Source organism: Dromaius novaehollandiae, chromosome 22, assembly GCF_036370855.1.
Source record: "Dromaius novaehollandiae isolate bDroNov1 chromosome 22, bDroNov1.hap1, whole genome shotgun sequence".
Taxonomy (NCBI): domain Eukaryota; kingdom Metazoa; phylum Chordata; class Aves; order Casuariiformes; family Dromaiidae; genus Dromaius; species Dromaius novaehollandiae.
The window spans coordinates 9,202,597-9,467,284 of NC_088119.1; the positions used below are offsets into that span (position 1 = coordinate 9,202,597).

Genomic DNA, 264,688 nt, shown 5'->3' on the forward strand with positions numbered 1-264,688 from the left:
AAGCAGGATTTGAATTCAGAAAGATCTGAGTTAGTCAGAGCAATAATCTAAAAGGAGTAAGACAATAAAGATGAGTGCTAAATTCCACATTTGAGAAGAGATAATCAACCACACAAATACGGGCTGGAGAACAAGTGCCAAGGAAGCAGTTTTGCAGGAAAAGATCTGCAACGATCACTGATCCAAAACTGAACAGGCATGAGCAGAATTATGCTGGCCTGTCTAAAAGGGGTGTCAGATTCAACATACACAAAGAAATCTCCTCACTCTACTCAGCCCTAACCAGGGCCTCAGCCGGCCCAGTTTTGGGCACCACGTTTCCAGACAGAAAGGGCCAATTGTCAAGAGTCTAGAGGGAGAGTAACAAAATAATGTGAGATCTAGAAACATGACCTGTGTGGAGAGACCAAAAGAACTGGAGTGGTTGAGTGTAGGGAGAAGACTGAGGGGAGATTTGTTATCAGACTTCAAGCATGCTAAAAGCTGTCACGAAAAGGAAGGTAATAAAACTTTCTCCATGTTCACTGGGGATTGGACAAGGGGTAACGAGTTTAAACTGCAGCAAAGCAGACTTAGATTAGGCATGAGAGAACTTTATAACACTAAGGATGGTGAAGCACTAGAATGTACTGCCTGAGGTGGCTGTGGGATCTCCTGCACTGGACATTTTTAAGCCCAGGATAAACTAAATGTCTGACTGAAGTGGCTGATCCCACTTTTGAAGGAGAGAGAGACTGATACAGCTCTGTCTTCTGTGTTTCTATAACTGTGACTCCCAAGTGCTTTTGGAATATGTAAATGAAAATGTACACAAATACAAACAAAGCAACATAAAATTTATCTGTTGCAAAAGCAGAAAATAGCAAAGCATGGAATTTGTGAGTGAAACTTTCCACAATCATTTACTTAATGCTTCCCTCACACCCTGGTAATAAAAATGGAGCAATTCCTTCAGCAGCTCAGAACCAAGCACCCTCACCCATGTGTTGCTCTCCCCAGTTTTTCTCTACTACCAAGTCTTGTTGACTTAAACAATAATAAATCAAGGGGAACGGCTGCAGCTCATACAATACAGGCAAAATCACAAGCCTCTAACCTTCACCTTCACGATTTTCCTACAAGGATTTCAACATCTGGAGCGCATTCAGCCTGAAGTGATGACAATTTCCAGTAAGCGTTAATGGGGGATCCTGCCCAGTCTATACTCTACAACCATAATTCAGTCTGTCCGTCCATCTGTCAGGGTTTATAACAGCTCACAGAGCTCACACACGCAGGAACAAACTACAGCTACAGATTTCTTAATGAGCACATAATGAAGTCAACCTGCTTCATTTTTTTCAGCTCAGCTGATCATTTCCACCAAGCAGACTTCTCTTCGCTCTACCAGCTCTGAGTGCCAGGAGCACTTGGGGCTGTAGCTGAGCGATGGGGGTGAGCAGCCATAAACAGGAATTTGGGAACATGAGGCTGTCACACATCTCCACACGCAGCTCCCCAGCCCATGCCCACGTTAGCTATCAGGGTAATTTTTGCTGCTTTTGGATCAGGCCCATAAGAAGGCGAACCGCGAGGTGACCATGTCCATTACCCTTGGGCTGATGAAACACCTCAGGAAACGCAGGTGGAGGTGGGTGCTATCACTTACCGAGCAGCTCTGCTCCCTCTCTGTGCGCCCATTCAGCGGCCTGAAGAGCAGGCTCCCATCGTCTTCTCCGCACACGCACCTGGAGCGCAGACACAACACTGGGAAGCTCCCTGCTGAGCTGGCTGCGGCTCCTGTCCCCTCCGACCGCAGCCATGTTGTCTTCACACCACAGCGAGCCTCTCAGGGTCTCAGAGGCCTAGGCTGGAGCTGGGGACACAAGATGGTGGCCCAGGGCTTGGTCCTCGGCTGGAGCTGGGGACATAAAATGGCGGCACAGGGCTTGATCTCCACAGGCTTGTTGCCTCACAGCTCACGTTGCCTCGCAGCCCACATCGCCTCACAGCCTGTGTCGCCTCAGAGGCCGCGTCACCTCACGGGCTGCGTCGCCTCACGGGCTGCGTCGCCTCACAGCCTCGTTGCCTCACAGGCTGCACTACCTCAGAGGCTGCGTCGCCTCACAGCCGCGTCACCTCACAGCCCCGTTGCCTCACAGCCATGTTGCTTCACAGCACGTGTCACCTCAGAGGCTGCATCACCTCACAGCATGTGTCACCTCACAGCCGTGTCGCCTCACAGCACATGTCGCCTCACAGGCTGCGTTGCCTCACAGGCTGCATCGCCTCACAACTGCGAGCCTCACAGCACGTGTCGCCTCAGCGGCTGCGTCACCACACGGCCTCGTTGCCTCACAGCCGCATCGCCTCACAGCACATGTTGCCTCGTCACCTCACAGCTGGAATCACCTCCGAGCCTCATCGCCTCCCAGCCGGCGCCTGCCAGACCCACCGCACCTCCAGCCCCGGCACGGGCACCTCTCCTCAGCGCCAGTCCCCCCGCGCTCCATCCCCGGCCGCAGGCCTGAACACTGCTTCCCCAGGGACTCGACAGCTCGTTTTCTGCCTGGTAATCCTTACGCTCGATCAGCCCCACAGAGCGTTTTCATAAACAGCCTCCCTCAAGATGATGCTGTTCTCAGCCGGCGTGTGAGAACCATCTTGCTCTGTCCTCTGGTGGCCTCCACCTGGGGATCTCGGGAGGCGCCAGCGGAGGAGGCTACCTCGTCCCGGGACGTGGGGCACGGCCAAGCTCAGCGCCAATGGTACAGCTCGCTCTCCTTTCCGTGGTCTAGGACTACAGCGGGAACTGCATCTTCTGCAGGTGGACTTAAAACCATTCAAAAATGTCTCGGCAGGTTGAGAAGTTGTCAAATTATTTTATTCAAGTGAAAAAAGGTATACTATTCAAACTGCAACCTCATACTCCATTTCAGTGTAGGTAATTTTTAGCCCCTTTATTAAGTAAAATAAAAAAAAATGAAAAGGAAAAAAAAATTTGATAGAGAAAACAAAATACCCAGTTTTTAAACTGTTGAAGCGTTTCATTCTGACTTTTCAGGGGCTTTTTGCACCATCCTCCCTCTTGGAGGGTCGCAAACGATCCTATACCTGTCTACGGAGGGTTTTTTAGCCCTGGCTAAGAGCTCTCCAGGAAGGCAGGCAAAACTGAATTCTGGCCCCAAGAACGAGGCCAGATAACCCAGGCAGGACCAGGGCCTCCTCCCGCAGAGGCTGCCATGGGGTAGGAGTGGCTAGAGCCGGTGGGAGGATCCACTCCGCAGCAGCTGCTGCCCCCAGCCCCGGACCTCCCGCAGCAGCTGCAGCAGCAGAGTCCTTGTGAGCAGCATCTGGCTGGTGGGCAAAAAATAGAGATCCTCTGTTCTTGCAGCAAATGCTGCTCAAACAGCCAGTACTTGTCTTTTCCATCATAGGCAAAGTAGTCAGCAGGGGCGTGGGTATCCCTTACCGGGCCCATTTTACTGCTGTTCTAAGTCCCTGTCTATTTTGTCTAGGTCCTAATGCCAGTCCTGGTTCCTGTACCTTCTCCCGACACTGGCAACAAGCAGAACGGCAATCTGATGAAGTGTGACAGTTCCAGTTTTACCAGAGACTGCTGCTTTCCAGCTTAGGTTCCTCTGCAGCTGCAAGGACTCGATGTGCCCAGTGCAGGTATCCCTTCATATCTCATCTATAGCAAAGGGCAGGACTGAGTTACCAAGGTAGCTTTAAACTACCGCAAGCTCACAAACCCACAGAGCACCTTGTTCTGCTCTTTGATCCCAGTGCTGGTGTACCTGGCTGCTTCAGATATTTGCAAATCCATTCTACAAAGCTCCAGATTTGGTATCTTAAAGAGCCATGCATGAAAACTATTTCTGCTATCTGAAATATGGGGTCCCAATTCTACCTACATTTATAATGATGAACACCCCTCAAAATCCACTTATGTGGATGCTAAAGTAAGCAAGACCTTAATTAGACCCTGACTCCCTATGTTTTTTCTCTATCTCCTTTTGAAAATGCTGTTGCCATTCCTAAGTTCTCACTTGCTCTGGGATCTCAGTGGATCCCAGCAAGGATCTATATAAAGCTTCCCTCATTCCTGCTGAACAATCTCTTTTTATTTGATTGCAGAGAGAAGAGGTCTAGAGCATCCCACCGGAATCCTTCCACCCACCTAAACAGATATCGAAGGCTGTTTATCAGCCCTAAGCCTGTCTGGCAGATGTAACAGAGCAAGGCTTTCTGCTTCTGAATTTAACTTACAGCACCTGAGGTAAGGAGTTCAACGGGAGTTTCTTTCCTGCCCAGTTAAAATGACAAATTGGTACATGAGTGTTTAATGAAAGATGCTGGAAACGTCCGTGAAGATCAGAAAAATCACCTCTTGGAATTGACAGGCAGGCCATCTGCATTCCTGCGTTCCTATTAATTCCCTAACAATAAACGACAGGAGAGCCTAGAGGGTTAAAAGCTTAATTCAATCTTCTAGATTCCTTCCAGGGGCCTGTCTGCATATAGAATGAGAAAGGCATTTATAAAACTGTTATTTGCACACTAGATTTTTCATATGGCTCCATGCACCAAATATCAATCACGCCCCTCTCAGCCATGGTGTCACCATGCATCACACAGCCCTGCAGAGACTAATGATGCGCCCGCCTGTGACATCTGCCACACAGATTGATGACATCACACCCACTGCACACCATGTGACTGTTGCTACAGCTCACATGGCCAAATTTGACCTGATTCAAGGTTTAATAGTATTTCTCTCAAACTCTGATACTAAATTTGAGTGATTATAAATGGTCTCACACTCTCATTTTGGGGAAATTCAGAGCCAGGTTAGGATTTTACTTCATTTTTGAGCTCATAATGATCATTGTATCAGGGTAATTTCCATCACTAAAAAAGCAGTCATCTTAGTCACATGTTTTATAATCTGTACATGGATCAGGCCTTGATGAGAGCTTAATTAAAACAACAGTCAAGTTCACTTCTGTTTTTTGAGGAAGCTTCAGACACAGATTTTTTTTGTGGTTCAGTGAAGGATGACAGTCTTTCTGTTCTCTTTGCTGTTTGTTTATCAGTTCCACTGAGATTGTAAATTCTTAGCAGGAAGCTGAAATGCTAGAAAACCTTCTGCCTTGTTCTCCTCTCCATTCAGCTCCCCTTTCCTCTGCTGTTTTATGTGTATGCACAGACACATATACTTACATGTGAGAACACTTAGACCAGGTTCTATTTACAGACTAAAGTTCACAACCCAGATCTAGCTTTAATTTTAATATGAGAAATGACTTTTCTACTTTCTTCTATCCTTCCTCATCAATTTTCTTCTCCATAGCCTGGACCAATGACCATTAAAGTCAGTGTAATCCATCTGTAGACTCCAGTAGGCATTAGAACATGGTCAGAAAGCACCCAAGAGCTTTTGAAGTTTAGGTACTTGTTCCCCTAATGACATGACGCTCTTATGAAGGGATCTCTTGTCTATACGTGAAACTTATTCTGCAATAAAGTAAGGTGCAAATTTAAAGCAGAATGCCTCACTGGAATAACTCATGTGTAGACAAGCCCTTACACAGTGGCATTAATTTCTGTGAAGGAGTGTAACAAGCATTGATCCTGCAGGCTCTTCTCGGATAGAAGAGAGAAGAAAAGATTCATATTAAAGCATCTTGCCTCCCAGGGCTGGCCTTTAAAAAAGCACTCTCTGGTAGCATTAGAGATAAATACTTAAACCATGAAAAAACCTTTTATCCATTGCTGAATTAGTCAAACTGTCCCTCGTGAGCAGGGAGCTTCGGTAGAAACCCGAGGACTTGGTTACTTGAGGAAAGATGGATGGAAGGCGTCTGCATATTTTAAATATTCAGCTGGCTGGAACATGGTGGAGCTGCCTTTCAGAAGCTGATTTGTGCTCTGACTCAGTTTACTGGCTGCAGTGTTCTTATTGCTGCAGTACAAGAAACAGGGATGTGGCTATTCCTCTCTATGGAGGGTCCCCATATGCTTTGGCCCTTCTGAAGCTATTGATTATACTTTGTTCTGTGTATGTATTCAGACTGCTTTCCCTGAAGAAATCAGAGAAAATACTGGAAACCCAGAGGAGCAACCTCTGATCTCTGATGAAGGTTGCAGTAGGGCAAGGATGGCTAGTCTGTAGCTCTTAAGCTACATTCAGCTTTTGAGCATTTTAAATGCTACTCCTGAGTAAGGTACCATGACGTGACCTGGCAGTGGGACCCAGGAATTGCTGGGCGACGTTTCCATAGTTCCCAGGAAACTGTTAAGGATGATGTTGCTGAGTTGCCTGGTTTTTAATGAACATTGGAATATCTTTCATATTAATCCTTCCAGCTTAACCCGATATAATGGACAGATTTACATTTATTGTCGGCTCCTGCAACATGGGAAAACCTACTGATGAAGTCAAAGCACTTTGTAATAGGTTTTTCCCAAGTCTTAGATTTTGAGTACTAGTGGAAATATTTTCTCCCTGTGCTGGTATAAATAGAGGTCTGTCTCCTGTTGGAAGGAAGGATTTCTGACAGAAGTTTGCCATTTTTACTAACACAAGACTTGCACGACTAGATGTTGTTATCAGGTAGTCAGCATTGTCAGTTCTCTCCGAGCTTACTCACATGGACTGAAGTGGACCAACTTCTGCAGCCTATGTTCCCCTGAGGGAGCATCATGGCTACCTTCCTAACCAATAAACTTCACCTCCCCAGGCCAAAAGACCAGCTACACATGATCAGGTGGGCTAGCTTTCATTGTAAATCTCCTGCAAAGCTCAGACTCACCACAGCCAGGTTTCTTAGCCTGTTTGCCACTGCAGCTCATTCACTGAAGATTTAGGGAATATTGTGTTGCTATTTCTCAAGCTAGTTGAGGTAATGCACAGCTGTGCATTTTAAGGAAAGCCTGGGAGGTAGCCATTAGCCTGAGGGCTGCCTCCTCAGATTCACAGTCCCTTTTCCTATAATGCAGACTCAGATAGTTTCTAAACTGTGATTGGCATATGGGAATATAGAAATCAGCTTCATAAAGGCCTGTGCTAGCTAACACTTCCCACTGGTGAGGAAGATGGATGATATCCTGTAGTGTTAACATGTGGAAAGTGCTAATATTTCATCCAATTGTTCAGACTGTAAGAAGGTGAGACACTGGCCCAGAGCTTCCCACTCATGGACATCTTGAATAAAGCTTTTCTTAAATTATTTCCATTGGAACTAATTCTCCTGCCCCTTTTGTCAGTGGCCCATCCATCTCTTGTTGCAGCTCTGCACACTTACCAAAACGTCTGGGACACAGAATACAAAGTATTCAGAAGAAAAATAGTGAGTCTTTCTGGGGCTGCAACCAGGCTGAGAACAGCTTAGAAAGTCTCTTACGAAATACGGTGTTAGAGTTGTTTTTGCAGATAGGAACATGGCAATGGATGACGTTTGACAAAGTGGATTTTTCTCCACATACCAATAGAATTACAACAGAGACTAAATTAATAAAAATGTCTTGTACCTGAGCACTAGCTGGGGCTATTTAGTGTGGAGTGATCCTCATTTACACCAGCTAAAGACTTACCCCACTGAGCACTGTATGTGTCCACCTTTCGTAAAAACACAAAGAAGCAGAGTAATTCCTGTCCCCTAAAAAATCTTGCCCTGAAAGGGGTGATTCCTCAGGATTTCCTCAGTCCTAAACCAAATTTCAGCTGTAAGTTAACAATAATGGACCTCAGGACTTTGCCCTAAGTTAATATAAGAGATGGGACAACTGTATATCAGCAAAAATACATGGACACACAATTGATGAGGACCAACCTTTGAGGTCAGGCAGAAAAAATAGACTTCAAGGGGGAGGCTGAAGACAGAGACAGTATCAGCTCACAGGCTCCATAGAGTGAAAAGGTTAGCCTGGAAGCAGGTGTATAACTATAGGGGGGAAAGGAGAAAGATCTGAAGGAGAGATGTGAAATAAGAAGTAAGGATGATGTGAAAGCAAAGGAAAGACTGAATTATGTAAACTCTTGATGACAAGAAAGGCCAAGCCACTAAACCGATTCCTGAGGGAATGAAACAGAAAATGCAATCCCAGAGACGGCTAACTGGTATCAGCAGGACTGAAATGAACATCGCTTGCTGGTAAGTGGCTGAGAACACTGTTTGGACAAAACGGGTGGGCCATACGCACCTGCATACCTCTGGGAAAGCAACTTTGGCCTGAGGTATCTTTGGTATTTTAGCACTGTTGGTCCCATGAAGCTCTGCTAGGAATCAGTGTTTCTGACCCTGAACATCCACTGCCTTTCCATTACCAGCATTCTCACACAGCCATTCCAATCCATCTCAATCCTCATTTCCAACACAGCTGTCATTGCAGGATTTGGGTTCCCCCTGACTCCTCATGGGCTGCCAAGCCACACTGAATTGTGCTGAACTGTGCAGCCCATTCTGTTCTGGTTTTTATGATGTGGACAAATGTCCACTAGAGATTGGAGACCGAACAGCTGTCTTTTAAAGTAAGCACACTTTAGGAGCAGCACCTCTGTTATGCTTTTTCTAGGCCACGTGGATCTTAGTTGATGCTTTGTGAGATTTATTTACTGACCTTTCCAGGTACAAAACCAGGAAGGCAGCAGTAGGAGGGGAGGAAAAGGGGAAATCAGCTCTGAAGCGGTTAATTTTACTGGCTCTAAAATTGATAAGCAGTGGTACGTCAGCCTGAAATGAACTTGCCTTGTTCAGTGGGGTTCTAAGACAGCGGAACTCAATCAGCAACGGGCCACATGGTTCAAAGCCGCAATTCATCCCACCGCGCCTCTGAAAAATGGGAGGTGACAGTTCATTTTGCCAGTGACAGTCTGTCGGTCTCGCTCACTGCTTCTCCCGTCGATTGCACTGCTGAGGTGAAGTGTGAGCTCTGAGACACCCTTGCTTTGTATTCCACTCAGCTGAACAGGACAATCCGAGGATCAAAGGTGGAAAAAATCTCCCCTAGCCCAACCCTATCCACTTCTATTTCTCCCTCCCTGCTTTCAAAAGGCTTTTGCAAGCCAGATATCCGTAGCCCAGGAAAGCCCCATCCCTCCTATTGGTTTCACCTCATTCTTTTGGGTTAACATTCATCCAAAGCATGTACACTTTACCATCAACACCTAGGTATGCACAGAGCAACCCACATGACACACTGGCAACTCAAGCCCACTGCTCTGAAATGCTAAATCTGTTGCACGCAAGTAGGCAGGATAATATTTCAGGTGACAGGGTTCTCTGAAATGCGCAGGATCCTGGCAGAGTTTCCATTCTCTGTCCATGCACAGTGTGGAGGCAGAGGAAACAAAAAAAGGTAATAGAGATGACAGGCAGAGATTTCTGCTCCTGAGCTTTGTCTTTAGTAATCGTTTAGTTCCTCTCAAAGAGCACTTGCATGAATATATTCAGTAAATTCCCCCTAAGCACAGAGATGGCACTGAGAAAGTACTGGCACAGCACGGCGTAGTAAAAGTGAGGGAATGAAAAAATCAGCCGATGCCTCCTGCCAGCCTAAGGGAAGGGTGGACCAGTGGTTAGGGCACTTGTTTACATGCTGAAAATCTTGATCCCAGGTCCTTGCTCTGCCACAGACTTCCAGTGTGACTTTGAACACTTCCCTTAGCCCCTCAGCACCTTGGTTCTCAGTAATATAGGAGTGACACTACCACGTCACGTGGCCTGTATGCAACTGGGAAGGCAAGGCAAGGCAAGGCAAGGTGACACAACAGAACAGAGGAGATATTTAGCCAAGGAAACTGAGACTAACACCAGTTTTTTCAAAATGCACCATGTGTTTGTAGAGAAACTGCATTATGTTTCATTAGTTCCTAAAGTCTCAGCTATTCTTTTGTGTATTTTGTATTTTTAGAGTGTAAAAAGTTTGGGGCAAGGAACATGGTTTTGTTCCTATGTGTTTAGTACATACTGTGCACAGTACCATAACAGAACATACCAGTTAGAAGCAGTGTTGTCCCTAGCTTTCAAGGCATTCTCTCAGCCAAAGATTCAAAAGCAAAGTTTTAAGGAATCTATGCATGCCACAACAGCTGCCCAGTCAAATATGGGTTTGACTACATGTGAAAGTTAATCCGAAATTAGGGGCATAAAGCGAAAGTGTAATGGCAATTCTGGATGAACTTTGAATGAAAAAGTCCTTAACTCTGTTTTACAGTAGCTGTCAAATTTGCTACCATCGTGGTGCTTTGTGGATCTGATAGCATTCAGGGACTGACCCTGAACGCATGTGCCTCGTGCCACAGAGAGGAGCTTTTAACTTCCCTTCACTGCAAATGCACAAATACACAAGAGAGAAAGCAGTAATTGCTATTTGACTTCTAAAGTCATCTGTGCAAACTGTTGACTCAGAAAATGGAGATCTCTGGTATTATTACAAGCTGGGCTTAAAATATTCTTGGCTTAACTTAGTAAGAGAGGAAAAGCCAATAATTAAAACTTATTAAACACTGTACATCACTAAAGCAGTTTGGCACGTGTGGCTACTGTTGTTCTTGAAGATGGGAATTACTCAGGTGCTATAAAGGAAAGTTAGAAGAGATAAACTGTGGATTGCAATGGAAGACAGATATACAGGCAGAAAAAGGATAAGGAAAAGAGTAAAGCTTAGTAACTGTTAGAAATACTTAATATATAGCACAGTCAGTAAATATCTGGTTTCTGTATATGTCGTAAGTACCCAGAATTTCTATGTCTCATAGAGTGTAACCTCAAACCAGATCGTACAAACACTCAGCGCATGCCCTACTTGTAAATCTTCAGCATACTCCGTAAAAGCCACCGGGTATATTCCTATAAACCTCCTCTGCAGCACATTTCATAAGAAACGCTCCTGCCATACTGAAGAGTTGTCTGACTGTTAGGCAGCGTGGAGGTACCCTGTCCTGCTGGATTGTACTTGGCATGTAGACACTGTGGAGATAGGTGCGTTACAATGCAATACCTCTGTACCCAGACAGAGAACGAGGGATCTGATGGATGTGGAGCGGAGGGGACTAAGCTTTGCCTCCAACCTTCCTCCTGCACAGGCAGCCAGCGTGGGATAGAGAGCAGAAACCAGGAAAGGCCGTGGGCAGCTAAAATGATCAGAACAGGCTTTTGCAAAGCCCAGAGCAGCAACGGTTGGACTGTGCTGGATCCAAGGTGGAATTGCTCTCTTCGTGCTTAAAAATTAAGGTGAAATGGCAGCTGTGTGAGAGGACTGGCAATATGCAGAGCCATCCTGAAGATAACAGGTTGTCTGTCAACGTGAGGAGCTTAGGTACATGTTGGACCACAGAGCTCCCACTAACGGAGAAATTAAACCTGTCTCCACACACCAGTCCCAGTGCTCTGATTACATTTACAGAGGTTGCGACCTGCATTCTGTCACCATGGAAACCTCACAGGCTGCCAGTGTACAGTCAGGTTGTTTCTGTGGGTGGCTGATATTTAAAGGTAGAGGCTATGGCGCTGTAATATCAGAAGCCAGGGCACCAAGTTTACAAGCAGCCGAGTGGCAAAATTCATTTCATTGCCTTCGACATCTTGTAATCTTGACTGGCAATTTCAGGAGACAGAGAGAAGGTAGTAGAGAAAGGAAAGGAAAGGGAAAGGGAAAGGGAAAGGGAAAGGGAAAGGGAAAGGGAAAGGGAAAGGGAAAGGGAAGGGAAGGGAAGGGAAGGGAAGGGAAGGGAAGGGAAGGGAAGGGAAGGGAAGGGAAGGGAAGGGAAGGGAAGGGAAGGGAAGGGGAGGGGAGGGGAGGGGAGGGGAGGAGAGGGGAGGAGAGGGGAGGAGAAAAGGAGAAATGGAGAAAAGAAAAAAGAAAAGAAAAAAGAAAAGAGACAATGAAGGAAAAGATAAAACATGCAGTCATCTTTGCCAAGTAACTCTCATGCAAAGGGGAAGGAATGTGTGTATTGACCTCATGAAACAGAACTTTTCTGGAGCCAATTCCATTCCCCCCTTTAAAAACAGGCTTTGCATCCATTCCATGTCTTTCTCATGCCAAACACACTCTTGCTCTTTGTCTGCCTTCATGTTAAATGATCTTTTATTTTTCTTCTACATCTCTCTCTTCTAGATACTTGGAAGTGAATGTACCCTTGGTATAATTCCCTGACACTCCCTTACTCAGGGGAGCTGCTCTGGAGATGGATGGGGTCCTTGGTCTCTGGCTGTCTGAGGAACTAGACCTCCTCAAGTCCTAGCCCTGTATCTCAGCAGTTTCATCTTCTCCTTGTCAGCTGACTTGCAGCGTGTGCAGTGCACATGGGTGTAAATGGAAACTGCACCATGCTGCTATACAAGGGGAGTCCCCAGTGGCACCGTTACAAATACCAACACGGAGAAAGAGCATGAGCGGGAAGACTCTGAGGACAGGACTGATGCTCAGCACAGAGATGGCTGACAGTGGAGCTGACTACGATGTCAGCTTCTCACGCAGGCGACAGACACTACCTGACAGGCAACTACTTAGCTTCCAATTTTCTCTGGTATAAAACTATTCTGTTAAGCAATGGAAGGCAGTGCAGTGAAGGTAAATAAAACTGACACAGGACCCAGGCGCTGCTCTCTCTGCTCCTCTCGCAGACGTGATTCTCTGATCGTTTGGTGGAAGACAGAGGAGAGCTGGGAGCTGGGGACTAGCTGACGGAGGCGGGATGAAAGGAGATAAACTACAGGAGAAAGTCACTTGTGGTGATAAGGGCAGGTGGCTGGGAACTACAGCAGTGCCCCATAGAACAGGAACTAAAGCATTAGTTGGGAGCTGAGATGATATTGGTTTGGTCCCAGACTCTTCCACAATTCTCTGTGTGATATCAGGTGGGTGAGTTAAAGCGAGGTTCCTCTCCCTGAACATAAGCTTCTGCAAGTTTAGCTTGCAGCTAGTTATCCAGGCTCCCTATGCAGACAGTGGAGAGAGCGAGCCATCTCTGGAGAGGTACATTTTAACAGAGATAATACAAAGAAAAGCACCACCACGACTGTGACTGCACGAAGGTGAGGGAGTGTCACAGATGTACCTAACCAGAAGTGTGTGACAAAATGTGAATTGTGGCAAGGAGAGTTTAAAAGAGGACAACAGACTCAAGAACTAGAAGCAGGCGACAAAGTGATAGGTAAAGGGCACTTTGTGGTGTCAGGAGTAAGGGATGCTTCCAAGGGGGCCAGATGGGTTGGGGACCAGTGTATCTAGCTGTATTTTCCACTAGACTCTCACCCCTGCACCCCTTAAGGTCCTACATCTTTGTTTCCCCCTCTTGTCCCTTGCCTTATGCATGGACTGTAAGCTCTTTAGGGCATCTCTTAGCCCTGCTTGCCTATCCCAGCAGAAATCTGCACTATGAAAGGATTCAACAATGCTATGGACGGTACAAAGAGTTAGGGTTTGCATACCAGCTCAGGAGCCCCTGGAGCCAGCTCAGTGTAAGAGATCCATTGTTTCGGCACCACAAGAATGATTATTGTGAGTGCGGCAGACAGAGGACACAGAGCCATGACTAAGAGATCAGTTGGTTCAGGAGGAGGTGAGAAAGAAAAGGCATCAGCTGGAATCCCAGATCGGCTTGCTCTGGGTTGAATATCTGACCTTTGTAATGCTTTGATTTGAAATTGTAAACCCTTGTAATCCTGGTGGATTACATCTCCATACCCTTTAATGTGTGCATCCCCCAAAGCCATGCAAATGCAGAGTGAGAGAATGGAGCAGCACAGCAGCACCACAACCATCCCTCCTGGATGAAGGATACTTCTCCACTGCCCTCTCTTTCACCTTGAATAATCTCCATTTGCCCTGGGGTAGTAGTGGAGAAACAGAGGGTGGAGGTTAAAAGGAGGAGGTTGCAGAAGTTTAGAGAAGTGCAATACAAAGTAGTCGATAATTAGATCAGAGGAGATAAGAGAAAAGTAGGGGAGGAAAAGAGATTTTCAGACTTCTTAGTGGTATAATTAGATAGATGGGCACTTAGCTGGTGAAGTTGTGCAGTTTGAATAACCACTCCAAAAGGCACACACCATTGTTTATACTAATCAGTGACTCAAAGGAAAGGCCAAACTTTTCACCGCTTTACCACCATGCCTTCTCAAGGCAAAATGGGCAGCATAGAGGCAGTGTCATCGCAGGCTCTAGGTCTGTTTGGAGCTGATATGGGCACGAAGGAGAGGAAGCTCTGTCGTAGGAGTGATGCTCCTCTCTCTGTTGCCTACAGGCAGAGCCCAGTGCGACAGGGCTCCTAGTGCGGATGCTCTTGTTGAGTGCCTGTGCTAGGCAGGATGAAATATGTGTCACCATACTCTGTGCCTGTTCTCACATTTATGTTGCATTAGCACTTACCTACACCCACACCCACACCTACCTAATGATTTCTCTTGGCACACCCCTGGGTGCCACCTGCACCCCTGTACTGCTTCCTGTGGCAGGAAACTGATTTTGGCGGAGCACATGGTCCCTGTAAGCTTAGAGCATTATCCCATACTCATCAAGCCTTTGCACCGTTGGCGGTCACCCCACTCTCCCTTCTATTTAGCACAGAGGGAGAGTTGCCCTCTGACTTTAATACAAACCACCTCCAATTCCACATCTGCCTTTTCCTGAGGTGGGAATCGCTAATTAAGAAAACTGAGCTCTTTTCTTTTCAAAGCACTGTTTCCACTGTTTTCAATTAGACAATTCATAAGCTTGGAGTTAACCACATACTTAAGTGCTTTTCTGGAAGAAGGCCAGAGTGCCCAGCACTTTGCAGAATTGAGCCCGTAGAGGATAACACATTGCAGTAGGAGTCTCTAGGAGAGGACTCAGGTTTTAAACTTTTAAATGAATGGAGCTAGTGGGAAGGTGACTGGGTTGAAACTCAGAGGACAGAGGCTCTGCTCTTCATTCTTTCACTAGCTTGAGGGGTTCTTAGGCAAGACACTTCCTTTCCTTCAGCCTCAGTTTCCTCCTTCACAAAATGGGGATCATGATTTTGCACTCAGAATGTTCTGAAATCTGCACATGAAGAGTGTAAGAGTTAGGCATTAGTCCAGTTAGTTCAAATGTGTCTCTAGAGTTTGACCATAAGAGCAGTTCTGCGATGCTTGAACCTGTCCCTTACACAAAAGTGTTTAAAGCATCTGGCAGAAGGGGGCAACATTTGCACAAACGCTTAGGGTATTTTTTGAAGCTGAACTCTTTTGCATCTGCAAGTTTTATCCTTTAATTTCATAATGAATGAACTGTAGTAGCACTTTGCATTTATAGATTGCAGCATCTTTCATTGGAAAATCTCTAAGCGGTTACAAACATTCATTGATTGCTTGACAAGCATGAAACGGAAGGGTGACTGTTTTACAAAATGACAGGAAAGAAACATTTAAGCTCTTGAATTTAGGGAGTACTTCTGTCTTCCAGTTCTTTTAGCAGATAAGATCGCCAACTAACGGTAGTCATTTCTGTGTTTAATTAATAATGTAATGCATCCAATATCCAAGCTCGCAGATAATGGGCTTGTAATACAGTCTAACATGCCTCCCATATCATTAAGTTTAACTGTCACACTAAATACCAGATTGTCATGCTGCCTTGTCAGTTTTTTCTTTCTTCTTCATGAGTATGGAACAAGAGCAGCTGTGGGGAAGGAGAAGCTGAAGAGCTGAGATGATGCCGGGTGGCAGTAAAAAACCCTTGAGGGACAAAATCGTGGTTTATTCACCATCATGGCTTTGAAAGAACAGTGAGGCAGCGAAGAGTTGCAGCCAGCCCCTGGTGTCATGTCCATCACATTGCAGGTCTGCTTCCAAGACTGTCTGGCTTTTCTTTTTCTTTTTTCTTTTTTTTTGTGCTATTTTTAATGCAAAAAAGAATGATTTTTTTTGTCCAAGAAAAGTGTTTTTTTCTGTAGATTTTTTTTCTTCTTAAACAATGAAATATTCTCAATGTCCTGGAATGGAACATATTTTAACTTGCAAATATTATTACATAGTATATTACATATGACAGAATCCCAATACTTCATATTCCTAATAATTTATTTGGGACCTACACTCTCCTCTCCATCCCTTGGCTGTTTCTCCCAGGATGCGCCGTAGCCCTTGAGGATGCACCTTCCTTGCCAAGACAGGGGCTGTCGAGCACCACAGGAAAAGCAGCCTAAGTAAGGATCCCATGTCACTGAGCCTGCAACACCCAAATTACTGCTTCCATGAAGCAGAACAACCACAGTCCCTGGGAAAAATACCATAGATTAATATTTTGGTCTTAAGTAAAACTAGTTTGATTTTAAATTTCTACCAAACCAACCTGTTTCACCAAATCTATTGCTGTGCTGGTTGCAGTGCTAAGCTTCCATTCCCTATGCCTCTGGCTCTGATTTTTCTTCACAGAGATTTATAGTAATTTCTCCCATACCACTGATTTCTTCATAAGAGAAAAGATCACTTCAGGGACCTACCTTTTTCTCCAGCTACCCTGTTTAACACTTTCAAATATTCCTATTTATGAACTAACATCTGGGTCAGTCTACATAGCATAGTTTGAAAGCCATTAAGACAGATGCCTGCATTTCATTAAGCAAGATTTGATAAGGTGGGTAGGGTTACAGGGCAAGATTACTATGGGAATTCAGTGAGTTTAAACCTTCACTCCAGTTAATAAAATCAAACAATACATCATAAAAGTGTCTGGAAATTGGCTCAATAATTGAAATAGAACTGTGTGATGGATGGAGATTTATTGATGTTAATGCAGAAGCAGGCCTACATTAGAACATCCTATCTGAATCTCTTTTGAATCCAGACCCTTGAATCCAAATCTGTCTTTCCTGTCGGTTTTAGAGAAGAGATTCTTTTCCAGAATGAATAAAACCTCGCAAGAATGGCCGGTCCAATTTTAAGCTGAAATTTCACTGAGCTGTCCATGAAATCTCAGGACCATCAAGTGTAATCATGTGACTGATGTTTACACAGATATCTCTGAACTGGCTTTAAACTGAGCGTGGAGCTGTGGCAGCCTGGAGCTCAGTGCAGGCAAGCCAACCAGGTAAAGCTAGTTTGGCAACCTGTAGCACAGCCAGTGCTATGTTACTATCTATATTCCTGTTCACCAGTCTAACATGCTGCCATCAGCACTTTGCACAGCAATGTAGGCATACTTTTCTCGGTGGCGTAAACAAGGTTAAATTTAGCCATTAGCCACCCATCATATTTTTATCTTTCATCTTTATCCTGAAGTGAAATATTGAAGAAACTCTCATGCCATGTCCTCTATGTCCACCAAGACCCTTCTCTAGAGCTGGTCTCTGCTTCCCCAATCCACTGCTTCTCAGACCATATGGATTTTTATCCTAAATCGTTTTTCTTTCTCAGGAGCAGAGGGAGTGGTATCCCCCCACTAGAGAGCTCAGCTCAGCAGTGTTGTGTGCCGTGGCCTTGCTCAGAGTAAGCCTGGATACTCCTGAACTCCATCCTCCTCCCTCAGCCTTGATGGCAGCCCTTGGTCCTAGCTGTTTATAGGAAGTGTCCCCTCTGCAGCCTTAATGAAGTGTGTGGCAGTCCTCCTCATTAAGACTCAGTGTTGTCAATAAAAGAGTCATTAAAGTAGTTTGATGAGGACTGGGAGAAAGAGAAGAGGTGCTACAACACATCTACAGGGCAGAGGGCAGCTCCATCATACATTGTAACCAAACAGCAAGGGATCAATATCACCTTTGCATTAAACTAAAGCTCATCCGTCAGCCTGAGGAACAACAGCCTCCACAAGAGCTGAGCATACTGCTCATTTATGGATTACCATCTTTGAGAGCCTTCCCTTTGCAGAGCTTCCTTCCCTTCATAATGCTGGCCAGCTTTTGCAGGAGGCCTCGAAAATGCTGTCTCAAAGCTGTGTCCTGCATAGGATGCCAGTGGTGTTATCCATTCCCCACATCCAGCTTTCAGCATCACAAATTTTCAGAGAACTTGCTCTTGGGAGATGCTTCCTCCATGCTGTCACCGCATGCCACAGACCACCTCCACACCACGGACCACTGATTAGGCTGGGGGTAAAAGACCGTTCTCCCAGAGAAGGACATCTTTGCCACGTGCCATCAGCACGAGGGTGACATAGGAGTAGTTGGATCAGCAGAGTCCAGTCACGCTGAAGGTGAGATGACGTTCATGCCATGTGAAAAGCAATGCGTGCCCAGTTCCCACCGGCACATGCCCGTACCTGTGAGAGGATTACAGTGAGGGTCCACATGGCGAGGACAGGAGATGAATCTGGACCCTGGACTGAGACCTGGACTTGAACTTGTGCTCAGCGTACAGTGTAGACCTTGCCTAGCATTACACAGGAAGAATGAAGCACGGGAGGAAACCTGGGCCTCCCTACTCCCCACACTGCTCACTGTGAGCTTCCTTCCTCCCTCTCAGCTAATAACTGCTATGACTCTGCCTTTCGTTTTCTGGGGTGGTGTGTGCAAAATGCTGCTGTTGAAAATGGCAGTGTGGATCTCAGTAAACTGAATGCTTGCCTGGGCACCAGCACTCTTGTCCATTTTCCTGGGATCTTCCCTTGAGAAGTTCTTCTTGTCTTTCTCTTCTACGCTTCATCTTGTCTGGTCAGACCATAAGCTCTTTCAGGGTTTTGTTATATGTGCTAATGGAACATTTCAGTGAGATCCTACTGTAATTAATGGCCTGGCATGATGAAAAACAGTTACAGCCTCTACTATCTAATAAATATATCTCAACACACCTGCTTGCTTCCGAGAAGCCTTAACAACAAAGAAAATCCAGTATGTCTGAAAGGTAAATGAATCCAGAATCTGGCAGTCTAAACCAGGAGCAAGGTCCAGTCATTTAGTTTTGCTTAGGGACCAGATCTGTTTACCATAACTCAGAGCTGCTGACACTATTTTTGTTTCTTTTTGGCTTCAGAAATTGATGAACAGTAACCTGTATGCCCTTATGAAGCAGAGGTGCAGAATTATATTGTATGGACAAGAGAAGACCACTTAGCTTTAAAACATGAAAGAGGTTTTGTAAGGGTTGAAACCAACCTTTAACTGAATGAGTTAGTTGTACCAAAAGATACATGAGCTGTTGGGCAATGGGAATGACATGAGCATGTAAACTCTGGGATTATAGCGGAGCATTAGCATGGCATAGCTGATCAGCAAACCAAGAGACATTATTCAAGCAGTCAGGTGCATTACCAGATTGGAGAGTTGCCTTTTTCTGAGTTGTTGGTCACTGTCAGAGGCAGCAAATCGCACCCAGTGGCCCAACAATTTGACCTGGAATGGCGGGAGCTGTGATGCAGAAAAGGATGAACTGGCATCTGTTCTAGAAAAGCAAGAATTAGAGTCTGCTCTGAATTGGCAGGAGTCACGGTACCAGGAAGGTAGGACAAAAGGGCGAGTCAGTGCACTGTGCAACGATATTGAACAAGATGAATTAAAGGGGCTGGAAATGTACTTTCAGTGCTGCAGCACCAGACTAGATGAACAAACAATCTGATCCAGTTTAACAAATCCTATGATCCTCCACCTCCTCTGTGGAATGGATGTCCCAGGGTCAGCGTGTGCCCACATGAGCATGCACACATCTTATCTTATCTAATTACTAGAAGTTTCAGATTAATTTCAGTGCAGCTGCTTGAAAGGGCTGTTATCAGCCAGGGCTTTGTGGTTTAACCTTGTTACCCTTTTGTTGTTAACCTTTCTGCACAGCAGAGAGGGGAAGGCTGCGATCCCGATGTGCTGGAGGAGCTGGGAGGGGGCAGATGGGGACTCGAGAGCCTGCACCCCCTGGTCTTGTGCATTCAGTACCTCTTCAGCCTGTGTGACAGGACAGCTGGCTGCTTACCTCCACTGACAGCCGCTGGTACCCAGCCACACAGAACAGCCCATAACAGGGACACGTCTCCTGCCAACCTCTCCAGATCCTTTGATATTTCCGACAGAGCAGTAAAGGACTCTGACTCTCACATTTTACCTTGCATCACTCGGCTCCTCTAAGGCTGCCTCGCTTTGTTTCCATAGCTACACCCAATCGCATCTGGCTTCCTGTGAAATTGGATTTCAAAGCAAGACAAGCCTTCAAAGGAATTTGTCCATTTAACAGAATATCATTAGGAGAGAGCTTGTCTGCTGAACTTGGGACCTAAAATGATTAAGGTGGGGCTTTTATCATGTAGGGAGGCAGCTTTACATCCGTAGCCTGTAAAGGTTGATGCTACATAACAATGATGCGGTGGAACTTGCCAGTCCCTCCTAGCCTCCCCCATCTCCTTCCCAGATGACCACTGAACTAAATTTGTAACCTATTCACACATTCAAAAATGAAAGTGGCGAGAAAAAAAGCAGGGAAAAAAAAGGTCATTTGCCTGGGAATCAGTCTGCCTGGCTCTGCCTGCAGCTGTGTAAGGCTGGGTGGAGCACTTGGCTGAGCTACTGCATTGTGCTGGGGTTTTGGGTAATAGCATCTGCATCTCTGTGGCAGCTGAGGCTCTATGCCTCAATGTTCCTCAGTAAAATGAGTTTAATGAAAACAATACCTGCTACACAGTCAACCTCGTCCTAACAAAATCTTCATGTAGGGCCTGAGGGGAATAGTCTATGTGCTGAGTCCTGTTTCCAGCTCCCAGGGCCATGGGATAGATGTCTAAAGCACCTATGGTGCAAGAGCACCATACATTACTGTACTTTCGATACTTCATGATGACCTTTAAGATCTGTAGAAAAAGACCAAAATTGCAACTGCGATGTATCCCAGAAGTACAGCAGAAAAGATCTAGAGCTGTACTAATGGCTGAGTACCGCAAGAGCAGGAAATTTGCTGGGTGAAATCCCCGTATGCTCTTAAGTAGAGATCACACCCAAAGCTGCAAAGGAAGGCAAACCAAAACATCCGCAAAACAAGTCCCTGCCAGTTTGACATAAGGAAAAATTTCTTCCAGACCCTAAATATGATAAATTGTTTGGTTCTTGGGCAGGACTCAGTGACCAGGTATCTTCTAGTTCACTGTTTGCACTCTATTTTCAGACTGTTACATGAGCAGTTGCTACAGAAATGCAGAAAACATTTGTGAGATAATCTTTTTCTTTGCAGTTGCATGAGCATTTCTTCCTTTGAGATTTGCATTGATCAGATTTTATTGATCTTTCTGGCATAACTGAAGGCAGTTTCTTCAGTCTAAGGGACCTAGTTTATTTCCTTATAAACTCATTTTGGAAGTTAGTCTCAGAAGCAGCTGCTTTTTATTTGTGGGCTGTAATGAACTGACTAGGAATTTTGCACAGAAGCATTTAAGTATTTATCCCTAAACACTGCTAGGTGAGAACACATACACAGACCCATCTACCCATACACATCCACCTACACACACTCTCATTTCTTGCATACAATTAGAACCACTCAAATGTGTCGGGAGCCTTATGCAGCTAACAGAGATTCACATTTTGTTCCCATGGGAGACTCTGAGTTTTCTCAATCCTGACTCATGAAACCTTACATAACTAGGAGAAGTAACAGGGAAGACTACAGGCTTTCTGGCAAGCCTGTCTTCCGTGTGAGGCCTTCTGAACTGCAATGCCATTTTCTGTGCTCTAAGATCCCTGCATCCAGTGCTGCTGAGAAGCAATTTCGTATACATGAGGTCCTAAAATCAAGAATATACTGCAGCAGTGTTGTCAGGGTGCGTGAGCCTGCACAGCAGAATACAAGATAAAGAGAGAACAACAGACACTGTGTGAACTTTACATTCGAAGTAGGAAACTGGTAAGTTCTAGAGTGGTAATGTCGGACCTGAAGTCCGTCTCCAGGTTATTGTGAAATTATATGCACGTACAGAGCGCAGCCAAGTGACACATCGGAAGTGGTGGTGGGTTGCTCTTCGCAGATCTAGAGAGCAATGAAGTCTCCCTGAGCGTGAGGGAAAGCAAAATGTCTTCTCTTCTTTGTGACTAAACCCCCAATGGGAGCTGCCACTTCAGCTTTACTGCTTTGAGAGACTCAGCGTGCAGAAAGCAGCGTGCAACATTGCTTTTCCAGTTGTGTACGCTAAACATGCTTATGATCACGGTACCTTCACTTCTCCTCCTTTAAAGCCATCCCTTCTTGACAAGTGTTATTTATATGTGAGTTACTGAGATGCTGTTGCCATGCATAAAAGTGCATATTTCAGTTTAAAAGTCACAAAAGTACTTTGCAACTCCTTTAGGGGTTTTCCCCTTTCACTCTGCTCTCTCCAGTGGAGCCAACACACTAGACTTGCAGGCATACATGCCCCAAACCAAAAAAACAAAGCACTGCACTTCATTTTACACCTGTTCTTTATCAGATTTGTACTGATCAACTAAAAGCATAACACAGTCTTTTTCCTTGTTTGTACTCCTGTGTCTCAGGAAGTGGGTCCCAAATCATGTTAGCAGCTTGTAGCACATGGTGGAGCATCTCTTATATATTTCTGTAGCTCCCATACCTGTGCCTTTCCCAGTGAAGCTTTTACATCACGCCTCTGGGGTTGGCCTGCAGCACACATTGTCTTGACTGCAGCAAGCCGGACCAAGCAAGAAACTTCAGGCAAAGCTGGAACCTGTTCCAGGTTTCCAGTATCCAAGGCTGCCCAACAACTAAACCTTTATTCCTTCCAGCTGATGCACCTGGAGAGCTGTAAGAATCTGATTTTGCAGTTACTTAGAAATACGCTCAGCCTCAAAACATGCATCGTCCCACTGAAGCCAGTGAGGCTGTAGCGAAGTGTTTGTGTATCCCAGTCTTTGGGGGCTGGGAGTCCAATGCACCCTTCTTTTTCTCTTCCCCCTGAGATTTTGCTTTTCCAGCCTGTGATAATGACTGTGGCAGGCTGGCCTGCCCGGAGCAGCAGGACAGGAAAGCAGCAAGAGAAGCGCTTTTAAGGGGTCTCTGCCTCGTGACATTACGATACACCTTGGTACGCAGTGAGAGCCCAGTCTCAGCCCTGCTTCTGCACTGTCGGGAGCTCGTGTTGTGCCCCTGGTGAAAGCAGCAAGCACTAATTTTAGTGAAGCTGTGTGGTTTTGTGCCTGTGGTCAACACAGCCTGATTGCTTCCTTTTTTGCTGTCTCCAACATTTGCTATGTTTGGAAAATATAATTAAAAAATCATATGCCAGGCATAAAATGTCAGAAAAGTGAAAGCAGCAGAATAACATTATCTTTGTGCTATAACCATAAATATTTGGTTGATACTACTGAAGGTACCAGGACACTATGTAAAGTAAGGGCTGGATCATGTACACTTAATCCTTGGGAAATCTCAAGTTAGTCCTTGGAATCATTGTTGAGCATCAGATAAGGAAGACCATCTTTGAATTTGTCAGTATTGAGCCTAAAATTTGGGAATGTGAGGACAAAAACAATCGTGATATTCTCATAGCCAGGTCAGCCTCTGCTAATTCATTTATATAAGAGAGGAGCAGATGTAAGACTGTGGGTTAATCTAATGCAATGCCATTTTTGTTTTGTAGAGTGCAGTTTGCATTTATTGCCTGTCATAAAGCAAGTTAAAGTGTGCAACCCTGTTCTTGTGCTGGGCAAGACATAGAAATATAGATGGTCATTTCAATCTAGCTCCCAGCCTATGCAGGATGCAGGAAGAGGGGAAGTTTTATTGCAGATGAGCCAAGTACCATTTTCTTCCCCTGCACGTTAGAGGAAGGAGCCTGCCTTTGCCTGGACCACATCCAACCCCCAACTCATCTGGTGCTAGGAACAGGCACTGGAGGTTAAATAAATGGCCACACACACTCCGAGCGCTCATGGGTCTCTTCTGCCAGCAGGTGCACTGAATTATGTGATAATGAAGGAGATACACGCCTAAGTGCCACCTGATTTAAATGCTAATGGAGGGAGCCCAGCTTCAGCTGTGTTGTGCTGGGGTGGTTTCAGGTGCTTCTGCAGGTTGTTGGCTGGGACTGCCCCTCACCTCCCCCGGGGTGGGCGGTATCGACGTGCTGGTCCCGGGTGCTTTGGCACCTTGACCCATTGCGAGGGGGTGGCGAGGGGGCTGGGGCCGCTGCCGGCGGAGGCAGCCGAGCCCCCGGTTCCTCCTACCTTCCCCGGGGCATCCCCGCCTCCCTGCTTCCTCCCCTGCTCAGCCCTGCCTGGGGACAGGGACACGAGCAGCAGCGGCAGGTCTGACTCCTGTGGAGAGGAGGTGGCAGGTAGCATGATCCCAGAGGAGATTCAGCGGCTCCTTGAAGGTAACCCCAACTTCCTCCTTGCTCCCGGTCTGCTTAACTGGGAAAATCTGCTACAGCTGCAGGGGAAGAGGCTCAAGAGGGGAGTGGGGGACTGTGGAGTTGCCTCTTCTCTGAGGCTGATGGTGACCGGGTGTGTGGGTTACAGACACCTTCTGCCTCCCTAACTAGGGAGGGGAGCTGCCTGTCCCGGTGCTCTTCGGATTATCCTTGCGTTGCCCAGAGGGGCAAGGTGGGTCTGTGGTGATCCCAAAGCCTGTGGGTGTGAGACTGGCGGGGGCACGGCCAGAAGCTGTCCCCACTGGGGGCTTTCAGGTAAGGTATTGAGTGGCTCCATGGGTCAGTGTCACTGCGGCGGGACAAGGGAGCTGGTGCGAACGGTAGAAGCTTGTGTGCTACGGTGAACCCTCTCAGCAGGCTCTGCTGTGGCTGTGATAGTGGTGTCTCCTGGCCTTAGATGTTGTGTTAAACTTCAGCTGCTGCACTTTGGGCTGTGGTGAGCAAGCTGGCCCGGTGGGGGTAAATCCTCAGGGATGCTGCAACCCCAGTGAAAGTGGGGTGCAGGTTGAGAGAGCAGAGGTGCCTTCGAGCCCTGCTTCTGCTTGATAACGTGATCCCCTGAGGTCTCAGCGACTGGACTGCACTTGGAGCTGATAGCGTTCACTTCCGTGTGTAAGATGGTGTGTGTGAGGCTTCTGAGGTTGATTTTCCTGCATTTCTTGGCAAACTTGAACTCTTATACCACTTGTTTGGATGGTGGGTCAGCCAAGCAGAAATGATGCTAGACACTCCTATCAAAATGTGCTTCACAGCCCCAAAATGTGCTAATTCTGGACAGACCTTGTGACTGTTGCTGTCCCCATCCCCATAGCATGGTAAGCAAAGGCTTGGTGAGAGAGTTGCCATGCGGAGGTGACCGTGTCAGTCCTGGAGAGGGTACAAGTTGTCCCTGTGCGTTCTGCCTGGGGCACCTTATCCCTGACTCTTGCCCTGGGCCCTCCAAGGGATGCTACAAACCTGCAACTTTGAGGCTGTTTTTGTTTCAGGAGCCTGGCTCGTTTTGTTTCATTCAACTTCTTAAACAGTCAAGTTAAAAGCTGTTAGAGCTCCGAGTTCGCTTTGTGCTGTGACTGAATGACAACGTGGTGTGTTCTTGTGGGAAGGATTCACATGCACGAAAGGGAAGTTGCTCGCAGGGCTGATGGCTTTACTCTACAGCATTGTCTTGTTCTCCGCATTCAAGTTTGGTCACGTGCTGACTTCCTCCTGCCCTGCTAATTCTCTCTAACCTCCTTGTAAATAAACCGTAATAGCAGTGTTGTGGGCAGGGGTAATGGTGTTGGCCCTTTGCTGAGCAGCCCATGCTGCCGACACATCCTGCTGTTGCAGATGTGGGTGGTGGCGGTGGGGGAGTCTCTAGCAGTTCACCGCTTGCCACTGAACCGTTGTGTTCGAGCCTGGCCCGGTCTGCGCTGAGGTTTGCTGACCTTTCGTTTCCTGTCGAGATGGCTCCTGACAGCTCGGAGCACTAGCCCCTCTCACGCTGAGCCCTGGGATAACTTCCAGTCTGGGGATCTGTCAGTTTGAGAGAGAGAGAGTGCAGCCTCCAGGCCCATCAAAGCTCACTTCCAAATGCTTTGTGTCTTCCCCCAGATGTAGGTGTAAATTTTCTCCTCTGTTTTTTAATCATGGGGGCTTCAGTGAAGTTCACCCTTTCACATTTTTGATGTGCAGCACTTTATTGTTCAGTGCTGACACTTCTGTAAACAACTCATTTCTGCACCTGCCACCTTCCTTTAACTTAGATTATTTTCTTGTTAGCTGACTGTTTTTAATTGAAGGCTTCAGATCTCCTTCTAAAGCACAGCCTTTGTTTGCTGACAAGTATAGCAGGCTATGAATGGAGATTAATTGCATGTCACATACCTCTGTATCAAACTTGCTGTGTCTTAACAATCTGTACAGTCTTGAGGCCTTCCAGTGGCTAAGGAGTTTTCTAGCTGTGCTGACTAGAAAGGAAGGCGCTTAAGCTATTTCCAGTTTGCCAGCTACATTATTGTAGGAATTCTTTTATCTTAAACAAAAATCACAGACGGGAGTAAGCCTGTACCGATGTACAGGCAGTAACATCCATTTCCACATATCAAAGTTTGGCCCATACTGTGGGACCGTACACGAGATGCACAGGAACAGCAGGCGAAGGGCTTCCTAGTAACAGTTACGTTATCACCGATGACATCTCTGAGGTTGCAGTGGTTGAAAGCCGGTGCACTCTGCCTATTCTCCCCACATAGCAATCCTGCAATGCTTATGAATAGTTCTTATCTGTTTCTGAATAGATGTGGCTAAGCCACTTGTATTACTTTAAGCTTCAGGTTGCAAGTAAGTGATCCATGTTCTCATTAAGGCTATGTAGTCAGTTAATTGAATACGGTTTCACTTTTGGTTCAGATGGGTTCCTTTTAAAATTACTTTGGCTAAGGGTATTTCATGTTTGTTTAGCACAGATTTCTTCTGAGGGCTGAAACAATGGTTCTAAAAATACTGTGATACATCGCTGATAAATACAGGGCCTCTATCTTCTTTTTGCAGAAGCAAAAGCAGTCTGGCAGTATGACTGCTTCCCCCAGCCTGCCCTGCCTGAGCCCCTTCTTCATGCCAGCTGGTGGGTCTGGAGAGCTGTCTTCTTGCTGGGGCTGGGGCAGCAGAGGTCAGAGCAGGTGCTGCACTGGGAGGCTCATTGCACCTGCAAAGCACAACAAAGCTGGCAATTGCGGATTTCAAGACAAGCAGCCTTAATGCTGTTTTAAAAACAGTAAAATGCTCTGTTTTGTGAAAACAGTTAAGCTGTAGTCAACCCTGAAATAGCTTAGTCTCTCCAGAGTGTAAAATACCAAGGAATTCAGGGTTAAGGCTTGAGAGTTGAAGACTGAGGAGGGTCATCTTGGCTCATGCATCTTGTTGCATGGGGCCAAATGTCCTATTCAGTCCACTGCAGGAGGGTGGATGAAGATGGCTTCAGGTCTCAGGGCTTTCTCTGACTCCTTCCCACAAAAGCAGGAAGGCTCATCTTAAATGCTGGTTCATGCTTAAATCATCCTTTCTCTGAAATGAGCTTGCAGAAAAGTCAAGAAACTGATAGTTCACAGCTGTTATTTTCTCAAGTGAGATGAGGGATGATATAACTGGCTTTCCAAACCCCTAGCTGTCTTGGGAGCTGTCCTGGAGACATTAAAGCAATCACATGGAAGCCTAAGGTATCTGATACCCTTTCTGTCTGCCCTCCCAGTTTTGTGCACTGTGTTGATAGCTGCCTTAAACTTGCCCCTAGTATTTCCCAGCCAGCTGGGTGACTAACAGCAGGAGGGAGCATGTGATGCATCAAATTAGCATTGCAGGAGACTGGCTGGCTCAGCACTAACTTGCATAGCTAAAACCTGGCAGTTCTGTGGGACTAGCTCCTCTGTGTAAGAAGAGCAGGTTTTTTCTTGTTTGCCTTCTGATGGCAGAGAAGTAGAAAAGAGCAGAAATGTGAATGTGCATGGAGAGAATACATATGGGTTTTTGATACCCTTCAGCCCTGCTCATTGAGTGCTGATTAACTGCTAGAATTTAGTGCTGCCATTAAAAGGTTATTTACTACCTGGACTTCAGCAGTTGTGGCGTAATTTTTATGATGCTGTGCATCTCCTGCAGGATTAAAGTGGATAACTGCAATTGCCTCTAGAAACTCCCCTGAAAACACTTGATGAAATCTGAACTTTTTTTCCTTACCTTTTTTGCTGCAGGAAATGAAAAGGAGAGTCCTGTAAACTTTCAGAGTGGATCACAGAGAGCAATCTATAAACATCAAGAATATAATGTTACAGACAAGCAGTAAAACTAACATTAGGGTGATTTACTCTAGAGCTGCTTACATATTGCTCTTCCTGATCCACTTGGAGAGTTTATGGTTAGGCTTTCTTTTTCATTTCCTGGTGCTATAAACACAGTGGCTGGCTCTGAAAGGGGGCTCTGCCTGGCTTGCAGAAGTGACCGTAGCTTTACTGTAACTTATCCAGCAGTTGATCTGTGCTGACATCCCAGTAAGTAAATACTGTATTAGAGCTAATCATATACTCATGGAGCTAATCTGCACTTAAAAAAGAAAGGGATGCAACTGGTATTTACACAAGTTTGGAGGGCAATTTTTTTCCCTTCCTTGTTTTTATTCACAGTGGAAATGTAGTCTGTGCACAGTTCCTGTAGTTGACCTGTTTCTAGTGTGCTGTTTTTAAGCTGGCTTGTAGATAATAAATTGTCCCCTTAGCCTCCATCTGTTCTGAAAGCTCCTCAGAGCAAGATGCATCTTTTGTGTTTAGAAAATACCCAAGTACATAGATATCTGTAATTTGTGAGTGGTTTGAGCCCAGTATTGTTAGGCCTGTCAGAAGCAAGTATTGTATCTTGGATTTACAATTAAAGCAATGCATAGCTCTGTACTGAAAATGAAACTTAGCCTAAGGATTTACAAGATTGGCCTGGGATTTAAAAAGCTTCACTCAGCTGCTTTGCTGAAGGCTTCTGTATGATGCTTGGCAAGCTACTTAGGGCTAAATTACCAGCAGTGAACTTGATATTAATAAGCGTTTGGGCCTGACACCTCTGTGCTCCTGGAGCTCCCAAAATCGCTGCTGGATGTTGGTGTGGCTTGGAGAGCAGTGCTGTGAATTAGCGTGTTGCTGCCCATCAGCTGAGCTGTGGTAACAGCGTATGTCCGTGTTGGAGGTGATGTGCTAGGAGGCTTTGATAGCTCAATGCTGTGTTCAGGCTTCAGCCTCTGTTTTTCAGCTACGAAGCAGCAGCTGCAGCATGGCCATCCAGAAATGAAAAAAGGACTGTTACAAATCCAAGTGTTACGAACCAGATTCACTCTTCCTCCTTCTCAGCCTTCTGTGGCCAGAGCTGGGTCTCCCTGTTCCTGCCTGCCTGTTCCTCCGAAGGCCTGGTGGGAAGAGGGCCCTGTCCCTGGGGGTGTGCCCAAGCACTCGGTCTTGTTGCCTTATTGCCTTGGTGTGCCACTTGCTCTGTCCTTGCCTGTGCTCTTGGCTTTAGAGAGCTCTTATAACTGCAAGCTGTCCTGGAGTGTATTACAGGCAGGTGGCAAAAAGAAATAAGGGCTTGTGATTTTAATAGGAAAAGGTATTCATTTCCTCTTGCGGCGTTTTGATCTTGAGATGTGATTGCAGGTGGAGGAGTAGGGGTTTTCAAGGAGCTGCGCAGACTCCCAGCTGTGCTAAAGGAGTGCTGGCTGCTGTACCAGCAGCTGGAGCATGAGGGGTTGGAAGCCTTGCAAGCAGGATATTAAACTGGCATTAGTGTCACAGTATGGGGGGTGTGTGTGTGTTAAAGGTCAGAGAGGCCTGTAGATGTGCAGTGCCATGACTTTGAAGGCAGTCTCTGCTCTGGTAGGGGAAACCAGCAGTAATGCCACTGCAATATAGGGTATGATACTCCCCCATACAGGGCAGGTGAGGCTGGAACTGTTCTGTTCTAAGCAGATTTTTCTAAGGTTTTTTGCAAAGAACATAATATTTATGCAAATAGACCCTTAATTCCTTTATCTTGCAGTTCAGGTTAAATTTCTGCATACAGATGTGGCTTCCAGGTGAGTTATAACCTCGTCTATTTAAAGCAAGAACATATGATTATTATTTTGCATAGAAGTAAATGCATAAGACCCTTAGTCTAGTTACAGAGAGGGAATGAGGATTCCATGCTTTCTCTTGTCTAGCTGTCTGTGAGCAAGGACAGGATGTAGTATTTCAGCAGTAATCTTGCAGGGGAACACATGCTGTGGTACAAGTAATGTTGGCTTGTGCTCAACCAACCTGCTGTTTGGTACTTCTCCTTTTCAGAGATGGTCCTTGTTACATACAGGATGAAAACAACAGCTTTTTGTTTCCTTGAAGTGTTGGTGGACATCCTGCACTGATGATTTAGTGTTTTGGATCCCCTTATGAATCACATAGCTGCTTCTCCTCTGTCTGTGTTTAATGCCAAAAGCCTTTCAGAGCAACAGATTTAGAGTTTCTTCCCCACAAAGGGGCTGAAGGATGGGTGAGATGTTAACTAGCATGTGGAGTGAATGTGTGTGGCAGAAGACTAGTGTGCAAGCAGGACACCTGACCTGGGCTAACACTCTCCCTTTTGCTGGGCATCTAGCAGAGACAGGCCTACTGAGCACCACCCATCCCAATATCTTGGGGGGAGGGTGCTAACAGTCCATTTCTCAAATAGGCAGCAAGACTTCCTTGTTCTTGGACTACTTCTATTCCCACTGAAAGTGCTGATGAGTCTGATAATAGTCCTTGTGAAGAGGTGTTAGATCTGTCACCAGCTGTGGGTCTAAAATCAGCACAATACTGAAAGTCTTTCAGTCTTTCTCATGTGCTCTGCTTCCACTGTGGTATTTCCAGTGCTTCCCATTCTGCTCCCTTCCTGCAATTGCATTTTTTTGTCTGATATTTTTATCTATGTTTCATTTTGCTGCCTTCATCCTTGAAATAACTTCTGCTAGGTGGTTTCTTTACAGTTCCTTATTGGCCTTATACCATTACAGCTAGGGGGAGAAGCTCTGTATTTGCAAGCAATATTTGAATCTTCTATCTGCAAACACTTCAGTGCCTAGGTTTTCCAGGTGAAGTCTTCAGGCTGACTTCTGTCTCTAGCTCAGACTGCTTGGTACTGCGCTCCTGGAACTTCCCAGTGGGTGGCTGGGTCTGTTTCTCAGCTGAGAACCGATGCCAGCCTGGTAATCTCAGCTTGTAACTCTTTTCTTCCCAGATGCTGAAGGTTACTTGGTGGATGGACTGCAGAATGAAAACTTGAGTGCTAAAGCAAGGGAGCAGAGGGATGCAATTCTCTTCGACTTCCAGCAAGTCAAAGCCAGGTTTGTGTTGTCTGCATTACTTTCTAATGAGAATGCTTCAGAAGTGTTACACCTTGGGGTCCTGTGTGCTCTGTACAGCTATCTGGGCACTTTGGCCATGTTTCCAAAGTTAATGGGCTTTCAGGCCTTGCTATAAGGTAAGTGCACTGCACACTGGTTTGTACACCCTTCCATTAACACTAACCAGTTATATATGATTATCTGCGAAGCTGTTATTCTTTGTGTTTAGAATTTTTGCATTTTGAGGTATGAATTATGCCTTGGTCTGTGTCTGTACAGTGCCTTGCATATGGGTCTGGTTCCGTCCTATTCTCTCTCCCTTTTGCTAGAGGATTTTGTGGAAAAGAATCTATCACTTGATAGTTAGGCCTGTGGATAAATCGATAGTGAGTGAATACTCATGCTGCTGGCTGCTGAAAGTATTTATTTCACAAATGGCTCCTGAACTGAAATATGCCTTGCCTGGGCTTTGATTCAGTAAAAAGGAAGGAGGGATGGCTTCCTGAGTTGAGAAACAGGTCTGAGCTGGGTTCCAGAGTCTCCTATCCCCAGAACAGTTTAAATCAGATGAGTCCTAATGAGAACGTGAGTTGCATCATTTGGATTTGAGTGAAGCAAACCAAGGATGTTCTACTGTGCTAGGGGAAATTCAAGGAGCATAAACAGCAAACAAGTTTCTGGAGGTTGAAATAAAACTTTCAGCCTTCTCTCCATTACTATTGTGGCTAGAAATATCTTATAAGCAGAGCAACAGGAGTGAGCTTTAGATCATATGAGTTGTGTCACTTGAAGCTAAGACCTGACAACAAAACTCAGGGTGGCTGACTGATCTAAGCATCCAGTTTAAATAAAACTGCAGTCGAGTCCCTGAGAAGCAGAGAATTTTAGCCTTTGGAAGGGCACAGCCAGACTCTATTCCCTGCAGTCCCACTGAAGAACTTTGCAAGATGCCCTGCTGTATCTTAATCGATCTTTCCTGCTGGCTAATTAAGCATCAGTTTTACTCAGCAACTCGGGACTGTGTAATTATCAGCCTGGGTTGCCCTGAATAATTGAAACAAGCTGAATGCAGAAGATGGAAGCTTTTGGAAAATGGGGCTGCAGCATCTCTAATGGGGGAATGGTGTGTGCGGCAGTGTCTTGTAATGCTGCAGAAGAAAGTGTTTGATTGCATATTTGTAAGACTGTTTCTCTGAAATTCCCACCCATTGGCAGGTATTAAATAAGCTGAATTATGAATCTAAAGTATTCAGACATCAAGGAAAGCTTTTTTCAACAGTCCTGAGAGCATGCAGCGTTGACAAATCTTTATCTTCCTAGAATGCAACACCAGGTCTCTTCTTTTATGAATTAAAAACAAATAGCATGGAACTTGATAAATGTGAGGCATTTATCAAACTTGGAAACACAAAATCATTCTTGCTTTCTGAAGTGGGTGGTTTGTCCTCATGTACTGATAGAGTTGGGAATGGCCCTTCTTTGAGCAGTAGGGAAAGAAGCTGCTAAATCGGTCTTCCTGTGGACCACTGGTTTCCCAGAGCTTCTATATAGCATTGGTAACTTAAGGGTGTCTTGGATCAAACTTTGGTGCTGTGTAACCCAGAACTCTCAACTTTGGCTCTTAGAGCTCTTTCTCAGCCTAAGAATACAGTTTGGGGTAAAGCTTTTGGAACAAAGTCATCTCAGATAAGCAGGAGATTTGGTGAAGCAGCCTTTGCAGCAGGAGGAGAGGTGATGTGCGCATTCCTCCTGGATGCTCAGGTTAGGGTGTGGGCCTTAATTCTGTTGCTCATTGAAAATAAGTAACAGATACTTCTGGAGAGGAAAGTGAGACCCTTGAGCAGAGGCTGCAAGGCACTGTTGGCTTCCTCCTTGTGTTTTATTGCTTGGTGGCATTTGGAAATAGTGAGATGAACAGAGTATACAAATGTCCTTATTCTGACCTGAGCCATTCACACAATGATTTGTGGTGGGAGATTACAGTAATAATGACTCTCTTTTATTTGAAAGTATCTAAGCAGGCCTTGCTCTTGGGGATGAGGCGCAGGTTTGTCTCTTCGGGGAGCTTCCTGTGGCTTTTGTGGTGGGTATGCAGGAAATCATCAGCAGTCGCGTTCAGGAAACGCCTGCCTCCCTGGAGCAGGCCCCGCTCTGCGTTTCACCTCTGTACTGTGAAACACAACACTGCGTGTAGAGTTTCATTATTTGGGTTCATAATGGATTTAAGTAAACTGCTAAACTACTGGGGAGAGACGCATGTGTCTCTGAAAGGGAAGAGCTTCATCTAGTATGATCGTTCTGAGCCAGTCTCAATAACTGTTCCTGTAACTTGGCCTTCGGGTTTTTATATTCCTGCTCTCCCAGTGGCCTAATAACATTTCCCCTCTAGGAGGTTTGCTGATGACTATAATGTGAACAAGTGGTTGGGCTTTATGTCTCCATGTGCTACCTGCGAGGATATATTGTTCCCATCTTACTGCGAGAAGTGTGGTAGGTAGAGAGTGGATTATGTTTGCAGGTTATAATTTCTTCCGAGGCAGCCTGTGGTATTTTTGCTCGAGGAGCCATGTCGGAGGCGTTCCAGGCAGCGGCTGCGGGGAGGCCGTCACCATACGGCTGAGTTATGAGTCCCTGTACTGTTTTACTTTCAGAATTCATTTGCTTATTTAAAGTTCACTGTGTTGAAACAGTGTTTTTTCTTTTTTTCCCTCTGTTAACTTGGATCCTCTTCCACCTTCTACTCTCTTGCATGTAAATCCTGTCCTAGCAGTTCTAGTGATTGTCTTCTGGTGGTGGTGGTAATCTCTTTTCTGTTTAACTGCTTTCCCCAGTTGCTTTGCATGGGATCCAGGAAAACAAGTCACAGAACACAGCTTGAGGCTTGGTCCCCAGGAGGTGGCTGTAAGGGGTGAGGGTCCTGCAGCACAGTAGTGCCTGCGCACGTGCTCCTTCAGAGCTGCGGGAACATACCTTGCATGGTAGGGAGGAGGGAGCCCCTTACTCCTCCTCAAAAATGGCATGAGCTGTTCTGTGCTTGGGATGTTTCTAGTGCAGAGTAACATGGCCACGATAAGATTCTGAACTGGCAACTTCTCGGTGTTGAACGTAAAGGAGAAGTAGCAGTGCATCCTCTAGAGTTGCTGTCCTGGCTTTGAGCACGTGGCATTTGTACAAATGTCCATGCTCCCACTCAGCAGCTAGAGTAGCATGTGCAGAGGTACCTGTGTCCTGAGCACTCTTCCAGTCCTGCATAGGAAAAAAAGCATTTGTAACAAATAAAACTTGCTTTTAAAAAGGTGTTTTTATTTAGGGAGGGCAGGGAAAGGATGAGGTGCCAGGGCAGAGTCATGCTTGTTTTCCAGAAATGCCGAAGGTTGTCAGTTGCTTCTGTTTTGGGTCCACTGGTGCCAAGGGTTGTCTCAAGCTGTTCCTTGGGAACATCGCTGCTGTTTCTTGTGTCTTAAAGCCAGTTGCAGAACTAGCAGCAGATGTCCGACACCTGGGATGAATTGGATACATGACTCCGCTCAGGAACACAAGCCCATTCTTGTCCTTTGGCAAGAGCAGTAACCAAAAAAAGTTGTCTTGCTGTTAAATGACCTCACCTCAGCATTTAGACATTTCTAGAGCAATTACAATGGCAGGGGGTGAGATAGGGAGAATGGGATTTATTTAAATTATGGAGATAAATAGTTCTTCCCTCTCCTCAGAGTTGGTTAATCATTTAAACTCCCTGTTGGAAGGCAAGTTTGCAATGATGGAAACAAATTCCTAGTGTTTTTTTTCCCTAAGGTGAAATGTAATAATGCTAGAAGGAGTGCAGGGCGGACCTGTTCTATATCAAAGCAAAATGAGGAGAAAGGGGCTTTAATGTTAAGTTTCTTGCATACACCCACTAGGAAGTCCAAAATAGACACCGAAACCCTACCTTTAATTTGCTTTTTTGTGACTAAAACAATGACGTGACCCTGAGGCCCAATCCTGCTACTCATAGCTAATGCACAGGGCTCCTTTCTGACATTCCTACCACCAGCTGGAGCTCCAGCATAGACAAGGCTCTTCACCTCTGGATAATAAGCCAAAAAGCTCTTTTTACTGCCTCATTGTCTAATCCTTCTTAAAGCTTATGGCATTATTCCCAGCACTGCTACTGTGCTATCAGTGAGAAATGAAGTCTGCACGTGGTCTTTTAACTAGGCAATGAAACTTCTCGCGTCTAGAAACCTCCAAGTAATGTACTAGTCTGCTAAAGAGCCTGTCTAAGGCAAGGTCTTTCCCGTACCTCTATAGCCACCATACTGCCACATGAGTACTTATGTCCAGTCTTACAAATGCAAGAATGGTGTCTGGCATTATGGTTGACTTCATGGCCTGCTAAGCAGATGTGTGCTCCCCACCTGCTTAAGTGTTTAGGTCTCAACATAAGTCTGAGATGAAGCTTAAATGTCTGATTCTGCAGTGAAACACCACAATTGTCCTGTGTTCTCATCGAAAGACTGATCTCTGAATGTTGAGATTCGGAAGAATAAAAACCTCTCTGAGCTTAAAGGTTGGTCACGCTTGGTGCAGAGACAACTCCCTTTGCAGGATGCAGAGGAGGCTCCAAGATGCTCCCAACACCTGTGTATGTTTTCCCCTGCTCTTTTCAACTGGAACTGCAGAATCCTTGTCTTCAGTGGAGCAGGTATAGAGAGAGGTGAGGCGACATCATCACCTGTTCCTGCTGTGTGCTTTGTGCCTGGCCCCTCTGATGCTTTCAGCTGCAGAAATGCGCTGTTACTGTCTGTAAGGATTCCTGTGCTTGGTACTAGAGCTGAAATGGGATGGCTTGCCCCCCCCTCCCCCCGGCCGTTTGGGGGTCCTTGCTGTTGTACTGTTGTAGCAGGAATCTCAGCAAGCTGTCAGTGTGTGGTTCCTCATGCTGTCACAAACCCATAAACTAGTGGTTATGCTGGTTACAGCCATAGCTTCGACCCCCAAGGCACTTTGGTCAAATTACTGGGCTGAACTTGATCCCTTCTGTAGCAAGGTGTTATAGCAGGCCTCTAAAAGATTAGTAATGGAAATACAGCCAAAAGTTTGTCTAAAACAGTCTCTTTTTGGTCTGTTTTAATAAACTTTTAATTGTATTAACTACATCTGTTTTAATTTCCAGCCTTGTTTTAAAGTTTTGAAATTAGAATGAGAGAAAATGCAATTTCAGGGTAGTTTTGCTTCATTAGTGTAACTGCACTGTCTGTAATTCCTACCAATATTAAACTCATTATGTTGAATAACATGAGATATCAAGATAAAAAGGAATTTAAGAATGTGACCTGATGGGCAGATAATTGAGCTCAGCACATTAACACCAGGGCTGGGCTGGCCCCACCACATTGTCCTTAATTAGGCAAAGTGCTGTTCTTCATGTTCTTCAGAGAGCTAAAATTTATTTGCTCAGCAGTGAAATGATCTTGCTGAGCAGTATTTCATTCAGACTGACTTTGGCCATTAGATGCAGATTTGTTTTGCAAAAACTACAGGGAAGTCCCTGTCACTTCAGAGGTACTTAAGAAAATGCAAATCCAAAATTCTTGTTCTACGAATGAGCTTCCAAGTTTGTTCTTCCTTTTTGCTGTGTGCAGGGGAGACGCAACCTTCTCCTGGGCAGGGGGAGTGCAGTTCTGCTTTGGGGACATGCAAGTGCTCTGCACCAGCTGGTGTTAATAGAAATCTAAAGCTTTTTACCACCCTGCACCAATAAATCTGTGGCTGGGTGTGTGTGAGAGCACAGGCATTCCTTTAGTTTTCAGCAGTCAAGTTTAATACTGACCATGGTGATTATTTCTTTTTAAAGTCTGGTAACATGTCTGTTAGGATGTTCCTAATTTATTCTGTAATCTCAGGGTGTTTTTAAAAAAAAGATATAAGGAAGGAATTTATGTTACAGTATCATATGGAAGGAGGACAAATTCAATTGAGCTGTTATGTTCTACCTGTTTTTATACCTGGGGAGAATGTGGCCATTCACTCTTCCACTAATGCAGTTTGGTGCCTTCTGGGTTAGAATCATTTCAGTAATTTGCATCATTTTCCATTCCAGCTGATAAAATTACCCCTGTTTCCCCATCCATTTCCTTGTGAATGCATTGTTAATCTGAAACCTGAGCACTGAAAATGATTGAAATTGTGTAACCAGAGTCTTTGCGTAGCTGCTGCTGCTTCTGTAACATTTGACTGAGAATTGCATTTGAAGTGGTTTGTAACTGGCTTTGCTAATGGTGAGCTCCCCAGTTCTGTTCTTGTCTTTTCCTGCTTGAAATCTTGTACAGTGTTGATTTAAGAAACAAAAATTTTGCAAACATTAAACCAACAAATATTGTGCACCAAACAAATTAGACTCTTGAAATATCTAATTTAATACCATCTGTGGTGATATTAGTGTTCTTAATTAGACAAGAAAATGCAAAAAACTTGATTGGAACTTTATTTTATGATTCCTGCTGAAATTGAGTCAGAGGAAAGTGGGGTTAGACTTTTACAGACTTGAAGCTCTGAAGAGACCATTACAACCACCAAGTTCAACAGCCCCTCTACTGCATGATGCAGACCGTAAGATTTCAAATGGCAATTTGTGTCTAGCCCTGAATGGATCTGTCTTGAATCCATCGGATATGGGAGTTGCCACAAGTGGTGCATGATGGTCAGCGGACTCTGGAGCTGTGCACAGGAGTGGGGGTGCAGATCATGAGTTCTACTGGATTTCTGTCTCCAGGTGACTGGTTTTGAATAAAATAACTGTGGAGAGCAAGTCTTGCTCTCTTGAGTGTGAGTCACTAGTACGATAGGGCTAATAAATACAGAATTTGGAGACTTATTTTCAAACTTCACAAGTGTCCAACTGATGCTATTAGGATTGTTTCCAATCTTGCTGCTTCTGCTACAAACCATTTGCAAGGAATAGGTCTGTGATTGAGGTCCTGATGTGTCCTAGAGGGATCTTGCATTTCTGAAGACCGAGTCCTGGCTCTGGGAGACAACAGCAGGCCCTTGGCCTTACAGAGCAGATGCTGAGAAATGGTGGCAGTTCTGGCTCAAGGCCGAAGGGACAGTTTGTTCCTGTTGGGAGCAAAGCTTTCTGGCAAACATGTCTGCTCAGTGACTCGATTTTCCTCTGTAAAATGACAACACTTTCTTTTTCTCATGAGAATTCACCCTTTGAGGTCTGTTTATACAGTTGAGTTGCAGTTTCGATTGGGCCCAGTTGGAGACCCAGCTACTATGAGGCTGATAAATTAGAGCTGGGACATGTGTGTTTTTCAGGAGCAAAGAATATAAACACTTTCAGAAAAGTGAAATGCATTGATGTTTGCTTGTTGAGTACGTAACCTCAAAGGCTGTATATGATCATGAGAAACCATTTATGTTTTGAATAGGACAAATCTGTGGCTTTTTCCTGTCTGGCCCCAAATATGCACCAGTGAGGTGAGAGAGGGGGGTGGTTCATTGCAAACTATGTGGGGGAAGTACTTAAGGGATGTCTTTTGTTATTAGCAGTGCAACACTCAGTCTTTGGCTTTGTAATGGAAATCGTATATTTTTTGGTTAGGTCCTTGCTTGATATATCACATCAAAATTCTCAAAAGTAGTACATTCTTGAATCTGTTTTGCTGAAGCTAGTTAATCATTTGATAAGGTTTTCCTCTGTCTGCCTCCACCTTCTCAAGCTCTAATATGTGTTGGTCCTTCCTATTTGGCTGAAAACCCTTTGCTATCCTTTGCATTAACTACTGTTCTTAGAGGATTCCACCCACAGCTGGTGGATAAGAAGCTTTAATAAAATAGTGCTGAAGAGAAGCAGCTGAGATGACCAGAAATGTATTACAAAGCCTTTTCACAAACTTTCCAGTTAAGAAGCTGAATTGCAAGCTTTCTCACTTACGGCTTGTGAAATCTAAAAATCATCAATTAAGGATGAAAACGTCAGACCTAATCCCAAGGCAAGGAGCTTCCAGACCAGGGCTGCAGTGGTGAGCAGGGATTAGACCTCTGGTTTCTAACTTGTACTGTCTGGCTAGATGAGAAATGTGTATGAGGCAATTAGTTTTCTCAATTATTTGCTGGGAGAAATTACTGGAATGTAACTTTCAGAGTAAACCTCCTATAAAAGCTAAAAGAAATGTGTAACTTGCCTCTTGCCCACAGGCAGGGCATGTTTAAAGGCCTGACCTGCTTGTCAGTTAATGCTATCTTAATTGAGAGCAAAAATCAAAACTGGCCATAAGCTTCTTGCTGCTGTCTACTGTGGTGAATGGCCTGAGATGACTAGCTTAGTTATGCTAGCTGAATTCCTTCTCTTCTGCTGTGCAGAGATGTGCTTTATTCTGAATCTATAAGCATGCATGTGACTTATGGCTGTGGATGCATTTGAACTGACTATATTTGCTACCTAGGTTGTCACAGCAAAATGAGATTTTTGCCCAAGTAATTGCATTTCTTCAGTAATGCAGGAGCAAGAAAGAATATTCTGGCCACCTCTTAAAATTATGTAAATATAACTTGCTGAGTAACTATGAAGTTACCTGCAATAGAGGGTAACAAACCTCACAGATAAGTAGTCATACTTCCCTTGCCTCTCCCCTGATGGTAGATCTGTATAAAACATCATGGGGGGGGGGGGGGGAAGCAAATCTCATCCTTTAAGTGAACAAACTGAAAATACTGTGTATTGTATGTGGGTGCCTTTTACCCACTCAAAGTAATTTATTCAAGACTTTCATGCGGTCAGGGGCAGATGAAGGAATTAGATCATTACTCTTTCATCTTCCATAAGAACAAACTGTCTTCCCCCCACTCCTGATTAAAATTTGAACTAACTTTCATTCTCTGCTTAAGCCTTTCCAGAGTGAAAATGATCAAAGCATGAGATTAAAGACATATCCTGATCTGATGAGATTAGAATTTCTGACTGTTTCCTTATGCTTAAAAAAAAAAAATCTTTTGGTATTTCTCTTTCTCCCCTCCTAAATTTGATCAGAGTGAAGCTAACATGGGCTTGCTGGTCCAGTAGGAAATGGAACTCAATTTTACATTTTTTTAAACCATTTTACTGTATTAAAAATGACAGAGGTTAGAAACAAAGCTCTTATACTTTTATTGAACTGGAATTAGAAGTGACAGAAAATCATTTTGGTCCTAGTGCAGTAAATGTTATCACTAAAACATGTTCAGGGGAGATTAGGACAGTCTCTCAAGCACAAGAGACAAAAGTTCACAAAACAAGAAGTGATTTCTTTGTCCTTGTCTCACAATCACTGTCTGTTCAGGAGACAAAAGTATTTCAACCCTCAGTGGATATTGGGCTGGAGGGTTTGGGTGGGGGGTGTGTGAAAATTTCTTCTGGGCAGAAGTTGAGCCCAGAGGAGGGAGGTTTCCCCTTGCCAGGGTGCAAGCAGAGCACGGAGGCTTGAGGGAGATGTGGGGGACCTTATGTGTGAGGACGTCAGGGCTTTGTGTGGTGCAGTCCAAATTCAGCTGGCCTGTAAAAACTACCACAGAGCAAACATTGAGTAACACTAAGACTGTTTGGAAACAAAAGGATGGAGGGGCCTTTCTGGCCATTCCACTGATCTTGGACGGGCTGTGTCACTTCTGGGCTTTGGAGATGGGGTGTAGCTGCATTAGGATCCGTAGTGAGGAGCTCCTGATGGAAATGGGGACCACTGTCGAGCGTCCAAAGGCCCAGAGGTATATGCAGCCCTTTCGGGTTACAAGCGCAATGGTGTGGCTCTTTCTAATAAATACAGCCGTTCTTTACCACAGTGGGATCCCCTTCTCAGGGAAGTTTCTTCTGCCTGTGTACACTTTCTTTTTTGTCCAAACCAAACAAGTCAAATATTATGCCCTTAATCAGAATTCTGTTGTTGTTTTCTAATTAATCTGTGTCAGTTGCTTGAATGTTTGTGTTAAATCACTTTCTTCATGAAAGATTTTAATGAGGAAACAAATTGATTGGATTTTTACATACTGGATTCTTGCCATTAATGCCTATAGACCAACCCTCTGTTACACATCTTGCTTGTGAATGGGTCACTTTGTGGCTTATTCCCAATCCTTGACCTGCTTCCAAAGCTTGCCCATGCTGTTCCTTTATTAAAATGACTCTGTCAGCTCAAGATGTGCTCAAAGTGGGAGAGACGCAGAAATCATGGAGGGCTGCTTTTCAGCACAGCCATTCCTGTGATGGGTCTGCATGTGAATGTCTGGCCCTCTTAACAGAAAAAATGTGTGCATGATTGGGCATACTTTTGAGCTACTTGCTGGGCAGGGAATGGGACTCAGTTGAGGGGCCTGGGGAATGAGGCATGGACTAAATAAACTGTCTGGGCAGGTAACTCCTGCTCTGGTAGATACGACACAGGGTTGTTTCTCAAGCTGGGTTACATCTGGCAGTCCACAAGCCCGCGCCTGTTTGCTGCCTTGCTCTTGCATCCTCTGTGCCTGACTGCTTGTCAGGTACTGCTTGTCCCCCTGTAATTGCCCAGCGTCCAGCACTCTGAGCTTTTAGATCCTACCATAGGATTAGTAGGTAGCACGGTATGACAACACATCCTGCAAGCCTTCCTCTCTGTGGTTCTGCAGGGAAGTTTTCATTCCTCACTCTGGCTTTCCTATGCTACTACCTGAGGACAGTACGTCTGCTAGATGGAGGAGCACTTCCAGCAGGATGGAGCACTTGCCAACCAGAGCAGTAGAGAGCTGGCATGTAAGGAAGGTGATGAGTAAAGGAATGGGAAGGTACACCCAGATGTCCTGATCAGCTTTAGCAAGTGTTTTCTTTTGAATTTCCTGGTGACCTGCTTTCACAAAAGTTGCAGACATAGAGTTGGTCTCTGCAAACAGGGTGTTGAAATGGGCAGTGTGCATACTCCCCTCTGCAATGGTTTTCCTGTAAGGAAGGTGAAAGATGAAGTTAATAAGACTGCAAAGGGAAAGGCTGTGTAAGCCTCCTCTTTGAGGAAGAAGGCCTATTCTTATGAAAGAAAATTGGGCATCTTTGTAATGCTTGAAGAAAGGCAGATCTGATTAGTGAAAAAGTTCCTGTAGGCAGCAAGGCATGTCAGGGGGGCCAGCTAGCATCTGTAGGACTTGCATTGCCTTTTGAGGCTTCTTGTGCAAAATGTGTTTTGACCATTTGCTGGATTTCTGGCAGCATGTCTGATATAACTTTCCCATCTGTCACTTATTCATCAGGCTGGAACAAATCATTAAGAAAATAATGCATGCTTATGTCTGTCTTTTTTTGTCTTTTAGGTATCACTTGGAATTTCTGCCTCGAGGTGAGTTCAGCCTGGTGGGGAAGGAGGGTACTTTCTCATTGTCCTTACAAGCTTGGGGAGCAGAGAAGGGCTGGTTGCGTGTGGTGTTTCCTGGGCAAAATCAGCAAGAAGAGCTTAAATTGAATTTATAGTTGTGCATGGCAGGTCTTATGGGTGGAATGGGGCAAAGCCAAAGCAAAGGCTATAGCAGGAGTTCAGGTTAGTGTTCTTCCTGGGCAACAGGAGTTAACTTCTCCTTAGTCTTGAGAGTAAACTAAACAGAAGTGTGGTGCCTATATAGAAATACCGTTTTGGAAAGGCCTGGGAAAGCTTTCTGCGAAACTTCTGGTCTCCAGAAAATCCTTAAAGTTCAGAAAGGGCAGCACATTCTAGCAGTTAGGGCTATTGACTTGAGAGCAGAGACTATCCCTGTCTCTGGGTAAACTTCAGCGAGTTGCTTCCAGTCATCATTTCTGTGTCAACCCTGACTTGAAACTGAATCCTTGTCTCCAGATGTAGACAAATGGTCAGGCAGTAAATCTTTCAGGACTGACTATCTCTTATGTCTGTTAATGATGGGAGATTCTGGTTGTGACTTTGATCTTCATTTCTGCAATAATGCAGGTGATGATTTCAAATTTCCAGAGTGCCTGCAGGTTGAGAGCTGTTTCAAGGGTTACTTTTGCATATCCAGGACAATCCATGGATGTGTCTTTCCTTAGAGCTGACCTGGAGCTCCTTTTACTCTGCGTTGAATCCATGCAGTCCAGCTCCGACTCCTGAGCTGGAGCACTGAGCACAACCAGGCCACAGATAACACATGTGGTTCTTTAGGGTCTTTCTCTCTTTAAACAATGATTGTGATATGTGAGTACAAACAGAAGGATCTGCCAGTGCTCAAACAAGATGGGAGCTGGGGCCATCATAAAAATCCTTGCAAGTGTTCCAATTCAGCTAATCCTTCATTTACTCCAGAAATAAATTCCAGTATGTTACCTCCTCGATCAGGGCCCACTTCCAGCACATCCTGTCTGTCTGGCAGCACAGAAATGTCAGAAATGCAGCAGCATTGCAATTCCCACTAGAGCAGTGTTATCACATTTTAATATGAGCCTCGGTGCAGCCTCGGTGCTTCTAATTGCTTTCAAACCATTGTTTTCATGCATTTGGTTGATGAACCCAGCATCTGGCATCATTTGAGAAAGTACAACAGACAGCTGTGTTCAAAATTAAAAAAAGAGAGTGAGAGAGAGGATTAGAACACATAAGGGCTCAAAATTAGATTTTTTTAATTTTGAAGGTTCGTACAATTTAAAGGGTAGAGGAGGGATCCTTTTGTTCTTTGAGATACTGTTTTATGGAGTCAGCCTAAGTAATATTAGGAAGATTGGTTTGTAGAACTGTATATAGATTGTAAATGAATTGAAGTGCCTGGCTCACTTAAATGCCTGCTAGGAATCACTGCAAGTACTTGGATCTTTGGGTATGTAGATTTCTGCAAACTTGTCCCTAGGTCATTAGGAAAGTAGATACTATTCTGAGAAAACAGACTAAGGAAGCAGGACACCTTGGGTGTTGAGAGGGGCTTGGGCATCACTTTGAGAGCCCCAGTTGCAGTTTATGATGCCCTGCTGGGGGAAGGAGAGGTGGGGACAAGAACCTGGTGCCAGTTGAATGGAAAAGAGCCAGAAAGCCACAACGTGGCATTTGGTTTAAAGAAAAACCAACAACTGGAGTGTGTGAACATATGGGTAAGATTATCACAAAAAGTAGGAGTAAATTAGCTGTACTGCCAGTGCACTTAAATAACAGGCCCAGGTGGGGAAAGGAAGGGGCTCCTTCTGAGAAGGTTTGGGGCTTTCTTTGAAAGGCAACTTGTAAACAGCCTTTCTAAAGAGGGTAAGCAGAATTTGTGATCACATCTGGTGTGGTTAGAGCTCCTTAAACTGAGAGCTGTGCTGGAGTTGTTCTGGCAGGTATTAAGACCAAAATGCCAATAATTTGGGCTATTACAACCTGTTGGCATCCAGTGTTGACTGAAACTAATATAACTGTTTTTGATATGAATTTCTCCTTGCTGGGAGATATGGAACAGGAGCGAGGGTCTTGTATTGATAGGTTGGGTAGAGCAGTCCAGTTTTATCAGGATGCAACTGAACAGTGTAAGACTTGTGGTACGAGTTGCCATGCCTAATTCATATGCACCAAGTGATGTTGTTGACTCTAACATGCAGCTACACCTTATTTTTTGCCTTGTTTCTTAGGTGCTGTTTGAACAGAGCAAAGGCTCACTCATTTCCTTCTGGAGGAGGGCTGGCTGCTTACGTGTGGCATTTTGTACGCTTAATGTGCTTTATGCATGCATGCCCTTGCTATCGTGCAGAAGCCTCCCCTCTGTGAAAACAGACTTAAGGAAAGTTGACAGAGGAAAATCTGCACAGAATCTGGGTTGACTTTACCCCTCCCCTAAGTTCCTTTCTGCTGTTTGTTTCTTACAATTTGGTGCAGGGGAAACATTCTGCAACAGCTTTGGTTTAGCAGAAATGAACGGTCTGAGGGAGCGGCAGCAGGCTGTTCTAGGGTACTGCAAGGGGATTTAGGATTGAATAGAGGGAGGAGGAAAGAGGAGATTGTTTGGGAAGAGAAGTGAGGGATGGGGAGCAGTGCAAAAGGAAGGGTTGAAGAAATGAAAGGTGGTTGCGTGGCTAAATAGGAGAGCTTTGAATCAGGGTTAAAAGCTCTGTTTTTGGCTCTGCTGTAATGTCACTTTGCACCAAGTAACCTTATTTTCAGTAGTGGTTCAGTTTCCCTATTGCTAGACCCAAAAGGTGTATGGAGATGGGCAAGTGCAGAAAGACAGTGTGGCCATTGGTAGAATTGAATTTGTTTAAATCTGTTTAAAAAGTGCTTTGAGATCCTTGGGTGCAAAGGTCACTCTGAAATGCTGTGCTGGAAGACAGGCTTTCAGAGATGGTGAAAATCTAGCTCTGCCCTTCCCACTGAGGGCTCCAACTTGGGGCTAATGAAAAAAAAAGTGCCTCCAAATCCTCCTGTGGTACCTGTGCCTCCATGCTGTGTGGGTGTTCCCTTGCCATGGTGTTGCACGGAAAACTCAACTTCCAAGGACTCATTCACGCTAGAAGACTAAACAAAGTGGATGCAGTTGCTGGCAATGACTTTACTTTTCTTTGAAGAAAACAGCCCCAAATAGGTGAATAAAAGAACAGATTTATTTTCATTGAGCTTGCAATAACTTTTTTGTTTTCCTATCAAAAATTCATTCCAGACAGTTTTGTTTGAAGTGCTGTGTGGGTATTTTCTGAGTAGCAATGTTCCCTGCAGTACTCACAAATAGTCAAAACAGAGAACAAGGATTATTGCTCCTTTAAGTTTAGGAAAATTGAGGATCAAGGAACATGCCGAAGGCAGCATAGCACCTACAAGTGCATCCAGGAATTGGGTCCAGCTCTCCTGGCTCTCCCTGCTCAGTGCCTTAACTACAAAAAACTGTCTCCTCCTTGAAGCAGGGAAGAAAAATTAAACTGTGTGGCAAGGAGGTGGGGGTAGGGGATGAGCCAGGATAAAACATGGCTTAATAATCAGGAGCCTTCATGTCCCATAAAAGGATTAAGTAAGTGACACTGTGGAAAGTCTTAGTAGGCCACTTATCTTGTAGTATATACTATTTAGATGAAGTGTGTATCGGTTTACCTCTGTCGGCCCTACTTACTTTGGCTTGGGTGCATGGTATTTCATGGGTCGCGGGTTGTTCACGGGGTTGGATGTCGTAGCAGTGCATGAGGTATGTATACCCGAGGCATGCGGGCAGTTTTCTTTCATTAACTGGCATCATACAAAGGCCTCAAGTGTTAGATTTATGAAGTAGCTTTTCTATATAAAGCCTCAAATCTATTGAATTGAACTGAAGCGGAGCTGGATGGGAGACGGAACTGTGCATTTCCCTAAACCACTGCTCCCTGGTATTGCATATTTGGTTCATGTAGTTATGACAAGTACAAGTAGCAAATCATTAAAGCAGCAGAAACACCATCTTTGCTGTAAGGATCCCCTTTGAAGCTGAGGCAGAGTGTTCCTGAATTAATGGAGTGCATAGTGATTTTGCTAAGTTTTATTTATAGAAAAAACCCTCTTTGCATTCATGCCAAAAGACTCTAGCTCAGTGGTAAGCAGGGTTCATATGCAGAAACCTAGTCTAGATTTATGATGTGTTTGAAAACGCAAGGGAAAAATATTGAATTGACAATATTTGTAACATATTGTTAAAATATCTATTCTATCGCCATGTGTGGAATTTTCCTGCTTTATAAACATGAGTGCCAGTTACAAACCTTGAAATGTCATAACACAGAGACAAAAAGAAAACAAAAAACTTTTGTTAGAATGTTTTCTAAAGTCCAAGATGTGTTTGGGTGGTATGTGGAACAGGGTTAATTAATGAAAAATAAAATATACACAAAGGCATATGTTCTTTAACTTAGAAAAAGAAAAACTTTAATATCAACATCTCTGACAGCTCCCTTTATCAGCAATGAAGCTTTGCTTCCTGCAGCTCTGAGTGTGTAGTTCTCTGCCTGTGTGTGTATTGTATTCTGGGCAAACTAATCTGAATAGAGACAGTATTTTTTTGCAGTAAAATCCCTCCTGTTTGTAGTTTTGCAAACCCTGAGCAGCTGCACAGCTTTGCTTTTACATGTACTTATAAATTATTCTGCTACCTAAGGTACTGTGCACAAATTTTGGAGGCAAGCAACTGTTAGAGGAGAAAATAGAATACTCTGCTCAGAAAACGTTGTAGGTAGGAGGTGAGTGTCTGTGCTGTGGGAAGGGCTGTATGGAGGTGCATTTGCATTTTTATTTACATACATACATATGTGCAACCCTGAAACTGTTGCTATTGCATTTCAAATTTTCAAAAAAAGCCCCCTGAATAGTGCAACTTTAAAAAGAAAAACCTTACTTCTGTTGATCTGTAAGACTATAGGTAAAGTTTGAGTGTTTTACAGGTTATTCCAGCTAGAATGAGGAATTGGCATTGGGAGTTCGGTATCTCTGGGAGCAGGTAGATTTCATTATGACAATGAACTGTTTTAAGTTTATGGTTTAATTTTATGGTTTAAGAGAGCTTTCACAACCAGGCTGTTTCTTGCCTGTCTTCACCCTTTTCCCTGCCCTCTGCCTGGTCTGGGAGCACCTGCCCTGGGCTGCCCCAAAGGCACGTGGCACTTCAGGCAGAAGGAGCAACAAAACTCGGCAGCGCTCGTACGCTTGTGCCCGGCCGTGTCCCAGAGCGGACTTGGACAAAGTTGCTGCACCCAGACTGCTCCAGTGAGCAGCCTTGAGCTCGTTTCTGTGTTGGACACGAGCTCACAGTAATTAGTGGGGAGATATTTACACTTGATTGAAGTTAATATTGCTGTATCACAGAAAAATAAAACGGTTTCCCCTTATTTCTTGAAAATGTTAGGCAACGATTTTTTTTCTTTCTGGTTGTGCCCATTGCATGAAATTGAATGGGGAGGGGAAGAGGAGGGAAAAGCTGCCAAAAGCAAATGTGCATTCAGTTATAAACTTGGGCTTATTGTTATCAGTTGGCTGTTGGAGCCAGCAAATGACGATGAGAACTTACAATAGGATTGAAAGACCAAGTAATAACTAGCAGATAGGGTGGGTTATTCTGTAGCTGATGTCAAAACTCACATGACCTTTACTGAGGAAAAAACTAGGGTAATGAGCGCTTTTGAACACTTTAAACAGCACATTGATTTAAAATGTAAAAACTTAGGGAAAGTTCCTGGTTTGGATTACTAGGTGCTTCTCATATCTCTACTTCATTAATCAAAAAGCATTTAAGTAACTGAGTTACTTGTAACTCTTTTGAAATCCATCTGAATTGTAAGACTTTGGGGCTGAGGTTGTCCTCTTTGTTCATATTTATGCAGGGTGCCATGCTTCCCTCCCTGGAGAAGTTTGCAGCATGCCAGACTTTTAAGAATAAAGCAATGTACTGTAAAGTGGAAGGTATAAAAATGTCAATAAAGATGCTAAATATACAGCAGTTTGGGGAGCCCCAGTAAGTTAAATACTACAAGTTCTATTGCTCTCTCTTTGGTCAGTTAATAAAATACTCTAATAATTAGATTGTCTAAATTGCCTGATATGCAGCTTTGGAGATAGAGCCCTCTCAAATGAACCCTCTGTGCTTTCTGAACTTGTTTGGGTAATAGGAATGTGCTGCAGCTTTCCTTTTATAAAGAAACCTTGGGGTTATTGCAGTGTGCTTTGGTGAACCTGCAGCCCAAGTGTTGCTTTGTGCTCATGCAGAGTAGAAGAACGTCCAAGAAATTGCTCCACTGGGAGCATGAGGGCGTTCACACATACCATCACCTGAGCTTCTCACGGCAGGTAAACACTTGTGGAACCAGAGGGTCTGCTGCTGGGAAAAAGGGATGTAAATCTGCTGTTCTGGCCCTTAATGGGGCTCTGAGCCCTTAGGAAAAGGAGGGCTCTGTATAGTCTGAGCCTGACTGGGGATTGCTGGTGGGAAAACCAGTGTCTTCTATTAGCACATCCCTTGCTCAGCATGAGTGGGGCTGGCAATGCAGTATTGAATCTTGGCTCCTGGCTTTCCCAAGTCTTCAGCTGGCACAAATCTGGAGTTTTGAGTCACTCTCCCCCTCCTCCCTGCAGTGATTTCTGTGCTGCCTTGGTTTGTAGAGTACCAACCCCATACAAATCACCTATAAAGTAGTAATTAGCCTTCTAAGCCTCCATCCTGAAACAACTGTAAAATAATCCTTTGCATTATCACAAATGCCTAATGGGCATCTCCTCCAACCCCTGGAGTGCACATCATTCTAGTATGTGCTGTAGGTGCTTGTCTTTGCATTCACTGTCCATACTTTTATTTTTTTCTTAACAGTGAAAATTGCTGTAGACACGGACAAGACAGCCTCCTTGTGTCTTGTCATTGGAATATGCTCGCTAAACTCCTGCTCCCTGGTGGGTTAGTTCTGCTTATTCCTTGTTCGCTTGGAAGGGTTTTGGCTAAGAAAATAGCTGAACCTACTAATGCAATGGACATTACTCACGATATAATCTGGCCTGTAGTCTCATCGGTACCGAGTACCTCAGTACCTCAGGTACATCAGTCTTCAGTACTGATGATGTTGACGTCTTTAGATCCCAAGCTGTATTTGCAGAACTGCTTTGCAAATGATTGCATTGCACAAGCCTGAGGCCCAGCTTCTCGGATGCTGTTTTGCTGTCTTCCCAGCAGAGTTGGTATCTCGGAAGATGAACCAAAATGCAGATGTGATCTTCCTGTACCTCAGTTTCCCCACTCTTGGAAGAGACTGAGGCTCATGAGGGGTGATATATTACTGGACAAACAAGCTGTTGGCTGCTTTGAGCAGGTTTTGCTCATGTTGGATGGGCTTTATATTTCACTGTGTTACTAGGTTATAAATGAAAGGATAAATCCTGTTTACTTGTTTACCTCCCATGGGAATTTTCTGCTTTGCAGGGTTTCAGGCTAGCTCCTAGCAAGGCTGAAGCGTGCTGTGTCCCCCCTGTCAGGCGGCCGCTGCCCACTTGAGAGGCAGGATAGGCGGTGGCTGGGTGAAAGGGTGCCAAGGCTGCGAGAGGAGCTGGGGAGGGAGCGAATGGGAAGAAAGGAAGGGAAGAAAAACTGGAGAGGAGAGCTCAGCTGAGGAGGGGCAGGAGGGGCTGGCATGGGAGTAGAAAATAAAGACTAATAGAGTTGCAAGGTGAGCTTCACTTCTGTTTTCCCATGGATTTGGGGAGGATAGCTAGGCCCCAAAACTTAGTGGAAAGTTAGGCTCATAAGAATGAGCTTTGTCTTAGAGCAGCTCAGTCTAAGAACTATTTCAGGGAAGGCTCGCGAGTGATGTGCTTGTGTGTTGGGGGGGGGGTGTCACTTTTTTCTTGTTTAGAAATAAATCCCAAATTGGTTGTGGGAAGGTTTTGGTTTGAATGCCTGCATATCAGGCTTAAAGGCTTAAGAATAACTTGAAACAGAATAACCTGGGAAGTTATTCATATTATGTAGTCACAAAGTTTCTTTACCATGTAATAGAGGAGAAAAATAACTTAACCCCAGCCTACTCTGAGCTTCCCAGCTGCCTTTGGGTTTATTCTGTCAAATCTGAGGCTTGGAAAACTTGAATTGCTTTCAATAATATTGCTTTCAATAAAAAAAAAAATACTCGGGCACTTTGTAGGGTTTTGATTTCCTCCCTTTCCCCCCTGCCTGTTATAACAGGGGTTTGGTTTCGTGTCCCAGGGAGAAAGAAAGCCAGTGTTTCCCTGTCTCTGTTCCAGCTTTAGGAAGGCTGCTGCCACCGTTGCATTGCCTGGCTCCTGCCTGGTTGGCTTTATTAATCCCAGGACGTTTGTCCTTCTCTTCCCTCGGCCTGTGAGCGGGTTAAGGCCTGGCCGGGGGCCTGTGCGGGTTTCTGGCTGTCTGGAGGTGCTCGCGCATCCCCGGCGCGATGCTGCGCGCTGCAGCCCGACCTGCTGGGCACGCTGCATCATTGCATCCCAGCCGCGCCAGCGCTGCAGCAGCCAGCCGCCTGCAGAAGTGCTTTCCGCTTTCTTGTGGCCTTGAACATAAGTGGCATTTTTAGTGGACCATTAATTTGCTTTTACTACATGTAATTAGCAAAAAGCTGGGTAGCGAGTGAGCAAAATTAGTCTTGGACTGGATTCACTTGTCAGCTGGCCAAGAGCTGTTTGGGTCGACACTTTTAAAACAATGATAAATGGGCTGCTCCTGTGCGAGAGGAGGTCCCTCACTTTGCTGTTGACCCTCATGCCATGAGTAGCTGGCCCCGCTGATAAAAACAGCGTAAGCAGAGGTGGGTCCTGCTCTCGCCACAGCCTTGTTTACATCGTGAGCCAGGGACAAAGTTATTCCGCCTCTGCGTGGTCTTCCCCTCCGAGCAAATATTTATTAAGTAGGACAAACACTGAGATCTGTAGATACATATTTTTTTCCTTGTAGTTTGTTAATGTAGTTCTAATAGTACTTCTGTTGGTACAGCCTGGGGAAGGGAGGAAGGACGTGTATGCATATTAGTGATGCAAAACAAAAGAAGACATGGTATTTTCAGGCAGATGTGATGTTACCCAGGCACAATAAGGAGGAATTCAGCAGTCTGAAGAAGGTGCAAAAAACCTGCATCCACCAAAACCTCAGCTATTCGTGTATTAATCACGGGGGCTAACCACACATCCAAATGGGCACTTAGGAGCTGATGAAGCCTTTAAGGCATTCAAAAAAGAAACATCATACATTTTCTAGCACATAAATGTGTTTAAAAAGGTATAGAATTTATAATGGCAATGTTGACAGAGCTTTAACTACAACATTACAAATGCTAAACTATAATATATTTACATATGAGCAGTACTTACTGTGTGGGCGCGTCTCTGTTGATGTGTTTCCATGTGATACTCCATAATTTCAGCGAGTGATTGTAGTAAGGGATATTAAACCATAGTATTGATAATACTTTTACTGCTCTGCTTTGGGAAATGCATTACTGCTAAATTAGTCCCTGAAAATCTAGAGATATTAACACTGTCGAGCATGAAGGCAGATGGGATTTGGATCAGAGACCTTTATTTGTAGTATGATACGAAGGAGTCATTACTTTAAAGCAGGAACTTCGTTTCCTTGAATATTAAGTGGAGTTGGGGATTTTACTTCCGCTTTGGCATGAACTAGCTTATCATAAAAGCGTAAATGGAACTGGCTTGGTATTGATTTTTTTTTCTTATGATCTAAAAAATGCTTAATGAAACTCTAGGTACCTAGACAGGGACCTTCAGTGAATGCAAAGCAATCTTAATTATAATTTCCTTAACAAGCTACTGGAGATGATTTACCTGCCCCCCCCCCCCCAACCCTTTCACCTGTTTAGACTGTTTCTCTTCCTGTGAGTGCCAGGATGCATTAATTTTTTCGCGTTCCCTTGATGGGCAAACTGCAGCTTAAAGAAAGGAGAACTTCTTTGCCAGTTTTTATGTGGGAAGAATTCAGTCTTGATTTTTGAGGCTTCAGTAAGATTCTACACTTAAAACAGAGTAACTGTCATTCCCCATGGCACCAAAGGCAAGAGGGGCACAGAGGCATTTTCTGACACTGCGCAATAGCATTGTAGCAGAACTGAGGTTTTTCTAGCTCTTGTCCTAGGACCTGTCATCTGCCAGGTCCTGCCTCTGCTCTGGCACAGTTGCAGGACTCCAAAGCAAGTACAAATGGTAGGCTGGGATTATTCCCTTCCTCGCAGAGAGCCGTGTTTGCTGCATTTGGGTTGTGGAGAGGGGAGTAACAGCGTGTTCCCCGGCCATGGTGACTCGCTGTACGTTCCCAGCAGGCCCTGCTCGTGCTGCTCTGGTCTCCTGTTAATGCTTAATTGGGTCCTTTGCTTTCTCAGTAACTCTGCTGCATGACCTGTAGCTGCAGGACATACTCTCCCCATGTGCTGTGCAAGCAGGAGCTTCAAGTGAGTCTCTGTCAGATCTGAGCAGTTAAAAGGCTCTTGGCCATCTCTTCCCCAAAGGCAGGGGCCTTGCCAGGAGCTGTGTCTCTGCCTGGCCCCTGCGGTTTCTGTGGGCTGTCCTGCAGGGACCCGTGAGCTGGGGGCAACCTGACCTGACGGGCTTCTGTCCGGCATCACTGCGGTTTGAACTGCCACCGCCTCTCCTGCCGGGGATGCTCCTGTCACCAGAGACGCAATCCATCCCTTCTCCAATTTGCTTGGAGTCAGTATGTGTAAAGCATGAAATTTGTGCTAATTGCACATCATGCCTTCGAGCCCCTCTTTCTGCTGCTACGCAAGAAACTTTCTGCAGAAAACATCAGACAGCCGATATCTGGTATGATTTAATTTCTCGTTCTGTGCCACAAGTATCACGGAGCAAGAAAGCGGAGTATTTAGCACGCTCCGTGGTAGCCAGACAGTGCCGGGGGAGGCCCTGGATGAGGTGTAAGCCTAAGAAAACCTCTTGCTCTTTCCCTTAGAGCCAATCTTGCTTTTGTTCATGCTCCAAAGAGTGATAAGTTGGGGAATTTTGCTGAGAATTTGAGTAGGAAGAAAGAGCAGCTTTGTGTCAGGTGCAGGGTAATTATTTGCTAGGGTTCTGTGCTATTTGGTTTTTATTCCCTGTGTTTTCATTAAAAGCTAATGAGTTTTTTCTTCATTGAGAACAATAGCTTGGCCCCTGACAAGTTGTTGGTTGTTTTTTCTGCTTGGACTCAACTAGCTGTTGCTGCTCCATAAACTTTATGGAGAAGTGGATTAAAGCACAAGAAGTTTTTTTCTTGTAATGTAAATCGAAATGGAAAGGAAATAGGATTTATTTTAAGTAGCTGTGTTGCAGAGTTGTTTGTTAATCTTTTTTGTTTTGAATCTCAAGGCAATGTTTGAAAACACTCTTGATCCTAAAGCAAACAAAATGTTTTTGCATTGATTTGTATTGCCGCAGTGCGTGTAATCCAGATCCCCACGGTGCTTGGTGTGATACACGTATGTACATGTTGGTGCCTGTGCATATTTGAGTGGGTTATTATAGCGTATGACTGCATACGCATGTGAAAGTCCAGTTTCCATTCCCATGTGGGGAATGTGAACCAGTAGCAAGGAAGAACATATTTGCGGTGCCAACCCCTCTATAAGTTGTCTCATGATATAACACTGCCTGGGAAATACATCGCCAAAACAGACCTGTGCCTTGATTCTTCCACGTGCTGTATGGGAGGCACAGCTACTCCTGCTTTTAAAGCCAGTGACTTATTCTTGCAAGCAACTTTCATGATTGGGCCCTTGCTCTTGTTCCAAATGGTTTAGTGCGTGCATGCATGGATGCCCGCGCCGTTCCTCTCCAGCGAGACGCCTGCACTGTGCCATGCTGCCTCCTGCTATTCGGAAACCATAAACAGTTTGCTCGTTATCGCAATAATGCTGCACCTGTATCTCGTTATAAGGGAACACCTGTTACCTTGATGCTTGTTTGAAAAGCCTGTTTTTCTTAATACCATGCAGTTTGGTTGAAAGAAAATGTTCTCTTAACAGATCAGGGCTGAATGGGCTCACAGAAACTGTCTTAAAACGCTGGCATCTTCGCATCGCTGCAGATAGGCCCGCAACGCTGCCGCGCGGCGCTTAGGAAAGCTCCTCATTAGGATGAACGCTGCGTTTTGCCTATGACAATGAGCCGTCGCTGTTTGGTAGCGGCTTTTTATGTAGGCTTCTAGAGCCTTTTTATTTGAGGGTCTAAGTGCTACAGTAAAACGGGGAAGAAACAGCTTCTTGTCGCACACAACTGAGCAGAGCACAGAAACGACATAGCCAAGGTCAGTCAGTCAGAGGTTTGCTTGTGGATGCGCTCGACTTGCCAGACTGTCCAGCGGAGCAGGGGACTTCAGTCTCTGCTTTTTAACCCCTGACTGTTTTTTCTGAGGGATGTGCGTGTATTAACTCTGGTTTGTTGTGAAAGCATAGATAAACTTGCTTTATTGATCATTCTTCACGACTTGGAAGTAGTCCATGGGCAGAGGCCTGCTGCAGTGCCCATTCTGCTCCCTGTCTGCTCTTGCAGGAGGAATCGGAGCCTGCCTGCTTGTCTGTCTGTGCCCCGGGACCTACGCTGCTCTTTCTTGGCAGGAGAGATCTGTGACACAGATCCTGAATGATGCAGTTCCTAAAAGGAAGAAAGTTAGTTTCTGAATTTCATGTTTCTCACAAACCAGGTGTTACACATTTGCATGCTGGGATGGCTTGCTGGAAGCAAGTGAGCATGGAGCTGGCAAAAGTCTTGACTGTAACGTGCTGCTACTTGGCCTTTTCTTCTGTTAGGGAAGCTGTAAATGCTGAAGGGAGGGACTGCAAGGAGTCACTCTGCTCTACCACTGGCCCCCACAGGCCTTTGATAAATCTTCTGAAGCCAAATTTTCAGTCTAGTTTTTCAAGACTCTTCAGTTTATAATAATCAGCCAGATTATCACAGCGTCTGGCACCCAGTGTGACTTTTTGAGGGGCATTTGATCTGTGGGAGGAGAGTTTTGTGTGTGCTTCCCTCTTCATGGCCAGGTCATTGCTTTTGGTGAAGAACTGGAGTTTGCTTCAAAATCTGTTCCTGAATGCGTGAGCTGGGGTCTCTGAGAACTTTGAGCTCAGACGAATCAAGGTTGTGACCTGGGATGTTGAAAATAAAGCTTCCAAAATGTTTCATCACATCTTTCTTCAGCTGCAGGCATTTTGGGGCCTCCACTGTATTTCTTGATGGTGGTAGGGAAATGAGTGCTGCTTGGTTCCTGGGCCTTGGTACCCTTTCATCAGGACCTGATTTCGGCTGTGCGACGCAGTCCCTTTGTTTGCTGAGATAAAACTTGTTTGGAACTTAGTGTTTGAGCACAATTAAAATCAGCTGAAAACCCACCTTTCTTGCTGTTTGTTGTGTGTTGAATGAACAAGCAGCTGCCTTTGCCTCCCTTATCAGCAGTCTGGGGTTGTGTGTATTCAGGAAACATAAGGCGAAAGCTTGAAAGACCAGTCTTCTGCTGTGTCTGGGCTGAGTAGTGTTTTCTTCTGCAAGTAGACTACTTGCACCCCATTTATACTAAAGTGCATAAAATCCAGTATCAGTAGCAAATTCCCTAGCAAAATGTCTGTTTGCAGAAAAAAGCAATGAAACATCTAGCATGGGGAGGTAATAGCTCCTGCCTCTACACACAGATATGTTGTACATGACTGTCTGCCATGATAGAGAATCATTCCTTCCCCAACTGGGGATCTCAAACCTTTTTTCTTATAATATAGGAAGATTCTTCATCTTAGTGAAACAGTATAATCCTCCATTTTGTAGATGGATGCTTTACCCAGAGGTCATGCACTAAGAGCAGGGAATTGAACATAGCTCTGGTATTTTGGCCCCAAGACTGATATTTGCAACCTCCTGCTTGTATGCTCTCCAAATGCAAAGTCGGTACATAAGCAGCATTAGTGTTCTCGGAGCAGAAATATGCCTCTGTGGTCTTAAATGGTGAATCTGGCCTTACGCCCACAAAAGGGGTTTGGGATTTTGCAGAATACCTCAGGGGAAGGTTGGAACCAGCTGGAAATATGTTTCAGTGTAGGCAGTAAGATTTGGGTTTGGGAATGTGTACTCTCCACTAAAACTAGGCTCTCCGTTCCTTTCTAGGAGAGGATCTGCATGATGCTTGCTTTGGACGGGACAGTTCAGATGAAAATCAGAGCTGGAGTTTGGCCCCTTCCATGACCTCTGACGTTTCACTTCCATCAGACTTCCAGGACGATGGTAAGTCACTGTTTTCTGAAGTCCTTGAGTGACGTGGATGGAAGGGTAAGTGGAATTCAGTACTATTTTCTTGTTGTCTTTCATCCATCTCATAACGTTGGAGGTGTCCTTTGCTTTTTGTTGACTGGTATCTGTTTTATCAACCACTATAAAAATGTCATGGTGATCCTGAATTTAACTTAACTGCTGAAATTAAATGTATTTCTTGATCCTCTCAGTGCAAACTGGAGTTGGAGTTGGTTGTTGTATGTTGGATTGATGACAGTGCTGAGAAAGAGTAGAATTTGACCTAATGGCTAACGTTTTCCAAAGTTACTGTGCGATTCTGGGTGTGTTTCTTGTGGAGTGCTCAGCCTCACACTTGAAAGGGGCTATGTCCTTTCAAATGCTGTCTTTCCAAACCCTTTGAAAATTAGAGCTCCTTATGTTGCCTCAGTTTGGGACCTTCTAGTGCTTGGGAATTTTGGACTTCCTCTTCCGGAGAGCACAGAACTGCTCCCACCCCAGCGCTGGATGTGAGCTGTGCGTGAGCTGTCAGGCGGAGGCCAAGGGCATGTTCCAGAGCATCAGATGTCAGCCTGGGTTTTTCTGGGCAAAAAGTTGCTATGATGCTCACTTCTGCTTGTGAGCGGTGGTTTGGCTGTGATGGATATGTGATATGCTATCAAAATTGAAGCCTACAGAGCTGAGATTCTTCTGATCTTCTCAGGGGTCTCTTGGTCCCTTGTGAAGGCTTGACTGCTTTGGTCTCAGACTCAATCTCTCCCTTCCCACAGATCTTGTTTCTTCCTCCTCTTTCACTTCCCTTGTTCTTTTCCCCCCCACGCTTTCTTACTTTTTCCCCCCTTCCTTGTCCTTCCTATTTTGTTTTCTGTTTCAGTCCTTCTTGTCCACTTCTCTCTGCTCAATGTACTCTTTTATGTATACTCCCACTCTTGTGAGTGAATTGGTAGTCATCAGTCAAGAACGCAGAGAAATGAAGATTTATTTGGGATGAGGCCGTAAGAGCTGATGGGCACCAAGGTTAGCTTCCTCTCACAGTGCAGAGTACTAGGCATATCTGCCATATGTACTGATTCATGCTATAAAATAGCTTCATTGAGACTGATTAGAGACCAGGTTGGTCTGCTAGTTAGCAAGTTATTGCAGCAAGCAAAGAGGTGTGGAGTTTGGGACTGGTTGTTTTAAGGAATCTGTGTGTTCAGATATGATGCACTTATGCAGAGTGCGGATGGAGAATGTGTGACAGGGATAATGGATGTTGGACTAAATGGGACATGAAAGGGTGCTGAAGACCTCAAGCTTGGCCTCGTCAGGCAAGCGATGTCTTTATGAAGTCTAGGGTTTCTCCTGGTGTGTTTATTAAGCTTGTCTAAGGAGGTATTTGCTTTGCTAACTTTGAGTGGTGTTTTTTGGCAGCCCTAAGGGGCAGAGTTTGACATAACACTTGCAAGGTATGCAAACACTTGGCACCACTGGAAGTTTTCAGACACAGATGAAATGCCAGGCTCGATGGAAGGATGCCCAAATGGAAGAAAGGCAAGGAGACTGATAACACAGAAAAACTGTATATTACAAAAAGGAGGGAAAAAAGCTGGCATTGAGACCAGTTACATTAAAATGAGTTGTTCTTGGAAAGTGTAACTGGTAAGAATACTGAATAATAGCATATCATAGGGTTAACTCTGTGTGTGTTCATTTTGGATGAAAGTTGAGCAATTTTGGCTGATTAAATTCAGACTGGTAGTCTCAATTGATAATGTTGAGGGTGGGATGAAGAGGTTGAACACAGGATTTTGGTGGAACCTTTTCTTTGCCCTGCCTTGGTCTGTAGAGGCACCGTTGGAGTGAATCTTTGTCTGCCACTGGAATGGGTATGGATCATGGTTGTGATTTTCTGTGGGGTTTGAATTTTTGTGATGACTTGCTATCAGGTTTTTTGTTTAGTTGAGGAAGTTGTTTTTTTCTATTTGCTTGGTTTTGTTTGCTTGTTTTTTGGAAAGCCCCTTATTTTAGATGACAGCAAACTTCATATGAAGGCTGGTCATATCCTCTACCTTTTCCTGGACCTGAGCGGTACCAGCTATGTCATGTTCTCAAATCATGCTTTCCATACATCGCTAAGAGTCATGCAAGCTAGGACTTATGAGACGTTGCCAGCCCTCACTCCTGCAGCTATCTGGTGTCTTCTCTTCATTCCTGCTAATTGTAAGGGAATGGGGTCGTGAATATCACCTTAAGCATAGTCTCTAAGAAGTTGCTGCTCTCCTTAACTGTTACATTGCCATGTCTCACCAAGAAGCATCATTTTCCAGAAAGCCGAAGCTATCGATTTATCTCTTCTGAGAGTGGCAGACTTGCTAGACTTCTGTGCCTGACCCCAGCTCCCCGGCAGAGACTGTGATGTCCTCTCGAGAGCTGGGCTCTAGCAGGACCGAGTGATGTTGTGTGAAACTAGGAGCCAGGACGCTTAATCCCTCCATGTTTTGGTGTAGAGCCCTGGTGCGACTCGGGCAAGCCAGTCCAGGCGATGTCTTCCTCAGTGGGCTCTCGGTGAGACTTGCTAGTGGGGAACCTGAAAGAAGGAGACACCATGGTCTTAGAGTATGAAGTCAGTCAAATGAGAGTTTCAAATGTTACTTTTGGGAAGTGGACGCAGCTGAAGTGTGCATCAGACAGCCTCGGTTCCTGAATTAGAACATTCTTGGGGGAAGATTAGAAAGCTTTAAGCTTGCACGCACTGATTTTTATCTCTTCAGTTTGCCTTGGCTTCCTGGAGCGGGCGCACCTTTGCCCTTCTCGTGCCTCTTTCGCTTCCGCGTGGAGTTGCTTGTCCTTAGCCAGCAAGTTCCCGGTAACAGGCACTCTGTTACTGTGCGTTAGCACAGTGCCCAAGCCACGATGGGCCCTCGGGGTGCTGCTGTAATGCAGACAAGTGACGGAGAGCTGCTGCTTTTCAGGCAGCACAGGTGGCTTGTGCATGGGGGTAATCCATCCAACTGGCCACAAGAATAAATTGGCCAGTTTTAGGCACGTACTCATCATTCCTGTGGCTTTTTTCAATCTTAGCCTTGTTTTGCAACAGTGAGGTTGTGTCCTTAGGCGTAAGCCCAAAGCAAACTGGTAACGGCTGTTATCTCATGCCTCCTGAATTTCCCAAGTTTATTAATTCAAGACTTTAATGGAAGCAGATTTCTCTGGCTGCGATGATGCTTCTGCCTCGCCTTGCTGTACGCAAAGGAGAAGCAGGGGAACACCACGACTGTTCATTTTCATTTTGTACTGTCTTTTGCTTGCTTGATCTGAACTTCCGTGGGAATTTGAGAGAACCTTTAAGCTTGTCCCTGGTGGAGGGAGCAAGAGGGACTGAGAGAGTTGGGGATGACTTTACTCAATGAGCCATAGCCCTGTTCTATAGGATCGTCCCTAATGAGTGATTAAGAAGCTAATGTTTGTACTGTGCTGAGAGGCTGTGAAGCACTGTAAAAGTGCTAAGTACTATTATAATGATAAGTACTTCTGATGAGACACTTCCCATGTAATGTATTCTGCTCAGACCACTTGAAGACTTCTAAAAATGTTTTGTCTTTTAAACTGGCAGATCACTTAATTTTCCAGTGTCCATTGATTGAATTTTACTGAAGCGCAAGGCAGGTACCGTAGCTTCCTGCGGGGCAGGATTTGTGCCTCTTAACACTGAGCTCTTCTGCTGGGAGGCAGTTTTGGTTTTCCTGTGGGGCCTTAGCAGAGCTTCTGTCGTTGCAAAGCATCTAATCTCCGGTGGGAAGCCAAGGCATGAGCCAGGATCAGTGATTCACTCGTGTCGCAGCGAGACCACGCGGTGCCGGGGAGGTGACGGCCGCTGGGGCCTGTCGCCGTGCCTGGCTGTCACCTGCACCGCCGGTGTTGCAGCAGAATAAACACCAGTATGTTTTCTTTTATGTAATACAGGTGTACATTAGCACTTGAAGGGCAGCATAACTCAGAGTGACAGAAATGAGCTTTACGGATTCTGTTAGGCATGTTCTTTGGGGTAAGAAATCTCGCCTCTCACTTCCAAGATTTTTCCATCATGTCAGCAGAGCAGTTTGGGCAAACATACTTACAGCTTGTTTAGTTTTGTGGGTTTGCATGTGTGTATTTTTTTAAATATGTAAGTTCTGAGTGTCTTAAGAGGAAAAACAAACCCTATAGCAAAAAATTCCCCTTGTTTTTTTTTAAATCTGCTAAAAATGGATTTTATCTTCAAAGGTGGAGGCCGGTAAATGAGATGGTACTTCACTGCGCCCCAGTGGCTCTGGGGGTGGGTGGGCAGATAAAATGAAACGCGATACTGAAGGGGGGGCAGTAGCTTTAGAAACTGTAAAGGGATGGTGTTTTTTAACCCATCTGCATCCTGGAGAGGCCGCGTTTCCTTGCATTTGGCCTTCTGTTACATATAACTGAGTAGGGAAAAGGTAAAATACAGAAGTTTTGTATGAATTATCCTCAGAAAAGAGATTCTAGGCAGTTAGCCTGGAAATCCAGGGGGGATTCGCTACACTTTTTTGCAGCTTCTTGCCTTGTTCATCGCGGGCCTCCACGCAGCCTCTGTGCCTGACCAAATGGTCCCCTCTCTTTTTAGGTGTAGTGGTTTATGTTTTGATGGTGCGTTGAGCACCGATTCCCCCTCTTTGGAGCGCGTACTGTCCTGAGCAATACGCGCTTCCCTGCTTTTAGGCAGTCCTTGCACGTATCACTGCACCTTCCGTTTTTGTGTGCGTGGTCGTGTCCCCCCCCATGCTGCCCACGTTCGTATCCTCTTCTGAACTTGCAGTAATCGGTTCCTGACTCTGCGCTTCACCGAAGACCCTTCTGCGGGCTGGGCTCTCCGGCTGGGCACCTGCCTGGCTCAGCAAAGCGCTGCCCCGGCCCAGGCGGGCGGGGGGGGGGGCGCGCTGGGGCTGCGGGGGGGGGGGGGGCGCGCTGGGGCTGCGGGGGGGGGGGGGCCGCGCTGGGGCTGCGGGGGGGGGGGGAGGCCGCTGGGGCTGCGGGCGGGGGGGGGCCGCTGGGGCTGCGGGCGGGGGGGGGGGGCCGCTGGGGCTGCGGGGGGGGGCGCGGGGGGGGCGGCGCGAGCGCGGCGCGGCGGCGGCGAGCGGAGTTCTGCAGCGCCCTCGTGTGGCGCCCGGCGGCCGCGCTGCCGCCGCCCCGCGGAGCTGTGCGCGGCCCCTGCGCGGGCTTCCCCATGCGTGTTCATCCCACGCGTTTCATTTTTTATTTTTTTTAATTTTACGTGACATCTAAGCCGTTCTGCAGGTGTCTCTGCAGATTTCCCCGCTTACCGTCCTAGTTCTGCCAGGGCCGGCTTCAGCCCGCTCCTCCTCCGACAGCGCAGTGCAGGATTCGGGCAGCGAGCTTTAAGCTTTGGTGTGGCTGCAGGAAGCCCTCGTGTTGACTGAGTAATGGGAGGCCTCTGCCTCTCCAAACCCAAAGTGGGAATAGCGGTTTTCTCCCCAAGTGCCAGCACAAACGGCAGTGCCAAGACGCTGGAGGGGCCCGTCGGCCTGGCCGGCTGTTTGCAGGGCTGCTTTAGTGCGGCCCAGCCGCTGCGGCGGCTCTCGAAGGCGGCAGCTTGCCCAAATGCTGCTGAATTTGAGGTTTAAATTAAAAAAAGAAAAAAGCACATGAAACAAAATGCAGACTAAGAACCTGAGTATTGCAGAAATGCTGAGTATCTGCAAGTTCGATAGTCTGTATGGATGAAACCCTGAATGTCCACGGATGAGCGTAAATGCCTCTTACGTTAGAGCTGAAAGCTTTATATTTTTCTTTTCAAGTACCATTAGAAGCAATTATCTCTGCCTCCCTGATGTCCAGAAATGTCCTTTGCTGCTTTTGACCAGGTTATTATAAACTTGCTGTTGATGTACTTCCAAGCCGTATGAAACAGCGCAGGAAACGTTCTGGGAATGGATTTGTGACAAGTGCAATTGCTGCAGAATGTTCCTCCTGGCCTTTTTCCTTTCTGATTTCGGGCATTGTCCAAACGAGCGCAGGGAGCAAGAGGTTAAAATACAGATAGGTTATTTCTGTGACAGGAGGCCTGATTCCTTGCCATGACTGGGAGCAGGTTTAACCAGTTCAATGTGATTTTTTGCTAGGGGGAGGAGAATAGGCGCAAATCTATGTATAAGAAAACAATGCGTTTTCTGAAAAATATGTACTTACGCTCTGTGACATTTTGTAAAGAAATTGGGTTCCCTTAAAGCTACAGAGCTCATGTTCCTTGATTTATCATTTTCTGAATGGAAATGCACCATGACATTAGCACTTTCGAGCGCGGTGTGATAATGTCTCTGGCATTGTGCAAATAAGTTCCTGGAATGGTACTCTGTCTGGTCAAAAGGTTTGGCTATATTTTATACGGAGCAACTTGGTTCACCTTTATGTTAAGGATTATTTGTTCGGGGTGGAGAGGAGGAGGGTGAGTTGCTTGCAAGCTGCCAGAAATAGATGCATAAATTATATAGGAGAGCTCAGACCTTTGTAGAGAACAAGCAGCAGCCAGAGTAAAGCCACCAGATTTTCAGCTTTCATTTAAGACAAACAAACAAAAAAACCCCGACCCAAGCTGGCTTCTTGTTCTCATTTGGGATTTTACAGCTGCAGCAAATCGTAGTGCAAGTAATTGCTGCAGAAATGCTGTCTGACTTGTGGCCACCGCTTCCATCAGCCAGACGTACTGCTGCGGACGCTGTTCCCGAGGGCAAACGCCTGGACCCGCCGTTTTGTGGGTGTAGATTTTGGACTCTGAGCCATTTTTCTTGGAAATGAGACGTGAAGTTTGTCAGAGGGGATGTTGTGCTAAGGGTGGCCGTAGAGGTCTGGGCGATGAAACGCCTTCTGCCTTGTCTAATCCCCTGTAAGTTCCCCTGCACCCCCTAGAAACAGTTTTTCTTTCCCTATAAAATGGTTGAAACATAGCACATCAACATTTCGGTAGGGTTTCTTTTTTTGGGGGGTGGGTGGGGGGTGTGTGTGGAGTAGTAATCCTGATGCAAACCAGGCCCCAAAATGTTTTGGTCCTGCCTATCCCACATCCAAATGAGATGCAATTTCATGGTGGTGATTTGCAATTGAGGCCTGTCGGCCTCAGGATTCAAACGCCGGCTTCGAAAGCACTGGTTTGCCTCTATGCAAAATAACGGGTCTGGGATTCGTCCTCTGCCGCGGGTATCGCCTTGGCTTGCGGCTTGGAAGGGGATTTCTGCCCAGCCGCGAGGATGTTTGTTTTTTAAGCTTCTCAAGTAATTCCTCGATCGCAGGAGCTGGGGCCCTTAAGAGAAACAAAATGTTGTGAAACGTGGTGAAACCTCTGCAGTTTGGGTCTGTGGGACCTTGGACAAATGTTATAATTCATATTGTGTAGAAGTCAGTCAAATGCCAGTAACTTATTAATGCAGCTTTTCTGCAGGAAAAATCCCTATTTCTCAGCTCTCTTTTAGCTGACGGGGGAAAGCGTCATTAAGGGGTTTCGTATTGTTTGGTAAGTGCAGGATCAGGTGAATACAGCTATTTGTGGTACCTCGAGGACGCAGCGGGTGCGCGGGTGCCTTCGGGAGGGTGCCGCGTCAGGAGCGGGTCGGGGCGACGTGGCAGCTGCCGGGACCGGGCCGGAGCTTTTTCTCGTGGCGAATCGCATGTTCCCCGTGTCAGACACACGTGAATTATCAATGCGCAAGTCGCTGCTGCGTGGGGGCTGGGATAACGCATGCCCCCGCCTCCTAAAAGCCTTTTTATTCATGAGTATGTAAATGACGGCGTAAGCGCTTTGTGTCTCTGTGTTCTCCCCAGCAGAGGGATCAATATGCAGGAAATGCAAGTTAGTAAAGTGTCGGGGTGGAACTTCAGCGCTGCTCCTATTTGCCCTTTTTGAAGGAAAGCGATCCTAGTTTCCTAAATTAGCAGGCAGTAGAGTGTCTCGTTAGTGACCCGGGCTTCCCTTCACGCGAGGGAGGCTTCGAGGGCGGGATGGGAGAGGTGCAGCGGTCAGCAGTGTCGCGGGAGGTGCCGTTTTGGTTGGTCCCTCGTGGCGGGTGGAACCGAGCCCCTGGGACGGGCAGGGCCCTGTGCGGGCAGCGAGGCTTGATTCAGGGCTGCGACTCGGTGTTTCGCTCCAGTAAAAGTGCCAAGGGTCGGACGTGCTTGGCACCTGCAGGGACGGGACTCTTGGCGTAACTTCTGGAGAGGTTACGGCAAATCTAAAGTTTACCTCCTGTCACCAGATGTATTAATAGCAGGATCAAAGATGTGGTGAACTCTGTGTGTGTACTTCAGCGGGAACAAGGGTAAGGGACGCTCTAGGCTATGCGCTTGAAATTTATTGAGGTTGGCCAAGATTTGGGGATGTGGTTTTTTATTATTACAACCTTGAGCTGGATGACTTTGTTAGCCGAGGAAGAGGAGGAGGCTCTTCCTGAGCAGGAGTGACAATTAGCATATCTGCACTGATGACCCGTTTGCAAACAGAGTAAGCTGCTCTCTGTTTGTCTGCGGGACACATCTGTATGGCAAGTTGGGGACAAAAAGATGAAACAAAATACGTGCTTCTCCCCATGTTCCTCATACATGTGGGTGTGCAGGCCCTCAGGGCCCTTCTCCCTGGGAGAAAGTGAGATGTTCAGAAGAAAAGTAGCTTCTGGAAAGGCATTTAGGCTATTGCCAGCTCACCTGCGTGTAAATATTCATGGCAGTAGTGATGTTTGTACCTGTATTTTGCAGGATCCGTCTCAAAACACAAGGTCTCAGGTACTGAATCCCCATCTGAAAGAGACCGTATGGACAGCAGTAGCAGCCCCTGCTCAGTGTGCACGTTAACGCGTGCTATGCTGCGACGGACTTCGCTGTGACTCAAGCATGTGCTCAAATGTTTGGTTCCATGTGGGCCGCAGGGAATATGTTAAATTATTGCTCAGGTTATGTAGTGCTGAAAATCACTATGTGCAAAAATAAAGCCACTGTGCTGAAGAACTTAATTTAAAGACTGGTGCAATAAATTCCAAAGTGAAATACTTTAAAGGACAACTAGAGGAAGGAAAAGGCTTTTCCTTCTTTCCACTTCTTTCATTTCCCCTTTAAACATAAGAAATAAAGTAGAACTTTATTCCGCAAACTTCTCCCTGGAGCTGTTGTACCTGCCGGTGGGTTTACTCAAGCAGAGAGGTTCCTCCGGACGTTCCGTCATTGTCACTTTGCACGAAGGCGGTGTGTGCGCCTGTGCGCACAGGTGCATTTAGAGTAGCTTTGTTTAAGGCTTAAGGTGATGAACTACTTCTTAAAACAAGTTAAACTGTTATTGTTTAACCCTGTGAGAGATGTGGCTGTTGAAAGAGACGGGGTGTCCAAATTGATTTTTTTGGTCCGTGCTGAAGGGTGGCTGTGAGGTGCAGACACATACCTGTGCGCGGTGGGGGCAGAGCCGCTGGGGCATTAGACAAACACTGGGGCTTAGTGTCCTAATCCAGCGTCGCAGGAAGAGCAGCCGAAACAGTCGGCATCATCCTTCACCCTGATAATGCTTTCTCGCCAACTAATAGCTCCTTGTTCATCAAGGAAACAAATGTGTGCCGCGGTGACATGCTCTTCACCCGCTGCTCTTTGTTCTAGGGTCCTCCAGACTGATTGTATCAGCTCCAGCACTGACAAATATTCCCCCAAACTTTAACACTATGTAAAATTGAGTTACGGGGTTTTAAAGTTAGACTCCTCTGGCTGAAGGGTGATTGTCTCCAAGAGATAAAGGAATCAGTACTCAACAATAACAAAATCTTTGCCATAGGATAATGCCTGTTATTGAGCTCACAGCTCTCTTTATTTGGTTACAAAGCTTCACCCCTATTTTTTTTCCCCTGCACTCACAGGTTAAATTGGGAGCTGCTGTTTGAAATTGGTGAATTGCTGCTGTTCCTCTCTCCATCCTCACCCCATGGTTGTACAAACACTCTGGCAGATAGATCAGTTCCTTGAAACGTCCCATCACCTAGGGCCGTGTCTCTGCAGCAGCAGTTTCTAATGGAGTTGCCCTCACGATGGCACCCTCATAGCAGCGAAGCAGTGCCAAGGTGCCGCTGGCACTTGAGGAGCCTTTGGAGAAAAGAGGTCTTGACTCGGGACTTGTGGGAGTAGCTGTTGTGAAGTGTTTGAGGTATTTGCTCCACTGAGGAAACTATTTGATATTTTGATGAAAGAGTGGGTCAGGAATTATGTGCTGCCCTATGGAAATTCAGTATATCTTCCGTCATGCCATGCAGCATGTTCTTAGCTCCTTCTGCTGCAAAGAAGCTGAAATTAGAAGTTCATTGCCTGGACACAGCGCAAACCCAAAGCGCTTACATTCGTACAAGACAAGGCAAAGTATAGGAGAAAGAGAGCCCAGTTGTACCGTGAGATTCCCCACTGGAGTGCAGGGAATCACTCACGTTGACCTGGGGCAGATGTGGAGTGTAAATGACTCGACCCAGGTACCATAAAGAGCCTGTGGTGTAGGTGGGAGTCAATCTTAATTCTTTGGAGTCTCAAGCACCTTGTTCTGGTTCTCTGGCCAAAAAACTCTTTTGCATTTGGTAATGAGGCTTGGCCATCTGCTGTAAATGCAAATGGTCTGGCAGCTCTCTGCACAGGATCAAAGCATTAGCAAAAAACATGGAATTTAGGGGAAGAAATCGGAAGTTTATATTAACTTTAAACTGATAGCATCTGGGGCAGAGGCATACAATGTTAAGACAGTCTTATGTTAAGAACAAGCAAGAGCCTCCCAAAAGAGATGCTTAGGGAGGGCTGTGCTTGCAGTGGGTGAAGAAGAAAGTCACAAAAACCAAGGGAGGACAAAATTTAGTGGAGTGAAGATCCCTGCACTCTCTGAACTCCTTCCAAATCCTGGAAGCGCTCTGCCTTTCCTGATAAACACCTGATGCATGAGGTGTGTGGAGAGGACATACATGATAGAGATGAACTTTCCTTGAAGATTTGAGGCAGTCAGGCATTTGGTGTCAATCTTTGAATATATAGGGTGGTGCTGTCCACCCCCCCCATAACTTGTCTCTCTGCTTTATCCCCTTTTGCTCCTAGTTACCTAAGAAGACAGAACTCTGCTGTCCCCCAAAGGCTGTGGGCATCTGCAGGGAATCTTTGGCTCAGTAAAGCTCTCAAGTCTACCATGATTTCTGCTTCCTTAAACTTCACTCAAGAGTTTCTTTCTTGGTATTTATGTCTTTAAATATTGGTGCTGCATATGTCATTTAGTGGATGTTATGGTGTGCATTAGATGTCTTGTGAGTTATGAGAGAAATACCTTCGGCCCAAGGTGTATTGACTAGCTGACTTTGACACGGAGCAATTTTCTGGCCTTCTGTGCCCGTGGAAGCACAGAGAGAGAAACCGAGGCAGGCATCTTGAAAGTGTGTTTTGACACTCTTGAAGATGTGACTTGTCAATCCTTAAAGCAAACTTGCTTATTCCAGGGAACCGTGGACTAGAGGATGAGTTCAGAGATGCCCTGACTCCCACCTTGGAGGGAAATGGTTTCCATCCTGTTCCTGTGCCCACGTTTCTTGTGGTCAGTCTATTAGGTGTGAGTTGCCAAGATTCGAGGCCAGATTTAGTGTTCAGATTTAGCCTGTGTTGATATCGTATCTTTGCTGGAAAAAAGCCTGCTGTTATCCTGATTTCCCCTTCCATTCACTTCGTAGCAGAGGTGTCTCACCTCTGTGCACCACGCCACGCTCAGCAGGTCACGCTCACCTGGGACAAACCAGGGATCTGATACGGCAGCTCCTTCTGTGCATAGAAGCTCTGGTCCTGGTGACCCACAGTATGTTGCCCCTTTTCAAGTGGCCCCGCCCAATTTATTTTTGAGCTCCTGAATTACATTGCAAGTTCCTCTTTCCTTCACTTCTTAACATTTTCTGGTGCTGAATTTGCTCTGGATTATTTTTTGCCATTATGTTAGTTTATTTTCAGTGGGTAGAATCTCATCTTACTATTCTATCCATATCCCTAACCTCTCTGTGTCCCCTACTATTATTTCCTCTGCTTTCACTTGATATTTGCATTACCACCTAATTTAGTGTCTTCCTGCTCATTGAATTAATGGACTGTTTACTCGCTTTAGATAAAACGGGGACTAATACCCTGCAGTACCCCAACACAAACGCTTCTCCCCCATGTGACAGAGAGCCATTTATCACCAGCTTTTGTCTGTGGCCCTTGGGCCAATTTTCAGTCTGTGACGATTGCTTCTATCCAAGCCGAGGTAAATTAATTTTTTTTTAGTGAGATTTGCTGTGGCACCACATCAAACGCTCAGTAAAGTCTCTAGATATATTGCATCTTCCACATTACCCTTCATCTGCTAATTCTGTAGCTTGATCAGAAAGCTGACCATATGTGCCTAAGGTCATTCACTCTTCACAAGGCGAAGGTTGCTTGTTGCTAAGAATGCAATTATTGCCTAGGCGCTCATAAAGTCATTTTCTCCCTTTTAGTTTTTTAATCTGTTCTGTTATTTTATGAGCACAACATTAGATTTGCCAGAGCAATTTGCAGCTTCACCTTGGGATAGTATTTTTAAACTTTGGTGCTATCTTTGATTACTGCCTTCTCTGTATTTCTGTCTTCGTTCTCTGTTACGATTAGAAGGGAAGGCCGGTGGTTTAGTAAGTTTGGGAACTTTGTTATCATGATTCCCTTAAGGCTTTATGCAAATGGAGATGAGTGGGAAGGAAAGGACAGGCTCGGAAGCGTAAAAGGATCAGAGAGGTGCATTTGTCTGTGCCCTTCCATGCTTGCACCCGTGTCCTAGATGTAGTCTAGGGAAGCCCCTGGGTACCTGAGCAATCGCTGTCCTTAGTAAGGGGCAGTGTTTGACTCGTGCCTCCTTGAGGAGTGATAGCATCTCCAGGTGGGTGCGAATTCTTCTTTGTTGCCAAACTTTAGCTATGTTTGTTGTCTAATGGCCATCAGGGTGGTGCCACTTTCTCTTGAAATGGGTTTCCAGTTTGGTTTCTGCCAAGGTTGATCTAAAGTTGCTTTATTTTCATCTGTAAGTGGAAATTCCGTGTCTGCTTTCAGTGCCTCCCTTGATCTACTAGTTCTGTTTAACCAGACTCAATGGCTTCAATTATTTTGCTGGCAGGGAAGGAAATCATCTTATTTCGAATCAAGGAAAAACTTTGTACTCCTCCCTCCAAACTAGAGGAAAACTGCTTGGAAAAAAAATCACTTATCAAATGCAATTTGAGTAAGGTGAGGAACACTTGAATTTTAAATTTAGGGTCTTGCAAAGCCAGTCTTAGGGGAAAAACACAATGAAAAAGCAAAGCAAGACAATTCAGAAAAGGCACAAATTTTTACAATGGGAGACTAACCAGTCCTGCCAAGGGGAAGTAATGCCAGTCCTGCCAGCCAATATCAGTGTTCGAATATATTCCCTTTTGCTACTTTTCTTTGATATGCAAACTTGCTGCTGATCAAAGAAGTCCGCGAGGAGACAGACAATGGTGCGGATCATGGTGGCTTTGGGTTTTGGTTCCTCGTTTTGATCCCGCGATGGCCGGGGAAGGCCTGGGGACGGGGCAAGCGGCCCTCCCCTCCCCTCCCCTCCCCTCCCGCGGGTCTCCCAGCCCCAGCCCGAATTTGCGGGTCAGCAGGGGAGCTGCACCGCCTGGGAGCGGGGCACATGCACAAGCCCCGAGGTTGCAGCCACTGCCATAAAACGGCTATAGCTCTGCCGTCGACAAAGCCTCCATCCCTCCTGGGTACCCCAGTATGCTAAATCTGTGGGTTCAGGCTTGGGGCAGGTGGTAGGATTTGCTCCTTTAATCTTCAGTGTCTATTTATTACAGCGGAGCTCCAGGGCATCTGAGCATGGCCTTTCTCGCCGAGAGACCGTAACAAATGGATGCGCTACCTCTCTGACACAGAGCCGAGGCTTGCGCACCACCTATCTGCGCGATTTGGTGCTGGCTCTCGCCGTCTGGGCTGCTGCTTTTGTTGTGATGCCTGGAAAACTAGCGGGAGCAGGAAGGGATTTGAATGCAGAGCGCGGCGCCGGTTGACCTTCCCCACCTGCCCTCCCCTCCGCTTCCTGTCCAGTCCCGGGCTAATTTTTCACGGGGGGGGGGTTGGGGATGCTCACCTTGCGGATGAGAAAATGCTCTGCCCGAGGCCATGGGCCCGTGACTTAGAGTAACGCTTTTCCCTTTGTTTACTCTTAGGTATTGAACCCTTTCGCAATTGCTAATTATTTTTCAATTGCCCAAGACAAATGAGAAGGTTAGGGAGGTGCCATTTCTCCGTGACCCTGCCTGTCAAACGCTGTGTCTCTTTATTATTGTTGGAGCTGTTTTTGTTAGATTTTTCTTGTTTTTAAAGAATAAGAGGAAAGTATCTCCCATCACAGAGGGAACGTAAGCCCTTTTGAAAACTCTGGTGCATCTGAACATTGAAGTATCTCTGTCTCTGAATGCCTTCAGAAATTAGCAGGCTAAATGACACTGGTGGGAAGTTCTTTCCTCTTATTGCAACTTACTTTTCTTGTTAAAAATAAAATTATCTTCAAAGAAAGTGGAGATCCGTAGTAAACCACAACTGTATGCAAAAAGCTAAAGCAGCCTTGTCCTAGTCTTCTGGAAGATGATTTAATTCTTATTACAGTGATATTGGTGGCACTAGGCAAGTGCCAAAGCTTGCGTTTGCACCAGCTCTGAAGAGCCTGTAATTAAAGTAGGCAAACAGGGAAGGGAAAGGATAAAAAGGGGGATGAGGACAGAAGTGTGAAATGATTTGACTGCAGCCCGCCAGCTGCGATGCCTGGCATAGCCTCAGCCCTGTGCCTCGGCCTTTCCCTGCTAGCTGGGGGGTGGGTTAGGTGATGAACAGAGAGCACGGTGATGGGCACTTGAGCCCTGGGTTTGCCGTGCTGATTCTGTTGAAGTTGAATGTCATCTTGCTGGAAATGTGTATTCCTGGCACTTGAGGGACGTTGGCCGAGAGGCAAGGTGCCCTTTGCTGCTTGGGTTTGGAGGAGCCGGGGCCTGTGGGCCCAGCCAGAACCGAACTGTTAGTGCTTCTGTTTTCCTGCAGTTGCCTCGCTCTTTAGGCGTGGAGTTTCAGGAAAAACTGGCTTTAATCTCCACGTCAGAATTCCTGGTCCTTGGTATTGCAAAGCTTTTAATCCGTGTGCGCAGACAGCACAGACCCCTTCGGACGGGGCCGGGGGTGCGGAGAGCCGCTTGCGCGCGGGTCGAGGCGGCTCCCCGTGCCCCGGCACCCGCCGCAGGAGAGCAGCGCGCGTTTCCACGCGGGACGGTTCGCAGTGCCCTTTTGGAGCGCAGTCTCCTGGCTCCCTATTGAATTGGAAAAACCCGATGCTTTTCAATGTGAGCTGTATTTTGCAGCCCGTCTCCAGGCAGCTCGCAGCCCAAAGGGCACCGCTGAGCACGCAGGCAGCAGAACAGCAACTGGGGGGAGGGAACAGCAGGACAGAGGAAGATGGAAAACCTCCTCTACAATAATTAGAATAAAATTGGGGTATCGAGAATACAGGGGTCAGCTTCTGTTCACACCAATATGGCTTTCACCTTGTAGAGAAAGGCCTGCACCAGGTAATTAGGTCAAGTCAATGATTATATATCTTTAAGCGAAGTGGAAGGGACTGTAATTGTGATGAAATTTGTTTGAAGAGGGAAAGCATGGGGAATTTTGTTTAAAGGTAACGAGTTCAAAGGGTAAATGAAGTTCAAGGTTCAGTTCGTGTTCACTCCTAACAAAAAAAAAAAACACCCACACACACCAAGCAGCCAATATTTCTATCAGGCGAGTTGCTTTATCTTTTGGGGAAGGGAATGGGATCATATCCCTGTAGGAAAATTGGAATTAAAACAGTGACAGCTCTTTAATGGGCCTTTCTTTCTTTAGGAGCCAACAGAAGGGTGAACCTTGGGTAATGGGTTTTTTTTTCCCCGGTTGGTTTATTCTTCCCTTCGGAGTGTGCTGCCACACGCAGCCACCTTGCATGCAAATGGTGACATCCCGAGAAGGGCCTTGCCTGCGCATGCAAATACCCACTTTGTTTACAGGAACTTTTCAGGAGGGAAAAAGGCAGCTGCGGAGCCGGGACCTGCGCCGGGGGGAGCTGCCCCTGCCGGGGGGTTACCGGGATTTCAACTTCCCGTAAAGGTTTTTTGGTGCAACGAAAATGTTGTTCTTATTCATGCTTCTGAAACAGTCTTTCCTCCCCAAAATACGCAACTGCTGTTGGTGCTAGTGGGTGTTTGGGTTGACGGGGCGCGGGCCGGGTCTCTGCTGTAGCCCGGCTGGGAAGCGCTCGGATGCTTTTGGGTCTGGGGAGAAGAGGGCATAGGAAAACTAGTTACGGCTGCCGTTGCAAGTGGCTGTTTTTAAATTGCTCGTGCAGGTGTGGAAAGATGATAGTTATGATGGAGTCGGGAGCTCTGCCGTCTCCCTAGCAGCAGCATTATGTGACCTTGGGAGCAGTTTTGACTGTGCCGCCAAACGGGACTCTCGGAGGACGGGGAAGGTCATGATCGTGGTGGTGGGAATCATGCTGGTTTCCTTGCGTAGGTGGTGAGACTTTTCCTTCTGTCCCCTCTCCTTGCAGTGGCCTGAGCATGGGACAGGAGGCTGATTTTTGAGCACAAAGCAATCTGATGTGATCCTGAGTGTCAAGCGCGGTGATTCAGAGCCCCTCACACCTGGAAGGAGCAGTTCCCCCGGAAAGCGCTCGAGCGGGTGCAGAGGGGGAAGCCCCGGAGCACCTTGCGGGAGCTGGCGAAGCTCCCTGTGAACTTGGAGCTCGCGGTGGCCTTGGCGTCTGTGCAGAGCGGACCTGTGCAAGGAGCCGTGTGCGGTGCCGGGTGCCCGTGGCCCCTTCTCGCGCGGGCGAGCGGCAGGCGAGGCGGCTGTGGGCGCTCGCCCCGGCGCCGGGGGTGACGAGGGCAGGCGCTCACCTCTGCTGAACTCGAGCTGCAAAAATTTCCACCCTGGCAAAACTTGCTGGAAGTTCAAGGAACAACATTACAACAATATTAATGACCCCAAAGGGCATGCGAAGTTCAGAGTTCACCTTCTGTTTACACCGCGGGTTTTTGTCTTTCTCCCTTTTCTTATTGCGCCCATCCTACTTCCCTGCAAATTTTATATAATCAGTTGTTGTTGAGATGTATTTTGTGACATTGCAACCTGTTCCCCCCCTCCAAAAATATACAGCCGCTTTGTGTTGCTGGTGGAGGGTGGGAGCGGGAGGGTGCTGGGGTGGAGGGTACGTGGGGGAACAGGGTGCTCTCGCGATCGGTTCAAGGTTCACTCTTTGTTCGCATGTAATAAAAAGTCTTCAGTTATCAGGTATTTAAACCCAAATCAGCAGTTCCATATCCGTAACCTGAGCTAAGCGTTCCTCCGTCTAATGGCCGCGCGGCTGTCGTTTGCAGCGAGTTGGGTGACACTCGATTTGTACTCGGTGACGGGAACAGATGGGCCTTCATTGTGCGAGCCCGCCTGTATGCAAATGTGAACGGAGTTTCACCCGGGCCCGGGCCTGACCTGACCACGCACAGGCATTTACACAGCCCGCTCCGCCGGGGGGGCGGCCAAGGGCGATAAAAAATGGCACTCGGATAGTACCAGCGGCAGGTCAAGTTTACCATCCGTCTTGCCACGGGACCGAGATGGCAACACAGTTATTTAGTTTCAGTGTTGATGTTCGTTGCAATAAACTCCATCATTTCACCTGTTTATGAACCCAGCCTCGTACCCGTTCTCTGCAAAAATCGGCCGAGCTGGGGCGACCGCCGCCGTGTTTCCGCGGGGTGAGGAAGGGCCCCGCTCTCCTGTGGGCTCGCTTTCGCTTTTATTTTATCCCGAAAGTCCGTGCTGCCGCGTTCTGCTGGGTGCACCCCCCCCCCCCTTTGTATTTTGAGGTTTTGTTTGTGCCTTCCGAAGAAACAGAAACCCGTCTGTGCCGAAATGGGCTTTTTTATTATTTAAAAATTGAGAAAAATGATAATTGATGTCAGAATAAACAAGCAGCATTTTAGGCATCGGTTAACAGTTTTGCATGTACATAGGCGGTATACAATATATAATAAATCTTACCATTTAAATGTGCAACCCTTCATTAGAGTGAAAATATGAACAGCTGTAATCGCACATTTACGCTGGCGACAGAGAAAAATCTGGTTACAGTTGTAATTTTTCATGCTGATGAAGAACCGGGAGCAGGTTCTGAACACTGATTCTGTAACTGTGTGGAATTTTATTCCTGCAGCCCCGCTCCTCTTCCTCCCGCCGCCCTCTCCCCCCGCTGCGCTCCCCAGCCACATACAGTAGTGTAGCAAATTAGCGTCTTTTGCTCACAGCAATGCTCCGTTTTTATATTATTCTCCAGCTCATCAGAAAAGTAGATTTCTCATGCCAATTGTCGAGCCCGCTCGGCTGCCGGCTCCTAAGGGACTGACCCCCCAAACTGCTGCGGGGATGAATGGCTGCCCGTCCCCAGGACATCTGTTCTTCCAGGGATGCCGTTCGCTGAAGTCTGGAACTGATATAAAAGAAACAGTCACTACAAATATAGTAAAAGCTTCTCGCTGCCGTAAATCTTATTTCTTGGAACTTGGCTTCCAGCGACTGAGCGGCACGTCCTGGGAGAGGGGGGCTCGGGGGGCGACCGCTTGTTTTCCTAACGGTGGAAATGTCTATTTTGCAGGACCGGAGCCTGAAACGTAGGAGCTGCAACCAGTGCAAGTGTCTTGAAATCTGCCTGTCTTGTTTTTATAGTTTATTGTTCCTTCTGTAGGGAAAAAAAAAACAACCCAAAACAAAACCCAGAACTCATATATATTTTTGGGCAGTTGAGCCTCCGCTCAAATCACCATGAATAGAAATGAATGGCCCGAATTCGAGCTGGTATTTGTCCAGTCGGCAGTTGTCATAACTGACAGGGATGATGAAAATAAGGCACTTTGTACATACCGAGAAATTGAGGGCTTCTCAAATGGTTTTATTCCCTCGTTTTTAGTCATTGAGAAGTGGGTAGATCATTAATTTCCTGTCCCGGAATAAGGGACTGCGTTGAACATGTGGAAGGTTTCATACGTACATTTGTAACACAAACATACACTTGGGCTCGCGGACGGATGATTGCCATTTGACCCAATATTCTTACCTTAATGCGCGCCAAGGTCTTTATTAAACCATTACTTAGGCATTACTCGTATGGACTGCGGGTCATGGGCAAAACTCTCCGTGAAGTCAGAATAATTACTAAATAAACCTGAATAAGGACTTCAGGATTTGGCCCATTCTTTGTGACCTTGAAATTGCTCTCGGAGGAAATCCTGGCAGGTAAAGAGAATTGGATTTATATTCTGATGTATGAAATTCTGGTCTTCTGGCTTCAACAGCAAACTGACTGGAGGTTTGTTCAAATTTATGGGACTAACTAAAGAATTTGTAAATGATTTTTTTTCATTATTTTTTGGAGGAAGAAAAATCAAGGGAGGTAAAAGGTGCCTATTAGAAAATTATTGCTCAACTGAAAGCATAATTTTTACCTCTGCAAGCAGGTTGAGAAGAGACGGATTAAAAAAAGAAAAAAAGGCAGAAAATGCTATTTCAAGCAAGTTGATTTTTATTAATTACTGCCTTACCAGAATGAGCTTAACAGTTTCCTGGTTATCTGCTAGACTAAAGGAGCTTTTTATAAGTCAGGCTAGTTTAATTAAAAAATACAAAATCCTGGGGAGCTGGAAGGCGCTGGTGGGCGCGGGGGTGCGTGTGCTTGCTGCAGCCGCCTGCCCCTTGGGGAGTAACTGCAGCACTGGGCCGAAGCGCAGCAGCTTCTCGTTCCCGTCGGCTGCCCGAGCACCCCTTAAAGTGCGACTGTTTCTCATTAAACGAGTTACAGAAACAATCTGGCTAATTTTCCCTAAAAGGCGGCGGTGTGTTTCCAGAACACTCACATTTTATTATTCCAGCCCAATCCTGCTGGTCCGTGCGTGGTGAAGCCGGGGCACCGCGGGACTGGGCCCGGGGTGGCCGCCCCGACCTCCGCCGCTGGGATCTGCCCGTGGGGGCTCACGCAGCCCCCGGGAAGCAGCACCGTGCGCCGTCCCGGCGCCTGCCCTGGCCCTCCCTCGCGGGGGGATCAACCAGCGCCCAGGTGAGCTGCTGCCATGGGGAAACAGGGAATTATTTGGCTCTGCCCCGCAGTTGCGGGCAGCCTTTTCTCTGGCATGGTGACTGCAGCATTTCTTTTTCTGTTTCTAAGCCCGTTCCTCCTATTTTGGGATTATTCCTTCAGCAGCCAGCCGTGGTTATGGGGGGCGGGCTTGGGGAGCGCTCGCCGTGGGACGAGCCGCGGCCTGGGCCTCGCGCCGGGGGTGCGCTGGTCCCGCGGGGGCCGCTGGCCCGAGGCCGCGGTGGCGGGCGGAGGGGTGCCGGAGCCATCTCGTGGCCGCGGCGCCGTGCCGCAGCCGCCCGCTTCGCTCCGGAGGTGGGCGGCGAGGAAGGGGCGATCGCCCGCCGGATAAATCAAACCCATCAGTCACCGGGAATCCGGAGAAAGTGGCACGGGATATAAATAGAGGCTATAACTGCGGTGACAAGCAGGGCTGCAGTTGTAAATACTCATTATCTTTCTTAATATGACACCGTGTGGATTGGGAGAGCACGGGAAATTACAAAGAGGGGGAAAATTAAAACCGGGAGAAGGGAATCTGGCCTTTTTAAACCTAAAAATCTGTCCTGTTTTTCTGTAAAACTGGAAGACTCCCCCCCAAACATTTATATATATTAATAGTATATATGAACGTAGCACCCTGTCTCCTCCCCAAAGCGGAGTGAAAGCCCCGAAGACATCTGTTTGCATACATTGTGTGTCAGGCAACATCAGATCTGAATAGAATTTATCTAAATTTTATATGCATGGCTTGATGTAAATTGAAATAAATTGTACAGCATACTCTGCGTGGACATATTGGTTTTTCCGCCGCTGCTTGAACTTTTAACCTCGGGGTTTGAGGCGGTCACACGCTGACCCGTCTGAACTCTGCTGGTAGAGCCCGGTCTGGCAGGGTGACCTTGCAGCCATGGCAACCCCGCGCCTCCATCCTCCCTTCCCCGGCCCTGGAAAACCGAAAACTAATTGGTTGTATTCACTGGCGGCTCGGTCAGTTAATCTCGGCACCTTTTCTGCAAAGATGCAAAAAGTAGGTTTATTCCCCTCTCCGTGAAACCTTTCCTGCGTCGGCGGCTTGTGCGGGGACCACGAACGCATGGCCGGACCTGCCCCGGCCTCGGCTCTGCCGCTGCCCTCGGCGGCCACCGCCACCACGCCGCTTTCCTCCTGTCCCCGTACCTCGGTTTCCCCATTAGTCACTTAAACCTCCCAAATCATTATCTCTATTATTTTTTTAAAGCTTTGCGGTTGCCAGGCAATAAATGGTAGCTGCGTGTTTTGCATCTGGGTGTAGAGGTGGTGCCGGTTCTTGCTGCTGTACCTGGCCCACGTGGAAGTACAGATTTCCTTAAAGTTAGATGGGGCGGCAGGACTGAGGCTGCCTGGCCGATCTCCACCAGCTCCAGCTCTGCGGAGAGCAGCAGGGTTGGTTCAGGCTTTCCGAGGGCTCCCGCAGAAGCGTGCCCACCGCCGCTAATCTGCAGACGAGCTTCTGCCTGGTGCTTGGCGCGTTAGGCTTGGGCTGTATAGCAAAGCTGCCGCTGCCGCCTCCCCGGTGCTGTCCAACCCGCGCAGTGTTTCTTGGGTTTTATGGCTAACAAATTGAATTTATTCTTCCACTTCCCAGAGTTTTCGACGTGCTGCACTGTGCTACGCTGGCAGCACAGCTGCTTCCTAGATGCCGTTCAGGGAGGCGGGCAGGTTTGATGGCTGGAAGCTCAGGAGGTTGTGGGGGATTTTGGAAACCAGAAGTCAGTTGCGGTTTTTCCTGCTGAGAAAGGGATGCTTTTCCTGACTTTTGTTCCAAAGAAGGAGAGAGCACGACCTCAGGTTTGGGGAGCAGGTCGGTATTTGCCGTTCTGGCAGCGGCTGCCTCTCCACACCGGAGCACGAGCGCACGGTCGCCCCGAAAGGGCAGCGGTGGCAGTTCCCGCGGCTGCTCGTGGCATGTTGGTGCAAGTGTCTGCGGGCAGCAGCCGTTTCTGCTCCTGCTCGCGTGCTCAGTCATGTACTTACATCCGTGCCGTTCGCTACTGCATATGTATTTATTGCATTATGTGCTCGTGCGATACCACACGTTACGTGCAGGAAAGCGCGTGCCAGGCAGTGCAGGCAGCCGCCAGCTGCTCGGGGCTAATTGCCGACGGTGGTGCTGGCGCGGGGTTTGGAAGACTTTGCACGTTCGGTCGCTGTTTTGTGTTGCGGCTCGCCTTCCCCGATGACCGTTTGTGTAGTCACTTCTGCTCCATGCCTCTTTCTTGCACACCGTTAAGAAAAAGAAGACGTTTTCTGTAGTTACGTGTGGTACCCGGCACTACGAGAGCAAATTTTGGTGAAGAACATTTGCTACAGCAGCTTTAGGAAGTCTCCAAAGGACAAGCACGTGTCAAGGCAGGTTGGGACCTCACCGGAGCCAGGAGCAAGGTCGGGTTTTCTGTCCTGTGCGCACCACAGCTGTCCCAACCGGCGACGTGGGACCGTACAGGGAATACTGCTGACTCTGTGTTCCTGACGAAATGGATGTTTCCTGGAAGGAGAGCTTCTCCGCTCCTCCGCGTTGAAGTGCTTCCCTTTACCGTCCTGGTGAATCCCCGGTCTTTGGCTGTCCCAGAAGAGGTCTCGATCCATCTTTTTCGAACTTGAGAAGTGCAGGCTTTTGCTGTTGAAGTTATTTTTAAAATAATTATGTAGTCTCTCCCTCTCTAAGCTCCAGAACAGAAAATGATTTGTCATCAGTGCAACACATAAGCATATGCTTAATTGCTTTCCCGAGTTTAGGTGTCTAAAGGGCCTGACGGCAAGTTCCAAAAACCTCTGAACAGCTGTGAAAATATTCAGTTGCTCTAAACAATGAAAATACAAATACTAACGGCATCATCGACCAGGCCAAAGGCCTTGGGGCGAATGTTGCTCCTCACCTCGGCTGTGCTTTCACGGCCGCTGTGTTGCCCTTTGCGACGTGGCCCAGTCCTGCACCGTGCCGCTGTCCCTGCAGGGAGGTGCTCGGGAGCGGGACCGGGTGCCCGCGCGGCTCGTGGGCGGCGGGAGCAGGACCGCGAGGTTCGGGGGGCACCGAAACGGGAACCGAGGAACAGAGAGTATTTTTAGGTTTTTGGGGATTCTGTTTGACCCACAAGGAAACCTCTTTGCACCTTCCCTGCACCAGATTTGTTCATCTGCGAACACAGCGCAATAAAGTTTTCAAGCTTTAGTGTGTCTGAAATACTCTGAGAGGGGTTATTGACTCCCGTTCCCCACCTGGGCCGCGTTAGGAAGTTCCAGCGATGTGTGGTGTCTTCCAGACAAGAGAACTTACCGATAATTTATTTAATGGATGCAGTATAAAAAAAAAATTCCTGCTTCCAGCTAACCGAAAGTAAGCCGTATTTCATCATTACAAAGCAATAAGCAGGCTATAGATCCCTGTTTATGGCCTATTTTATCAGTATGACTTCATTGTCTTATTTTTAAAAATTGTTGTTATAACCCTATTATTATAAGTTAATAGATATAAGGCTGTAACCATAATGTAAAGCAACTTTTGCAAATCAACTGTAATCTGTGCAGCTAAGGCCTTTTTTATGCAAGGAGCTTAGCAAAGAGACCACTGGTCCTTCGCCGATGCCTGTCGCTGTGTCAGGTTTGTAGGAGGTGGTACTTGTGTCTCTTGGTATCTCTGCTAAAGTAAAATACATAAGAAACGTTGAATAAACTGGGCGGAAAACCTCACAGCGCTTCCTTTGAGGAGGTATATCTTATATCTGTCCTAAAGAAAATCTAACAAATTGGCACGTAGGAGAGCACACACGCGCTCCGTAAGGCCCACGTTATCGATGGTCTAATAGCACACGCTCTCTGTATTTGAAGGCCTTCAAGGTTTCTGTAAGAAAAGGGTGACGCAGGAAAACCAGTAGGAAAATTGTGCGAGCGCGTGCTGCTCCCAGAGCCGCGTGAGCTGTTACCAGGGTGAGGCCGGACCCCTGGATGCTGTTTCGTCCTTTACCTTTGCTGTCGGAGATGTTCTCGCCGTAGCAGACAGGAAAGCAGCAGACATATAAAACCCAGCAATTAATGTTATAGCTCCACATTGGTAAAATTTGTTTTTTAAAGTTATTTGCTTTGCCCAATGTATTTTTAATGCACTGAAATATCATAATAAAGGCCTAACTACTCAAGGAAGCTATTGTAAAACAAGCTAGGATGAGGACTGTAAAGTGCCAGAGCTATTTTGTGAAAACTCCCTTTAGAGATGCTTCAAAGCAAGGAAAGCTTTTTCTGCTTTCATTTTAGCTGAATTCATGGCTGAAATGTGCTCTCAGCAACGAAGTGGAGCTGTCAGGAAGGCAAGATCCTACTTGATGCTCTTCTGAGGAGTATCAGACCACTTTAAAAACACTTTTTTTCTCCTGTGTGGAAGGGTCATAACTCCGTCCCTGTTTTACTGAAGGAGAAACTGGAGTGCCGAGAGGGGGAAATGCCTTGCCTAGGGCGAGAGAGGGTCAGCAGCAGGATGAAGATGAGCATCTCGAGATCCGACTCCATCTCCCTACTCAGCTTCTGGAGTTTGTTCTTGGTCATTTACTTTATTCCCCTAGCTATCACCAATTTTAATTAATATCTTCTGAAAATGTAAAATGATTTTTCCCATCTCCTTGCCCTTCTTTTTGTTCTGTTCCTTAGTCTCTTGCTATGTCTTTCTGATCTTAGCCGTGATTTGAGTTGGTGGTTTGTCCTTCCAGCTGTGTGGACGATGCACGAGCAGCAGGGTCAGGAGCTTTCCTGCTATGGCTAATAGTTACTACTTTGCTAAGCCAGAGCATAACATTGCAGGTGGTGGCTGGGAACGTCAAAATTGGGGCGAGCGGGAGGTCTTGTCCTCTGTCTCATTTCCCTTGTGCTCTTCTGCTGTATGGCCGAAGGAGCCCTTCTTCATATGCTTGCTTCCCATGTCACATTTTTACCGGATTAGTTTCCAAAATGTTCCTTCAACTCAAATCCAGCCGAAATGCTGGCGTAAGGCCTTAGCTGGTGTTCAGCAGGGTGCTGATAGGTTTTGCCCTGTAGTACCAGCGTAGAGCAGGGGTGTGTTGGTGGTTACAGCTGAGTGTCTGCCCAGGTCCTGCTTTCCGGGCGTTTTGTCTCTGGGTAGGGAAGAGGATTTGGCCAGAAAATTCACCTTGGCGTCTTGTTTTTTCTATCAAATTCCTGACATTGCTACTTCTCTTGTGGCAACTTGCTCCCTCCCCCTTTCCTTTCAGATACCGTTAAAACTCTGAATTGTTTATAAAGCTTCCCAATTCCCAATCCATGGGATTCAGCGCTATGTTCTCAGGTGGGATGGCGGAGGTGGAAAAAGGAAAGAAACGAGGAGAGAAGGAATGAAACCGTGATCTGCTTGGCCTGTTGAGAGCCAGGTCCGAGCTGGTTCTGAGGTTTGGGATAAAACGTGGTGGGTTTAAAATCTTCGGCCTCAGAGGGGGAACCTCAAGGTGGCTTGAGGGAAGCGGAGGGCTCCGTGAGGGAAGCGTGGTGGCCGTGGCCGGGCGTTGGGTTGCCCTTGGGGCAGCCGCAGAAGGCCGTGGCACGGGGAGCTCCCGGGGCCGCGTGTTTTCTGCAGGACGTCCCACTGGTTTGGGGTCGACTTTGCAAGCTGAAATGCAGTGGGTTTGCCCCCGTGCATGCCCCTGGGGGCCGGTTGGCAATGCCCGCCTGGCAGGGGCTGGATAAACCCCTCGCTCTTTAGTGGAATAGCTCGGAGGCCACGGAGTCCCAAGCTGGGGCAGCGGCGCTTTCCGAGTCTGCCACACGAGCGTTTGCGTTGCAGTAGGTTGCGCGGGGAGTCGAGTCGTGGGCTCACTTCGGTGGAAGGTCTGAAATCCTGCGTGTGAAATAGGTTCACTCTGATGCTGCGCGGGTATCACATGGAATAGGTTTCTGTCCCTCTTGTCGCTGTGTGAACGGGGGGAGCCGAGGGGGCGGGGGAATCGGAGCTCTGCATCATTTTCTGTGCTGTTTGCAAACCCTTCTGAATAGTGAAAAACAATGCGATTAATTTTCTCTAGCGCAATCATGCATAGATTTAATAAGCATCCAAAGGTAGGATCCATCTGTAAAGTACGCACTGCATGCTAAATTACTTCTCTTCTGCAATTTTTTTTCTTTCCAAACCTTAATTAATTGAAGAAAAAAAAATTGTTTATTAAAGTGGGAACAGGCTAGGCTCTGTCTCTGCATCTCTGGTTCAAAAGTTCATACAATTCCCCGAAGGCTCATCTGTGTGTGTGTGTGTGTGTGTGTGTGTGTGTTTGCAGTTGGGTGTGTGTGTGCACATCCCTCGCTCACTCACCATCTCGCTTTCTCTCTGGTGAGAGGTGGATGCCCAAAAAGGTGCTTTGCTTTAAACAAAGGTTGCAGTTTTTTTCCTAGGGGAATCTTGACTTGGTAGCGTGCTTCCTCTTCTCCCAGCACCACTTGTCCTTTATCCTTTTTGGCTCAGAGAGGTAAAGATCCTTCCTGCTGATATCTTAAACCAGCAAAAGCGAGTAAACAGTGTTAAAAGACAGAGGGCGGGAAGTCGGTTCCGCAGGTGGATCCATGGTAGGAAGCGGCTGTGAGTGCGCGAGAGCAAGGAGCAGATAAACAAGCCCTTGGGAAGGGCGAAGGGTTTGGGCGCGCGAGGCCCACGGGGGAAAAATATCCGTCAGTAAGCAGAGCTGGGCCAGGTAAGCGCGGCAGGGAGAGCCGCGTGCTGTTGCCTAAACCGTCGTCCTCTCTCGTCTGCCTGCAGTGTTGCCCTCTCCTTGAATCCCGGCTGCCTCCGCATCTCCGGCAGGCTCCGTGTGCTCAGCGCTGTCCTCGCTGGACACCGTCTCCGGTTGCGGGCGCGGGTTGGGCTGGCTCGGCTCCCCTTGGGTTCCCCTCCCGGGGTGGCCGTGTCTCTTGTCACCGTCCTGCAGCAGGTCCGCACCCCGCGCAGCCCCCCGTCCCGTCCCGTCCCGTCCCCTTTGCTCCATCCTACGCGGCTGCCGCGGGGCTGCCTCTCCCCGGGGGCCTCTCACGTGTCCCCTCCCGGAGTTTGCTCCCGGAGCCATTTTTTCCGCACCCCCTTTCTCTTGTTGTCCCCCTGCAGCGATGTAGCATCACAAGCTGGGAAGCTTGGTCTAAGTCTTGGCTAAGAGCAGGACGGGCCTGGGCCACTGGAGGGGCCTGGGCTGCCGGAGGGGCCTGGGCTCCTTCAGGCTAAGTGCAAATCCTCATCGCGCGACGCAGCCCACCCAGCCGCAGCCCCGCAGTGCCGGCGCCTGCTGCGAGGTGGCTGAGCGGGCCGGTACTAGGGGACGGGTGCTGCCGGGACGCCCTTCTCCTCCTCCTCTTGGACACGGAGCGTCTCCGGGGACCCCGTGCAGCGCGTGGTTTTGGGTGGGCAGCGCGGGGGTGGCGGGTCTTGGCACTGGGGTGGCGGCTGTGCCAAGCGGGGCGGTGGCCGCGGGCCCCTTCCAGCACGGCGAGCGCGGCTGCGGCTGCTCCGCTTCTCCCGCTGCGGCGGGGAATAAGTGCCCTTCCCGGCAGAGCGCCGGCTCGCTCGGCTTACTGTAGAGCCCTGTGACAGTGTCGGATGAAGGCACTGGAGTGCACCACGTCTCGTGATTGTAAACAGACAGCAAATGCACTTTCTTTTTACATCGCTGTGTCTAGTGATGTGGGCGAAGCGGCACAAACACTTTATCCAGTGCCGATAAATTTATGCTCGGTCAAATGAGATTTTTTCAGGTTTTGATTTCCATGTCCAATCCGTTTCCGGTGCTATTTATTGCCAGAGTCCTTTAATTTGGAATAATGGAATGATTTTTATTTTATTGTTTTCGTGCTGACAGTTGGCCAAGGGCTGAGAACCACATGCCACAGATGGCAAGTGCAGCGTTGTCCTGGATTATGCAAGTCCTCCAAAATAAAAATTGCAGCTGGATTTTTTTAAGCCACCTGGATGAGTGATTTGAGAGCGGAGGAATGGACTATTTCACTTTTCCCAAAAATGCAAATTAATTTGTAAAAATAATTGCCGCTGAGGTAGCAGAATTTAGCTTTTCGTACGTCTGTGTTCGGTTGCACCCTTAAAACCTGCCATGTGAAATCCCATGAAAGCCAGTGCTGAGTTCTTCCGCAAGCCTCGCTCCAACTGCGATCCTACGCATTCAGAAAACCGTGAGATTATTTTTTTAATGGTCTTTCCTCTCTCGGATTCAAGTTTCTAGCCCTTTCCCACAAGCAAGGGAACGAGGAATTTGGGAGGCGCGTGAACTGAAAGCTGAGATACTCCTGCGATTGTGTTACCGCAGTTGTTGGGATTCCTCGGATGCCCCACATACAACATCTCCAGAAAATTAGCGGGAGTTTTGGGTCCTGTCTGCAAAGGTCAGACTTCCAGCCACGGGAGAAACGTAGCTGAACGCGCTTGGGAAAGTCTAGTAAAGTAGTTAAGAGCTTGAGGAATGAGGAATTGAGGAGCGGGCTTGCGTAGGGAAGACAAATCCGCGCGTTTTTCCAATTGGAGCGGGAACGGTGCCACCACGCGCAGGTTGGAGCATCCCGGGCAGCGGCCCGGAGGGCTCCAGGCGGCTCCCGCGGGCGCTCGGCGGTGCCGGGGCCGGGGTCCGCGTGCCCTGCGCCCCGGCTGCCCCGCGCCTAGCGCTCGTGCCCGGCCGCGGCCCCGCCGTCGGGCTCCCTTCGCGCCGAGCCCGTGGCGCTCGCGACCGCTGGTTAGGAAAGGGGGTGGCGAGAGACGGGGGGGGAAAAATGTTGCGGCCGGTGGCTGTAATCATCCTAGTTGCTGTCTATTTCCTCAGACTAATAGCAGCGCGATCGGAGTCGGGGAGTTCAACCAGAGGTTATCTTTCCCAGGTACCATCTCGCCCAACGAGAATTTGATTTTTTTCTATAGGACTTTACTCCATTAGATTAATGAAATTTCAATGAGAGCCTGGCGCCCCCTGAAGCTTTGTTAACAAAACAAATGGTGATTCTGTAGGTGTGACAGCTTGCTCGGAGAGTTACGAGAAGGTGAATACATCCTCGCAATCCACTCAGCCTGCAACACATTGATCTCTATTTAAAGCGCCAATCGGATTTTTGTTAATTATAAATGATTGATCTGCAGCTCTCCCCACTCCCCTTGCCGCCGCCGCCCGTCCTTCTCGTCTCGCATGTGGTGCCCCCCTCCCGAGCCCCCAGCACACGCACACTTGTAACTTCTTTGCATGCTGCATGTGGAGCTTTTTTGTTTAAAAGACAGCCATAGAAGGCAAATTGCAGCAGCGCCCAATGGCAGCGCTCTGTCTTTACTGTTGCTGTCAGCAGTTTCATTGCAAACCCCATGTTTTTCATGGTTTATCAGCTGAATGTTAAAATTAACTCTGCGCCGTGTGTATTTTACAGGTTTAAGAAAAAAATGAAATAAAAGCCCTTTGAAACAAACTAAGGTGCAGTAATTAAACCAGCAAAAATACATTTGGCTGCTACGAGGTTCTGATTTTAAATCTGCGGGAGCCGGGAAATTGAATTGCCATTCTTAAATCACCATTTTAAACCTGGGGTTTTATAGGGGTCACGGCGGCGCGTGATCCGACATACGGCGCGAGAGCTGCGGCTCCAGCGCCCCCGGCTCTCCGGGGCGGCCGGCCGAGTCTCCGCGGGCCCAGGGTTTAGCCCGGGAAAGCGGCTCCGGGCTTGAGCAGAGCACGGGAGAGCAGACCAGACACTGGCCGTTTAGAAAAATTATTTATTTGACTGATAATGCTTTTTAAATGCTGGGGGTTCTTGGTTTGCTTTCAGGGCTGACCAGTCTGCTCACGAACACTGGAGGTGGTCACGAGCCGCCGGGGACGACCGGGCACCGCGCGGTCCCGCAGGATCGCTCTGGTCCAGCTCTGCAGGCCAGAAGAAACTTTGGTGGCTTCACGAATCCATCACCAGTCCTGCTGACCTCCCGGGGAGGCCATTCCGATTTCGGGGCGCTGCAAGTGTAGGATATCTTCCATATTGCAATGGTCCCTGTTTATTATTTTTATTTTTGCTGTGGCTTTCTGCAGCTGGCTTTGCAGGACCGCTGGAAAGGAGGAGGAGGATGGTCGTGAATTCGTGTTCTCTCTCCTCCACTGGCTCCTTCCAAGGTGGTGCTACATGTGCACGGGAGCCCTGGAGGGTGCCGTGTTGAGACCCGGGACCTCTCCTGTGCCCAAGCCCTCGTGCCCCCCTCCCCGTTAGGGCAGTCTGGTGAGATGTGCGGTTGCCTAACTCCATTAACTGCTTAAAAAAAGGGGTTGGGAGGAGGTTCCTGTGGCCTCAATTCTTGCAAATCTGTGAGAAATCCTGTTCTTTCCTCGTGCCCTCCAAAAGCAGCGACGCCCCGAGCACGTGGAGCTCGACCGAGCCCCCGCCAAAACGGCGCGTTTTGGGATTCTGCTTCGCGAAAGACAGGCGAAAAACGAGTAACTTGAATTAATGCGGCAACATTTACCATAATAGTGATATGGATGGTGGAAGGTGTTATTAAAGATGTCCCCCATGAGATACTTAGTGGGGGAGAGTCTAAATTAAATGTGCTGTTTTTATTACTTAATGCTCAGATAACAACTTGAAGCAAGTGTACTTAATTTTACTTTCCCCCCTCCTTTTCCCTCTGCCCTGTGCAGACCCGAATCCTGCTTCCGGTGCGGGAATCTTCTCCAGGAGGAGAAGGTAGGGCCCTGCCGTGGGGGCTGAGCTCCGGCAGCTCGGATTTCCACGGCTGCATCACGTGCTCCATCTTTAAGAAAAGACACACAAGTGTTTGACATTTATTTCTGTAATTAGGAACTAAATTCTGGCTCTACTGATGATGATAAAAAGGTGTTTAATAGTCTGCTCTCCTTCAGAAGGCAGCAGAGGAGCTTTTAAGAGGACTCCAGAAACGGGAGGAAAAAAATGTATATTCTGCAAAAATGTTATATAGCTGCCTCAGATGTTTCTGCATCGAGCCCTAATCGGCACTGATGTGAGCAAACAGATGATTGCGCTGAATTATCAAATATCTTGGATTTCAAATATAGAAAAGAGTTGATTTGAAAAAATATCTAATTCTTCTCCTGTTGTCTTTTTGAATAGCCTAACTAATGATTTTCATTAGTGGGGCTGTAATTTATGTAGTCCCAGTGGGCTCTACCAAGGTTAAATAATTTAAAGAAATAAAACCCTTATCTGATGTAATATAGCTAATGAAGTATATTAGATACTTTGCGCCAGTGCCGTGTGAAATAGATCTCGGAAGCAAAACAGCAGCCTTGCGCGAGGACACAAATCTCAACATAAATATCCAAATGTAGCAAGATGCTGCAAATTTTTAAAGATATGCCATAAAACGAGATTAACGCAGGTTTGCAGCCCCTGTTTTCTGGAATTACAAAGGGATATCATGGGATTGCAAGTGACATTCACATAAATAAAAAATCAATTCTTAATGATGAGGCAGGCTTGTTTTAGCACATTACCCAGGTTAAATGGGAGCACACAGAAACAGCAAGTCCTATAAGACTAGTGGAATCATTGTATATTAATATGATTTAGAGAGCTGCATACCTCGATGGAATAATTGTTATTATATCTATACAGCCAGATGGCACTTGGTGTAAACAGCCATCGAGTACCTCTGACACCAGTGCTGTCAGTGGCTCTTTCAGGTGTTCTCTCCACATCCCCTTCACTCGTCTTATCATTGAAATCTGCATTTCTGCTTAGAAAAAGGTTTGAAGTCTAAGTAGACACATTTTTCAGACTTCTTCTCCACTTAGTCTCTCTCTCTCTCTTTTTTTAATTGAAACAATTTTTTAATTAAAAAAAGAAAATCTCTGCTCCACAGTGCTTCCCAGGAAAACTTGCAGAGCGTGAATTTTGCCTCTGCTGGGTAACACAGTGAATAAGGACGGAGAATTCGCTGCTGCCGGTTTTTGTTTTACACATCTATGATGACAGATGTTTTAAAAGTCCTTTCAGCTGAAGAGCTTTGGACTTTTTTTCCTTCCTTCCTTTCTTTACAAAAAATATGAGAAAAGAACATTCAAAAACTTAGTTTAGCTTAAAAAAATGGAACACCAAGAAATCAAGGCTTAAAACCAGCAGGCTCTCGTTAACATTAGTAATGCTGAATTTAAACTAGGATTTGGTATTGCATGGCTTTTATTTTATTATGTTTTATCATTTCCTGTTTTTTCTGGGCTTTTAAAATGTGCGGTACTTTGCAGACAGAGACCACAAAGGAGTGTTTTATTTTCCTTTATCCTTTGCATCCCGCTCCCCCTCTTGTGGCTTTTTTCTGTGCCCCAAAAGATTTTGTGCTGGTGCCCGAAAGCACCAGATCAAATCTCTTTCCAGCCTTGGGTGCCTGAAATTTTGCACACCGATACTTCCAGAGTATTTCATACCTCGTGTACAGTCTAATACGGGAATAATGCATTTAAATTCAAGTGCTCTGAGTTCATCTGAACGCGTAACTCTGCGTTATTCTTTGGAAAGCTGAAATGCTCGTGTTTATTAGAGCCGTCCTTGGGACACCTGTGGCAGGAAACGGGGCTCCCGGGTGGGAAGGACGTGCGTGTGCCGTGTACGGCGGCAGCGTATTTTATTTTTACATCGGTTACACGGAGGGTGGATTGTAAGCAGTCGCTGCCCTGATAGTTTATCTATAGATCAATACACGATCCTGACTACGTGTGATGCAGCGAACTCGCGCTGCTCAGACCGCATCCAGACAAAACGCTTTTGCATCCGAGCTCTTTGTTCAGCGCAGCACACAAGCGCTTTTTTCCCCTCGATTTTGTAGATATTCCGTGAAATATCCCCGGCTTGCAGCGGGCTCTGTCGAGAGAATCGCAGGAAGAAAATCGGAGATAGAGACTAATGTTTTCTGTTGATCCTGCGGTGTTGGGAAAGTGCCCGCGCGGCGGTGACCCTGGTCAGTGGCGCAGGGCTATTGTTTCGGTGATGGAAGGGGCTGTCAGCGGTGAAATATGGGCCAGCGTGGCTGGCTTTCCTGTTGGAGGGAAACAGGAAAAAAACAACCCGCAGACGAGAAGAAAAGTGAAGCCCCTTTTTAATACTATTTACATCTTCGTTTACTTGCAGATCATTTTTTTCCTGTGTGTCTGAGAAGCTTTTATTGAATTCCATCCTTCAGCTGAAGGGGCGAAGAAAAATCCCGTTGCTCGGGAAGGGACGTTGCTGCTCTTTCTCGTCTCCTTTCTTTAAACAAGGGAAGGATCTCAGGGACCTCTCGAAGGTGTTTGTGTGTGCTCTGCAATGAGCTCTTAGTTAAAACTAATTCATTCCCTCCTCCCAGTATTTCTCTTCATTAGACGAGCAGATCCTCAGCTGTTGTAAATTGTCATAACTTCATTATGGGGTTTGGGCAATTTACACCAGCTGAAAATCTGCCTCGGAGAGTTTTGCCTGGAGGGAGACGGCACAATTCTGCGCGTGGCACTTTGACCCTGGCATTACAAATGTCTTGGATGCCTGTGATATGTTACCCCATTTGCTTCATACATTAGTGAACTTCAGCAGGAGGACGTGACGAAAGGCTTTCGGTCTTCGTTTTGAATTTCTAAGTATTTTGCTTTTTGTTTTGTTATTACTAGAGGACATTGCTAGGTTGTTTAATGTTTTTTTTCCTCTTATCTTTGTGTTTAAAGAAGAAGAGTTTGTATTAAAGTGAGTTTTAGAAGAAGCGGTGGAGGAAGACAGCAGGGTTTTGATTCCTACCTCGGCTCAGAGTAAACTGAGGCACGGAGCCGCCAGCCCCAGGCCGGGCCGAGGACGTGGGAAGAGGCAGAAGTGAGAACCAGCACGAGCTGACTTTTACCCTTGTCCTAAGACCTTCCCTTTGGGTGCAACAGTCCCCTAGCTTATACCGATCTGGCCGGTCCCAGGGAAGACGGAGAAGGCGAGACAGGCGTTAAAACGAGGAAGCTGCTGTTTTGCTGGTGAATCTCCTTTTCCTGGTGGGTTTGACTTTCACGTGCTCGAGCACCCTCGGGGCCCTGTTTCTGTCCGGTGAGAAACTCTGAGGGGCGAGGAGCTGCGAGACCCCCTTGGGAAGGGAAAGCTTTTGGTTTAGGTGAAGAAGATGAGACTTTGTACCGCCCGTGTCTTTATCCTGCGAGGTTTCACCTAGGGATTTACTTGCGCTAAAAGTTCTCAGAAGGAAATGCTCCATATTGGCTGGCCCAAGTTATAGTGTTTCGTCCTCAGTAACTTTCCCCTGCTTAAAAGGGTTTTCTTTTCTTTTCTTTCTTCCTTTTTTTTTACTGCTTGTTGTAAGTGTTTAGTAGGATACTGCTCCTCCAGCACGGAGCCCGGCCACGTGGCTCCTCTAGGCGCAGTCCTAACTGATGTGACGAGTCCTCTAGGCGCAGCAGAACCGCTCCGAGCCGCAAATTCTGTGGCCTCAATTTCAGCAAAACATTTAAGCATATGCTTAAAACAGGCCGTACTTAACAAATTAAGTCAGCAGGGCTTAACCATGTGTGTAAGTACTTTCTGAATGGGGATTGTCTTTTTACAGAGTCAGAGCCTCAATTTACGAAAGGCGTGTACACATGCTCTCCGACCGTCTTAATTATGTGTGCGCTTTAAAGGCACACGACCCATTGCCGCGAAGGTCCTGGTACCAGAAGACTTCCAGAGAAAATAAAGAAGTTGTACCAACATAAACCAGGTCCGTTCTGGTCTAACTACACTCGCTTTGGAAGTATGCACTAATATAATTACTGTAATTCAGTTCAGCTCAAATAAATGAGAGCCACGTCTGCAGTAGTTATATCACACAAAAATCCATTTCTGGACCAACGTGTTTTTGGGACTGGGTTCTGGGTCTGATGAATAGACTTAGATTTAGATGCATGTGAAATCTTGCATTTGTTACAAATGCTGCAAATACGCTGCTGTCTCCTTACTGGAAGTAAAATTGAGCAGCTCCACCAGCACATGCATTGCAAGCAGCCTTCTGTCATCCTCGGGCTCGGTGGGGGAAAATTTGTTGAACAGTTGAAGAAGAAGCTGGGTTTCTTTTTTAAAGCTTCCAAAAGAGAGAGAGAGCAATTATTTAAACAGTTTTTTTAAGGCCCATCACTCCTAAATCCTGGAGTGGTTTTGTTTGTTTTTAAGTCTCTCCAAAGCATTTGTGAGGTTTAGCCTCTCAAGCTGCTTGACTCTGCACGTTCCTCCCCCCTTTTTGCTCTGGTTATACCTCTCCGCGTGCTCACGGGGAGGAAACTACTGTTAATTTCAATGAAATTAACTTACATTGTTGTTTTGCTGCTCGGTAATAATTTTTACGCGGTGCCCCAGGGGCCCCTCTGTTCCCTGCTATAAGATGTCACCATCTCTGGGATACAGTATTGCTGTTCAGCTTGACTTCTCGGTTCTGTTGCCTGGAGCTGTACTGCTCTCAAGAAACCGTATCGTATAAATCGAGGCATCTCTGGGCATTGTATACACATATATAATTTATCTATTTTTTTTAAATATTTTATGTATACTTTTAAAAGCCGTGTGCTGCTATTGTGTTTTTCTCACCTCCAATTATTTTTGGAGGTGCCCGAGGGCCAAATTTAGCTCGGCTTTCTGCTGCAGCCAGGCTGGAGCGAGCAGGGCTGCACCAGTGCAAGTGAGCACAGAATTTGCCCCAGAATAGCCGTATAACTGCGTAACGACCTGGGTTGTTTTTCTGGTGGAACCTGGCACCGTGACACGACAGCACTGAGCTGCCAGAGGAAAAGGCTGCTTTGGTGGCTGTGGCAGTGGACAGGACCTATAAGAGGATCTGAGCTCAGCGTCTGGCTTAGCAACGAGTTCTGCATGTGCAAATTATTTTTATGCCTCTGTCCCCACCTGCAAAATGAGGTTCATTATCTTCTTTTTAAAATATAATCTCCTCTGAGTATAGACAGCCTTTTTCAACACGTACATAAAACACCCTGCGTGATAGGGCCCTGATCTCTGCAGGGACCTCTACTTCCATACTGGTATTATTTATATATTGGAGTTTTTATAAGACATTTGAAGGACTCTAGAGATTAACCGTCCTTTTGTGTAGCGATACCCGATATTGCATTTTCTGTCACGCAGCACGTTGACAGTCCTTCAGTCCGCAGTCAGCAAGGGCCGTGCGAGCAGCCCCGGCGCAGGCAAGCCCGCGAGGTACGCTCTTCCCCCCGAAGGAGACAGTCCTGGAGGAAGGGATGGAATTAATCCTCCCAGGCAATTTTATCCGAACGGGTGCAAGGGAAGGACTGCGTTGCACGAGCGATGCCCTGCGCTGCGCAGCGCTCGCTGGGCGAACGAGCACCCAGCCGGCGCCAGGCTGCCCGAGCCCAATTTCGGCTCGTCCCGGCGGGTGCCGCTCCCCGCGCGTGGGGTGCTCTCGAACCCGCCTGAAAAGCTGATGTGTGTTTGCATGCAAAAGGTGCAGAAAGGCAAAAGCCTGTGTACGGGGACTCAGTTGTTTTAAACCAGTTTGGCATCAGACAAATAGTGGAGTCTCCGCATGAGGTTAACGGTCCCTGTTAACGGCATCCGATACTGTGCCCATTCCTGGGCCGTGGCACCTCGTGTAACGCCAGCAGTTGATAATTTGCGTTTGAGAGCTTTCTGGTATTTGTATTACCCTTTATTGTATCTCTCAGAAATCTTGTAGCCAGGAAAAAAAATGACAACTTAGATGAATCTTTGGCAATGTTTTTGGAAGAGAAGCCGTTGCCTTTCTGTCCTCGCTAAAGCGGGGGGAATATGATTATTGCGTTTTCTGCGTGGGTCTTGGGCCTCTGTAGGTGGACGGCTTGCAGCGAGGGCTGCAGAGCTAATGCTTTTCAGCTCTCTCTATAAAAGGTCAGGCAGCTCACTCTGTATAAACATATTGCAAATATTTAGTTAAAGTGGGAATGCTTGTAAAGAAGAAACTGGCTGTTTTTAGTTTCTCATCCCCCAGCGTGTGTGGGTGTATCTGCTCTCTACATAGGAGGCTGTAAAAATCTGACCGTCTTGTCTTATTGTAGGAAAATAGTTGATGCAATGGCTAAAAGTCAGTCACCTAACTCAGCCAGGCACAGGAATTGTTAATTCAGGAGCCAGACAGATGTGTCTGGTCCAGAGAGATGTGTTTATCGAGCATATGTTTAGCCTCACACACTTGTCCTAGGAAGGATGCTGAGATACTTTCTCTCTCTCCCAGCCAGAAAAAGTTACGGGCTGCAGCTTTGCGCTGCCCGATGTCGTGTTTGGTCTCGCTGCAGCCTGGTGATTTGCTCGTTCGAGGACAAGCGGTCGGTGCTGCGATACGTCATGAACCCCAAATTCTCCCCAAACCGCCCAAGAGCCCCCGAGCCCAAGCTGTGGAAATTCCCGTGGTGAACGCGGGCGCTGGCCGGTCTCAGGACCGTCGTGCTGAAGCGACGACGGCACCTTGCCTCGTGCGGGGGCTGGCGCAGGTGCCCTGTTAACAGCAGGGTCTTTCCTTAGCCCAGGGCAGGCTCCTTCCCCGTTTTTGGCCGAAGATGCTTTGTGGGATGGCGCCAGCTCCGGTTTTGCCTCAGGAGGATGGAGCCCGCTTCCTCCCGCGGGCTCGCTGGGGCAGGGTGAGGGCGAAGGGCTGCCCGCGGCTGCTGCAGCATCCACCGGCCTCGGCCAGTGCCGCCTCCTCCGATACATTCTGCACTGGGAAAGGGATTTAACCGAGAGGTGGTGGGAGCGGTCTCGGGGGGGTCGGCCCGAGCTTCACCCCTCCTCGCGACGCCTGGCGAGACGGTCCCTGCGGCCCTCCCCGGGGCCCCCGTACCTCACCACGTTTCCCTTCGTCCCAGCCGTTGCCCCGCGCGGTGGAGGTCCGGTGCCGGGCCCGAGGGTGTCGGGGACGCCGCGGCCCGGCAGCCGGCCGAGCCCGGTCGCCCCGGTCCCAGCGGCACGGGCCGCGCGCCAGCCAGGCCACGGGTGGCTGGTTCTGTGGAAACTTTCCAGCGCCGGAGTAACTCTAAAGCAAGCTGTAAATACATTTTGTGTAATGTTTAAAGGTGCCCTGGCGGCACTGTTAAATATTAAACCAGCTGTATTTCTTTGTTGCTGCAGGTTATACCACGTGCAATGGCCGCGAGCCCCAGGTGTGCTGAGCTGGGGCAGGTGACAGCCGAGGCCGGGAGCCGCGGGGCCGTTCCTGCCCCCGTCGCGATTTCGGCCGGGGGGGCTCCAGGCCTCGCGTGTGCTCGGGGCCTAAAAGTTTTGTTTGGGGAATAGGCAGGACAGAGAGCGATTATCCCAGGTTGTTGTCTTAGAGCCAGGCTTGCTTGTTGTGGTTTGTCTTTTTTTCTTTTTTTTAAACTCTAGAACTTTTTTTATTAAAATAAAACTTTACAGGCACGAAAGGCTGCCTTTTCCCTCTGCAAAAAAAATTCACCGCCACGTTTTTGAAAATAAAACGGATCTTTCTGGCAAATAGTTCATAGCATGGATTAATCTCTGTATTAAAAGCAGGCGAGGTAAATGGCCAGATGTTTCATTTCCAAACAGGTCACAGTGCAAGAGCAGGAAACTTCTTCATGTGAGATTTCCCGAGGTTTCCTAGCGCGCGGCCTCGTCGCTCGCGTGCGACAGCTGCATCGATCCAGGCCGGAGCTGTTACCGTCTGCTGGATCAATGATCAGCAACGTAAAAAGTCACTTAGCGCCCGTGACACGGGCTGTATCGTTAGGACCTATCGTGTCAAGGATCCTGGTTTTATTAACTCTGTAATTACCTGTTAAGCCAAATCAGCCAATTTTATTGCACATTTTCTCCTACCTGGGCGGGGACCTTTGCCTCCCCATTAGAGCCCTGGGCAGCCCCTCATTTTTCTCGGCTCCCTCCAAGCCTGGTCAATCCCAGAAATTCGCTGCAGATTCCTGTTAACGTCGCCTTTGCTTCCACCCTGGCGGAGGGGGCGGTTTGGGAGGGAGCCTGCTCGCCCGGGCCGCGGGGGACGGCTGCTCTGCCCACCGGCACGTCTCTCCCTTGGATTTCGTTGCAGGTTCCCGGGAAGTTGAGCCACAGCGCGGCTGTGTGTAGGACAGGGCTAACAGCACCTCGCCGGGCGCGGGGGCGCGGGGGGAGCGCGGTAATGGCTGCAAAGTGCTCAGCCGGCACCGGCAGCGCTTTGGGCAGTAATGGAGACCACGGAAATACATGGGAGAGAATCATGATATTGGTTAGCTCACTAATCCTCGCTATTAACCGTCCCCGTGGAGCCGTGCCTTCGGGTTTGGGGGGGACAGACCGGGGGCTGTCCACTGGCGTAGCCTTGGAAACTAAAATCCTCGGGAAGGGCAGGTTGTGGAGTAAAAGGGACTGTTTAAGAAATCCATCCAGGGGAATTCGCTAGCTTATTATCAAGTATAGCATCTAGAAAACCAGATATTTTTATCACTAATCTGTGCTTTGGGCATTCGAGAGGACAGAGGAGCTGCAGGCCTGCTGTCATTTATGGATGAGCTAATTCTTGCTGTGCTGAAATTAGATGTTAAAGTAGTCCCGGCTTATACCCAGCATGCATGCAGGATTCCTGTTACGGAGCCAGCTGTGCAGATAGAAAATCTGGGAGCCCAGAATTAAATTTCTCGTTCAGACCCAGGAGACTGGAGCAAGATCCTATGAACAGCCCTCTCCGCGAAGGGCAGCCTGCACGCTGATATTAAGCTTTTGATCTTTCCCTGGGTGCTCTGGCCTGGCAAAAAAGACAGATCTGGCAATGCCGACCAAATCTCGTTAGGGAGCTGGTGGTTCAGTGCAGGTCCCGCGCCAGGGAGCTGCGAGGCCTGGGACCGTGCTGGTGCGGGCGGGCGAGGATGAGGAGCGGAGGCACCGGGTCGGCGCTCCGGGAGGAGCTGGGTGTTTTTGGAGCAGCAACGTGGCACGTTTCTTGCTGGTCCATTTTTGCCTCTGTGTCAAGCATATGTGGCCTAAAAGTTGAGAAGTGAGTTGTGCTTTTGATGCCTCCCCTGGGTGCTCGGTCTGAGCTTTGCTTGCTGCTTTCTGGCCCTCGGGAGCCCTTGGGGGGCCCAGCGGAGCCCTGCAAGCCCGGAGGTGGCTGAAATCTCCGGGCAGGGAGCAAACGCCGCTCGGCATGCAGCAGGATGCTATGCATTATCTATTTACTTCGGTGAGAAGTTGAGATATAAAAATAAGCAGGTGAAAAATCGTATGACAAAGCCGCCGCTCAGAGAGCTGGGGGAGAAAAGGCAGATGTAAACCGTGGCGGGGAAACGGCTTCTCCTCAGCGGCTCTTACCGGGTCCTTCGGTTCGAGCTTGCTGCTTTCAGAGCTGCAAAAAGTCATTTGGAGTTATTTTGGCCAGATTAAAGCGGCAGAAGGGCTGGAGCAGCCGCGCGGCTGCGTCCCGGGGCGCGGGGCTGGCGGCAGCGCGGGGGGGCCGGCAGCGCGGCGCGAGCTCACCGCAGGAGCGACCCTCGCTGCCCACCCTTGAGTGTTTACTCTGCGCATGTTTTAGTGCTGCCGGGGTCATTGCCACTGACCCAGGGCCTAGTCTATCTAGCACTAATGTCAAGAGACTGACATCCATAAAAAATTAACAAACTCCCGTTTACCTACAGACTATTCCTTGTCTCGGAGTCCAGGCAGGAAAAGACAAGAGCAACAGAGGCAGAACGCCAAAACAACGCCCTGCGCCAAAAAACCGCGCACGTGCTCCCCGGGAAAGACAAAAATGAGAAAAAAATCGTTTAAAGTGCTCCTGCCCTAGGTATGGGATGGGATTTGTATTTTTTCATCAAGCGTGTCTGTGGTTTGCTGCAGAGCAATCTGGAAGTCGGGGAGAGTCGCCCTGGAGAGCGGGGAAGGTGGTGCTGCCCCGGCACCGCGTTGCGGCAGCAGCTGGGGGGGTCCGTCCTGCCCGCGCTCGTGGGACCCGGCCCCAGCGCTGCTCTCCCTGGGGCTCGGCTCCTGCCTCCAGATGTTGAGCCTTGACGAGCAAGAGCCTCTGCGGGAGGAAGAGGAGCGACGTGGCCGGGTGGCGGGAGCAGGGAGGGACTCGAGGATTCCCGCGGGAGGGAAGCGGGGAGGGATGCGGCGATGCTGCGGCTCCCGTGGGCCGAGCGCCCCGGCACGTGGCTGCCGGTTCCAGCCCTGGGCGCTCGCGTGCCTGGCCCGACTCCGTCCTTCGGGCTTTCCCGTCGCCTCTCCACCTCGGCCGGCACCGCTGACCGTCAGCGCCGTCACGCACGCAGGCTCCTCGTCGGGCTTTGTATCTGCCCTGAGCGAGCGCGTGGCCCTGTTTCTGGGCCCCAGAGGTTCGTCGCACACCTCTAATTTCTCTCCCCGTTAATGCAGCTCCCTGATAGCAGCTGGCCGTCACCCGCGGCCCCTCGGGTGAGACCCCGGCCCTCGTCGGGCGCAGCCGCGTCGTCCGGGGGAGCGAGAACAAGCCCGTAATTTCCAGCCTCCTGCCACGGTCCGCAGTGACCATTAGCGCGCGCTGCCCTGTGCCGCGCTCCCACGCGGCGTTCCCAGCCGCCCTCCCCTCCCCTTCCCTTCCCTTCCCTTCCCTTCCCCTGCTTTTAATGGGCCTCCTACGGCACGCGAGGCCGGGGAAGGCGTCAGCAGGGCCGAATTTGCAGAGTGCTCTCAATGGTCTGTAACGTGCAAGCAAATCTCGGCTATAATGTAAAGCGTAATAAGCAGTTTGCAGGCTATGAATCTGCAATTAAAACAGTTATAGTTAATTTAAATAGTAGAAAATGAGGTTGATTTAATGCTTATTGATTTGGTAATGGGCACCGGCTGCATGTGACCAACTGACTCTGGGTCACAGCAGCGCTCATAAAATCGCGTTGTTCTTCTTTACAGTTTATTTCTCCCCGCGCCCGTGTCCTCTGCCCCTTGTCACCCGTGTGTCCCCCCTCCCAAGCGTTAAATAAATCCGGCTGTTGGGCTCCGTGACCCTGGCGTCGTTTAGAGAAGGCGGATGGCTGTAAGAGGGCTCCCGGCCCCGGGGGGCTGCGGGCAGCCCTGCCGTTAATGGCGATGGTTGTGCCGGGTGTCAGGTCCCTCCTCGCATGTAAACGACGGGCCGGACTGCACAGGCCGTCTAGCCAACAGCGATGCTAAAAATGACCATGTTCAACATTAAAGTGGTGTGTTTTTAATTAAAATTGATTTTGGACTAAGTCCCTAACTAGTGTTTCTAATGGCTGCCATTTTTTTCCCTGATTGCGAAAAGTTGAAGTTTAAAAATACAGAAAGGAGGGAGCAATCGGCTGTTAGCAAAGGGGAGCGAGTGAGGCTGGGCGAAGCGGAGCAGCTGCCTGGATTTTGAGTCAGAGCCTAATCGGGGTAGAAATGTTCTGCTTTTGTACCTCAGCCACGCTTACCTCCCCTCCTAAAGTTTTCACATCATTTAAGTGCCAGGTTTTCTGTCGCAGGAAGAGACGTGTTTAACTGGGAGAGCTGGAGCAGCGCAACCGCACACCTGGTGCTGCAAAATTATTTCTCTTTTTAGGAATTAATTTTTGGCAGAGTCTTTATCAGAGTTCTTTTAATTATCTACCCTTGATACAATGTGAATGCTGTGAACACACTGAGGTTAATTCTTGAGTTTTTATGTGTTTGAGCCGGCGGGAACGGAAGCTCAGTTTTAATTTGTCAGTGAAAGTTGGGATTTCTCTTAAGGCGCCTGTGGGTGTGGGATCCTCGCTGCCGGTGGTTTGCAGCGGGATTCTGCACCTTCGTCGGAAAGTGCCGTTCTGGTTCCGTTAAAATAAATGAGAGTTTTGTGCATCCTCGAGGTCTGATCCTCGCAGGTGTGCTCTGCCTGCGGCGAAGCGAGCGCCGTCGCTCCGCGTTGCAAGGACAGCTTTGTGGGCGACAGCGAGCGGTGCTGGCGTTTGTTTTTAAATGTTACTCATCTAAATGAAGCAGAAAACCAGGAATTTCACGAGTGTGGCCAAACGTACGTGAATGTCCATCCTTGTTCCTCGGGCAATCCAGGGTTTCCTGGGGAGGCAGAAGGGAAATCCCCAAACTGCAGCAGCGCCCGACACGCGCAGCCTGGTCAGGGCTGGCAAAGCGCTGCTGAAGCAAACGCGGGCAGCTCCGTTCCGCCGTTTTCCTCCTTTATTTTACACCAGTTTTAGACCGCAGGCCTGTCCTTATACAGCAGTCTTGTGCCTACCAAAGCTCGACTTGGGGCTGGGGGTTTCTCTGCAGTTGGCTGCCGCTGCGGGTATTTGGGTAATTGCTAGAACGTGTCTAACCCAAGCGGAGGCTGATGGGGGAGATGCGCACGCTCGCGGCTTGGAGCATCCCTCCGCTCGCGCTCCGGAGAGCCTCCGCCGCTAGTTCGCTGTTAAGAAGATTCCCCGAAGAATTGTTTCCATCCAAGTGGAGACGCGCTCTTCCTCGCTGCGGCCCCCACCCAGCTGATCATTTGCCTAAAATCCCTCATGGCTGTAGTTTACCACTGCGGTAATCGCCGCAGTCAGGCAACTCGCAGTCCTTAGCTCGTCCCTTAAGTAATACCAGCGACGTCTTATTGCCCCCCGGCAGGATCGGCTGTGCCAGCTGCTGAACGGGGCCCGGGGTGGGATGAGATGGATGAACTCTCCTGGGGAAGGAGGCAATGCAGGGCCAGATTGTTTTCTTGTTCGAGTAAGTCTAACCTTGCTCCCAATGCCCAGTTCCTTCTGCTTAAAGCAATTCCTATCCCTGGGTGGAAAGAGTTAATTTTTGAGCTTGCACGGAGGGAGAAGGGGGAAATATGCCATACTACGAACTCGGATAAAGCAGAAGAGATGCAGATGGGTCGGTCTTGCAGGAGGCACGCTGGAGACAGGCCAGCTGCATTTTCCACATGCCGTAGGAGTTAGTCTCCGGACAGATGGGACTCCGGGGTCACCCAAGAAAACTCCAGTGAAAAGGTTACCTTGTAGGAGCATTAGACACACTCCTCGCGAGGGTGCCGGGGTCAGGCCCGCTCTACTGTACAGCCACCGCGCTAGAGAAAACAAACAGCCCGTGCAGCCTGCACAATGTCAGGGACTGTGGGAAGCAACTTTAAAAAAATAATTAAAGGCCCCTTTAGGGTTTTCCTGGACATACAGCAGGCTGGAGACAGCCGAAGCTTCTCGCTGCCTCCTGTTAATCGCGGTGATAAAGCTCCCCGTATTCCTGACCTTCCAGCACAGACCTGCAGCGGGGAAGATGTGTGGGGAGACTGGGCTCCGCTCGCCTTTGCCGTGCGATTGCTCTCCCGGCATGGGGAAAACGGGCCGAGCGTTTGTGGAGGTGACCTGCTTCCCGAGCTCCTATCTCGACCCACGAGAGAGCTCGGAGGCTTCGGTCCCGCGGACGCTGGAGCTGCTGCCCCTGCCCCGCTCGGCTCTCCCAGCGCGGGAGGCCGCGTTCGGCGAAAGCGGCGTTCACGGTTCGGGCCCGAGCACCCAGTGCCAGCGCGCGGGAAGTCGGACAGATGTTTCCTCGCTCAGCGCGGCGCAGCTCGTCGGCCGTCCCGCGGGGGACATTAAACCGGGCTCGGGACAGGCAGGGCTCTGTCTGCTGCAGCCACGGAGAAGGGAGATGAAAAGCTTTATTTTTTTTGCCCCCGTGTCGTGGGCTTGGCATCTGTATTTATTTACTCATTTTATTTTTAGCCGGAATGAATCATCTCTCTGGCGCAGGGGGCAGAAATTCCCTCTCCCGCTCCGCGCTGCCCCTTCCACCTCAAAGCACACTTTGTTGCTTCGTATTAATTTTGCCAGCAAAATTCAGGGTCTTTTCAAGCTATTGGTTCAGGCAGAGGAGACGCATACAGTCGCAGTGCATTTGTAGCTGTTTGTGGGTTTTATTCTCTCCCATCTGCGAGCCTCGGAGCACTGAGATGATGTGCTTTGTGAGGAAGCCGAAGGAGGGGATTAACCCCTGTCCTCGGATTTCGGTTGGGGAAACTGAGGCAGCTGCGGGCGTTGGCGGTGGCTCCCAGCGAGCCCAGGCCATGGCGAGGGCGAAGGAAGATGTGGCTGCAAGCGGGTCTGCAGAGCCCTGTTTGCACCTCCGTCCCCCGGCCCCGGTCTCATTAAAGGTGGTGGAAAAACTGTTGTCATCATAGGCTTTTGGATCAGGCCTTGGTTATGAGGCTAGGAAACAGCAAGCCGCTCGTTTCCCTAACCTTTGCGCTGCTTAATTTTGCTCTGGATTAATAGGTTGTTCTGGTCTGTTAGCAGCGGGGCTCGTGCGCTCCTGCCTCGTTCTGCTGGGAATAATAAGACCAAAAATTACGCCGCGGCAGAGGAGGGGGGCAGATAAAGGGGAGCAGGATTTCGTGCGCTCGGATAGACGAGCACGGAGCAGCGCGGAGGCTCCCGAGCGGTACCGGGAGGGATGTTTATCGCTTTTTTCGGTTCGAAAACAAACAGCATCAGCAAAGACAAAGAGCGAAGCCGTTTGCCTCTCCGCTTTTGTTGCCGCAGGCGCGGGGCGAGACGGGGCGGCGCGGGGGCCGGCCGCGGGCCGCGGGGCAGGGTCATGGCTGGTTTAGGTGGCTCCCTCGCCGCGGACCAGCAGCGCGACGTCGGCGTTTCGGGGGAAGAATGTGTGTTAAAAGGACTAATGGTCCGACTGTCCATCAGGCCGGGCGGCCCTCGAGGTCATCCGGCGGTCACAACCGGCCGGCTGCAGCCCGCTCGGGGAGCCGCGGCGGTGCCGGCGGGTGGTGCGGGCCCTGCGCGGCCGCCGTGCCCTCCCGGGCCAGCCGCTTTCCCCGGCGGCGTTTCGGGGAGGTGGAGGAAGAGGGGCGATGGGAGAGCCGTGTTTCCTCCTTAGCAACTGCGTTTGCATAGAGCCCGCCGCGGGGACTGGAAGCGGCTGAAGCGCACGCGGTGCCCCTCTTCCCTTCAAGAAGAAAGGCAGAAACGCTGCGCGCGGTCTCCTGCGCGGCCGTCGTTGCCCTCTGCTGACGGTGTCGGCCGGGCCGCGAGCCCATCCGCGCGGGGAAGGCCTGGGCCGAAGCTGGGCCCGGCCGCGGGGCTCGGCCTGGCGCCTGGAGATGCCCGAAACCAGCGTCTGCATCGGCATCCGCAGCCGGATTTTGCAAACGGCTGCTGTTGCTGCAGCAGCCAGACTCCTGCAGCCGAGCGGTTCAGTGCACTTAAAATCTTGGCGCTGGTTAAAAACGTTTACATTTTAGAATAAAATAAAATAAAGTCCAGCTTAAATTAAGAGAACTGCACAGATTGGCATCTCATCTTTTCCCTGCTCCAAACTCAAGTTGTCAGGCTAAATTACTTTTCCCTGGGCAGGGAGCAGAGTCGGAGCTGAGGGCTCGTTACGCCGCTTTCGCTCCTGCATCCGAATGGGACAACGCACATCGCTGCGCGGCCCGGCCGACACCTCCCGCCGTGGGGCTGCTCGGACTCTCCCAGGGCTTTAAACTGCTGATGGAAAGGGTGCAGGCAGGATTGGGTCCGTTCCGTCCCAAAGTCTGACCTAAAGACTGGGAAAAAGGTATTAGCTGGAGGAACTGGAAAATACCCCGAATTAAAGCTAAAGCTAATCCTCAAGTTCTGACGACGTCTCTGCTAAGCACCTCATCAGACTTTCGGGGGTCAAAGCCTGCCTTGCCTGCTCAGCTCTAAATCAGATAATTATTTTTCTATATTCTTAAATAAATACTTCCTTAAAAACCCCTCCTCCATCTCCAACTTATCTCTATCCTATCGCTGTTTTATTCCTCACGCTGTATCCCGGAGAGGAGCGCGTGCCAGGGGTTTGCAGTGGGGTCTGTCCTCTGGCCAGGGCTGTCAAGCTGTTAATCGCACAGGGACACCCCTTGGCAGAAGAGGCGCTGGGTAAACTGAGAGTTCATCGCTGTGTTCAATTGATTCTTTAAAATTTATGCTTAATTACAAAATGGATTAGAATATAGCACGACCTCTTCTTGTAAAAGGCATTGCATTAGTTATGATTAAAATTGAATGACTGACTACACTGGAATTACATGGAAGAAAGTCCCAGAGTGCTAATAGTAGTACTTGGTCTCCTCTAGTGCCTTATATGTTTTCCCATGGTATTTTGTGTGCTCTTATGTAAATGTCTTTCCAAGGCACTGTGTAAATATAAATTGTCCATAAAATCCTGTGAATTTGGTAATTCCTGTGTCTCTGTTTTCCATGTCACGTGCAACTAGTCCAAAGCCAGAGGCGGTTCCCAGACCTGCCCTGGGTTGTGCAGAGTCCCAGCCGAGACGCGTGTCCCTCGTGCTGGTGGAGGTCACCACATCTGCATCCTCCCTGGTTGAGAGATTTGGGCCATGAGGCTTTCACTGCTTCCCATTCCGCTTCATAAACGAGCTGTGATGTTGCACCTCTCATTTTTAACGTTAGCCCTCTCTCCTCTCGTGTTGCCACCAGCAGACACAGAAGTGGTCGCTTGTCTCCACGGTCAGGCGTTTTGTCCTCTGCGTGTCCGAGCGGTGTTGTTTCCCAACTTTCTTTTCAGCCGTGGCTGCCAGAACATAGTTCAAACGATGGCTGAGATCCTCATGTAATCTTGTAGCCTTAGGAGGGGCTCTGAAGGTGGGGAGAGCCAGATACGACGTGCTGGCAGTGCTGCTAATTCCGTCCAGAGACTTGGGAAGCTTTTCTGGGGTGCCGCGAGCCGCTGATCAGAAGAGCTGCTCCAAAGCGGTCGCTGTTCTGCAGAAGGAGTAGGATAAAGATCATCTTCTCCATCCTGAAGGATGTGCGGGATGGGGAGTCCAGGCCAGTCCGGGCCTTCTTCTCAGAATTGTGCCCGCTTTATGGATGCGACTCTGCACCAGGCCTAAGTGAAGGTCTGGCGGCGATGGTGGAGTGTTTCTTGGCCAGGGCCGGCTTGTGGCCGCCCTCCTCGCCAGGGCATCCCCGGCAGCTCGCAGAGAAGGACGTGGTTGCAGGGAGGTGGGTGCTGCCCTTTTAGCTTGGTCCGTAGCTAGCCGGGGAGACCTCTGCCGTGGTGCTTGGATTTGAGAATACCTTGCAGGGATTCTGCCTTCTCCTCACTGCAGGTGCAGAACGTGCTGTTGTCCCATCCGCGGTTCTCTGGTCTCCTGGTCTCTTGGTATTTAAAACGAAGTTAACTGTCAAACAGGCGAAACGTCGCTATCTATTCAAGGTTGCACGTTGTTGGAGACTTCATGAGTCTCCAGCATTTCGTCAGGGCCATGCCGTTTTGGGAAGGGTCTCCCACCTGCACAGAAATGCTGGGCGACCACAAGATGCTTGATCAGCTCTTCCCCACAACAGGGCTGAAAACACCAGTTTGGACCCTGTTGCTCATGGCACAGTGAGCGCTGTGAGGCTTGTGGGCTCCATCGCAGCGAGCCCTGTGGTGCTGCAAGCAGGTGTATTTTCCTGTGGCTGAAATGAGGTTAATAGTTAAGATTCCTGGTTTCTGTTTGAGCTCTGCTGGTGAGTTTGAGATGAGGGATCGTGCTTTGCCTTGGTTTTCCCATGGATTAAACTGGGTGACAGCGTTCACCATTCCTCTCCCTGCTCCCCATTTTCCCCAGGAGCAGCTTGTCAATGTTTCTGCTGTGTTTTGGTGTGCTGCGGTGGGAGACGCTAGGGAAGGGAAGACTCCTGCCTGGACAACCCCGGCGGTGGAGGAACGACCCGGCTCGGGGCCGGCCGCCCGTGCCCCGGGCAGGTCCGTCTGTTGTATCCCCGTGCTGCTGCATCCGTGTTGAAGGACGCGTAGTTCTGTCGCGCGCAGTTTTCCTTCTCCTCCATCCCTATGCTACCACTACGCTATTACGTCCTCCAAGGCCTGGGGTAGCGTGGAGGTACCAGCTCTGGTGTCGGTGGACCGGGCCTCGTGAAGCCACCCAGCCTGCCGCTGTCCCCCGAGCAGCCGCCTGCCCTCCTGGCTCCTCAGGCTGCTTCTCGTCAGACGTCTCTGCTTCTGGCTCCTCACCGCTCATCCCTTTGGTTCGGGCTCAGGAGCAACTGTCGGAGCAATTGGTTCTTGGTCTCAACTGAGTAATTTTAAGCAAATGACTTTGCCTCGCTTTCTCTATCTGCGAAACGGGATTAATGCCATTAAGGCTTCTCATACACAGAGCCTCGAAACCTATGCATAAAAGCACCACACAAGAGCAAACACTGTGTAATCCCTGGGTTGCTGCTTTGGCTGCTCTAACAGATTTGCGGTGGGAATCCATTTTTCTCTAAAACATCAACCTGTCATTCTTTGCCCATTTGGCAAATCCTGGAAGTTGTCCTGCTCCAGAGAAACACAACTGGGTTTGCTTGAACACATTGCCTCTTGCCACCCATTTCACGAGGAGAATATGCAGCGGCTCGCGGCCAGGCTTCGCTCTCGCCCTCCCTCCTCAGCGGCAGGTTCCACTAATTAAAAAAACGAGGGAAGTTGCTTCCCGGGTAATGGAGGCGGCTCTGTTATTCTTCCTTTAACGCTTGTTCTTCCCATCACATGGTGGTTATTATACGTGGTGTATCTTTCCCCTCTGTCAGTCCATTTACCTGTCTCGTCTCGTCTCCGTGACAGATATACGTTGTCGAGTGCGTCCTCGTGCTCCCTCCGCTCTGACGTCCGCGGGTCTATTCAATTAGGCTGAATTGGGAGTATAATTTACTGACCCCTCTCTCTCCTTAGCAGGTAAACTAGAAAATCATATACATGCATCTCCCGCACTCGCTGACCTTGGAAGGCAAATTTCAGAGGATTTATTGTTGTCAGCTGCAGCATGTACCGAGAGCGTTGCGTTTTGTCCGAGGGGGTGCCGCGGCGTTTGCGCCTGAGCATTGTTTAATAACATTTCGCTTAACTCGCTGCGATTAATTCAATTGATATTAATTACATTGCAATGTAAGAGCAGGGACTGCAATACTTTTTCATAGGGGTTTCCACCGATGAATCATTTTACATGTGGCATTTGCTAATGGGCCCTTTTTAAAAACATTAAGTGATAGTTGCAGCAGGAGGAAATCTGATCTCCCGACGAGCCCCGGCCCGGCCGGCCGCGGTGCAGCAGCCTCCGAGCGCCCGGGCTCCGCGGTTAATTTTTTAAGAAACGATTGTCCAAATCTTCTGATCCATCAGTTTATCCGAGCGGCATAAAAACCCGGCAGATCTAATTTCCTTTCTTTGACTCTCTTTATTAGGGTATTGGTTATATCTCGTGTCCCTGCAGACTGATATTTTATTAGCTGTTAACAATGATCTGATAGAGGGAAAGAAGTTAACGTTTCGCGATGTTATTTATTTTTGTATGTTTGTTGCTGGCGGAGGGTTGTGCTCCCCCCTCCTCTCTCCTCTTTGGACATTTCCAGCGGAGAAACCTCGTGCGGAAATGTCGCCACTGCCACCTGCTTGCGGCGCGGGGACTGGCACGCCGGCGGCTGCGCCCGGCACCCCGGCACCCCGGCACCCCGGCCGCCCCGCGAGCTTAGCGGCTTTCCCTTTCCCTCCGTCCTCGGCCGCCTTTTCCCAAACAGAGACCAAGGATCTATTCCAGGGTGCATATAGATAAATACCTGCCAAATTATAACGCTGATTTAATTCCTTGCCTCCCCGAGCCCACCTACGCCAGCACCGCTTTCCCCTGCTGTCGTTGCAGACGATAATTTTTTATAATTAGCCAAGTACTCAAAATGAGGACGTGGTTTGATGTATAGGGGCACATTCCTGTATTGTCTCGCTCCCAGATAGCTCGTTTCTGTCCGTACTGACGTCAATGGGAATTTTGCCATCGACTTAGCTGGGAGCAGGATCAAGCCCTAAATGATTCAGTGACGGGATGACAAAACAGCGAGGTGTGGGGAAGGGGAGGCCGTAAACACAGCCACGAGGTGACACGGTTACTTGGCAATGGCCCATGCACGGCGCAGTTGAACTTTTTTAAAATTTATGGTACCATTGTATAAAATAAATGACTCATCATATAAAAGAAAATAGTCTCGCGGGATTCGCTTCTTGTGGGCATCGCAGCAAGAGCAGGTTCGAAGAATAATGATGAACGAACGGATTTTACTCTTTCAGAAAAAGAAAAAGAAGAGGGAGAGAAAGAAGCGTGCAGAGACATTTTGCAGGGCTGGAGATGGAAGCCCTCCCGCAAACGCCGCTCGCTTCCCTTATTTATAATGCGACAGTTTTCCCAGTTAACAGTTTAAATGAAGGGGCCGTTTCTTAAATGCTTTATTCATATTATACAGCGATTACCAGCTATAGCCATATTCCTTAATAACCTGTTATAAAGCATGTTATAAAATCCATTAGTGATGATGCTAGGAAAAGCTGTTAGAAAGCATAATGCACGGTAATCAGGGCTGTGCAAAAGTGACAAAAATGTTTGTCGTTTCATGCCGGGGTTTATATAAGAGCTAAATAATTTATTTTGTGATCGAGGCGTTTTGGGTTGATTTTTTTTGTTTCACAGAGTGTTTGCAAAATGTCCCTTTTTAACATGAAAAATAAACCCATTTCAGCTGTTTAAATATTCTGATTTTGATTAAAATAAACACTTTTTTTTCTTCTCTCGCATATAATCATGCGAGAATAAATACATAAATAAAAGGAACATTTTTTCCCACTTTAAAATTTTCACATAAGGGAATTTTTGAGTGAGATCTTTCTGTGCAAAATTGAGTCATTTTTCAGAGATAGGAGCTGTACCTGTGTTTCAGGTTTTCGGTGGGCTCGTCGATATTAGTGGTGGGGGGTGGAAGAGGTCTGCTCGTGCGTTCAGCGCGTGGCTTCGGGCAGGGCACCCGCTCGCTGCCTCGCCTCGGTACCTGCTGTTTTGCAGGGACGCGGTGCGGTCGCAGGGGCGATGCACAGCGAGGGAGCGCCCGTGCTAGTGGCATCCTCCCGGGGCCCTTTTGTTATTTGCTAGGAATCGAGTGGTAAAAATAATACCCCGGAGTCCCTCGGGCTGGTGTCGCGGACCCGCGAGGGGCCGAGGTAGGATCGGCTTCTGGGCTGAGTTTGGGGTAATTTGAGAAAAGTGAAAATACCTCGCTTGTAGCATTTCTCTGTGATTATGTGTGAGCTGTCCTCTCCCAAAATCGGGTGGGGAAAATATTCTGAAATGAAGCAAACATCGTGAGAGAGCACGAATTAGCTCTCTAGGTTTTTGGTGCACGGAAAACGCAGGAACAAGACACCCGATGAGAAACAGCACTTGCAGCAGAGATGCCGATCTAAACCAGCCCACTTTAGGGTTGTTTTAAAGTCCCTTTTCTTGCATTTTCTCCTCTCCTGTTCAGCCCGATTGCCACTATCAAAGCAGGCTCTCTCAGCCCGGTTTTGGCGCTCGCTTTCCGGACGCCGGTGGGAGGCAGGGATGGTGTTAGCTGCCCCGAGCGGCTCCGAATCCACGCGCCGATGCCGGAGCGCGTGGTTGGGGGGGGTGAACCCCCCGCCTGGCATCCCCGCACCGTTTCACCGTCTGCAGAGGCAGAGGAGGTTTTATTGTGTGTGCAAATGTGCGGGTCACTTGGAATCACTGTTTAAAATAATATCCGTGGCAAGTTAGTGTGTTAGTGGGGTTTGCGAGGGCGAGCGCTTACCCGAGAGTTTGGAGCTGGGAGCAGGGAGGGCAGGAGTGCCGGGCGCTGTGTGTGCACGTGTGCGTGTGTACGTGTGCGTGTGTGCATGTGCGTGTGTGCACGTGTGCGTGTGTGTGTGTGCACGTGTGTGTCTGTGCACGTGTGTGTGTGTGCATGTGTCCGTGTGCACGTGTGTCCGTGTGCACGTGTGTGTGTGTGCACATTCCCATTCTTATTCTGCCCATTTGTTTTTAGATCTCTTTTGTCCGGTTTGGACTCGGCTCTGCTGTCACCGCTACACGAGTGCAAATCTGACACACCACCAGTGAATTAAATAGCAATACTCTGGATCCAGTCCTATTTTTAAATGAAAGGAAAATTTTGGCTTCAGCCCTCTAAATGGCAGCTTTAAAAACCGCTGATGTTTCTGAGTGTTTGTACGGGATCGTAACGGGAAGGAAAGAGCGGCTGGAAGGGCCGAGGGGCTGCGTGGGAGGTGCGGGAGCACCGGGTCCAGGTACCCGGTGGCTACTGATATGCTCAGGATTGAGGGCGGCTGGAAGGTCCTTTGACACGAAAGCATAAAGCAGCTTCATGGCATTTGAAAATCAAGTTCAGTGTTTTTAAGGAGTTTTTCATGGAGTTACAGACAGCTAAAGGCTTCACAGTAATGTCAGGCAAAGAAAGCAGAGGCTTAGATTTTCTCCCCCTTAGCCCGACCAGCCTAGATCTTACTCAGTTCTCCCTCGTGTTACCGAATGCCTGAAATGAAAAGATGTTCGGTGTCTTTCCGTCTTGCTCCATTTGGCAGGATCCCACCCTAAAATAAACTCGGTGTTCACCCCCTTGCTTTTGGGAGGGAAGCCGAGCGGAGTTGTGTGTTTTAACTTTTCGCCTTGCATATGGCAAGTGAGAACTTTGCTTCCTATAGCAACAATAAAACACAGCAAATGTCTGTGAGCTCTAGGGAAAGCGCTCTCTTTTGGTGCGCAGCGTTACAGTAAAATGCTCCATCTTCAGGTTTTCCCGGTGCAGCATATGGTTGGGGGGTGCTGGAAATTAAAGCGTGCCGCATGCTTCGGCGGTTTGCAGCTGCGGTTGGGCGCGCCGCGTCGTCGGCACCGAAAGGACCGGCCTCGGAGGACCGTCGCGCCGGGGCCGGCGGCCGGGCGCTGCGCGGGAGCAGGGGCGGCCATAAAAGCCGAGCCTGAATTTTCCCCGGTCGGGGATGGTGCTGCCTCGCAGCGGTGGCCGCCGTCCTCCGTGATGGCTCCCCCGGGCTCCCGGCCCCGCTCCCGGCGCGGCCCCTCGCCTCGCGAGCGCTTACGCGTCCCGGCGCATCCGGCAGCTGCGGAGACGGTCCCAGCGCCTCTGCTCGTCTGCTGCCGAGAAACAAAGAAACTGCAGCCAGCACAGTTATTTAAAAGGAGCTGTAATATGTTACTGTTATGGGTCATTGCGGGGTTTTTTTTATACTGATATTACCATTATTATCCTCTCCAGCCGTAAAAATTGATTGGTGAGATGAGCAGTCTGCGATACTCTGGTTCTGGCGGTGGGACTAAATCTCTCCATCCAGGTGGAGCAGAAGAGTGATGGAGACGGCGCTGCCGGGCTCACCGTGCGTGCGTACGTCGTGTCCCCTCCGCGGGGTGCCTACGGCGCCCGGGCCCCGCGGCCGACCCGCTGCACGCGGCGGCCTTGTGCCGGACCCGGTGCCGAGCGGTCACGCGAGCGACGCTCTCGCGAAGGGCCCGGGAACTCGCTCGAGGTTTGTGGAAAGGGGAGACCGGAGTAAGGCGAAACGGACTGTAATAAGCAAGTCCAAAAGAGACACGGAGCCGGAGAAGGGCCGGCGTCCTGGCGCGTGGTCCGTCGGACCAGAGCCGGTCCCAGGGCAGCGGTGAAACGCAGGGCTCCTGCCCGCGGGCCTCGTGCGCTGCCTGTGAAACCGCAGCGGCATCACGCCGTGGTTGAGAGCGGTATTCTGGCCTGTTCTCAATTACTTCGGTGGAGTTAAGCCAGTTTACGCCAGCTGATGAGCTGCCCTCCTGTGTGTATAATTATTCATAGGATGAGATCCAGGAAAGTTTAGATTAAGGCCATGGGTACATGAATGGGTCAACATGAGGCATTTCAGCCCGTCCTGCTTTTTAAAAGCTGTATCCACATAATGCAACCCCTTGAAAGCAATTTAACCCCAATAGTGACAAATTTAAACCCGTGAGGAATTAGGGCTGAATTTGTCACGTTTTCCAGCGCTTGCTTCTCAATGCACAGCCTGCTCGTTTCTCACGCTTCCGCCTGCGCAGCCGGCTGCTTCGCGCCCAGCTGCCGCAGCGCAGTTTCGCTCCAGGTTTCTGCCTTGAGCTTCACCTCTGCAGTCACGTGGCCGTAGCCGAGTACCGGGGCCACGGGCCCGGCCGGGCTCTGAGCCGGAGGGTGGCTCCGCGGCCAGGAGCAGCGGGAGTCCGGGCGTCCCCGGGCTGGAAAGGGAGGGGAGGGAAGCGCGCCGGCCCCGCTGCCCTTGCGGGGAGCCCTTGCTGCCGGCGGGGTCTTCTCCTGCCCCACGGCCTCCCCTGGGGACACGCGGCGAGGGACCTGCCCAGGGTTTGGTGCCACCACCAAGCCAGGGCTGCATCTTGCAGCCGGGCAGGAGCGGGGGGCTCTCACGCAGCACGGTGAGTCCGGCCGAGCCGAGCCGAGCCGGGCTTTTGCGCACTTCTCCGCAAAAAAAGGAGAATCCCACGTTCCTCCCTGCCGCCCTCGTGAGCCAGCAGCTCGCTGCTGCGGCAGCCCTGGGCTGCGCGCGGTGCCGGTTCAGAGCGCACATGCCGACGTCTGGTGATGAGCACGGGCCGAATTACGGTCTCAGCTCCAGCCGTGGGAGATTAAATCTGGATTTTAGCGATTCTCCAACCTAAGCGCTCTGCTGGTGTTTATTCCTCGGCTGGTTTTAAGCCCTGATGGCGATGTTGGTCTGCACAGGTTTTTTCCGTCTCCGCCGTGCTTGGCTTTGTTTCTTTCGCAAGCTGATTTTTCTGCACGCGTGTAGCCGGGTCACCAGTGCAAAAACCTTCACCTGTGCAAAAAACCCTCTTCATGGCAGTGACCAGAACACAGCGTCGGGGGTAACAGCAAAAGGCATTTTTAACGACCCCAACCTGGTCGTGAGCTGTACAAAGGAATTTCTAATTCCACGGACCTCTAGAGGTGTTGAGGGCAGCTAACTGATCATTTTCAGCATCGCGTCTGAATTTTTTTAACCTGTCATTTTGCTTGAAATTGTATTAGGACACAGAGCAATCACGTCTCTCACGCAGTGGGGTACGCGTCGCAGTGGAGCATGCAAAACCTGGTTATTATGTAAGGCGGTTTTGCATTGATTTGAAAAATATACCATGCCAAAGCCTTCACACGTTCCTCTGCTTTACAAAAATAAATAAAATAAACGGGGAAAACCTCAGGGAAAAATTTCTGACAATCCCTGAGTGCTGCAGGGAGACGCCAGCTAGTTAGGAAATATTGCGGTGTCAGTCTGATTTCATTTATACAATTTATTTTATTGAGAAATATTGGCTAAAATAAATTTCCAAAACAAATGCTATGACTTTCCGTCCTCGGCGAGCGGGTTGCCTGGATCGCTTGTCGGCTGAGCGCGCGGATCCTGCCGAAGGTGCCGACGTGCTCGCGGGCACGGGAAGAGGCCGCTGCGCGCTGCCCAAAATGGGTCATCGCGGCCGCGCTGGGTCTCCCGTGCCTCGGCCCGGCGGAGGAGCGCGGCTCCCGCGGGGTTTCGCTGCGCTTCCAGGAGGGCTCAGCCCTCTGCCGCCGTCGGTCTGTGTAGTTCTGGGGATGCTTTGCGGGGCTGAGGATCTGCTCGTGTTCCTGAAAATTTGCGCCTTGGTTGTTTTGAGTAACAGAAAAAAACCCTGGTCTTGAGGACTCTTTGGGATGCTTTTTTATTGTTTTTCTTCCCGTTTTTGCCTTCTCCCTATCAGTGGGAATTTTCTGTGCCTTTATTAGGTTTTGCTTAGCTGGTTACTATACTAGAAATCGGGATTAATTAAAATCCAGAAACACAAAGACTTTTCATCCCCCTGTAGATATCAAGGTCTTTGGACCCTCCGCGTCCTTTCCCGTACGGCAGAGAGATGCAGCAGGATCGGGGGGCTCCTCCGCGCACGAACCCGCGCTGCGGCTCTTCGGCGTGGGTCTGGGCATGGCCTGGGCAACGCGAGCCGGTGCGCGAGTTTGGGGCAGGTACGCGTGCAGCGACCGCGCGGGGCCTGATCCGTCGTGGTGAATTTACACGAGTGCAAAACGAGCGATGGCAGGACGTCACCCATCTCCCCTGAGTTATATCATTGCGGTGCGGCACCACGGCAGAGAACGGAGCCCCTGTTGCATAAGTCAAACCTACAGAAATGTGAAGACATTAAAAAAAAAAAGACAGATTTAAAGTATGCAAACCATACTGAAAACTTGATTAATTAATTACAACCAGTGGACTAAATTCTGCTCTCAATTAACACGTGCAGCCCCATTGAAATTAATGGGGTTGCACATGTGCGCGGGCAGAAATTGGTGCGATAGGTTTATTACCAGTAAATGGCAATTAATAATGGTTCTCCTTTTATATTTTCTATTATAGCCTATTAATATTTCCAGTCCTTGGAATCGCACCGTTACCACGACAGCGGTTATGAATTAGGAGCCGGGGGAACCCCCTTATTTTTTTTTTTTCCCTGAAAGAAGTTTCTGTTACCAAAAGTTTGCCTAGTGTTATTTTTATAGCCGAGTGAGAGAGAATTTACAGGGAGCTGAAATCATTGAAGCTAATTAGCTGAATGGCCCTATTATTTATCCAGGGACACGTAGTACAATAATTGCTATTGCAGGTTTGAAGCATCTCAGGGATATTAATTCCAGAGCTTTCATGTCATCTCAGTACAGTAAAACTTCCTAATGGCACCCTGAAGGTGCATAATCTCATTTTAAAACTACTTTTTCTTCTTTTTTTCTGAGGGAACTGGCAGAATCTCCTTCCATAAAAGCTGAAAAAGGGGAAGAACTCATAATATTTTCCTCATAAGAAAGCAGTTATATTTTCTTATTATTTTTTCCACTCTCTGACCTTTCTTGCTTCCCGACGATGGGTCTGCCAGAGCTCTTCATCAAAAGTTTCCCTGAACTTTGATCTCCCCGCGGTCTGCGGGGAGGTGGCGGCGGTTTCGCCAGCACCCTGGGGCCGCCGGGGCCGGGGCCGCCGGGGCTCCGCGTCCCTCCTTGGCTCCTTCTCGAGGTGGAGGAGCAGCGACCCGAGGCCCGATGCCCTCGCTGGGGGGACGTGCCGGGCTGAGTTAGCCCCACGGCGTGGAGGAGGCTGTGGTTGGGGTCCTCACGCGTGGAGGTGCCCCGGCGCGGCTGGGGGAGCACCGTGCTGGGTGCACGGGGCACGGCCAGCGCCGTTTGCAGCCGCCGAGCTCTTGGAGACAGGCTGGAGGAGAAGTCCATCCGTCTGGTTCGAGGCAGGTTTGAGGAGCTCGTCCCGCTGTCCCGCAGCTCTGCCCGGCGGCAGCTTCTCACTGGCGACGCCGAGGGACGAACGCTTGGGAGCTGGGAGCGGGACCAGCTCTGCGCCGCTGAGCTTCGGGCTGAAACTGCGTGTTAGTCCCCGCACAGGGGAGGGCGGCTGGCGTCCCGTCCGCTGTTGGTGCGGGTTATAGCCGACGCCGCGGCGCAGACGCGTGTTGGAAAGCCGCCGCGGCCCCGCAGAGCTCAGCAGCCGCCCATGAGGCCGCCGGGCGGGCGAGCAGCAGCGACGTCCCCCAGCTCCAGCGCCGGCGTGGCTGCGAGCGCAGCCCTCTCCTGAGCGAAGAGCCCGGCTCCCCGGGGCGGTCTGCGGCTGCCCGGAGGAGGAGGCTGTTCTGCTGATGGAAACGTCTCGGGCAGCAGCGGCGGTTGGGTGAGCTGAGTCCGGCCCCCGGAGCGCGCCGTGCCCGGCGCTCCGCCATCCATGGATCCGTGCGTGCCGGGCGGCGAGGACAGGTCCTGCGCGACGTCCCTCCTGCAGCCCCGCGGCTACGCGACTTCCAGCCCAGCAGACGCTCGGGCCGCCGTGCCCAGGACCCGGGTCTGGACCCGGGTGGGGGATCGAGCGTTTTTAGCCAGCCAGCGTTTGTGATAGAAATGTTGATGGGCCTTTAATTAGAACCGTGTGAATGGCACTGCTTTCGCTTTAATTTAGCTTGATTTAAATGACACTCGTGGGCCAGATGAACCAAAGTCACTGGAGCTACACCAATTTACACCAGCTGAGGATTTGGCAGTAAAAGGGGGGCTGAAGGTGATTCCCTATACTTTGTTTTAACCCAACAGTCTTTACGGCCATCCATTAAGGCGCTCCACCAGGCATTTCTCCTTCTGCAGAAGAGGTTTCAGCGGAAGAAATAAAGCTGTGAAGATTCAGTTTTCACTTTGTTTCTCGTAAAGACAGTCAGACTCCAACATAAACAACAATTTACACCCAGCATTTATTCTGGAAATTACAGTATCGTGCGGCTAACGCACACAGATAAATAATGTTTTATGGGATTCTGTGGAGTCCTTTCGGGGTAGCGGATGTTTAGTGGAATTAGAAGACTTAGAAAACGGAGAGCTCCAATTCTGGCTGTTAATCCTGGAAAACGCAAACACAGGGCAGGCTCCCACAATTAAGAAGATAAAAATAAATCCCTCAATATTTACATTCTTTCTTTAAGAAAACGCCTGTAGCAAGCATCCGAGGGGACGAGCCCTGAAACCCTCCAGCGCGGCGAGAGGCAGCCGGACCCGCCACCCTCGCAGCCTTGCCGGGCGCAGCCCTGCCCCGCGCGTGCGGCGCGCTGCCTCGGGGCAGACGTACGGCTCGGCGTCCGTCTCGCGGTGGAAGACGACTGGCCAGAGCCCGTCCGTCCTCTGCAAAGAGTATTCGTTCACAGACCTCGTCTTGTCTGAGATGTCCCCATGCAGGCCAAGACTGGCCCCCACCCCAGGGTGAAGCAAACTCTGGCGGGTCCCACCGCGGCAGAAGCATGGCCGGTCCTTATTGCTTTGTGTAAAATATCAGAAAAAATGGGTGCAAAAATCTGCCATTTTTGCAGCGGACTCGATGCCGGGGGAGTCCGGCACGACTCTCTGTGGGGAAACTTCGGCATAAACCGCCTGGACGTTGCAGCGGAGCGAGGGCGAAGCCTGGCAGCGGCGCGGTCGGCGGCGAGGGCCGGTGCCGTGGCCTCTTCTCGCCGCGCTGCAGCAGGAGTTATGGGGAGGAGGTGCCGGAGCAGTGTTTCACCTGCGTGCGAATTCCCCAAGCCGACGGAGCAACTGATGCACGGCCGAGCACAGATGCCCGCGTGCGAGGGGCCGTAAAATGTCTAGCGCAGCCGGTAGCCTCTTGTGAGAGACAGCCGGTAGGTCCTTACTGCTTGTTTTATCCTTGCAGAAGGGACTTGCCGGAGACGGCAGCTTTGCTCTCGCCAGGACCGCGGCTTCCAGCAGTTCGGCTGCCCCGGGGACTCGCCGCCACGCTCGCGGCCGTTCGGGAAACCCTCGTCCGTGCTGCTGAGCCAAGACGCGGGGCTGAGCTGGAGCATCCTGCGTTAGGGCGTCAGTGGACGTGTGTTGTCAGCTTGTTTCCCCTACAAAGCTTTCACCCTTTTAGCCGGGACACTGCCGAAGAACGACGTAGGTAAAATCAAAGGTCGGCTTCCTTTCAGTGTGCTGGTGGCTGCGGAAGCGCAGCGGTGCGTTTGGGGTAGGGGCTCCCGGCCCCCTGCCCGGCTCCGCTGCGGGTTGGTGCGTGACCCCGTCCGAGTCTCCGCGCGCTCCGACCTGGTCACGCCGCGTGTGAGCGGAGGGACGGCAGAGTGATTTTGTGCCGTCTCTTCCGTGGAAAGGCAGATACGTCAGCAGGCGAGGAAACCACATTAATGCTTGGCATTTAGTAAATGGGGAATTAGCTTGTGCAATTCGCAGAACCAAGGTGTCGCGGCCCAAGCGCTTGATGAGAGCGAGGAGGAGCCGGCGCCGAGGGGCTGCAGCCGGGACGGTGCGCTCCAGCAGCGTCTGCGCGGACCCTTCCTCCTGCCGAAACAGCCCCGTCCTCTCCGGTCCGCAGTTGAGCACGGCGAGCCAGAAGGTGCCTGCGGTGATGCAGGTTACCTGCCCGTGTCTTCAAACAAGCAGAAGGAGCAGGTCAAAGCGGTGACGGTTTTCCCCGTTCTGCTCAAAGGAGCGTTAATTACAGAGCCGAAAGATGGCTTTTCCAGGGTAAAATTGTAGCGTATCAGGTCTTCAAAACAGAGACTTTCTGCCTTGGTGCCGACGCCCCGTAGTGCAGCAGACCCGTCCGTAGCGGTGTCCTTAGGTGCTGTGGCGATATCAAAGGAAGGCGCTGGAAACGTGGGACCCGCCGGCCCGCGTGGGGCCTCCCGGCCGCTGGCCTGTGCCTGCGAGCGGGCGGCAGCAGCTGCTCTGGCAAGTTGCAAGAAAACCCTGCATCGGCCAGCGATGGAATAACTTGCCTGTATTTAGAAATTCCCTCCTGACCCTTACTGCTTTACGGCTCGAAGCATAAAGGTTTATAGTCCTTAACTTTTATCTTGCCTAATGAAGCTGCAGATGTTCACGCTACCCGTGTAAATATCCGAGCAGGTAAACAGGAGGGTACATTAATCTTCGCCGCAGCTCCTGTGGTTTAGATGGGGTGGCGGGGGGCTCCCAGGGCCGCGGCGGTGTCGGTCCGGACCGGCAGGGCTGGCTGGGGTTATCCCGGGGGCTCCCCGGCCTGGCCACGGGGCAGCTCGTAACCCGCGCAGGAGGCAGCCCTGGCTTTCTTGCCTCCTCTTTTTTTTAAGTTCTCACTGTAATTTCACCCTTCCTCTCTCCTTTCACCTCCATCCTTGGTTAAAATGAACCTCAACAGGAAGCAAACTGGCCCGGCATGTCCCAGCTGCGAGCGGGCGAGCGAGAGGCATTTACAACCTGACAGAAAGATAAAGAGGAAGATGAATCCGAAGCCGCGGTGGCTGTTAGCGAGGGGAGGAGGAAGCGTTTATGGCCCCATCTGCCGGCGTTTCAATACGGTGGGACCGGCTTTATGGCAGCAGCCTCCGCTGCGACTTCCTTCCCCGGGGGGCCGAGGGTCCGATTTCAGCCCCTTCCCCGCGTTTGCCCCGGGCGGGGGCAGGAAGGAAGGAAGGGGAGGGCCCCCGGGACCGGAGGGAGCCCGCGGGCACGAGCCGCATCCACGGCCTCGAGTTTGGGACGCGCCGCGGCAGAGGTGACGGCGCGAGCCCGGAGGAGCTGCTCGTGTCCCAGCGGGCTCCTTGCGCCCAGCCGTGAAACGCCAGGTCGATTAGCACAAATTGTGCCCCAGACTCATTAGTGCTAAAATCAGGGATAAAACGGGAGCAGCAGGTTTTGGGGGTGTTCGGTTAGACGTGGGGATGCCGTCCGGGGGCATCTTGCTCCTTTTACAGCTGCGCTGAGGGGTCGGGACGGAAGTTCACGCAAGTCCCTAGCTCGTTTTGGAGCATCGCGGTAGGAACGAGGGCTGTGGGGTTATTTCCACGTAATAACCTGGCCACGGCAAGCCTCACGGATGACTGATGGTGTTTGGTCCTCTACAAAGACAGCATTGCGCCCTGGCTGGGGCTTTTTTGGACGGGGAGCAGTCCCAGCTGTGCCGTCTCCCGGGGCAGCTCGTGCGAGAGTCTCGGCGAATTTGGCAGTGTGGGATCAGCCCCTGTGTGAGATTCGCTGGTAACAGCACAGTTATGGTCATGTTCGTGTTAGGACGGCGTGCCTCGCATCGAAGAATATTTGAGCACTTTACATTAGAGGTTAAGCTGTGTTCACCCTGTTTTGCAGCTGGGGGAAATTGAGAGTCAGAGAGGTAAAACGGTGTTTTTAGGGTCGGGGAGAGCAGGGAGCAGGGTTTGCTGGGCTTTGCGCGGTTCGATGCTGGCATCAGGAGCTGACCTGCTCCGTACCGGGGCGTTCAGCACGAGGGTGCCGAGTCGATGCCTGTTCCAAACAGCACCCCAGACGTTTCGATTTGGCTTGTATTTGCTGCGAAAGCTCCCTGGAGAAGAAGTCGTATAAGTTTCTCAGAGCAGGTTGCGTCTCCTCCGCGCTCCGGCTCTGCGCTCGGCTCTGGGACTGCACAACAGCTTCCACCAATATTTGCCCTGTAATATGACAAGGTGCCAAAAGAGACCCAGAGCAGCATGAAAATCTCCGGGAAAAACAATTACAGCACACCTGCGATTTTTTTCTCCAGTAACCATAGTAATAATCTTGTGGTATCTTAGAAACTAGGCGGCTTTGGAAAGAGTTTGGGTTGCAGGAGGCCGCATCCTGCTGAGTGCAGGGCGCTGGCGGCTCCCCGGGAGTCGAGGGCAGCTCAGCCGCTTGCAGGAGCAGAGCCCCGAACGGCTGGAAACCACGTAACCTCCCACCTCGCGGCCTCGGCAGACCCTTTCTGCGTGCGAGCATGTGTGCGCAGCCCTCCCTTGAAGTGGTTAACTCAGCTGTGAAGCCTTCTATCAGCCGTAATAGCTTCAAGGTGGGGAATAAAAAATGGAGAGTGTTTAAATTGTTAATGGGTTTCATGTTCTTGTCACTGTTGAGGGTTTGTTCCCTTTTATAAACTCATAGTTTTTGGTTGACATTGCTTTTATGTGAGCCATCAGCCAGTTGGTGATGGTGTTCCTGTGTTAGACCATTACTGCCGGATTGTATTTGCAGTAAAGAAAGAGAATGGAGGCCGTAAATCTGCAGGCGGAGATTTAGGGCCCCGTTTCGCTGCAGTTTAGGCCCATGTGCTCAGGAAGTCCATTCTCCTCCGGCAGAATTACACCCCTCCGAACGCTGCCGCGCCGGCACTGATCGACGACACTCATTGCCTCGGCCTCGGCGAGGCGCTTAGCGCAGCTAATTCGGTTACCGCGGCCTGGAGGACCGAGGGCGATGGGCCTCCGTCTCCCGTGCGGGAGGGCGAGCGCCGGGCAGGTTGGCTCCCGCGCGCGGTTTTCATTCTGCTCTGCCTCAACCCCTAACTTTGAGAAGGGACAGGAGTGAAATTGCAGCAGAGAATAATCGATGGAGAAGGGCAGATCCTGCTCCTCTGCGCCGGCGTGAGCCCCGCGCGGCCGCACGTCGCTGAGGCCGGACCTCGGCCGCTGGCCCGGGACGGTGAGCGTTGGCCCTCCGGCTCGGCCGGACACAGCCCCTGCCACCTGCAAAGCCGGTGGAGCAGCAGGCTGAGACGTCTGTTAAAAAGCTCGGTCACGCGTCTTTTGTGCCGTGTTTTCTCCGGTACACCGTTCAGCCAACGCCGGCACGCTCCGCTGCGCCCCGAGGGCCGCCGGACACGGTAAACCTGCGGCCGCATCCGTGTCGGCGCGAGCCTCGGAGCTGCTCTCCCCTGCGGTCCCGGCAGCGGGCGTCTCCGCTGCGAGCTGCCGGCCCGTCAGCTGCGCCGTTCCTGAGGCTTCCCAGGGAGGCCGGCGCGGGACCCCAGCGCCTCGGCGTTGCCTCCGCCCGCTGATTTATTGTAAACTCATAAAGCATAAAGTGAAGGTGATGAATAGGTGGTGGGTTATTACGAGGACTAATTGCAAGCGCAGGGCCAAACGCTCGCGTCCGCTGGCGCAGCAGCCCGAGCGCGGCGCTGGCGGGCAGCGGTGCCGTGCGCTGCCTTTTCCTCGTCTCTCCGCGGAGCAGAGCCGGCTCTTGGGTGCGGAGGGGTCCCCAAAACCCCGCCAGCGCATCCGGGCCTGCCTCCCTCCTCCTCGTGTCAGCCGCAACCCCAGCGCGCGTGATTTAATTGCGCGCAGCCGCTGAACCCGTGTTCGCCCATTAAGGGTGTCAGATGATCTCTTCATGAGCTGTCAGTCCAAACTGAGCCTAAAGTCTGGCGCTTAAAAGATCTCATTTTCATAATTACCCGGGGCCACTCCCGGCTGCCTCCGTCCCCTCCCTCCCCTCCCTGCCGCCCGCGGGAGCGCGCTGAAGGGATGCTCTCCGGGGACCGCCGCTGCCTCGGCCCCACGGCACGGCGCGGTTCATCCCGGGGTCAGGCCCGCGTCCCGCATCCCGCCGGCACGGTGCGTTTTGGGGGGCCGGGGGCAGCAGCGTTGCTTGGTCCTCCTGCGGCGCCGGGACGGCAGCGCTCCTGCCCTGGGCTGGAGCCGAACGCAAACTGGTCAGCTCTAAGCATTGCCAAAGCCCAAGCCGGCCTTCCTCACTCCTCCCCTTCCTCTTCCTCCTCGCCTTCCCTCCAGAAAAATGAGCCGTGACTCTTTGGCTCTCAGACTGTGGATTCAGCCAGATGCGTGACGTGCGCCCTGGTGCTTGACCGGGGCTGTCGCCGACCATCACGTTGGGACCACGGTGCCTCCAGTTCAAGGATGTCGTAAACGCGGGGCCTGGCTTTGTCGTCTGTGCTGCGCCTTGGCTTTTAACGCTCTTTTTCCTCTACAAGGAAACGAAGCTGAGCGTGGTGTGCATGTGTGTGACTCCAGGAGCACGGGGCTTTCGCGGGAACGTTTGCAACGTGGGTGATGAAACCGCACGGACCGGCAGCGCCCGCTTGGAGCCTGCGGCGTGCAGCGAGGGTTCGGCAGGGATGTGTGTCCCGTCCGCCCCTCCACCCCCCAGCCGCCGCCGCGGCCGGCGAAGGAAGAGCGCTCGGAGGTTTGCTCTCCCGGGAAGCGGCTGTGCCTCGGGCCGGGGCCCTGGCCGGGCTCACGCAGGCCGAAACGTTTGACCCTCGTGCAAACACTGACCGTCTCCGTGGGTCCGGCTCTGCCCCGAAGGGCTCCCAGCTCGGCTGCACGCGCCCTGCACCTGCTTGGGCCCCGCAGCGTCTAGGGCTATTCCCTCCATGCCCAAGTTACGGATTTAAACGCCTCGTACAAGCGCAGGACAAGCGTGTTTCCGACTCTGGCCGCCGGCCGTGTTTTGCTCTTGCAGGGCATCGGCTGCAGCAGGGTCCTGCAGGCAGAGCGGGGTATTTATTTCCTGCCCTTGCTGCCCTGTGTGCTTAAATGCGCTACATATACACACATATACATGTATATCTACATACATATATGTATACCCATTATCGTAAGTGAAGGTTGAGCACATTACTCAAACCTCAGCTTTTCCCTGAAGTCCGTTGTTTACAGAGACAATGGCTGTCCCTAGGGCTCACTCCCATAAAACCTTATTATCATATATTCCAGGGCATAAACTTCGCGTGTCAGCCCCGGAACGGTGTTTCCAGGCAATGGCAGCCTTGTTTTGTCTTCCATTTTGCTTGGGTTTCATTCCTGCTGCTCCCGTTTTTATTTTTGTTGTGATATTCGAGCTGCACGTTGATACACTTCTTACTCTTCTAATAAGATGGGAAATCCTGGGAGACTGTTAATGGACCCTGAATACCTTTATCTGGAGCCTATTAAAGATTTTAATACCGCCCAGGCAACACACTCGCCAAACCCGCCTTGCTGATCCGCGCGGAGCGGCTGCGCCCTGCTCCGACCGCGCCGGCGCGCGTCGGGACGGGGACGATGCTGCGGAGCCACCCGGGGTTTAGCCCGCGATCGGACTGTCTCGGACGCCCGTATAATATTACTGATTGCCAGAAATCCCCAGCGCTGCCCTGCTCCCCAACCTCCATGTTAATGTTATTGATGTCTGTTATTTAGTGACGCCGGCTGCAGCCTCCCTGCGCATTCCTGTCACCGGTGGTTGCGCGGTGCTGCCTCGCTGCTGTTTTATTGTTGCTGATGACCAGAGTTCACCGATGCCCGTGTGTTTTCCGAGGGTTGTTTTTGCCTTGCTGGACTCTCTCTCTCCTTCTGCACTGATACCTCGAGCCATGCCGAAATCTCTCGGTATGGCCCGCCAGCCTCCTGCCTCTCCCTAGAAGGCCAATCTGGCATTATAATACAGTAACAGCCAAAAGACACCTCCCTTCACTCCCCCCACCCTGTTTCATTCCTTTTTTTTCTTTTTCTTTTCTTAATTCACTGTCTAGTGAGTTTCTGATTGACTCAAAGACCAATTAAAGTAAAATTTAATGGGAGAATAGATTAACTCCCTGAGGTTCCCCTGCCATCCATCACATTTTTATAGCAGGAGCTGTGAAGAAGCTCATAACTTCATGCTGTGAATGTGATAATAAAGAGGGCACGGAGAGGATTCCGATTTACTGCCGGGCTGATGTGCACCGGGATGGGATTTACTGCCCCAAACCCGTCCGCTGCTTCTTCCGCGGGAGGTCACCGGCCCGGCCCGCAGCACCGGCCCGCGGAGCCGGGAGTGGGGTCCTGCCCGCCGCGGCGGAGCGGGGAGAGCCGGGGGATCGGCGTGCCTCGGCCCCGGGCCCGGGAACGTGGGGAGAGTTTTTCTCTCCCTGCTCAGAGGCCACTGGTGTGAAATCCTTGTTCTGAGCACCGGAGCTGGAGGGTTGAGCCCAGCTTGGGCTCTTCGGAAGAAGTGCTGGTTCCCATGTTCTTCCCCCATCAACGAGCGCGCACGGTCCCCAGCGTCCCAGCTAGCGTTAAAGCCTCAGGACAGGGCGAAAAATCAGCTGTAGCATCGTCTCTGCTCTCACACGCTCGATCCCGGCGCGGCGGGGGGCCGGCGGCGGGCAGGGGCGGCTCGCCGGGGTCGGGCAGCGCGCGGCGGTGCGACTCCGCTGCCGGGCCGCCTCTCGCGGCGCACGCTGCGTCTCATCTGGGGCTCGGCGCGTTGCGAAGGGGATGTGTTTTTCTTAGCCGAGGGTCAGGAGAAATGTGAGGGTTACAAAGAACCGCGTTTCCTCTGGGATGGTTATAAAGGGGTTGTGGGGGAGAGACAGGAAAAGATGCATCTCCCCTAGTGGGTCTCGGTGAAAAGGTTTGTGTGTGCAGCAGCAATGAACTGAAGAAGAGGGAGAATTTATCTGGAAATAATAGAAACTATTTGTTGGATTTTCTAGGCTGAAGATCTGGAGTTAATCATTATTCTGCGAAACCCTGAATGATGTTTCTTGCAGCTTTCCTACATAGATAGTGCTCCGGTGGGAGTGCTCCTAACGGTATTTTGTCAGGCGCTATCAGCAGTATTGAGCCAACCTGAGCACCCGATTATTAATCCTTTTCTCCCAGTGACATGACGGCAATCGATGGCTGAACAAGCTATTGAAACTGCAGCAATCAACTGGACTCCAGTTAATCCAATGGGATCCTGACTTGGGGCCTGGCAGGAAGAGGCTGTTTTGAGAAATCCTGAGCTCGTCCTGCCTCTGCGCCTGCTCGTGTTTGATACCGAGCCTTGCCGTAGACCCTAATGCGTGCAGCAGCGGGAACCACGTCCTGAAGGTTGCAAGGCACGTTGCAACGCTGTGTATGTTGCCTGCATTACTGTATACAGGCGTTGGGGCATCTTTCTGCCCCAGCTGGAGAAAAATGGGGTTTTTTGCATGATTTTTACATGCAAAGATCCCCCTGCATGCACGCGCGGGGGAACATGTATGGATGCTCGCGCGTGCGGGGGGCTCTCTCCGGCGTGAGGTTCGTGCGTGCCGGGATGCTCTCCCCCCTCTCGCGTGCCGAAGCGCTGCGGGGGGCCTGCGTCCGCGTGGCGCGGCGGCGGCGAGGGGTGGGCGCGGGGGGGGCACTGCCATCTGCCGGTAAAGCCTTTCCCTTTCGCACGGGGATTTGCGACTCGCAGCGCTTCTGCGCGGGCTGGCGCGCGGCGCGGGGCTCTGCTGCCGTCGGCTGCGCAGCGCCTGCATCCGGCACCGCCGCCTCGGCCCCGCCGGCTTCGCCCGCCCTGCGGGTAGCGTTCGGGGGACGGGAGCTCCCAGCAGAGCTGAAATAGAGGGAAAAAAGCAGCCAAAGCTTTTGCCATCCCTTCCACTCTTGCAGGCAGCCAAGGAGCGGTCACAGCCCAGCCGGGCCTGGCACTCGCTGTTTGGTCCCGAAGGTCGGTTCAGTTCAGGTATTCGAAGTGCAGAGAGGTGGGTCGACCTGCCCAGCGGGGTTTTACCCCGCCGCCGGGGTTTTACGGACACAGCCGAAGCCTCAGCCATCGACACGCTCGCCGAGCCCGTCCTTGGCCCCCCCGCTGCCAGGTGGGGCGGCCCGTTTCGGGGCTGTGAGGGCGGCTCCGGCGCTGCCGCGGGCTGTCAGGCCCGGCGAACGGTTACTAATAAGGTTGGCCATTAAGGTGGGTCGGTGATGGATGGGCTGCGTTCCCGGGCCCCAGCCCGGCGTGTGCTGCGACACTCCCTGGCCAGCAGCTGTTGTACCGGCTGCCTTGTTAAGGGTCTCTCTCGGTGACATCAGCTATACATCAACCTGGCTGATGCCTTTGATTATTTGGACAGCTCTTGGCATGATGAATCGTTGGGATTGATCTGTCTTTTCTTCGCGTTCGCTCCTTGCCCTGTCGCTCCCAACTCTCTCCGCTCCTCAACCGCAAATCCTTTAAAGGTTAGCACCTTCCAGGGTGTCCCGCTGCAAGAAGTCCTGCCTGCGAAGCCGGCGCGGGGAGACCTATGCGCCGTTGAACAGAGTTTCTGCCCCTGCGAGAGACGCTGAGCTGGGGTGGAGGGAAGGGGACCTGTCTCTGCGGAGCGGGGGCAGCCCGAGCCGAGCTCGGAGCCGGGGAGCTGCCCGTTGCTGCTTTGGTGACCCATGTTGCAGGGCTGTTTCAAGAAGAGGCAAGAAATGAGTGTGGATCACCTAACCCCGGTGGTTATTGCAGCCTGGGGAGGCTAAAGCACCAGGCGCTTTCTGGGAACCTTCCCCCTCCTCCCTCGTTAGCCGTAATTATTCCTTGCAGCTTTCAGTAAGCGCTGGATGCCGGCTCGTCGGTGTCAGTGCCCTGCGATGGTGGCTGTGACGCTGGTGTGCAGGGGAAGCTCGTACAAGTGGTTCTTGTCCTGGCATCATCCTGCATCTCCCGTTGACTTCTCCTGGCCTGTGGTCCGGGTCCCCGTGAAGAACGTGGGCACCCGGATCCCGTGACAGCGTGGGAACCTCCCCTGCCAGGGACTCGTCAGCATTTGCCTCCTGGTACAGTCGGTCGCGCAGACACTACCCCCGCCTCTGTCAGCAGTATAGAGCTGGGCAGCGTCTCTCAAATGTCCCTCCGGCAGACGAATCCCACAGCCCGTTTTGGACCATCCTCTAACAGAGGAAACTGCTTGTACTGGATGTGTCAGAGATGCTGAGTGGCGTTTTCTAACCTCATCTGCAAAGTTTTGGCGCTGTTTCTGTTGAACCCCATTACATCGCGGTGGGTTTTGTCCCAGCTATGCTCTCTAGGGCCGTCCTGTAGCAGACGGCTTCCAGTGCCAGTTTTGCTCACTCACGGACGTTTTTCCTGGTGCGACTGCCCTGGCAAGCTCTCTTACTCGGCCTCAGACGCTGAAGCTTGGAGCAAACCCTGCGGGTGGTGCTCGAATGCGTCACGCCGTGCCCAGGACCGGGAGCGACCTGTGGGGCCCATCTCGGACCCCCGGGACACAGCCTCGCACCTGCAGCACACCTGCGGGGTCACGGGCTTGCCGAACCTCGCGGCGTGGGAGGACGACGAATACACGCGTGGTTTATAAGCTGCAGCATCCCCTCGCCAGCAGCTCCTCGGGCTGCGGACCCTGTCCCGGGCGACGCTGGGCACCAGCATCATCCACAGGAACCTTGGTGGGACTCGGAGACGTTCCCCCGCCGGAGGAGCAGGCCTGGGCCTCCCTGCCGGCGCAGCCTCCTTCGCCCGGGTCTTGAGCCGGGGTGCGCGAGGGAGGCGTTTACCCGCTCCCGCGGCTCGGTGCCGGGAAGCGGCTCCCTGGGCGTGCGGCGGCCGGAGCGGCGGCAGCCTGCGCCGGCGCTGGGCCTCGTTTGCATCGCTTTGAACTCTTATCTGTGGCGTCTCCTGACTTTTGCTGGAGCAGACGGTTGAGCCCCATGCGGGTCCTGATAACCTTTCTCTTGTTCATTAAGGGCCCACTTAGTGCTCTGTGGGGCTGGAGCGAGACAGTCTGGAGCAGAGAGCAGCCCAGGGCTTTTAGCCTGGGTAATGCAAACTTCATCAATAACCTTCCAAACACAAACCCAGAACTTAAATAACAACCCTGTCACTCTCCCAACGCCCCCCGAAGAAAGGAAAACCTGCAAGTTTAAGACAAAGTGTCTCCTCTGAGCTGCTCTGCTTGAGGGGGACGAGTTTGCCCAGCTGCGCTCTTAATCGCATCCCCGGCTTACGGGCATTAACTCTTCGGGGTGAGGACCGTGTGCCGGGGTGGTGGCGCGTGGGGGGCCGGGGGTCTCTCCCCGGCTCCAGCGGTCACTTGTGCGGGTTGCACCCTCCTCCCTACCACCCGCTTCGGTTGTAGCTGCCGCCCGAGCGCGCGCACAGGCGCAGCTGGGTCGCAGCGATGGGGTTGCTCTGCGGTTAGGTTAGTACAAATATAAGTTGAAGCATGAAGCAAGATGAAGCAATGAAGCGATGGAGCAAGAGCCAAGTTATCTGGCTCAGCATTTCAGCGGCAGGACACAGATCCACCTCGCCCGGCTCCTGCGCGTGCCGGGAGCTGGTCCCCTCTGCCCGGGTGGCGTCTCTGGAGGGTGCTGAGATCCCGGCGGGGCTGGGGGGCTCCGACCGGCCCCGCCGCAGCATGGGAAGCGGAGCTGGGGCCTGCGAACCCCCCCCCAGCCGAGCTGCTCTGATTTCCAGCCCAAAGGGAGTTGAGCCAAAGGTGGGGGGAGGGAAACACCCCTTAAAAATTGGCTAGGTAATGGAAACAACCTTAAACTATCATATTTCAAGCATAACGCCATAATAAAAGTAACAGGATAATGATTTTTTTCAGTCCAGATATTAGAGGCCCAGATATTGATTGGTTGTTTCCCTTGTCGTTCTAAGCTCTGATGGAACTGCATTTTTTGACAGAGAGTGCAATAAAACGTACAGTTTCCAATTTGAGAGCCCTATAAATGTCATCTCTACATGCACGGTTACAAATTCTTCATGATGTTCCTCTCCCTCCCCTGGATACCGGGAGGGTCTTCTCGGATCACGGTAGCACACGCTATCGCTCTTCCTGGAGAAGAAAGTTTGCGGGAATGGTGAACCCGTCCCAGCTTAGTTACACGCTGTAAAGGTAAAAAGATGCTTCATTCCCATGGGAGAGCTCTGTCGGGGTTCGTACGACCGAGGTTACAGAGTTAATATATCTTGTAGTTTTTAGATTTATAGATCTGGGGGCAAATTATCAAGCCTTCTGCAGCCGCTGGTTGTTCGGAGCTGCGCTGTCAGGGCTTCCAGGTCGACTCCGTTGGTTGGATTTTTATTTTTCATGTTTTTGCTAAGGGAAGTTGGTACCTTTTGTGCAAAGGCCTAAAGAAAATCTGAAAATTTGCTAGGCAAAGACAGGGATGTCAAGGGAGGGTGGTGGCATATGGAGCCACATGAACCGTTTTGGCTCCCTGCTTCGATTTTTGGAGGCTCGGTGTGTTGCAGTGCCTCGGCTGTCTCTCCTGTCATGGGTTTCCTCTCCTCCTTGGTTTACCAAGCCGGGATTTTCAAAGGAGACTAAAACTAAAGCGAGTGCTCACATTGTAAGAGATAAGTTATCTCCTGCGGAGATAAGCCCTTCGCGTCCTGCCTCGGATGCTGTTCGGGAGGATGTAGCCTAAATCCTCCTGCGTTTTAGGGTCAGCTGAAATCCCTATGGTGAAGGAGCGATGGTGACCGTCGAGGCCGGGCCGGGCGACGCGAAGGGCGTTTGCAGGCAGCCGGGGGGGGGACGGACTGGCCAGCCCGGGGGGGCTCGGGCCGAGCTGCCGCCTGGGATCGCTCCCTGGATGGCTGCTGTTTGTCTTCTTTGGTTTTTTTTCCTAATCCCTGAACAAATTCCCTTCAGTCCTGACCTTTCGTTCTCCTCTGTCCGTCTCCGAGAGCAATGGGCTCCCTTGGATTTGGTGCCTTTGAGGGGTGGCCGGCTACAAGCCCTTTGCGGAGAAAGCACGCAGGGGCCTGGGCTGCGACGGAGGCTCGTCAGAGGCATTAAGTGTGCTAAATTATGATAATACCCATTTGCAAATGAGCTTGAGACTGCTCAACTCATTGCACTAGTGGCTAGAAATGGGGGTTGGTTGCAGGTCCCCAAAGCAAAGTGCCAGGGAGCAGGGGAAGGTGGCACGGCCTGACGAATGTGCCGTTCCTCCGCTGCAAAAATAACAATAATCAGTTTTATATAAATCTCTCTTCCACAAAGAGACTTGAAACGAGCAGCAGCCTCCCCAAGGCGCGCGGGGGTACCCGGCGCGGGCAATGAGGGCCGTCGCCCTCCATGAGATACGCGCGCGCTGTGACCTTCCGTTAGGTTTAATGCAACCTTTTTATTTATTTCCAATAACTCTCCAATCAGTCAGCACTCTGCCAGGTTTCCTCTAACCTCAGATCACAGGCTCATAACCGGTTTTGGGGCTTTTATTGGTCTCCGAGGTAGCCGGAGCCATTAAGCTCAGTGTTTTGATTTGATGAGAGACGTTTCAAGGGTCTCGGTGTCTCTCGCACCTTTGCCTAAACACTTCAGCCTTGTCTCCAGGCTGGGAATTGCGATCGCGGAGCCTGGCCCTGGGGTTGCTCAGCCAGGCAGAGACGGTGGGGCTTGGTGTTAGCGGGGCTCAGGCCTGGCGCGGGAATTTGCCCGGTTCTCCCCGTTCCCACAGTGCAGGTTGGGGATTTGGCGTTAAGCAGATGCAGCCCGCGCCGATGCCCCGTTCCCGGCGGGGCTGGAGGCTGGGTTGACGCCCGGACGTCGCTGCGACCCCGAGACTCCCAACCAGCCTGGATTTGTAGCCAGGGACACGCGGTTCTGATCTGATTAACCACATTTGGTGCTTTTTATAATAAACCCCTGATCTATAGCGTCCTGGATTTATCGCTGGCGGCGGGTGCCTGAGAGGCAATAAGCAGCAGCTTCTTTTTCGGGCCTGGCATTCTTTATACCGCCCTGTCACTTTCTCCCATTTCCAGCAGTGGGATACAGCCAACACGATCAATACTTTATTTTATCTCCTTTTACCAATAATTTTTTTAATCATAGCACGTTTCCCTCATCCCCCACCTCTGGATGAATAATTATAGCGAAGCAGTGCCGCGTTCAGCACTTTTGAGAAAAGTCTGTGGAGGGAAGCGATGGAGCTGGGGGGGCAGGCGGCATCCGCCCGGCGCGGTGCCCACGCGGGCCGGCAGCGCGGCCCCGTTTCGGGAAGGGAGAACCGGCCCGGGGCTCCTGCCGCCCGCCGACATCCCGAAAGCCGGCCGGCCTCCGCGGCGGGGGCTTGGCTGCTGCCCGTGGGGATTTCACCCCTAAAAGCAGCAGAAAGGGCCGGGCCCCACGGAGCAGCTCCACGCCTGGACCCGGCTGCGCCGCCGGCTCGCAATCCTGGACTTCTGCTGCTTCCTTGTGGCGAAGCTCCGGAACGACACAGCCCTTCGCCTCCATCCGCCTCCCCGCCGTGGCCTCCCTGCCCGCTGCCTCCCTCGGCGGCCAGGCCGGCCCGGAGCTGGGGCCTGGCCCCCGGCTGCCCCGGCCGCCCCGTCCAGGTGGGCAGCGGGCCGCGGGCCGCCGGCGCGGGGGGAAGCGCTTCGCCCTCGTCCGCCGGTGCGGTGACCTTTGCCGGGGCCTGTATAAGTCAAAGTCGGATTTCTGTCTGGGAGCCCTTCCCGGAGGCCGTAAATATGCCAGAGAGGCTGATGGAAGCACTTGATTTTAGTCGTATGTGTTTTTAAAGACCCGAAATGTAACCCCGACGTCAAGACGGGAATTCGCGGGATATTTATGGCGTGAAGCTTTCTGCGCTCTTCCTCTTCTCCCTAATTTTAGTGCCGTGGCCGCTCGGGAGGGAGCGTGGGCTCCCCCCGCCCCGTCCGCCCACCGCTCGCAGGGGGCTGCCGCGGCGCTGGCGTCCCCGGGACGCGTCCCCGGTGCCCGCGTCGGCCGGGGGCTCTTCCCGCGGGGCGACGGGGAGCGCGACGCAGCCCCCCGGCACCGCCTCCGCTCGCCCGCTCCGGGGCTGCGGGGTGAAAGCTGAAAGTTGAAGAGTACAAAACCATCAACCCCTGGCTCTCAGCTTGTGATGGGAAATGAAAATATTTGGATAAGCCGCGATACGGAGCTGCTGCTATTTACAAACCGTGATCCCGCGGCCCGCACATCAAAAGGCCTCTTTTATACCGCGCGCTCTGCCCCGGCGGCTCCGTCCTCGGGCTGTCAAGGGCATTATTTGATGTTCCTCTTTTGTTTGTTTACATTAATTAAGATGGGCAAATCCATCACGGCGACTTTCTCCCTCCGCGGCGCGGGCGAGAGCGGCCGGGGCACACGCCTGCTGCAGGTGTTCGCCGGGTTTTGTGCGGCGGGTGATAAAACACCCATTTGTCCTGCAGGTCGTGTGGACGGGCTGACACTTCCCCGATAAAAGCCCCCCCCGCCCCTCCGTGACAAATGATTTTCTTATCTGGAACAAGGAAAAGCAGTGGCCGAGTTTCGTCTCCGCTTCCCGCCCGGATTAGCCGGGAGGTGAGAGGCGGCCTGGGCTGTCGCGTTTTGCACGGGACAGCGGGGCCTTTCCAGCGATTTCCTTCGCGTCCGTCGAGGCTGCCGACTCCGCGGCTCCGGCGGTACCTGCCCTGCGGCAGTGGCCCGGGACGGAGACGCGTGGGCGATGCCGGCGGTGCCTCCCCGGCACGGCGCGGGCCCCCCACAGCTCGCCCTCGGAGGAGGGTCCGCGCCTTGCCGTTTCCCAGCTGTCTTCCTTCACCGCACGCTCTCAATTTTGTACTAAATACTCCCGTTTTGGGGAAATTGATTCCCAGGGACGGAGCATGGAGACCCCTGAATTCCAGCGGCTCTTGGGACCGGGGAGCCGGGCGTCCGGAGCGTTTCCGAGAGGAAGCAGCTTGCTCTCTTTCCTCCTTTTTTTTTGTTTTTTGGAGGAGGTAACTGGCACTTCATTTATCTGTGGGTTTGTTATGACTCTGCGCTAACAGATACCACACTTAGCAAGCTCTCACTCTTCCCTAATGGAAGATACTTTAATCTAATCGCCCCGGATCATCCGACACCGGCCTCCTCCCGCGCCGCACGCGGGGTGCTCTTCCGCTGCGAGCTCCGGCACGCGGCGCCCGGCCTGGCTCCCCGGTGCCCGCGGGGCTCCTGCCAGCTGGGCTGAGCCAAGCTGAGCTCCGCGGGAGCCTGGAGCGGTCGCCGGCGCCGGATCCCCGCACATGGGCCTCCCCCCTGGGTGCCGGACCCCGGGGAGGGATGAGGTGCGAAACCCGGCTACGCTCACTGCAGCAGCCGGGAGCCGCGGGGGTTACGCGGGGTCTCGCCCGGCCGTTGGGGAGGAAGAGGGGTGCCGATGCTCCCGAAGAGCTGTGCTAAAAAATAAATGCAAAACCCCCAAACTTGTTGGTTGCCGAAGTTTTAGGCCCCTGGTCGCAGAGAGTCCGGTTAGTCCCCGGCTTCCCTGAACTGCTAAAGCAGCTTTCACAACCCAGAGAAGCACAGCGAAACTATTTTCTTTAATTCCGTATATTCCAGCAGTTTAGTCCACTATCTCATTCAAAGCCCAAAAGTGGAAAGCTGGAAAAAACAACCGCTGTTTTTGTTGGGAATTTAGAAGAGGAGGCGTGGAGGGGCCGGGATCTGCCAGGCTGCCTCAGCCCCAGCCCCACCACCCCACATAATACTTTGTTTAATAAATCAGCTTTAAATTTAAAAGGATTTTGATAAACTTTTTTTCCCCTATATATCCATCAAGTTAAAAGTAAATTTATTTTAGTAATAAAATTCAAAACGTTGGTTTTGTAGGTTTTTATTTGGATTTCAGTTTCAGTGCATATAGTGTTTGACATTAGCTGTGAATAAAAGTTAATAATCACTTACTAAAAACCGCATCTTTCGCCATTTTGTAACATAATACAAAATTTAAGTACCCAAATAAATGTTTGTTAAGCTACATAATGACCGAAATATTTTTGCATAGATATAGCGCGTTCTGCTGGTTAGCTAAAAGAAATGTTAAATTTACCATAAAAGCTAACTTTATCTGCATGTTTTAATGGCTACCAGCTTTCCTCAAGAAAGTGAATAAAAAGTACAAATGCAAAACAACATTAAAATGGATGCTTTCAATCAAGATGTCTTGCCTGGTGATTTAAATCATCGTTAAAATTGGTGATTTAAATCACTTGGAGCTAAATTGACCCACCCAGGGCTGCGGCTCCTGCCTTGCACCGGCCGCCCTGCTGCGGGGCCGGCTGCCGCCCGGAAAGCTGCTGTCGTGGCTGGGGCTCCTGCTGCTGCCGGGAGGGAGCGGCTTCGTGGCAGCCCGGTTTGGTGCAGGATCCTCTAACGAGCTCCAGACGGGTGCTGGGAGCCGTGCGGAGTCGTGCACGGCTTGGGAATGGCCTGGGGATTTGGGGAGCAGGACTGACTCCCCTGTCCCCAGCTAGTCACCCGGGGCCTCTTTGGGCTCGATGGAGACAAAGCGCCTGTTGCTCTTGCTGATGGGAAAGTGAGTCTGGGGGCTCATCAGCCTCCCGTGCCGGCCCCGAGGGTCCCGCGCTGGGTTGCTGCTGCGGGAGGCCGGGTGCGGGCTGCGAACACCTTCCAGCTCCCGAAGCCCTGCTCTGTGGCAGGGACCAGCGGCGCCCAGAAATTTCTCAACCGTTGCAATTTTGCAGAGTTTCCATCTGAATGAAAGAAGAAACCGCAAGGCGAAGGAGCCAGCGCCGGGCTGACGGCCCTTCCTCGGGGGGGTCCCCGGTCCCAAGAGGTGCGGGCGTCCTGGGATGCTGCGGAGGCGACGGCCCGTCATCGCCCTGCTCTGTATCGCGTCCCTTGTCCTGTGTCAAACCCTTGCTCCTGCTCCTTGTCTACATATGTGTTTAATTGGGGCTGCGGATAGACAAGATACTAAAAACTAGTGTAAGGCACTTCAGACCAAAGAAAAGCATGCGGTACAAAGCCTTCTGTCGGTACAGATTGCCTGCGCCGAGTCGAGTTTGTGCAGAAATAATCCTGGGGTTAAGCACGGTCTGAAACTCATTTGGCTGCTCTGGAGATCGTCTCGGCCGCGGCTGGCGGCTCGTCCCGTCGGGGCTCCCGACGGCGCCCGTTGGCCGGGCTGCTCCCGGCTCCGCGACCACGCTCGGCCGCAGCGCGAGGGCCCCGGTCAGCTCGGCTTGGGCAGGGCGTGTCGGAAGAAGCAGCAGTTTTTTTGGGGAAAAAGGAGGATATAGTTGCCCTGCTGTATCCGCATGGAAAGCCGAGCGGGATGGCAGGCGCCCTTGGGAGCCCTTGGGCCCGGAGAGCCGGCTGCGCCCAGCAAGGCAGCGTGCCTCTCGGTTAGGGTTTGCCGGCGGTTTTGTTTTTTTCTAAACAACGTAACTATATCCAGATTGGCAGTTGCTCTAGCACATTTATTTTGTAGAAAGGCATCCCTAAATGGGAAGAGGATAATTTATACTGACATAAAGCACCTTTATTTGGATATAACCATCTACATTAAGGAGGTTGGATTGCTCTTGCCGTATCAGTGTAGTGTAGTTGAAGCTCTATTACTCGTGTATAAGCTATTCCTGGCTCTGCGCCTGATTTATTTGACTAGCAGAGCTGGGCTGGGTGTGTCTAGATTCATGTTGTGTTGATATCAGAAAATCAACATTTCTTTCGTAATCCAAGGTATGTGATGTAAATCAACAGGGCTCCAGGGAAGGCAGGGGCATTTTATCAGTGTAAAACGAGAGGAGAAGTGAGCCCAAGGGGAGGATTTGCCAGAGAACGGGCTTTTATCATTTTACGACCTGTTGATTTTACTTTTTTAACAATTACTCAGAAGTAGGAAGCAAGGAAAAAATAGAACGGCACCTAGATCAAAGGGAAGTGGGAGAATCAGGCTACTTGTTTGAAATGAGAGAGTTTAATGAATACGGGAAGGGCGGCTTCCTCCCGCGGGCCGCACTGAGCCCTGCGAGGACCTTTCTTATCATTGCAGGAGTCGCACCGACAAGGCGGCCATTTCCAGCCTAAAACTTGGGCCTTTAAACCGTGCCGATGACGGCCAGAAAGTGCAGGATTGACTCTGAATTCGTTTTGCCTTTGGTTTAATTGGCTCGGTTCCTAATCCAGTTTCATGCAACCGATTAGCGAACCGTGTCTGCACGGGGATCCGCGTCCGTTTGGCCGCCGCTGGGCGACCCTGCGCTGGCGGAGCCGCGGCCGAGGGGCCTCGCCAGCCCCGTCCGGCTGCTCCACCGCCAAGCGCGAGGGCCACCGGCGCCCGGGGGCTTTGGCCGAGGAACCGACCACGAAGGTGCCTCGACCTGCTTTTGGAAGGAGACGATTCGGGAGCTATGTTGCAAAAGGCAGTTAGGACTAGTTACCTTCAAAATCCCTTTTTAAAGAGCGATGCTGGGTTTGACTGATGGACAATGACTGCGCTTAGTGCTTCTGTGGGGTTTTAGGCTTGGAAAGCGCCGTGCAAACACCAGCTAGTGCAATCTCGGCATCACCTTCCAGGTAAAGTTAGGCTGCCTGTTTTCCAGGGAAGAGTGCTGTGAAAAGGTTGGTTAAATGCATCTAAAATAAGCTGGTTTGATTCTGTAAGACTCTGTTATCTTCTTGGAGAGCCATTGCCGTGGATAGGAAAGCCAGGCTAAAGCCAGCCACTGTGCCGCAGCGTCCCAAAGAGCCGCTGAGCGGGGCAGCTGCCCGCCGGCTCCCAGGCCAGTCCAGCTGTGCCGTAAAACCCTTCTCACGCAGGCTCGGGAGGTGGTTTAAGCTATTTTGCATCCCAGTTTGCCTGTGAACAACCAAACTTGTTTTCCGACGCTGTAACTTGGAGCTTGATTGCTTTCAGTCATGTCAGTGCCCTGCCAGCCTGCTCCTGCCTGCAGAGCCCGGCACTGCCCCGTCCCAGCCCAGGTCTCTCTTAAAATCCCTCTGCCATTTCCACTGCTTGTGGCTGCAGACACCTGGCCAGAGCAGGAGCTGTTTGCTGGGGTGTTTGCAGACTGACCAGCACCCACGAGGAATAAATGCATTTGTAATCGGGGAATAGCCCGTCTTTCCCAGGGTGACCATATCACGTGTTCAGAGCTCAAAATTCAGAAGGAAGCAGCAAAATGGAAGAGCTCTGCCTGGCCTGGTGTTTTATTACTATGGAGAGTGTGGCAGCATGTTCGTGTCGGGGTTAGAGAAGCAGAAAAACGTCCATAGGGGAAGGTGCGGGGTAAAGCAGCTCACTCATACACGTGCGATGCCCCCACGTATGTGGTGCTTCTCTGTAATGCACAGCTCTGTCCCCAACATCTGGAGCAGCTGCAGCCACATCTCCCTCTGCGAGACCTGCGATCCCCCCTTATCCCAAGGGCTGGGCCTGTTCCCAAGGCAGTGTCAGGACACGGTACGGTCCCCTCGGCTGGTTTTATTTTCTCTCCTGGATTTCCTCGCTCGCCTTGTACCCAGCGGCAGGACGCTTGTCTGTCTTGCTCCTTATGTCAGGGGCCTCGCTGGTCTCTTCCTCACATCGCTTCATTGGCTTCCCCGGACTTGTACTGACTTGGGTTCGCGTCAAACCGGGAAGGAGCGGCACAGCGAGTCCGGGCTGCGGCTTTGGTTGTGCCCCTCTTGCTCCCGCTCCCTCGCCAGGGCGGATGCGGCCCTCTGCGTCTCCCCTCCCCTTCGTTTCGTACACAAATTGCGGTCTCCGGGGAAAGTTGTTCTTCATGTGAAACACAGCTCTGCAGTTACAGGAGAGAAACCAAGTAACAATAAAAACCCTCAGGGAAATCATTTAATATTTCCAGCCTTCTCACATGGGTTCTTGACACTCGGGTCTGCCGAGGGGAAAAACTGATTTATGCTGTCAGTCGTTAGACAATGTGGAGGTGAGGTCAGGCGCGGGCATTCCTCATCTCTTCCCTGGCGCTCAGAGATCCCTTGGGCAAGGTGGAATCAAAGCATTTCAAATGGTAGAGGTCATGAGAGTGACACCGTGAGAGGTAAAAGAGCACAGCCTCCTGCCTCCTACAGAATGGCTGACACCTATATATCTTCATATTGCCATTGTTTCCGCTTGAAAAATTGCATGTCGTTTGTTTTACTTTTTCCTAACCCTCCTCTCTCCTTAAATCCTCTTGATTTTCCACGATGATCTATAGGAATCGTTTGTGTCAAGGTTGACGATTATGTGGTGCAGAATTTTTATAGGAATCAAGGGCTGAGCCTTAAGATGGGCTTTAGCCAACAGGTGTCTGGTCTTTTCGTAGCCTTGGCGAGACCCTGTAAATTAAAATCGTGTCTGCCTTTGGGGAATTTTCCTGCGCTGATCTGTGGCCGCTGCGAGGGGCTCGGGTCGAGCGGGTCCTGCGCGCGGGGCTGTGCTGCGGGAAGGCAGAACACGGTGGGGAGATGCAGCGGGATGCAGAAACGTGATGCGGTTTGGCCCTTCGAAGCCAATATCGCCCTCAAACCACAGGGAAACGTCTCAGTAGCCTGAAACACTGCAGTGAGCACGGAGAATTGGTGTTTGCCGCCACGCTTCGCCTCTCCCTTCTTTCTGGCATTCCCGTCTCCGGCTGTGCTCCGCTTCCCTCCATCCTCCTCGTTGTTTGTTGCTCGGAGGAAAGTGAGCTCGGGGAAGGAGGCTGTGGAGGGGATGCTGTGCCTGGGTGACCCAGGGGCTCGGGGTTGCTGTGCTTGGTGTCCTCGGGGGGATGACACCGCCGCGGGGCAGGCTGAGCCCTTGGAGGTGCCATTCGGCGCTCGCTCGCGGGGCGAATGGCCAGGAGCGATTTCTGGGGTTGGACCCACAGCGGTCATGTCCGGACTATGTCCCACCACGGTGCAGAGCTCTCTGGACCTGAGGGAGGTGCAAGAGTCCATTTTGAAGGGGGAGATGTGCACGCCGCGGTCTGCTGAGCGGGACCGTGTCCCTCGCTGCAGCGGAGAGCAGCCCTTGGCTGCGCACGAGGGGACACCGCGTGCTGGCCCTGCAATAACAAACCCCGGGGCACGGTTACCGGGTCAGATCTCCAGCTCCTGTCGAACCCAGTGGTATTCTTATGTCTGGGAAGATCTTAGGATTCGGTCGGTAGTTAATAACGGGACGGCGGCGCTTGTTATTGCATCCCCACGGCTGCCGGCCCGGGAGCCCCCTCGACGCGCGCGGCGGGACTGGGGCACCGGCGGAGGCAGCCCCCGCGGGGCCGCGGCGGCCGAGCGGCGGGGGATTTCGATAAGGCCTCAGATGTCGGGCTTAGGTTTCCAAGGTGGTGGTGTAACATCAGTGAGAAGCAAATATTTGGCCAAGTGCACCCTGAGGTAAGCTGGTGTCCGGTGCAAGCGCACAGCGTGCCCATATGTTATTACTTACACATCAGCCTCTTTGAGTAACGACGTACAGGGCCGGGGCGAGAGTTGGCTTTTGTCAAGCATATATTTCAGCGGCGTTTAAATAAACTCATCGAGCTGCACGTCTCGTGAACTTTCCTGTTCCATCCGTCTGCGCCGAGCCACCCGTGGAAGGAAATGGATGAGGCCTTCAAGGCTTCCTCCGGCCCCGGAAAATGAGCCAGTCCACTTAACGAGGAATGGTGGCCGGTTGGGGCACACATGAGCGGTCTAGTGAGGAAGAAAGGAAAGTTGAGCTTAATGAAGTCCCTGCGCCTGTGTCCCTGTGCGTGGACAGGAAAGGACGGGTGGTTTATAACTGTTTATTGGAGTTAATGGTAATAAATTCCTCACTTGTGATGCATTAACTTTAATGTTTTCATTACGTGATGATTTAGGTTTTCCCTTTTCGCATTGTAAATCATGTTGTCCCGGTAGCACAGCAGGTCGAATGTCTGACATAATGTTATGTTTGGGGGAGAGAAATAACAGGGGAATCAGTTACACAGATTATATATTTATATATTTAATGCGTTATGCTTTTTTTTTAAGGGGCTTAAAAAAATCGTGTCCTCGCGAAGCCTGTGAGCGGATGGACAGACAGACCCATCTGAGCACAAATTTGCAAGTTGCCGTTGCAAAGCCCTCGCGAAGGGCTGGTTTCCATAGCAACTTCCCAAATGCACTTGGTGCTGAAGGGTTTTTTTCCCTCCCTCTTTGCTGAGTGTGAGCCCTTAGCTAATGAGCTGTGCAAATAGATATTGAGATTTAGCGTTTTTTATTTTGCAATTATAGACTTAGTGATTTGGAAGGAAACTTTTGGGCCAAAGGCTCTGCCTCCTCTTTGAATTTTGATTTTTTTTTTTCCTTTGGCAAAGTTGGTTTAACTTCAAACTCGCTGTTAAATTTTCCAGACAGAATAAAAAAACACCAGTAAAATTGGAGGGTTTTTTCCACCCTCACAGGCAAAATACGCACCCGATCTGCAGTCAGGTCTTTGCCATGGACTGTCTATTCTCTTCTTCGCTTATCAATCATAGAAACCGCATTCGTGGGCTCCTCTGAAAAAACAGCAAGGAATCCAACACTAACTTGGCGTCCGTCTCACAAGGGCCCGTCTGTGCGTCCCGTGTTTGTTTGTGTCGCCCATCAGACGTGGTCCAGCGAGAGCTTTCGGGGCAGCAGAGCTAATCCGTCACCGCGCAGCCTCGGGTGAGACCTGCGGTTCCCTCGAGCGGCTTCCACGGGCTCTGTGCTCGGCCCTGAGCGTCGGCGGCTGCCCGGAGCCGCAGCGGTCGCCTCGGGCTGCCCGGTCCCGGCTCCTGCGTCCCCCCCGGCCTGGCCGCCGCGAGAGGACGTTTGGGGACGGCCAGCGGGGCGGCCGCGCTGTCACCCATCCCGGAGGAAGCTCCGCGCTTAGGTCCCACGTGGGCTAGTCGTCTTTGGGCCAACCCGCCTTGCGGATGGGGATGCGGTGCAACGTGGCGGGGCTCCTGCCGCCGAAGGGAACACATCCCAAAGCCGAACGAGAGGATAACTCAGTGGATAATTTCCTCTCGATGATTTGCGGCCATTGATTTTTAACTGCCTCCTGCTTGCTGACTTGCTTTCAATCTAGGTAGTTGTCCTGCGGTGGCTGCCTATACTCTGAATTTTGCTTACTAGCCTCTTCTGAAAAGTCAAGTTGAAGCCCAAATAAATCTTCTCCACTATCCCTTGCCTTTTCTTCATCTCCTTTCTTATTTTCCTGCTCAAAAAAGTGCAATAAAATTAGTCTGGCACAAGACCTATTTCATGTGATCCCTGTTGACAACTGTTTAGTTCCCCATTTTCTGTGAAATAGCTGCTCCTTTCGTTCCCTTCCTCATAAACGATCCCCAGCCGTCAGCAGGGCACCGAGAGGGTCGGCTGCACCCGGTGCCGCGCGGGGCAGCGTGTCCGAAGGGGAGCGGGGCCCAGGGAGGTGCCAAGGGGACGTTCTCCGTGGCAGGCCTCGGGGTGGTGCGGGATTTCCAGGAGCTCGTGGCGTTTCTCGAGGCCGCTCGCTTTGGAGGCGATGGGGGGGCTCGTGTGTCTCTGTTTGTTTTTTTGGCGTTAGCTTCAATGGCAGGAGCGCGCTGGGAGATCGCAGCGCTTGTCCTCGTTCCCAGCAAAGCCCTGGGAGCAGAGTCTGCTCTTGGCATGTTGGACGCGGTGACTAAGCCGGAGGACCGGGAATGAGCTGCGACGTCGTGCCGCCGCGCTCCGTCCCCGCGAACAGCCGGCCGACGCGACAGCGACGCGGCCCCGGGGCTGCTGGGCTGCGGCTCCGCGACGTCTCGCGCAGCTGCTGCGCGTGACTCAGAGAGCGGCCCAAAGGCTCCCCGAGGACGCGGCCGCGCAGCCAAACTCCTGGAAACTTGGCGATGCCGCGCGAGGGCAGGGCCCGGCCGGGCCGCGCGGGCGGCAGGACGGCTGCCGGTGCCGGCCTCCCGCGGGGCGGAGGATGGCCGGGGCGGAAGGGGCCGTGCGCCCGGGAGAGCGCAGATGGCTCCGCGAGGGGATTACGGCCTCTCCTTCCCTGTTTTTTTACACAGCGCGTGCTCGCTGGCGGCTGGAGCAGATGACGGGGCGATGGGCTGGCTTTTCCATCGCCCGGAGCCCGAGGAGACGTGGGGAGCTCACCTCACTCTGACGACGCCGTCAAAGCAAAGAGACCCTCTGACCTCGGGGAGCAGAGGGCTCCCGGGGCCGAGCGGGGCTCCCGCCTCACCCCTCCGCTCGCCCACGCGTCCGTCAGGGGGGCCTGAAGAAATCAAGCCCCGGGGACCATCTGCGCGGGTTAATCGAGCCGTTTGCTGCTGCTGAAAGCTGGGGCAGGCCGGGGAGGGGGCCGCGCCGATTTACCCGTTCTGGCCCGGGGCCGCGCGAGAGGCCACGCGGCTGGTGGCCGTCATGTTTGCATCGTGTGCTGCAAAACGTAAAATTTCCAGAGCCGCCTTGCAATCTAATCAACCCACACAACCCCTCTTTAATTGCGTTTCTTCCTCTAAGCATCATTTGGTGTTTAGGAAGGAGGCAGCATCCTCCTTTTGCTCCGACTCCGCTGGGACGTGAGGCCCGGAGAGGGCGCGTCTCGCATCGCGGGGCTGGGGGGCTCGTGCCTGGGCGTCGGAGCCGGCGCCGCCTGCTTTCCCGGGAACGGGGGCAGAGGGAAGCCCCATGCTGATAATGTACTGGAAGTAAATGAAATTAAATAAGCGAAGCAGCACTCGCAGCTCCTGCCTTCCCCCCTGGGTAATTCAATTCGAGCGCTCGCGCTGATGGGATCTCGCTGGGGCTGCCTCCGTCACCCCGCTGGGGCCGCGAATCTTAACGTCTAAATAAAAGTTTCACTCAAGCATTTTTTATGCTTCTGCCAGCGGGATCAGTGAGCTGGCGTTGGGCACATTAATGTAATATTCATACTCGCAGGGTCTCCTTGTGCATCAGGCAGCACCGTCCCATTTTCATAATTATAAGTGTCCCATAAAATGACATTTAGATTTGCATTAGCAAAAGGGGTCGAGGCTCCTGGATTTGAGAAGACATTTAATGTGCCTTTTTACGAGTCAGATGTGCGGCATGGCTCAAGAAAAGCCTGCGCGCGCGTGTGCCGCGGAGGAGCCTTCACCTGCGCGCGGAGGAGGGATGCCAGACGGGAGCCCCGGGAGGCGGCGGGCTCGGGGGACGCGCGGGACCCCCTCGCAGCTGCTCCGCGGGCCCATCTGCTGCCGCTGGGCCTCCTGCCGCGCCGCCCCGCAGCCGAATTTGAGGACGTGGTGACGGCCGTGGGTCCGGGGCGGTGCTCCCAGCCTCCGTGACCGCCCGAGCAGCGACCTCCACGTGCTAACACGGAAAAACTGCTCCCTTGTCGTCCCGCTGCCGCTTTGCAGTTCTCTGGAGCAGAGTTGCAGTGAGCTCAGCCCAGGTCATGCTGGGACGAAGTGAGGTTTATCCCTGCGGGAAGGGGCTGTCCGTGTCCTCCAGGCGTGCGCAGGGGCAAGCTCCGAGTGCCCCGGCCCTCCTCTAACGTGGGTTGCCCCGGCCGGTTACCCGCAAGCGGAGGATCTGCCCTGGGACGGCTCCGGTCTCCAGCTAGCAGAGCAGCAGAAGGGACGCACGGCAGGGAGCCTTTCCGCCAAGCCAAACTTTGTGCCTGTGACTGCCGTCCGCCCCGAGACCCATTTGCGGAGGATTTATAGCGAGCCCAGAGTTTGCAAACTATAAAACACAAAAATGAAAATAGCCTGTGAATGAGGGAACTGACAGGGGGGATGGATTGGGCCGAGAGCTGGACGTTAGAGAGAGACGCTAAGAAAACAAGAGAAACTCTTGTGATCTGGGATTCTGGAAGTTATTCATACTTAAAAGGCTGCCAAGGCTGGGCACTGGGGAGATGATTAGTGGCGTTTAGTTAGTCATTTTTTGTTGTGTTTCAGTGCAAATTATGATGACATGAGATGAGCGGGAGAGGAGGGGGGACCTTCTCAGCTGGAGCCCGGGGCTTGGGGAACTCCTGGCCGTGCTGGTTTCGGGGGCGAGCCACGGTCCTCCCGCCCGGCGCGTGGCACAGGCGCAGCAAGGGCCAGAGCCCCGTCGTGGCTGCGGGGTCCGGCGGGCCACATGCCACGCGTGAGGGGCCACGGTCCACGTTCGACCTGATGGCAGAGCTGAGGATCGTGTTCTGCAGGTCTGCAGAGCTGCCCAGCTGCTGCCTGCTGCCTCCATCCTGGCGGGAGGCAAAGGGCTGAGCACCAGCCCCAGGAGGCTGTGCCGGGCTTTGCTGTTTGAGAAGAGCCTGTGCAGCCGTACGAACTGTGGTCCAGGTTTCCTTGAGGGCTGCTTCTGGGAGCCTGCAGCCAGGATCGTGAATAGCTCACGAGATCACGGTAGAGCATGAACTGCAACTCCAGACAGTACTAGTCTGCTTTCCCAGACCTCCTCTGCAGAGAAAGAGGCTGAAAACTATGCTGCATTTTCTTTTGGGACCTCAAGAAAGGTGGAACTGTGGGTCGCCATCCCGACCTGTGGGCCAGGCCCTCTGTGCCAGCCGTGGAGCAATAAATCTGGTCTCCTCTGAGCGTGAGTGCTGGCACGAGGCCTGCTGGAACAAACGGAGAGATCCCTGCCGAGCTCAAAGCCCACCGACCCACTCGCTGGCGTCGTGCAAAAGAAGTGATGCAGGAGCAGGAGGGACCCGCCTGGGTGGTTCGGGGAGAGGAGCTGTGCCCCAGCGGAGCAGGGGAATTGGGAAAGGTGCCGGCTGAGCTGGGTGGCCCGGGGGGAGCGTGTCTCCTCGGGGTTCAGCACGGGTCCAAGCTCTCCAGACCCTGCTGTCTCCATGGGTGCCTCGTTCTCAGGACTCACAAAAGCGGTCTGATATCTACCCTGAGATGCTTCACGGTTTGGAAGAAGGTCTTTCCACCCTCCTAAAATGACGCTGTGTTGAGAATAACAGTGGGATTGCAGTTTGCGTGCACCTGCGGCACCACCGTGGGAGCTGCTGGGATGGTGTGGGGCCGTGGCTGTGCTCGTCCCGACGTGCTTTCCGTGCGTGCGGGTTGCGTGGCGGAGGCTTTGTGCGAGCGGGAAACCCACGGCTCTGCTTTGCTCTCTCCAGGGTTGGAGGAAACCGTACCGAGACCTTTTCAAGACGCAGGGAACATTCTGAAGCAAGGATATTTGGAGAAGAGGTCCAGAGGTAAGGCCTGACAAATACATCATAAAATAATGGAAAAATTGGGGGGGGATCAGTTTTGGCTGCTTTTTTATCCTTTCTAGTAAGGTAAGGTAGCTGGAGTGAGATGCTGGGGGAAGGCTTTGGGTGGAGGAGTTGCTAAGGCGGGTGGTTCTCCTGAGGAGCTCAGCACATTCAGCGCATTGCTAACGTGAGAGGGGATAAGCTGGAAAGGGAAGAAATGTTTATTCAGGTGTTTGGTGCTTCTTACGGTGGAATTCAGAAATCTGCCATTGTGGTTTGGGCACTCTCCTTCCTCTGGCAGTCTGTGTGATTTCGGTGCCTAAGCTAACTCTTAAAAATGCAACTCTCGTCCAGTCTTAACTTCTGCTGGGTTGGAGGTCTGGGACAGAAGCTGTCTGTGGGGCTGTCTGCCCCACATCTGCAGGCAGAGGCGGGAGCGCTCTCCGTCCTGCCTGATCTCCCCAGGGGCTGCACCGGCAAATCAGGGCAGCTCTGACCATCCAAGAATTCAAATCTTTAGATGAAGAACAAACAGCAAAATGCATCTTTTCTGCAGATTCGAGAGTGAACACACGCTGAATCTTTCAGGCTTTTCTTAGACATCACAGATATATAGGGAGGGTGCAGCCTTTTTTTACTTTCTCTTGCAGATCATCAATCTGCACAAAGATCAAAACTCAGAAATTGAATTAAGCAGCAACCCAGTCTTTTAGGGCAAGATGTGTCCTTGCAAGCGAGCAATACCTAATGAGGATAAAATCCTGGTGAAGACAAGGTAGTTTGTAGCATCGCACACATTAGCAAGTTGAGATAAGGACTGTGAGTCAGCCTCGGGTTTATCTTGATTTTACTGACTCTTGTGAAACCTACAAATTATTTCCTCATCATTCAGATCTTATCTTGATTTATTTACTGTATGATAGGTAGGATGAGGTAGGAACAGCCCTTTATTCCCTGCGGCTGTCAGCCGAGCTACATAACCGGCCCTGTGCCTGTTTTAAGCTTGTTCCAGTTGCAGAGTAAAAGACGTGTGCTTAAACCTCAGGGTGGTTTAACGTAAAGTCGTGTTCCCTCCCCGTTAGCGGGGCCGAGGGCCTCCTGGTGCCAGGCCACCGCAGCTCTCCATGCTGCATGGCTTGGGAAGGCTTGGAGGGGGCTCCCGGCCCCAAGGATGGGCAGCTTCTCTCATACTTGACCAGGAGGTTTTGTCTCTAGATTTCCTTGCCTGATTTTTGTGCCAGAAACCTGCAGGATTGTGGTGGGAAAAGAGTCTTCTTTCCTCAAACTGATTTGTGCGGGGGAAGCACACAACAAAAGAACAGAAATGAATGTTTTTTACTCCTTTGTTTTCCTTTTCTCTCTAGACCACGGCTTTTTTGGGTCAGAGTGGCAGAAGCGGTGGTGTGTCCTCAACAGAAGGACCTTTTACTACTACGCAAATGAGAAAAGTAAGTGAGGAGACACGTGCCTCCAGGCCCCGAGCTGCGCGTGCCAGCCGAGGGCATGGACAGGGCTGGGAAGGGAAGGGCAGAGCCCTTGCTCGTGGACAGTTCATGTCTCGCCAGAGAAAAGCATCTGTGGTGGACCATTTCACTGCTTGGCGCTGCTGAGGTTTTAAGGATGAACTTGGCTGAAGTAACCTGAATTCAGTCATTCCTTACCGTGGCCAAAGCATGATGCTGCCTGGAAGTGTCTCCCTTTGGGAGAGGAGAGCTGTATGGGCGCCTGGTCCCTGGGAGCCCCTGGGCAGTGCATTCCCAAGGCGAATGATTATGAATGAAAAACAAGCAGAACAGACCTTTGCTTGTCATTTCAAGTGAAAGTGAGGTGTTGGCTGCAATTTACAAACACCTAAAGGATCTGGATGTCATTCGTCCATTGCTTCCTCCTGCTGAACCCCTAATTTCTTATCTTGGACATATGAGAAATAAGAGGAAGATTGTAATTCCCTATCAAGGCATAAGACAGAGGCTCTTCTGGAAAGGTAGATCCCGCCTTTTTCCTTTTCCAAACCTCTTTATAGGTAGGGAACAAGAGAAGAGAGACACAGGAACAGCGCTGTGTGTAAATAAAATGATGTACCGAGTTTTCCATTAGCCGTCAGCTGGGCTTCAACCCCCTAAGTGACTGTATATAATCCATGTGTCAGTGTATATAAATATTTTGCAGTCATGCTCCATCAGGTACATATAAACAGACAGCTAATATCTCCAACAGAGTTTGGCATGGCTAGATATATGGCCTTCCTCATTCTGTTCCACCCATCCAGAAACACTGCACGCTAACAGCTTACAAAAAATACACGTACAGCCTTGGTTTACAGTGACCAGTCTGCAGCTAGGACAGAATTAAACTCCGGAGACGAGTGTTGATGAATCTGGGTCTTCTTCTTCCGCACCCTTTGTCTGAGGATCTCAAGCACTTTCTGTGAAGGTTTCCAGAAAAATTTCCCAACTCTTCTCCCCCTGGCAGCGTGAGGCTGTCCCCAAAAGCCAAAGAGGCTGAGGTACACGCAGGGGTATGAGCCGTTCACGCTCTCCTGGTGAGCCACTAGCAGAGGCAAGTGTTGAAGCCAAGAGCTGATGTATGGTTGGTTCTGTGGGACGAGCAGTTGTCAGCTTCCAAATGGTCTCCAGAAGATAACAAAGTAAAGCAAACCTGTTATCTATGGGCTGAAGTCCTTACGTAGGGCTTGGCCTCACCCTGGAAGTTTTTAAAGATCTGCAAATCAAAAAAAAGGTTAAGAGCAACTGTCTGAATCATACTCCCACACTTACTCAGGAAGATTCATAAGGAAATAATGAGCTGGATGCCCAGCTGGGGTAAATAAACATGCCTTAGATGAGTGCGGTGAAGATCCCTCTCTCCACCCTGGCTGACCCTGGCCATGCACATGCATCTGCAAGATCCATAGGCCAATTCTCAAAGGCCCTGCTAAGTATTTCTTCCTGTATGCCAGCCCATTAATTCTTTACCAGAAGAATAATCGTTGGTATCATATTTCCCCAAGTACACAGTGGTCTCTGCTTCATTACAACCAGCTCATCTCATGCAATCTTGTGACCCTGGCAAATTTTTGTTGGCTGTTCACAGTCCTCCCAGCTCTTAAAAGGATGTCCTCTTCACTGTGTCCATATAAAGAAGTTATAGTATTCCCTTTGGATTTCCCTGGGGATAGAGATGATTAGAGTGGGGGTCTTTTTTGGCCGTCTCCCATTGACACGTGGTGTAACATAGCTTGCAACTCTGTATTTTGGTTTCCCTGTCTAGGCAGCAAATATCAGCACCACTCAGGTGGTGAATTAGGTAAAAGATGCAGGCTCCAAAGGTAGCATGTTTTCTCTTGTCACAGGCAAACAACCTAAAGGCACCTTTTCCATTGAGCACTATAGTGCCCGGCTGGCTTCCCACCTCCGCAAAGACTCTCGAAGAAAATGCTGTTTCGAGTTAATCTGCCCTGGCAAACGCACCTACGAGGTAGGAACGGGGGGAAGAAATGGACCCTCTGTGTAGACTGACCACTAGGCACAAGAGCACACGGTCACAGGTCTGGGGCGCAGGCTGGACCCGCAGGGTCAGGGGCGCTGTGATTCTCCAAACCTCAGTCCCTGGTAAAATAAAGAAGTGATGCTGCAGAAGATGTTGATGCTTCTCATTTTTGGCCACTGATCCGAGCATGGACCTTCCCTGGATACAAGATTGGTTCTGGGCTCTCTTTGCACTTGGTGCGTAAGGGTTAAGTGAGAATGTGGATTAAAAGCATTAGAGGATTGAGTTTGGAAAGCCTATTCTTGAAAATGGAATTCACAGACAGGTTTAAATTTAAACCTCCAATTTGTTGAGCATCAATGGGGGAGCCTGGAAACTGGTGTAATGATAAAAATGACCCAATCCACAAAGTGTGCACGAGAGGCTTCCTGAACTTCCAGGACATTTGGGATCTAGAGTCTTGGTTCAGACTCAATATAGTATATTCAGTAGGGATTGTGGTTTTCATCTGAATTAATTTAATGAATTAAGCTTGACAGCCTTCCTCTGGGATAGTCTAGCTTTGTTCCGTTTCTGTTTCCCTGTTTGGAATATGGAGATAAAGGAGTGAAATGATTTTCCCAAAGTCGCAGTGTGGATGAATGGTGTATCCAGGATCTCCGTCCCATACTCTAGCTGCAACCCTTTTTCCTCTTCCATCTAAGAAGCAGCATGGTAACTGGTGAACCTCTCTCCAGTTCACAGCCCCAACTCCAGCAGAGGCTGAAGACTGGGTGGACCAGATCCAGTTCCTCCTGAAGGGTAAGTCTGGAGCTTGGCCTGGGCCGGCATGCCGTGTTCGTGCAGACAGGTCCCAACACCCGCAGGGCGCCTGGCCAGGGAAGGGGCCTTTCTGCCCCCAGGGGCAGGTGAGCCCAGCTCTGTGAGGACGTTTGGGCAGTGGCTGGGGCCAGCTCTGGGGCTTTGTGTTTTTAGGCAAGGGATTGAAAAGAGGCCCTTGTTTGAAGCCCATGGGCGTGTTTTTAACTCTAGTGCTTTGGGCTGCTTTTAGAGTCCTGTGATCTCTCAAAAGCTGCAAGTGTTAGTGAGCAGGACAAGAACGAGACAGGAGAGGAGGAGGGTGGGAATCGCTCCTCTCTGCTGGGGTCGCGCATCTGCCCTTGTGAGCTTGGCTTACGAGGGACGGGCTGTTGCTCTGGCTCCACTGGAGTCACTCCAGTTTGAGGCCAGCAAAACTAAGACCAGACTCCAGCCCTGCGTATGGAAACCCTCTAGAAACCATAGGCAGCTGCATTGTTTCAGACTCTGTGATCCTTTCCAGTTTGTTAGTTCACGTCCTGGCAAATCAGCTTTGTTTAATTCACTGCAACAAACCCTGTGATTGTGTTTCCTTTCCTTGTGGTCTTGCCGAAATCAGTCTTCTCTGAAATGTCCAGTAATGGGGTCAGGCCGAGTTGCTTGAGGTGCTTGTTGAGTTTGGCTTTGCTCTCTTTCCTTGTGTTTGGGTTTTTGTTTTTTTAGTCTATTCTCAATTTCTGTCCTATTTTCTTTACGCCAGATGCTCTTGGGCTAAGCAGGGGCACTCCCTGCAAGGTCCATAGTGAGGACAAAATGACTTTGTTACTTGATTTCAACTCATTGAAAGTACCAGCATGCAGCTTGGCGAGTTTTGCTCCTTTTCACAGTGTTTTTGCTCTCTCCTGCCAGACCTGACCTCCCTCACTATCCCATATGATGAAGAGGATGAGGAGGAGCTCTACAATGATGTGGACAGTTCTGACTCTCTGAATACAGCATCCCACAACACTACCATGAATCAGGACGAGCCGGATGATGGGATGGGAGAGGATGACATCTACGAGGTTTTGCCAGGTGAGCAACCGAACAAGCAGGTTGAAAACCGAGCCGTCCCTTTGCTTTAATCCCCTTTAACTCTGCAAACGTGACAAGAGAGCTTGGCCACATAACACGTTGACAGGAATAAACGTCTCAGGCTCTGCTGAGTCTAATGGAGCCATAACTCAAAGGTTTGACCCTATTTCTTTGTTCAGACTGGTTGATGGGCCACAAGACCAAACGCTTTCTGTTCTGGTGAGGTGGAGGGTTTGTAAACCCAGGTGACCTGGCTTTTAGAGGTTGTGCTCCATTCAGCTCTGGTTATATTAAGTTTGGTGAGAGTGGAATCTCTGGGCTGTGTTACCTGCAAAATCAGACTCAGATGATGAAAATGCTCCCTTCTGGGCATGCAGTCATGGCTGTAATGCAATTACTGGCCTTCCAAGAGATGATAAAATAACTGCATTAAAGACTAGCCCCTGTTCACTAACAGTGCACTAGGCCTGGAGGTAGCAGAGCAGCAGCTGCCAGTTAAAGGAGCCAGAAGCAATCTCCTTGGCACAAAACCAAGCAGCCTAAGAGGGCGGCATGGTCTGCAACGTTTCTTACCATTGTAGCAGAAATCATGGTGTGACATGCCCCAGGACTTGGTCAATGGATCACCTGAGCCTTATGCAAACAAATGAGCTGAGGTTGGCACTGTCCAGCTCTGCACGCTGTCATGTAGAGCAGGGTCCCTTCGTGTCTGTGTTCTGAGATCCGAAATAGGTCCTTGTTTCTTTTTATTTATTTCAGAACTTTATATTTGTAGTGATTAAAAAAAATATTAAATGCACCAGAAATTTTATGGTGCTCAAGATCTTAGTCTTGTTATTGCTGCTGAAGGAAATCGCTGCTCAGCAGTTTGCAAGGGGCATGAAGACAGCTGCCAGGAGCGGAGCTGGGGCTCGAGGAGCCCGGGCTGCCTGTGTGACCCTGAGCAAAGCCGCAGCTCTGTCCATCTCTGATCTTTCCTCCCTGACCTTCCCTTTCTCTGTTTACGCTGCAAGCTCTTTGGGCGCAGCTTTCTCTTCCTCCGGGCGTACCTGAGCCCAGCGGAGCCTCTGCTCCAGGGTTTCCAGGCTGCTGGGTGTGAACCGCTGACGGTCTGTCAGGCCAAGGGCTTTCAGCACCCCGGTGGCTTCGGCAGCTGCGTTCGACTCCTCGCTGCCTTGCGGCTGACAGCAGCAGCCACAGAGCGGATATTAAATGAGATTTGTTTACGTGCTGCTAATGGTGACCCTGATAGGAGCTTGCACAGGGTTTGATGTAGCGATGGGCCCCGCCGTTGCCCCCACTCCTCGATGCAAAGTGTAGGAGTGATTTGTGCCCTTTGAACAGGTCCAAATACTCTTCCCCCCCGTGGAGCCTCAGGCCAGTGGGGTGTGCAGGAAGGGAGGCTCAGGCCGCTGTTCCTCCTGAGTGCTGCTAACGGTGCCTGTGATCCGCGGCGTCTTTCCATTCCTCCCGCAGCCTTTCTGGTGCTTTGCACTGCTCGCTGCTTGGCCAGCCAACCCTGCGAGCCAGCTTCACCCTTGGTTTCCGTGGATGTTGCTCTCCTGCTCCCACGCGGTAGATTGCTGTCCTGATGTCGGGGTTGCAGAGTATCGTGGTGGAGGAGGGAACATCCCAGCAAAACTCTTCATTTAAACCATTCCTTTGTGGGCTTTTTCTGTGCTCTCGGTCCTGCCCATCCCAGCTCCGTAAGAGCTTGCTGAGGAGGTTCCTAGGACGGTCCGAATGGTTGTGGCTCAGGCTGCTCACTCGCCAGCCCGAATGCTGCAAACAGCAAGGTTGAATCACCTTGCTCCAGTGGTGCTTTTGCAGTATCCTTTGGCCCCTGTGCACGGGCATCCTCAGCGTTTTGCAATCCTCGGGGTCAAATCCTGCTGAGGAGAGATTTCCTCCCTGCCCAGAGACTTTCTCTTCCTGCTCCTTCTGTGGACACACAGGGAGCAACAAAGTCCGGGGCTCCTGCGATGGAGCAGCTAATGGCCCTGGCTCCCCGCGGTCCTGGGGGTGTCCGGACACGCCGGGCTGGCAGGACCCCGGACGATGCTGCCGTGCAGGGGCTGCTGCCAGGCCCAGCGATTCGGCCGGGCCGTCCGCGTCCCTCCCTGGCGCGCTGGCACGCTCGGCGCCGGCGTCACGGCTGCACTGAGCTGAGCGCAGGCGGCCGCGACGCGGGGCAGCTGCCTCTCCCCGCATCGCCTCTGCTCTCCAGCCGTCCACGTCAAGCGTCTCGTCTGCAGCCCGCGGCTGGGCGCCCCGGCTGGGGAAGGGGATACCCAAGCGTGAAGGTGGTGGGAAACAGTCGCCGGGAGCCGGACGAGCAGGTAGGAGAGGGCGGCTGTGCCCGGAGCGCGTCCGCCCCGGCCCGTCGCACCCCTGGGCCCCACGGCCAGCGTGGGAGAGGGTCACTGTCCGAGCAGGGTCTCCTCCGGGCCAAGCTGCTTCTCTGGTGTCCCGAGCGAAAATGGAGAGAGAAAGAGAGAGGGAAGAAAGAAAGCGGGGGGAGATGAAGAGATAATTTCCTCAGCAAGTCATCGTCGTTAATGAAGTTTTACAAAAACAGATACAACCAAGGAAAAATAAAATTTCACAGGTGATAAATTTTTCCAATTTCCCTGGCAGAATTCGATAGGATTGTTAAATTAAGAGTGAAGGTGTCTGTTAGGAAGCAACGAGCAGTGATGGGTAATTTTATAGAGTGGAAAATTGAATCAAATTGCTACATTAAAACACAGCTCCTCTGAGAATCCGCCCGGCGCCCAGGCTGCTCCGGCGTGGTGGCGGGGTGCGCGGCTCGCTGGTGCTGCAGCCCGGCCGCGGGGGCCGAGGGCTGCCGGGGGGCCGGTGCCGGGGATCGGCGCGAGGTCGGTGGCCAGGGCTGCCCGTGGCCGTGTGCTGCCCCGGGGACGCGTTAGAGGCATTTCCCCGAGGACGGCATGTCCGGCCGCGGGGCAGTGGCCGGGATGCTCTGCGGCTTTGGCACGGGGAGGTGGCGTGGGGGGAAGCAGCGCAGACCTCAGGAGATGTGTTTTTTGGCATTTCCCTTGGATTCGTCTCTCTAAAGTCCGGATATCAACTGAGATCAAACATTGAGGCCCTGGAAAGTCAGAGTTTCCCTTCGACTTTATTCCAGAAAGCAGCTGGCTGCAACAGGCTGCAGGGCTGCGGCGTGGAGGGGAGCCTGTCGCATCCTCCGGGGCCACGTTCACAACTTGCACGGCTCAAAACCTGCAAAGAGCAGGATCTGGGGCCGGCGTGCCGTAACGCCGGCCGTGGTTTATACCGGGCTCAGCAGCGCGGCAGGGTCAGCGCCTTCGCGATGCCAGCCGGGGGGACGTCCGCGGGCTGCTGCCGTGCTGCCGGCAGGGGAGGCAGTGGCCAGGCCCCGCTCGGCTCTGCGGGAGCGGATGGGACGCGGGAGGGCAAGCGGAGCCGGCCGTTGTCGGCGAAGGGCAGCCACGCCAGCGAGCCGCGTTTTCCGGGGGAAAATCCAACCCGAGGCGTGCAAGTTTCCTTCCTTCCTTCCTCCAAGCCTCTGTCCGTCGCAGTCCTCGCGGGGCCCCGGGCAGCTGCGGGAGCCTGGCCTTTCCTTACGGCAGCGAGGCTTTGGCACACGGCAGCCCCGGCCGCTGCTCGGTGCTGGCACGGGGATGCGGAGCAGCAGGGCAGCAGAGCGCCTGCCCTGGCCCTGCCGGCGCCGTTCCCGCGGCTTTGCCCCCATTCCCGTGGCTTTTCCCCCATTCCTGTGGCTTTGCCCCCATTCCCGCGGCTTCGCTCGCGTTGGGAGCCGAAGGCAGCGTCTCCTCCGCGGCGTGTGTTTCCTGCGGCTCGCGCGGCGTGTGCGTGTGCACCGGGGGGGGCCCGGGGAGGGCCCAGGGAGGTCTTCTGAGGACGGCTTGGCTCCACGCTGGGAACGGTGCCTGCGGGAAGCGGACGCAGGCGGAGGCGAGCGAAAAGCACAGCGGGAGCCCGTGGACGCGGGGTGACTCGTGGGAGCAGAGCGCTGCCGGGGCAGGGTGCTGCCGCAGAGCCTGCAGCGGGGACGTGGGTGTGCGCGGCCTGGTAGCATCTCCCAGACGGATACAGCCCCCCGTGCACGCGGGGAGTTTCCTACCCAAATCCCCCTTACGCAGCCCCGGAGGCTCCGGCGCCTGCGCGGGTGGACGCGGCCTCGCGGGCGCAGGGACAAGCCGTGCCCAGGGAGCGGGTTGGATCGACTTGGCGGCCAAAACGGGATCAGGGGATTAGGTGCCGTTGGTGAAAGCATGGAGGAAGAGGGCTGGGGGAGCGTGTGGGAATGGTGGAGGGAGAGCGTCCTTACGGATACATTTACATTCTCTTTTACAAATGCAAAGAGCAGGCAAAAGCCACTTTCAATAATTTATTTTAAAATCAATGCTAATGAGGTTCTGTCTCGTCAGTGGCCGAGTTTTACAATAAAGTCTGATTTATTTAGAAAAGATCTTCGGTGCCGCTTCCCGTCTAATGGGGGAGCAGTTGCAGTGACCCTCCAACTTTGGATCCAATTTGTAATCCACAGCGGAGGGCTGACCTGGTTTGCATTGATCAGCAGCGGGTGCAGGAGACAGCTGGGGCTGGGGCAGGGCCGGGGCCGGGGGCCGCGTCTTCCAAAAGTGCCAAGAAGCAGCACTTTATCCGTTGCCTCGTGATCACGTTGCGTGGGATCAGCAGAAGACCCGTCACTCGCATTAGGCTCCGTCCATCGTGCCTGAAACTGGGCTGCTCTTGCCTCTGCCTAAAGACAACAGCAAAAGCTGATGCCTCGGGGCTCCCGGCCTGAGGGGCAATGAGGGCAGCTCCTGCTTCTGCACGGGACTCAGCTGCGCTAGGACTTGTCCTGACCGTGGCTGTGTGAGCAAGAGAGGCAGATCCATGGCAAGAGGGTTTGCCTGAGCTTTGGCTGTCTGAAACACTTCAAAATTGGGTTTTATTTACCTTAGTTTATTAGGTTGTTTGTAGTCTTTATGGTTGCAGAGGGAAGCGTGGGTTGCAACCATGGCGCGGGCAGACGCTGTGTGCCCACCTCGTCCTGGCACAGAGAGCAGGTCAGGCTGGGTGGGTTGTTCCTAGCACGTCGGATGATGTTAATCCAGCTGCATCTCCAGATGCAAGCAAACAGCTTTCAGCAAGCTCCTTAACAGCAAATCTCTTTCGTGGGCGAGTCTTGGAGAGAGGCTACTGTGGTCAGAAGCGTGGGGCCTGTGTTGGTGCCCTGGGGATAAGGTCTTGCGTCAAGCTGCAGCTGGACTGGCAAACCCTGGTGCTGGTGTCAATGTGCTGGTTTATGATTTACCACTCCAAATCATTCTGAGTTGCATTTCAGCACTGGAAATGGTGGGCTGGCAAAAAATGACCTTATTTAAGCCCGTGTAGTTCTTGTGTACAGATACAGACCCGCGTTTCTGTCAGTCACTAGCCATTTTCCCAGGGCTTCCCCATAATCTCCAGCTCTGTCCTGGCTCTCACTTAATCTTTTCCATGGTATTGTTCTTTATTATTTCCTTGTGTCCTCTTTCCCCACCCTCCGCGGCCGTGCCAGTGTCTGCCCTTTGCTGCCGGGGTCCCCTCTCTCCTCCTTGAACCCTGCTTCTTCCCACAGTCCTTCCTTGCCTTTCTGTCCCGGCGTTTCTCCTCGGTGCCTCGTCTTCTCCGGGCTGTGACTTCTCCTGCACAGGAAGCATCTCTTCCTATAGGACGCTCGGTGAAGTGCTGTGTAAATTTATGAGGCTATAATAAGTGATTTGTTTTTACTAGTGTTAACAACAATTCATATTTTTATGCAGCATGTTTTAAAATATTATCTGTGACTTCCTCCCTTCCACTCTTCACAATTAAGCCGGTAATTTGTTACTCTGACAGTCGGACGCTCCCTCTGCCTGCCTGCGAGCTGGGCGCAGCGGTGGCGATGGCCCGTCACCACGGCACCAGGCAGCCGTTTCGCGGGGGCCGCGTGTCCTCGGGGGGCAGCGGCTCCCCTTCCCCATGCGGCCGCGGAGCAGGCGGCCGGTCCTGGACGTTGCTTTCCTCTCCCTGCCCCTGGGAACGGGAGGAGATGATGATGCCCCGGCGCCGCTGAGGGGTCCCCCGTCCCCGCGGCGATGGCGGCCGCCCTCCCTCTCTTCGCCCGTCTCACAGCGACAGACGCTGTCGCTCCCCGGTGCTAACCTGGCTTCTCTGCTCTGTTTTTCTCTTCTCAGAGGAGGAGCTGGACCCCCCCTTCGCAGAGGACACCGAGGAGGCCAGAAGCGGACAGAGAAATGGTAGGAGCCCCCCTGCTTTGTCGAACGCACAGGACCTCCCTGGTCCCGGCGGGATCAGGAGCTCTGCCTGCCGCCGTGCGCTAGCGTTTCGGGGTGCGGTAACGATGGAGGAGAGCGGGAGGATGGGAGAGGCCCCAGGATCAGCCCGATGGGTGACAGGGGAGACTGCAAAGGGGAAGGTTTGGATAACTTGGCCCCTGGGGACGGTCCCCTCCAAGGCTCCCCTGTCCGCTCTGCTACGGGCACGGGGGTCACCTCTCCTTTTGGGGACGGGCACCAAATCCGAAGCCTCTCCGGTGGGAAATGAGCTCTCCACCGAGGAGCCCTGTCGCAAGGGAGACCCCACGGACATCCGCTCCTGCCGATGAGATCCCTTCGCCCAAGGATCTCCCAGAGACGCGCACGCGTCCCTGTCCCTCGCGCCGTCCTCCGCAGGAGGCAACGCCTTGGAGAGGCGATGGGGAGCATCCGGCGCCGGGCCGGGGAGAGCGGCGCTCCGGCCGAAACAATCGGAGGAGAGGGCAGGAAATGAGTCAGGGCGCAGAGGAAGCCGGCGCAGGGAGGGATCTCGGCGCTGGAAGCCGGAAGGCAACGCACCACCACCCTAGGAACCAGCGCTGCCCGCCCGCCCGCGCGGAGCGGCCGGCCCGAAAGCATCCCCGCAGCAGCCGGCCCCCACCCCTGCTTTTTCCTTCGGGTCCCGACACGTGGGATCCGAGCGGAAGATCTGTTTCCTCCCCAGCTCCCCCCAGTCCCACCTGCTTCTCTTTCCACCATGGCTTCTGCCCCGGCGCAGGAAAGGAGCTCTTGTGTCCGAGCAGCCGGGGCAGAGCCGGCCGGGAGCTTCCTGCTGTCCCTGTGCCCTCCGCACAGCGCAGGAAACCACGACCTCCCGGCAGGGCCGGCTCCGGCGAGCTTCCCGCACCGTTGCTCCCGGAGCGCGGAGGCGCTGGGCTGGGGGGGTGTCTGCCCGGCCCGGGGACCCAGGGCGGCGTGGGGCAGCCGTCCCGTTAGTTTGGTGGTGGGGACCGGAGGGGCCTGGCGTTGGCCTCTGGGGATCGGCGTGTGGCTGAACCGGCGCACGAGTGTCCCAAGCATCGCTCGCTGCTCACCACCCCCAGGCAGGGCTTCGAGCCGTCCTGCACCCCATGCCTGCCCCCGGCACTTCTGGCAAGCCTGATGCAACGGTTCCCTGTAGCCGGCATCAAGCACCCATAGGTGTTGCCCGGGCTGGAGGGCGCTCAGGGCTGTTTCTACCGCAGTTTGGGTGACGCTGGGCCGGGAGGGGTTGAGTCCCAGCCGCTTGTGGGGACGGGAGCAAGTCAGCGTTCCTGCGCTCCTTGCCGTTGCGCTCTGCCTTCTCCCACCTAAGCCCTGCCCAGCGCGTGGCAGCAGGTAGCGGCACCCCAAAGCCTGGAGAAGCGACATCCCGACCTTTGCAAACCGTCCCGCGGTCGTAACGAGCCGCTCATAGCTGTCGATTCCTCGGCACAGAGAAAAGAAAGCGCGAGGGTGCTGGAGGGAGGCCCCGTACACGCATGTGCACACGCGTGTGGTCGCTCTCACAGCAGTCCCGGGCATTAAACATCCAAACACGACCAGACGCCAGGAAAGCGGCTGCCCGCGGGCCGCCCGCGCCTGGCTCGAGACGGGCCTCGGGGGAGCGGAGCTCGTCTCCGCAGCAGGCTGATGCCAGAGGTGCCGCGACGAGCCTGCGCCAAGGCCGCCCTGAGGATTCTGGGTTTTGCCTGTCTTAATCCTGCCAGCCGTTTAAATGCCCTGCTCGTGCTCATTAGCATCTTCCTGGCGGTTGTAATTGTTGTTAATAGTTATAACTGGTTTAGTTATTAGCGTTGTCATGATTGCTTTAAGGCCTGTGTCTGTTTTTACACTAAATAATAAATTAGGCTCTTGCCTCTGAAATGCTGGGCTGCATTTCAAGAGGGAAAGGTTATCGCAGCGCCGGGAACCCCAGCCCTCGTGCCTTTTGCCCCGGTAATTTGTGCTTCGGTCCAACTGGAGAAAGGGCTAGAAAGAGGGGCTAGGAGTCCTTGAACAGAGAGCTGGGCTGCAGGGAGCGAGAGAAGGGGCTATTTCTTAATTATATCACACGGCCAAAATGCCAGATGAGCATTTGGCTAATGGAGAACTATTGTTTCTAATTTCTAAGAACTACACGGATGCCACAAAGCTGCAGCGGCCCAGCGAATCCCGCTGAGAGCTGTAGGCTTCTCCTGCCAAGACACCCGTTTCCTCCCCTCAGTCTGCAGGCAGCTTAATCCTGCCTTCTGCGCCGGGAGAGTTTGGGGCTCCTTCTGCCGTGCAATTTTACCACTTGAATATGTACAGAGCCAAATTCCTATACTCAAAAAAAATCAGGCTCGTTTCATAGCCCTCTGTGCTTAGAATAGCAGGATGTTTCACCTAGCGTGAGAATAGCAGTGAAATGCACTGGCCTGCAGACAGTTGTCACTAGGTTTCAGCATCAACAGACTTCCGAAGCAACACGCCGGAAGCAAGAGGATCGGGCAGATAGTGCCTCTCCCACAGCCCTGCTGTGGGCTGTTCAGACTGCGGAAGAAAGTGGTGCAGTTGTCGCATTTGGCTGGTTTTCTTGATGACCCCAAGGTCCATAAACATGGGAGCAGGCTCTCGCCCCACTTACATCAGTGTGAATCAGCTGCATTGAAATCACGTCTCTTCCCTGAAAGCAAATTCAAGAATCCAGACTGGGGATTTGGGCTTTTGAAACCCAGTATCCCTTTTCTGCAAATGGTCTTAGTTTTAGCAAGATATTCTTGGTAGCTCGCACAAACACCTTGCTTGTGAGGCTGTGGCTGGGAGTTAAGTGCAGAGCCCAGCTGAGCTCTCATCACGAGGCATCTTCCTCGTCCGATGCAGGTAATTTTGGCCTTTTGAAGGCAGGGTAGGAGGGAGGGGTGAGACCTTTCATCAGACAGCTGACATGGTTGGAAAAACTCTGCAAACTTTTGGGAGCATGAACCCTACTGCGGGTTGGTACTGATGGAGAATCTTGCCCAGGATCACACGGGAATCTTCTGCGAAGGCTCTGTTTTATGGGCCGAATCTCCTTTCTCCAATCCTTGCTGACAGGCTCAAAGTGGCAAGATGCAGGATTTGTGGTTAGACCTAGCCAAGTATGAACTTCCCAAATATTTTGTTGCACCTCGTTTTAAGGATTATTCCAGCCTGTAGAGATAAAATACCGCATCGGCCTCTGGCCTTGCTGGGATACAGACATCAGCTTTGGGACCCACCGACCCGGCACTGCCCAACCAGGGTGCAACATAACCCTGTCTGAGGAGGAATTTGGCTGACTTTGGCGATCACTATCCTTAAATCTCTTTGCAGCAAATCAGTTACAGTGCTCCATAGGATAACTAAGATGTTACTTATCACCAGGGGCAGCTTTTTCCCAGCAAGTCCTGCCCTCCTGTTTCAGTGCTCCGTGTCTTGTCTTCCCTTCTCCTCAGTCCACAGCAAACGACCTTGGGTCACTGGGGAAAGCCAAGCAGCAAGTGCCGTCCCTCGGTGCCGGGTTGTCCTCTGCCTCGCCGCGTTGTCCTCGCGCCCTCCTGGAGCGGCCTTTTGTGCTCCTTACGCAGTTTGCTGCCTGCCACCAAAGCCGCTGCTCGCTTTGTGCTCCTGCCTCAGCGCCTGCGAGCTCGGATATTTCCTCTGCCTCCGGTTCATAACCTCTGGTTCCTGCACTTTGCACAAGCTTAAATAACTCAGTAGCTCCTTCTCCTTCTATTCCCTCCACAATATTTTCCTCACCACTGCGTGCTCCCCCTTTAATACTTTCCAAAGGATGCAGACCTACTTTTTTTTCCCAGCCTTTCTATTTAAGTTCCCCAAGTCCCTGAGTCATTCCAGTTACTCCCTGCTGTACCATTATCCATCTCTGTAATGTCCTTTTTCATATTTAGGTGATCAAATCTGGGCACAGCACTCCAGATGCACCCTTATCACTCAGTCCCTTATACCATATTAGAAACATTTCTTCCAACATGTGCTCGATATTTTCTATTTATGCTTTCTGGGCTGGCCGCAGCCGTGCGGCAGAGCAGCCCGGCACGCTGGTGCAGCCCAGTGCTCGAGCCCCCCCGTCAAATGCTGCTTAACCGAGTTTAATTATCCACCGGGGCCACACCGCGATGTCCATGTCACGACATCTGGATCTGCCGCCATCAGTCTCCTGCCTGATACCTCTGGTTCAGGGGCACGTTTTAGCGGTGTGTTTGGGAACTGGGAACCTCACGGTGCAGTTTTGGGTTTTTTTTCTGTGGGAGCGGCAGGGACCCACCTTCTGTGGTGGCCCTGGTCTGTCTGCCAGCTCCTGAGATGAGAAATGCTGTTTAGAAATGGAAAAGATGGCAAGAGTCTGCTCTGAAAACACTGGTGCAGCATTTTCCAGAAAGCCCACGCACACGCTCAGCCAAAGGCATTCCCCAGCCTTGGCACAGAGTTGCCAACTGTTTCATCAGCCCAAACCCACAGTTTTCAACAAACAAATCATCTGTCTCCAAAAAAAGGGGGGAAAAAAGACTTTGCCAGCCTGCACGGCCCTTTCTCCTTCTCAGGCAGCAGCACAGCCTGCGCTGAGCGCCGGGGCAGGGCAGATCACGCCTGCCCTGGCATAATCTCGGCTCGTATCATGCTGCAGCACTTTGGGGCCCTCTCTGACCTCCCGGCAACGGGGGATCGAGGCCGCTGTTTGCTCCCTGCTCTCCTCCCACCCCGTCCTCCCCCGGTGCTCCCGGTCGAGGCACTGGGGCCGTTTGCTAGGCGAGCCCTGCTCAATTGACTGCAATCCCCAGCTTGGCTTCTTTAATTAATAAATAAACTTGGCTGTCACCTTCCCCGGCAGCATCCTCCCAGAGGCCCCGTGCAGATACCCGCTGTTAATTAACAGTATTCCTCTTCCAGGGCCGCTGGCAAGGCCGGGAGCAGCCATCGCGGCGGTGGTGATGCTGCCGGCGGCGTGCCGCCCTCCTCCCCGGGCTGCGGGTGCTCGCGTCGGGACGGCTCCGGTTGGGCGCAGGAGGGAGTTTTGGGGGGCTGGGAGATGGGGAAGGCATCTTTGGTTCAAATACGTTGATTTTCACTGGGGTTTATGGTGAAGAGCTTTAATCCAGGCTCTTCTGGAACGGGAACCTCTGTCAGTGCCTTTGCATGTGTTCAGCGATACTGTTGTGTTTATTTATTGGCTACTGCCTGTTTCTTGTGGTGCTTTTTTGGCCCCTGCTTTTCAGTTGAAATGGAAAATGAACAAATCTGAGACATTTCACAGATTCTTCTAACACCAGCGTTTTCTCGCTTTCCCCCCAATACCGGCCGGTTCTCTCCCCGGACGCCCCTCGCGCGGCCCGGGTGGACAGGGACCTCTCCTCGCGTGGTCCCCCTCGCCCTGATCTCGCCTCCTTCTCCCCAGGAAACCCCCCGAGGGACCTTGCCGGTTACTACCAGGGCCTGTGGGACTGCAGCAGCGAGCACCCCGACGAGCTCTCCTTCCGCCGCGGCGACCTCATCTACGTCCTCAGCAAGGTAGGGCACCGCCGCGCCGTGGGCCCCGGCGTCCTGCTCGCGCTGCCGGCGGAGCCGTGCCTGCTCCGTGCCGGTTGCCGCTGGCGGGGCTCGGTGCCGCGTGGCCCCGGCGCGCGCGGGGCGTTTCGGATGCCCGGAGGGAGGTTTCCCGCAGGGATGGAGCGTGTGCGTGCCGTCGCTTGGGTATCGCGGGGGTGACGGGGTTGCTCAGCGGGGTGAGACCGGGATTTTTGGGCAGGCGCACGCAGGTGAATAAATTAAGCGTTTGCACTCGCAGAGCCCCAGGCGGCTCCGGCCGCGTGTGACCGTCCCCGAGCCCAGCTCTTCCCTGGGCTCTGCCCTTGGCCTGGCTGCTCGGCGCCGGATCCCGGTGGCTCCAGCTCCCGGTGACGAACTGGGGGTTGCGTTTTGTTGCTGTTTTGCAATGTACGGGGGGTTAATTAAGAGCCCTTTGGAGACGCAGAGCACTGCTCGGTCTGAGGCTCGCGAAAACCAAGGCCACGTTTTATGTCTGAGAAAGAGAATCTGGATGAGTTTTGCATCCTGGCTTAGCACCGGGATGTCCCCGCGGTGGAAACGAGTGGCGGGGTCCCGCGGCGACGGGCAGGGGAGCGGAGGGGAGGGCAGGGGAGGCCGGCGGCAGCCCCAGGCCTCCTCCTCGAGGCTTCCCGCGCCCGGCCGGCCCCGCGAGGCTGGGCGCAGCAACATCGGCTCCCGGCAGCAGCATCCCGCCAGCCCCGACCGCTCGGCCTCTCCTCGGACGGCAGCGGCTGCAAATTTCCCATCTGCGGCTCTCAAAGCGCTTCGCAGCGGCGCTTAGCGAGTCCCTGCGCCCGCCGCGTCCGGAGAGCCGGGAGCAGCTCCGGCGGTGCCGGTGCCCTGGCGTGCTGCCGCGGACCGGGGCCGCAGCTTGGCGTCGCGGCAGGGCTTTCGCTCCCTTCAGTGGCTCCAGATTGCGACTCTTGTGCCGGCTCCCTCACACGTAACCGATCGGTCCTGAGAGCTTTTCCCCCGTAAATTACTTTGCGCGACGGATGCTGGCGGCCGCGGCGGAGTCGCGGCTGAGCCGCGCGGCGGGGGGAAGGCAGGAGGGGGGAAAGGTGTTTGAAAAGCCTGTTCACTCAGCTGCATTTTAATTTCGTTTTCAATCTTGTCCCAATTAATTTCGCAGAATTAATCTCACAGAAGCAAACTCGGCAGCGTCGAGGCTGCAGTTTTAGCGGTGCGGTCGCTCTGTCTGAACATGAAATAGGAGCTAATATAAAAATCCATCTGGTGCGTTTGAAACACACGCCGGCTGCTGCACGGCCCTGTCTGACATTTCGAGCATCAGCCGCGGGGAAAAGCGCTTGGGGGGCTAGTGGACATCAGTAGCTGGCGGGGACGCGGCAGCCCGGCGCGGCGGCGGAGCGGGGCCGGCGGGCGAGGAGGCACCGGGGTGCCCAGGGATGCTCGGCGCTGCACGAGCCGCGGCCGGTCCCCGGACGGGAGCAGCCGCGGGTGTTGGGTCCGGTCACCCGAGCCCGGGTGATGCCACCCTGGCACTGGGGCTTTTGGGCTTCAATAGGGCCGGGGTGGCTGTGGCCGGGGCCGGCAGTCGCAGAGGGCCGGTACCCGCCGCCGTCGCCCGCTGCAACGCCGCTGCCCGCGCGGTGCAGCCCAGCCCGGCCGGCGTTTGGGTCTCGGTCTGGGGAGGAGGGAGCGGAGATGCTGCCGGAGCGGTGCGGCCCGTCCCCGGCACCAGCCCCTCGTCCCCCGGCTGAGTGATTTGTACGTTATGATAATTATTTGAATGCAGCGAGACTTCCTATTTTAAGTGGGCTTAGTTGGATGTGACAAGCAGGCCATAAAACCGGATAAGTTAATTCTCTCAATTGCTTTCAATGAAAGCAGGGGGGAAGGGGGGGGCATATTCCTCTACCCCGGGCCCCGAGCGAAAGGAGTGTGGTGACATCTAGTGGCATTTTGTCCAGCTTTGGGGCCCCGGCGCCGGCGGGGAGAGGCCGCGGGGGCGTCCACGGACGGGGGGGGCCCCGGCGCGGCGAAGCCCCTCACCGCGGAGCCGGCGGCTGGCGACGCTGCTGGGGGTCATTGCCCGGCTGCATCGCCGCGGTTGGACGGACGGACGGACGGACAGACGGACGGGCACCCCGGGGGCACCCAAAAATTGCCCGCGGGGGCGGCGGGCGGGAGACGGGCCCCCGGGCTCGGTGGCCGCCGCGTGCCGCCGCCGCCGCCGGCGCTTGGCTCCCATCAATAACGGCTCCGGGAGGCTTTGGAGCCGGGAGGGACGGGAATGGGCTGGCGGGGTCAGCGGGAAGGCAACGGTCACGCGCCGGTCAAATTCAAGCGAGGGCCATCCTTCCCCGGCGGCCCCCTCGCCCCCCCGGCGGGAGCCAATCGTCTAGAACAAACCCCTGGCAGCCTCATTCCTCCCAGGTAATTTTTATAAATGAGGGGACACCCGCGCCCGGAGAGGACAAAAGGGTGGCGGGAGCCACCGCGCCGGTGCCCGGCCCCCTCCTCCGGGGCTGCGCGGGAAAAAGCGCTTCCCGCGGGCCCGGTTGTGCCCAAATCCCTGGAATTTCGCCCCACGAGCTCCGGCACCCGGCGGCATTGGGGTCCCGCGCCCGCCGGCCCCGCGCACCCACGGCCTGTCCCGGCACGTGCTGCCGTCGCGGGGGTTTTAACGCGTTTTCCGACCATTTATTTTGCACTGGAATTTATAATAAATGCTGTTAAAGACTTTGTCTTTGACAGAGGTAATAATAAATTCACTGTTAAAGACAGTAGCTTAATTCCTTATCCCCTCCAATACTGCGCAGAATAAACTGTATTCATCACTGAGTAATTTTTTACCACATAAATCTTTAAAACTAACCGTCGTAGGCTGTTGAGGCTGAAATATTGTGAATTTATTAGATATGCCCATGTAGTATTGGATTCAGAGGTTTCCATTCGAATATATTACGGGGGAAATTTGTGTCTGTAAGTGTGACAATCCCTCCATTTTCCGAAGCCAGGATTATAACGCGCAGCTCCTCCAGAGTCAACTCTGCCTTTATTAGACAGAGATTTAGTAACGAGCCCCGCGCTGATCTGCCGGCGAGGGGGGGACATTTCGCTGAAATGCCCTGCTCAAAATGGGCGGCAGGAAAAGCTTTTGTTCCCGGCATAACAAATGCCTGATGATTTCCCGGATTATTTCATAAATGGAAGGAAATTTCACTTGGGCTTGCGAAGACGGCGAACGCTCGAGCGAGGGGGCCGTTGCTAAACCCATCCTTCACCGGCCATAACTTTCCTGGGCTGCTGCTATTATATATATTTATACCTATATATGTGCATACATATCTATGTGTGTATAGCTGCATGCGAGTCATTTTTATTTGGGGATGGTGAAGCTGTGGGAGATTGAACAGGAGAAAAGCGGAGCGTGAAACCCCCAGGGCCCCTCTGCAAAACTGACCACGAGCCGTCCCAAACTTGCCCTGATTTGCCAAATATCTGAGTGACGAGAAAACACCTTTCCCCTTGCCACCGCTTATTTGCCGGGTGGGTTTTTTTTTTTCATTTTAGCCTGTTGAGCATCTGTGTTTTAAACACATGTCCTTGTTTCCTTTGATAATGTAAAAGACAAGTCGGCAGTGGAAATCTTTGTTCGTTAGAGAGAGACGGAGATAATTATAAAACCATCTCCCGGTTCATGAGGCGCGGGTAACATTTAAACCAATTGATGTGGTAACATTTAAAGCAGTTATATTGCAAAATGTCACGTACGGTCTAGTTTCATTAGAGACGAGTTAATAGATGGATGGAATTGAAATTCCCATTCCCGGGCATCAAATCAAAGTTTGCCATAACTCTTCTCGGGCCGCGGCGGCTGCCCAAAAAGAGCCAGCGCGACCCCCGAGCCGCGCACAACTTCCCCGCTCCGTCCTCTGCAGCAGCCACAGAGCAATAGCTAAAAATTAAAATCAGGCGATTAAGCGCTAACAAAAGAGGCACGTGCAAAACCCCCGGGCCGCGGGAGCCGGGCAGCGGCCGAGGAGCCGCGCGCGGGCCGTGTTCAGCGCTTCCTGCTCGCGGCGCCGGGACTTCGCTCCGCGGCCTTTCTCCTTTTCTCCTTTTCTCCTTTTCTCCTTTTCTCCTTTTCTCCTTTTCTCCTTTTCTCCTTCTTTTTTTTTCCCCCGTGCCGCTCCATCTGTAACCGAGCAAACATCGCGGTTTTATAGCCTTTGCTTTGTGAGACGGAGGCGGGGGGGGGGGGGGGGGGTAGTGAAATGCCTAAGTAAGACTTTAATTCCAGATTCATTTACGCCGTGGCGATGAAGTTGTCACAAACCATAATGCAGTATTTAATTAAAATAACAGAAGTGTATCTAGATATGTCCTGGGGTAGCTATCACCGAATTACAGCCTGCGCGCTCCGCGTCGTGACGGAACGGCGGCGGCGGAGGCAGAGCCGAGCGGCGGCAGAGGAGCCGCCACGGTCCCGCCGCGGCCCCCGGCCCCGGCTCTGGCCCCCCGGGTTTGGGAGGACCGGCGGGATTTCGGCCCCCGCGGGCACCGCGCGTGCGCCGTGGCTCCCAGCCCGCGGCACAGGTCACGCGCAGGGTTTAGCTCAGATGGCTGCTCGTTTTCATCAGGCGTGAGCGTTCGGGACTTTAAAGGCGAAAATAATTGGCTGCAGAACAAATTTAGGAAATTGAGTGTGCGATAAAGCAAATAAAAACCTCTCCCTCTCCTTTTTCTCCCTGCCCTTTCTCGCCGAGGGCAGGAGGGGGGGACGGGCAGGGATCGGCAGGACGGGAACAGGCCTCCTCTGATTTTACCTCCCTTGCAACTTTGCCATTAAAGTTGCACCTACAGCTAGGAAGTTTGTCCGTGAAAAATGGTCATTTTGTTTCCCCTGCTCAAAGAACGTTATTAAAATGCTAATTTAAAAGAAAAAGGAGTTAAATATCTAGCAATGGTGCAGTCTAATTGCAGCCATAATGAGCTCTCTAAATGTGAGTGCCCCTGACACACAGAGAGCATAAACAGCCAGCAAACACATCATTAGTGCTCACGTTCATTTATTCTGGCGACCTGACTATGACCCCGCGGAGGGAAGGGTAAAGAGCAGGTGGATCCGGCTGCGCCAACCCCCGGGGATGCAGGAAATGAAGCCGTAAGCGGCTGCCATGGCAACGCTGCGCGGGTGATGCAACGCGCCGGCCTGGCGAGCGGTGCCCGCGCCCCGCGATCGCTCATCGCTGCTCCGCTGCCGAGGAGCCGCAAGAGTCGCAGGGCCGGGGGCTGCTGCTGGGGTTGGGGCTGGGGGGCAGCGGGTGCCGGCAGCAGCTTGGCATGGCTTTGCATGGCACGGCGTGGCACGGCGCGGCATGGCATTGCGTGGCACGGCATGGCATTGCGTGGCACGGCATGGCACAGCATGGCATTGCATGGCAAGGCATGGCATTGCGTGGCACCGCGTGGCTTTGCATGGCATGGCGTGGCACGGCATGGCACAGCATGGCATTGCATGGCAAGGCATGGCATTGCGTGGCACCGCATGGCTTTGCATGGCATGGCGTGGCATGGCGCGGCACGGCATTGCATGGCACGGCATGGTGTGGTGTGGCACAGCATGGCATTGCACGGCACGGCATGGCATTGCTTGGCATCGCATGGCATTGCACAGCATGGTATGGCATGGCATGGCATTGCATGTCATAGCATGGCACGGCATGGCATAGCATGGCATTGCGTGGCACGGCATGGCATCGCTTAGCATGGCCCAGCACAGCATGGCCCATGCACCGAGCACCCGAATTTGCAGCCGGGCGCCCGGCGTGGGGGCAGGGAGCTGGCCCGTCTTCGGAAGGAGAGGGTCGGAGGCCAGCACGGACATCGCTGCCTCGCCTGGGAGTCGAGGGCTGGATGGGGCCAGGGGAAACTGAGGCACGGGGCGGGATGCACTGCGGCTCCAGGCTGGGCAGCAGCACCCGCCGGGTGCTGGGGCATGGAGGACCCAGGCGTCCGGGGCCCGGCCCCCGGCTTTCGCCGTCTTGGGGCTCTGCCACTTGTCCGGCGCGTCGGAGCATCCGCTCCGCTTCTGCACGCAGAGCGCGGGGGGCAGGATTGGGCCCGCGGCAGGGATGAGTAACAGCAGCCGAACGCGCACGCGAGCGGCCGGGGAGGAAGGTTAATAAAAGCGGCGCTTTGGAAATGATTTTTGCTCTATTCCAGCCTGTTTGCTTCTAAACAGCCTCGCTAATCGCCTCCCAGCAATAGCGCAATAACTTCGCTCTTATTTCCCCCCCTTTTTTTTCCCTGTTTCTCTCCTGTCCGAGGGGCGCAGGAACACCATCCCCGGGAAATATTTTAAAATAAAAAATATCCCACCCGGCACCCCCGATCCTCGCCCTCCGCTGCCTGCACCCCCCTTCTCCCGTGCACTTTCGATGAACCTGCGATATTGTAGCAATGGCCCTTGAAGTGCGGTGGGGAGGTGATTTAGGAGAATATTAAAGGCAATGTGGAGATTCGGAGGCGCCTCTCTCAGGGAGATCTGGAGAAATACGCAGCACAGATGGGCTGAGCAGATTAAACATTTCCGTCACATCGTTTCCAAATTGTGTTTGCGGTGCCTGAGGGTTGGTGCTGCGGTCAGAGCGCCGCGGAGCCGCGCGACGCTGGGAGCCGCCTGCTTTATGGAATAAATATTAATACGGCAGTTTCACATGGTCTCCCCAGCGCGGCGGCGGCGCGGAGGAGCCCCCGCCGCTATTGTCTGCCAGCGCGGCACCTCCGCCCTCGCCCGCGCCGCCCCTCGCGCCCCGCGTGCGCCGCGGGCTCGTGCCGTGCCGTCCGTCCGTCCGTCCATCCATCCGTCCGTCCGTCTGCCGCGGGAGCGCCGGGGCCGGCGCGGGGCTCCGCGCATCCCTCTGGGGGTTCGCCCGCGTCTTGCGGGGCGTCTGAGCGCGAGGTGCCGCCCGGGCTTGCTCGTTTGCCTGTTTTTAATGGGAGGTTGCAAACGGGGTAAATCCCGAGGCCTTCGCTCCGCCCGTCGGCCCCGGGGAAGCCTGCGGGTTTGTCTCCCAGAGGGGCTGCGGCGTCTCCCTTGCCCGAGCCGCTCTCGTGCCTTGCTGGGCCCAGCTGGTCGTTCCTGCCGGGCTTTGCCCAGCTGGGGGTACCACGTCGTTGCCCACCCGCCTCCCCGATAGCACCCGAGCGCCCTCCCCCTCGTCTCCTCTGGCTTCTCCTGGGTCGCTGAGCCCGGTGGGACCGGGCATGGAGAGTCTGATGGGATGGGACGGGGCACGTGGAGCCTGGTGGCACTGGACATACAGAGCCGGGTAGGACAGGCTGCGTGGAGCCTGGTGGGATGGGACGTGTGGAGCCCGGTGGGACGGGGTAGGGGGAAGGAGGGGGCCTGAGTCCCTCCTGGATCCTCAGCCCCAGCTGTGCATCCCCAGCTCCTCGCAGCAGCTGAGAACCGAGTCGTTGGGAGCAAGCTGAATTATTTATTTTTATAGGGATTTGCCCTAAGAGTCAGCAATGGGGGGGCGGGGGGAAGGCCATGACCAAAGCGAAGGGCAAGCATCACCCAAACTACTCCTCGGCGGAGAAAACCCGTCCGTGCCCCGGGCTGGGAGACTTGCTAAGACGCGACCCTCGCGGCCGCATCCCTGCAGCGCCCGCCGGCTCCAGGGCCAGACCCCGGGGACAGGCAGGGCCACGAATCCGGCGCTCGCCTCGGCGCTGAGCTGGGTTTGGAGGTAAATAGATGTATCGCTGACCTGGTATAAAACTCCCCGGTGTCAGGCGACCCCGCGCGCCCGCCATACCTCATCTATGAAGGAGATTCCTCCATTTTCCTAACAATAACGTATGACACACCAGCACTAATAATGGGGCCGAGCAATCATAAACCGATAAGTCCCTGACTGATTGGCTTTTCCTTCGGCATCCATCAGAGCGTCATCGATCTCCTGTGCGCAGGGGGTGATGGATGGCGCTCCCGAGCGGGACTGGGCGCTTTACGGGGGCCGCCGCAGCCACGCGGCGGTGAGCAGCACCCGGGAGCGGGCGGCGGGGCGAACGCCGTCCCCCCTCGGCCGGGGGACGGAGGTGCGGGCGGGAGGGACGTCCCTGCCGTTTCGGCAAGGTGTAACGTGACGATGGGAGCTTGCTGGAGAGGCCCGTGGTGCTGCCGGGGAGACGCGGCTGCAAGTTTAGGGGCGGCCAAGTGTTTGGGGCCGCGCACGGCGCAGGCGGTGGTTGGCCACGTCCCCTTGGGAAGGTCGCTGGGGACACCGGGCATCGCCTGTGCCCACGGGCAGCAGCCCCGCGTTGGCCCTTGCTTCCTGGCTGCCGGCCCGGAGCAGGCGTCGGGAGAGCGGTGCCGGAGCAGGACGGGCCGGGGCAGCCGCAGCACCCGGGGACGGGGACACAGGGCACCGGGACATCGCTGCATCATTTAGGGACTCGGCTTCCTCCCTCCGCAGAGCAGCGTCGGCGCTGCCGGGTGATGCCGGAGAAGCCCAGCGGCAGCGGCCGGGCTCGAGCAGTTTCCGCACCGGTGCAGGACGCGGGGCTGAGCCCCGACTCACCGCGCCGGCCCCGCAGCCGAGGGTGGCCGGGGCTGAGACCGCGTCACCGCGCTCGAGGCAGCACAAGTAGGAAGCAGCAGGAAGGGCGAGAAATTAAAATGCAGCCATCGTCTGGCAGGGACCTTCGGGCGCTTTGCAGGCCGACGAGAGCAGCCCGCTGCGTCCCCACGCGCCGGTGGCCCCCGGGAGCCGCCGCCGGGGTCTTCGCAGCACCGCGGTGGGCTCGGGGCCGGCGCGCGGAGGGGGGCTGCGACGCTCCCGTGGCCGCGAACCCGCTCGGGGCCGATTCGAGCCGTGCAACGCTCCCCGCGCTGGTGGCCGCGGCACGCTTTGTTTACGGGCTTTGCCGTTTTGCAGCAGATTCGGTGGCGGCGGGTTTCGGCTGGGGGATTTTTTTGTTGTTGTCGTCTTGTTGTTTCTTTTTCCCCCTTTCTCCTTTTCCCTTGTCGATGGAGATTAGCAGCATAAATCCTTTTACGGCCCCGTGCACCACCCTGCCATAAAAGCCCCGATTGCTGGCGATTATCCGAACGAGCGTCTGTTCCGGGCTCGCTTGGCGCCGCCGAGCTGGGGAATGAAACGCGGAAAGCGCTTTGAGGGGTTTTCTCCTCTCTGGGAGTAAATCGCAGCGTCTCGGTGGCAGCGTAGCAGGGCCGTCGCGCTCTCCCCGGGCGGGAGAGGTTTGGTGCCACCGGTGCAGCGACGGGGTCGAGGCTGGGTCCTTCCCACCCCTCTGATTTCAGGGCTGAATTGGGGTGCGGGGCGGCTGGGCACGGTGCTGCGGTGGCCCGGGAGCCGGCTGTCACCTCCGCGGTGGCCTCGCTGGGGGTGATTTAAGACGTTTGCAGCCCTGCGGCGGGGGCAAGCCTCGGCACGGCACCGGCGGGCTCGCCGAGGGGCACAGGGTACCCGCCCCCCCCTCCTGCGGCGCTCGGGGCTCATCACACCGCCAGAGCAATTATCCTCCCAATTAGCAGGTTTGCAATCCCCTCTATAAAGTCTCAGCTAAATTACTTCCCCCCCCACCCCTGTCCACGCAGGTACCGAGCACAGGCCCCGGTAGGCCATAATTAGGCAGATTCCAGTAAAACCGGCCTCAAACTCCCTCCTTCTCCTCGCCCCCCCCAACCCACCCGCTCAGCAGCCCGGTCTCGGCATCGGCGCGTTAGCGAGATGCAAATTAGCACCTCCAGACGAGAGCAGAGTTCACCCTGCACTGGGCTCTGCCTCGCTGTGCCAGTGCACTCCTCGTTTTAATAGTTTAATAAAAATTAGCATAATTAACGAACATCTGTATGATCCAGAGTGGTGCAATTTGGCACTTGGAAACGAGGACTTAAACATTATTGCTGGGAGTTTAATGTTGTTTTAATTCTTTTTGGCACTGTGCAGTGAAATAAACGCTCGGTGCCGCGCGTTCTCGGCTGGCTCTCATTTGCATTTTCCTCCCCCGGATGATGAGCAGTCGCGGGCTGCCCAGCCATTCATCACGGCAGAAATTATTTTAAAAGACCTCGTCGTGCGCGGGCCGAGGCAGGGCTGCGGCGGGCGGAGGAGGGACCGGAGCGGAGGCCCGGGCAGGGTGGCGAGGCAGGGTGCCCCCGGGGGATCGGGGCCCCCGTCCCTCCCGCCGCTGCGGCCTGGCGCCTGCGGAGCAGCGTCCGACCCGGCCGGCCGCATCTCCAGCCGGAGCAGCCGGAGTCAGGACTCCCGTCCCCGGCGCCGGCGCGGGAAGCAGCCTCTGCGGCGCTGGGAACGCGAGAGCCAGTCCCGTCTCAGACCTCTGCTGACCCGCAGAGCTCCTCTCCTTTCTCCTTCAGGGAGGAAAAAAAAAAATCTCCAGTTTTGGTTGCAAACTTCTTCCGCGTGTTGCTGACTCCTGCTCTGGCACCGGGCGACGGAGGTTTTCCGATGCCGCGTGTCTCGGCCGTGTGCTGCCGGGTGCATCTGCAGCCGTGCATCCGCAGAGGGCACTGCGGAGGGGACGTCTCGCCCGGGCGCCTTCGCTCACCCCAGGCCCGATCCTTTCTGGAGGGGCTTTAAGAGCTCCGGCTGGGGCCCGGGACGTCCTGAGGGTTGACATCGCTAGGACCGACCCGAGTTACCCCAGATCAGGGACTCCGAATTAAACGCTGGGTTGCGGAGCGGGGCCAGCCCGTGTCCTGCAGGCGCCGGGGGGAGAGCCGGGAAGGGGCCGGGTTGGAGAGGACGCGCAGGTGCCCCCCGGCCGGATTTACACGGCGGAGAAATGGGATCGCGGTGTTTCCCGGCGGGTGTCTGGGGGCTGCTGCTGCGGGAATGCGGCCACCGCTGCCGGCGGGCGCTGGAAGGGGCCCGAGTCGCCTCTGCCCGGCACTAGCCCCCCGCCGTCCCCGTCACCGCCCGCCCGCGTGTCTCCCCAGGAGTACAACGTGTACGGCTGGTGGGTCGGAGAGCTCAACAACGTGGTGGGCATCGTCCCCAAGGACTACCTGGTGGCTGCCTACGACCTGGAGGAGCGATGAGCGCCCGGCCGCGACGCCCCGGGTGAGAGCGGGGCCCCAGCCCAGGGTGCAGCCGTGGGGCCGGGGTGCTCGGAGGGGGCGCGGGGGCTGCGGAGGTGGCTGTTCCTGGGGTGCCCCGGCGTCTCCGGGGTGCCCGAGCCTCGAGGACTGTCTTTGGCTCCATCTTCTGGTCTCCCCTTTCCATGGGAGCTCGCGAGGCCGGGAGCCACGGCCACAACTCTGAGGGGGTGACATGGAAAAGGCCACCGTGCCCCGTGAAATGGGGCACCTCCGCGGGGCTGGGGGTGTCAGCGGTGCGGGGACACAATCGGCCTCAGACGCTTCCCGGGGATCCGGCTGTTTCACGGCCTCCTGGGACTCAGCGCAGAGTGTCCCTGCCTGGGTTTCAAGTCCTTCAAGATCCGTGGGAGAAACTTGTGCTAAAACCGTTGCAGCTGGCTCCATCAGGCCCGTGAAAGTCTGATGTCGCCAGTTGTAGCACTAACACTGATGCCAAGTGCTGCATGTGCACGTTTTTTTCTCCCAGAGGAAGCCCATTAGGCAGGTGAGCCTTTTGGCAGATGGGGAAACTGAGGCACGGCAGGGCTGGGGAGGGGCAGGGGTCTGCAGCAGAGCTAGAAGCGCAGTCCTGATGCCTACGAGGGGCAGGGAGAGCTCCCCATCCGCCCTCCCTCTGCACCCGCTCTGTGCAAGGTCCCAGCGTCTCCCGTTCCTGCCGTCACCGTGTCTCTCCCCGCCCAAATCCAGGTGCTTCCCTCTCTCCCTGCTCCCTGGCTGTGCCGAGACGCCGTACCGACCTTGCCCACCGTCAGCCCCGTCCTGCCCCTCCTGCGGGAACCCGCTGCGCGAAGACACCCGTGTCCCGTCACCCGGCCGCTGCCGCGGAGCGAGCCCTGGCCCGCGCCGAGGTACCAGCCGCGACAGCTCCCGGCCGCCCGCGAAGGGCTGCGCTTCGGCCTCATCCTGCCCAGGCTCTGCACGGCTGGGCCGGCTGACGGTGACCCACGGAGCGGCTGGCCGTCCGCCGGGGCAGTGGCGAGGGACGGAGAGGGCTGGCGGCCCGGAATAAAGCTGGTTTCCTTTCCACCCCCTGCCTCGAGTCGCTTGCGGGTTTGGAGCCGGAGCTGGGCATCGGGTGCTGGGTGCCGACACCCTGCCGGGGGCTCGCGGCCCCTCGCCCCCAGCCCGAGCTCCGCGCGTCAGGAGACCCGTCTGCTCCAGGCCTGCCAAAGCCAGGATCCGGGATTAAATCAGCGCATCCCGCTCGTGCCGCACTTGGCTGAAGGGCCGCTAGATGGTGGTAAGTAACTGCTCGCTGCAGCCTCCGCGCGGAGGGTGCCCAAACCCCCTGGGCGCTGCTGGGGCAGGCGGACGGCACCTGGGGTGGCCCGGCAGCACCCCGGCAGCCTGGGAGCCCGGGGACACGCGCGGGGCTGCGGGAGGCACTGGAAGCCATCCCGTGCCTGGCGCATCGCCGGCTCCGGCACAGCACCTCGCTCTCGCCCACAGAGGCGCTGGGCGAACCGGAGCTGCTGGAAACCCCTCCGGCGCCCAGGGCGGATTGGGGATGCCCCGAGCTCGGCAGGGCGTCTCCAGCCCCTCCGGCGTTTGAGAGCTCCCCTTTCCGGGCAGCTGCGCGACCGATCGGAGCGAAGCCGCTCCCAGAGACCTTTTGGCAGCCGTGGCCACCGCAGCCCCGCTCCTGGGAGCCGGGGAAGGAGGCACCTGGCCGGGTTATTAGCGGGATCAGAGCTGGTCCCTCAGCTGGGATCACTGTGTAATTACAGTCATTTGCTAGCCGTGCTCAGCACAACAAGTGTTTAATCAGGGCCTGGCTGGCTCCAGCTCCCAGCCCTCATCGCTCACGGGCAGAGCTTGTGCGAGGCCAGACCCCGGCCCGCGCGCCGCAGCCGAGCCGATGTCCGGAGCGGGACACGCTCGGGAGGGCGGCTGGCAGGGATGCGCGTTGCCGCTCCGCAGCACAGGTAAGCGGGGCTCACGGCGTCGCGCTCCTGCCGACGGACGCGTGGGTCACAGGCGCCCCGGCTTCCTGCTCGCCATCGCGGCGGCCGGCCGGATTCGGGGCCGTGGAGCCCCTTCCCGGGGCGCTGCTGCGCCGGACGCCGGTTTGGTTTGCTGCCTTCGCCGCGGGGGCCCTGGCAGCAGCAAGGGGTCCGTCCCGCTCCGCGGCAGCGGTGGGGAGACCCGCACGGGGGGACGGCAAAGGTGGAGGGAGAAGGGTGCAGGGGGGCTGAGCCGGGGCTGGTCCTGGGCGATTTGCACGAGCCCCAGTGCGGAGCAGGAGCGGCTCGAGCGCGGTGGCGGCGGCCGCCCGGGCTCCCTCGCGTCGGCAGCGCGGTGCCCCGGCTCGGCCCACGCGGCATGGCGGGCCGTGCGCTGCCATTTGTTTGCCCAGGCTTGGGAGACAGCCGCGCTCGGGGGGGGGCGAGGAGGATGCGCTGTCTGAAGCGCCTGGCCGGCTGCCAAGCCGCGGGGCTGTTGTTCTGGCAGCGGCGGGGAGGAGAGAGACGTGCCAGGCTGCGAGGGAGCAGGCGGGGGGCCGAGCCGTCCTCGCCCGCTCCGAGAGGCGAAGGTTACCTTGAGCGGCTCCGCGGCCCTGACCCCGCCGGAGTCGCGGCTCCGTGCCCAGAGCTGGCTCGCAGGCTGCCGTCCCCCGCTGCGGCCCGGCTCGCGCGGAGCCACCGAGCCCCCCCAGTCCATGCAGCCCTGGGCACCTCGGGGCGCATCGCCGTGGGGCCAGCGGCTCCCTCCGGCTGTGGGGCAGCGCGGTGCGGCGGGGTTTGCTCAGCGCCGCGTGGGCCCGGCGGGCGCTGCTCCCCCCGCCATGGCGAGCCAGGTCTGCCTCTGACTCACTGTTTTCCCAACAGCTTTGCAAAGCTGATCAACACCGCTAAAAATAATTTCCGCCTGGCTCCGAAGCGCAGCTGGTGCCGGGGAGGGGTGGGCACCGCGCGGCTCTGCCGGGGTCAGGCCTTCCCTCCTGCCGCGTGAGCCTCCCAGGGCCGCGAGAGGGGCCCAAGCCCTCCTCTGAGCCCGGCTTTAGCAGCTGCAGGGTCACCGCATTGCCATTCCCAAAGCCGCCATGCGCGGGAAGCCCCAGGGCGAGGCGTCAAGCGGAGGATGCCCCACGCGGGGCGGTGGGTGCCGGGCCCGAGCCCAAGCCCCGCTCGGGGGCTGGATGGAGCGGGGGCAGGATGCGGCCCCGCCGCGCGTGGGCCAGGGCCGCGGGCACAGCTGGCCTCGCAGCTGCGCCATTTGGAGCCGCGCGCTCATGAATATGCACGAGGGGGGGCAGCCAATGGCGGCGGCGCTCCCGCGCGCCAGCATCTGCCAGCCTGCGCCGTGAACTTCGCCTGACATTTCAGATGTGCCTCGGTGGGTTTCGAACCCTCCCTCCCCTTCCCCCATCAGTGCCTGCCCCCGCTTTCGCCCCCTGCGCGAGGCTGAACCCCCCCCCGCCCCAGGTCCAGCTTTGGGCCCCGGTGCGGTTGGCAGTGGCAGCAGGTAGCACATTGGACACCAGCTCCATAACGGGGCCCAGACCCAAACCTCAGCTCCGCGGATGGCAGCTCCGGCAGCGGGGAGGCCTCCAGCGCAGCCTTAGCTCTGCAGGGACAAGGTGGGGGCCCGCAGCCCCTGTCTGTCCCTCACCCCCCCCGGGCTCTCCCCAGGGGAGCCCCTCGCCTCCAAGCGCACCCGGGCAGGGTCAGCCCTGCTGATCTGAGCAGCAGAGCCGTGGTGGGAGAGGTGCAGTAACCTGCTCTTCTCCCTACAGCGAGTAGCTTGGCCCCGGCTCTGCTCGGCTCCCTCCACCCACGCAGCGAGGACACACACCGCCAGCACCACTACGTCTCTTCTACTTCATTTTTATTTCAAGTGGGAGCACGTCAGCTCTGCCCTCGCCAGTGCTCAGGGCAGCAGGAGAAAGTGCAGGAGAGCACAGGGAGCAGCGTCAAGAGCGACCGGAGCCCAGGCACCGCCGGACACCGACTCCAGGGAAGCTACATGCTCCTTCTTTCCTAGCAAAGGAACTACATACTGGCTGTGTGCCCCCCCGTTCCCTTGCTGTCACCCCAGGTTCCCAGCTGTGCACGACCACCAGTGCGTGAGGAAGGACGGTTGCTCTCCTGCAGGAGCCCATCTGGAAGTGGTTTCCCCTCAATGGGGCCGGAGGAGAGAAACTGCCTCCCACCTACCTCCCCGCTGCCTCGTTCCCGAGCCCCGGTGCTCCCAGGGCACAGGAGATCCCCGGCAACAGGCCCCAAGGGGAGCGTGTCCCCGCTCATCCCAGCTGCGCACAACCTGCGGGGCGAGCAGTGCCAGGAGGCCCCAGGTGTGGATACGGTATCTGCACCCAGCGTGTGGGCTGCAGCTCAGCGCAGCTGAAGCACCGCCGCCGCGGGAACGCAGCACGGCTATTACCAGGGAAACACAGCCTCCGCTGCCCGCGTGTCGGAGGGGAGCGCCAGGGAACTGAACTCAAGAAACCCACGAGGACAGAGCTGGGCAGCAGCCAGCTCCTGCTCGCAGCCTGCGGCTCCGCACCAGGGCCAAAGCATTCCCCTCTCGTGCTGGACGTGAGCCGTCGAGCCATACCCCACCCTGCGCTGGGCAAGGGACACGCCAAGAACACGGGGCCCTGCCGGCACGGCAGAGCAGCCACCTAAGCCCTCCTACTGCTGCAGTCGGAGAGCAAAGGCCATGGGAACAACAAACACAGGTTTCACTAACCACTAGATCCCTTCTCTGAAAAGAAGAGCTATATGAACACGCTGCCTGGGACATCAAGGACAATCCAGAGTTGGCAGGGAGAAAGCACGTGAGCCCTGGACACCAAAGCCAAGGACGAGGCTGCGTTCCCAGTACAGCCCCAGTCCTGTCACCCTGGACATCCCTCCAGCTCGGTGGTGGTCCTCTTCACCCAGCGAGTGCTGCAGGTCCCGGGAAGGGCAGGCGAGGTCGCTAGAGCTGTTTACTGCATCTCGCGCTCAGCCGGCGCATCCAGACTGTCCGAGTGGTTGTCTTCCATGCCAAAGTCACTCCAATGAGGGAAGGTCTCTACGCAGCTTGGACCCTGCGGGCTTCCCAGGCCGGCACAGCTAGAAAGAGAAAATGGGTCAGAACAGAGAAAGGATCCGAGGAAGATGCAGGGCCCTGGCAGCCCAGAGCAGGCTGGGGTGCCCGTGTGTCTCCAAGTCATCTGCAGTTGCTTTGGCGCAATCCCTTCTGCCCAGCGAAGGCCGCTTTCCCTCTGCACAGCCCCACGACAGCCCCTGCTCCCAGCCAGCCAGCTCAGCCAGGGCAGCAGCCAGTCACCCCTGCACAAGAGCCTGGAGCGGGGAGGAGGGGAGATGTCACCAGAGAGAGGCAGGCGGTGCTGGCAGCGGCCCGGGAGGTATGAAGCCACAGCACCCGGGTACCTACCCATTAGCTTGGGCTGCTGTGTTCCCTCAAACCCCTTCCTTAAACCAGAAAGGCTCTATTTAAAAACAGGTCTCTTGCTGGAGTCCAGACACCTCTTTCTTCCTGCTATTTGAAAACCAAGATAAAAAACACAGGGACTGGGTGGTGCAGGAGGCCAGACACAGCCTCCCGGTGAGCAGGTAAATATCTTGTTGGAGGAGCAGGGGACCCAGAGCATCTCTGCCAGGCGCACCGGGCTGCCAGCGAGCGCAGCCAGGGACCCGCTGCCTGCTGCAGGACTCGCGCATTAGCCAGGACACATGCGGGTGATGTCTGTGCTTGTTCAGCTACTTGCAGGGAGCTGCAGTGGTGGCACATTCAGGATGTCCTCCTCCCTCATCGTGTCAGTCGCCTCCCCAAGTGCAAAACACCCTTGACTGGCTGCATGGGAGCAGCTGCCACACAGCTCCCACGGGGAGACACCTGGTTAATCCTTCAGCATGCAGCAAGCGCTCAAACTCTGATGAGTGTGAGGAACTGCACAACCCACTTACGCTACAAGGACCAAGGCAAGATGCGCAGAAAGTCTGAGCTCCAAAGGCCTCCAAAGGCTCCTCACTCCCCAGAGAATAAGGGAGGAAAGCATCTAAAGACTCCTCAATCTCAGCTTAAGTTCTTCTGAGGGACTTGAGCTCTTCTCCGCTAAGCCTTGGCCAAGGCCAGAACAGGTGAGACACCCCCAGGGAGCCTGGAGGGCAGTGCAGGAGAGTGCTGGTGACAGCCCGAGATGTCCGGCTCCCTTTACCTCACCCCCAGGAATCCTGCCCGTTCAGCATGCAGGACTGGGGGACACGTGCTGCACTTAATTCCCTTAAATGCCTGTAACAAGGATGGGACAAGCAGCTCAAAAAGGTTCAGGGGTCCCTAGAAAGCCCAGCAGCTCCTTGTTTCACAGCAGGGGCTGCTTCCTCTTGCTGCAACTCCCTTGCACAGACACCAACCATTTCAGATCTGGCTGCAGCCAGCCTCACAGCTGCAAGCACTGACAAGGGGAGGCGCAGACAGCAAGTCACAGCAAGTCACCGGCTGGCCCCAAACACTGCCTTTAGCAAGTCCTGCTCGAGCCAGCACAAAGCAGCTCGAAGCACGAAGGAGCCTGGGTCTGCCCGGCTGGTGGTACCTGCAGGCCGTCCTTCCCCACCTGCATTACCTGCCGTGCAGGTCTCCCGGCAGCAGCGCAGGGCGACTCTCTTCCTCCTGCACCCAGCCACAGTTGGACATGGCATAGTGTAGGATGGCTTCTGTCACCGTCAGCGAGCCCTGGCCTTGCACGCACGCCTCTATCTCGGGCACCGAGAGCTGGCTCTGCAGGAAGAGGTGCAGCCGGCTGTCGGAGAGGAGGACCACGTTCTGCACGACCCTGCACGCAGACAGAACAAGGCGAGAGTGACACAGGTCCCTAGGAGCACCGAGCACACGTCGGGCATGGGAGGTCCTGCCCATCCGACAGCTCGTGGGCCCCACGCAGCCAGGGTGACCATCAGCTGCTCGATCTCCAGCTCACAGCCAGCATCTGCAAAGCAAGACTGGAGCAGGGAGTCCTCTCCTCCCATCCAGCCCCAGCAAGGGCACGTTCAAGCCCTTTACTCACTTCTCCAGGAACTGCTGCAGCCCCTGTCTCCGCTTCTCAATGAACTCATCTGTGCTGCCCACAAAGAAGGTGGATTTCCCAGGCAGCTCTGGGACAGGCCTGCAGAAACAGAGCAGAAGCAGCAGTTTAGGGTTGGGTCACCCCAACGTCACAGCAAGGGGACATGGGGGACACCACAGCAGTAGCAGCTGCCGCCAGGACCCTGCTTTGTGCAGAGCTGGATCCCAGGAGCTCAGATAGCTCGTTTTCTGCCTCTTCCCGTCCACGTCATTTGAGAGAGCATGTGGGATCTCTGGGCAACTGGAAATGCAGGTTATGCCTGCAGCTGGAGGAAAGGAGGTGGGCACAAGGCATGCTTACACCAGGCCTGCGTTCTTCTGGAGCTGCCTCCTCAGCCACACGAATTCACGGTACCGGCGCCGCACACATGAGGTCTTGGCAGTAAAGGCCTTGCTGTTGGTCTGCAAAAAAACATGGAATCAGGGCTGTGGCTCCTTCCATCCCCCTCAACATAGACAGACGTGGCCAGACAACACCACTCACGAGACTCGTGTATGGCTCAAGTGAGCTCTGCAGTTCACCCCCCTTTGCCAGCTTCAACTCACATGGAGGAAGATTTTATAATCCACATAGGAGTTCCAGGAGCCTTCGTTCTGCACCCGGGGGTCCTGCACACGCACCGTGGTCAGCTCCTGGCAGCACAAACACAGCCTGAGCGCAGGGAGGCAGCGCTCACAGCCCACACCGGCATCGCCGCCACTCAGGGCTCAGAGGCGTTCCCGGGGTCAGGTACCCCCAACCGCTCCCTGGCTTATCCTGCCCAACAGTTCCCAGGTACAGGCAACCCACCCAGCCCATCCTGTCCCAGGGGCAGCACGATCCCTGCGCAGACAGCTCAGACCTCCAGCATTTCCCATCCTCATCGCCAGCTGCCCCTCAGCTCTCTCCACCTCGGACCCTGCCCAGCCTTCAGCACCTCTCATCCCTCCGCAGAGCGCTCAATCCAAGACCATTCGCTCCAGCAATGCCGAACCCCAGCCAAAGAGAGACAAATCCAATGTTTAAAAGGGTCTTACTTCTTCTCGGTTCTCCAACATCCTAGAGCCAGAGCCCAGAGGGAAACATCTGTACAGAAGGAAGAAAAAATGAAAAGAAGAAAGGATTAGTGAGACAAACAAGATCCAACACCCAGTCATCAGGGTCCGCACTAGTCCCTGCTGTACCCTGCATCCCCAGGCCAGGCATCCTCCACCTCAGTCTCATCCAGCAGCATCCCTCCAGCCCCCACGTCCGCACACAGCCATCTTCCAGGATCCTTTCCCCTCGGACACCACCAAATAAAGGAGCTTTCGACTCCTCTCTCCCCTAAGGGCTGCTGTGCACCAGTGCTAAACTCCCAGGTGCTCCCGAGGCAACGGGGCCCTTGGAGCTCTCGCCGGGGCGTGCTGGAGACTGCTCAGCGATCACAGCTGGAGCCGGAGGCAGCCCTTTCCTCCACAGCTCGTCCCCGGGTCACCTCTACCCACAGAGAGGCACCAGGCTCCTACGACCTTGCGGGACGGCACTCGGAGATCTCCGCGCTATAGACAGAGGTGAGCAGGACTCCAAGCTGAGATCCTCCCCTCGCTCCTGGGAGGCATCCAGCCCATCCTCTCCCCCAGGAGCAGCAGGGTTGCAGCCCACAGGGGAGTCCCAGCAATGGTGCCGAGCACCTGGGAAGGGCTGTAACCACCCAAGGAGGGGAAGGGTGCAGCCAGCTCTGATGCAGCGCGCTCCACTCCCACGCAGAGCAACGAGGTCTCCGGGAAGGCTGGACACAGCTCCCGAAGAGCCGTCACCAAGCACAAAGTCCGCTTGATCACCTTGGAGCCACGCAGAGCTGAGCTGGCAGCCCCGGGTTGCTGCTCCTGTTTCTCCTTCCCCGGTATAAGCCTGGACACCCTGTTAGCCGGGAACGGCCTCCTTGTCGCACAGCACTGAGCCCCCGGGTTCCCTGTGGCACCTCCACCCAGAGCCAAGACCAGCAGTGTGGGAGGGAGACGGGCTGGAAGAGCCCATCCCAGCCCGTTCCCCGTGCCGCACGGGCAGTTCGCACTGAAACACCAGGGGAGCCGGTTCAGCCGGAGAGGAGGGAGCCCCGCTTTTATCACACAGATCCTTCTCTTCCAGGCCTCCCTCTCCCTCTGCTGTAGGCAGGCAGCTGCCCAGCACAAGCCCAGCTGAGACACCTGAGCAGGGAAAAGCAGCCAGCCCACCCTGAGGCCTGCTGCCCCAGGTCTGCAGCCAGCCGTGTCCACGAGACCAGTGGACCAGTGCTCCTGGGCTGTCAGAGGAAACCTGCTTTTCATCTGCAGACACCAGTTCTCCAGCTGCCGCCACAGTAAGTCTCCCATTCGCACCAGATGCGGGTAGGCCATTTTTCTCCAGCTCTTTCACAACTCCCCTGCATAAGCAGCGAATTCAGTGCCTCAGTTTCCCTATGCAGTTAGGTTTTGTGTCCGCATTGTGACTGTTCTCACTTGCACTCCTCCTTCACCTTCCCCTCTCCTCCCAGCAGGAAAGGGGGGAGCCGGGAAGCGTTTGCAAAGCCCGCAGAGGCCCGCGGAGCTGCCCAGCGAGCCCCTGGGCTGTCGGCTATGGAGCTTTCCTGGCTCAGCTGCATCACGAGCTGCTCACACACTCCCATCGCACAAGCCGCATCCTCTGCCACATCCCTCTGGCATTCCCGGGTCCTGCGGGATGGTGTCAGCCAATTTGCTGCTCCATTACACACTCCTGCAGTAATTCCTGTTCTGCGACCATACCATGAACAGAGCAGCAGTGCTCTGGGGATGGGGGACAGCCAGATAACCCCCCGCCACCAACAAATGCATCACAGTCCAGCCAGTGAAACCCCTCCAAGACAGGGTTCATCCTCCCAGGCACACACAGACCAGGGCTGCTCATCAGGGGGAGCTGGAAGACCAGGGCTGTTCGGTGTCCTGGTTTCACCTCCTCTGCCTGGATTGTTTGCAACATGTTTTGGAGCTCCTGGGATGAACCGACAGCTCAGGACTTTGCTTGTCACAGCCCAGGCTCCCAAGGGACACAGCTGCCTCGTCGCCGAGGCAAAGCAACCCTTCACCTGTTCCCAGTTCCTGGAGTCTTGCCTTTTAGGCCATGAGAGCTGCCAAGTGCCAGGCAGCGCTGGAAACACAGCCTTTATTTATATGCTCAGATGTGAAGTAAAGCCCTTCTGAAGACGGAGCTAATTTTAGCTGGGACAAGGGGAGGGGTGAGCCACAAACCACGTTTTTAAAAAAATCTGGCTCTACCAGTTTGTAGGTCCTTTCTGCAAGACATCAGCCATCCAATTCACACTGGAAAGCGCAGAAAGCGTTAATAAACAGTGGAGAAGAGTTTCAGGAAAGACAGCAAGAGACCCTGTTTCAGGATAGACAGCAAGCAGCTTCTGGGTATCTCCAAGTAATTGAACTCTTGCTGGAGCTGGGTCAGGCTGCTGCTGTTTCCAATTTGAGCTGCAAGGGGAGGGCAAGGGGAACCTACCGAAAACACAACACTTCACTGCACATGATTCTTCCCCTGGGGAAGGAGGGGAGAGAAGGAGCTAAATGTGACATTAGTCACTTTGCTGAGTGCAGTAACGGGGAGCTCGGCTCCTCCCCCGTGCTGGGGGCTCCCATCCAGAACCAGCTCAGCAGCACGACTTGACCATTATGTTCCTCGGCCTCCCCAGAGATGCTGCCTTGGTCCTGTTGCTTTTAGAGCTCCTTGCTCTGCATAACAGCCCTGCTTAGATTAAAAATGCAGGAGGGAGGGAGGAGGAAAAAAAAAAAAAAAAAAAGACTCACAAATTGCCTAATGGAATAGCAGAGAATTGCCAGGAAGAGAAATTTAATTTCCCAGCTACAGAGAGGGCGCTCCAAAGAGCAGAGACCCAGGAGGGACAGACGGCTCCCTGCTAGCCAGCGAAGCGGCGGACAGGCCGAGGGGGAACCAAGGGGGGTTAGTCAGAGAGCAGCGGCGCCCACAGACCCCGGCAGCCCGGGGCAGAGGGACCAGCTGTTAATCATGTGCCTCGGGCAGAGCTAGAAGGACTAGTTTGCACCAGGACACTGGAATTTGGCTTGAGGGCCTAGCGTATCACAAGGGCTTAGCTACTTGTTTAAAGATAACCTGGGAAGCAGCGCTCACATGTTTTACCGATACTTTCATTCAGCATTGTACCAGGAAACGCATAATCTCATTTAAGCTTTATTTAGAGCTAATTGATCTTAACTTGATAAATCAACTTAAACCAAATGGAGAAGGCAGCTTTGAATTAGCTTTAAACAGTGATGCCAAATCCTCTTTTGGAGCTTTTGCTTAAAGCCTCAGTTTAAGGGGCCCTGGGATACATGGTTTGGGTTGGGTTTAACCTTCCTCCAACTTGCATTTTAGTGTTTTCAGGGCTCACACTTTCAATGTCTTGTGGCTGGACAGACAAGAAGGTTGGGAGCCAAATTTAAACCCCATCATCTGGGTTCTTGGAGCCTCATGACTTCTAACCTGATTTCAAGACTAGCTTGTGACTCCAGTGACTGTGGTTAGCAGCACCAAGGAGGGGTTTCTGCACTGTCTTTCCGCAGGCAGATCAAGTCTGTGCTTAGCCCATCTGAAAGTCAGCACAGCCCAGCATGTGACAAAGCCTTGGTTTTTAACGGAACAGAGAAGTGGTCCAACTCCGCACTGCCAAGTCAGCCCCACACACACGCTTCTTACAGACGCAGTGTTTGTTTTTATCTTTTACTCACTATCTTTTATCTGCCTGGATGACTCAGACACACCCTCAGCAGTCTCTAACCCTCCTCACCAGTGGGGTCTGCATTGAATACTCTTTCCTACCAGCACACGTCAATGACCAGGTCATCCAGCTCCCTGCATGCAGCTCTGCATCCCCTCCGGGGCCGGGGGAGACCCTCCCTCCCCTAGAGCTGCTCCCTGCACAGCTCCGGGCCAGCCCGCTGGTGGCCCAAGGTTTCACTTCCATCCTTGGCAGAAGCAGCAGGACTCCAGGCCCCAAGTGGCTTCCAGTTTAGCTTTGAGTTTTGAGGAAAGTGTCACAGAGGAGTTCCACACCAGGGAGGAAAAGAAAGAAAGAAAGGAAGGAACAAGTCCAGCTTGTTTCTGCTTTTACTTGTCACGCTGGACAGAGTAGTGAGCTGGATTTCCATTCAAAAGCAGAGCTCAGAGAGATTTTCTGAAATTGTTTTCCCTTCTAGTAGGGAAGAGGCTCCACATCCCAACAGACACCCCAAAGAAGGATTTCCCCAGTTCATCACTTCCAAACGGAACAAGATTTCTCCAAACAGATGAATGCCATATGTGCCCCTAAACAAGGGCCAGGTTTTTAACCACACCAATGCGAACGTATTCACGCAGCAGAGCTGCCACTGAGCTCAGGAGGGCCATCAGCGCGACCGGCCGTCACCTGCTGCATGCGGGGGCCCACGCCAAGCCCCTCCAGGGTGGCACTCGGGACGGTGCTAGAGTCCCCCATGTTTTACGCAGGGAGGGGGCGATTCTGCTGCAACACGGTTACCTCCACACCCTCGCCTTGGCGCAGCCCCCCCGACGGGACGGGTAAGGTGGGTCCCTGCCCCACTGCGGCCACATCCCGGGGTCACCCCAGGGGCAGCGCCAGGGCAAGACCCCATCCCAGTGCCACCCCCAGGGTGGGCAGGGCAAGGACCTGCCCCGCTGTAGCCGTGTCCCAGTGCCCCCCCCGGGCCAGGCCCCGTCCCAGGGCCCGGCCTCAGCGCAGCCCATGGGGCAGCCAAGGCGCCCCCCTGCCACCGGGCAGGCCCAGGGCCGCCTCCCTGCCCTGGCGCAGGGGATCCCCCAGCCCCGGGGGGGGCGGGGGGAGACCGACCGACCTCTTCCCCTCCCCCAGGACACCCCACCGGTATCAGCACCCGCCCCCCCCAAGGCCCCCTCACCTCCTCCTGCCAGACGCGGCCCCTTTAAGCAGGCGCGGCGGCGCGGCGGCCTTATAGCGAGAGCGGCGCGCTTCCGCTTCCGGCGACGCGCGGGGCGCTCTGGGAGCTGTAGTCCGCTCCGCGGGGCGGCGCGGGGCAGAGCTCCTTCCGCGCTGCGCGGGGGCCGCGGCGAGCCGGCTCCGCCCCGGCGTTGCTCCGGGCTCTGGGCGGGGCGGGCCGGAGGCCGGGCGGAGGCGGCAGGACGCGCGCGGCGGGGGCGCTGCGGCAGCGCGGGCCCGACTACAGCTCCCAGGGTGCTCCGCGGTGGGAGGCACTACAGCTCCCATGGTGCCGCGCGGCGGGCGGGGGCGCGAGACTACAGCTCCCATGGTGCCGCGCGGCGGGCGGGGGCGCGGGTCGCGGCGCAGGCGCGGTGCGCGCGGCGGGCACTGGGGCTGGCCGGGCTCTTTTGTTTGACGGAGGCGGACGGAGAGCCGCCAGGCCCGCGGCGCCCGCCCGCCCGACGAGCCCTGCCCGCCCGCCGCCGCGCCCAGCAGGCCGCTTCCCCTCGGTGCCGTCGGCGGGGCTGTGCAAGGTGAGCGGGGCCGGCGCCCGGGGGGGGGGCGCGGGGGGGAGGGGGCCCTGGCGGGGGGGCGCCCTGGCGGGGGGGCGCGGGGAGGGGCGGGTTGCTGGGAGGGGGGGATTTGGGGCGCCAGGAGAGGGGGGTGTGAACGGAGGGGGTTGTTTGGGGCCCCAGGAGGGGGGGGCGGTGAGGGGAGGGGGGTATTTGGGGTGCCGGGGGGGGTGAGTGGAAGGGGGGGTGTTTAGGGCGTTAAGGGGTGAGTGGAGGGAGGTGTTCAGGTATTGGGGTGCCAGGAGGGGGGGTGAGTACAGGGGGGTATTTGGGGTGCTAGGGGGGGTATTTGGGGTGTTAAGGGATGAGTGGAAGGGAATATTTGGGTATTTGGGATGCTGGGGGGTGAGTGAAGGGGAGTATTTAGGTATTTGGGGTGCCAGGATAGAGGGGGTGTGAGTGGAGGGGGGTGTTTGAGGCGCTAGGAGGGGGAGGTGTGAGTGGAGGGGGTATTTGGGATGTTAAGGGGTGAGTGGAGGGGAGTATTTAGGTATTTGGTGCCCCCGGAGGGGGAGTGAGTGGAGGGGGGGATGTTTGGGGTGTTGAGGGGGGAGTGGAGAGGAGTATTTAGGTATTGGGGTGCCAGCAGAGGGGGGGTGTGAGGAGAGGGGGGTGTTTGAGGTGTTAGGAGAAGGGGGGGTGTGAGTGGAGGGGGATATTTGGCATGTTAAGGGGTGAGTGGAGGGGAGTATTTAGGTATCTGGGGTGCCAGGAGAGAGGGGGGTGTGAGTGGAGGGGGGGGGGTGTTTGAGGTGCCAGGATGGGGGGTGTGCGTGCAGGGGGGTATTTGGGGTGCTAAGGGGTGAGTGGAGGGGGGGTGTTCAGGTGTTTGGGGTGCCAGGAGAGGGGGGTGAATGGTGGGGGTATTTGGGGTGTTACGGGATGAGTGGAGGGGGGTGTTCAGGTATTTGGGGTGCCAGGAGGGGGGTGAATGGGGGGTGTTACGGGGTGAGTGGAGGGGGGTGTTCAGGTATTTGGGGGTGTCAGGAGGGGGGTGAATGGGGGGTGTTACGGGGTGAGTGGAGGGGGGTGTTCAGGTATCGGGGTGCCAGGAGAGGAGGACGTGCTGGCGGGGGCTGCGCTGCTCAGAGGGGCTGCAGGAAGGGAAGGAGCAGCGCTGGGGAGCGAGGAGGGGCTGCCGCGCTGGGGACAAAGCTGGGCTGGGAGGGACGTTTGGGGAGAGGATTAGAGGAAGCGGAGGGAGGTGGCGAGGCGCTGGGCGGGGGGGGGGGGGGGAGTGGGGAGCCCTGCGTGGGGGCACGAGGTGTGTTTGGGCCGAGCAGGACAGTGGGGTGCTGGGGAAGGCTGTGCCTTGGGAAGGGTCTGATCCACGAGCAGGGAAATGCGGGAACAAGGAGCCACTGCAGAGGGTGTGGGGAAAGGGGGGCCTGGCTGGGGGCTGCAGAGGAGGAGGAGGGGGGGGGCTGCGTTTGGAGAGGGGAGGCTGGAGCAGGGGGTGCTGCCCTGGCAGGGAGGAAGCGCGTTTGGGTGGGAAGGCGCTTTAAGCCCTGGGGTAGAGGAGGGGAGGGACGCATTTCCTGAGGGGGGAGTTTCAGGAAAAGAGGGAGGCTCTTGGGGGCTGGGAAAGGGGGAGGAATTAAGGCCAGGATGGCTCTGGAAGCGAGGAGGGGATGAGTGTCAACTTTTGGCGGGGAGAATGAGCGGGAAGCCGCTCGGGAGGCTGCGGGAGGGCAGGGGGGAGGATGGCAGAGGTCTGCCTGGGGGATCCTGGGGGTGGGAGGCCGCTGGGGCAGAGGAGAGCTGTTTGGGAGAGGATGTGAGGCCCTGGAGCTAGGGCAGTGCTGCCAGCTGGGGGGCATGGCTGAAGAGGAGAGCGGTTGGAGGCTGGAAGCGGAGCTGCCCTGAGGAGGGGCAGGGGAAGTGCAGCAGGGATGGCGTTTGGGCCGGAGTCCCAGCTTCCCTGCAGCCTGGGGCGGGTGTCAGCGAGCTGCCCCCACAGGAAGGGCTTTCTCTGGCTTCTCTGGCTGGGGAGGAGATTTGGGGGCAGGGGCAGTTGACCTGCACTTGGATTAGGAGTCATAAAGCCTGTGGGGGAAATGTAGGACTTCTGGTAAGAGGAAGGTGATGGAGCCAAAATGGGATTTGCCTCTGCAGACGGGAAGTATTGAAGTTTTGCTGAGAAAGTGGAAGCGATGGTGTTGCCCCAAGAGCACAAGGTCTAGCTGGGTGGGAAGCAGCAGGATAACTGGGGGGGTTTGCTGGGGGAAATGCTCCGAAGCTGACCTACTCCCATGCAATCCAGAGGAGGAGGTGGCAGAGACTGGAAGCGACCTGAGGACTAGTATGGGCAGGGAGCTGAGCACCAAACAGAGTGTGAGCATGAGAGAGGCGTCTCAGAGTTGGGGGAGATCTCTAAGTGTTGGGGATGAGGGATTCGCAGGTGGCAAGCATATATGCTGTTCCTAAATTGAGAGAGATCAAAATAAAGGGGTTTTCTGGCTGAATAATTACAGGCTGTATCTTTGAAAGGTTTTATTAACTTTAAAAAAAAATCCCTTGTGTGTTTGAGAAATGGGGGAGAGGAAGGTATTTGTGATAGGTAAGTTGGGAGTCGACAGTCCCTGTTGGGTTTGCAGCCCCAGCACAGCTTCCTATTAGTGCTCAAGATTTCAGTAGTGAAAATGATGAGAAACAGATGTGGCTGCTCTGACTTCAGTGTCCAACACAAGTGAAATGCAGAAGTAACCAGGGGAATGGCCTGCGAAACCCCGTGGTCAGCCTTCCCGGCTTGAGGTGCTGGAAACGCAGAGGAAAAAGCATGTGTAGCTGCTGAGGGGGAAATGCATCCAGATGTGGTCCTGTGCCGCTAGGGATAAGTGTTGATTGAAGGTGCGGGGAAGCCGAGGGTTGCTCTTGAAGCAGGGGGATCCAGGGAAGCTGGGACTCCTGCACCACTTGTGGCAATGTTTTCTTATCTTCATAGAAAAGCAAAGACCACAAATCCATGCTCTGACTCTGTTAGCGTTATCTGATCTAAAGGAGTGCAGAAGTTCTGTCTGCCCTCATATACATACTGAACTTAAAATTCCTGTCTGTGTGACCGGAGTTCTTATTTCAGGCACCCTTTTTCTGTAGAGGGGAAATATTTCTACTGTTGCTTGTGTGGCTCTCTAAGTCCAGAGGTACATTCTCTCATGGCCTGTGGATTTAACTGGAAATGATGTGGGTGTGCTTTAAGGTGGTTGTTGGGGTCTTTTTTTTTAGTGTGTTTTCTTTTTTTTAGTTTGGTCTCCACTCAAAGACTTGAGCTTTCACTCAAACTTTCCAGAAATGTTTTCTGCTGTTTTCAGGTTCTGGAGAGTGGAAGAATTAATATGCTTGTTCCCACTTCAAAAGAAAGATGCCTGCTGCCTTTTCCTGGCGTGTGTGGAATAAACTTGGCATGCTCATAAGTCTTTAAAGAGATGTGTGGTGCTAGCCAAGTTTGAGAAAGGCAGGAGGAGGAAATGTTTCAAGTTTAAAACTCAATAATGTTGAGCTGAACTGTTAATCCTTTAAGATTCAGTTAATGGAACTAGTCTGTATTCAAATTAAATCTCTAGGTCTTTGCATTTTTCTTATGCTGGCCTTCGTTTCGGTAGTTAAACTACAATATTTTTTACTGAAAAGATTTGTGCAAGGCGTCTTAGAAGGGTATTAGGTAGAACTTGATGATCTTCCGCAGAAGGCTTCCCCTCCAGCTAAAGGGAGGGAGTACTTGTCCTGTAGTGGTTTCGCTACCTGGATGCAGTTCTCCCGAAGATCTCATGAGACAAGCATGTGCTTTGCTCTGATTTACTGCAGTGATGTGCCCGCACCCTCAGCGCTAGCTCTTGCTGCCCTCTCTGCTGCTCCTGTCCCAATAAAGCAGGCTTTTGTATACACCTTTGCGCTGGGCCTCTTTCTTCAGGGCCTTTTACCTGCATTTGAATTCTTTTCAGGTGGCTTAGGTGTGTCCTGTATCCTTTTCCTCTTAGCTGCAGGCCTAGAAGTTATTCTTGCAATCTTCCGCTATTCTGCTTTCCTCTTCACAAAGGATTTCAGCTTTGCCCTGAGCTTTAGGTGGTGAGAAGCATCAAAAGATAATGGAAATTTTTAGCATAGACCCATAGACCCATCCTGAGCTTGTCTCAAAATCATATTTTTCAGTATAAAGCTAACTGTTTGCACACACTAAGTATAGAAAATTAGAGCTGATTTGTAGGGGAAAATGTACTACAAGTGAGATCTCTTTGGGCTGGAATGATCTAGCCTCAAACTCTATAGAGAAGAGCCGTCTCCCCAGAAATGTAGGAGGGGTTCTCTGCCCTTACCAAAGGTCTAGACAAAGCGGAATGGCTTCGTTCTGTCCCTCTGTGTGTATGCACTGAGTACAAGTGAGATACATTTATTTCACAGCTCCGGCAAGGAAAGAGCAGAGTACAGAGTAAGTTTGTCCTGTGCTGCCTTTCAGACCAGATGAGGGTTGTTCAACCCCTGCTGCTTTCTCTCTCCTGAGACTAGAAGCCAGCCAGTAGTTTGGGTGACTGCGGTTAGTTTTTAATAATGAAAATCGGAGGGTTTGAATGTTCCCAGTCACAAAAGGCTGAGATCTTTGTCAAGCGCTTGGTTCCCCAGAAGCATTCCTGGCCCGGAGGAAAAGGGTGTGGGAGGGTGGGGGGAGCTGCCTAGATGCTTTGCAGATAAAGCCGTGTGCTAAGTTCACGCTGTCCCTGGGGGCTGAAGTCCCTTTCTCACCCTTCTGCTGCGCTCTTGACTGCAGCGCAGCTCAGACCTGTGCGGCAGCTTGTCTCTGCTGCTGGCTCGAAAGCTAAAATCTCTACCACGTCTAGCAGTGCATTCGGTGAGCTGGAGCTAGGCCTTATCTGCCCGGAGCACCTTGCTGGCTGCAGGCTGTTGAGGCAAAACCAGACACTGTCCCTAACCCAGGAGTGAAGGCACAAGGCAGGGCCCGTCGGCAGGCTGCTCCGCGCGAGCCCGGTCTGCGTACGCGAGGCGAGATCTTCGCAGCGCATGGGAGGCGATGCAGGGCCGTGAAGGGGGGCAGCACTGATGCTCTGTAGTGTTGGTGCCTGTAACAGGAACAAAAAATGTCTGCTGACAGAAACTGGAAGGACAGACCCAGAGCTACCGGGGAGCTTTTGGAGAGGTTGCAGCGTGCCAGAGGCTGAACTGTAGTCTCTGCCACTCTCTGCTCCTGGCCTTGGATTTGCATCTTCTCTGCCCAGGACTTGCCACAACAAAATGATGGATCTGCAGTGTGGTTCTTTCCTTGCCTTGCTCTCTTACGTTTCTCTTTTTCCAGATAGCTCTTTCCACACTTACCTGTCCAACACCACCTCTGGTGTTAGTGGCTCCTGTCTGAGCTCGTCTTGGCAAGGCTCTGCTGTTAGGCCTAGACTCCTTGATGCAGTCGCTTGCTTAGGAAGCCCACCAAGCAGCCTGGTAATCTTGCTGAGCATCCTTATGAAAACAAGCCCACCTCCAGGCGGTAACCACAGCGTTTTCGGCTAAAATCCTTTCGGCTGCCGCTGAAAAGAATTAATTCCCTGCCGAGAGAGGGAAAGGCCGAGCTCTCTCCCCTCCGGGCCCTCTGCTTCAGAGGAGTTTGTTTGCCAGTTGCAGTCGGGGCCGCGACTGGGCCTTCTGCCTTAGCCGCGCACTGGCGGTGGAAATCCTCTCTGCCGTGGCGTGCTCGTCCCCTGCCCCCTTTCCCCGGCCGCTTCCCTGCGCGGGAGAAAGGAATTGCCTGAAGAATTCCAGAGTGAAACACGATCTCCCGGCTTCCTGCTGCAGCGCCGGCTCCTTGGCGGGATTAGAGGTTGGCGGCCGGAGGCTTTGCATTGTTGTGCCGCGCACCAGCCGCGGCGGTGCCAGGCAGCCCGGCCTCCTCGCGAGGCCACGGGCGACCTGGAGCCTTGCTGCTGGGGCTGGCCTCCGTCTGGCGTCTGATTAAAGACCCTGTCAGCGTGGTTCAGCCCAGGAGTTCGGAAGGGAAGAGCCTGTCTGGTGCGTGCTCTCATATGGCTTCGTTTTGGTGGGCTGTTTTCAGCCCCCCTGCTCATGTAGAACAGGACATAAAACCTTTGTGCCTGGGGGGCTGAGTATCCTCTGGCATTTCATATGAGATCCAGGAGGGAAGAAAGGCCTGTCTGTGGGAACATCCCTGCCGCCACTCCAGCTGCATGGCAGGGAACCTCTCAGCTCTTTAATACTTGGGGCAGACTCGGTCTCCACCTTTGGCTGATGCCGCGGCTCGGCAGCCGCAGGCGAGCACGAGCAGTGCCAGAGCAAGCTCCTCCCTGGTCCCCGTCTGCTCCTCAGACCCTGCAGCCTGTTCGAGTGCTGACCCCCCTTCTGAGACCACCACTCAAAAAAAAAAAGAAAGAAAGAAAAAGGCTGAACACGAGCAGCAGAGGAGAAGGCTTGTGATACAAAGCATGTGCTCTCAGGCACCGAGGCCTTCAATTTGCTTAGTGATCACTGAACACACCGCGATGGCAGAAGCCACTTTGGCCTGACTTTTACTGCTAGTTTTCTGCCCAGGTCCAGAAACAGCCCAGAGGATAGGTGCCGGGGGCAGGGGGAAAGGTGTTCAAGTATTTTGCCTTCGCCCACCCTTGCCATCGAGTGCAGGGCTCGGCGGGTTACATTGAGGCTGGCACGTGCGGAGGTGGGGGGCGAAGGGAGGATGTCTGCCCACCGGCGAACGCGGCAGAAGGCAGAGCGTGCCACGGAGCGAATGCCCCGGCTCTGGCACAGCTTGTACACCAAGGTCAGGTCGAAAGCAGCAGTGCAATAGCAGAGTCCAAAATATAAACAAGTTATTCCAGCATGTGCCAAACAGAGGAGGGCTTCCTTCTCCTTCTGTGCTTTTCCGTGCTCCTTGGCTGCCCTCGAGCCCTGTGTGCAAGACAGCAGGAGAGACAGGGTGGTCTATAGCGGGCAGGCTCAGCCGCGCTCCTTCCCGTCCCCTCTGCTGTGGCTCCTGGTCTGAACTGGTGTGGGGCTTGTTTTTGAGCCTTCTTCAAGCACATCGCTCTAATGACAGCTGCTCAGCTCAGTGCCCTCTTGGACAAGCTCTGGGCAGCTCTTCAGCAGGGTGGGGGGATTAAGAACAGCTCCTTTTGGGAGGCTGCACAACGGTATCGGGCGGTCTCGGTTGTGTCGCCAGCTTTGCCGCTGCCTCGCTGTGACAGTGTGACTGGTTATCAGTGACAGTAGACGGGAGGGAGCCTTGCAGCCTGCCGACCCCTTGGTCTGGCTAAAGCAGTGCAACTTGTCTAGTTCTGTTCAGCACCCTCTGCTTGAGCAAACTTCTTTGGGGCAGAAGCTGATGATGAGATCAGAGTATTAGAGGGCTCTGTATTTTAACTCCTCCCGAGGAAAAAGCCTTTCCCCGTGTCCCCTTCTTGTATGAACTGATGCTCCGTCGGTCCCGCCCTTCTGGCAGCCTCCCCGCGTGGCTCGGTGCTGTCACTCGCGAACCTCGCTGCGGTGCCGGGACCTGTCGGTGTAACTCGTATCTCAGGAATCCCTCAAAGAGGCAGCTGGAGAGCGTTTTTGTGGAGCGGTGGCATCCCTGCCGGAATCGCCTGCCACGCACAGAAGCGCAGGGCGGTGAGCGGACGTGCTCCTGCACCTCGGGGTGGACTGCAGTGCCGGGCAGCCGCGGGGGAGACTCTGGCCCTGGAGGTGCCAAGCTGCGGTGCTGTCGCTGCTCCGGGCTGGGTCCAAGCAGGAAAGTGGGGCTTCTGAGTGGGTGCTGGCACTCTGAGGTGTATCGTTTTGGGCTGGGGGAAGCGCCTTTCTGCTGCTTCCCAGTAAGCACTGGAGATACACACAGGAATTTTTGACTGTCTAATCATCTAATCTAAAAAAACCATCTTTGGGATTGGTGAGTTAGGTAAATATCTCGGAGTGCAGGTGCACGAACCAGCAAAGAAATGAAAACTGGGAGCTTGCTATCAGGGTTTGTGACTTGACTTTAACTTGGATTAGCTATTTATTAACTTTTAATTAATATCAGCAGTGTGCTGTCTCCCTCCCACTGCTGTGTAGCTCCGTAAAAGCTTTCTGTGGCTCCAGACAGGGCTGAGCTAAGCTGAAGGGAAGAAGGTTGGTGCGTGAGAGTCAGTGAAATAAAGAAAGGGGAAAGCAGACTGAAAGGGGGTGCATGTCCTCAGCAGAGGAAGGACAAGACGTGGAGCAGCTGGCTTAGGGTGCTGCTTCATTTCTGGAGGCTGTTGGGTGACACATGGGAGCAGTGAGGTTGAGGCAGCGGTGTGCAGAAAGGAGGGCAGTATGTGGGTAGGATCAGGCAGACTCAATGGGAATGGGGTGCTGGGGAGACACAAAGGGCTAAGCTGCATGTCAAAAAGGTGTCACGTAGATGTAGCATCTGCTGCTGGAGGTTCCTGTTTGCCTGTTGACTGGCAGGACCGCTCCGGCCCATCTCTTTGTGTTTCACCTGCTTTGTATGTGCCTGTTTTCTTCAAAAGCAGCGCTCCTGTGCTGTGCTCTGCCTCTGTAGACCCATTATGTCTGCTTCCTGGCGAAGGCAAACCTGACCTTGACACGCACATGTGGTTCCTTCTCCCCTTTTAGCAGCGTCGCCCGTAAGCTGAAAAGCTGGCCAGCACAATGGGAAAAAAGCAGAACAAGAAGAAAGTGGAAGAGGTCTTAGAGGAAGAGGAGGAGGAGTATGTGGTGGAGAAGGTCCTGGATCGGCGAGTGGTGAAGGGCAAAGTGGAGTACCTGCTGAAGTGGAAAGGCTTCTCGGAGTAAGTGCTTCTGCGTGTGCTGTGTCCTGAGGGCTGGGTGCTGGGCTGCTCTGGTACAAATTTGGGGGTCATGTGTCTCTTCTGCTAGCGGCTTCCAGAGCTTCTCGGAGCAGGTGGCTTAACCTCCCTGCACCTCTCTCCTTGTCTGCAAAATGTTGTTAACAGGCTAAAGGCAGCCATAATAACAAAAACAGCAGTACTGCATGCATCAAGCTCTAAAGCGTCAGGTCTGTGTGAGCACAGCCTAGGTGAGAAAGCCCTGTGTCCTGCCTTGCAAACGGGCCATCCCGGGCACTCGTCCAGTGGGCTTTCTCCCCTCTCACCTAGTATGGAACAAGTAGCCAGATAAAATGATACACATTTCTGTCCCGAGAAGGGAAAGAAATCTGCCCTGTCTCTGGTTTCCCTGCCCAGATAAGGGCAGGGAGCTGTTTCATGAGGCGAGGACACCAGCATCCAGACTTCTGCTTCTCTCAGCATCTCCGCACGGCCTGGCGTCTGGGACTTTTCTTGGCAGTGAAAGCTGCAGTGAGCTCTCCTTACGTAAAGCTAATCTGTTGCCTTTGATTGCAGTGAGGATAACACGTGGGAGCCAGAAGAGAACCTCGACTGCCCAGACCTCATTGCAGAGTTCCTTCAGTCTCAGAAAACTGCACATGAGACCGAGAAGTCTGAGGGAAGCAAACGCAAAGCGGAGTCTGACACGGAAGATAAAGGGGAGGAGAGCAAACCAAAGAAGAAGAAGGAGGAGGTGAGGATGGCTTGCTAGGAGGGGATTCTCTATTCACCTCCCTCCACTCGTTTTTGGCGCGGTGTCAAGTGGTAGAGCAGCCACTCTCTAAAACTTTAGTCAAACAGTTCTCCTGCGTAGAGAGAAGAATATTCCAATTCAGCGAGGCAGAGCTGAAGTGCTTTTGAAAAGCAATGGCTCTCTGGAGCAGGGATTAGCTCTCCTCTGAGCCAGACCTCCTAGTAAATCTACAGCCAGTTCTAGAACTAAATTGAAAAGAAAATCCTTTATCCAAAGGGGTATGCGGCCCCTAGAACAGTGAAAGTTGTGCTACAGCATCTCTTGAGTAACTACACAAGGGGTGAAGAAGAGGGCAGGGGTTGCCCGTTGCCCCTTGAAGAGGGGGAGCAAGGTGGAACGGAGAGCCTCCTGCTTGGGGTGCTCTTGGCTGCTTGGGAAAAAGGCCCAGAGGAGCTGAGGCTGAGGAGCTGCTGAATCGTAGCCAGCACAAACAGTTTGACCCACAGGGCCTTGGGATGGAGCAAAACCACAGCCTTGGAAATCGGCTCCTCTGCTCGCAGCATGAGCGAGGTGCTCTGTGCCCTCCCCAGGGCCTGGCAGGAGGTCACCGCAGCGCAGTGGGCGTAAACACCTGGATGGTCTGCTCAGGTGTCCCCAGGCCTTAGGCGTCACAGTCCGCGCATCTGATACGGGGGCCCTTTCTGAGCAGCCGTCCTGGAGACCAGTGTGCCCTAGCGATGGGAAACGGGCCGTGACAGCCACCCTGTGATGCTACAAGTGAAAACTTGTCTCTTTCAGTCGGAGAAACCGCGAGGCTTTGCCCGGGGGTTTGAGCCAGAGCGGATCATTGGTGCCACGGATTCCAGCGGGGAGCTCATGTTCCTGATGAAGTGGTGAGTGTGTCTTTGTGTCTGTCACTTCTTCACTTATTCTGTGCCAGAGAGGGAAGGACCTGCGCCTGGGGAGTCCCTGCTACCTGGCATGAAATCTCTCGCGATGGCGCTGCTGCCTGAGGCGACCCTCTGCGCTGAGGCTAACGTGGATGTGAAACGAGCAGGTAGGGCCCTTGGGATTGCGTGGCTCTTAAGATGTCCCCCCGCAGCAGGCGCGAGCTTGGGGAGAGAGAGGGGCATGGTGTCATGGCGCGGGCCTCAGGTTCGGAAGGCTGCACCCAGAGGAGAGCCGTGACGATGACCGTGTCCCCCTTCGGCTGTAGCGAAGCAGGGCTTGTCGCTGGCGCAGGTGGGAGCCAAACCAGAGTCAGGCGTAGGTGTGGGAGTCGTTTGCTTTTGCGCCGTCTCAGGAGTACAGAGTGGCTGGGGACAGGCTGCAGCTTTGATTTGGCTTCTCTTCCCCATCCCTTACAACCCGGAGCTGAACTCACGCCTGAATTTTTGCTGGGTTCGTGTGCTGCTTCTCCCTGCTCCAGAACCACTCAGGGGGGTCGCTTGGAACCCCCGAACGGCTCAGGGATTCCTCCGTTTACCTGCTGCTTCTCAATTTTCTCCGGTCTCCGTTTCTTCCACCTCCCCTCTGCAGCCCCCTAACTTGCACCTCTGCTCTGGCCTGTAGGAAGAACTCTGACGAGGCCGACCTGGTGCCTGCAAAGGAAGCCAACATCAAGTGCCCCCAGGTGGTCATCTCATTCTATGAGGAGAGGTTGACATGGCATTCCTACCCCTCAGAGGATGATGACAAGAAAGAGGACAAGAACTAACCCCTGGCACCCGCTCTGGCCAGCCTTTGTATAAAGATCTGAACTGTGGGTTTGAGCAAGAGGGAGAGAACGCAGCTCTACTCGGTTGGGAGCGTAGAGATGGCTGGAGAAGATGCCCTTTGAAGAGACCAGTATGGTTTCTGTGCCCTGCAGCTGCTCAACTGCTCTATGCAGCTTCATGCTGTGTACAGATTCAAACCAGCCCGGCTCGATGGGGGGAGGGAAGGGCAGGGGTACGGGGGGCTGGGGGGTGGGATGTTTGCCTCGAGGCTGTCCATTTTGCAGCTTGTGGGAGAGGAAACAAAACCCCTTCCATGAAGGACTATCGCTGGTGATGGGTGGGCTGGGGAAAGGGAGTGCAGATGGATACTGCTTCTTCTTCAAAGACCATCTCGGCAACCCACAGCCTTCTTCCCAATAGTGTTAACTCTGCATTTTTACGGCGTAGCATGTGTGTAGGTTTTTTTCTTTTGCTATTTACTGGTGTATCGGTTTGGGGAGCTGGGGGGAGGGATGTGGGGGAAAGGGGTCTCTTGTTTAATTGGGCAGGGAGGGAGGGAGATGAGGTCTGGTGACAATGTTCTAGATCATTTCCAGATCTTTTTTAGAACCTGAATTAAAAAAAAAAAAGCCCAGTATTGATGGCAGAACTAGGGAGACAGGGACACTGATATGAGACTGAAACTGTGAATGTCCAAATCTCTGGAGCTAAGGTCCTCAAAACCCTGAGAGCAATTTTTGCAGGGGGGTGGGGGGGTGATGGGAGACTTGTGAAAATGCAAATTTGTGATTCGTATTGTCCTGAAACAGAACTGCCAGTTACTGACACATGCATTGTATGTGGGAGGGTGGGCTTCAGGGAGGGAATGGATTTTAACCCCTTAAAAGCCTTTCTACCCTTCTTTCCGTTATAAGGTGCTATTTCTCAAAATTAGGGGGAGAGAGACTTCTGACTACTTGTTCCTTTTCTCACCTCGATTTGACTGTCCAGCCAGCAGCATTGGGAACCCTTTAATTGTGTCACGTGGGAGGGAGAGGAAATCAGCAACAGCACAAGAAAAATCAATTCCATATTCTCCTATAACAAGTGATTGTTTGTAGAAGACCAGATTTTGGCGCTGGAGCCGGATGTGTTACCCTGAATCTTCTGAGTTTTTTTTTAATCAAATTTATTAAAAATACTGAACTATTTAATGTCTGGAGTCGTGAGCCCCACCAGACTCCTGGCACCTCCTTGTAGGGTGGTATGTATCTAGACTTGCATTGTACAAACCTTTTTTTAAAAGCATGTGTTTAGGTTTCTGTGAAAACGTTGTTTAAATGTAAAGTACGTGTTTGGATTTTAACTTCATACCAAGCTCTGTCAGTTTTTTGTCTCAATAAAATTTTAGATTTATAATCTTGATTTTTTTCTTCTCTACTTTGCTCCTTCCTCCAGCTCTTTGTGCATGAGATCAGTGACGAGGTGTAGAGCGGGTCGTGGAGGGAAGTTAGCCCGCGCTTGCGGTTCGCTCTGAACAAGGTTAGATCTGATGCAGCCCGAGTTAGCCGGTGTCACTGATCTAGGTGTCGACAGCAGCAGGAGCTTTGGAGCAGCTGACAGAAGGTTCTTATTTATTTTGACTTCCATCTGAAGAGGAGGAGTGTCGTAGAGGTTAGTGTCTAGAGGCCCGAGTCACGCCTTGCTCCTGGAGACGAGCGGACTAGCTGTGAGTGGGGACCTTGGCTGAAGTAGCAAGATGCAGCTTGGGCCGGGCGTGTGCGCTGCCTGTGTTCCTAGTCCAGGATCCGACACTGAACTCGCCTGTGACATGGGGTAAGTGACTTTTACTTCAATTCCCATTTGAATGCTTAGCAGACTCTGTCACTTTACATTTATGGACTTTGGCTATCCACAGTACCAAGGTTTTCAAGTTCTGGCAGTGATTCTGGTGACTAAGTGAGGTGGTTTCCATCTTTACCACGCAGTTCTTGGTGTGGCCTTACTGGAAGGCCACAAACTCTCGTGTATGAAGAGGTGAAACCCTGCCTCCTCCGCTCGGTCCATCGCCACGCCGTGCAGTCGTACGGATGGACCGCAGCAACCTCTGCAGCAGAGCCCAGCAGCAGCAGAGAGCTTTCCGGAGAGGAGGGTCGCGGTTGCTGGCTCCCCGGTCTGAGCGTCCCCCGTAGAGGCAGTGAGGTTGCCGTGTGGTGCTGGGTGCTGAGCGGGAGCTCCGCCAGCCCATCGCTAACGGTTATCGGGTGCTGCAAAACTCGGCAGCCAATTGAAATCCAGGTTATTCGTAGCAGTGCAGCCTATACCCAGCGGTACGATGAAATGTCTTCCCTGCCCCGGCAGCCAGCAGAAGCGGCAATTAAACCTGTATTAATCACTAGAGATGGAAGGAGTAACGTCCACTTAATTGAACATAAGAAGGCTGCAATTCCATGGGGAGGCTCCGGGGAGATCGATCAGGGCAGGTAGCTGGAGGATGTGCGTTGCTGGATCCCGGGGGTGGGACCGCAGCCTCGCGCAGTACGTGGGCTCCCGCGTGAGCGCGCCGCGCTCCCGGAGCAGCCGGTCCAGCCCTGCGGTCAGGGCAGGCCAGACATCGGAGCCCTCGGGACCGGCCGTCTCGGGCTTTGGCACTGTGCGAGCTTGGTGATTCGCCTCCGAGATGAGAAACTGAGGCACGGGAAAACAGTCTCGTTCTTGTAAAGCGCTCAGTGATCCCTGAGTGAGTTATGCCTTGCAGGTGCAGCGCGATGGCCTCCCCAGGCACCGCGAGCTGGGCTGGCGCCTGGGCTGCCCGATGTGGGGCAGGGAGAAACGAGGGCCGGGCTGCCCCACTGAGCGAGACAGCTCGTGCCGAGCTGCCTGACCTCTGTGCCGAGGCGCAGCGCAGCAGCCGGACGCTTGTTAAAAAGGCCGTTCCACCGTGGCTCTTGCCGAGATCATAGACACGGGGCCCTGCTGGTGGCTAAGTGCTTCCTGCTTTGGAAAATGAAAGGTCTGCACTTCACCTGATTACAGGCTGGCAGGCAGCCCGCGCCTCTGACAGCGCATGGCATGACATGGAAGTGACAGTAATGTAGGTAAGGAGCTGTTTAAGCTCCCATCTTGCCTGTCCCCCTCGCTACCCACGAAGGCCGGTGCTGGCTGCCCAAAGCAGGATGTGACAGGCGCAGGCAGGGAGCCAGAACTAGATGGGTTTTGTCAGGCTAATTTTCATCCTGGTCCTGCTGCTCTGAGATGTACCGCTGTTGGAGGCTGGGGAGCAGCTCTGTGGTCACCTGTAGCCTGCAGATGTGGGGCACTGGGGCCTTCGTGCTCTGCGTGGGTGAGCAGGGACGTGGGTGAGCGCAGGAGCGTAGATGGGATGTGAACGATCCCATTCTGCGGGAGAGCGGCAGCAAAGGGACTTGGAGCTGGGCTCTCAAAGGAGCCGTGGAGAGCGAGCCCCCATTCCTGTGTGCTTGGAAGCTAGAGACGTCGTAGAAAGGTTTATCCTCCTCTCGCGAGTCTGAGCACCTCTGGGCCCTGTTTTCCTTCTCGAGGTAGGGAGAGGGGGGATGAACCCCTCCAGGAGGGCTGCAATGTTCTCGTAGCATCAGCAGTGCAGGTGAAAGTCTTGTGGGTTTTGCAAGCCAATAGTACATTCTAAAACAGCCCCTGAAGTAATAGCTGCAGTAAATACCCTAGAGCCCGGGAACAGACTGGAACCACCTCAGAATGCACATTTAATGCTTCATGTTCCCTTTGGCTGAGCTGTTACTCCGTGTGGAGCTGGCCTGGGCTCAACTCCCAGCTCACAGCAGGAGCAGATAAACTCTTCCAATTCCATAAGAAGAGATTTCAACCTTGAGGGAATGGCGTTGGGCCCTTGTGGCCCTTTGGCCACTTTGTGGAAGGCAAGACTTTGCTTTCAGCGAAGGCCCAGCAGGGCTGGGCACGTGCTTTCTGCTTGCTCTTCTGGTGCAGCAAGTGCCAGTATCTGGCCAAGGAAGGGGGCCAAGTCCGGTGGGGCCAAGGTCTGCCTCAGCTTCCTTTCTTTGCCCTCCCGCTCCCCCCCATAGCTTGTCACCCTAAGGTCTAGGCTGCTCTTCATAGGCGCTATTAATTAACTAATGGATTCAGGGGTGCAGGAAGTGCTGCATGATATTCATACCCCACTAAGGGCCAGGTGAGAAAACCCAGGGCCTCCAGGCAGCTCCTATCAATAAGGTGGTGGATATTAAAGCCTTGGAGAAAGGCCTCTGGAACTATATTTAAAAAAAAAAAAAAGAAAAAGAAAAAAGAAAAAAAAAGAAAAGTAGTGCTGAGTGGTAAGGCAGGAGTCCTGAAATGCTTCTTTCTGCTTTAAGTGCAACTATTCATCTACCGATGCCTCAGTAGCTCCCAGGACCAATTTTCCTTACTGGGTTTCTTTCATAAAGAGCAGGAGGCCGGACAAGCTGTGAGTGAAGTTCAGCAGGGTCCATGGTCCCGCACGAGATGGCCTTCAGCAGCAGCCAGGTTTAAATGCAGCCAGCTTGTGTCCTGCCGCTGCTTGCTGGCGTCCCTGCCCAGCCTGCCGGCCTGCTCCGACCCGACGGCGCAGTCCGCTCGCTGCCGGCTCCCTGGCGGAGCCCAAACCTTTACGTAAAGCAGCAGTAGAGTCAGCGCCTGCCCTTGAGCCTGGCTGGACATTAACTGAGCAGCAGGACCCAGCAGCGATTAGCCCTGCCTGGGGAAAGGGCTGCAAACGAGGGGCCTGAGCCAAGGCTAAAGCCAGCCTGGCAGCCGCCCGCCGGCTCGCAGCCAAGTGGCACCACCACACGCCCAAGCCAGCGGCGAGGCGGGGACGGCCATGGTGCAGCGCAGCGGTCGAGCCGAGATTTCGGCAGTGCCCTTCAGTGGGCTACATAGCAGGACTGAGGTGCTTGGAAGTGTTTATCCCTGCAGGCACGAAGATGGAGTGCTGGTTCGCCTCGCTCCTGCCAGGCTTGCCTGGGCCGCGGCCTTCGCGGGGGGAGGCAGGAGCTGCCTGCAGAGCATGATATAAATATACCCATGATTGAGTAAACTTTGGCTCTGTAACCAACGCTACAGCCTAAACCTGTCGGGAAGGTGGGGCTTGTGTAACATAGCAGCAGCACTGGCTCGAGCTGCAAGAGCGAAGGGATTTTTTTTTTTTTTTTCCCCCCCCCCCCCTCGCTATGCTGATGCCATTTGCTTTCCCGACAGGAAAGCAGGACTTTGAGGTCTGGCTGCAAAAACTTAAGCGCTGAGGAGGGTGGCTAGGCTCTGCTGGAGCACATCTGGCCACTGCTGCTGGCAGGACACACGCTGGCCCCGGCTGCATCCCTGCCCTTTAACTACAGCAGCTTTGGATGTGGCTTTGGCTGATGGACCAGTAACTTTCTGCACCACAGGGTCATTTACTGACCCTGTGCAAACAGCCCCGCGAGCCAGGCTGCCCTTTGCCGGGCCTCCTGCGAGGAGTGCGGGACCATCCCTGCCCTCCTGGGAAGACTCTCCGCTTGGATGCTGGTGAGGGGGCAGCAGAGCCTGAAGGGCTGCATTAACTTTGGTTAAAAAAGGCTTTTATCAGTGTGGATGTGTCAGAGATGGGTCGAGAGAGAGCGAGAGGAAGGGTGAGGCTCTCCCGAGAGCGCAGCAGTGGCTGCGAGGCCCTGGCAGCAGCAGGAGCAGCCCCAGCACGAGGCTGGGCCTGGAGCCGGGCCCAGGGAAAGGCCCAAGGCCTGAGGCACTGGCAGTGCTGCCAGCGGGAACAGGAGGGGAGGGCAGCTGTGAATTTTAACCAGAAAAGTACTTTTTCTCAGTTTTCTTTAAGAAAGAAGATATTATTGTGAAGTGAGGCAGGGGGAAAAACAACTAGCTGAGCCACAGCTGACTTCCTTCCCCACAAGTACCACAAACCAGGGGAGTCTTTCCTTTTCCTCCCCTCTGAGGTTCGTACCTGCAGGCTGCGAAGCGAGAGGCTCCCTCCCCGGCCCCAGACAGCCACTGTCACGGAGGACAGGGCTGGTGCGTGGCGGCAAACCCGCCTTGCTCCCTGAGCACAGCAAGGCAGAAGAGGGCCAGGTGCCGCTGTGCTTGAGAAGGACCCAGAAGAGGAGGCTGCTTAGTTTCTCTAACACATTTTATCTTTAAAAAAAAAGAAATCATGAAACAAATACTCATACAGTGAATAAGCCGTTTTATTTTTGTCCTGTGCTCACACAATCTCTCTTCTTTCCCTGACAGGTCACAGACCATTAAAATAAAGTTTCTAAGAGGAAAATAATTTAAAACATACACGCAGGGCTCCATTCCAACCTCCCCGCACCCACCAACATCGCCACTACTTGTGCTTCGTCTCTCACGTAAGTAAAGCTGTTGAATCTCAGAAGCTTGGGAGGGAAGAGACCGTTGTGGTCCCAGCTCGTCCATCGCGTGCTGCTCATGGTGAACACGCCGGGTGCCCCACAGGTCTCACCCCGGTGCTCTCTGAGATGCAACCGCTTTCCCCAGAGCCTGGAAAACACACCCGTGACAGCAGACCCCTTCCCTGTCGGCAGCCCTGCACCACCGCAGCCTTCCCCGGCCTCCAGAGCAGAGGTTGGCTTCGCACTTGCATTACAAGGTTTCCTTCCCCTAAGTCACCACCCCGAGTCTTTCCTCAGCTGCGCCGTCCGCCTCCGTGCTATGCCCTCACCCCCTATCGCATGCACAGGACTGGCTAGGAAAGCCATTTTAAGCTTTTCAGTTGCTGGTAAAGTCAGTACACTCCCAGCTGTGCTATATTGTAAATACAGCTTCTAGGATTGTCTCCGTCTCGGAGACCAACAGTGATCAAGGCACTACCCCCACCCCCCTCCTTAAAACAAAGGAAGTCAGACCAACACCTAGGGACAGAAGAGAATCCTATAATGTGATCACACGGTTACACTGAATCTTTATGGCAAAGAGAACATTTAGCAGCTTTGAACATTTGGGCTTCTCCCTTTTAACTCAACACAAGCACTCTAGACCCTATAGGGAAAACAGGGCTGAAGCCCTAAAAATCAAAGCGCGGTTAAGAAACAGGAATCCTAACAGATGTCTAGTTCTATAAGTGACAAGCCCACGTCCCGGGGTAGGAACCCTCCGCTCCCGTTGTGCTCTACGCCGACTGGCATTGCCACTCCCCCACCCCACGCCCTGGGGCGCCCCGGCCCCCGGCAGCCGGCTCCCCGCGAGCTGCGGGGGTGCTGGCGCCCACCCCCTCCCCGCGTCCCCCCAAGCGGTTCCTCAGCCCGTCAGTGGGAGAAGGCAGCGTTTGCATGCAGGCGACTGCGTGCCTTCTCATCTAACGCATCTCGGCGTCCCAGCACGGCGCTGGCTCGGCGGCAGTGACATGCTCTGTGAGTTTGGTGGGGGATGCGTATCGCGTTGGTTCTGTTAACCCTTTCCAGTTCCGCCCCCTCCCGGAAAGCCTACAGCTCTAGCCAAGCGCCCCCCGCGAAGGCTGCACCGCTCCTCCAGGCATACAGCAACGCTTCTCCCGCTAGCCCCGTCCAAGAGTGCTCAGACTGGAAAGGATTAATGGAAGTCACACCGCTTGTGTTTCCATGTGTGCACTGGTCTGATCTAGGAAGGGATGTTGGTTAATCTGGAATTAAATCAGATTGAATCACACACACCGATGTCAAAACTGGTTCGGGGGAAAAGGAAAAAAAAAAAAAAAAAAAACAACTACCTGAAATCACAGAACTTTGGAAGTTCAGAAAAATGTCTCTCCTATAACTTGTTTTAAGTTCATTTGCTTAAATCTCTTTTCTTATTTAAAGCCAGTTCCTAACAGTAGTTTTTCCACCTCTGCCAATTCTCACCACCAGTGATGCCAGCTTATTTTCCTGCACTCAAAGGATTCCAGGTTGTAGAAGGCGCTGGGCTCGCCAGTGCACCGTCCATTCCTCCCCAGTCCCTCTCTGCAGGGAGCCATCGGAAACGCAATGCGCAGGTCCCGCACCCTCCAAGTGCACCAGTCTCTTCCTGTACACTGACCGGCAGCAGTCATGTTTGAGAAGATATATTGGATAAGAAGGCATGAAAGTTCCTCTAAGTACTTCCAGGCTCAGCCCTTCTCCAGTTCTAACTTTAGCGAGTTCCCCACTCCTCCCGCTTGCCTCACTTCCGCCTGTCTTTCTGTTTCCTCTCCTGCCGCCTGGCCTGCTGGTCAGCCAAGGTGCGAGGTATCAAAATAACACTGCCGTCGCTGGCATACTGTAGGGCATACTGATTTGGAGAGTAAGGTTGGCCGTTCTCATCCCGCAGCCGACCAAACACTTCCTGGTAGAGGTTCTGCACCTTTTGCTTCATCTGGCGGATGGACTTGAGAAATTCCACCTTCTCCCTGAGCAGTTTGGACTTGTCCCTCTGCAAGTCCTCTACGTCCCGTTCCAAGTTCAGGATGGTGTCCAGTTTCCTCTTGCGGCAGTTCTGGGCAGCCATCTTGTTCTTGCCTCGTCTCCTGATGTCCCGGATCAGGCTCAGCTGCGCCTCGCTGAGCTGGTACTTGGAGAGAAGTTCGTTGAACTCCTCCACAGGCAGGTTAATGATCTTGTCATTAGTGAAAGGGATTTTCATGGCTCTGGCTCGATGCTCGTCCCTGCTCATCTGCTTGTCCAGAAACTCGGACGGCTTCTCCTTGCTGTTTTTCTTCCCGATGTTGGGCAGTTTGGGCTCCTCGGGATCCAGAGCCCCCGGTGCCATGTTATAGGTGTGGTTGTGGCCAACATGCTCCAGATAAGGCAAGTAATGTAGTTGCGATGGGTCCTGATAGCTCATGCGGCAGAACTTGCTGTATTCTGGCTGGTATCCAACTGCCCCTTCCGTTTCTTCAAAGTCCACGTTTTCAGAGTCTGAGCTGTAGCCGACAGCTCCTTCCTCAGAAAACGAGGAGGAGGAGGAGGAAGAAGAGGAAGAGGAGGAGGAGGAGGAGGCTTCTGAGCTACTGAGAGAAGCAGGACTGTGGCTAGAATCCAGAGAAAGACCTGAGTCAGAATCAAACTCTTCTTCCAGCTGAGAAGCCTGCACTGGGTTGAAACCTTCCTCAATAGCCAAGTCCATCAAGCTGATCTCATCAAGCATGGCTTCGTCTAGAAGACCGCTCAGCGGGTCTGGCAGCTCGGGGCCGGCCGTCTCGTTGACTGTGCTATTCAGCTGCGGAGGAAAGAAGATGCCGCTCAAGTTGGTAGAGCCGAAGGTTGTGTTGAGGCCAGTGGAGTTGTCCGGAGTCAGCTGAAGCAGGGCTGAGCTGCCAGCCATGGAGGGGCTTTCGATTTCCGAGCTGAAGAGGGAGAAGTCCTGTGTGCAGCTACCCAGAGAGGCCTGATGCAGGCTGACATTCTGATTGATGGGAGTGTTTGGCGCGAGGCTGTAGTTAGAAGTCAGCAGGTCTCCGCTTGTACTGTTGTACAGGGTTTCGGCGGTTGTGTTGTTCACTTCCATAGCCTGGAAGAGATTTGAAATGGTTCAGTAAATAAGCTGCACTCAGGCCCTGCTTTTTTCCAGTCCCCTTTGCACATTTCAGCCACCACCAGTATGTGCCAAAAAGAGGAAAGACAATGCCTGTAGATGCCACGGAAGGAGCCAGCCCCAGTGGCCCCCGCAGGATTTGTCAGCTGCAGAAGATTTAAGACTCTGCCAGCAATAGCAGTCGCGACAGGCAACACAGTGTTACCGCATAGGACGGGACAGAGAACAAAGCAGCTGTTACTAACCCCAAACCACAATTTTCCAAAAATCAGGTGCTTGGAACAGCCGTTAGATCTACTGTGTGTCCAACCGAAAAGCAATCTGTGCTGGGAAGGGCAAACGCTTTCCCGTGAGCGCCCGTCAAGTTCACCGCCTCGACTGGTGCCAGCCACCTCATCAGAGATGCCGTCCCACCTCCCGGCAGCCTCCGCATCCGCGGTCCCGATCCAGGCACCGCCTGGGAAGGGAGAAGGGAGCAAGGGCACCCGCACGCGCTAACCTGCATTTCCATTATAGACATGAGGTCCTGCCACTGCTGCTCCAGATCGAACGGGGATTCGGTCTCCGCGAGGAGGGGAGACAGCAGGCCGTTCTGGATGCCCGCAGACCTGCTCTCGCCAGGCACAGCTTCGCTTAGGGTGGAGACATCTGCAGCTGGAAACTAACCACGTGAGGGAGAGTCAGTCCCCGGCTGCTCAGCCACGGCCAGGAAGGCAGCAATCCCCGGAATGCCCTTCCACCTCCACGCAGGCAATTACTTCTCCTTTGTTCAAAGCAAACTGGTTGCAGTTATTCCTCCACAGTTCACTATGAACTAATTAGAAGCAAAGCCAGAAGTCTTTAATTAATTGTGACCCTCCCCCCTCCCCCCCCACTAGTTTCACAGGCATGATGCCTGGAGCCTCCTTAAACAGACTAACCCAATTTACTGCCAGTTCTGCGGTCGCAGTTAGGGGTACAAAAGGCACCAAAATCCCAGCGCGCTAACAAGAGCTGTCCCTGGCTCGAGATCCATCTCGCCCACCACCGACAGGCAAGACGCAGTTGCCCCCCTCTGCAGCCACCTCCACTCACCTCCGAATTCTCCCCGAAAGGGAAGGTGGCCTCCAGGAGCCTAAGGCACTCCTCCAGGGACAGGGCTGTCTGATCCTCCACACCAGGCACCTGATGCAAAACACAAGCAATCATAGCCCCAGGATTAGGGAGGTGGTAATGAAAAACAAGCTCCTACAGCACGGCTTTATTACAGCGCATCCAAAAAGAGCCAGAGGCCCCACCCAGTGCTTCACAGCCTCCATCCTTCTGCTCTGGAGAACGTCAGAGCTGCCCCTGAGCACGCCAGGGACGGAAACGTCCGCCCTCTGCTCCGAGCGAGCCTCACCTCCCGCCAGCGTGAGGACTCTACTACCGGCTGCAGGAGAATCTGCTCCTACCTACGCTGCTCCGCACGCCCCACCGCTTTGCCAGACAACCTAAAGGCAGAGTAAGAACCAGCGACTCTCCTGCCCAAACCGCGCCATGGAACGGAGCTGCCATCCTCGCGCTGCGCTGACAGTGACATGGCTGTTACCCTGTCTGCCTCGCCGCAGCTCTCCGGCCTGGCAGACAGGCTGCGCTTCCCGGCGTCAAATCCTCTTGTCCACCCAGGCAACCCTTATCCTACGGCTCAGCACGTCCCCGGTGAAAGTCACGCTCAATGCCACTCGCGCTGACAGCCGGCTGCAGGGCCCCTCGCCTTCCCCGCTCTCGCAGCGGCAGCACAGCCCTCCGAGCGCTGCGTCGCCACGGAGGACGGGCACAGACGCCGTCCAGACCTCCATAGGGGTGTTACCTGCGCAGGGAAACTCTCCCCGGTCTCTCCATCAACTAGCAGGTTTCTATCCACGATCTCATTCCCTCCGCTCCTCCAGCTGTCCCCACGCTCCCTCCCATCACTCAGTTCTTTGTCCACTTCGCTCTCTTTCTGACGGTGGCTGTAGTCAAAAATCTCTCGCCCAGCGCCGAGATCAATATCCTGTCTCCACAGGATGTCAATCAAATCGATGTCCTGCAAGACAGACAAGATTTCCTTCAGCACTCGGCAGGGTCCCCACCCACCCCGCCGAGGAGCGGCTGCTCCCCCTGCCCCTCCCCGAGGGCCGTCCCCTTCTCCTGCAGCACCGCGGCCTCCTCCCCGGGCCGGCACCTCCGGCCAGCCCGGGCCTCGCTCTGCCCCGCTCTCCGCAGCGGCCCTGGGGCCGGGACGCGCCTCCGGGCTGCTCGGCTCTTCGCCCCGGCGCGGCTTCCCCGAGGCCCGCGGTGCCCGCGCGAGGCGCACCATTCCTTCAGCCCCGGCGCGCACGCGGTGCAGCGGCCGTGCCGCCTTTCCATAACAGCCTCCGGTCGCTCTGCCTCGCTAGGTCTCCGACAGCAGCTCTGCGGAAGAGCCGGGTGGGAGGGAGCACGGGAACTCCATGGGAAGCGGCGCGGGCCGTCCCCTCCCTGCTCTCCATGGCCCCGCGGCGCAGGGAGAGGAGGCCGGAGGCTGCCGGCTGGGCCAATGTGGTGGCGGTGGCTGCGCCGTGGCGGTGGCTGCGCCGTGGCCAGCTTGCATCAGCCTGTGGTGCCATTCCTGCCATTTGCATAAAGGGGTGGAGTGCGCCGGCAGGAAAAACCCCGCATTTCCAGCCACCTGATGCAACCCGAGCCCCCGCCGGGCTGCCCGCGCCTCCCGGAGCCCCGCCGGGCCCGGCCGAGCGCTCCCCACGGGGAGACCCCCCCTCCGCGGCGGCGGGGGGCCCCGCCACGCCGCCCGCCCGCCGCTGCCCCCTCCCCGGCCCGGCGCAGCCCGCGCCCCCCGGGCGCTGCCGGCAGAGCCGCCCCAGCGGGGAGCCGCGGCTTCTCCCGCAGCGCAGCGCGGCGGGCGGCATCCCCGCAGCACCGGAGACCCCCCGCCCGCCGCCGCCGCCGGTACCTTTCTCATGTCCCCAGCTGCCGCCCGGGCCGCGGCGCGCGCCGATCATGGTCCCCGGGGGGGGCGGCTGGCCGGGGCGCGGCGCCGCGCACGCATCGCCGCCCGGGCTCCGCCGCCTCTCCGCCCCCCCGGCCACAGGTGCCCGCGGCCCCGCTGCGGCGGCGGGAGCCGCCCGCGCCCCCTCCCTCCCCGCGCGGCTGCGGCGGCGGCGGGCGGCGCCCCCTCCCCTCCCGCCCCGCCCCGCCCCGCGCGGCCGCCGCGGGCCGCCCCGGCCCGTCCCGTCCCCCCGCCGGGCTGCGCGGGCCGGGCCGGGCTGCGGCGCGGCCCCGCCCTCCCCTCCCCCGCCCGTTACCTAGGCTGCGGCGGCGGCCAATCCCCGCCCCCGGGGCACCGCCGGGGATGCGGCGGCCGCCCGGCCACGCCCCCCGCCCCCGCCGCCGCCAATGGGCCGCCGCCCCCGCCCCGCGACCCGACGCCCCGCGGCCAATCGCCGCCGCCGGGGGCCGCCGCCCCGACCAATCGGAGGCCGCGGCGGCTCTGCTCGCTTCCCCCCCCAACACGCGCGCCCCGCCCCGGCCCGCGCCGCCCTGCAGGGCCGCTCCCCCGCCGCCGCCGCCGTGGCGCAGCGGGGCCGCCCGGCCCGGCCCGCATCGCCCGCCGGCACCAGGGCAGGCCCGGCCGCGGGGGGAGCCCCGGTCCCCGCCCCAGGGGCTGCCGCGGCGGGCGGCACCGGGCCGCTCCTCGCCCCGCCTTGGGCTGCCTTTGCCCGGTGCCCCGCAGCGCCCGGGGCCTCTGGTCTGGCGCACGGAGGCAGCCCGTGACCCCCGGCACGGGGCAGCGCCGGGGCTCCTTGTCCTCCCTGCGCCCCTCGGAGCCCCTGCGCTTGCGGCCTTGCCTGGGGCAGCGCTCGGAGCCAAGTGCGGCTCCCCCGGCCCACCCCGTGCCGCGGGGCACGGCCGCCCTGGCCCCCCCGCCACCCCTGGAAAACCCCCAGGGCGCTTCCCTCTCCCCCAGGCGTCACAGCGCGGGGGGGCGAAGGACATCTTACACCCGTTTTACTGCCCAGCAGCTCTTCAAAGGAGGAAATCTCGCTGAAGAGCGTCAGCAGGGCGGCAGACAGAAGCCCTAAGGAGGGAGCGCTATCTCGGCCATTAGAAGGGAGGCCGGAATGACCTTGGTTCATTCCCCTGTTTCGACACCACGTCTCGAATGGGAAAACTAAGCTAGAAGGGGAAAACCGCCCAGTTAAACCTACGAATTACTCCAGTCAACTGGCAGAGACATTCCCTCACTCTCCAGAGCTGAGGGAGTTTAGGCAGAGGTCTCACTAACCCCCTCGTTTTTAAGCCTAACAGAAACAGCACGTCCCAGGCCGGTCACTCTATCTGCTCGCTGCCCCTAGGAACTGACTGTACACACGACCGCTGCACGAGGCACAGCCAAGTGTAAGGAGATCTCATCCCCGTGCTAATGCTCCGTTTCCAAAGCGCCGGCTGGAGGGAAGCTTTGTCATACTGGGATAATACTGAGCACCAACAGCTCATCATATGTTTCGCTGCCATGTATTTTTATCTCTTGTTGTGGAAACGCTATAGGACCGGTCTTTCCAAAGAGGACAACGATTCCTCCCCCCTCCCCCAATGCTGCAGAGAAAATACACAAATAATTTGGGATCGAAAAAATATCCTTGTCTTTAGGGTGACACCAACACGACGAGCAGAAGCAGGCATCCCGAGGAAAAAAATTAAATTGCTTTTTCGGGATGACCCTCAAGCTCTCAGCCAGAACCCCTCCTCAGTCCCTGTCTGAGCTGCAAAGCTCGCGAGAACCCTGCATCACACCCAAGGGTAGTTGTAGCTTCTAAAATAATACAGACTTATTCCAAGAGCAAGGTCGTGTCTGGCCCACATAACCTGAATAGCGTTGCAACATTTTAAGTGCCAGGAGAAGTCATGGAAAAATTTATACCGCTATCCTAAAGCCATCTGCATCTCATCATCTCCCCGTCTGCTCCCTACGGAGCACCGGGAGGAATCCAGCCCTGCAGGTGCGCCCCAGCGGCTGCGGGAGCTGCAGAGCACAAAATGCTCCCGGTGGAAAGGCCCCAGAGCCGCCCGGCGTTCACCAGCCAAGCGAGAGCGCGGGCAGTCGAGGCTCCAGACAAAGATGGGAAAATATTGCTGGGGCAATGCTTTGAAACAGGACTGCATGCTTGGCAGCGTCACATCAGCAGCAAGTACGGTCTTGCCGGCCCCGGGGGAGCACCGGGAGATGTGACGTGCTGTGCACTTGGAGGCGGGGTTGGCAGGCAGGATTTCCTGGCACTCGGCACCTCGCGGAGGAGCGAGAAAGGTGCTGTGCCCCGAGTGATCACAGCGCACCGAGCAGGTGCAGTGAAAAATACCCTCTCCCCTCTTGTCTATGCCAGGAGTTTGCGGGAAAGACGGAAAGGAAAAAGGAACTCAAGAGGGCAGAGTGGGACTGGAAGGACATGGACACCTGAACAAGCAGACTGGAGCCAGTACAAACGAAGATTTCCCCACCCTTCCCTAAAGGAACAACTGGACTGAAACTGCAACACAGACAAGCGTGCCTTCCACATGGCATAACCTAGATTATCCAGGAGTTTCACTCCCTGCAAATCCAGTCCAAGCTGGCCAGGTTTGTTGCAGGGTCACTGCATCCTGCATATGGGCCTCTTGCAGTAAGAGTGGTATTTAATGCATGACTGTATTTTAAAGGCACAGATAAGCAGGCCTCAGTTATTGACCTATTGCCATTCAAGTCTGCAACACAGTTTTCTATAAAATCTAATCTTGATTCCTCTAAAACACCTGCCCGGTGGAAGTGGTATATGTTGTATTTTCAAAGGTTCTCCAAACTCAACATCCTCAGCCCAGAATACAAGGCAGAGGGGAAAAATAACCAAGTGTTCCAGAGGCTGCGTATGACCTTGGACAAAGCATTTCATCAAATTCTTCCCCATTCCCAAAACAAGGAATCACCTCTCTCACTGGCAGGGAAGCAGCTAGATTTGTGAACATCAGTGTTGTGTTTTGAGATTCTCCTACAGAAGCTCCTCTTCCCAAGGCGCCCAAGGTCACGCAAAACGCTGGCTGCGGGCAGAAAGGGGGCTTTGACACTCGGTTCCATAGTCTCAACACTGCCAACACGCTCTTCGCCGCCGGAGCCGGGAGCCTCCGGAGCCTCCGAGCGAACGGGCAGGGCTCCCCGCAGGTACGGCCTAGGCACCAGCCACACTCGCTGCGGCATCAGCCCGGACTCGGTACATACTAAATCTGAAACAGTCATCGCCTTTGTCTCTCCTACATGAACACGTTCCTCTCACTTTCTTTACACGGTTTCCTGACCGCTGCTGTGCTGAAACCACATGACAAAAGCTCGAGGCATCCGCGACAGCTGCCTGCGAAGCTCCCCACCTTCTGGCTCCAAAGAGCCACCCTGAGGCTTCGTTACAGGAGACAGGGGATCACAGGAGTCAAATTCAGTGCTTTCCACGCCCAGGCTCCTTCGCAGCTTGTCTGAGCTCAGACCTGAACAATTTATGAGAAACAGCAGCAGCACTCGAAGCACCTAACCCTGGAATTCAGCACTGACATCGACACAACAAGGCCAGGGAGATGTTGAGGCTGAACATGCCTTGACAAAGAGACCAACGCCAAAAGGGAAAGAGAGCAGCAGCTCCTGGGGGCCAGAACTCGATTGCATCACAGCGTCTGAAAGGTTATGCTCGCACGGAAAAAATAAGCCACTTTCCAATTCACCTCTCCCCACCCCTCTCTGATGAAAACCCAAGCAATAAACATCAACTGGATGAACTCCAGCAGCAAGTAACCCAACCAACGCTTCGACACCTGGGACAGAGCTGTTACCCAACGCTCCTGTTTATTTCCCAGTGTTATTGGTTTCACAACACAAAGCTACAGGCACAGGTTGAAATACCGATGCCAACCCTTTCACCCCCTCTCACTACTACTTTCAGACCAAGAATAAAACAAGTAAAAATTAAAAAAACCCACACATACACCAAGAACCCTCTAGCTAAAGCTCAATTCAGTGCCATGCCATTCACAAGCAGGGCCCCCTTTTCCAAAGTGCTAAGCGTGCACAACGTACAAAGTCCTGCTCCCTTTAGCAGGCTTCGATGGATACCAAACATGCAAGAGCCAGACTATTCCCTGAGCCCTTGCAGGGCTCCCTGTCTTTCCTGCCACACACCTTACACGAAAGAAGGCACTGCCTACCTCCTTGGTCAGGTCTCCATTCACCGGAGGTGCCACCGCTCCCAAGTCCTCCAGCTCCTCACTGAACCCCTGCTCGGCTCCGCTCTCCCTCACGCCGTTGTCGGGGCCGGTGCCATCCTGCAGGCCGCTGCCGTTCTCGAGGGCGATGCCGGCGCTGGGCTGGGTGCTGGACACAGAGCCCTCAGGGTCTCTGTGCACCAACCAGGCACTGACTTCAGTGGTGGGCACTTGAAACCTGTCCAGGGCCCTCACCTGATTGAGGAGCCGGCGAGCTGTGAAATAATAGTCCAGGTCTACGCTTTTTGGGTGGATGCCATACCCATCCAAGGTGTTGCGCAGGTTGTGAAACTGGGTCTGAGTGTAAGCAGAGCTCTGGCCGAGAATGATTTCCCTTAGAGGGGGGAGCTGCGAGTTCAGGTAGGTGTCCACGTCCACACGAACGCCTATCAAGCTGAGCAAAATGGTGAACTGGATGAGGCCTTCAGTGAAATATTTCTTCAGAGAAAGCATTTCTGAAGGAGGAAAGAAGAAAACAGGTGGAAGGTTTGAAGAAAAAAAAAAAGGTCCGATTAATTCTCCACACAACAGGTTGGTTGGGTTTGTCTTTCCTCTGCCCCACTTTTAAGCAAGCAAAATAAAGCAAAGACTTAAGAGTTCAGGTTATCGCAAAACACCAAGATAAAAGTCTAAAGAACATTCAAAACTTTGGGTGCAGAATGATTTTGTTTTTCTTTTAAAACTCCTAACACACCAGAAGTTGGCCAGCAGAGTCCAATTAAAGATTTAATCTCAAGAAGCAACAAACCATACCCCAAAGAAAACCTCCACCCTCCAGTGCCCTTTCCTCCTCTTCTGAGCTGTAACTGCTTTATAACACTGTTCACACAGCTACACAAAAATCCATGTGACTTACTGTCCAAAAAGTCCACATACAGCAACTTCCTCTAGCCTTCCCAATTCCTCGCCCCGCTCCAGGACAGGGCGTGCACTCTGACAGCCGACGGCTTCTTCCCTTCTTTCCTCCTCCTGGTCCGAGGAGCTTCTTGAGGGAGCCTCTAGGAGCCAAAGGTACTGATCGAGGAAAGGTTCAAAGACTCCTCCACTTCTGGCTGCGATTTCATCAGAAGCTGAAACGTAACCAGAGCACGAAGGCGATAACACGCTGACCGGGCACCACCCTAAGCGCTGCACATGCACCTACTACACCGCTTTGCCCCGCGCAGCTGCCCGAGGAGCCGAGCTAATCTCGCCGGGCAGGCTGATTTCCCGACAAAACACCGACAGAGAAACACGCAAAACAAAGGTTACCTTTCGCGACAGCATTGTCCACGCTTCCCCTCCCCGAGCTATTCTTAGCCTGGTGCGTCAACTTCCCCTCTCTGGAGGCATCCAGCCCCGGCTCCCTCTCGCTCCTCGGCCCAGTTCGGGCCGCAACACCCCCCCGGGGCTCCCCCCGGGCGGCGAGGCCCGAGGGCACGGCCGCTCCCCTCGGGCTGCTCCGCGGCCCCTTTAAGACCCCCCTGCGCCGCCGCGGCCCCTTTAAGACCCCCCCAGCTCCTCGTGACCCGCCCCCCCCCCCCCCCCCCCGCGCGGCCTCGCCGTCCCCTCAGCGCCTCCCCTCCCCCCCCCCGCCGCCCCTCAGCGCCTCCCCCGGCCGCCGCCGCCGCCGCCCCTCAGCCCAGCCCAGCCCGGCCCAGCCCCCGCCGCAGCGCCGCCGCCCGCCGCTACCCGCTCTCCGCCGCCGCCGCCGCCGCCCGCTGCCGGCTCCCGGCTCCCGGCCCCGCAGCCGCCGGCGGCCGGCCCGCGCCCCGCTCCCCGCCCTGCCACAACCGCCGCCACCACCCCGCCCGCCTCGCGCGGCGCCTCCCGCCAATCGGCGCCCGGAAGGGGGAGGCGGGACAAGGCGCCGAACCAATGGCCGGCGGCGGGGAGGTGTTGCTCCCGCCCCCGTCGCTGCCCCCGATGGGCGGCCCGGCGGACCAATCGGAGCGCAGCCGGACCCGCTGCTCCCTCCCCCTCCTCTCCCGCGAGGCCCCCGCGCGAGGCCCGGAGAGGAGAAACGAGGCCGCCGGCCCGCCCCCCACACGCACTGCTTGAGTGACAAGGCGTTCGCCCAATGGAACGCGACGCCTCCGCCGAGCGACAGCATCACTGACCAACGGGGCAAAGCGCAGGAGCCGGCGCTTGAGTGGCAGCCACAATCACCAATCCCGACAGCGCAGGGCCCCGCCCTAGCACTGTTGCCATGGCGCCCGGCGCCCCTAGGCCTGAGGCCTCATGGTGGGCCTGGGGCAGCCATGGCGGCGCCGCCATCTCCGGCTCTCGCCCTGGCTAATTAAAGCCCCTCATTTCATGCCCTGCTGCTGCCCAGCAGCCGTTTCAGGCTCAGGAGGCGCAGGCTGTCCTGCCCCGTGCCGCTGGGGTGCGGGCGGCCGCCATTGCCGCTCAACCCTCCTGCGAGACATCGGAGAATCCCCAGCCGCGCCATGATCCCTGCTGCCAGCATAGCTCGTGCTCTGCCCCCAGGACCACCGGGAGCCCCGTGCGGGGTGGGAGGGAGGTGGGAGGGTGCCGCGGCCTGCTGCAGGACCCGAACCCCTTCCCGGCCTGCTCCGCGCCGCTGCCATTCCCCGCCCGCCTCTCCGGCCTCACCTGGTTGTTAGTGGCCGGGTCGGGCCGCAAGCAGCACCGCGGGGGCCTCTTGGTGACGGGAGCCCTGTAAAGCACCTAAATAAACACAAAGTGCCTTGAGCGCGATCAACCATCACCCACGAGCGGATTATTCACATCTTCCCCAGTTCTTTCCCAGTTATATTCTTCTTTCCCAGTTTACATCTTCCCCGTCGGCGCTCCTGGCATTGGCTCCCTGCCCAAGCCGACAGCAGGCTCTGGGAGAAGGGGGCTCCGGCGGGAGCGGCCACACAGCACCCCCGCCCGCTGCCGGCTATTTCTGCAATGCCACAGCTGCCCGGAGCAGCCGTCGCTGCCAGAGCCGGGCACGCTCTTCCCTGCCCTGGAAACCCACGGCCCGGCCGGGACAAACAGCATGCCGGAGACGGGAGTTCATCCGGAAAAACACGGAAAGTGACTGTGGGTTGGTGAGGGGAGGGAGGTGAATGTATCCCGGGAAAAGGGACCGCCGCAGCCGGGGGGGATGATGAGTACCGAAGCGCCTCAAACCGAGCAGTTTGGGGTCATGGGAAACGGGGGAGTAACAGAAAGCTGCAGGAGGTGGGCAGCTCCCAGCCCTTCCCCTGCAGAGCCCTGGGATCGCTCTGCGCCAGCAGCTCCAGCTCCCTAATTTTCCTTTGGAAAACAAGCCACGAAACACCCACGAGAGCCGGGGCGCGGCCCTGGCCCACGCGTGCCGTGGGCAGCAGTGAGGCAACGGCGGCGGCCGTGGCACTGGAGCCGGCTGCGTTGGGAATCCCATCGCGGGAGCGCTCTCCCCTCAATCCTACCAAAACACCCGAGGCGACGGCACGCAGGAGCGAGCCCCGGGCACCCCGACGGGGCCGGCATTTCACCCAGCTCGTGAGACGGCCGCCTGCGGCTCCCACGTGCCGGGAGACGGCGGGTGCCCAGAGCAACTCGAGCCGCGCTGCCCTCACGGGTTATTTTCGGCTCCCCTCCGGGGCCATTTGGAGGGCCGGCAGCCGGCCCCGTCACCCGAGCCCCGGGAAGGCGCCGCGGCATTCCCTGCCCGCTGCTTCGGCGCTTGGGGACCGGCAGAGAGGGGCGTGCGGTGCCTCTCCCGCATGAATCCTGCCACCCGGGTTTGAGTTCAGCCCAGGTGAGCGGGTAAAAGCCGCCGCGAGGCAGGATGTGGCCCGCACCAATGCCGTTTCCAGCCTCGATTCCTCGGGGCGGGACCCGGCCTCCCCCGGGCTGGCAGGGAGCACGCTGGCCCCCGGCTGCCCTCCAGCACCTTCCCACCCTCGCCATCCCGGGAATCGCCGATCGGGGGAGGGATGACCGGCTGGGCATCACGGACCCGGGAGCTCACGGACCCGGGAATCACTGCCCAGGGGCTCCTGCAGCAGGGCCTGGGGTCTCCCAGCTCCCCCCCAGCCCTGCCAGGGCAGAGCACCCTGCGCGAGGGCACCCGGGGTGCCGACCCCCCCCCCCAGCAGACCCTGTGTCCTGCCCCGGTGATGAGCCCGTCCCCCCCAGCCGGGCACTGCACCGAGCCCCCCGCGCCGCCGGGACCCCCCGCCTCGCTGCCTTCACCCCCCCGGTGTCCCCAGCACCCACGAGTTAAAGGCTCCCGAGGCCGGGGTGGGGGTGCCCCCTCCCTGCCCCCCCCGCGGGCGGCCCTGCCGCCTTACCTGAAAGCCCCAGTTTGGGGCACATGAGGGTCCTGGGCTCCAGGGCACCCCAGTGCACATGGCCAAGGGGGGGTCGGGGGGACCCTGGATATTGCCAGGGGATGAGGCAGGGGTGCAGTGGGGCTGAGGCAGGTTGCGGGGGGGGTGATGCAGGTGCAGGGGGGGATGCAGTGGGGCTGAGGCAGGGTGTGGGGGGGATGCAGTGGGGCTGAGGCAGGGTGCAGGGGGGGGATGCAGTGGGGCCGTGGGACGGAGGGGGCCGGGCCGAGCGCGGCCACGTCAGCGGCGGGGGCTGCCCAGGGCGGCGGAGCCATGGAGCCCGCGGGGCTGCCGGTAGGGCCGGGAGCGGGGCCGCGGCAACTTGCCGGGAACTTTGTGTGTGTGACGGGACAGGACAGGAAAACAGGGGGAAAACCGGGAGAAATGGGAAAATGGGGAGAAGCAGGTGGAAAAGGGGGAGAAATGGGGGGAACAGTGAGGAACGGGGAGAAACAGGGGGAAATAAGGGCAGGGAACAGAGGAAACGGGGGGGGAGAGTGAGAAAGACGGGGGGCAATAGAAAAATAGGGGAAATGGGAAGAATGGTAAGAAATAGGTGGGACGGGGCAAGGAGCAGGGGGCACCTGGGGAGAGGGTCTGGGGGGTGAGGGCAGGGGGGGGGGACGTGGGTCCAGCAGGACCTGCTGCAGGGCTGAGCCCCCTCCCTGGCCCCGGGGGGGGGGGGCTGGGGGCCTGTGCCCCCCCGTCCCACGGCTTGTCGCAGGAGCCGTCCCTCTACACCGTCAAGGCCCTTTTCATCCTGGACAGCGATGGGCAGCGGCTGCTCGCCAAGGTAGGGCCGCGCTGGGGACGCCTGGGCCCCGTGCCTCAGTTTCCCCCCAGAGCCCAGCGGGGTTTCGGGGCCGGCGGGGGCTGACACCCGCGTCTCGGCCCCCCAGTACTACGACAGCACCTTCCCCTCGGCCGAGGAGCAGGCGGCCTTCGAGAGGAGGGTGTTCAGCAGCACCCGCGGCGTCGGCGGTGAGTGCCGCGCAGGGCCGGGGGGGTCCGGGACCTCCCGGGAGTCCCGCTGACACCCGGCGGCCCCCCCCCGGCCAGGCGACGTCGCCTGCTTGCAGGGCCTCACCGTGGTCTGCACGAGCAGCGCCGACCTCTCCTTCTACGTGGTGGGCAGCGGCCGGGAGAATGAGGTGAGCCCCGGCCCCGGGACCCCCCCGGGGGCCCCTGCGCCGGTGCCAACGCCAACGCCGCCGCTCCTCCCGGCAGCTGCTGCTGTCGGCGGTGCTCGGCTGCCTCGTGGAGGCCCTCGGCCGCGTGCTGCGGTGAGTACCGCCCCGTGCACCCTGCTCCATCCCTCGGGGCCCAGGCATCCGGGGCACAAGGCAGTGGCAGCCGCGGGGGGGGGGACGCGTGACACTGCCCCGCGCTCGCCCGCAGCGGGGAGGTGGAGAAGCGCTGGCTGCTGGACAACCTGGCCGGGGCGTTCCTGGTGGTGGACGAGATCGTGGACGGCGGGTGAGTTGCCGGGGGCTCCCGGGAACGAGCCCCCGCCTGGGCGCGGGAAGGACCCGGAGGGGGGAAACTGAGGCACGGCCGCGCTCGCCCGCAGGGTGATCCTGGAGAGCGACCCGCAGCAGGTGGTGCAGAGGCTGAGCCTCCGGGTGAGCGCGCCCGCCGGACCCCCCAGCCGCCAGCACCGCCGTCGGCCTTCCTCCAACCTCCTCCTCCTCCTCCTCTCTCCGCCCAGGCGGCCCCGGAGCCGGCGGCCTACGGCTTCGTCCTCCTGGATTACCTGGTGGGCAGCTCAGCACGGAAGGAGTCCGAGTAGGCGCTGGCGAGGGGCTGCGGGGGGGTCCCGCTCCGGGGTGCCCCCCGGGCTGCTCGCCCTGCCGCTGCCAGCAGCCCCTGGCCGGGGTCCCGTCCCCCCCGGCGGCGACGGGGTCGAGCACGAAACGAAGCGCTAATAAAGGAGTCTTGACGAGCCGCTTGCAGCCGGCAGCGCCCACATGCCCTTGCCCGTTTTGTGGCGAATTGAAGCCAAAACACTGAGCCCCGGTGCCCTGGCAGCCTTGGCCACGTTTAGTACTTTTACCATCGAATCCCTCTGCCTGGCCCCCTGCGGACCCCCCACCCCGGGCTGGGTGCAGACCCCCAAACGCTGCCCACCGGCGGGTGTCTGTGCTTGGGGGCAGCCGCCGGTGCCAGCACCCACGGGTGCTGCAGGCTCCCTGGGGCGGGTGCCGCCTGCCCCGCTGTGCTCACGCTGCGCCGGCCTGGGGACACCCCATCCTGGGACCCCCACAACCCTGGGGTGCCCCATCCCAGGCCCTCCCCACCCTAGGACCCCCCCACAACCTGGGGACCCCCCCCCCCCAGACTCCTCACCCTGGGCATCCCCCCACCGTGGGAACCCCCCTACCGTGGGAACCCCATCATCCCAGACACCCCCGTCCCCGGGAGTCCCCCCCCAAACTAGGGATTCCCCCACCCTGGGACTTCCCCAGCCCGGGGCCCCCACCCTGGCAATGCACGGGGGGAGGAGGGGCCCGGGCCATGCGCACTCACCGCTGCCGCCTCTTGCGCGACGCTCCCTAACGCCCCGCCTGGAGCGCGGCTCTTGCTCGCCGCTCCCTGGGAGGACAGGGACGTCTATTAGCATAATCCCGCCCCGCAGGGCGGGGACACCCCTTATAAGGCTGCTCCAAGCGTTTGGCCCCGCCCCCGGACGCCCTAGCCCCGCCCCCGCCCCAGGCCGCGCATTCGCGATCCTGCAGCGTCACCTGCTGGCGGCCGCCGGTGCCCGCGGGGCGCCCGGACCCTGCCCATAGCGGGGACCCCCCCCCCCCCCCAACCTGGGGACCCCGGGATGGGACCCCCCCCCCCGGACCCTCCCCACCGTCACTCCTACCCTGGGACCCCCATCCCGTCTTGGGGCCCTCCTCTCACCCTAGTAACCCCCAGCTCTGGGACCCTCCCCACCTTAGGGACCCCCAAAACCTTGGGATCCCCCATCTCAGGGACCCCCCCCCGACCCTCCACACCATGAAGAACACCCCTATGCTGGGGACCCCCCGCCAAATCCCACCCTGGGATCCCCCTCAACCTAATAACCCCCACCTCTGGGACCACCCCCCGCCGGCCCCCTCCACCTATAGATCTCACCCAGGGATCCCCGCCAGCCTGGGACCCCCACCTGGGGCAGCCCCCCCCCCCCCACACACACACTGCTCCTGGCTGCCCCCCCTCCACCCCCTTCCCCTAAAATACCCGCCCCAGCCTTTTCCCCAATTGCCCCAGCCCCTCCCTGCATCACCCCCCTGGCCCCCAGCCCATCCCGGTACCGGGACCCCGGTGTCACCACCCCCCCCCGCCCCACGGCCCATCCCGGCTCCAGGGACCCTGGCGTCACCCTGCTCTGCCCCATGGCCTGTCCCGGCATGGGGGACCCCAGTGTCAACCCCCCCCCCCAGCCCTTCCTGGCACTGGGACCCTGGTGTCACCCCCCCGCCCCCCCCAGCCTCACAGCCCGTCCCATGCCAGGGGACAGCATGTGCCCCGGCCGGCCGGTGATGATGGGTGTCCTTGCCCAGCACAGCCCGGACGCCTGGGCCCCCTCGGAGGTGCCAGCTGGGGGGTGGCCAGGGGGGGGCACCCCGACATTGTCCCCACAGTCACCTGCCCAGCCCCGGGTCCCCGAAGCCCTGGGTGCCGGCGCGGGAGACGCTGGGGCACGGGGAGCCGCCAGCCCCGGGAAAGCGGGAGAGGAGAACAAAGAGGAGGAGGAGGGGGAGGAAGGCAGCGCGAGGGGGCCCGGCTGGCCCCGCTGACAGCCGGTTCTCCCCCCGGGTGACACGGGGACAAAGGCGCTACCACGGCCCAGTGGCCCCAGGGCCAGGGGGCAAAGGGGCATTGGCCCCGGGGGACAGCGGGGCTGCAAGGGGCCACCGAGCTGTCACTCAGGCAGGTGCCGGGGGGGGGGGCACCTCTGTGCCACCCCGAACCCCTGCGTGCCCCCGAAAGCCATCGCAGCCTGCAGCCCTGAGCCCCCCCGCCCCAGCCCATGGCAGCCCTGAGCCCCCCCCAAGCCCACGGCAGCCCCAGTCCCGGCTGCCCAACAACCTCACCCGCCTGTCACCACGCTGGCCCCATGTCTGTGCAACCAGACCCGTGGCACCTTGCACCCACAGCATGCTGCACGTGTGGCACCTTGCACCCATGGCACCTTCCACCCGCTGCACGCGTGGCACCTTGCACCCATGGCACCTTGCACCCGTGCCACCTGCACCCATGGCACCTTGCACCCACGGCATGCTGCATGCATGGCACCTTGCACCCATGTCACCTTGCACCCACAGCATGCTGCACCCATGTCACCTTGCACCCATGTCACCTTGCACCCACAGCATGCTGCACCCACGTCACCTTGCACCCACAGCACGCTGCACCCATGTCACCTTGCACCCATGTCACCTTGCACCCACAGCATGCTGCACCCATGTCACCTTGCACCCATGTCACCTTGCACCCGTGCCACCTGCACCCACGGCACCTTGCACCCACGGCACGCTGCACCCATGTCACCTTGCACCCACGTCACCCTGCACCCGCGTCACCCCGCACCCGCGGCAGCCCTGCAGCGGTGGGGGCCGGGGGGGCTCGGCGCCGGCGAGGGCCGGGGAAGGGCTTCATTAGCGCCGGGGAGAGGTGGTTCCAGCGGCCGCCTTGATGGATGGCCTGGCCTCCATCTTGTCAGCCGGGTTTTGTCTCCCGGCCGGGGGGGAGGAAGAGAGGAGAAAGAGAAAGAAAAAAAACCCAAACCGCGGGTGGAGGGGGCGGGGGGGGGGGGGGCAGCGCAGCGTCGGGCTGCTAATGGCAGCGGGGCCCGCTTGCGCCTCTCCCCGGGCTGTCGCCGGTGATGGATGGCTCGGGCTGGGGCGGCTGCCGGGGCCGGCTGCTCCTCCGCCGCAGCCGCTGTGGGGCCAGGGCCCCCAAGGAGGGGAGCGTTTGGGGAGCAGGTGGGGTGCAGGCTGGGTGACGGGGTGCAATAGCCCCCACGGGCACTCGAGGCTTCGCGGGTCCCCGGCACGCGCCCCATCAGCTGGCGGGCGGACCGGAGAGCTGGCCGAGACCCGTCCAACTCGTGACACCTGTGGAGCGCCAGGGGAGGTGCCGGCCGCCTCTGCGGGGCTCGGGGCGGCTCAGTCCCCCCAGTGCCGCGTGCCCGGGCCACCTGCATGCGGCCCCCGGTGCCGCGGAGCAGCCCTGCTGCCGTCCCGCGGGCCCGGGAAGCTTGGCCCCGGGCTCCTCCCCGCAGTGCCGGAGCCGGGAGAGGGGCTGGAGAGACGGGCAGAGCGCCCTGCGCGGAGGAGGGGGGACGCAGGGATGGAAGAATGCAGGGATGGAGGGATGGAGAGATGGAGGGACACAAGGACAAAAGAGGGATGCAGGGAGAGAGGGATGCGGGGACGCAAGGACAATGGAAGGATGGAGGGATGCAGGGACATAGGGACAGTGGATGTAAGGATGGAGGGGCGTAGGGAGGCAGGGATGCGGGGATGCAGGAACGGAGGGATGCAGGGATGGAAGGATGCAAGGATGTGGGGACAAAGGGGTGCAGGGATGTGGGGATGTAGGGACAGAGGGATACGGGGATGGAGGGATGCAGGGACACAGGGATGCAGGGATAGAGGGGTAGGGGGATGGAGGGATACGGGGATGGAGGGACACAGTGATGCAGGGATGCAGGGACGCAAGAAGGGAGAGATGTGGGGATGTGGTGATGTAGGGATGCAGGGACACAGGGATGCAGGGACAGAGGGATGTGGGGACGCGGGGACACAGGGGGCAGGCAAGGACGGGGGCGGCAGGAGGACGGGGCGGGAGGCGGGCGGCCGCGGGCCGGGCACCCAGATGGTCCAGCCGCGCCGGTGCCCCCGCGCCGCTTCCTGCTGTGCTGAGCAGCTAATTGAGCGAAATGGTTGTCAGCGAGGTAATTAAAGGGGAGCGGGAGCTTTCGGGCAGGCCTCAAGCAGATGGAAGGGCCGTTAATTGGTAATTTAATTCCTCGCTGGCAGGTAAGCCGGCGCAGCAGCCGGGGCCCCGCCAGGCCGCCAGCAGCCGAGCCCCCCGCGGCCGCGGGGAGGGGGCCGAGCCGGGCCCGGGGTGTCCCCGGCGGAGCCACGGTGACGAGCGGCACCTCAGGGGCCGGGGACGCTGGGGACACCGGGGGGGTGGTGAGCCCGGCCTCCCCCGTGGGTGCCAGGCTGCTGCCAGCGCTGGGCTGCTGCCGGCGGGTTTCCCGGCTGGTAAAACAGCCTGGAGCTGCTCTGGGGGCTGCAGCCGGGGTGATGGGTGCCTGGGGGGGAGTCGGGGGGCAGAGATGGTGCTGGGGCTCCCTGTGGCCTGGCCATGTCCCTGGCTCGCTGCTGCCACCTCCCCTGCGGAGACCATGAGTCCTGCGGGGAGCCGAGAGCCCCACTGGGATCCCCGATGGTGCCCTGAATGCAGGAGACCTCTGTCCGCGTCCCCTCCAGCCACATGTCCCCTGAGCCACGTGTCCCCTCCAACCATGTGGTCTCCTCCAGCCATGTGTCCCTCTGATCCACGTCCCCTCCGGCCACACGTCTTCCCAGCCCACCTCCATGGTCCCCTCCAGCCACACGTCCCCTGATCCATGTGTCCCCTTGAACCACGTGGTCTCCTCCAGCCACACATCCCCCCTGCTCCAGGTGTCCCCTCCATCCACACGTCTCCCCGCATTGTCCTCTGCATTCACATGTCCCCTGATCCACGTGTCCCCTCCATCCACACGTCCCCCCAATCCATGTGTCTCCTCCGTCCATACATCTCCATCCACACACCCCCAATCCATGTGTCACCTCCATCTCTGTGGTCCCCTCCATCCACACGTCCCCAACCCCTGTGTCCCCTCCCTCCAGTGTCCCCCGGGGGCCGTTGCGGGTCCAGGAGGGGTGAAGGCAGCGTGGGCACCGCTCCCACCCGGCCGCTGCTGGCCTCTGTCCCCGCGGTCCCCGCCGGCGCGGCAGCCGTGCCACCCCCCGGCCCCCCATGCTAATTACGGCGGGCCGGGGAAGGGGCTATTTTATTTTTCTGTCATTATCGCCGGGTAATGTTGGAGATAATGGGAACAGCGATCGGCGTCGGAGGCCAATATTTCATGCACGATCAGATCTCGGGGACGGTGCCCAGACAGCGATATTAATAACAGAACGGGCCGGCGGGCTAATAAAGCATCACGCGTCGCCTCGCCCCCCTCGCCGGGCCGCCGAGGGAGGTGCGGATGGGATGCACTAAATTACAGCGGCGGCGGCTGCGATGGAGGGGGCAGGGAGGCGAGCGGCCCCCCACCCCTCGCCCACCCCGGCCCACCGCCGCCGCCGTGTCCTTTAATTCCCCATTAAAGGCGGCACGGTGCCGCCGCGACCCCGGCGGGGTGCCGGCCTCTGCCCCGGCCTCCGGGCTGCCCGCCGCGGATAAGGGGCCGGGATGGAGCGGGGGGCGCGTCCCCCTCCCGGCGGTGCCGGATGCCTTCCCCGCCGCTCGCTATGGAGATGGGGGCGGCTGCCCGCTCGGGGCCTGGGCAGGGGGGGACGGGATCCCCCAGGGCCCCGCGCCTGGCCCCAGCGGGGATGCGATCCCCCCCATCAAGCCCAGTGGGGACTGGATCCCCTGCGGCCCCAGGTTTGGGCTTGGTGGGGATGGGATCCACTCAGACCTAATGGGAACAGGATCCCCCACTGCCCCCCGCCTGGCCCTGGTGGGAACAGGGGCTGGGATCCCCCCAGACCCCACGGGGCCAGGAGCCCCCAGAGCCCAACACTGGTTCCGGAGGTGGGGGGACAGGATTCCCCTGAGCCCTGTGGGGCTGGGAGAGCCCTGGGCCCCATGCGTGGCCCTGGTGGGGCTGGGGGCCGGGACCCCCCCACGCCTGGCTCTGGGGGCGCTGGGGTCCGAGACCCCCCCACGCCTGGTCCCGTTGGGGCTGGGCGCCGGGACCCCCCAGGCAGGATCCCCCACGTGGCCCCGGGGAGGGGGATCCCCCCAGAGCCCTACGTCACACCCCGCCTCGGGGGGGGCGGGCCCAAGGCAGAGCCAGACCAATGAGCTACTGCAAAGCAGCAGGAGGCGGGACAAGAGAGGCACAGGGACCAATGGCTTGCCCTGTGGGCGTGGCTAAAGCATGACGTAGATGAAGGCAGTGGGTGCGGCAGGGACCTCCCAAGAGGCGCCAAGGAGGGGGGGGCTCCAGTCCGGCCCAGTCCAGCCCAGTGCGGGCAGCGAGGCCGGGCTCTCCCCTCCCGGCCGGGGCCGCCGGCTGACGGGAATTGATGGGGGCGGCCGGCGCCTTAGCTGGGCGCTGCCGGGGGGGCGCGGGGCCGCGGCGGTGATTAATGGGGGCCATCGCTCACTGTCCGGCGGGGGGAGGCCCGGCCCCCCCCGCGCCGCGATAACAAGCAGCAGGAATAATGAGCGGTGTCACTCCACTTTTCATTGTGATGGAAAGTCATTACAGGAGTCACCGGCGGCGACAACGAGCCATGAATCAACTGCTCTGCTATGAAATTAAAATCGAATCACCCTTCCCCCCCCCCCCCGCCCCCCACCCCACTGCAGCCCCTCCGGCACAGGGGGGGCCTGGAAGGGATGGCTCTGCCCGCCAGCGCGGCTGCGGGGCCCACCCTGAGGAAGGGTCGCAGCCAGGCACTGGCATGGAGGGGAGGCCTGCGGCATCCCTGGGTGTCCCCCTGCCACCCAAAACCCGTGGGACCGGCTGCAGAGATTCACAGTGGTGGCTTGAGGGGCTCCTGCCTCCTCTCCCCCCGCCAGCAGTGTGCCCACGTTACAACACTGCAGGGGAGCAGCAAGGGGCTCTGTCCCTGTGAAATCCAACACTCTGGAGCAGCTGTCCAGAGCTCCGAGAGGGACACGGAGGAGATCTCTGCGTGGGAGAAGGGCCTCAGCTTTATTCAGCAATGCCAAAACCATGGCGAGGCCACAGCTGTGGTACCAGCTCCCACAGGGCTCGGCTGGCAGCGAAGCAGGGCTGCAGTGGGCCCCTCTCTGCGGTGCCCTGTCCTCGTGCCACCCGGGGCGGCTCACAGGGAGACACCCATCAGGTTCACCGGTCGCCCGCTGTAGCGCTTGGAGACATCTGCTTCAATCTGTAAGACAGAGCCACAAGATCAGGGGGAGCAGGGATGCAGCCCGGGGGCAGCAGCAGATGCTCCTGGCTCCGAGGACCGTGCCAGAGGGAAGGGGGCCCCCAGGGAGAGCCAGCTCCATCCCAGGACAGTCCAGCTCTGCCCCTCACCAGTTTCTGGAGCTCTTTGGTCTTCTCCAGCAGTCGGTCCAGCTTGGGCTCCAAAGCGCCCTGCTCTGCCAGTGCTTCCTGCCGCTTCTGGCTCATCACCTCCTTCTTGGCCACCAGCAGCTCTGCCTGCTTCAGCTTCTGCCGGAGCAGCTCGCTCACGCGGTCCACGTACCTGCACCGGGAGAGCCAGGACCTCTGTCATTCCCAGAGCCAGTGCCGCCATTGTCCAGCCAGGTGCCACCCCTGCCCCAGGATATCCAGCACCTCCCTCGCAGCTCCCAGGAGAGCCAGGGCCCCCCGATGTGCCCCCCAGGGCCCCCCAGCCCCCATACCATCCCTCACCCAGCCCCAACCCCATCCCCACTGGCACCCCGACCTGGGGGAGGCGAGGATCATGAAGAGGTGCTGCATGCGGCGGGTGCTGAGCTGGCCGACAAGGGCCTGGGTGGCGGCCAGCAGGGAGCCCACGCGGGTGCTGGTCTGGCCCTGCAGCGTGGCAGGGGCCAGCTGGAACTGGCTCACGGCCAGGACGTCGGCCTCCTCGCCCATCTCGACCAGGCGCTGCGACAGGAACAGCTCCAGCTGCAGGGACAGGGGCAGGAGTCGGGGGGATGCTCCAGGTACCAGATGTCCCCACCATGGGGTCCCAAAGGGAGGGCATGGAGGGACACAGGTATCAGGACTCCTGGCTCCTCTCTCAGGCTCTGATGTCCCCAAGCTGGTGTGAGCCAAGGAGACCAGGGCTCCTGGGTTGTCCCCAGCACTGTCCTGGAGCACGAGGAGTTGTCTGTCCCCGTGCCTCACTTCGGGGCAGCACCAGAGCTGCCCCTCACTTGGGCTCCAGCCGCGAAGGGCCGAGGGCCGAGCCGGCCGCCGAGCCGCGCTCACCTCCATGAGCTCGTCGAGGAACTGGCTCCGGGTCTCGGGGTTCTCCAGGAGCGTCAGGGCGTCGGAGCCGCAGGCGACCCCCTCCGGCACTAGGGGACAAGCCACGGGTAAGGGGTCGGGAAAACAGCAGGGAAGGGATCGCTGCGGCTGGGACAAACACCGGTCTGGACTCCCCGGGCAGCCCTGCAGCCGGACCCACTCCTCTGCCTGAGCAGGCATGGAGCCAGCCTGGTCCTGCTGCCCACCCTGGCACCCATCCCGCGCAGGGTGCCAAGTGCCATCCCACAGCACTGTCCAGCTGTGTCCGGCCCTGCTCCGGCCTGCTCCACACCCACCGGGCACCCGCCTAGCGCCCTCGCGGCCTTTCGCTCCAGGCCCAGCTAGGCCTTCTTGCACAGCCAGGGTACCCAGGGTCACTGGAAGGAGGGAAGGGGGTGTAAAGGCAGGGTGGGTGCTGCCTGCCAGTCCCTGTGCCCGTCAGGACCCCCTGTGCCCCTCCGTGGCGATGCTCACCCTCGGTGCCAGCCTCCAGCACTGTGATCTGCACCCCATCGCTTTCACCATCTCCCCAGTCAATGCCATCATCCTGCTGCAAAAGAAGGGTGCCCTGTGAGACGGGGGTGCCTGTGACACCCCTGCCCCCAGCCCAGGCCTGGAGCAGGTCCAGGCTGTGCAGCTGGGGGTGACGCACCTGTGGGCTGGGCTCCAGCGCGATCCCCCAGTCGATCTCCTCACCCTGGGCTCCCCCATCTGCAGGGACACTGTCACTGCCTGGGGTCGGCTCCAGTGTGAAGTCTCCCCAGTCGATCTGCATCAAGAGCAAAGAAAGCTCGAAATAGCCTTGGCCACATCCTGAGGCTGCAGTGCCTGTCCCCAGCTGGAAGCCTTGGCCATTTCCTCTCCAGCTCTGGAAGACGCTGCCTCAATGTTCCCACTGTCCCGTGGCCACAAGCTGCTCGCGGTCCCAAGACGCCTTTGCCTTGCTGCACAAAAGGACACTGCAGAAAGGCGGTGAGAACCCCCAAGAGAGACAAATCCCCACCAAAAGATGCAGCTGCCTCTGGGCTGCAGCACGTGCCCACTGCCCTAATGCTCCAGAGCCAGCCAGGGCAGAGAGAAATTGCCTTTCGGGGGTCCTCCACACCCAGCTGACTCCCAAGGCCTCTCCTCGGCCTGGAGAGGATCAGAGCTGAAAAGTGAACCCAGGAGTCAGTATATGCAGCCCACTGGGCAACATCAGGCTCTTCACAGCTGATTCCCTGGCCCCTGTATTCGAGCTCTCCCAGATGCCACCCCGGCAGCGCTGCTCTGCGCCAGCTGGCCAGGACGTACCGCGTCCTCCTTCGGCTGCTCCGGCACCTCCTCCAGCTCCGGCCGCTCCACCCGCGTGGGCTCGAGCCCCGTCCTCCACTCGTAGACGGTCGTGTTGCCTCGCTTCACCACGTGCCGCAGCAGGGGCACCACCTGCTCTGCAGGGCTGGGAGATACCACGAGGACGTGGGTGCTGGGCCCAGAGCAGGGAGCCCCTTGCACCCTCAGGGTGCCTCTGGGAGAGCCCTAGCCTGGGCGCAGCTGGGAAACCTCCCAGTCAAACCTGCTGTCACAACCCACGGGGAAAGATCGGGGCCTGCCCCTGTGGCTCTGCACCCAGCCCTTGCCCACCTCTCGCACACGAACTCCACGCAGGCCTGGTACAGCTCGATGGCCTCGGAGAGCGCGCTGGCTCCCGCCCCGATCTCGGCTAGCAGCGACGGCAGGTCCTTCACCAAGGCCAGCAGCTCCTGGCGCACGTTGTCCCCCTGCGGAGCAAGAGCAGGGACGGCTCAGGGCGGCAAGTGGGGAAGCCTGGGGCTGGGGGCACCCCCTGGAGTGGCCTGCAGAAAGGGAGAGGGGGCTCTGGGGTCTCCCTGCAAACCCCAGCTCTTCCCACAGGTAACAAGGCACCATGGGGACGTCCCCTGAGATGGGGGTCCTGCAAGAGGGCTGGGCTCTGCTGGGGCCCATGCAGGTCAGAGCAGATGGTGGGGACTGCCTCGGGGAGCCGTGTGCCAGGAGAGGGCCTGGTGCCCGAGCGGGGAGGTGGCACAGCAGGGGCACCGCGGCAGTGGGGCTTGTCCGCATCGGGAGGTCACAGGAACTCACGGTGATGCCGTACTGCTTGCAGGAGGCGTAGAAACGCTCCCTCAGCTCGGCTGCCCCCAGCTGACACTCCTCCTCGCGGCGGGCGAAGTCCTGCTGGGCCTGCTGGCACCGGCTGATCTGCTTCCTCAGCGAGGGGATCTCGTAGCTGACGCTGCGCACCAGGAGGCTGGCCAGCTCGGCTGCAGGAGGGGCAGGCAGGGCCCTGAGATGCCGCCTCCACGGCCCCCCGCAAGCTCCCCAGCTGCCTCGGGTGCTCTGCTGGCCGCACGCAGCCCGGGGCAAGGGGAAGAGGGAGCTGCCGGCCACGAGGCAGAGCTGGCTTGCAGTGCTCACTCTGGAGTAGCCAGTGGGACTTCGCAGCCCATCGGGGGCTGCCCACCCCATCCTCATCCCCGCTGCGAGACCAAAGGCCACCCACATCCCACAGACACCCCCAAGGGGCTTTGCAGAGCCCGCTGGGGAAAGGCGGAGCAGCGAGGGAGCTGCCTTACCCAGGTAGGTGTTCTCCTTCTCGTAGAGCGACACGATCTCCTGCCAGTCCTGGGGAGGAAGGAGCAGAGAGTGGGAGAGGCTGCGGACATGCCGGCTGCTGGCAGACACGCGGCCCCCGGCCTCTCGCTCACCTTCATGCGCTGGGACGAATAGCGCCCAAAGAGGTTCTTGGTAGAGGCCTCAGTGCCCTTGAGGATCTCCACGATCCTCAGGCAGTGGAAGTAGTGGATGTCTGCATTGGAGGGAGAGACGTGGTCACCGCAGAGCCAGCAATGCCTATCTGGGCCCTGCCTTGCTCCCAGCCCACCCAGGGAGCACAGGCCTGAGGAAGCTGCTGGCTCTCTATCTCCTCCTCACCCAAGAAAGTTTATTGTAAGCGAAGCCCTTGGGAACAGGCTCCAGGTCCAACAGCTGCCACCACTGCCGGTGTCCCCAGCTCTCAGAGCACCCCAGCCCCCCCAAGCCACACTTTACTCACAGGACCCTGCGAGGAGCTGCTTTATCTCCTCATTCTCCGGCATGTCTTGGATGGCCCCATTGATCTTCTCGCGGATCACCAGCACCTGGCTCTGCCATTTCAGGTTGCAGTGTCTCCTGTCCACCAGCCAGTCTGCAGGCGGGAGGGAGACGGGGTCCTGCGGGGGGCTGCACACAGCCAACAGGGGGGTCACCCCCCACCCCAGGGCAGTGCTGTAGCTCCAGACAGAGGGGCAGAGTGGCTCCTAGCATGGGGGGGCCAGGGTGTCGCATCTCCTCCGAGCAGAGCGAACAAACAGGGAGATCAACTTCCCAAACCTGGGAAGGGCCTGACGGGGGGGTCCCAGCATGGCAGCCCCCCGCCTCCACCCCACACCTCGGGGTGCCCCTGCCCAGGGAATCCCCCCACCCCGATGCCAGCCCGGGAGTCCCCCCACCCCGGGGGGGGAGGACGGGTCTCGGTGGTGCCGTACCCAGGAGCTTGCTGGTCTGGATGTCGATGGGCAGGTTCTGGTAGTCCTGGGAGAGAGCAGCAGGGTGAGGAGGGCACGGACGTGGCCCGGCACGGCGGAGCGGGCCCAGGCCTGGGCCTGGCCCGGGCTCCAGCCCCCCTGCCTGGGCCTAGGCCTGGCCCCATTGCCCCTTACCCGGGCCTGGTCCCGGTCCCAGCTCAGCCTCACCCCCCCGCCCGGCCCCGGCCCCGGCCCCGGCCCCGGCCCATTGCCCCCACCTGCATGCCGCCCCACCAGCCGCCCCGCTTCCGCTTCTCCCTTGCCCCGCCCCCGCCGCCAATCGCCGCGCGCGGCCCCCGCTTCCCGGCCAATCGGAGCGCGCCCTCCTCCGCCCTGCTCCGCCGCCGCCAATCGGAAAGAAGAGAGGGGAATTAGGGGAGGGGCGAGGGAGGAAGAAACAAAGCCACGTGCCGGCGCCTCGATTGGCCGGCGGAAGTCCGGGAAGGAGAGGGGCTGGCCAATCAGGATGGGCCCCGGCAGGGCGCGCATGCGCAGCGCAGAGCCCCGGGAGCCCGGTCCCGGTGCGGCGGCGGGCGCGGCACGTGGCACCGGCGTCGCCCCACCCCCCGTGGGCGGCGCGTCCCGCCCCGCGGCGCCCCGTCCCGGGCAGGGCCGGGAACCGGAGCCGGCGGCCCGGGGAGGGGGAGGAGGCCCCCAACGGCCCCCGGGGCCCGGCCTGGCCGGGAGGAGCCCGGGGGGCAGAGGCAGCCGGAGGAAGGGAACCGGACCGGCGACCGGTTCAGCCAGGCCCCGGTTTCGCCCAATCCCCCGCAGCCCGGTCCCCCGCCCCCGCGAAGCACGGGCCTCCCGGCCCACCGGAGCCCCTCCGTGCTGCCCTGCCCGGCCACCTGCCCCGGTGCCGCCAAAGCGGCGCCCGGTGCCAGCGCGCGGGGCCGCCCCGGGGCCCGGTTGTGATCTCCTCCGTCATGAATATTCAGCGCTGCCCTGGCCCGGCCCCGCTGTTTGCTCAGGCGGGAGCGGCTCGCTCGCGGGTTAACCTTGACTCAGAGCCACCGGGGCAGCGGCAGGTACGCGGCACCTGCGCTCCGGAGCCGCCGCCGCGGCGCCCCGACCCTCCTGGTGGGCCCCGACCCCCCCGGCGGCCCCCGACCACCCCTCGGGGCCCAGCGAGCCGAGTGGCCAGTGGCCCCAGACGCAGGTACGCCGCCGGGGCGCTGCCGGCGGGGAGGGGGACGCCGAAACCCCGGCGTCGCGGCTTGGCGCCTCCGTGGCTGGGTCCGGTCCGGCTCTGGAGAGCGAGGCGGGGGGAACCGGGGCGGCCCCAACGCGGTGGGTTCAGCCGGGCTGGCGGGGACGGGGAGTGCTGGCTGCAGCCCAGCGTGTCTCGCCGCAGCCTTTAACGATCTTCATCTTTTAATGAATCTTTCGCTGCCGCCAGCAACGCCGGCACTGCCCCCAGGGCCTGGCGCGAAGCCCTTTCCCGGCTGCGACGGCGGCGGTGCCGGGAGCGCTCCTGCCCTTCCCCGAGGCAGGAGCAGGGCTGGGCGAGCGGAAAACCCCAGCTGCCGGGCTGCGGCGTCCTCACTGGGCGTGAGAGCATCACCTCCCCGAGCGCCGCGGCCCCACCGAGGCCGAAGGCGAGCGTCGCTGCAGAGGCGGCGGGAGGCAGCGCGCGAGTCACCCCCGGCAAACGCCGCACCGGGCCTCCAGCGGGAGCCGAGGGCTCCGGCGCCAGGCGGATTGGCAGCTCCAGGGCTACGGGCCGGGCTGGAGCCCACATGGGAGCTGGAGGAGCTCAAGGGGCTCCCGGAGGGGCATCCTGCCCTGCCTCAGGTTCCCCCGTGGAGGCGGAGAGCAAGGCCTGAGTGCAGACTGAACCGGGCCCAGGAGTCCTGGTGGGGCCGTTCCCTGCACCAGGGACCCAGGAAAGAGAGAGGTTAGAGCCACCTCGCTCAAGACGAGGGCCCGGCCGCGGTGCTGCCCCATCCCCAGGTGACGGGGAGGCGACAGCTCAGAAACCGGCTAGGGAAGCCCGAGAAAGGCTCAGGTAACACCTCCGTCTTCCTTCCAGACACAAGCTCTTTCTGCCGGCGGCGGCGGAGGAGCAGAGATGGCGGAGAACCACAGCTGGTGGAAGCTGACCTTCCTGCGGAAGCACAAATCCATGCCCAAGGTGCTGTACGAGAGCCCGGACATCTATGCCAGCGAGCCGCAGGAGGGCTCTGGGGGCGAAGGGCCGCCCAACTTCACCGCCCGCCTGGAGAAGATCGTGGATAAGAACAGCAAGGGCAAACACGTGAAGGTCTCCAACTCGGGCCGCTTCAAGGAGAAGAAGAAGGTGCGGGCCACGCTGGCCGAGAACCCCAGCCTGTGCGCGGCCGGCGAGCGGGAGGAGAAATGAGGCCGCGAAAGGGGTTGCGGAAGGGGGCAGAGACCCGGAGGACCGATGCCCTCCTGCCACCACGGACTCCCACCCCCAGCTCGACTCGGTCCCAGCTGCGGACGATGGAACCAGCGGGGCAGGGCTGGTGCTGCCGGACTGGCAGCCTCATCCCGCCAGGCACTTCGGAAGGGAGAAACCACTTGGATGGGATTTTATTTAAGGCAATAAGAATCCTATTTACACTCAGCCCCACGGGGTGATCACCGTGGGCTCGCAGCACGACAAGGGCAAAAGGACACGGCGGAGGGATGTGGCTGCTCACAGCGCAGTGAAGGAGGAGAAAGAGCCGGCTGCAGCCTGGGCTCAAGCTGGGGCTTCGTCTCCATGTGCCTGGGCAGAACAGATGTAGGCGACAAACCCTCTAGGGCAGGACAGTCTAACTGGTTCATACTGGGAGGAGGACGCTAGTCCCAGCTTGCCTGCTTGCTGCGTGCCGCCGCAGCCCATCACTCCCCAGCTCTGCCGGGTTCCCCCCGAGCGCGACAGCCCCGGTCCCTCTTCTGCCTCACTCCCGCGGAGGCGAGACACCCAGGAAAGCCCTGCTCCTCTCCAGGCAGTCACCGCTTTAGCGGCCACCTCTGTGCGCCAAGGAGCGCCTGCAGAGTCACCGATGCCACGTCCTCCGGGGCAGTCGCACCCAGAATGGGCCTGTTTGCACTGGTCTTCGCACTGCTGAATTCCGCCTGCTCCCGACGCGGCACGCCGTGCCCCTTCCCTCTCCTCAAGGAAACAACCGCGGCTGGCAAACGCCTCCAGGAACCACGCTCTGGTCTTCCTGGGAGGCGCCGTGTCTCCTCCCGTAAGCGGCTCTTGGAGCGGGCTGCTGAGCCGGGAATCGCCCTCTGCTCCCGGGAGGGGAGAGCTGATCACTGAGCGGCAGCGGAGACGGACCCAGCCCGGGGGGGCCGGAGGGAGCCCCAAGGCTCATCTCGCAAGCCTCTGTTTTTGTTAGTTCCTTGGAAGCTGAGCCTTTTGTGAGCTCTTACTACTGTTCTTTGTTAATAAACCAGGTCTGGGAACAAAGGGAGCTCAGTGTCTGCTCCGCGCGGTCGCCCCGGGCACGGCGCGGATGGGGGAGCTCGGCTGGGGGAGATGGAGGAGTCCCAGCCCATCTCTCCCGTCCTGTGCCCGTGCCGACCTCCCAGCCCGGCAGGGGACCGCGATGGCATGCGGCGAGCAAGCACGGCTCCCGGGCAGCTCGGCATTGTCATGGCCAGGCTGCTCTCCTTACAGGATCTCGGGAAAAGGAGCAGCCTCAGAGACGGGCTGTGGGTCCCTAGCGCGATGTGCGCGGGGACCGGTGCCAGCTCCCGCCCACGCAGCCGTGCAGGGAATCCCCGACCTGCCGCAGCATGCCCGCAGCACGCCGGTGCTCCCCTCCCGCGCCCGGCGCTGCCCTCTCCTCCCGGCAGGAATGGCGCGCAGGAGGGGACAGGCGGGGACGAGGGGGAGGTGGCTGCACCAGCACCCCCAGCCCGGGGACAGGCCCACACCAGGAGCTCCCCCCCGCTTGCTCTCGCTCTCAGGGTGCAGCCGCTCCTGAAGTCAGCAGAAAAAGCAACTTTCCAGCTATTATAAGAGCTGGACTGTGCCAAGCGCTGCGATCCAAACCCCTCGTCCCCGGGCGCAAACCCTTCGGCAGGGTGAGCCGTGGCTGCCGGCTTCCCAGCAGCCCCCGCCCCCGGCTCTGTTTGCTCACCAAACACCGGCGGGTTCACAAGGTGCTCTTTGTCCCGCGCTGGCAGCGCTGCAGGGTTCCTGCCCGACAGCCAAGGGAGGAAGGGGGGAGGAGGAGGAGAAAGTTGAGCGCTCTGAGCCGTCAGACAAGGAGGAAGTGCAGCAGGCGCCAAGTTGCTCATTTACACCCGTCGCAGTGGCGTCTGGGCTGCGGCCGCGCTCCTGAAGCCGCGGGGGTGTCAGAGACAGGCGGCTGCACGGACACCCCAGGCACCTCGAGCTGCCCCGGCACAGACTCTCCCTGCCAGCCCCAGCCTCCCCCCCACGCCCATGCCCAGAGCCTCTCGGGGCTGCGGGGCGCAACGTGCCCGACTCCTTTGCACCCCACGGGGTTACCCCGGGCACGGAGGGCCATCGCTGCGCAGGGACCCAGCTTCTCCTGCTCCCCCTGGCAGCAGAAAGTCTGGTTAAAGAGGAAAGATTAATTACGGCACTGCCCGCTGTGCGCTGCTGAGGCGGTTCTCTGCTGCCTAATACCGTGGCTGAGCTCATGCTCTTGCTTTTCTCCAGCGAGACACCAGCGTGTGACTGCTACTGCCCTGCCAGAATGCAGCTAAAACCAGCCAGGGGCTTTGGCGGCCGCAGACGGGAAAGGAAGAGAGCACCCTCCAGCTTCTCTGCCTGCAAACCGCGTTTCCAAAAGGGACCGAGCTAAAAAGACCACGGCTCGGCCCTCACCTGGGCTGATTCACAGCCACCAGGGTGACAGCAGCGAGGACAGGCCCAGAGCGCTGCTTTCTGTCCGAACCTCGTGCTGTAACCTCGACACGACGTCTCCCAGCGTCCCCCCGTCACCCCTCCTGTCTCACCCCGGCCGTCGAGCGCTAGCGCAGCTCTTAGCGAGGGATGAACACAGCGGGAGGGACCAAGGTCGTGAGTGAGTCAGTGCCGCAGTGGGACACAGGGCAGGCGAGGCTGCCAGGACAAGGACAGGTGGCTTCCCGGAGCCAGGGAGCCACCTTGGCGAGGCGCCATGTCACGCACGATGCTCGCGCCTCCGGCCACGGCGGGGGACGCGCCACGGCAGTCGGAGCTGCGGGCTGCGGGGGCGGCCGATCGCAGGCTAAGCCGGACCTCCTCCGGGCACAAAGCAGCACGCAGCTCCCTGTTCAGGGTCCCTCCCCGTCACCACTCGCTGTCACCTGCTGCAGGGGGCTGCCATTCCTGCAGAGCTCGGCAGAGATTAGGTGGCTCCCAACTTTGGGACACCGCAGGTGAAGGGCTCGACGGCACAGGCCTCGCTCCCGAGGAGCGCGAGCTGAGCCCAGACGCGCTGAGCTAAGCCCAGCCGGCCACCGGCTTCATTTGCCCCACAGACAGGGGCCGTGCAAATCCAGCGCAGGCAGAGCGACCTCTCCCTGCACACCCGGGCCCCCCACGCCTGCGGGGACACGGAGCAGCCCTGGCCCCCGCGCTGCCCACCTGGGCCTGGCACAGCAGGGAAACCGCCAAAGGGGCAGGGAAGGCGCTGGGTGCCGGGAGAGCTGCCCCGCGCAGGGCGCTGCGGCAATCGCCTTCGGCCCGCCTGGCACTAGCGCGGTCCTAGACAAGAGGGGGTTGAGCGAAGCCTTTCCCGGACACAGAGCTGGGCCCCCCGGCCTCCCAGAGCAGCTGGCTGCGGCCCGGCGGGGTGCCTGCTCCTGGCCCCAGCGAGGAAGCCAGCCCCGGAGGGGACCCCGCAGTGGGGCGGAGCAGAGGCGCTGCGCTCCCTGCCACATCAGAGGGGAGGCAACGGTCTTTGCCCGCTGCGGAGTGGCCTGACACGCTCACACGCGTACCCGCAGCTGCACACATTAGGGGGATGTGGCTGGCAGGCAGCAGGGCACTTCTCCCCGCAACGGAGAGCCCCAGGCGACAGGGAACCTGTGCCAATATCGCGAGAAATGACGGGTCCGGACACCCCTGTGCCCAATCTGGCAACAGCCCGGCTCCGCCGCAGCCAGCAGAGGCCAGAGTGCAATCCTGCCCCAGAGCAAGTGACTGAGAGTGTAAATATGTGCGCAGAGCTGTGGGAGGACAAAGGTTATCAGGGCCCAGTTTCACTGGGACGGGGCCCAAGAGAGCGAGGAAAGGCAGCCAGCAGCTCCCACCGGGGTCCGTGGCGGCAGGATGGGCCGCCAGCACCCTCTGCCGGGGTTTACCGGGCCGGATCCCCGTCCCAACGCGGGCAGCCGGCTCCCTCTGCCGGAGAGCGCGGCCTGGCCGCTCCCGGCGCCGGCTCCACGCGCAGGTTAACATTAACCCAAGCCCAGCACACAGCTCTGCTCCGATCGGGCTTTATTTTTTCCAAGCTCGTACACTTAGCCAGGGAGGACAAAGAGCAGTGCCCAGCCCACAGGCACTGCTCTGCCACCGTCCCCACCAGTACAACCGGGCCAAGTACTGGGGTCCCCCTGCCCTGCGGAGACGGGGTGCACCAGCGACAACACACGCAGCCAGCCGCGAACACCAGCAAGGCAGCAGTGACATTAAAGCCACAATTAAATATGTTATTGCACAGAATGAGCAAATCACATGATTCTAGCTAAAAATAGTGAGCCGTGATATGGTCCCAGTAGCAGGGCATGACAGCGGGACAGATGGTTCCCTGACAGAGGGTTTTCTGGGATCTCTCATGATACCTCCACAATCATTAACGTGATTAATTAACTGCCAGCTGCATTGGGAGCTATTGCTCCCCTCGTGCTGGCGGGGGGGAGCCCACCTCAGAGAGATGCAAAGGGAGACGAGGATCCTTGGGCTGAAGTCGGCACGAATTTCCCTGGGAAGGGCAGAGCAAGGCCAACTTCATTCCTCAGGGCGTGGAGGGGGGCACGCAGGCAGGATTGGCACAAGTAACGCTCCCAATCGGGCTGAAACATCCAGAGACCCCCACGGCCTCACGGAGAGAAACGCTCAAACACCCAGCCACCCTCTCCCCGGTGCGTCATGTGTCCCAGGGGGGCTGAGCCGTCCCGCAGGCGCCGGAAGACGATACGGTCGTGCAAGCGGTTGGTTTGGCCCTGCCAGAACTCCACAACGTCTGGTTGCAGGATGTAGCCCCCCCTGGGAAAGAAACACAGGCCATTAATGAGGCCCCGCAGGCGGCCCCAGGATGGACCGTCCGCACAACAGTCGGCGTGAGGCAGAGTGGGGAAGCGTGAGGCAGTTGCCGGGGTCAGGACAGGAAGGTCCTGGCCTCTCCTGGCTGGAGGCAGCCCTGGGGGCTGGAGGAGGCACTCCGGATTTTGGGAAACAGGCAAACCCTCAGCCTCCACGACCAGCGATGACACAACTCATGACTCACCAGTATGCCGGCTTTGGCACTGTTGTCTCCTTGTACTGCTCCTCCAGCTCCGCGTTCTTCTTCCTTAAATACTGCGGAGGAAAGGGATACGTGGTGAAGCCCCCGAGCACCAAGTATGGCAGGGAGGGAGCCCCTGGCCCTGCTGGTGTGCCCTGCCCGCACGATCGCTGGGGAACGCTCGGCCGTGGGGAGGCACCAGCCCCAGTCCCGCTGCCCCAGCGCTCCTCACCTCCCTGTCCGGAATGACGGTGCTCTGCCGGCTCACGACAGCCCCAATCTGGCTGCTCTTGGGGCGGGAGTGGAAGTACTGCTCCGATTCCTCCTCCGAGAGCCGCTTCACTGAGCCCTCGATCCGCACCTGTGTGGGCAGGGTGGGACAGGCTAGAGCCACCAGGCTCTGAAGAACCACGTGAGCTCCCACGAGAAGTGTCGCTCTGCTCCCCGACTCTCCTCCCAGGAATGAGGACATTCCCTGTCCCGTCTCACCCCCCAGAGCCCTGCGTTTCTGCCACAGCATAAAGGAGGGAAGGGCAAAAGGGAGCCAGGACCCATCCAGTGTCCAAAACCCCCACCTGAATGCCTGGGCCCCAAAATCCCACCCTGCGTGGGCTCGGCTGTGGCCACCTAACACTGTGCCAAGGAACTGAGCCGTTCCCTCTGCTGCCTCCCTGGTCCCCCAAGCACCCTGCCACCACCGGGGGAAACTACACACCTGCCGGTTGAGGGGCTCCCAGTAAAAGACGACTGAAGCAAATGGATTGGAGTCCTGATGCGCAGAGCAGGCACAGGGAAGGAAAAAAAGGAGAGTGTCAGCAAACAAGCAGCACTTCAAACTTTAAAACCTAGAAAAAACATCTAATTTGCTTAAGCCAGGCCTGCCACGTGCTCTGGGCCTCAGAGCAAGGCAGAATGGAGCAAGGCAGGTCCAGCTGCGCAGCCCTGGCCCACGGTGGGAGGCAGAGCACGGCTCGGTGACCCGCCTGCACCCATCCCCAGCAGCCTCGCTCCCTAGCACGGCTCCGACTGGCGTGCGGCCCCCCCATAGCCCCCCCAGGCCCTTCCACGCGGGGCCCGGAGGCCGCAGCGCAGCACTCACCAGCTCCTTTCCCTTGCGGCTCTCGTGGTTGGTGAAGAAGCGGAAGCCGTCCTGCCCAAAGCCCTTCAGCAGCACCATGCGGGCCGAGGGCTTCCCATCCCTGTGGCATGGAGAAGGCAACGCTGAGAGCAAGCACAGCCCAAACGTCACCCCAGGCCACAGCCAAGGGAACCCCCCGGCTGCTCAGCGGCAAATCCCACTGCAGCGGGGCAGCGTCACCCCTTCCACGCTCCCCTGTGAACCATCACCTGGGGCAAACACATCTCCAGCCCAGGGCGCTCGGACCTGCCGTGGTCACAGGCAGCAAAGCAGCTGGCGAGGCCATGGCTGAAGGTGCCGCAGGCCAGGACCAGGCCGGCCTCCAACAGCCCAGGCAGCACTGGGGCGTTTCAGGGCACCTCCAAACGCTTTAGAGAGGTGGCAACACGCCCCGGGCGTCGCAGACCCCCCTTCGGAGCAGGCAGCGCGCAGCACCTCGCCAGCCTCACCTGGTGCAGGTGGCCAAGCACATGGCGTTGGCCTCCCCGACATCGGGGCACCGCGCAGCCTCCTCGAACCAGGCCCGGAACTGCTCCACGGGGTCGCGGGAGGCCAGGTGCCGCTCCTCGAAGGCCTGGGGACACAGCCGGCAGCAGGGGGGTCACCCTGGGCCCCGGGACACAGCGAGGGAGGGAAGGACGGAGGGAGAGGTGTCACCCCTGCCCCGGGGACACGGCCAGGGCTGGGGGGGGTGTCACCTTGCCCTGGGGACACGGCCAGAGCCGTGGGGGGGGGGGTCACCCTGCCCCGGGGACACGGCCAGGGCCGGGGGGGGGGTCACCAGTGCCGGGGGGGGGAGGGAAGGTCACCCCTGCCCCGGGGACACGGCCAGAACGGGGGGGCCTTAACCCCTGTGGCCCCCGACCTGGGCTCCCTCCCTCCGGTGTCGCGGCTGAGCCCCCCGTAGCCCCTGCCCCCCCCCTCCAGCCGCCCCTGCCTCCCCGGCGCCGCCACCTCCTCATCCCCCCGATAGCTCTTCCTCAGCGCCCCCAGGTCCATGCCGGAAGCGCTGCCCCTGCCCCGCGGCCGCCGACGGGTGCCGAGCAGGGCCAAACCCAGCAGCCCCCTCCCCACGGCCGCCGCCGGCATCGCCCCGCCCCACCAGGGGCGAAGCCCCGCCTACATCCCCGCCCCCGTCGCCTCTCCCCGGCAGCCAATAGGAGGCGGCGAGCGGGCCCCCAATGGGGAGGAGGACGGGGCGCGCTCCCAGCCAATGGGAGAGGCGGCGGGGGCGGGACCCGGAGACCAGGAAATGGTGTCAGGGCTGTAAACAGGCACATGGAGGGGCCCTTAAAGGTACAGTGTCCCCGGAGGGGGGCGGACGGGGCTGGGGCCGGAACCGGGGGAGCGGGGGGTTGGGGACAGGGGCTGGGGGGAGACTGGAGGGACAGGGCTGAGTAGGGGGCAGGGGCTGGGGTTGGGGACTGGGGACACTGGGGGACATAGCTGGGATTGGGCACAGGGACTGGGAGGATACTGGGGGGACAGGGATGGGGTTGGGGACAGGGGGACACGGGGGGATAGGGTGGGGCTGGGGCTGGTGGGATACTGGGGGGACAAAAGCTGGAGTTGGGGACGGGAGACACTGGGGGGACAAGAACTGGGGGGACACTGGGGGAACAAGAGCTGGATTTGGGGACAGGGGACACTGGGGGGACAGAGATGGGCTTGGGGACAGGGGCTGAGGACAGGGAGACACGGGGGGACAGAGATGGGCTTGGGGACAGGGACTGGGGGACAGGACAACACTGGAGGGGTGGGGGGACAGTGGAGGACAGGGGATGGAACACTGGGGGGACAGGGGAACTGAGGGGGCGGGAAATCTGGCAGGGACTGGGATGGCCAGGCAGGGGGGGACACCGGGGGCACAGAGGGAGGACACCAGGGTGGCCGGGAGCTGGCAAGGCCAGGGGGACTGGGCAGGGGGCAGTGGCAGCTGGGGGGGGACACAGGCAGGGCGGCCTTGGGCGAACCCCGGGGCCGGGGTCCCCCGCGGCTGGCGTCTCCCCGCCAGGTTGCCGTGTCCCCCGCCGGCAGGACGGCCGCGCCTTGGCCACGCTCCGGGGGGGCCCTGCACCCTGACGCCCATGGCCGACGGCGGCGCTGAGCCGGGGGCCGCCCAGGGCCCCCGGCCCGAGGGGGAGCGCCCGGGCAGCCGCCCCCGGTGCCCCAGCGCCCAGGACCCCGCGCACGGCCCGGGACATGGCAGGTAGGAGGCCGCTTCGGCGGTGGCACCGCGGGCGTCCCCGAGGCTGGGGCCGGCGGCCGTGCCCTGAACCCCGCGGCTGATGCCTCCGCGCCCCTAGGGCCCCGCTGCGCCCCGAGGACGCCACGGGCCGCAAGAGAGCCCGGCTCTGCTCCGGCACCCGGGCCGGCCCCAGCCACCCGCGGGTGCCCGAGAGCCCCCGGGGGCCGCCGTGGCCCGGCCTGTTGCCCCCGGCGGTGGCAGCCAGCCCCGGGGCCGGTGCGGAGGGCTGGGCGCCGCGGGGCGCCCGGCTGGCGGGGCTCTACGCCGAGCTGCTGCGGGAGCTCGAGGCCCAGGCGGCCGAGCTGCGGCGGGCGCTGGCCTCGCGGGACGAGGCCGCCCTGCGCCGCGACCGCCGCCTCCGCGAGCTGGAGCTGGAGAACCGGCAGCTCAAGAGCCACATCCGCCGTCTGGAGGAGGAGAACGACCTGCTGTCGGCCGGCGCCGGCCCCGGGGCACCCGCCACCACCGCCAGGACCCTGCTGGCCTCGGGCACCGGCTGCATCGGTAACAGCCCCGGGGATGGAGGGATGGAGGGACGGAGGGGAGCAGCCGGGGTCCCCATCCCGCGGCTCAGCCCCGCCGTGTCCCCGCAGGCGTCAGCGACAGCAACGTCCAGTTCCTCAAGGGCCTGGTGGGGCTGCTGGAGAGCGACGCCGCGGCGCAGGTGGGTCCTGGCCGGTGCCGGGGGCCGGCAGCCCCTGCCCCACGGCTCGTCCCCCCGGTGCCGTTCACCCCAGCCGGCCCCTCGCTGTCCCCGCAGCCCGGGGGGCTCCAGCCCTTCTCTGGCCCCGGGGAGCAAGGCTGCGCCCTGGCCGACGTGCCGCGGAGCCCCCCGGCCCGGCGGCTGCGGGCAGGGCTGCCCGGCGGCTTCGCCCCCTGCCTGGGCACCGAGGAGGGCGCCGGGAGCCCGGCAGCGCTCACCGACACCGCCTGCCTCTGGGAGGAGAGCGGCAGGGACACGCTGCCCGACGGCACCCCGCTCTGGGCCTCACCGGTGGAGGTGCGCCGCGGCCTGCCGGGGCTCCCGGGGACCCGGCTGGGCACTGAGCAGGGGGGACAGGGGACAGAGGGGATGGCAGGGGACAAAGGGGGTCCCCAGGGCACAGAAGAGGAGCCCCAGGGATGGAGGGGGGTTCCTGGGGGGTCCAGGAGCTGGAGGGGGGTCCAGGTCCCCGGGGGGGAGCCCCAGCAATGGAGGGGGGTTCCTGGGGGGTCCGGGAGCTGGAGGGGGTCCAGGTCCCCAGGGGTGGAGGGGGGTTGCCAGGCCGCAGCCAGGCCCCCGACGAGAGCTCTCCCCTCGCCGCAGGAGAACGGGAGGCCCAAACTGGAGCTGGTGCCCAACTCGGGCGTCTACATCACCCACCCGCAGCTGGACGACCTCTCGCAGGTCTCCACGGACAAGCCCAAGCTCATGACGCGGCGGCTCCTCGACTACTTCTTCTCCCGGGAGACGCTGGCCCGGTCCTCGGCCACGGGGCAGCGCATCGCCCACAACAACACCACCATGGAGCGGCCCCTCCGCCTCCCGGTCGCCGTGGTCAACGCCATCAAAGGTAGGGACCAGCGAGGGGACAGGCGTGGGGATGAGGCCCTCGTCCCCTCCCGGTGCCTGAGGGGATGTCGGGGCAGAGCACGAGCCGGGGCCTGCTGGGCACTCACCGAGCTCAGCCAGGGGGGCTGCAGGATGGGGCAGAGGGTCCTGGAGAGCATCTCGGTGCCATGGGGCTGGGGTCACCGCCTCCGTCTGCCTCCCCCGGGGCCGCGCGTGAGCACCGTCCCCGTCCGCCCCGCAGAGTACGTCACCAAGATGTGCGGCCGGGGCTGCAACTTCAACGCCGTCATCAACAGCAAGTGCGGCACGTCCCGGCGGGCCGTCAAGAAGATGGTCGTGAAGATGGACTGAGCCAGGACCACAGGACGGCCCTGGCCCTCCAGCCAGCTCAGCCATCAGGAGGGACGAGTCCTCCGGTGCAGCTGCCGCGGAGGGGACGGGGAGGGACGTGCTCTCCCTCCACTGGTACGTGCCGGGGACGGGGGAATCAAGCCCTCGTGCTTGCAGACAGCTCCGGCCACGGCTGATGCTGGGTGTCACGGGCTGGACGGGTGTTTCACCCCTCCAGTACCGCCGCGGGGACCGGCGGCTCGCATGGTGCCAGCACCGGGCACCCTTCCCACCCTCCGCCTGGCAGAAACCACAGCGAGCGACGTCTCCCCAGCTGGCCCAGCCCTACGTCCCCATTGCCAAGGGATCCGGATCCGGGTGCCGGCAGCGCATCCTGCTCCATCGTCCGTGGGGAGCAGGGGCTGGCAGGGCTGGAGGGCGGTCGGAGCAGGGCACTCCTGAGCTCCCGCGTCTCACCGGCTGGGGACAGAGGCGGTGTCCTGCCGCTGGAGCGAGCGGTGTCCCCTGGAGCAGGGAAGCAGAGCTGGGCAGCGGAGCTCCCCGTGTTCAGCCACGGCCCAGGACTGTTTTCTTCCAACGACTCTTGGTTTTCTGTAAATAAATCTCCCTCTCCCCCAGTACCACCGTCAGCTCTGTCCCCGCAGCCCTTGCGCCTGCCCAGTGCTTCGTTTCTGCCTCTTGGCCGCCGCGGGGCTGGGCTGGGCTTTGCTGCGTGTCCCGCGGCGGCTGCGGCCAGGACAGCCCCGAGTGCGGCTGCCAGGGGATGCCCGGCCTCCAGCCCGGCTCCCCAGCCGGGGGGTGCTGCCCCCTCGGGCCGAGGGAGAGCACGTGGGGCGGGGGGACACGGGGGCAGCACCGGCTCGGCGGGGTTACACCAGCTGCGGTCGCCCACGCTGGTCCCTGGCTGCGGGGGCTGGAGCCTTGCGGCGCTGGCCTGGCTCCAGCTCGCACCTCGCTGGTGCAGCAGCCTCGGCTCGGCCCGCGGCCGCTCTGCGGACACCGCGCTCAGGAGAAAGGACCCTAGGCGGCACACGCGGCACTGGATTTGCCTCTGGTGACTAAATTTATTCAGCAAGAAAAACTCTCGGCCGGCTCCACGCTGGCCAGCCATTTACAGATAATAAAGTATAACAGATCTGTCACGTAATCCAGAAAACAACCTCGGGCAGTTACAACTAAAAAATAAAGTGGATTTGTTTAATTTAAAAGCTCAAAAATAACAAGCCATATGTTTTTAAACATGTAGTAAACACAAAAGCAATATAGTCTATGATACAATGTACACTATACACAGTGGGGATGTTGGGCAGCACACGGGGAAGGAAAGGGGGGTTAAAGTCCCAAGATTCAAAAGGAAACGCCACGTCACTTGGAAACAGAAAGGGGGAAAGAAAGAAATCACTGGAGAGAAAGAAAAACAAACTTCATTACTGGAAAAGAAACGTTAGGAGAAAAGGGGCAATGGGATGGGCAGCATCTTAAAGGGGAGCAATTAAATAAAGATTAAAAAAAAAAGCACTCACAATACACAGTGTTCATAATCAGGAGCGGGGAGCATAAGGCAACGATCTCCATAGAAAAAAGGGACCTTCCAAAGGGGTTTATATAGAGATATTTATAGCTATTTATAGATTTTAAATATAAAGTAGGAATGTGCTGTGGAGCCTCTCCTGGGCCGTCCGCACCGAAGCGCCCTGTCGCCTCCGTGCCCGGCTCCTGTGTGCCCACGAGGACGTTTCGTCGGCTCCGGGCCACGGCCAGGCCCTTCTGCAGAGGTCGCCCGGGGCGCTCTGCCCCACGGCCCCGGGTCCGTACGGAGGTTCGGCCCCTCGTGCCCTGCAGAAAGGGCTTCTCCTGCGTTGGGGCCCGGCAGCGGGAGGGAAGGAGGATGTCCCCAAGGGCTGTGCTGGCGGGGGCACGGCCCCTCTCCGGGGGCACAGGGACGTCGGAGTACCGCGAGGGCCGCGGAGTCCCGGGCCAGCGCCCGGGGGGCCCTCACAGGGCCTGTCCGCGCGGTCGGGGAGCCGCGGGGCGGCTGCCGGCCCTACAAGTTCTTGGTGACCAGGTGGGTTTTATAGTGCTTCGTCAGGTGGTCGCTCCGCATGAAGCGTTTCTGGCACTGCGCGCACTCGAAGCGCTTGTCACCTGCGGGAAGAGCGGCAGCGGTCAGGGCTGGACAGCCGGCGCGCCTCGGCACGGAGGCCATCACCGCGCTCCCAGCCCTGCTTTGGTCCTGGTGTTTCCCTAACCGGCCGCAGTCACAACTGCGGGGACCTCCCAGGGCTGCGGAGATGTGCCTGTGCCGGGTCCTTTCTGCAGCCACTGCCCCCTCCATGGCACTTCTGTCAACACCTGCATCTGGAGCAGCCTAAAGGTAGCAGAGACCCTCCCTTGCTTTCCGATCCCTCCCCAGTAACTCAGCCAAATGGCAAGGACAATATTGCGGTGGCCCAAGTTCACCCTAGTCCTCGGCTCAGCACGCCCCTTCGGCTCTTATGGGGCCCGGGGCCTTGCTGAGCGCTGAGGCTGCCCGGGGTGGACGCAGGGGGCCGCGCGCCGGCGCCGAGCCGTGTCCCGCGGGGCTGCAGACCTGTGTGCGTGCGGGAATGCCGCTGCAGCTCGTCGCTGCGCGTGAAGCGCTTCCCGCAGAAGACCCAGTTGCAGACGAAGGGGCGCTCGCCCGTGTGCAGGCGCACGTGAGCGCGCAGCAGCGAGGTCTTGCGGAAGGTCCGCCCGCACTCGGGGATGTGGCAGATGTGCTTCTTCTTCCCTTGGTCCCCCGGCCTGCAGCGGGGCAAAGCGACAGGGCAGGCGTTGGGCTCAGGGACGGCCGCGCCTGCCCGCGGGGCCGGCCCTCTCCCCTCCGCGTGCCGCTCACCTCTTCTCCCCGTCCTTGCAGTTGGGGCAGGTGCACGCCATGCGCCGCCTCTTCTCCCCCGGCTGCATCTCTCCGGACAGGGCTTGCTCCATCTGGAGCTGGATCTGGGTCGGGCTCAGCCCGCTGATGGTCAGGTTGTTGCCGGACACGTTCTGCACCGTCAGCTGCTGCTGGCCTGAGGGCGAAAAGGGGGGTTGAGGCTCTGCCCGGGGCCTTGGGGAGGCCTCAGCTCCGGCGGGGCCGCGCGCGCTCCTCCATGCTCCTCGTGCAGCTCCTGAGACCCTTTGGAGGCGGCCGGCCAAAGGGCCCTAGCTCGGGGTGGGACCGACCCCCGGCAGACGCCCCACGCCCCAGCACCCCCAGCCCCGCATGCAGCACTGCCACGGCCCCTCTGCCCCGCCACGTGCTGGCCCCCAAGCGGGGCAGGTAAGTCCCTTTTTTCTGAATATACTGTGCGGTTTTTCAAAGTTTTCGGTTTGACCCTTCGGGGTGGGGAAATGACCAAAGAGGAAACAAAAAAGAAACTTTGAAAAAACGTGCAATATATTGACCAAAAAAACGGGACTTACCCCGGACCCTAAGGGCCGCTCCACGCTCGGGCGCTCACGGACGCGGCGGCCTGGGCCACGCCAGGGCCTTGCACAGCACCCGGCAGCCGTGACGGGGGCTGGAAAGAAGAAGACGGGGTCAGCAAGCGGGATCGCTGCTCTCGGAGCAGCGGGGAAAGAGGAGGAGTGGGACCCGAGGGCCAAGCAGAGGAAGGGTCACTGCAAAGAGGGAGCTGTGGATTGCGGGCAGGGGCAGAGCAAAGGTGCTTCCGCATCCACCGGGAGAAAAGACACTATTGACCAAACCAGGCTGAGATCTGCCTCAATTCATTTCATTCATGGAGCAGCAGCAGCCAGCAGGTCCTACCGGTCCCCTCCCTGAAGCAAGGCCCCAGCCAACCTTGTGGCATGTTGCAGGGAACGGTGCAGGCGGCAGCAGCATCTGCTGTGGCATCTCCCCGACACTCACTGCAGGCCCCAGATTTACACACGACGCAGCAACTAAAAACCCCCTTAAAAACAACCCCAGCAACGCAGCAGCCCACTGCAGAGCACTAAGCCACGCCGGCCCGTATTTTATGCTGACATAGTTTAGTCAAGCAAGAAAGAACAGCTTCCGACTGCAAAACCGAGCCGGGACTCCTGCCGGTTCTTGCTGACAGAGAAACCACTGAACACCAGCAGGTCTTTCTGGATCAGAAAGCAGATAAACTTCCCCCAGACATGACTTCCTTCCCTCGGCTCCCTGCAGCAAGTGCCACCAGGCGTGGGCTGGGGATCAGCGAGCAGGGACAAGGCAGGTTTGCCAGGGCTGGGAGGGGAGGAAAGAGCAGCCGCAGAGACGTGCTGTTCCCCGCACAGAAGCTGTCTGGGGCTCACAGACAGCTCCAAGAACAGGCCAGGGGCTGTGCCTGGCTATTTTCGGTAAGAGCTTAAGGGACACGCTTGTCCCACAGGGGAGGCAAAGGGCTGGGTTCACTCTGAACGAACGCCAACCCCTCACTAGCTGTAACAGAGCTTGGAGGAACTCAGGGGTTGCGAAGGTGCCTCTCCTGGCCTGGCTATCGCAAACCCACCATCAACGGCCTTATCCACCTGGCAACACAGCGGACGCGAGGAGAAACGTCCCAGCCTCAGAGCTGGACTCCAGCGTCCCACAGGACTCTGCTGGAGTCAGCATGATTTGCAGCAAAGCTCCTCGCAGAGGACTGAAGGAGGGAGCCCCCCTGGAGCACCGGGTCCCGGCTCTCCCAAAGACACAGGCTTGGGAGCACCCAGCAGGGCCACAGAGACACCCTACGAAACACTCCGGGCCTCCTGGAGCCAAGGGAGCTAGAGAAACCAACGGCGTTTAACACTCAGCCCCCGGCTACAAGGGATCTGCTTACGAAGCTGCCATATCCCAGCTGCAAAGCGCAGCTAGCAGGGGCTCTCTGTCCTCCGGAGCAGGGAGCTCCCCACGTCCTGCCGTCCTGCCCGCCCACCCCGCCGCAGCGCGGCACGCAGCCCACCTCCGGTGTTGGTGATGGTGACGGGCACGCCCTGGACTTGCACGCCGTTGATGTTGATGGTCTGCATGGCCTGCGCCGCAGCCGCCAGCTGAGCCGTGTTCAGACTGATGATGCCTCCCGCGGGGGCGATCTTTGGCAGAGTGCGCTCCTTGCGCGTGGCCGGTTTCTTGCTGCCGCCCGCCGTGCCGGAGCTGCGGGACACGGGGCTACTGCAAGAGGTCCCAGATGGAGCCACCGTCATGGCTGGGGCTTCCTGGAGCAGCACTGTCTGCAGCTCGCCCGAGGGCGTTTTGAAGTAGACCTGACGGGAGGAGAGGAATCAGACCAGCCACCGTCACCAGGGGAAAACGTCTCCTTCCAGTGCGAGTCGCCCTCCCTACGCAACCCAGAAATCTGGGCCTGCAACAAGCCAAAGAAAAGCAGAAGTCGCCCAAGCATCTGAAAATACTGGGCCTCCCGCAGAAAGGTCCTGGCCGTGCACAGCAGCAAAGGGCCGCTTTGCCCTCGTAGCCAGGTTTCCAAAGGCAACACCAGTTACGCAGTCCAGCAGCAGGAGCCCTGCTCCCCCACCTCCCGCCATTTCCCAAGAGCTTCTGAACCAGCTGCCTAATCCCAACCCGATCAGGAAGCACAGCGGAGGTTTCAAGGACACTGCATTCCTACAAGTCCCAGAAAAACAGGCAGCCTTAAGAGAGCGACTTAATAAAGCCCCACTGAAGAAATGGCGACATTCCCAACTCTTCTTAGACATCAGGGAATCCACACAGCCGCTACAGAGGGCTGTCTAAATTGGTGCCAGGTAGGGACAGGTTGGCAGCTCACAAAACCCGCAGGCTTTGTAAAACCCGGGTCAGGGCTTGAAGGTGGAACAGGGCAGAGGAGGGACCTCGCAGAGGAGGGAGGGCTCAGGACATGGTACCTGGGTAGGGGTGGGCTCTGTCGTCTGGATCTGGAAGTTCTGGTTGGATTTTTGGGGGACGGTGGGGAGCGTGGCGGAGGCCGCCTGGACGACACGCAGGGCCTGCTGCGGGATCTGCACCACCTGCGGCTCCTGCTTGGGCTGCACCACCTGCACCTGCTGCACCACGGCCGGCTGGCCGGAGCCCGGGCTCTGCACGATGAGCAGGTTGTTCCCCGCCTGGATGATGTTCTCCGCCGTGGTCTCTATCAACACCGTCTCCACTTGCTCAGCCACAGCCATGGCGGCGGGCTGGGCTGGCGACGTGGCTTTCTTTCGAGGCTTTTTGCTGGGCTTCGAGGGGCTCTCTGCAATGATCTGCGCCGGCGTGCCAGGCTCAGCAGCGTTCACCAGGTTGTTCACGGGCAGGGTGAGAGTCACGTTGCTGCCGCTGGTTAGCTTGACAACGTTGCTTGCGCCCTGCACTGGCGAAGCTCCACCCTTCTGTGCCGGAGCCGGCTTGATTGGCACGGGCTTGTGAGAGGAAGAGGAAGGGGTGAGGATCGCTTGATTCGTGCCTGGAATAATCTGGATCTGGTTGGTGAGGTTGGGCTGGACTTGGATGGTCTGTCCTCCTGCGGCCTGGATCTGAGGCACTGCCTGGTACTGGATGTTCGCGGACGAGCGGGTCCCTTTGTTGATCACCGCTGGGTTCTGGATGGCGAAAACCAGCTGCCCTCCGGGGTAGGAGGTGCCAACCTGAGAGCCCTGGATCTGGAAGAGGTTCCCTTTCGACGACAGGATCCCAAAGCTGTTCTTTCCGGAGCCCAGGGGGAGCGGAGCGGGTTTGATGGGGACGAGTTTGCGAGGTGTTGGCTGAGGAGGGGCAGGAGGAGTCACAGCGGCTTCCACTGCTGGGGGACCAATCTTGCTACATGTCGCTGCGAGGAGGGCTAGTGGAGACGGCTGAGAGTCCTAGGCAACCGGGAGGGAGATGGGCGCGTTAGAGACAAGAGCTTGTGCCAAACAGATCTGGAGACCGTCCCGCAACACGTCCCTCCGCCCTTGCCACGGCAGGGAGCCGTGAGCTCGCCGATGCCCCAGCGCTCACCTGGGCAGTGGAGGCGGCAGGCTGCAGGTATTCACTGGGGCTGACGGCAGCAGTCGCAGCCATACTGTCCTCGCGATCTGCAAGGAGGAAGCACAGAGAGGGAGGGGTAAGACAGCAGCAAGAACAGAGCCCACAGCTCCTTGGTGTGCCCAGCCCAAGGCCCTGATGCCCAAGGGACTCTCCCAACATCTCCCTAGACCAACCACAACATCAAACCTCTCCCCTGTGCCTTCAGCACGGGGTTAACAAGGGGCTGGAGAACTCTCACTATTTCACCACCTTCTCCCCAAACACCTTTTGACCTTCATTCGCCACCACAGGGAACCACCAGCTACCGTGAGCAGCCGACCACAGGGCCGGGGGCAACAGGCGGGAACCCTCCGCCTTTGCCATGTTTCAGTACAGGGGTGAGTTGAAGCCGTGGCCTCCCCGGGCAGACAGGGACCATCGCTGCCACGCAGAGCCCCACGGCATCCCCACGGCAGCAACGGCCTCCCAGTTCCCAGCCCCGCGCTCTGGCCACGGCCCACGCTGTCTCCTAGCCGTTTGTTTTTCTAACTTTGGGAATTTCAGAGGACGGAGTTTTGGTACAGGATCATGTTTTTCAAGGCTGCAAAAACATTGTTTCAATTATTTTGGTATGTTGTTGGTGCTGAATGTTTGTAAGTCGTTATGTAATTAAAAGGTCACTTCAGGGAATAAAAGGCCGCTGGAGCTCGCTGGCAGCAGGGTCTGCGGAGGCTGAGAAAAGCTGCTGGTGAGCAGGGAGGAGAGGAGAGAGGAGAGCCCAGGAAGGCCCAGAAGGGAGAGGAGGCATCTGCAGGAGCCAGAGCCGAGGCTGCAGAGCCTACAGCATTTGCACCAGAATTGCACACCGCAGAGACAAACACAGGGAAAGGATGAGGGCAAAATCACAGCTGAGAAGCCACGTCGCTCAAAGGCCGCAGCAGGCACACGCCAGGCCGCGAGGAACCAGAGCAAGTGGCTGCAGCTCCCAGGGAACCAAGCGGGTTGCGCGGCAGGAGCTGGGTGCGAGGCAGCGCCGCGGCGGGGGGCACCCGGGGGAGAGCGGCGGCAAGGAGGCGATTAACTACCTTTACGGCATTCGCTGCCTTCTCATTCACAACTGTCCTCGGGAAGGTGGAGCAAGTTTGCAACCTCTGACGCTTCACTTCTACTGCCCTGAACGCTGCCGAGCAAAAATACCAGGGATGAGGCTGTGCCTGCCACTGGGACAGCTAGAATGATTTCTTCTTAAAGGCTTAATACAGCAAAGCCAGAGAGAGAGACTCCTAAATCCTCACAATTTGCTAAATCTTTTGTGCTAGACAAGAAAGACATTTCATCCGTGACATTTCCTTTGGCAAATTCCCCAGTTACCCCCATCTAGCATTTGCTGTATGGCTCAATAGCTTGATAATATTTGCCTAGACAAGGTGCCAGGGAGAACTTGTCTGAGCTCAAACTGTCTTTATTACCGCTGCTGACAATGTCCTGGTTTCAAACGGGGAATTATGGCCATCGGAGGAATACGGATGTTTGGGGGTTTCTTAGGGCGGCTGTGAAATACAGCCCCAGCTCTGGCGAGCCGACAGGAAGCCAGTGCTGTGGTATTTACAAAGATGCCTGGCTGCAGGAGTGATGAGAAGTACTGGCAGAGCACGATCGAGATACGAAGCCCCATATGGCTTCTAACACAATGTACCAGCCAAAACAATAACTGTTGCATAAGCACAGCAAGTGGCTTTTTGCTGCTCAGCAGGGACCAGGCAAAGCTGCGTCTCGGGACCGCCGCAGAGGGCTGTTTCCCGGGTTCCACGCAGGTGAAACGAAGACCTGGCACAGGCAGAGCCTCTGTTCAACCGCCTCGCGCTCCTGCCCGGAGAGCTGCAGGAGGCCCCGGGTAAGAAGAGGGGCTAAACGGATGGTGGAACAAATACATTTGGGGAAAAATAAATGCAGGTTTTGTTTCAAAGCTGAGAAAGGCAGAGAGGCATCAAGGGAGCAAACCCCACGCTCCAGAGAAGTCTCGTCCGCATCGCCTGTGGTAAAGGCAGGCGGCAGCGGTACAGGCTGGGCGCGGGTCATCAGCGCCGGCACCCGACCTCGACAAGGCAGACTCGAACCTTGCTTAAAGAAGCGTCTGCTGCCAGCATGTGACTGCGGGAGCCCCAGCCAAAAGCACATCTGCATTAGGAAAACGAGGATTTTCTGCTGTTTTGAAACTATGCTGGCTAACAGGCGGGAAATGCCTAACGCGGCCAAGGCTGTGAGCTGTCTCCCATATATCCGACCTGAGCGGGATGCACTGCTTAGCTCAACGAGCCGAACACGCACAGATACTGCCCCTGTCTCACGAACGCAGGGCACCAACGCGCTGTGAAAACATCCTCCTGCCCCACGAGGACAAGGCCTGCAGCTCCGACAGCCCAGAAGAGGAGCTGAAGCGCAGCCCGGGGAGAGCGCTAGACACGCGCCTGGGAGGAGGCAGCTCTTTGCTGACACGGGAGCCGGGAGTTCTGCAATCCGGTTCACCGGTGAGAGCGAACGCAAGCGCTGGCAGCTGGGGAAGAGCAGGGTGCCCACGGCAGGGCCCGAGCAGAGCTCGGCAGGGCGGGCAGGACGGGCGGGCAGGACAGCAGCACGCACCGAGGCACCGCGTCCACACCCCCAGCACAGACACCGACCCTCGACGCGCACACCAAGGCGCAGCGGTCACACAACACCAGAACAGCATCCGACACCCCCGCGGGGTGTACGGGAGGCACCGAGACCGCGGAGAGACGTCGGCAGATGCCGGGAGGGTCGGTGTGCGCACACAGCACCGGGCACAACGGGACCGAGCCTGCGCGCAGCACTCCCGCAGCGCCCGTGAGACGATGCCACGCTACACCAATTAACCAAACGGCATCGAAAGCGCATCAGCTTCGCTGGGCAAAGCGGTGCTGCCTTTCATTCTGCAGCCATACGCGCTTCTGTCCAGTGCAAGAGCCAGTCATCAGATCTCAATGCAGCTTAGGGCTGGCAGAAAAGCTATTTAGGCATTTTAGATACAATCGATGCTAACAGAAACGGAGTTTCAGCAATGTCAATGCCCTCAGCTCCCTCCTGGGCCACCGTGGCTGTCCTGTATGGCACTAACTGGTCTATAAAAATAATGTGGGTCATCAGAGAGACAGACAGCTCCTCCCTAGGAATGCAAAGCCTTTCACCAAACAGAAAGCAGCTAAGAAACAGCAATCGGGCCACAGGCCAAGTCACCAAGGAGCCCACTTCCCAAAGGCAGGCAGTTACCACGAGGCAGCAGACTCCATGGCTTCTCTCAAGGCAACGCAAAGGCTCTTTCACAGCCTGCTGCGACCGAGCGCATAAATCCCCAGAAAGAGTCAGCTCAGGGCTCCCGGCGCCTGGGACAGCATTGCATGAAAATTACTTGCACCATTTTTCAGAAAAGGGCATCCATTCCCTTTAAGCCACTCACTCTCGCTCGCTGTGGCAACCTCTTGGAGACCAAAGCATCAGACATTTGCACCCGGCTAGCTGGCCTGCGATAAAAGGACGCATTCTTCCCCAAAAGCCGGGAGCTTGTACAGCTGCCCAAGTTACACGGCTGCACCCTCCCTTCCAGCAGAATTAGGACACTGTTAAGGATTAACAGCCCTGACTACAAATAAGAGAAATGTTGACCTGGTCAAAAAGAGCGAGACATATCAGCGGAGATCCCATTAGCCCATACAAATAAATTAGGGTAACGACTGGGGGAGAAGCCCTGTCTCTCCATGGATGCAGCGTAATCCCTGAGCTACACGTTTATCCACCCCAGGGAGAATTCGCTCAGCAACTCAGGTCCAGTTTGCCCCTCTGAAAACCCCCAGCCAAACACTAAATGGAGCAGAACAGCCCCCTCAGGTGATTAAAGAGCACTGACTCACAACATTCATTCATTCTCATTTTTTATGGCCACTCTTCTGCCTTTTCTCTGCTTGTCACAAGCCCGTTTTTGTATGAAAACCCTCTCACTACAGAGTGGAAACAACAGCGGCCTCACCCCTTCCCTTCATCTCCCGTAAAGGGCAAAGCAACCAACAACTCAAAGACTTCTGGCTCAAGATCTGTTTCCTTTAGCATGTTATGCAAACAAATGTAATCGGGACTTGTTCCTGCCCCAGAAGATGCACACTGAGCGCCTCACGCACTAGCTAACCGCCCAGACACTCTGGCTTCTGCTCGACGGCTCTTCGAGGAGCTCGCAAAGCCAGTCGTGAGGTCACGGCACATGTAAGAAGTGCCCAGGGCTGGACTCGAACGATCAAGCTGTAGGAGGAGAAAACTTACCAATCGCGCCAGCCTCTGAGGCCCCATGTCCAGCCGGGGAAACGCCTGCTAGCAGCCAGCTGGAGCGCTCACGCCAGCACGATTGGTAGGTTTGCTCAGAGGCGGCTCCTTCACTTCTCACAAGAATTTATTTACTTTGGAAACTGTGCCATTATCTTCAATATTCTACAAGAGATATAAAGGGAAGAGATGGTTTTTTTTCCTCCTAACCAGAACAAGCTTTTTCCTCAGGGAGCTGCCTGGCTCCACTGCCAGACAAGCCTCTTTAAGGACCTACAACTTCCAGCTCAATGGAAGGAGCCGAGGACAGAAGGGCAAACGGTGACACACAACACCTGCCAGTCCTCACAACCACGGACACGACCAACACCCCCGTCCCGCAGCTTGAACAGCGCAGGCACTTTTACGGAGCTACAGAGCTCCCTTTCAGGAGCTTCTGGACAAATGTGTATGTTTTAGATTGCAGTTTCGAGTCCCATTTCCACAATATCCTTGTTATCTTTCATTATCTACTCTCGCAACCCCCCGACACAGGAAACACTGTGCCTCTGCACGGATGAGGCACAGGCTTTGAATCCAGGTCTTCCAGTTTTAGGCTAGTGCTATTCCCTGAAAAACCCTTCCCATTTCCACGACGGCTGTATGGAAATCATTAACCTGGAAAGAGAAGGTTTGGAGAAACACGCAGCGGGCCCGAGGCAGCCTTCCCGCCTCCAGCTGCAGCCGACTAAGGCCCGACCAAATCACAGCCGCGAGTGAGACAAGCCTGTCCTCAGCAGGGGCAAGGAGCACAGCACGGCAAAGAGAAGGTTCCTCTTCTGCGGCGGGGAAGCGTAACCGTACCGAGGGCAGGCAGCACGTGCAGGAAAACACATTCAGCGGCACCCAGCTCCGAGCGGCACGTGGGTACGTCATGCACCGCAGGAGGGACTGAGCTAACTTCCAGCACCCAGTTTAAGCCAATTGACATATCTGATCAAGTTACCACAGTTTTACTTAGTACCTCGAAAGGGAAGATGAATCAGAGTCCCCTAAAATCGATGAACGACCTCAGCAACTGCAACCGATACTCAAGATCATCAAGCTAAGCACAGTAATAGGGGAAAAAACACCCCGATGGCAAGTGCCCCCTTTGTTTTTCACGGCCATAAGCAATATTGATCTATAAATCTTAGAGTTAGAAACAAAGGAAGTGAAGCACCTGTGTATTTACATATTAACAGCAGGAAACCAAGCAAGGTCTTAGAATAAAACAGCCACAATTTTTGCTGTTGTTAATTCCCTGTTAAAATAATTCAAGAGGACAAAACCTTCCACGTTCTCCAAAAGACCCAGAAAGAGCTGTTTTCAAGATAAGACAGCTGAGAACTTGCTCCAACAAGAAAACACTATTATTTTAGAGTTGAAGGGAAAAATCCAGAACTGATTCCCTAACCGCTTTCTCTGCCTCTTCTAAGAGGAAAGATTTTGCCACAGCATAACTCTGATCACTCCGACACGCAGATGTTCCATCCACTCCACAAAATTACAGTTTGTTTTCTCCTTCTTTGATGTCCAGGGGAAACTCCCTGGCATTTCAGCCGCATTTAGGCACTAAGAGCGGGAGAACTAGCTTAAATAAGCCAAGGCTGCACACGCATGCTGCAGGACCGGCCTCGAGAAGGAGGGAGCAGCTCCTAACTCCGCAGATACGAAAGAGAGAGAGAGAGACAGAGAGAGGCAGCGAGAGAGAGATTTTAATGGCTTGAAAGCAAACACGGCACAGGGCACCCTTGGACGGCGGCTCCCCCAGAGAGGCTGGGTGGAAACTTCCAGCAGCAGCAGCTCTCACTCCCCCAGCAGCCAAGAGCCTGTTGCGTCTCCCGTCCCCCAGGGACCAAAGAGAGACCCCCCCCCCGGCCGTTCCTCCCTGCCGCCCCCCAGGGCTGGGGGCAGCCCCCTTGGCGTCCACGGCTCTGCAGCCCCCCTTGCCGCAAGCTGCCCGGCTGGGAATGAGCCCCAGCACCCTCCTTGTCCCAGGGCCCTTTACGGGGCAAGAAAGGGTGGGCTGAGACGCCCCGGGCCCCCCCGGCCCTGCCCCCCTCGGCAGCCGCCCCCCGTCTCTAGGCTCCTCCGCAACACACACCCGGCACGCCCCGCGCGCCCCCGGCACCCCCGCCGGACCGAGCCCTCCCCGCTGCTCCTAGCGCTGGCACAGCCCCCCCAGCCCCACGCGCCCCCTCCCCACACGCGCCCCCGGCCACGGGCCACCCCCAGGCCCCCCGGGCTCCTCCACGCACCAGCATCCCCCAGCGCCCCCTCGCTGGCACGGGCCCCCCTGCCCGGGCTCCAGCACCCCGGACGCCCCGCAGAGGCACAGACACCCCGGCACGGGTGTCTCCAGCCCCAGACACCCCCGGGCCCCCCCGGCACAGATGTCTTCCCCCCCGGGCCCCCGCGGACCCCCCCGGCACCGGTGTCTTCAGCCCCGGGCTCCCCCGACACGGGGCCCCCCAGCAGCCCGGGCACCTCCTGCACGGCCCCCCCAGGGCAGGGGCCCGAAAGCAGCCCCGGGCCCCCCCAGCCGGGACAGCCCCTGCCCCAGGCTCCCCCCCCGGGACCGGGACCGGGACCCCCTGCCCCGGCACCCGCAGCCCCCCCTGCCCCGCCACGTACCAGGGCTCCCCCCGCCGACGCCGCCGGCGGCCCCCCCCCGCCCCGGGGCCGGCCCCCCGCCTAGCCCCGGGGCCGCCCCGCCCCTGGCGGCGGCGGCGGCGGGTCCCCGGGGAGGCGGGCCGAGGCGGCGGGCCCGCCCCCTCCCGGGCTCCGGAAGCGCCGCCCGCCCGGCGCACGGAGAGGGCGGGCCGGGGCGGGCCGCGGAGGCCGCACGCCCCTTCCGGGCCCCGGTTCCGCCGCCGCCTCGTCTCCTCCCCGCCGCCCGGCCGCCCTCGGCCCGGCGCCACCGCCCCCCGGCCCGCCCCGCCCCGCGGAGCGCCCGCACAGACCGGCCGGAGCGGCGGCGGCTCCGACCCCCCTCACGGCGCCATCTTCCTCCTCCTAGGCCGCTCGGGCACCGCCCTGGAAGGCCCGCCCTCCCGCCGCCTCGCGGCCAATAACCGCCCGGCTTGCCGGCGTCCTGGCCAACCGACGCTGGGATGCTTTATCGCCGGCCAATCCGCCGTGGCTGGCTTCTTGATAGACAGCGCCGCTGAGCAATGGGGCCCGGTGATGGAGTGACACCTCCGCCAATGGGCGCGGGCCTCCGGGATGACGGACGGAAGTCGGAGACCCAATGGGAGGACAAACCTGTGATTGACAGCGCGCCTGGCTAATGAGAGCAAGCGCAGACTGTCCCCTACTGCTGATTGATTGACAAGCGTTCGGGAAGGGAGGAGCATGTGCGGACTTCCTCGTGGGCGGGAGCCACCCGGGAGGAGTCTTGCGATTGGCCGAGATCAGTTCTGATTGACAGGCGGATTCGCCAAGGCGAACAGCGAAGCGGCCGCGCTCCAGCTGTGATTGGCGGAGAGGCGGGGGAGGGGGTTCTGGAACGTTGGGAGTCTGATGACGCCAGCGGGGTCCCCTCGCGGGGAGTCCCGGGGATCCCCCGCGGCCGGGGCTCGGCGCGTCCCGCGTGGGCGCCCCCGGCCCGGGGTGGGGACACGGATCCGCTGCCCACGGCGCGGGGCCGCCCCGGCCCGCTGCCTCCGGGCGCCCGAGGGACGCGGGTCCCGCCGCGCCGCAGCCCCCCGCGTGGGCCGTGTCCCTGGTCCCGCGCGTGGGGGCGGCCCCGGGGCCGGGAGCCCCCGCCCAGGCCCGGGAGGCTCCGGCGGGGAGGAAGCAGCGTTTCGCGGGGCACGGCCGCGCCGGGCGCCCACCCGCGGGTGCCCCGTCCCCGTCACCCCGCGGAGCTCCCGGGCCCCCGCCCGCCGAGGGGGCGGCACTGCTGCCCCCGGCCCTCCGCTCCTCCTGGCGCGGCCCCGCGTCCCGCCGCGCGGCCCCGGCGTCTCTCATTACCGGATCACGCCACGCCGGGCGACGCGGCGCGCCTCGTGCCGCGCCGGGGATTGCGGCGGCTAATTGCAGGGCATTATCCCATGACGGGGGTGAATCGCCCCGCGGACGCGGCCGGCCGAGCTGCGGGGCCGCGGCGGGCTGCCGTGGGACGGGGCCCGGAGATGGGCAAACAGGACGGGCAGCAGCAGGGCTGCGTCGGGGCTCCCGTCTGCCAGGCTCTTCCGTGGCGCGTAGGGCATCGCGCCCCCGCGGCAAGGGGGGAGGCCGGCGGGGGAGAGAGCCGGGCCACGGCGTGGGGCACCCCTGGGCCGGCAGCCTGGCAGCATCCAGCCCCGCTGGCGGGTGGGAGGAGAGACCGGGCTCCCCGCGGGGGTCGGGGTGCCTGGAAGGGGTCGGGGTGCTCGGGGGGGGGGTCGGGGTGCCTGGTCTCCCCAGCAGCCACCACCCACGTGCACCCCCCCAGCCATCCCGGCCCTGCCAGCCCCCTCCTGCCCCCCAGGCTCCCGGCCCCACAGCCGCCTGCCCGCAGACAGCCCCAGGGTGGAGGGGCCGGGGGGTCCCCCGGGGACTCCCACACCCCGACCCCCGTGCCAGGCCTGCGGGGGCCCCGGGGGTGCCCAGCTGGCTCCGGCCCCCACGGGACCAGCACCTCCCACTGGAGCCAAATAATTGCTCGGTGCTTTGTTGTGCAGTGTCTATGGCCCCGGGGCCTCCATTTGTGGGAACTTGCTGTGGCGAGTGCCTCCCTTTTAATTACCTCCCCTCCTCACGCTCGCTGCTTACTCACCGCCTGGCACCGGCGTGCCGCCGACCCCCTCCGCGGCCCGGCACCCCCGCGGCGCCCCGGGGGCCTGGCCACACGGTGGTGGGGGGCCCGGGGGTCCGCCGAGCCCTGCCAGGTGCCGGGGTCCTCACCCAGCTCCCACGGGACGGGGACGGCGGGTGCCCGTCCCCAGTGCGGCAGGTGGAAAGGGAGGGCTGGAGCCGGACGCTGCTCCCCCCCCTGCCCGCCCGCGCTGCCGTGGCTCCGCTCCCGGCTCTCCCACCCGGGCTGCCGGGGCGAGTCCCGGCCTGCCGCTCCCTGCCTCAGTTTCCCCAGGCGGGGAGCGATGCCGGATGTGCGTGGACACGGGGCCGGGCACGAGCTCCGGCCCTGGCGAGGGCTGGCACCCCCAGCCCTGGGGGGGCGGCGGACGTGCCCGGACCCCCGCGGGGAGCCCAGGTCCCCCGCTGCTCTCCGGAGCAGGGCGGAGGCCGTGGGCGCAGGGGCGAGCGCGTCCCTCTGCAGCCTCCCCGCTGCGTCGGGTGTTCCCCATCCCTCCCTGCCCTGCATTTTGTTGCAAAATAGCGAATTATCCCATTTTTCACCCAGCAGAGGGAGAAGGCTCCCTGGGGAAAGGGGGCTCTGCAAACCGAGGGGGGAGTCAGGAGTGGGGGCACCTGGGGGCACCCGCAGCCCCTCATCGCCCCCGGCACGGCCCCTCGTCCCAGGGCCCCGGCTGGTGCCCGGCTCTGCTGCAGGCGCAAGGTGAGACGGCACCGTGGGGACACAGGGACACGGGTCAGTGCAGCGAGGCTGGGTCAGGGACACGGGGACACGAGGACACGGCTCTGCACGGCGAGGCTGAGACAGGGCCACGCGGGGCGGCACAGCAGGGCTGCCGCGGCCCACGAGGACGCACGTCTGCGCAGCAAAGCCGCCTGCAAAGCCAGGCTGCGCCGGGAGCCCTGGGCCAGCCGCCGCCCCGACGCCGGAGCGAGGGGCACCCCGGCTCCCCGCAGCCCAGCCGGGCCGGCTGGCCACCGCCGAGCACCGGGCCAGGGCTCCCCGTGCAATAAGGCGCGGGAAGCGCGCCCGAGCCCATGCTCAATTAAGGCAATTAGGCAGCTCCGCGAGCAGCCGGGCGATGTCAGCGCGCCGACCGAAATCATGACCCCGTTCTTAATGGTTTCTTCGAAGAATTAGAAAGTGGTTTGCAGAGGCTCTCGCGGGCCCGCGAGCTGGCGGCGGTGCAAGTCAGCGAGTGGGGGACGGGGCCCCGGTGCCGTCACCCCCGCCCGGGGGCCCTGACGTCACCCTTGGCTCCCGCGGCTCCCGCGGCTCCCGCTCCCTTTGATCCCGGCCGGGAACCAAACCTGTTCCTGCGCTCAGCTGCGCCAGGTGCTGTGCCCCCCCCCATGCCCTGGCCCCCCCGCGGCGCGTGCGACCGCCGAGAGGATGCCGAGGTTTGGCCCCGCGGGGGGACGCGCCCGGCGGTGGCCCCAGTGGCCCGTGCCAGGCGGCCGCGCGCCCGCCGCGGTGACTGACAGCCCAGCCGGCCGGTGCAGATAGGCAGGGAGATTACGCGGGGCTAATTAAAAGCCGGGCTTGAATCATCCGGAGCTGTCAGCTCCGCCGGAAAAGGGCAGGGGAGCCGTCGCCGCTGCAAAGGTCGAGTCCCGACAGCGGCGGCTGCCACCGGTGAGAAACGCTGCCCGGGGGCACGCCGTGAACTGGCAGCGACTGCGGTCGGGCCCCGGCCGTCATGATAATCCCGGCAGATATCTCTGCCAGGCGGGATGCGCCGCGGAGCCCCGTCCCCGCAGGTGCCTGCGGCTCTGTGCGCTGCTCCTGCACACGGGGATGGAGCCGGGATGCTGCGGGCGCCATGGCCGCGCGGGGCCCCCGGTCCCGAATCCCGCGTCCCGTGCACACACGTGCCCATGCACACGCTCCCCGCGCCGGGCCGGCCCCGCTCCCCTCGCAGCTGCCAATTTGTTTTATGGCAGCGGAGGAAATTGCCCTCCACTCACCAGAGCCAGGAGCCGTTTGAAGTGCTCTGCCCCGGGGCCGGGAGGGGCCTCTGCCCTCCTCCACCCCTCCATCCCTCCATCCCTTCATCCCTCCATCCCTCCCTCCCTCCACCCCTCCGTCCCCCCAACGTTCTGCTGGGCCTGGAGGGACATCTCTCCTCCTCCATCCCTCCATCCTTCCATCTCTCCATCCCTCCATGTCTCTCCCTCAGTACCACCGGCAGCCCCCGGCCTGCTCCCCCGCCTCGTCCTCCCTGAGCACCGGGGACCCCCCGGGCGGGGGACCCATCCCTCTGCCACGGTACCAGTCCCTGGAGCCCTGGGGAGACTGGGACGAGCCCCGGAGCCGGCAGCCCCGGGATCCGCGGGAAAGCCGGGCTGCAGCACGTGCCGCCGGCGCCGGAGCACGCGGGAAGCCCGTGTCCGCTGCTCCCAGGGTGGCTGGCGCCCGGAGCGGCACATGCGAAGCGCCCGAGTGGCTCCCTGCCCCGGCTGGCTCCCCGCGGCCAGATGCGCAGCCCGGCGAGGCAAATCACGGCAACTGACCTCAAAAAGGGCCCAGGCGTCCTAGAGCTGGAGCGTCCCTGCTCCCCTGTGGCCGCGGGAATCCCTCAGCCCTGCCGGCCGGGGTCCCTGCTGCCGGCCGGGGCGTCCCGGGCTCCGGGGCAAAGGGAGAACCGGGGCTGGTCCGCGGGATGTGCTTTCTCCGGGGCCGCGAGGGTCCCCGCGGGGCTGGAGCCAGGAGGGTCGGACGCTGCCGGCCGAGCGGAGCCGGGCTCCGCCAGGACCTCCCGGCTGCTCCCCATGGGCATCCCGCTCCCTCCTGCCCCGCTTCCCACTGCGGCCCCGCGCGGCACGTGCCCCGCTTCGTGCACGGGGAGGCCGGGGAGCGCGGCGGGCACCGGGCCGGGC

The 264,688-nt window shown here is 55.5% G+C and overlaps 9 protein-coding genes and 1 long non-coding RNA gene across 26 annotated transcripts; 4 read left to right on the plus strand and 6 right to left on the minus strand.

Annotated features, from left to right (window-relative positions):
* The first annotated feature begins 24,128 nt into the window (after positions 1-24,128).
* SKAP1 (src kinase associated phosphoprotein 1) lies at positions 24,129-177,406 on the plus strand. Its single transcript, XM_064524639.1, has 14 exons — positions 24,129-24,225; positions 31,048-31,153; positions 42,446-42,471; positions 56,698-56,814; positions 144,792-144,872; positions 146,237-146,320; positions 148,225-148,349; positions 149,099-149,162; positions 150,069-150,233; positions 156,467-156,529; positions 161,985-162,097; positions 173,100-173,223; positions 173,949-174,501; positions 176,998-177,406. Exons 1-12 carry the CDS (start codon positions 24,192-24,194, stop codon positions 173,199-173,201), a joined length of 1,080 nt encoding a protein of 359 aa, XP_064380709.1. The 5' UTR covers positions 24,129-24,191; the 3' UTR covers positions 173,202-173,223; positions 173,949-174,501; positions 176,998-177,406.
* On the minus strand, positions 86,809-95,080 carry LOC135330606 (uncharacterized). Of its 3 annotated transcripts, XR_010392584.1 has the most exons (4): positions 94,908-95,080; positions 93,177-94,781; positions 87,738-92,150; positions 86,809-87,149 (listed from the first exon to the last, which is right to left on the minus strand). It is a non-coding gene; the product is annotated as an uncharacterized LOC135330606 (long non-coding RNA). The 3 variants fall into 3 exon arrangements; XR_010392583.1 differs by having other exon boundaries at positions 87,738-93,303; XR_010392582.1 differs by having other exon boundaries at positions 87,738-94,781.
* Positions 177,073-186,350, minus strand: SNX11 (sorting nexin 11). The gene is made up of 7 exons (XM_064524640.1): positions 186,255-186,350; positions 181,353-181,401; positions 180,882-180,968; positions 180,637-180,737; positions 180,277-180,375; positions 179,836-180,045; positions 177,073-178,321 (listed from the first exon to the last, which is right to left on the minus strand). Exons 2-7 carry the CDS (start codon positions 181,371-181,373, stop codon positions 178,195-178,197), a joined length of 645 nt encoding a protein of 214 aa, XP_064380710.1. The 5' UTR covers positions 181,374-181,401; positions 186,255-186,350; the 3' UTR covers positions 177,073-178,194.
* A 292-nt stretch (positions 186,351-186,642) lies between these two features.
* Positions 186,643-199,523, plus strand: CBX1 (chromobox 1). The gene is made up of 5 exons (XM_064524641.1): positions 186,643-186,828; positions 195,475-195,650; positions 196,224-196,401; positions 197,200-197,294; positions 197,974-199,523. The coding sequence occupies exons 2-5, from the start codon at positions 195,511-195,513 to the stop codon at positions 198,116-198,118; spliced, it is 558 nt and encodes a 185-aa protein (XP_064380711.1). The 5' UTR covers positions 186,643-186,828; positions 195,475-195,510; the 3' UTR covers positions 198,119-199,523.
* Positions 199,524-204,286: 4,763 nt separating this feature from the next.
* NFE2L1 (NFE2 like bZIP transcription factor 1) lies at positions 204,287-216,704 on the minus strand. 4 transcript variants are annotated; one of them, XM_064524636.1, is made up of 7 exons: positions 216,552-216,704; positions 215,737-215,950; positions 214,824-215,335; positions 209,437-209,652; positions 208,680-208,769; positions 208,105-208,266; positions 204,287-207,581 (listed from the first exon to the last, which is right to left on the minus strand). In XM_064524636.1, the coding sequence occupies exons 3-7, from the start codon at positions 215,331-215,333 to the stop codon at positions 206,256-206,258; spliced, it is 2,304 nt and encodes a 767-aa protein (XP_064380706.1). In that variant the 5' UTR covers positions 215,334-215,335; positions 215,737-215,950; positions 216,552-216,704; the 3' UTR covers positions 204,287-206,255. The 4 variants fall into 4 exon arrangements, with proteins under 4 accessions (XP_064380706.1, XP_025962720.2, XP_064380707.1 ...); XM_026106935.2 differs by lacking the exon at positions 216,552-216,704 and adding an exon at positions 216,132-216,345; XM_064524637.1 differs by lacking the exon at positions 209,437-209,652.
* A 2,725-nt stretch (positions 216,705-219,429) lies between these two features.
* Positions 219,430-221,135, plus strand: COPZ2 (COPI coat complex subunit zeta 2). Of its 3 annotated transcripts, XM_064524864.1 has the most exons (8): positions 219,430-219,484; positions 219,915-219,983; positions 220,090-220,171; positions 220,250-220,341; positions 220,418-220,473; positions 220,589-220,666; positions 220,761-220,812; positions 220,899-221,135. In XM_064524864.1, exons 1-8 carry the CDS (start codon positions 219,464-219,466, stop codon positions 220,977-220,979), a joined length of 531 nt encoding a protein of 176 aa, XP_064380934.1. In that variant the 5' UTR covers positions 219,430-219,463; the 3' UTR covers positions 220,980-221,135. The 3 variants fall into 3 exon arrangements, with proteins under 3 accessions (XP_064380934.1, XP_064380932.1, XP_064380933.1); XM_064524862.1 differs by lacking the exon at positions 220,761-220,812; XM_064524863.1 differs by lacking the exon at positions 220,761-220,812 and having other exon boundaries at positions 219,439-219,484; positions 219,939-219,983.
* Positions 221,136-228,111: 6,976 nt separating this feature from the next.
* CDK5RAP3 (CDK5 regulatory subunit associated protein 3) lies at positions 228,112-233,283 on the minus strand. Of its 3 annotated transcripts, none has more exons than XM_026106914.2 (14): positions 233,212-233,283; positions 232,955-233,000; positions 232,483-232,614; positions 232,136-232,236; positions 232,004-232,052; positions 231,513-231,691; positions 231,033-231,169; positions 230,703-230,847; positions 230,062-230,178; positions 229,884-229,956; positions 229,371-229,459; positions 228,859-229,064; positions 228,483-228,654; positions 228,112-228,333 (listed from the first exon to the last, which is right to left on the minus strand). In XM_026106914.2, exons 1-14 carry the CDS (start codon positions 233,215-233,217, stop codon positions 228,268-228,270), a joined length of 1,518 nt encoding a protein of 505 aa, XP_025962699.2. In that variant the 5' UTR covers positions 233,218-233,283; the 3' UTR covers positions 228,112-228,267. The 3 variants fall into 3 exon arrangements, with proteins under 3 accessions (XP_025962699.2, XP_025962697.2, XP_064380712.1); XM_026106912.2 differs by having other exon boundaries at positions 229,884-229,959; XM_064524642.1 differs by having other exon boundaries at positions 229,884-229,977.
* A 194-nt stretch (positions 233,284-233,477) lies between these two features.
* PRR15L (proline rich 15 like) lies at positions 233,478-236,420 on the plus strand. Its single transcript, XM_026106917.2, has 2 exons — positions 233,478-234,152; positions 235,026-236,420. The coding sequence occupies exon 2, from the start codon at positions 235,065-235,067 to the stop codon at positions 235,353-235,355; it is 291 nt and encodes a 96-aa protein (XP_025962702.2). The 5' UTR covers positions 233,478-234,152; positions 235,026-235,064; the 3' UTR covers positions 235,356-236,420.
* A 2,974-nt stretch (positions 236,421-239,394) lies between these two features.
* PNPO (pyridoxamine 5'-phosphate oxidase) lies at positions 239,395-242,682 on the minus strand. Its single transcript, XM_064524643.1, has 7 exons — positions 242,510-242,682; positions 242,005-242,129; positions 241,517-241,616; positions 241,133-241,186; positions 240,650-240,778; positions 240,421-240,491; positions 239,395-240,179 (listed from the first exon to the last, which is right to left on the minus strand). Exons 1-7 carry the CDS (start codon positions 242,642-242,644, stop codon positions 240,014-240,016), a joined length of 780 nt encoding a protein of 259 aa, XP_064380713.1. The 5' UTR covers positions 242,645-242,682; the 3' UTR covers positions 239,395-240,013.
* A 4,064-nt stretch (positions 242,683-246,746) lies between these two features.
* Positions 246,747-260,049, minus strand: SP2 (Sp2 transcription factor). 8 transcript variants are annotated; one of them, XM_064524644.1, is made up of 9 exons: positions 259,972-260,049; positions 256,988-257,152; positions 253,747-253,841; positions 252,653-252,729; positions 251,563-252,516; positions 250,644-250,944; positions 248,585-248,759; positions 248,297-248,490; positions 246,747-247,851 (listed from the first exon to the last, which is right to left on the minus strand). In XM_064524644.1, exons 4-9 carry the CDS (start codon positions 252,713-252,715, stop codon positions 247,751-247,753), a joined length of 1,788 nt encoding a protein of 595 aa, XP_064380714.1. In that variant the 5' UTR covers positions 252,716-252,729; positions 253,747-253,841; positions 256,988-257,152; positions 259,972-260,049; the 3' UTR covers positions 246,747-247,750. The 8 variants fall into 8 exon arrangements, with proteins under 8 accessions (XP_064380714.1, XP_064380717.1, XP_064380719.1 ...); XM_064524647.1 differs by lacking the exon at positions 259,972-260,049 and adding an exon at positions 259,643-259,750; XM_064524649.1 differs by lacking the exon at positions 256,988-257,152.
* Positions 260,050-264,688: the final 4,639 nt, after the last annotated feature.

Excerpts from the sequence above, each read along its gene's own strand:
- SKAP1 (XM_064524639.1), top strand. The coding sequence starts at position 24,192 with ATGATCCCAGAGGAGATTCAGCGGCTCCTTGAAG. Across the intron at positions 24,226-31,047 it reads GATTCAGCGGCTCCTTGAAG|ATGCTGAAGGTTACTTGGTG; the intron begins GTAACCCCAACT and ends TTTTCTTCCCAG. Across the intron at positions 156,530-161,984 it reads CAGAAGCGGACAGAGAAATG|GAAACCCCCCGAGGGACCTT; the intron begins GTAGGAGCCCCC and ends CCTTCTCCCCAG.
- SNX11 (XM_064524640.1), bottom strand. The coding sequence starts at position 181,373 with ATGTTGGAGAACCGAGAAGAA. Across the intron at positions 180,046-180,276 it reads CTGCAGCAGTTCCTGGAGAA|GGTCGTGCAGAACGTGGTCC; the intron begins GTGAGTAAAGGG and ends GTCTGCGTGCAG. Across the intron at positions 178,322-179,835 it reads CCGGGAGACCTGCACGGCAG|CTGTGCCGGCCTGGGAAGCC; the intron begins GTAATGCAGGTG and ends TTCTCTTTCTAG.
- CBX1 (XM_064524641.1), top strand. The coding sequence starts at position 195,511 with ATGGGAAAAAAGCAGAACAAGAAGAAAGTGGAAGAGGTCTTAGAGGAA. Across the intron at positions 195,651-196,223 it reads AAGTGGAAAGGCTTCTCGGA|TGAGGATAACACGTGGGAGC; the intron begins GTAAGTGCTTCT and ends CTTTGATTGCAG. Across the intron at positions 197,295-197,973 it reads CTCATGTTCCTGATGAAGTG|GAAGAACTCTGACGAGGCCG; the intron begins GTGAGTGTGTCT and ends TCTGGCCTGTAG.
- NFE2L1 (XM_064524636.1), bottom strand. The coding sequence starts at position 215,333 with ATGCTTTCTCTGAAGAAATATTTCACTGAAGGCCTCATCCAGTTCACC. Across the intron at positions 208,770-209,436 it reads GGGAGAGTTTCCCTGCGCAG|GTGCCTGGTGTGGAGGATCA; the intron begins GTAACACCCCTA and ends GTTTTGCATCAG. Across the intron at positions 207,582-208,104 it reads TGTCTATAATGGAAATGCAG|GCTATGGAAGTGAACAACAC; the intron begins GTTAGCGCGTGC and ends AATCTCTTCCAG.
- COPZ2 (XM_064524862.1), top strand. The coding sequence starts at position 219,464 with ATGGAGCCCGCGGGGCTGCCG. Across the intron at positions 219,485-219,914 it reads TGGAGCCCGCGGGGCTGCCG|GAGCCGTCCCTCTACACCGT; the intron begins GTAGGGCCGGGA and ends GGCTTGTCGCAG. Across the intron at positions 220,474-220,588 it reads GCCCTCGGCCGCGTGCTGCG|CGGGGAGGTGGAGAAGCGCT; the intron begins GTGAGTACCGCC and ends GCTCGCCCGCAG.
- CDK5RAP3 (XM_064524642.1), bottom strand. Across the intron at positions 232,237-232,482 it reads GCAGCTCCTCGCAGGGTCCT|ACATCCACTACTTCCACTGC; the intron begins GTGAGTAAAGTG and ends CCTCCAATGCAG. Across the intron at positions 229,460-229,883 it reads GCTGGAGGCTGGCACCGAGG|TGCCGGAGGGGGTCGCCTGC; the intron begins GTGAGCATCGCC and ends CTTGTCCCCTAG.
- PRR15L (XM_026106917.2), top strand. The coding sequence starts at position 235,065 with ATGGCGGAGAACCACAGCTGGTGGAAGCTGACCTTCCTGCGGAAGCAC.
- PNPO (XM_064524643.1), bottom strand. The coding sequence starts at position 242,644 with ATGCCGGCGGCGGCCGTGGGGAGGGGGCTGCTGGGTTTGGCCCTGCTC. Across the intron at positions 240,492-240,649 it reads CCGTCATTCCGGACAGGGAG|TATTTAAGGAAGAAGAACGC; the intron begins GTGAGGAGCGCT and ends TTTCCTCCGCAG. Across the intron at positions 240,180-240,420 it reads GTGCCAAAGCCGGCATACTG|GGGGGGCTACATCCTGCAAC; the intron begins GTGAGTCATGAG and ends TTTCTTTCCCAG.
- SP2 (XM_064524648.1), bottom strand. The coding sequence starts at position 252,715 with ATGGCTGCGACTGCTGCCGTCAGCCCCAGTGAATACCTGCAGCCTGCC. Across the intron at positions 252,517-252,652 it reads CTGCCGCCTCCACTGCCCAG|GACTCTCAGCCGTCTCCACT; the intron begins GTGAGCGCTGGG and ends CCGGTTGCCTAG. Across the intron at positions 248,760-250,643 it reads CACCATCACCAACACCGGAG|GCCAGCAGCAGCTGACGGTG; the intron begins GTGGGCTGCGTG and ends TTTCGCCCTCAG.